The sequence below is a fragment of the Anser cygnoides genome, chromosome 1, assembly GCF_040182565.1.
Source record: "Anser cygnoides isolate HZ-2024a breed goose chromosome 1, Taihu_goose_T2T_genome, whole genome shotgun sequence".
NCBI classification, from domain to species: Eukaryota; Metazoa; Chordata; class Aves; order Anseriformes; family Anatidae; genus Anser; species Anser cygnoides.
In genome coordinates this window covers 149655640-149943997 of record NC_089873.1, presented here as the reverse complement: position 1 = coordinate 149943997, position 288358 = coordinate 149655640, and the positions used below count along the sequence as shown (strand labels likewise).

The following is a 288358-nucleotide window of genomic DNA, read 5'->3' as shown; positions in this document are numbered from 1 at the left end:
ACGAGTCACCTGTAAATACCACAACAGCATCCAACACGACCATACCCATTCTCTGTAAAGGGACAGGGAAAGAAAAAGAGGCAGAGAGGCTCTGACGCGTGCACAGAACCGCCTCCCCAAGCACACTTCACAGCTCGGCGCTCACCTTGCAGCAGGTGCGGCGCTGTCCCGCCGCCATCTCCCTGCCCTCGCCCGGCGGGTCAGCACGCTGCTGCGGCTCTCCTGCTGGGACTGAAGGAGCAGAGCAGCTCGCCCACGAGCTTTCTTCTCACCTGGAGCTCCCACCGCGCTGCTTGCTCGTCGCTCAGGGCCAAGCGGAAAAGAAGTTCAGGAAGCGAGCAGACCGGCCCTTCCCCGCTGAGCTTCCCACCAGAGAGCTAGAAGGCAGGGGAGGGCTAAGGAAACCAGAGAGCCCAAACCCCTCTGACAAGTCAGGAGAAGAGCACAAGCCAGCAAGCAACCTTCGCATTCTCTTTTTTTTCTCCTCAGGGTCTCTGAAGCTCTGCCCAAAAGCCTCCTCCCCTCCGGCTCTCTCGTTTCTCTGGATTTTCCTAGCTCCCACACTTCCCCCTCACATGATCAGCTCCTCTTCTAGCAAAAGAGCACAGCAACCCTTTAGTGAAAGCCATGGGCTATATTTGAGCACACGACTGCAATGCTGAGATCTGCTGTGCGCTCTACATTAACAGCACGATACACTTTTTTTCTTTTAATCGTGAAATGAGGGTTTATTCAGATCTCAGGAACAAAACGAACCCCACAAGTGAAGCGGTTACACTGAGGCCTCTCCCAAACCAGCAATTCATCCGGGCAGCGGCACAAAGTGCCCTCAGCAGATACAAACCAGACAATAGCTGGAGCAGAGAAGAGCAGCACATCTCCCATCTCCGCAACCCTCCTTGTGTGCACTGAAATGTCCTGGACCGGTCTGCCCTGCCAGACGCCCCTCACACGTGGCCCGTGCAGTGAAGACAAACGGCTCGATGTCTGTGGCAGACTCACCGAGCTACTCGGACTCTGTACGAGCACGCAGGCTTACGTTTGTGCTCCAGGCTTTATGTCAGCATGCAAGGCAGAATAATTTGCAGGTATACAAACATTTCAGGTCTAACTCAAGATCTCTGAACAGGTTTTTACTCAAGGAATATTCAATACAGCCCCTAAGTAGCCAAAAAAACGCTAGCACATTCCCCAACCATTTTTGTTACAGTACTCCTTAGGGAGGCACACCTGCAATTCACTTTTGTAATTTTTGTAAGAGTTTGGTTTTTTTCCCCCCTTTTTAAAATTTCACTGTTCAAATCAACATGAGGTGCTTTTGAACATGTACTTCAACAGAGAGAATCATTCCTCCTATCTCATGAAAACCTCTGAAATCACTGGTTTACAAGCAATAGTACAACATAACACTGTGAGTGCTGCAACAGTTTAGGCAGAGCCACGAAAAAAAACTCCCATGGGAAGAGAAGGAAGGTTAAAGTGAGCAGGGCGAGAATCTGAAATGCTGTCGGGCACGCTCATGTGTTAGGCTGTGTCTTACACACTAAAGCTGTGCCAACTTTCCTCTGTCCCACACCGTATGGTTCTGCCTCTGTGTCACCTCATCACGCACAGAGCCATGCTAACAGCATGCAGATGAGGAACTGGTTTGACCTTAAAAAAAAGAAGAACTCTTTAAAAAAAAAAAAGAATTCTCCCACCATGTTATTGTAAGACACCTTTAACAAAGTAATATTCAAAGCCTTCTCCTCAACAGGAATACAAAGAATTGGTAAACTTGTGAATCGCTGCTCTAGACTTCCTCTTTGAGCGCAAGAATCCTTCAAATCACATAAAGAAGCCATTCTGTAAAAATTGTATGTAAAAAGCCAAGTAATAGCATCTTCCCGTCTTAGAAATGTTAACAGAATTCCGGTAAGGCAAGTCAGGCTGTACTTGACTGTTATTTATGATGAGCAAAATAGACTAAGAAAATTGAGAAAGAACTGCATGAAACATTCATTTACAGAACTGTAAAACTAATACGTGAGAAAAAGGACAGAAATCAGAAGAAGAATCTTTAACTAAAGATGCATAAATTCCTTGTATAATTCCTCTCTTAACAAAAATCTACCCAAGATCCCAGTCTCCAAATAAAAACTTTCCAGTGTTTAACTGGAAATAAATAGTAGTAACTTTAAAACATCAAAATGCTGGAAAATATTTATGACAAAGCAGCAGAAAGGCGCTCAGCTAAGACATCTGGTAGCACACCTCCTGTGTTAGAAAGACATTCCTTCTATTGGAATAAAACCAAGGAGCAAATCTAAAGAAAATATTTTCCTGACAAGGCAAGACGAGAGTCTGAACAAGCACCAGAAGGGTAGGTGTGTGACTGAATTTCTATAATATCATTGTAATACTGGCCTAAAGCTCTTCTGTACGAGAACCCTCGCCACTCCTAATTCACTAGCAGACATCGGCTAAGCCCATTCGTGCTAGCAGCTTAGTTCTGCACCTTGTACAAACAGATCTTCCAACGCCAACTTGCAGAATACCTTCCCAAAGCCACAAAGGCAGCAGGACCGCAGCCGTAACAACCTAAGGAAATACACAAGGCTCATGGAGAAGAGCAACATCACCTAACAGATGAGCTGCCACGCCTGGGTGGGGAGGGAAGAGAAAGACACGCAAACCTGCTCCAGAACGATTACCTGGTCTAACAGAATACTGGCATCCCTCGCAAACTTCTCCCCAGGGCCACAGCTGCGTTACAGGCACATTTGTATTATCTTGATAGAATTCATAGCTCTTGAGACTTCATTCCCCAAATTTGCATGCAGTGTTCTGAACCTTAAAGGTAAATGCTTCTTGTACAAGAGACCAGGCTTGTTTTATTTCTCCTTTAATAAATTTGCTATAGAAATAAAATCCTGATTTTGGCATTGCTGCCTCTGTAATAAAGTGAGCATCCCGAATGACAGAAGTACGCAGGTCTCCCAACAGGTACAGAAAAGGCTCAACTCCATGGCTTGCCTATCTTTTTCCATGAGCCAGTTGCCATCTTTCCCATCAGTGTAACAGTCAGAAATATTTTTGAGCTCATGACACGCTTGCAGTTAAGCAGGCAATAATCATTTTCCTTTGATGAAAGCCAGCAGAGAAACGCTGCAAGATACGATTCAGGGAATTTGAGGAAGTAGGACTTGGTGGTGTCCACAGGATACGTCAACTGTTCTGTTCAGTCCTTTAAACAACAGACAGCATCGTGCAGTTCTGTTCTTCTATTAACCTATTACTTATTCTATGTTTAACTGTTCCCAAAACAAATTCCTCTGCTGTTGAACTAGACAAAGATTTCTCTATGTCCTGTTTTTGGCCCCACAAGCTGTTAAGCAGCTCTGATCTAAGAAAGAGGAAAGAGTGCATCTATCCAGGAAGCTGAGACTCCTTTGAAAAAGAAACAAACCCAGAGTAACACGACACAGGTACAAGACAATCATTACAGAGAAACATATTAGGGCTGCGACAGGAACAAACGCTCCGTGACCGTCACCTTTTCATTTCTGTCTCTTGCCAGACCTCTGTGGAAGATGCTGCGTGTCTGCAGTGAGTCCCATACCAATTACATGGATCTACCAATACTCTTCCAGAGCAGAGTCTACCATGCACAACGGTTATGCTGCAAGCCTTTCCTCCGAACCCATTTAGACAAGCAGGTCTTTCTTCCTTTAAAGGCAATACAGTTAAAGTGTCTTTTCACCCAAAGATAAAACTGTGTGGGAAAACGACCCTTAAAACAGGAATGGTAAGAGCAGCATATAGCTACTGTACCCTCCCGAAGGAAACCGCAGAGTAAGTTGTGAACTTACAACGCAGGCAGCTGTTCCACAGTCTGTTCTATCTACGCAGACATTTGTCGTATGCAATGAAGCCTCGAAGCTTTAAACTGCTCGACACTCCAATTATTCTAAGCAAACAGTAACAGTTTCCAGAAGGGGAAAAAAAAGCAATATGGAGTTGCATATTCAGTCCCTAGTTGAGATCTCAGGAACATTTTTTCATGAACAGGTCTCAATTTTTAATCCGTATATGAGAAATCTTTATTTTAAAAAAAAGTATTAAAAGACAATACTTTCAGAACAATCTTCTGATTATTTATTGAAACTATTTCTGCTTTACCAACACAGATTTCAGTTTACAAAGGATTACAGCAAACTCCAGATTAGGCATTCATTTTGCTCTGGAACACTTAAACATCAGATACTGCAGGGGAAAAAAGGAACCACTGGTTTCCTCTGAGGAACAGCAGTCCTCATTAGAACCTGAACTATCCTTTCTGAATATGTAACTTAACAGCTCAAATTTACTGAGGAGAGGAAGAAGATGATAACTTCTAGACACCAGAACATTCCCAAATCAAAAATGTTTCTCACCTCTGTCCCTTATCTTTATGGTAGGAAGGCAGCAGTCATCACGTCCTCCATAAATGGACACCCCAGAGAAAAACATCTAAAAGAAACAACTACTGCAGTGCAGCTCTCCATCAACCACGGCCGTTCATCAAGTTCTCAAACGTGCCATAACAGAGGCTCCAAAGGCAGAACCGCACAGACTAAGAAGCAAGGAGCTCTGACACAGCTTTGTCAAATTACAATTCCACTATACCCATGACTACCTCAGATCTAGGAACTAAAAGTGCTTGTGCAATGCTGAACCTTAGCTAAGCAAACCAGTGCTGTCTTTGTACCACACTCCAAAAATCAAACAGAAAATCACCCAACCTGGCCACATATAACTCAATGCCAGTCTCAGGTAGAGCCATGCAAAACTCCACAAAGAACACTTAGGAAAATCACATTCACGCATAGAACAAGGTCTCATTTCCCAGCACCATTCTAGAGCTCCCTCTGATACCTGCCACTGTTCAAATGTTTCTTCTATTTAAATTATCACAACCACATCCACTAGTTTATCAGCTATTTATACTCACCATTAGCTCTTCATTAGATCATCTGCCCTCTGAAACAATCTGCCCCTGAAAAAAATCCCTCTCACTGTTTCCAGAGATGCTCTTCACTCAATGCAAAAATCAAAGGCAGCCTTCAAAGCGAGCAACCACCCTCTTCCAAAGCCTGACTGCCAGGTAAGGAAGCGTTACACAGACACTGCACAGAGAAGCTATGGCATCTCCCCAGTTCCCACAGCGAGCGAGGCAGAGATCCACGAGGGCTGACTCACACCTTGTTAAAGGAGGCAGGAAAAAGAGCCCAGGATCAGCGGACAGCCGGGAGGCCCCTGCCAGATAATCACTTGTTGAATCCGGGCTGCCATTCCTCTCATCTCTGGCCACAGCTAGGGGGTTGGAGAAATTAATGAGAAAACAACAGGGAACAGCCAATGTAGGAGCATAACCAAAGCTCGTAAGGCACACACAGAAGGCTCCATACGCCCAAGCATTTGTGCCCCTTCCTGCCAGCTTCTCACCTCTCTTGGTAGCTTGGGAATAATTCCTGTTCCAACATGCTGAGCTGGAAGCTACGGCAGCCAGCTACCTCCACGTAAGAAAGGAGTTTCCGGCAATCTGGCTGAGAAGCCCCTGAGGCCACGTCAACAATTTGGTTATGCTCAAAAAATATTCAGGTTCCGAGAGTAAGACCAAAATTATCCTTTTTTTTTTTTAAACCGTTTTTCTTCACTTTCTTGTCCTTCTCAGCAAAAGAGCTGACAAAAGCTTACCACAACTACAAAAGAGACCAAGCTACAACACTGTCTGTTCCCAGCCTGTTACAATTGAAACAACTCCAAGCTTAGTGAGAGACCTGCCCTAGGGAATGAGTAAAGAGAGATGGATATTCATGGTGTTTTTTCCCACCTTTTGCTTTGACATTTGCAATACTCCGTTTATTTCTGAATGGAGACTTGAAGCGTCTCCCTCACCAACTCACTCTAGCTCATACGTGTCTACTACTTGAATTTTAGATCGGTTCTCACATGTGCAAGTTCAAAATATGACTTAGCACAGCCATTAAAAAGAAAAGTCAGCTGCTGTAAGGCAAAACAGAATGCTTAAGACAATGCAAAGCTCACCCCAAAACCTGGTTTCTGAATCCTGTAGATTTTTGTTTTCCACCCTTTCAATTTTAGATTTTTTTTTTAGGAGGCTGGGGGGGGGGGCAGCTAAGAGGATAAAGTCTTATTTCACAAGGAACAGTTAAAAAAAAAAAAAAAAAGATAGGTTTTAGATCTTCCCCCATGACAGAACCTAAGACGAAACGCAAGCCCTGTAAGTATCGTTAATTTCACTAATGGTACTTCACTCTGCAGAGGCCTCGTGAAAGCAATTGGAGTCTTTTTAACGTTATTCTGTTACTGCCTGGCCAAATTACAGGCAGGACCAGAGGTACTGTAAGAACCTGAGAACTGATTAAGGCAACGCTTGGCTAATTTGCATTCGGGAGCAGCAGAAGCCGCTTTTTTCCACCCAAAAAAAGCGCCTGCGAGTACCAAAATCACAATACCACCCGCTTGCCACCGGGGAGAAGCTGGAAACTATTTCGGATTACATCAGTCCCTTCTCCCACACAGGCATCAGGCGAGCTCGACAGCAGCGTGTACTTGTTACAGCTAAATATACCGGCGCCGGGGGGCTGGTTAGCTCGCAGCCCCGCGGCGGCAGGCACGGCAAAGATGGCAGTTGGCAGGGCTCTGGTGCGGCGTCAGGACACGGGGAAGGCGCAGCAGCCATCCTTCCCCCTCAGCGCCCCGGGGGGGCACACGGGCGGCTCCTCCATCTTGTGCTCAAAGCGGGGGCAGCCCCGGCGCCCCCCCGGCCCCCCCCCCCCTTTCTTTCCCCCCCGAGCCGGACTCACCTCCAGGCGGAGGGAGGCGCCGCAGCCCCGCAGGAACTCGCGGATGTTGCTCAGGCACTCGGCCTCCGTGCGCGGCTCCGGGAACACCTGCAAGGCAAGAGGCGGCCGGCTCAGCGCGGGGTCCCCCACCCCTTCCCCTCCCCTCCCCACGCCGCCCCGCTCCCCCCTCGCCCCTCACCTCCCCTCCGCGGGCGGCGGCGTCGGCGCCGACGGGTGCCTGGGCAGGGGCCGACCCGGGAAGTAAACAGGGAGCGCAGGAAATGGCGTGCGGGGCCCGAGGGACGCAGCGCAGGAGCGCGGCCCCGGCCCGCGGTGGGCGGGGAGGGGAGGGACGGCCCGGGACCGCCCCCACACGGGGCTGGGAAGGGAAGGGCGCGGAGGCTGGCTGCTCGGTAAAATCAGGGATTAAAGACCCACCCCCCGCCCGCAGCCGCCTCGGGGGAGAGGGCCCCGGCCCCACCCGCAGCCTCCCCCCAAAATGCGGGCGCCCCCCCCCCCCGCATCGGGTCTGGCACGGCTGGAGTCTGTCAGAAAGCCTGGAGGGCTCAGAGGGAGCAGCATCGCTGCCCGCAGTTCATAACCCGCCGGCTCCAGCGCCCGGCTTCAACCGGCTTTGCTCAATAGGCACAGAAAATGCCTCGTCCTAGCCCGGAGAAGGCGCTTCACGAAGAGGAGAGCCCTAAGGGAACTCAACAAGGAGTTGTCTTATGCAAGGTACCTGCTGGAGCCACTGCACACTGTCCAGCCTCTGTCCTGAAACTCAAACGGAGAGCTGCCCAAGGAAAAGCAGCCATCGTTTTAACTTACCATGTGCACATAAGCATCATTTCACCAAAAAAAAAAATCATTGATTTTTTACGAAGTACTTTACCAAAGAAAACATTGCTCAAACCATGAGGTAAACAGACCTACAGCCCTGGACACGTAGCTCTGTTTGAGCAGCAAAGCCAAGAGCAAAAGCATACTGGAAGTCATTGGAAGCAGAGGTGGCACCACAAGCCATCACGTCCCTTGCCTACAGAGTACACTGCAAAGGAATTTTTGTTGCATGAACACGTTGTCAAGGCTATGTAAACTCACACGTAATCCATCATCTCCAGAGCACCTGAAACTTAGCGCAAGGCTGTCTCCAAACATTGCATCAAGCCAGAACCAAGGTAGGGCCTTCCTGCAGAGCTAATAGAGCATCACAGATATTTCTGACCCCGTGGTACCACAAGCATTGACAAACACAACAGCATGACAGGCTGAACCTGGAACAAAGACACTTACAACACCAGTCGCTCTCACTTTCTAAACACAAAATTCAGATTAATTTTAAATGAATGCCACTCCTCCATAATACAAGGGATTGCTATCAATATCAACTGAGAAGTTTTCTTTTCTCAAGCAAGCACACGCACACACCGAGCTCCTCCAATTGTTTGGTACTATGATAAACTGCTGTGGGTTAAGAATAACCATAACCCTTTTAGTACATAAAAAGCGTTAAGGGAGTGCCAAAGAAGTCCCACGTGAGTATGACAGCCTAAATGGGAATCACAATAAGTTTGGAAAGGACACAAAGAAACAGGACCCCCTTGGAAATATCATGAGCTTCATCCCCCTTGCATTGTTTTTGCCAGTTTTGCGTTTATTGTTTGCTCCAATTAATTTACTTCTTAATTTTCTTAAGAAATCTCATGCTTAGCTAATGATCCCAACACCCACTGTTAGAAATGTTTCTGGAGAATTCTGTTAGTAACTCCTGGCTTACGCTTCTGGCATGCTCCTGCCTCATATTGCTGTCTAACATGGGATACGCGGTAATTATATAGTTGTAATCAGTAACTTTTTTCTTACACTAGTTGCAAAATATCTGGGTTTGATCTCCCTTTATAGGTCATATTGCCTCATCCCTTTTTTTAGCACCCGCTATTTCTTGGTTGCTTCTACTTCATCAAGGCCTCTTCATTCTTAAGCTTAAAATTACCCATAATCTCCAAGCAAGAATAATCTCTATCATGAAATCACTGTAAATCTAGATTTCTCTTAAAAGAAACAACTTCTTGCTTCATAATACAGTCAGGTGTGTCAACTTAACACTCCTTATTCCCAAAGTCCTTAATAAGTTAAGCACCAAATTCAGTAACTGCAAGAAACCCAGATATGTGAACTACTACCTCAGAAGAGACTGCACATACCGCATAGAAGATTTCACAGTACCAGGGAATAGGTCAAAAAAGGGATTAGGAAGGACACCTGATTTAGAGGGCAAAACCTTCCTATTAAAGAAACAATAAGAAAAAAAAAAAAAAAACAAAGGCCAAACATGCCAGATATGTCCATGAAATCTCAGTCCTACCAGAACTCAAATGCATGTTTCCAGTTAAAAATCATCTTCCCTCAAAAAGAATAGAATAAGATACGATAAATCTTTTAAAATTGTGGTTTTTTTTTTTCTCTGTCAAAACAAGGGAGGGTAATGGACTTGAGCAGTACAGGGGGATGACACAAGCAGGCTACATTTTCTTAGCTCTATGGGTACAGTGGCATTTTTATCCAATGGGAGACAGAAGCATATGGGTAAAGAATCTAAAAATATCACAGCACTTGTATCCTGCTGGAAATGTGAAGTGCTAATGATCCCATAAAAAGAAGCAAATCCATTAGATTATTTAACTGGGAAACCTCAATATGACTCCAGCAATCTTCTACTAAGAAGCACGATGACCTGAGCGGCACACTCAGAACCTCTGACCAAAACTCCCAGTACAATTGTGTGGGCCAAGTCAGTATTAAAATTACACCTGTGGTAGCAGACATTTGATCCCCTTATAGGCAGCTACACAGGTAGCATTTATAGCCCACAGACTATTCACATTGTAACGCAGCATAAACGCAAGCAGAGCACAGGCAGGCAAGGATTAGTCTGCCCAAAAGAAAGCAAACACGTTCAGAAAGCCAGGATAAATAAACAAACCAAAACCAAAGAGGGTCATACTCCAACACTACTTAGCTTAACAGAAAGAAGAGTGCATGTACATAAAGCCAATGACAAGAAGAGGTTACACGCTTTCCTCGCCCGGTATTTGCTTCCTCCTCTTGCTGTCACAGCCCAACGATGTCAGTTCATTAGCAGGGGCTGTCATCTTACTACAAGCCTATACCACCCGCAGTACAAAGAAGCCTCAGTGTCCAACTGGAACCTCTACGTGCTACAGTAATACAAATAAAAAAGAATAACTGTAATTAGGAAAGACAGGACTTCCAGAGGGACCTGACAGATTCTTAATTAGGGACCGGGGCTCCACAGAGGAATTCAGCGCGATGAGCGAAGGTAATGCACAGAGCGGCAGCAACAGCCTAAACCACTGCTTCGTGGTTCAGGGACAGGTTCTGATTAAGACCTAATCTCTCGGGGAATAGTTCTAGAAATTATGGATAGTTCAACGAGGACATGCATGCGAGGCACCGCAGCTGTCAAGAAGTGGACTACATTGTTCTCCATCTTCTCTGGATGGCAGAAAACGTGATACAAATAGATGGCGCCCAGCTAAAATTACCTCTGTTTTGATTCAGTTTAACTCTATGATTTTAATCAACAACAACAAATGCATAAAGAAGGGCAAAGCAGAGACAAGAATTATTGAGAAAAGGTATGACAGGGGCTGTCTTAGGAAGAAAGAAAAAGGCTACCTTTTGGACAATGGAAGTATGCCAAGAAAATAAGTGAGGAATATATAGCAATAAATGAGTTTAAAACACAAAAAGATATCCCTTCGATTGCAAAGACTGAACTCTATAAATTAATAGCTGCTGATGTCTTCTGCTTGTATGTATGGAAAATCAGCTGTTCATTTGCATTCATCTGATGAGCAAAATGGGCCAAAGTGAGAGAGGTCTTTCAAACAAACTGGAGTGAAGGCAGTAGGACGAGACTGATTTTTTTTAAACTTCTATGTAGGAAGCTTGCTGTCATTCAATCATTTATGTAGCATGACACACAATATGTACAACACGGTTCAGTACGAAGGAATACCGTCTCAGTTACAAGAAAGCAGAACTACCAGCGAACAGAAGAGGTACCTGCCAACTAGCAGGTGCGTCCAGCAGACACTTCAAAATGTTCTGTGCCAGGAGCGTGGCTTCCTGAGTCCAAAGTTCAAAGACTCGGCCTCCAAGCAGGCACGCTACGGAAAAGATCCTGTAAAGAGGCAGTCCTGCACTTTAAAAAGCATTACAGAAGAATGAAGTCATAAGGGAACGTGTTATGGACGAGGGTACTGTCCTCTGTCACAACGTGCCAATCATTTTTCCTGTTCATTCTGCCTGAGGTCTTGTTTGCACTGTATCTGCCTAAGACACTGACAAGTGGACACCGAGGACAGCCGAGCAGTCCCAGCAGAAGGTGCAGCTGCACTTTTAGGGTCGCATCGCTCATGCCTGTGACTGAGGAGCATCCCGCACTCGAGCCCAGCCACTTCACAGACTGCAGGTCCTGCTGGTGAAGTGAGGTGGCACTAGCAGGATTCTACAGTTAAACTGAAAACACGGAGCAAGATTCTTAGAAAGACACATTCTGGGCTTTAGGCATCTTGATGGAGCACCAGATCTCACAATGAGTTTGTTTCTGCTGTACTGTGGCTCTTTAGTACTGATTTTTCCAAACCTATAAAACCTGCTACCCACAAACTTTTCAATAATGAGCAGCATAGCAGCTACTGCGTGCTACAAACCTGCATTCTGGCACAAGGAAACCCATGCTCTGAAAACCCAGCAGCAGACACAGTGTAGACAGTAAGAGCCGGATCCAATAACAGACTCTCACAGGCCACAAACTCCAGTGACCAAATTTCTAAATTTGCAGCGCTCACTCAGAAAACTTACCAGGGCTCTGCACACACCCGAGAGGTAGGTGCCTTAAAATACAACCTAAATTTCTTGTATGCTGAGAAGGATACCCAGATGGAAGTAAACCAAGAATCAAGCCACCTTTCAAACCAGCAATTCCAATCCCGTGTTTAACCCTACTTTTCTGCCCTGCAACCTTATCCCACTCATCAGGAGCCTACCACCCTTCCTTTACTGCCCAATGGGCCGTACCAACTCACCAGCCACGGCTCCCTGATCTCTCGATTTCCACCCGGTTAGGGCAGCTGGAACAGGAGCGCTTTGGTCGACTGAAGACTTCTTTAGCTCCAAGTTCTTCTTCTGCACATGTTCAGAAATGCCCCTTTATTTGAAACAGCCCTCAAAACACCCAGTTCAGCTAACGCTGGCAAGTTTGGGAAGGAAATTTACAGTCCTCTTAAAATGCCAACCGCTTCTGTGGCAGCCTTGATAAACTGGTTCTCTGAGTCTTACACAACACCTAGAGCCACTTTTCTCTTTAAACTGCCTTGCGGAAATGATACTGTGAGACTGATACAGCTGTTTGAGATCATCCTTTCAGATTTCCACCTGCATTAAACAATGCTCAGGAAAACAGTATATTCTTTGCAGTGGAAGCACTGGATTTTTGTTACCTTCCTTGGAACCTGATCAAATTCCCATCAAAATCTATAAACAGACTCCCATGAGACAGGTATTTGATCACTCCCTAAGATACAAACAAAGTAAGTTAAGGGCGTCACGGTGTTCCAGATGCTACAGTTTCGTTTTCAGAAGTTTCCATTATATTTTTATATTTCACACACACAAAAAAGGCAAACAAACAAACAAAACCCAGTAAGACAGCGGTGAGAATGCCAAGCATGTAAAACTTAGCAAACACAAGACTGCAAGTTGCCTTTGCAACTGCAATTACAATCCACCTGTAGGCCCACCTTGTGAACTAGATCAGGCTGAGTCTGCTGACACACGTGCATGTGAGAATGCATAAATGCATAAAGCATCACACACAGGCACACATGAGGTCTAGCTACAACTGCACAAGTAATATTTCCACCATTTCCAAAAATTCCTAGCCTCCCCCCCACCCCCCCTTTTTTTTCTTATTTTCCTGTCTATTTAAAGAAAAAGGTGACGCCATCTAGCAGGCAGCTGTCGTAGCCCCCTGTGACTTTACCAGCCTGGGGCTGCTGGGTTCCAGGAACGACGCAGGACACAGAGCATTCCCTGAAGCTGGAGTGGGCAAAGCACGATGACGTGCTGCTCCAGCTGCCACCAGCGTTAGGGCAGCAGCTGACGAGAACCCAGCTGAAGGGGTAATTTGGGAGCTCTGTTTGCAGCATTCCCCCGTGCAGGGAGGCTGGCAAGCAGGGGTCTTGCACCCCCTCTCACGGCACCCGGCAGTGCCCCCGGTGCAGCAGGCAGTGCCGCTGTTCGGATGCAGCGTGAGCTCGGGCTGCAGGAGTCCAATCACTCAGGGTTTGTTTACACTGGAAGAGCTCTGCTGCTAGCGGTGCTGGCATCGCTCCTCCGTGTGGATGTAACATATGCCAGAGAGGGAATTCCTCTGCCAGTCTAACCGTACCACTTCCCCCAGTGACATCGACGGAGCCAACTAAAGCACTGCTCTGTCAGCACAGCTGCATCAGCTGGGGGCGTAGGACTTTACGGCTTTTTTCCCCTCCGCATGTGTGAAAATACTCCACGGGCCTACAAAAACCCTACAGTGGAGACCCTACCCCGGGCAAGCTGCCAGCATTTTCCTATGGTGCTTGCTGTAGAGCAGGAAAATGGAAACCCAAATGCTCCTAGAGCTGAATGCTCCTAGACCTAAACAGTGTTTTGTGGGCCAAGAGGGGACTCTGCCCACAAGGTCTGCAGGGAGGAACAGAGCCAGGGGAACTTCTCAGTTCATCACCTGCACCAGTAGTGGGTGATGGCTGCGGCTGCATTATAGGAAGTGATGTGGGGAGAGCATCACTTTGCTCCACATGGCATGATGAGGGAGAGCACAGACTGCCACAATGGCTAAATACCGGGCAGTAAGGCTCAGCCAGCCAAGGCAAAGTCCAGGCAGAGCGCAAGACTGATGTCCCTTCCATGCTGCCAGCTCACAGTATTTTTGCAAGCCCTGTCATGCCTGAAACTTGGTAAGGTTCCATCTGCTCACATCACAAACATTGGGCAGCAACAAATGAAAATTGCTATTTAAGAAAGATGTATATTCAATTCCCCTCAGTGGTTCAAAGGCAGATTTTAAATACATATATACATACATATATAATTTATAAACTTAAATTTAAGGCCAGACTTGCAGTTTTTCCAAAGCTTTACAATCGTAGGCATCATCACCTGAACGATGCTGTGCACTCTGCCCCCTAGCACGCTGTATTAACCAGAGGGAGAGCACTGATGGCACCCCAAAGCTCCTCCTTTTCCCCACAGAGATGTGGTGCTCGGAGGATGGTCTGGGTACCCGAGGGCTAAGGTATCGCCTCTTCTGTTGTCCATATTACACACAGACCTAGAAAGAACACATCTTCTAGGGACTGTGGAAAGGATGTTAGAGAGAGTGAGGCTGGCAAAACTACACTCTCTGTATTTTTCTCACAAAAATGAGTTCCTCACAAATAATTTCACAAATTTCCCCCTCTTCTCTGGGTCTGGCATTCCCTTATTTAACTCAGTCTAGACCCTTCGGCATTAACAGGGTCTGAGTTTTGAAGGAGAAGGGGACACCAAATACAGACACAGGTCCTCTGCTTCCTCAGAATACTGTGTTTCTCTGGACAACATCACAGCCACCACAATTACAAAGCCAGTGAATAAATGCAAAAAGCAGCAGCGCTCTCCATCAGTGACTCTCTTGTACTCCTGCGGTCGCAAGGCAACAGGAGTAACGTGGTGACTGACAGCGTGGTCAATGACAACTCCGTAACACGACCAAATGATCCCACGAGGAAGCTCACAGTAGCGCTTACGAGAATGAGCCCTATTTAGAAAAAAAGGCGTTTTAGTGCTCTCACCTGGGCTAACCTTCCCCAGGAGCTGGGCTCGCCCTCGCGGCTCCTCCACCCTGCAGCAGCACCCTCCGCACGCACACCGGCCACACTGCAGCCTGCCCGCAGGCACAGCTGCCCGGCGGGGATTATTCTTGCCAGAAGCACAAATAATCTCCTCGGGAGGCTCTACGTGAGGACTGTTGCCCGGGGGAGAGAGCATATGCACACTGAAATGCAGATTTAGCTTCATGTCTCCCTGGTCTAGTCCTAGGCTGGCCTGCTGCGGCAGCACCTTCCCTGCGGATTTCAGCGAGGACAGGCTTTTGGCCCGTGCTCTCCACAAAGGCACCTGGCTGCAAAAGCACTGCTCGTTATTAACGCTGGCTCCCAAGCACCTTCCCTTTCTTTGCAATGCCTGAAACACCATGGTCAGGTCAGTCCTCGTCACCACGACAGAAGTACTCGGCCCTGAGACATCCATGTGAAACCAGAGACGAGTGAGGCCTGCCTTCACTTGGTGCTTGCACCTGTCCTAAGGCTGACAAGATGGCCACCACACACGGCAGCCTGGGCCCTCCTTTTGGGGACTCACGTAGAGCGATCCTTTTGCCTTAGGAGCCTTTTCTTCCTCAATTAAAACCCAGAATGCCTTTTTTCGCCAAAGACCTCAACCGCTAAGTCAAACCTCCCACCAATCCTGTCACGGTGCCAACAAATAACCAAACACCAACACCGGAGCCCAGTCCTCCACGCGGAGGACCGACTCATGTTCCAACCGCACGCTGAGCCTCCTCCAGCGAGAAAGCATGTTCCTTGCTTTCCCCAGGCCAGGCTCCCCACGTGCCACAGATATCAGCCCCTGGACGCAGTGGTCGAGGCCGGGCTGACGCCGAGAGCCGGGACTCCTTCCCCTGAGGCGTCTTCCCTGTTTTCTTCTTCAGGCGAATGGAGCTGTCCTCAAAGAAACGCTTATCGGTCGAACAACCGGCCGAAAAAATGAAAGTACAAACGAAACTTAATGGAGCGCGAAGTCTAATATGACAAGGAAAATTCCTGCTCCAGTTTTAATCTCTATTTACAATGTCAAAAGTGGGTCAAACGGGTCTGCAATGGAGGGATTTATTTGGAGAATGATCTCTGCAATGAAAAGCATCTACGCAGCGAGCAGTATCGCGCTGCGATACCTCCACAGCGATCCTCTCCCCGACCCTCCAAGCCACTCAGTTTTACAGCACGGGGGCGAGAAGCTGTAACTCGAAACCTTGGCTTCATTCAAACGATGATTTTAGTGCGACTCCTCAAGAACTTACAAGAGCTGAGACACCGCTGGATTTGGGCAGAGGGTGCTGGGTTCGGTAACTGCTCTCCCTTTTGTTCCTTTCCCTTATCCTATTCCCCAGGTGAAGGTTGCTCGGCAGTACCATCACACCGCCCAGCCCAGCTGTTCTGTTTTACCTCGGCACGTCCTCCCTCGAAACGCAAAGGAAGCACAGGGATGTCCAACAGCAGCCCAAAAGTGAGAGACACAATTCATACTAACATCACTTTCCAACGTGTTTTCATTCACAGTTCCTGGAATCAGATCAATTTAATATCTGTCTTCTGCTGTTGATCAAGACAGATGACTGTCACGTAAGCAAACGTAGCCAAAACTTCCTGACAAGAAGTTATTCTGTGCAAAGACGGCACACAAATACAAAGCAATCTAAAGGAAGAACACACTATCCAGCCTTCAAACCCACCAATTTGTTTTTATCGACTGAAGAAAAATCTGTTCTTTGACCTTCAAGTGCTTTATTCCTTTTATGGTCAAACAACCTTTATTTATTAAAATTCTTCTACTAATTACTCGCAGGGTACCCAGAGGCTTTAAAAGCACAAAATGCCAAAAAATGTATTATTACATTCCTACACATATCGAGTCCTCTTTCTAAACAGTTTTGGAAGGAAAGAAATGTATTTAAAGCATTTTCTAGAAAACATCTTCAAGAAACTGATAAACATTCCTGCTTATTTTTAATTTGTATATTTTTTTAAGGTTCTTTTTGGTTTTAGTTGCTACTTTGTATTTACAGGAAAGCGAGCTCTGTCAGTCTTCAAAGTGTCTGCTGATGTCAGGTATTTATAGAAAGTTCCGATCTTAAATGAGTTTGAGAGCTGAATCAGCCTACATCTGTGGGCCAAACTGTGTATTGTTTAAACCTGAAAAAAAGCCCAATTTGAAGTGTCAGCTTTCGCGACAAACAGGGAATAAAAGGGCTCATATATAAAATGCTCGCAGGATAAAAATAATGCATAAATAACAGCAGTAGCAAAAAAGGCATGGAAAAAAAATAACCGAATTCAGGGAAGGATGCAAATTTTATGTTTTATTAGCAACGCAGAAGAAAAAAAAAAGAGAAAAAGTATTATGGAAATATCTCAGAGTTATACCTCCTTCAGACTTATACCACTTTCTTGCTGCCAGCCTGCGTGGTATACACTCTGAAGCTACAGAGAAAATATTCACAAAGTTGGATTGGAAAATGAGTTCATGAGTCCTTCAGATGCATCTGTGAGTTAGAAAGTGCAGTGTGAAAGACCCACAAAAAAAAAGTTGGGACCCCCTCACAAAACAAATAAGCAAAGAAATAGAGAACCCTTCAAAAAAGAAGAAAAAGGGGCAGAAAAAGTGATTTCCCCCCAGACTAAACTGAAGCCAGAGGAGAAAGGGACCTCAGACCAGCATGGGACCTCGGGCAGTTGCCCACCCCATGCCCTGCCTGGCAGAGAAGCAGCAGCCTTCCTCCCACAGCAGCTCTTCTTCCTCGCCTCTCCCAGCGGTCCCAGCCCACCCACCACCACCTGCTGCCAGACCTCCTGTCCCCACACCACCAGGTCCACACCCACGTGCACAGGACAGATCCCAACACCCCACGGACAGCTCCCGGTGCGCTGCGCTGGGCATGGGGTAGGCTGCAGGCAGCTCTGCCCCTCTGCAAAGCCTCCCCTGGACTTGGGGTCGGGAAGGGACCCCAACATCTGAGGTGTTGGCTGCTCTGAGGTGGAAACAAGAGAGAGCCTCTCATTCACATCAGCAGAGCCACTCCTAGCTACACCGTACAGAGAAAAGCACGTGAAGTTGAGAAACACTCTTCCAGCACTTATTTCTGTCACGCTCGTGTTTATTTTCAAGCCTGCTGTAGAGCCTGTTCCTCATGACAAGCTCAGGTCACTGTCCCACCATGCTGGCCGACACCTCCAGAAGAGGAAGGCCTTTCCCCAAAGCCTCTCCCTGCCCCGCAGCTCAGCACCTAAAGCCTTGGAGCGGGCGCGCAGCGTTTTCAGCTCCAACACGCACGTGGCAACTGGAGGGGAAAGGTGGTGGCGGCCATCCCGGGCAGCTCTGCCCGTCACCCGCGGTGGGCCTCATGCTGCTCGTGCAGGAGCTCTCACGGCTCCAGTCGTGTTGGTGGTGGTCCTGGGTGGTTTCTATGTCCCCAGTTTGCTCACGGGGACAGGAATGACCCCACTGAGCCCAAGGGACTCCAGTCCCGGACCTCTGTGTCATGGCGCAGCGCAAAGCAGCGACAACTCCCGTGCGTGGCAAGCCGAGCTCGGCGCCCTACCAAACTCGGAGTGGTGGCTCCCAAACTTCGTGGCTCGGCGGGCGACTTGAAGAAGCCACGAAAGCCAAAAAAGTTGACACCCCCCCTCCACCCCGCACTTGGCCACCAGCACGGCGCGTGACCTTCGCTCATCCCCGCGGGGAAACTTTCCCCACCGGGCCTCCCAGGTGCGCCAGCCCACCGAAAAGAAAAAAACAAAAAACAAAAAAAAAGAAAACGCCTTAAACCAGCCCGCGTCGCGCGGCGTTATTTTGGAGAGACGCCGTGGAATTTAATTGGGGGTTGCTATTATCATTGGGAAAGCGGGGGGTGGGCGGGGAGGGTTGGGGGGTTTTGGGGGGGGTTCTTCGGCGTCCCCACGGGGAAACTCAGCACCCAACCTTCGGGTCCCCCGTGGGCGGCGGCGAGGCGCGGGGGGCACGGCGGCGGCGGAGGCCGCCGCCGTGCCCCCCCGCGCCTCGCCGCCGCCCCCGGCCGCACAAAGCCGGTGCAGCCCCCCCCCTCTCCAGCCCGTTCCCCGTCCCCGCCATGCCGAGGAGCCGCTTACTTTCTCGATGGAGCCCGGCAGCAGGCGCTCGAGGAGGCGGCAGAGCACCACGCCGTCCTTCAGGGAGGACTGCAGGAAAGCCTCGGGGTCGGCCACCGTCTTCTTGGGCGACTCCAGCACGCCCAGGGCGATCAGCCACGTAACGGTCTGCTCGGCCGAAGTCATGGCCGCGGAGATGATGATGATGATGATGATGATGGGGGGGATGATTTTTAGGGGGGGGGCTTCAAGCGGAGGCCCCCGCCTCCCCCATGTGAATGCAGATGACGACGCCCCGCCGTCACACCGCCACCCCGTGTCACACACGCTCGCACACACACACACACACACACACACACACATGCAACCGCAGAGCCGCCTCCTGCCCGCCCCCTGACATCACGGGCTTGCGCGCCCGCGGAGGCTCCGCCAGGGCCGGGCGGAGGCTGCCCCCCAGCGGCCGCCCCTCACCGAGCCGCCTCCGCGGGCGCGCAAGGGCCGGGGGGAGAGCCCGGCCGCCTCCGGGGGAGGTTTTCGGGTGAAAGAGGGCGGGTTTGGGTCGGGCGCTGGGAGGGATTCCTCGCTCTCAGGGCGGTGAGGCGCTGGCGCAGGCTGCCCGGAGGGGCTGTGGGTGCCCCATCCCTGGAGGTGTTCGAGGCCAGGTTGGATGGGGCCTTGAGCAACCTGCTCTGGTGGGCGGCACCCCTGCCCAGAGGGGTTGGAACTGGGTCATCCTTAAGATCCCTTCCAGCCCAAATGGCTCCATGATCCCCCAACTGTAATCAAATCTGCCAAAGGGCAGTGGTGCCTTTGGACCCAGGATGAGATAAGCCAACCCTAATCCATAATACAGGCGGATTTTCTTAAACTCTGACACCTGAGGTGCAATATCTCTTCCAACATTTCTCAGCATCAACCATCTGAGACTTTTGTTTTCCCGCTTTGCCTTTTTGATGCATCGTTGGAGCAACAGCTGCCTACCAGATAGCTACGGAGAAGACAAGCCCACCTACTTCTTGTGCTCAGAAAGCAGCACTGATGGCTTTACCACGTCCAAGAGTTCCCCAAGGCAGGGGAGCAGCCTCCAAATCTTTCCAAATCTGGGTGGAGGTGCCCAAAAGATTGAGGAACATGCCAGTCTCTTCCCAGCTTCTTTTCCTTTCAGGCTTCCCCCTGGAAGGTGCTTACCGTGATCCGTCCTTCCACACTGCTTGCCTGTTCTGTGCTTTCCTCCTGCCAGTCTCGGTCCTGTTTGTACCAAAAGCTGCTAGGACTGACTGATATTCTGCATCCACCTCATCCCGTGAGCGCAAGCTATATGGGGGGGGAAGGTTTTGAAGTAACACGAAGGATGAGGCATGTTATTATGACCAGTTTTCTCTCCTTTCTCTTTTTTCTTTCACCATCAAAGCTGTTCAGATTATTTTACGTCCTGACTTCGGTCCCACTTTTGCTTCTAAACCATTCATAAGCTGATGATGCCCTGTATTTGGGAACCCCATATGGTAATATTTAAGCAACCTAAAACCTTTATGAAGACATCAAAAGGCATGATTTTAACTACCTTTTTCTATAAAACATTTTTAAATATACACAAAGATGAAACAGTCATTTTGGTATTGACTCATAAAGAATAGATACAGAGCACATATGTAGTAGGTTCAGGAAACTTTCAGGAAACTCTCTTTACACAAAGAGATTTTTATATTTTTAGTTTTAGTTCTAGTTTAGTTTAGTTTAATATGAAGATCTGGACCCCTCTTTGAAAGAGATGAAGACATACGTTAGCCAGATTTGGCAGAGATCTTGTAGATCTAGCAGCACGTCGTTTTCAGCAAATAAAGATTCAACAGTTGATAATTTCTTTGGACTTTCGCAAGCTTTTGTCTCACAGAAAGTTACTAAAGAAACCAGGCAGTCACAAGGTAGAAGGTAAATTTCTGCCATGGATTAGCTAGTGATTGAAAGACAAAACAGCGGGAATAAATTGCCAATTTTCAATTTGATGAAAAGTTGATGCTGGAGATACCTCCTGTATTCTGCAGTATAGGCTGAGTTGTCCTGAGTATTTACCCCAAGCTGAAAGTGATGAAAAGGCAATTGTACTCCTGCATGTTTTATTCCATCTTTCAGCCTGCGAGCAACAGTTTTCAGGGAAGGGAGAAAAGGAGAGGAAGGAAATAGCAGGTAGAGAAAGCTCCTGCTCCATTTTGGACTCCCATTTTCCATTTTTCATTTCCAGCTATTAATACCTCGTCTGTCAGCTCCTGGAGCAGCAATGAGGTGCTCTGGCCAGATACACAATTCTCTGCTTTCCCTGTGCCAAACCAAGGTCAACATTTCAATGGGGAGGAGACTAATTAAATATCAGTCCGGCTTGGATAGAAATCACCTTGGCAGACTGTAATTAGCTATGTAGGGGTCTTACTGGATCAATCACTGTCCTGGGATTCCTGTGCAGTAGGTAACTGTCTCTGTAGATTTGCCCTATGGAGTTTTCCAACCCTTAAAGTAAAAGCCTCACCCCAACAAAGTAACACTTGTTTTAAACTCAGAGGTATGTTTCCACGTCTGGTTGAACCTACCTTTCAAAAGTGCCCTGAAGTACCTCCAGCTGGCAGGGGAGCTAGGGCTCTCGCAGTTACCTGCTGTCACACATGCATCTGTATGCCAGAGATGGAGTTGGAGACCTCAGAAGGCAGACCCGCCAGCCTCACAGTACCAGCACAGGTGAAGACGGAGAAATACAGAGTAGAGGACCCCTCTACATGGATGAAGCCACGTGGTCACGTTTTCTGCGCTCCCATTGCGAATAGGAGGCTGCTGCTTCTGACAAAGCGAGGGCAGGCACTTGGAGAGCTGTCTGCCTGTCTCCTCTCGGAGAGATGACTTTAGTAGCTAAGGCAGGACAGGAACCTGCAGCAAGCATAGGCTCGGTCAGCCTCGGCTTCTCTTCTCCAAAAGCATTAATCTTAGTGAGGAGGGCAGCAAGAGAGTATGCTTTCCTCTGGACTAAGCTGTGCCTTGTTTTCTAGTGAGTACAAGGAAGACAGAGAGAGAGGAAGGAAATAAATACAAATGGATCAATAAAATAAAATAAACTTGAAGAGAAAAATGGATAGAAGATATGAGTGGGGGAAAAAAATAGACCAACAACAGAGACACGGTTATATTTGGATAACTTTATACCCAATATCTTTAATTATCTTCGAGGTGCCAAAGTATTTATATAGGCAGATGCAAAATTTCTGGTGCCGAGAGCTTGTCAACCAAGCATAAACGAATGAGTACCATAGGGAGTGCAGTTACAGTGCTGGTGCAGAAGCACAGACAGGGGACTCTTGGAGCGCGTGTTTGGCAACGCGACACAGGCACCCTGATGCTCGGGACCATGGTGCTCAGCTCCAGGACAGGTGGCCAGGCAGACTGGGCATCCCCAGTGGGTTTCATGGTACACACTGTGCTGAGCGCAGAGCCTGAGCGGTCTTGGTCTTAACAGTCAGAAGTTTTTTTTTTTAAGGTCTGTTTCATTTTACAGGGCAATTAAGACAACTCTCTGTGTTATAAGCTTTATCACGGTCATTGGTGCTTTTGTAGCTTTTATCCTGGCTGTGATCTTTAGATGGAAATACCCGCAGAGTCCTCTGGCAAGCCTGTGATAGCCCCAAATGTAGCTCTGCTTCCGTGCTCCTGAGACCATCAATTCAACAGCTACACTACCTTTGTCCTCTAAGTGCAATTCAGGATAATGGCATTGATCTGTTATATTCCTTATTCTTTCAGGAACCAATAATAAGTATCTCCACTTCAGGCAGAGATGAATATAAAATGACGGTCCTCGCAACTGAGGGCTTAGTCTAAATCACGCATGATAGAAGATGAAGGATAGACCTGAGAAAGGAAGAAATGAAGAAGGACAATAGTCAGCGGTGCAGTCACACAAGAGCTCTCTCTGTGGAAAGAAATCTATTTTAATTGCCATTTTGGAAGTATTTTATTCACACGTAATGAGGACTGAGGAAGAAATGAAGGACGGGGATTGAATGTCTAGAAATCAAAATGGCTAGAAATGATTGAAAAGGGCTTGAATTTAAACCAAAAAAGGAGTCAAGGTTTTGATTTTTTTTTTTTAATGTGTGCATTCTGAATGGACAGTATTTACCAAAATTTGCCCTGCGTTTTGTTAGCATGAGATGGAGTAAGTGCTTTTTTAACAACACAGGCTGGGCGGAAGCAAATCAGTGGTTCCCCTGGGGAAGGTGTTGGGGGAAGGGAATTTGGCAGTGCCTCTGCAGTTTCAGGCCAGTCACAGAGAAAGCTGTGTCCTGCAGGCTGAAATATCAGATGCAGATCCCCAGCTGGTAGCAGTTGTCACGGCTGCCTTGAAGTTGATGAATCTGTGACGTTTTTAAACAGTGAGCCCTAAAACTTTTGCTCTGAACTCTTACTACAGAGCACTGACATGACCGTCCAGAAAAAGAGGATTGTAGGATATACCTGACGGAGAGTTTTGGGCAGAGTAAGGGTAAGAGTTTTGCAGACTCATCGGTAAAACTTCATTTGGAGTACAGCACAGAGACTTGGACAACCACATTCAGGAAAAATTAAATCACACTGGAACAGAGTCATTAGAAGAGTGACAGTGATCTTCTGAGAGCCTGGCTTGTTTAGCCTGGCAAAACAAAGCCTGAGAAAGGGGATAGGATTGCTGTCTATAAATACATCAGTGAGTAAATATCACAGATAGACCAGGGCTATTTAAGCTTAAGGACAATGCTAGCACAAAAACAAATGAATATACAAAGAGGTCCTGAATAAATTTATGCTGGAAATCAGAAAAAGGCTCGATTCTTCTAGCCATAAAATACTTCAGTGCTAATAAGAAGTAGTGGGGCGAGTCACCCAGCCATTTTTAGAAAGAAGTGCAACGAGAGGACTAAAGTGATTATACGACTCGACTGCAGTAGCAGGGACTGGGCTTTGCCCAGGCTCTGCTCCTCAGCAGAAATCACCCAGCAGAATTTGTGCTTTGCCTACCAGAATCAAAGTGGGCCAAGCATTCATCATGATGGATACTGTTTAGTGTGAGGAGTCAAATAAGCAGAACCACAGTCAAAGCCATTCCTTCACTCCGAGTGAATGCTAATGACACTCGTTCAGCGCTGCATGGAAAATTCACTTGGTAAACTAGGTTAATGGAAGAAAATCCTCTTCTCTGAGGTACAGGGCCACTGGGTTGGAAGCCACGCATGGTGACCCTTGCACGTATTTTGTAGTGTCCTTTTCCGTAAATATTTTCCAGCCCCATGAAAGTTTGCCACAGATCTCTGCCAGTTTGCTTTTAAAAATGCAGTCCCTACCAGAGCGAAGTAGGGTCCTGCTAGTGGTGCCAATAGCCTGTCCCCTCCTTGACTCCAAAGGCCCGGGCAGTAGGCAGGCATTTTTCCAGAAGTTTCTGAAGTACAGGAGGGTGGAAAGGCAGCACATAGGACAGGAGAGGGGAGGAGAACAGCGAGATGCTAGAGGTTCTGGGTCACTGCGTTGGTCAGCAGCAACAAAATGAGCAACTCTCCAGTCAGCACGTGTGTGATAACATTTCCACACGTTGATCCCAGTACATCTGATACAACCAGAAAACTGGATTACTCCCTATTTACATGGGAAATCACCGTCTCCACATGGCACAGCAAGTGTCACCGCCTGCCTGCTCCCTCCTTCTGTTTTTTGGGTGCAGGGGTTGCACTGCTGGTACGGGCAGGGAGGGCTTTGGGAGCCTGCTCCCTTTGGCTCCTGGCCACAGCCCGCGTGTGGCACGCAGCAAGGCTCGGCGAGAGCGGCTATCAGCTCGATCAAGCTTTTAAGTGCTCCCTGGACTATTTTTGCAGCAGACCACGTGAGGTTATGGAGTTTTTATTTTTAGTCCTACAGTACGATTTGTTGACTACGTACATTTCGCATGCAGTTGGTATTGAAGTGTCAAGGTGAAAGAAGCCGTTTAATGATCTGCCAATATATGTTACAGTCAATAAATGTTGCAGATAACGAATGTCACCATTTGCCTTACAGTTAGCACCTGCACCCTTTCAGCCCTCATGATCTTATATTACATCCATTTAGGTTGCAGACCTTTGTATCACCGCTGGTTCACTTCAGACTTGGTTCTGCCCCTCTGAGCCAGCAGTAACACATTCTCCAAGTGCTCCTTTTCAAAGAAGCCAAGCACAAAATGAACTGTTCCAGCAAAAGTCTCGCTGAAGACCCACCTAGCTTACCAAACCTTTACCTACCCAGACTAAAGGGCTTGCAGTGGTGCTGCTACCAGGACCAGGAGGTGGGCGGAGGGCCGCCTGAGGGAGCTGCCCCCTGCCCTTCTGCTTCTCCTCACAAGCTCCACGCACCTCTGGCTGCTCTCTTTCATGCAGGTGAATACTGCAGTCACCTGATGGAGATGGATTATGGAGATGGTTATTCAGCTCAGCCCTTTGCCTTTTTCTCTTTGAGCTCCCAATGTTAAAGAAATTGTGTATTGTTCCTTGCCTTTTATAGCCCTGTTTGCAGCAATTAGCATTTTTAGTGCTTTTAACTTTAGCCAAATAAACCTACAAAGTGTGTCCTGATTAACCAGTAATCACATGACAAGCATCTTCGTAAATAAGATCTTCCAGAGGCCTTGAATCCTGAAGATCTATAAATTTATAAAAGCCAAGGTGTATACACAGAGTCACATCACAGCTGCTCGGAGAGGAGAAATAAGAGTCACCATCAAGCTGGATTTCCTAGAGTTCTCAAGCTTAGGTAATGTCATCTCTTAGCGATTAACCATCTGTTAGGTCTGCCTTCACTTAATTTCTCCTGGCGTATTTCAGGTGAAGCTATTGCCCCACATGAAAATGACCCTTGCAAGGAATGAGTCAGGCCTCCATCACTCAGTGGCCTCGTATAAAGCCTCCCGCTTCCGACAAAGTAATGGGATATTCTTGCTTTTAAGCACAGGAACTGGATAATAAAACCTTGTAAGAACCCTGGGCTGAAGATTGCCTGAAATTTTTGTCTCCTTTTCCGGTGCTGATGTTTCCTAAGCTCCCAATGGAGAGTTTCGACATTTATGTAAAGCGTATTTTGAAAGACAGCTCTGCAGTCATTGCTTCCGCATCACTCATCTAGTTTCCAGCAGGCATATTCCAGCTCCTTATCAGATATAGCTGCAAAAGGGAAACACATCGCAAAGGTAAGATAAAATCTGCTTTTAAATTAAGCAAAATAAGCTTTTCAGTGTTTACCTTGGATTTTCTAGGGCACTTCCAGAGCACTGGAGATCTCTGTTTATTTTCAGCATATTACCTGCGATGACTACATGCGATGGCTATATTACATTAATCGGTAATTGCTATAATGGATTGACTCTATAATTGCTTTCCGATCTGAAGAGTATTCAGTCTCATCTCTGCTCATAATCACTATCTGATCAGTGAAACGGGCCGTGATAAAAGCTGTGTAAGAAAGCTTCCTTCTTTACTAATTGGACGAGACTTGGAAACCAGAGGTTTTCTGGGAGCGCTGCCTATTTTCCTCATAATTATTTGCATATTCAGTTCAATAGCAAAACAAGTCCATAACTGTTCAGTTCAGAAATGAAAAGCTTCTCATTATGTATGTCGGTCAGAAAAAAAAACATGAGCAATCACTACATCAATACTAAATAGCGCTAAATCAGTACTACCTGCACTAATTTGGGACTAGGAAGTGTATAAAACAATAACTTAAGAAGCAAAGGACATTAAGGGAAGGAAACCTGCTAGAGACATTGTTTTATGTATGCTTGTTAGTACAAGGAAGAACTTCTCCACTCTTCAACATGTAAATTACATTCACCATCTAATCACACCGAGACAATCTGAGGTGTTTCCATATTCAGATATGTTTTGTAACCAGTTTATCGCTGATGTGTAACTCACAACAGCACTGCCATCGCCTTTAAACTTAATAACAAGGGTGGGGTCAGACCTAAATGTGAGCCTCCCACTTTGATGTCTGACATAAATAATGCACACAGAGGTTCTCAAATGTTATTTGGCTCTACTGCTGTGGATTGAATGTCATGGCTTAATGCCACTGTGCAGAAATAACACCACCAAAATAACTTGATCTAACTATTTAACCTTGCAAATATATAGTAGGAAATGAGGCAAAGCCTCCAAAAAAAAAAGGGGGGGGGGGGTTAAAAAAAAAAAAGGTTGAAATTGAGTATTGGAATCCTTGTGGAATCCTTGTGGTTCAAATCCATGTTGCTTTCACGTCATTTTCTTCTATCCAAACTCATAAGACTGTCTGGACCAGTAATGACTATTGTAACATCATTACACTCCAGCATATTTGTTTGTGCCTACCGATAAAATACTTCTCAAAAACAGGCCTGTTTAATTAGGTGATAGAGAAGGCAAACACTGAAGTCCATTCTCAAGCAAACTCTCAGAACGTAACTTGAGAGTTTTACATGAGAAAGGACTGACAAAATATTCAAAAAACACTCAGTGTCTGGCTCTTTTTGTTCTCCTAGATTTCAGTGTAAAAGAAAGGGAAAGTAATGCTTCAATCATAAAGTATGAAATTGCATATTATCTCTTTTTCAAAAGACATTGCAGCACATCAGATTAATCTGTGGGAACTTCTGTTTGCAACTTCTACTGACAAGAATAATCCCTTCCATCAAACTCATAGATGAGTAATATTTAAAAGCTAGCACTCTTAGTTTCTTTAGTGTAACTTCCCAAGCTGTGGAGTTGACCATCGAAATCTGTCTAGCATGACTACACACACAGGGGACAGGGTTTCACCAGGACTGCTCCACCTGAGATTTCAAGCTCAGACAACTCCACCAATACAAAACAAATGAGGCTTAGCCACCAGAAAGCAGATTGTTCACAAGTGGGCTCCTCTGCACCAATTCCAACTTTTTGCTCTTGACATTAGAGCTGTTCAGCAGTTCAGCTTTAAGCTTGGCTTATTTTCCAGACCAGCTAGGAGATAAATGCAATCAGCCACTGTCATGCCTGTATGACTGCACTCCCTTTGCTCAAACCAACTTAAAAATAAGTCTTTTGAACATCTTCCACACATACGTAAAATATTTCAAGAGAAAAAGGCAAACATCACTGTTTCCTGTCATAGAATCATAGAATGGTTTGGGTTGGAAGGGACCTTAAAGATCACCCAGTTCCAACCCTCCTGCCATAGGCAGGGATGCCACCCACCAGACCAGGTTGGCCAAGGCCCCATCCAGGCTGGCCTTGAACACCTCCAGGGATGGGGCATTGAACTGGGTCTGCCTGGGATGGAGTTAACTTTCCCTGCACCACAAGCATCCACAACTTCTCTTGGCAACCTGTTTCAGGGCCTCGCTACCCTTACAGTGAAGAATTTCCTCCTAATGTCTAGTCTAAATCTACCCTCTTTTAGCTCAAGGCCATTCCCTCTTGTCCTATCATTATTTACCCGAGTAGAGTCCTTCTCCATCTTTTTTATAAGACCCCTTTAAGTATTGAAAGGTCACAGTGGGGTCTCCCCAGAGTCTTCTCCTCTCCAGGCTGAACGTCCCCAGCTCTCTCAGCCTGTCTCCATAGGAAGAAAGGAAGGTCATTAATAACTCTCTGAAATGACAAATGAAAACTCAGAGACACTGCCCACTGTTGCTATCCCCTTAAAAGTGGAATTGGACCGTTCACCAGCTCCAGCAGGGGAGCTCCCCTCAGAGCCTGCACTTTGCACCCATCGGAAAAGGATGCTTCACTTTTGCTACAGAAGATGCATCATACCCCGCCAGACACCATTGCACTTTCCTGCCCTATGGAGAATGGATTCAGAGACTCAATTGGGTATGGAGGGAGTGCAAAACAACCAGAGAAGCACTGACACAAGAAGACCATATGTTTTCCAGACTCCTTCCCCCATCCTGTTGAATACAAGCTTCATTTTTCCCAAATTAAAAGACTGTGGAGAAAACTCCAGGGGGAACTTTATAGGGATTTTCCTTCGTCATTCTCTCCTCTTGATTTTAATTCATGAAGAAATAACTCATGTCCAGGGAAAATTGTTCTGAATCTCTCAGGATTTTTAATATTGATCTAAATAAAGGTTGTTTTTTATACAGAAGCTGCAATGAACTATTCATTCAACAGATGCAACACTGCGTTTGGACCAGAGCTAATTTTTCTGCATACATAAAATATAAATGAAAATAATAAAGCAATGAGTTCTGCAATTATTTGAGATCTTTATCTATGCTCTTTCTGCTAGTATCCCAGTTTCTTCAAAAGTTTAAGCCTTAGAAGCCTCCAGCCAGTGAGAATTATGGATCAAATAGTCCTACACCATATAAGTTTATTTAACCAATACACAGAACCAGTCCATAGCACGTTTGGCTTCATAGTAACTACATATTGACGCCACGATTTTTATTCAGTCCCTATTAAATACCATGGGATCTTTGCCTAAACAACTATAACAGCAGATCTTCTATAGCAGTAATTAAACATAATTATGTATTGTGTGACAAAGTTGGATAGTCTTATTTGCATGGAAAGGGCTTTTAATCCTCAAAAAGACACAGCAGGACTGTTTGAGGAAGAGCTACTATTCCATACAATAAGATAAAAGTTTGGACCCCAGGCCCTTTTATTTAATACTCTGTTTGTATGTTTTAATTTGCAAAGTACAAGGCAGATTATTTGCTTTATTTTAAAATATGCTTTAGAGCTGTATGTATTAAACTGTATAGTTCTATCTGAAATATACATATTCATATTTTACAACAAAATAAACTAATAAAAAGGGAAAAAAGTACTGATGACATGTCAAGCCTGCTGGACTACAAAGCTGGATATAATTTAGCTTCCTCTTCCAAATGGTGGAAATAATAACTCAGAAGAAAATACACAAAGAAACTTTGAAAGAATTTAACTTTTTATAGTCAAATAATATTCTTTTATTAGCTTTGTAAACACTAGAATCTGTCTCTCATAAGCTAATTTAGCTTCAACAAAGGTATTTAATTGTTTACTGTAAATTACAGCTTTAAGTTACCATTTAAAGCCAAGAAGAGTAGTGTTTCAAGTTAAAGGACCTAAAAAGAAAAAAAAAAAGGATGACTGTCAAGGACTCTTCACTTTTAGACCATGAACTTTGACACTGCCCTTTAGTCATAACTCTAAGAATAACAAAAAAAAAAAAAAAAAAAAAAAGCTATGTGCTACGACTGCATTTCCTGTAACATATGTTCATGATTGAGGTATTTAACCAGCACATGATGTGCTCAGACGGAGCGGAAACTGCCCCTCTGCAGCAGCCAGTTGAGCTCCCAAAATAAAGAGTAGAAGAGTTTGCCAACCACAGTACAATGAAGCCTCCGCTTTTCACTTCTGCAAGAGGTATTAATACAGTGATGGGAGGAATGCTGCAAACGATCTGAATATTCAGTTAATAATGTTGACACAATGTTGACACATAGAAGAAAATGAGATCTGCAGAGAGTTATTCCTTTAAACAGGCTTTATACAACACAAGCCTGTACACAGATCAATTTCCAGCACAGCCATTAGTTCCCATTTGTTTAAAGACAGGGGAAGCATATGGTGCTGGTAGCACAAAGGAGTGCAAAGGACTACAGAGAGGGATAAAGCTCTAGATAAAGCTGCCTGCGTGGTGACTAGGCAAAAATACTACTTCTGAAGAAAACTCGTTGGAACAGCCTGAAGCAAAAGGGGAAAAAAGTATAAAACTTTTAGGTCAGTACTGAAACTTCAGGTCAGTACAGAAACTTTAGCTCAGCACAGAAACTTTAGCTCAGCCACGTTGAAGCCCTGCTGCCTCGTGTGCTCAGTGCTAGAGTGCGGCCAGCAGGGCAAGGGAAGGGATGCTTCCCATTTGTGAGGCCGCTTCTAGAGCGCTGCATCCTGTCCTGGGCCCTGCAGAACGAGTGACTTCTCGGCCATCTAGAGCCAGTCCAGCACAGGATGAGGATGGCTGAGGGGCTGGAGCCCGTGAGATAAAAGGAGAGGCTGAGAAAGCTGGGTTAGTTCAGCCTGGAAAAGAGCAGGCTGAGGAAGCATGTTTGCTGCCTAACTTACCTAATGGGGAGCTGCAGAGGAGATGGGACCAGATACTCCTCGGAGACATGCAGTGAAGACTCAAGTCGCTGCAAGGAACTTCTGAGTGGATGTGGGAAATGAAAAGCCACAGGGAGAGCAATGGGGACAGGTTGCCCAGAAGAAGCAGCTTCCAGGGTGTGGAAACTCCATCCCTGTAGTTATTCAAAACTTGACTAGAGAAAGCCCGGCATGAGCTGATCTAACTGCAGGTAGCCTTGCTTTGAGCAGGAGGCTGGACTAGAGACATCCAGGGGTCCCTTCTGACCTCAGTTACCAGGATTCTGCTCTGCAATGAGGTGAGAGGAAATGGTTGAGGTCTGCATGGCAGAAAGCACTGAAGTTTCGCTGTTGAAAACAGGGCATGGAAGTGAGTACCAGCACACAACAAGAGCTACCTGCTAGAGGCAAGCCAGGCAAACCCTCCGGCAGCCTGTAGCGCCAGTCTTCTAGCTAATTCAAAGCTAAATCTTTCCGGAAGACAAGATACAGAGATGAGATATCTATATCTATTATGTATATATAAATAGGTAGATATAGATGTAGATTAGATATAGATATAGATATAGATGATATAGATATAGATATAGATATAGATATAGATACAGATACAGATACAGATACAGATACAGATACAGATATAGATAGATGATATAGATTCCTTCACTGGAAGGAATGACACCTGCACAAAAATCATCCACTGTGACATCCAGAAACCAGAGGCAAACAAAACTGATACCTACCCGCTTTCCAGGTGGAGAGCACTTTTACACTGGGGAGCTGAAAACTGAAATCAGTATTTATATAAATACTGAAATCAGCATTTAAATAAATTATTTAAATTCCAATGACTTGGCAAAAATTCTTGATGTATTGGCTTTAGAAATCCTGTGTCTTTACCAGTATGAATAGAATAATCCAGCTAAATTATAAAAACAAGTTTTGATGATTCACTATCCAGGAGTTGTTCCCTGTGAAGATTCTAACTCCAAGTACTTGAGGCAAAAATAAAATAACATTAAGAATAACAACAGGCACATGTGCTAATGAAGCTACTGATAACAGCAAGGGGAAAGTGAGAATGCGAGGAAGGAACAAGACACAAAACGTATGACCTATGAGAAAAGATGGAGCAAATCTTCAAGCACATAGAAAGGCTGTTGCAGAACAGATGGAAATAATGTGTTTTCCGTGTCTGTGGTGCATGAAATGAGAAGGAACAGGTTTAAACTGTGGCAAGGCAAATTCAGATCCAACACTGGGAAACGTCTTTACAGTTTTTCTGGGGAGGTGTTGTAATCTTAGCATTGTCTGCAACCTTTAAGAAAACATGAGACAAGTATCTGTCAGAAGTGATGTATCTCTGCATGTTCCTGCCTGGGAACAGGAAGATGCACTACGTGAACCTTGATGCCCCTTCAAGTGTGACGATTTCATACAGAAGCTTTTATATATCGAACACAGGAATAGAAAGATACCACCGATTCTAAATTACAGTCTAAAATACAATCTGAACTAGAGTTACAGCTCTAAGAGAAAGATCAATAATCAAGCAGTTTTAGACGGTATTTGCTAAAGAAAATTCATATTAATTACCTTGACATTAGAAAAAATGCATAGGAATAAGCTCGAGGCATTTTATTACTCAGTACTGAGCAAGCAGATGAGACAGCAGCCAGTTATCAAACGGAGCCTCCATGAATATGACTTCAGACGAGACCTGTGAATGGAGAATGTCAAACTAAATAATTGCTCATGCTTCTGGCCTTAAAATGCAGGCATAAAACAGAATTTCTCTTTGGTCACCCAAGACCAAAAAGACCAAAAAAACTGCAGTGATTCCTTATGAATTTCCAGGACTAGAGGCTGCATTTACAAAAATGATTCTGATTTACTCCTCAAGAATTTTCAGGTAAACAAAATGGAAGAGAGGAATCTCAATTTCTCAGCATATCTTTAAGAATAACGAAAATAGCAGCCCAAAATGAACCACCATGTATTAGCAAGAGGCTCCATGATTTCTTTAGCAGCACAACTTTAGGCAACCCACATCTTTTCTCCTTTCTCTTCCTCTCAGCTATTTTTAAAGGTGACCTCATCCACGTATCTAATAAAATCACAAAAGCTCAAAAGCTTAGTATGCTGAGCTCAGTGATGTTCTCAGCTCTGTCTCCTAATAATTGCTTTCACAGTGCCTCCCCCTACCAGTAAGACGAGCTAGATGAATTGGAGCTAACTTCATTACAGATCCAAGCCAGAGCAGCTTCTGCTTCCTGTCACGTCCCCAGCGGTGAAAGGCTCCCTCCAACTTTCACTGCAGAGTTCAGACCACAGCGTACATACGGATTTTACTCAGGCACCACGATTTTATCGGTCCACACGGACTGATATCACACACCCTTGTGCATAATAGTAGCTAAAAACTATAGAGCCACTGCATGATTTTCTTAATTTTGCCCTAGTGTGAACATCCCTCTTTATTTTAGCAAAGGACAAAGGCAGCTATACAAGCTATTCAAAATAAGCAGAGCTGAACACTAACCTGGAGAACATAAAGAGTAATAAATCAAAAAATGTTTATAGAAAGGTGTTACAAAGTATCCTCACATAACTAGCCATTAAACTGTGTTTGTTGTGGTGTGTTTTTTTTTGTAATTCTGAAAAAAAGAAAAAGTCAACAAAATGAGTATTTTTTTTTTCTCAAGACTTAAAATCAGTGGTATTTAAAAAAACAATATTTTTTTAAAAATCTGGTAACGAGCAAGCCCTTTTGGCAACACTCCACACCGGCTTTCCCCTAGCCTCTAGCTATATATAAGGAGGTACTGCTTGCACACACAAAGACTACAAAGCAAGCAGAAATTACTCCATGTCTTTATTTGCATTTGCACAATCAGGAACAATTTTTGAAAAAAAAAAAAATCAGACATTGACTTGTAGCAAACTCACTGAAAGAAGCAAAAATGAATGCAGTCTTCTCTAAGAAGATCTCATCTTAATTATTATTACTTTGTTGAAAGATGAAGTGATATATATATAAACTCTCTTAGGTGTCTTACATGCTATCTCCCTCTCTGACCAGTTACATGACCCATGCCTTTATTTCCTTTTGTTTTTCTTGATGCGCTCTTCCTCGTTCATATTTACCCTACTTATGCCTTGTCTCTTTTTCCCCTTTTATTCCCCTTTTTTGTTTCTCTTTTATCATTGTAGGTAGTTACTGTGAAAACATAAGATTTTCTTTCCAGACGAATTTAACTACGTGTGCATAGAAATCAAGAGTTAGTACTGCCAAAACCGTTTCTGTAACCAGAGTTTGGCCTAGCCCAAGATTGTAAGGGATGTAGAATGCTGGCAAAGATTGAATTAAACACTGATGAATAGCACAGATGGTATTAGAAAAGCGGTGAAATAGAGGTGAAAAGAAAGTGAGGAGTTAGAAAGGTGGGAAGTTTTGGTTGGCAGAAAAATTGGAGGTATTTGATCTAGTCTTGAAAACTAACCAGTAAGACGAGTAAAAATATCTTCTGATGGGAATGTGTAGCATCGACCAAGTAAAAAAATCCCTAGAAATGTGTTTTACAAAAAAAAAAAAAAAAGCAAAAAGTTGTGTTTATTTTTTTAAAGAAAATGCTTTGGTTTTCCCAACTTGTAAACCATTTTTCAATCAAAAGTGAGGTTTTTTATTTTGTTTTGTTTTGGAGTGGTACATACATTTTAGGGAAAACAAATCTGCCCAGATGCATTGTCCAGCTAACCATAGGGATATGCAGAACATTTCTTTCTTCAGAAAAGCAACTCAGGCTTTTTGTTCCTACCGTTTTTTGTAGCCATGGCCTTCCCTTCCCTTAATAATCATCAGAGGTCTTACTTTGATGTAGCGGCTCAGGTGTGTTCTTGCATGTCAGGGGAATAAATGCTTTTGGTTTTGCTCCTGGTTGGTATTTTTTTATCATTGAGGGTTTTTCACCCTTTTATCCCTGACCTCCAGCTGTGTGGTTTCTGCCAGGCCTTGGTAACTACAACCGCAGCAGTTCACTGGCCTATAACAGTAGTTCAAACAATTTCCAAAATCTAAAGGCTCTCTACTGCCTAAGAAGAAGAAGTAAAAAAAACTCAATGTAAATGTAGTTCTGAAGGTAAGTGTTAGTTCCTGCATTAGAGCTTGGAAATCCCTGCTCCAGTGTGTACGTACTGAATTAGCACACCTCTCAGCTGCCTTGCCCACGTCTCCATCTCCAAATTTAGTGATTGTCCCGCTCTGCTCTGCTGGTGTGGCCTCACCTCGAGCACTGTGTGCAGTTCTGGGCACCACAGTACAAAAAGGACGTGAAACTACTGGAGGGTGTCCAGAGAAGGGCTACAAAGATGGTGAAGAGTCTAGAGGGGATGACGTACAAGGAGCGGCTGAGGGCACTGGGCCTGTTCAGCCTGGAGAAGAGGAGGCTGAGGGGAGACCTCATGGCGGCCTGCAGCTTCCTCACGAGGGGGAGTGGAGGGGCAGGCGCCGATCTGTTCTCTTTAGTGACCAGTGACAGGACCTGAGGGAATGGTGTCAAGCTGAGGCAGGGAAGGTTTAGGCTGGACATCAGGAAGAGGCTCTTCACCAAGTGGGTGGTCACACACTGGAACAGGCTCCCCAGGGACAGTCACTGCCCCAGGCCTGTTGGAGTGCAAGAAGCATTTGGACTCTGCACTTAGTCACATGGTCTGAATTTTTGGGTAGACCTGTGTGGTGCCTGGAGTTGGGACTTGAGGATCCTTGTGGGTCCCTTCCAGCTCAGGATACTCTGTGATTCTATGATTTGTCCTGCCCTGTGGTGCTCCAGTAGGCAGCGTAATTAACACAGGAATTAAGACCGGAGGATGGATCTTCTGTTTCCTGAAGCAATGACCAGCCAAAGAAGTGAGAACAGAGACAGCAACTGCAGTTTAAAAAAGGAAAGGTCTTGTGACCACTGGATGTGTGCTCCACACCCAGACTTGGATGCCTTGGTTTGATTCATCTCTGAGGCTCTGGAGTGCCAGCATAAAATAATATATGATCAACATGGTCCAAGCAGGCAACATGTATGCCTAATAAATAGCTGAAAATAACAACAAAAATGTGACAGTGATGATAGCTGCCTATTTGACAGCCCAGAAAAAAAAAGCATGAATGATTTTATGAACTGCTGCTCAGATACAGTGACAACGCTCAGCTGTCTAGGTCACTCAGTTAGACATCTAGCCATAGCTGCACGATGCTTCAAGAGAGTAACTCGAACCCATTGCTAAACATTATCCTAAAGTGTCAGCAGTCCAAGAATTCACTAATCCTTTCGCTACACTTGAAGAGCTTCATGTTTTATTGGAAATATTATGCAGATAAAAATTACTTGCAGAGTGGAGATGGATAGACTCATGGTTTAACTCAGACAATTTGAAGCAACATATAAATCAAGACTTTTATCAAGCTTGCACTTCCATTTCTCCATGCAAGTTCCCAAGTCAAGTGACAAGATGTAAAATGGCACAGAACATATAGCTTCAACATAGGGTAATGACCCTTTTTAAGTGGCATACTAAGTTTGGTAAAATCTAATGACATCCATAGACCTGTTTAAAATCTTCTTCATTTACATATAGACGCCTTAGTCCTCCAAATAATGTTATGAAGTGTAGCATTCATACTTTCCAGGACACAATCCTTTCATAAAATCTACCAAGGATACATTTTGCAAGCTTCCAAAACACTCCAGAAATAACACCACCACCTTTATGAACTGGCAGTTTCATGCATCTCTGACCTAGATTGTAGGACTTAGCAATCAGGAACATACAACATTCAGTTCCACATCAGCAGATAAAAAGTAGTAAAAGATAGTTCTCCTAATGAACAGCAGATATGTAAATCCATATTATCCATAAATCATGCTTCAAATCTTCCTCAGAAACTAATCAAGCTTAAAAAAAAATCATGAGATTGGCTTAAAAATCATGAAATTTGAAATATGAATAAATTTGGAGTTATTTATCTGCCGTTGAGTTTTTAAGCCTCTAGAGTGTGCTCCAGTCATATTTTCAAGCATTTCTTTACAAAGTTAAATGTGTAGATGCTTCATTTATAATGAAAGCTGAGATTGGTTTATAAAGCTAGTAATTCAGAAGTTGAGTTCATCAGAGAAACATGAAGTTCTACAAAAAAAAATCCTAAAATTTCTTTTTAAAGCAATACAACACTGTACCATACTAGAAATGTAATTGTGGAGAAAATAACCAATCTGACACCAGAAAGCCTGCAAATACATCAGCATTTCTGAAAAGTTTAAGGAAAGTTTCTTGTGGTGCCAAGGAACATAAACTTCAAAAATTTAGGGGTTAATGTAGCAAGCCACTTGGTGTACCAACTCATTCACCCTCTCAATAAGCATTAAAAACAACGAACTGCAGAAAAAAGAGGCTTTTTGTTACATATAGTTTTACAATTTTGAACATGCTACACCTTTACAAATTCCAGACTGATTCCTCAGATACAAAGAGGACGGGCCTGCAAAAATTTTCAGATTTGCTTCCCAGTAATTCATTCTCAGCTCCATTTATTTGTCCTCCAGGATCCTTCCCACATTCTTTTAACCTTTCCAGGCAGCTCCCTCCAATATCTAGGGTTAGAGGCTTTACTATTATTTGAAAGAAATGAGGTTTTTAAAGAAAAGCTGAAGTTTCAAGGAAAATACCAAATGTTGCAGTAGAACCATGAAGGTTAGCAACCTGCATCTGTCTAACCTGAGGAATAACTTGAGACCAAACGACATGAGGCAGCAGTGCCCACTGGCTTGGCTGTCGCAAGGCCACCCTGTGTCCCGATGGCTCTGTCTACAAATCAAAAGCAAACTTCTGTTTTATGCATCAGATGTGGCACACAAATTAACCACACCAATAATCTTCTAATTTACGCAGCCGTTCTGCAGTAAGTGTGTAGAATTAACCATGGTAACATGCATAAGCATATTCAGTTAATAATTGTTCATTGACATGACACATTTACTAAATAAATGACTGTAATTTGATAAGCTAGAAGCTTCTAAGTGAGGAAAACCGGCAGCACCCTGTGCACACTCCTATTGCATATTCAAACTCAAAGATGACCTATTTATTTTATATGCAGAATGGAGGGAAACCTGAACCCACACAGTTTAAAAACTCATCTTTCCCACTGCCCACAACTTGAAGGTTTACCACTTTAGAGTCTCCTCAAGCTCCCCATGCCACATCGTGGCCCAGCTTGCACAAGAGTGATGAAAAGTTTTGCCCTCACCTTGGCCTATAGCCCAGCAGCTAAACCGCCCCTGTGGCCTATGTCTGCATTCAGTGTGCACCTGGGTCTGTGGCTTGTGATGTGTGTGCCATCACCACCAAAAGTCATCGCAGTGAGATTCCTTCTGATGACCTTGCAGTAGTATGAATTGCTATCAGATTATTCTTTTTTTTTTCTTTTTCTGTAAACATAGGAATTTATCTATTAATTAGGGTAGTATTTTAGCTCATGCCTGTAAATGAGGATGAAAATACTTTCTTCCTAGCAAAATATGAAAAAAAAAATCCAACAACACCTTAAAAATTAGGTAGATTCAGATTTGGAAGCACTGGGGCCAAATTATGCAAGTCTTGGACTGGAAAATATGATTCCCTGATGATAAGAGGTAAGCCACACTGTCCTCACCCAGGTAACACTCCCGTAAGACTTGTCTGGAGATTTACTCAAGCGCTCGGTATAGTACTCGTGTGTACACACTTGGCTGCGCAAAGGCATGCTTGGAGCAGGTGGGACTGCAGTCAGATTTCTCCAGACAGTGTACGGAAGCATGGATTTAGGTCCTCGATGAGCATTTTCACAGCACTCACACGCAGACTTACTTTTCTACCCCACGGGTCAGGCTGTGTTCCCCTTCCTTACAAGCTCTGTGCATGCTTTAATGCTAGAGAGACAAGGAGCCTGGAAACACTGCAGAAGCGGGCACCACAATTCAACACAGTTGTGGATTTCATTATTGAAATAAAATACTATTAATAAGCAAACCTCATGTTGCTCATGAGACTTTGTGTCAGCTAGGATTTAGTCAAAGTAATTTTTAGCTGGGCTAAAAGAGAATGGAAAACAGGCTGGTAAATACCAGGAAGCTGGTACTGAACTCACAGGGCACTTCATGCTGAAGAAATTAAAAAAAAAAGGCTTTTATGAACTAACTAATGAGGAGTGCTCCTGAATGCACACTGCTAGATCACTTAGCAATTGCCTTCATAATCTCCTTCAACTACAGAACAACATGTATGCAGTCAAATAGTACATCCATACAGGATGCAGTTATTAAAAAATAAACAAAACACACAAGGCAAATGATCTTGGCTATGTCAGAAAACACCAGAATTCAAAATACTCTGAAATTACAGTGAAAAGTATAGCTGTGAAATCAGCGTGAAGCAGAACAGAGTTGGATCCAGCATGTGGAAAGGGTAGGTGAGTGACAATGTGATGCGTGACTTTTCAGCCCTGGGTCATCAAAACAGGCTGGGCAGTGAATGAAAATAATTCTTACGCAATAGTTTTCTATTTCCACTTTTAAGTGAAACGTCCTAACAGTCTCTAGCCAGGCCTCCCCAGTGAAGTGCATACACTACCAAATCATTGTTGCATTTGGTAGCGTTTCTGCCAGAACACACACTAGCTAGAGGTTAACCTCTCTTTTGCCATAAGAAAGGCAATTATTGGGAGCTGCCTGATTGCGCTGATGATGCAGAGTGACTTGGCTCTCTTTGTACTGGTACACGCTCCACCTGCACCATCGCTCTCAGGACACAGCAATGAACCAGCCGGTTCCTTCGGTTTCTCATCTCACAGAGAAATACTCCGTCCCTCTCTCAGTTCATCAATCTTTGACTCTTTTTTCCTTCAAAGCTGAAGTCAGCTGCTCCATTACACACATGCAAAAACAAATTCTGCAGCTGAGCTGCCTTGATGCATATAAATCTCCACCAATTTCTTAATGCTAGCCAGTAAACTTCTTACCAGTGTTTATCACAGCTTGCTATGGCTTTATCTAGCACACCAGGCAACCGACTTAAACCTACTTGATTTTCAAGTTCAGAGGGGTAAGAGTTCAACAGGTAAGAGCAAAGTCAGATCATGAGTAAAGTATAGACTGTATGCTAGTGAGCATTTTCAGCTGTAGGAAAGTTTAGGGCACAAGTCTTGATGTAGTTATGTATCCTTATTGCAATATACATTTCCTTGCCCAGCTACAGTAGCACACGTAGACTTTCTCCTAAAAACTTGCTAAGAACTATTATAAGCATAACAAAAAGCCACACACCTGAACTGTTCTCACTCATCCATGTGATAACGTCTTTATTTTGTGAGACAGATTTGTGACAATAAAAACTGCTCTGATTCTTAATGTTGTTGGCAAATACGACAAAACCATAAGAAAACAAGTTCAACTTTCTACCAAAACAGAGGTGATATTCTGTTCTAAGGCTGCACGTTTAGGTCAGCAACTGTACTGAAGATTCCTCTGATTTCCTGAACTTATTTTGTGAAACTCACTCAGCTGAACCAGAACTTTAGTTTGGTCTCTTCCTAGATATTCCCAACAGAAAGAAACCCAAAATGGAGACCTCTTATATTATGGTGATTACTTTATGATCTCCTGCTCCTCAACCCTCCCAATAACCATCAGCAGCTCTAAACACCAAAGCAGCCATATGTTGACACAGAATGTTCCTTTTTTAAAACACGTCCTTTCATCCAGATTGACTGCGGGCACAGAAGTTCAGCTTAAAAAGCTAGTTCAACATTTGTGTCTAGACATGCCCTCTTAAACATATTTCATGTCCATAGATGGGTTTTTGGCTCCCCGTACTTCTGACCATCTGTTGGGAGGGCATGATGCCCACTTACAAGTTAGCCAGATCTTCTGTCTGTTGCCAAGGGAAGGGGATATATGGTCCTGCAAGTGACATCTGTTCTACCAGAAGCCCTTTTCTCTCTGAACAATGTTCCTGTTTAATCCCAGCCACACTTGTAAAGAATAGTGTTTAAACGACAAACTAATGAAAAACCCTGGAAAGCACTGGAAGGAAAGGGAAACATAATGATGGTCAGCATAAGGGTACGTTTCACAGACCTATGGGGAATTCTTCTAGTACTATAATGCTGGGAATACGGGAAGAAAAATGTAGGTGCTCTGTCTATACAGGCAATCTTACAGGCGGATGAAGTCACCAAGGGATAACGTGAACCACAAAGGACTCCCTATGACTGAGCCCAAGATAACAGCTGCACTCTTAAAGAGACTATTGGAGGAAAAGGCACAACCGAATGATTAATAAGGTAACATACAATGCCATTTCATGTGGATGAAAGACAAAAAAGAGCAAGCCTTTCTGTACTATTTAAAAATCTTATTGATCCAGTGAGTCATTTGACAGTCTGTGTGTTGGAGGAGGGACACCAAATGATGTGGGTTGCCCCCTCTTCTGCACACAGCCTCAGAGTGCTGAGCCAGACTGGCACATCTTTAAATTGAGTCCCTAATATAAAGCAAAAACTATTTAATCCACTAATGTGCATAAGATTTCTACGAAAGTGCCTGAAGTCTCTGACAGTTATGTCCCAAACAGACTCGAGAAGTATTACCAACAAATGGGAAAGAGAAACAATGACAAAGGAAGAATAGAGGCAGAGGGCCGTTAGTACTTGCAGAAATAAAGAGATGAATATGATTCATTGAACATTACTCATGGCATGGTCAATGAAAGGAGAGGGTATAACCCACAAAGATACAAAATTGGTCTCAAGGCCCCATTGACTGTAGTTGCTGAATCTTTTGCACATTAAATACGCACCTCATATGTAGAAGCCCACACTACAGACGTCTAAATAGGTTTGTGAACCTGGAGCCAACTCCCACTCTAGGAGTTCTGACTGATGATCAGAGATGAGTTATCTTGGATATGCTTCATCTGAACTTGAAACTGGGTTAAGGCTATGGCACCTACTCCTCCCAAAGAGCCTGAAAATGTTCCTGAGTTTCTTCACACGGTATATAGCATAACTTTTCTCTCATCCAGCATCTTGACTCTTTGGAGCCACTGATAGAAGTCCTGTCTCCCTTTCCCCAGAGATCTTTGGTTCTGGTGCAACTCTGTCTCAGTTGGAGAACAGCTGCTGAAGACCTACAGTTGGCAGGCCAATATTTTAAGGTAAGCCAAAAATTATTTGGGGTTACCTCAATATGCTGAGCTGCAAATTGCCAAAATTCAGCTGCTGCTACATGAGCAGCTGAGCCATGTCTGCAGTGGGGCCTGGAAACGGCATGTCACAGGGTGGAAGGGGCAGCTGGGAGCAGGACGTGTCACAGCCATCACAAGGTGAGCATCACCAACGGTGAGTCAGAGCCCTGCTCCTGCTCTTAACGTGGTGCTGCTATAAATACACAGTCCTGAGTGATAGTTTCCCATTCATGTTCTCTGAAGTATGTCATCTGTATAATAGTAACCGTAAAGCCTAGGTAATACTATAACACATACATCGTGCAGGAATTACATCACTATCACAAGAAAAAAAAAAAAAAAGAGTGAAGCATCATACAAACTCCCAGCAGTTATGGGTTCTTTCCCATAATAAAAGATGCAGGGGAAAATTGAATTACTCTCAGTTAAACTGCCTAGCAATAAAACCATGGAAATCCTGAATAAAACTGAGCTAACACTTCTAGGAAATAGCTAAGTATGTCCCAGATCTAGACTGCTGGATTAAACTTGAATAATGGAACTTCTTACGCAAGACCTGTGCTGGCAGAGCTCCCTAGTGGTTGGGCAGAACGGCCCAGGCAGGTGGCTAGAGGTGAGAAGCAGAAAGTTAGGCTCAAACAACCAGTAGGATTTTCCTTCCTGACGCTCATTCCCAGGAGACATCCCATTAATTTGAAACTCTGGCAGTGTGCACATTCCCAGTTTTTCGGCTAGCTACATCTGCCTGCAGCAGCTCTGCTGCTAAATTTGCTGTAGACCTGACCCCCAATTATCCTTACAATTCATCAGTGGACTTCTGAATTCATATTCCCATTTAGTAGAGCTTTTTCCCCAAACTGAAATGTTTAAATATACTTCAGTTTCATGTCCAGCCCTATACATTTTGGAAAACAATTAAACTCCAAAATAAGGTTAAAATACATATGGTACATACATAAATTCAACTTCCGAGGTCACAAACCTCAACAGTTTTAGTCTAGAATCTTTAAAAGCATCAACAGTGGTGCACATCCACTTCTTCTCTAGCATTTTTAATGAAAATGGAAGGTTGAACAGATATCAAAAATGAGCCATAAAGATTTTAATCTCTGGCCAAGGCTGAGGCAGACCAGCAGGGCAGTGACTCTGAACACCGTTTTCCTCCTGCTGTCTTTGCCATGTCTGCTGTTACACAAAAAGCTTCATTCTGGCACTATCAAAAACTTTATACACTAGTTCTACAAACTGATTTAGACATTGTGATGGGGAGCACTGCAACATCCAACCCTGGATGTTTTTAAACCCAGAAAGGTGCCTTGCCTCTGTTACAGTGCAGCTGGGGCCAGGGGGAATCCCAGGTCAGCGTGAGCATTTTAAAATAGCAGATTTTCTCCTTGCCTGCCCCCGAGGGTGGATATGGATCCACTTGATCCATGGTAGTGGCAGCCAGACAAGAGCAAGCTGAATGCAGAACAGAGGTGTGCCCACTGAGCAAATCTGATCAGATGGGAATTCAAAACAGCCAGTATGCTCAGTCTGGGCTCCCTGGACTATCCAATAGGGGTGCTGGGGGAAAGAGCATCATTTACGTCTTACACCATATGCACCTGCAAAATTGATGGGCTTTAACCTGAGGTTCAGTGAGGTGAATGCTTGTAATTACTTACCTACATTATTCCCTTCAAAATGCAGCGGAAATACCTTTTAGAAGAGGAAGAAAGTGACAGTGCTGCTATTTGTTTTGGAGAATAGTTACAGCAGTCACCTGGTGAGACAGCAGAAATCCACAAGCTCCAGGTCACACATACTAAAAAGTCAGGAACATTGATTTTTAAAAGTGAAAAATGTTCCAGCTTGATTCTGACATACAGGTGAACATGTAAGCATTTAGGTTTCAATCTACGAAACTTGAATACAACTCATAAATTGCATTAAGCTAAGAAAACAGATTAATAAATGTTATCCTATTTTGCCAAAACTTCACATAATGTTACACTCCTGGAAAGCAAGGAACTATTGTTTCATGTAACTATTGGTATCACAATTGCCTGGAATTCTTTCAATATCAGTTTTCCCTTAGTACCAATATTTGGAATTATTTGAGCCACATGTCTCTCCTGCATAAACCAGGGCGTTATTTCCATAGCATTTCATTGTGAAGAAAAAAAAAAAAAATCCAAACATACAACAGACTTCTTGCTTATACTTGTTTTGTATTACTTGCTTTGTATATATGCTTTATTATATGAATGTAATCCACCCTTAATATTAAAGATTTTTCATGGTTCATCTGTTAGAGAATGTGTAAGCTTTTCATAGAATCACAGAATCATAGAACCATAGAATGGCTTGGGTTGGAAGGGACCTCAAAGACCACCCGGTTCCAAAGCCCGTGCCATAGGCAGGGATGCCACCCACTAGATCAGGTTGCTCAGGGCCCCATCCAGCCTGGCCTTGAACACCTCCAGGGATGGGGCATCCACAGCCTCTCTGGGCAACTTGTTTCAGTGCCTCACCACCCTCTGAGTGAAGAATTTCCTCCTAACCTCTACTCTAAATCTCTCATCTTTCAGTTTAAAACCATTCCCCCTTGTCCTGTCATTATCTGATTGAGCAGAGTTGCTCTCCATCTTTTTTATTTTGTTTACATATTTGTATGCCCTCAGCTTTTGTAGTAGCTGAGCACTTCACATTAATTACATTTAGACTGGCAAACACTGGAAACGATGGAGTTCTAGCAGTTCTCCTCTACTTTATTTTCCCAGTGGATACAGACCTAGTCCCAGGCACACAAAAGATTTTAAGAAACTTAACTACTATTTGAAGTGGATTTAGGCTGCTCTCAATAGAAGCATCAAGCCTTTGTGGATCTGGGCCTTATCTTATTCAGGATATCATACAAAACCTGTAACAGTTTGTTATAATGCTATGCTATGCAGGCTATGCTATGTGCTATAATGCAGGCTGGTATCTTAATTATTTGGATATTCTTCAGCTTCTCCAGGACCTGAAAGTTAAGGTTGTTTTGCAAGTTTGGTCATCCATCTGCATACTGTGATAGGCAGACAATTATTCCCTATGCAGGGAAAAAATTGTGTGTGTTGCAGAAAAAGATAACACATTTTAGACACTGAGCGGTACCATTCATCATTTTTAAACCTGGCATGGCTTAAGATTTCAGCATTAATCTTCTTGCCAACATGTGATATCAGACAGTCTCTTATGTCCTGTCTGATTGCTTAAAATAACACATTGCCGTTCCTTTGGGGTTACACAATTACTTAATGTTGATATAAATAATGGCTGTGGTTTAAGCTTCCATGCAAGACGCTCCATAAAGCTGCCTAGGTCTAATTTCATAAACATCTTCAGAACAGCAGCACCAAAACTAAATAAGACACATCTTCTTTTCCCCCTAAAATGTCAGTGTATTTGTCAGAGAAAGTCTGGTCAATGGAAAGCATATCTGCATGTTAGGATACCGAATTTCAATGTAAGAATGTCACTACTACAGCTGAAGAGAGAGCATCTGCTAGACTAAATAGTATTACATGGAGATACTTACAGATTAACCTCCTGTATTACACTACCTAAAGCTTTTGTTTTCAGGCCAGCTTTTACTCCTGGTAGTTTCTGCTCAGAACTGTATTATTTCCGAGTGTATTCTAATACACCTAGCAGATACAGGAAAAAATGTACTGAGGTTGCACATTAGGCAAGGTTTTCACGGTAACAGACCACATAGCTGAATATGGGCAGTAACTATTTCTTCGGTGCAGAAAAGCAGTTTTCACTGGTACAGATTTGTCTAGTAAAATTCCCAGTCTAATTAACAAACTTGGTATTTTAGTTTGCAAGTGTTCTGTTTTGTTTTGGTGAGGTCAAAGAAAATCCACCCCACTCCAATTAGATCAGAGCCAGGACTCAGCTACTGCAGAAGAGATGACACTGGTGAAGGACAAGCTGGTGTCTGCAAGAGCTGAGGTTGCTCAATAGGCTTCCAGCAGCTATTTTCAGCTGTTTCCAACGATGTCTAACATCTACAGGACATGGTAAAGAATATGCTATGCTACTCAATGTTAAAGTTTTGTAAAAAGAAGAAGGAACAACTGAATACCAAAGTAAATGACAAAAAGAGACAACAGGCATCTGGAGGTGAATTCACAGGAAATATATCTGATTAACATCCAGCAGACTCTTACACTGTATATTCAGTTCTACACATATGATGTCTGACAGCTTTTCAGGGTACAAATAGAGCTCGTATTTCTGCACAGATGTATGAAATGTCCCTCTGTACTGAAAGGATTTGATTTTTAGCAAACCAGTAGTTTACTATTGAAGCAAAAGGTTTCAATCAAGCAAATTAGACATTCATTCTATATGCCAAATTGGAAAAAGAAGCAGAGAGACAAAAAGTTTCTTGTTTGGATGAATTTCCAGATGATGCTATTACAATATTCTCCTCCAGATTTTGCTACTTAGCTACTTCACTCTTCAGTTCAAAAATTATTTCCTCACAATTTTGAATAAACAATTTCTGGTCCTAGAGTCAATGTAATCCCAACTAACAACAACAAAAAAACCCTGTAAGTGCAAAGGTACCTTTAAAGCTGCTATAAGCTTCCTTAAACAGTGGACAGCAATGGAGAATCTTACCCTACTTCTTGTTTATTGATATGGAAGCACTGACCCCTGTAAAAAAATGTATCTATGACTATAAATTTCCCTAGCAACAAGAAATTTCTGGAAGTTGAATCCAGGTAATTCTAATAGACTAAATACAGTTCTGTTGTTAACTGGGGATACACTAATAATTTTTGAACAGTTCTCTATTCATAAAGTAGAAAGTAAAGATGTATGATTATGCCTCAAACAAATGAGAGTTATTATTGCTTATAGAGGTTCAAACATAATTGTACAGAAATTTATGTCAAAGTCTTACATGGTCTGTTACCTTTGATTTCAGTGCTTACGTTCTCTACAAGCATGTTGTTTCATTCATCCAAGCAATTTTCTCAAATAGTGAGAAGCCACCTGACTTTTTAATTTTATTTTAGCAACACTGGAAATCATTTTTCCATGTCAAGAAAACTATCATTTTTAAAGTTTTCTATTAGTTGGGGACAAAAAGTAAATACCTCTGTAAAACAACAAATACTTTTAAAAACCTTAAAAAATGAAAAACAACTTAAGCATCCTGTTTAATAATTTAAAACATTTCATATTAAGCTTGACTTTTTATTTTACTGCTTTGAAACACAACGGTTTCAAAGAAATCAGATTTTCATCTAAGAAAGTTCTACTTCCAGTTTTAAAGCAAAGAAAGCATATTTTGAATGAAAAAAAAAAAAGTTCAAATATTTTCAGTTGTGAAGCTGCATTTTTCTCCTAGTTAATGTTTATTTTCTGACTGAAAGACCTATAACATTTCATTCTAATCCTATGGCTCAAATAACTTTCCAAAATAAATGTTTATATTGTCTTCCTAAATCAGCTGTAGGAAAAATTATTACCAATCCCGTCTCTCATCTTCTCAAACTGTACCTGCCATTCCAGTGGAAATAAGTAGTCTTAAAATCCCTTTTCCAGATTTTCATTTTCCTAGAAAATTCTTTTTTTTTTCTAGACCAAAGAAGAGAATAAACCTCAAATGATTCCACATTTTGAAGTAAGACTTTGCTTACGTGTTAGTTGAAATAAATGAATAAATTTACCTGAAAATATAGATTTCATACATCTTTGCCTTCAGTCCATAGAGAGAGGGCAGTCAAATGACATTTGTAACATTTTTCTGTGCTTTCAGCAGATGGTGACCCTTAGGTGTGAAGTTACAATTAGTTGTTAACAACTGCACTAGACAAATTGCTATCCAAGTTGTATCATACATGACCTTACTCAGTATTATTAAGGATATAGAACTTCAGGAATTATGGCAGAGGCTTGTGTTTATACATAACTTTTGGGTTAACTAAGTGATTTTTTTAAATTATATTTAATTAAACTAATACAAACATCAGTGAGCTAATCTATGTAAAATAAACTTGCTTGTACATGCTCAGGACTGTGAGGATTAATCAGACTCTAAAACTGATACGTGCCGTTGTACAGTGGCAAAGAGGCCAAGAAATCACACTGATTTACTGTCTAAATGTTGTCTCTCCAAGTCAAGGCTGAAGTCCAGGAGCAAAGGATACTTTGCCTATTTGCGCCTGGAATGCATATAGTTCCCAAGGATTACATTTTAACAGAGTTTATTAAATAAATAAATAAATAAATAAATAAATCACTTAGCATTGATTTAGAAAGTAGTTTTACCAAGATATTTCAGAGGATATGATGTTGACTACAGTTTAAAACAGAATTTAGAGTGCAGATTAAAGGATGCAAGAGCTCTGAGGACTAGCAAATATTGGGGTGGATTGACTAGTAAGGTACATAGAATGAATGTATCAAGTTTAATTCTGTATGAATAGTTATATGTGTTATTTTAATTCAGAATATTTGGTAGAACGAAAAATCTGATAGAATGAAAAAGATTCTGCTTGAAAAGGGTTTTACTCAAAATGTAACATTTGTGAACAAGTAGAAGAAAAAATATCACAAAAGTATGGATGCAACTTTAACTTCAGCTTTTCAGGGCAATATTGTTACAACATTTTATTTGCAGAAGAGACAACCACAAGATGGCTCCTTTCATATTACGCTAGCTAGAACGGAAACCTATTCTGATAACATAGGCTGCTTCATCTTTTCACTCTTTTTCATGAAGAATTTAAACACCAGGCACCATCCTCTCTTACAAAAAGATGGTGCTACAATTGCGTGACTAAATCACAGTTTAGAGAGGAGCATGCTCTCTCTTGAATGAGTAAGGACTAAAACCCTCAAACGCAGCATCTAATCTCACTGAACAGGTTGAGGGTTTCAAGAACACTTGCCAGGCTCAGAAACAGACGTTTCACACACTTCACCTTTCTCAAGATTTTTGTTTGTTCTCTTTGTAAGAGGATATGACATTTTTTCCCTTTATTATTTTTTTCCCCATGGAAAGATTTCCAGATTATTGAATTTTAAAATTAGAAGATGGTTTGTTACCTCCACATCTGGGTAAAAGCAGTCAATTCACTGATTTGTTTGTTTCATTTAACATTTAAATAAAAATTACGTAAATGCTTCAAGCTTCCATCCAAGTACAAATCAAAACAGTACGTAATTACAGAAATGTTGTTCTTAACGTAGGAAAGTTTGTTTGGTGTGAAAGGTTTATTATGCCTAATGGCACAGACTCCATACCATGAAGTATGGTATGAATGTGGTCTGAATTCCAGGAATCACAATGTGCAATGCCCCACGGTATCTTTCCTCTGGATGCAAGAGATGAAATTTTTGTGCAGTTCTTAGCTTTCCTTAAATCTCAAAATGCTGCAGAGCACAACTCAAGTAACACATACAGGTTGCTTCCCCCGTCTCTGAACCGCAGGAAGCTACTCACCATTGCAAGGGAGGAAGACAGCATCTCTAATGAAATATCAGGACGAATTCAGGGAGTCATCATGTGAATTACTTAAAGAGCAACTTGAGCAACACTCCTCCACACATACATGCATTTTTTCAGATGAAAGATCATTCCTGAATGTAACTTCTCAGGAATTCAGTTTTATATCCATCCTAAATGTAAAGATAAATGGAGATATAATGAACTTACCTTTTTTTTTTTTTTTTTTTTTTAAGACAAGGACATTGAAGGAGCTTTCTATTTCTGTCGTTTAGGCTCATTATAAATGGAAATGGTTTGATGCCGATTTCTTACAGAATTATGTTTTGTTTTGTTTTTTACTACAGTGCTGGTATTTTGTCTCTCAAGAAACCTTAACTTTCAGTTAAACCTGGTAAGGAATGTGGAAAAACGAAGGACAGTTTGTCAATAAACCAAAAAGTATAATTAAATCCTTTACTTGTTAGGCACTAGACCTCTGTTAAGCATGGCCCAGATGAGTCACACGTATCAGGAAGAGAATAGTTGCGTGGAGGCAGAATTGACAAAGCCTTATGATGAGTAAGGTCACTCTTCCCAGGCTCATAAAAGATGGCAGCTTTACAACTGTAGCATAACAAATCTGTTTTTATTTATTACCCACAAAATCACATCGTTTCCTAAGTAGTGAACTTTTTTAAAAAAGGCTTCTTTATGCATGAGTAAATATTTTTCTAATGAAATCTTGATATGTCTTGCAACCCAACCCTAGTTTGTTTAATAGTGAGATAGCTTTCTCCAGGGAAAGCAGTAAGAAATGGGGGATGGGAAAGGGAGAAATTGGCTCTGGCTACAACGAGCAGCTGCTCTTTGCTACTTGCCTGCAATGGAGTAATACATCAGTAATTATTTGAAAGTCAGACAGATTCCCTGCTTTCCTTGCCAGACAAAACTCTGAGAACTGAAGACTGGAAAGGAGGATAAAGGACTTTCAGTTTACTGTTTTTCCACTCACGGCTTTTTTTTCCATGTTAGCAGCTACTGCTGCTATTAATTTTCTGGTCTTTGTGCCCTGAGAGGCCTCACATACTATGCAAACTTAGTTTTAGCACTTGAGCACTAATGCTTTTATGTTTATTAAATTAACTTTTACAAAATGTTCCAGCTGTTTCTACCATTAACTTCCATCCGAAAGAATAATGTTTATTTCCTATTCTGTTCTAGGAATGATCGCAACAAAACAGTTGGTCTTCATGGAAGAAAGGTGAAAATAGCAAAAAAATCTACATAAGAAAACATATTTCAAGTGGTACACCACTCAGCTGTGGTTTTCCGTGCAACCAGAAACAGGAAGTAAACCTAATCTTTGAACTGTTCCCTGAAGATGATGAATCAGACTCTATTTACACTGGGAAAATGATGGAAAGTTTCTCACCGTTGCTAAAACAAATTCATGGCATCTAAAGAAATGTTACATTTTCATCACGGTTCACATAGTTCCAAAATAGAATGAATAATGAGTAATGTCTGAATTAGTTTGTCCTTTTGCAAAATCCCCCTCTTAGATTCCCGTTAGGTAAACAGAAGGAAACACAATTAGCTAGTGTAACGCCCCACTGACCCAAAAATGGACTTGGGCAGCAAGGAATTCATTATCCAACAACCTCCTGCAAAGACAGGCTGTTTTAAGGGGTTTGGGACCAGATAAAATGTGAGGAACTCCTGGTGCAACTAGGACCATCAATGCAAATTATATTTATGGAGGATCTGTTTGTCAGAACATAGGTGCCTAATGTAGCCTAAGAAGCCTGTGGACTTCCAGGATAGGTTAAGTCTGCACAGGCACGGCAGGGGACCTGCATAAACTGATCACTTTTTGCTGCAGCAGCAGCTGAATACACGGAAGAATACTCTTGGGCATCTCAAATGGCACTAGACTCATATGTATGAGTATCTAAATAAAGCCCTAAACGTTAACCAATGCAAGCTTGCCATAGCAAGGAAGAAGGGATTTGAATGCTACTATGTATTCAATGAAATTCTAAAGCAGGAAGGCAGGAGGAGAGGGTTGTGTGTTTTTTTTTGTGGTGGTGGTTTTTTGTTTGTTTGTTTTTTAAGAAAAATACCTGACATCATTCTGCATGAGTTGTCATAAAATGCTCCATCTTCAACCCGTCTGCAAAGAAAAATGGGCAAATATAATTTATTTGTATCAGAATGGCAAAGAGAGGACACTGAGTACATTACACAGTTGTGTAAAAGAGCAAATAATTTTTCACAAAACACTTTAAAATAATTTATTTAGTATCTGAATGTATACTTACTAGACTGTATTGAATATTCAAGAAGTCGTCATTTACAGACTATTTTCTTTCTTAACCTTTAGCCAAAAGAGAACAGAAAACCAAACTTAGCTAAAATAAAACCAATCTCTTCCTCCACCCTGCCTTGCCTAAAAGCTCTTCCGTGTCTTTTTCTGTTTCTTTCTTAAGGGAAATTTAGTTCTGTTGCACTCCTCAACAAAACATAAGACCCACTTCCTTGGACTGACAGAAACTGAAATAAAGCTTCTCACTTCCCTTTTAAGACCAGGAATAGAACTGAGGACAAAATTAATGCAAATAGGCCTGCAAATAAGTTGGTTTTTTTTTTTTTTTTTTTTCTGAAATACGCAAAAATATGGGTGACTAAACATAGTGGATGAACACTTCCAAGTCATAAAAATTAGGAACATATTTTGTTGTGTATATAATACAGTAAGCATACTAGTTATTGTATTCCGTTAAAGAATTCTAGTTTATAAAGCACACTAAATGCTAAAATCTGTCTTCAGACAAACCAGAAAATGCAATGAACCTGACACGTTTTTATATATTAAACTTCCTTTTTTTTTTCATAAAGGAGTGTAAATTACAGTTTAACCCATGACCGTCAATTTCCTGACTTACTCTACATGCACACAGACCGTAACAGCAGCTATATATGTCAGGGAAACCACACCCATCATCTAGAAAGAAGTTGGAACCACATACAGATTTATATTCTCTTTACCTGAACTTTTGCACAGAAAGATTGTCAAAAATATGTTTAAGACTTGTACTGTTCAGTACAGAGGCTAACGAGGATAATGATAGAGAAAAGAATGAATTACAATGTAATTGGAATGAAGTGTAAAAAAAAAAAGTTAAAACCAGAATTCCCATGTCCCGGTTTCACAACATATGACAGCAGTTAAAGAAAACATTTTTAATTACAATTTAATGAAATTTCAATTAAAATTAATTATCCTATGAAGCCCATTGCCAAAATACATCACAGAAGTCAATAGGAAAGCAGAATATTAAAAATGACCTATTTTTATATTTTAATGGATAATTAATCACAGTAAACAAGCAAACAGAGAGACAGCTATGACTCTCCAAATTATATGCAGACTACAAACTGATTAAGGAACCAATATCATACGGTGATTACTGTGGTTGTCTATTTTGGAATACCTGGTGTAGATGACTAGCAAGGAAATAAAAAAGGTCGACCTCATAACAAGGAATCTACTCATGAAACTTGAGATCAGAGAATCCCAGAATGGCTGAGGCTGTCAGGGCCCTCTGGAGGCCACCAGGCCCAAGCCCTGCCCCAGCAGGGCCACCCAGCGCAGGCTGCCCAGGCCCATCTCCAGGCGGCTTTGGAAGGCCTCCAAGGAGGAGACCCCACAGCCTCTCTGGGCAGCCTGTGCCAGGGCTCCTCACCCGCACAGCACAGAAGTGCTCCTGGGGCTCAGAGGGAGCCTCCTGGGGGCCTGTTTGTGCCCAGCGCCTCTGGTCCTGGCCCTGGGCACCTCTGACAAGAGCCTGGCTCCGTCCTCTCTGCAGCCTCCCCTCAGGCATCGATGAGATCCCCCTGAGCCTCCCCTTCTCCAGGCTGGGCAGTCCCAGCTCTCAGCCTCTCCTCACAGGAGAGCTGCTCCAGGCCCTCCATCATCTTGGTGGCCTCCCTTGGACTCTGTTCAGTATGTCCAGGGCTCTCTTGTACTGGAGGGCCCAGAAGTGGACACAGTGCTCCAGAAGTGGCCTCACCAATGCTAAGTGGAGGGGAAGGATCACCTCTCTTGACCTGATGGCAACATTTTGCCTAATGTGACCAAGAATACAGTTAGCCTTCTTAGCAGCAAGGGCACATAGCTGGCTCATGTTCAACTTCTTGTCCACCAGGACCTCTAGCTTCTTTTCTGCAGAGCTGCTTTCCAGCTGGGTGGCCCTTTTCCTTGTTAACTTCATGAGATTCCTGTCAGCCTGTTGGGGTCCCTCTGGATGGCCACGCGGCCCTCTGGTGAGTGAAGATGCCTGAGCTCAGTTCCACAAGCAGGATTTCTGCATGTCGCTGTTAAAGCCACTTCCCCTTGCAGTATTACACTTCCCACTTTTAAGAGGTATAACAGCACACGACTATCTTGCAGGCAGTGCTGGAAAGTAAATACGTTAATGTCAGTGTCTATAAGGAAATTAGACAGACCACTGTCTTTATTTGGTGTGGCAGTTTCCACATGCCAGTAAGAGACAAAAACCACATGCAAATCTTCAATACGAATCTTCAGTAACGCAATATTTAATTTTCGCTCATCTTCCCTATAACCCAAGTTTTAAATATTCATCACTTCTTATGACAGTTATAAACAATACACGAGTGACTATAAATGTCAGTGCTTATACACAGAGCAGTGAAAAACAGCTTGCCTGTTTTCAAACTAAGAAACTGTTTTCTTTAATACCAGCCATTCTGGTAATGACCATTTTTATAACGTAAGCTGTTGGTTTTTTCCTTCCTTCTTTCAACTGCTCTATCCTATGGTACCTTTATTATTTAATCTCAAAACAAGTCAAATGGTTAGCATCTGCCTAGAGAAGTTTGATATGGGGAAAAAAAATCCACATAACACAGAAAGAGAAGTGTATATCAAATGGTAAACTCTCAGAACTTGCGAAAGCTGGGGCCAGATGCAGCATCAGCTGAATGTTTTTGAAAGGCAAAGGATCAGGTACTGAACTGCAAATTGCTGTAGCTGGAAGCACTCCCTCCCCTGGACAAAGCACTGAGCTTTTTTGTGCTTCGGTGTAACCAGCTATAAAAGGGCTCATTTGTAATTCACCCTCCTCTACACATTATTCTGAGATTTATAACTTGACAGCCCTGTAGAAATGTAGTATTTTATTTTGGTGAAGTACACATATAATAGCTAAAAGGTGTTTAATGATCAATTTCACTTGATATTAAAGAAAAGCCTTTAAAATTGTTTAGGCCTCTTGGTACTTTTACCAAAAGTTGATTTGTATCTTATTTGCCCCCAGACATAATTCCTGGCTTACACCATTTAATAGTGTTTACTGAAAAAGAAATATCTCTCGATTTTGGGGGGTAAACGAATGTACTTGGATTTACGCAAACAAATTACCATCAATTTAAGTTTACTACTGCCTGAAAAGTATCTCGCAAGTACTTTTGACAGAAAATAATTAGGAGCAACAAACAAAAGTTTCCTAAGGTTTCTGTGGAGTCAGTTACTCAAGGACTGGTTTCAAGTTGCAAGTAAAAATTTGGCACCATCCCCGGAATCGGCCACTAATGAAATTATCCTTTGTTTTGCAACCCGTTATGTAGCACAGAACCATAGCAATCTCCAAGCGCTGGAGAGCACTGAAATTAGCCAGAACGCGCTTTCTGATGGGGATGTGGTGTGAAAACAACGCCATACCTACATATCCTATACCCCCCATGGCAGGGGAGTGGGACTAGGTGGTCTTTAAGGTCCCTTCCAACTCGAGGTGTTTCGTGATCCTATGTATTTGGGACTAGGTGATCTTTAAGGTGCATTCCCACCCAAACCATTCCGTGATCCTACATATTGGGCTGGCAGCTCAGCACCCACACGAGCAGCCCCCGTGAGATGGCGGGGGCCGCTAGGGGTCGACGAGGCACGGTTTTACCGCAACCTGCTTCTGTGAGTGCTCGGGGGGGGGGGGGGGGGGGGGCGGATTTTGGGGGGGAATTTTGAAAGGGAAGGGAAGGGGTGCCGAGAAGGGGAGGTGAAGGGATGGGGGTAGAACGACGGCCGTGCCGCCGAGCGCCCTTCCCGCCTCGCCCCCGCCCGGCGCCTTCCCGTCCCCGCCCTTGAGGGGCGGCACCGGCCGCGGGTGCCCGCCCCGCCGCCTTTGTGCTCGGTGCCTGACGGCCGCCGCCGCCGCTCCCCGCCCGCTCCTTCCTTCTCTCCCCCTCCTTCCCGCTCCCCCTCCCCTCGCCCCCAGCGCCGCTTCCCCCTGCCCTGCCTCGCTTCTCCTCGCCTCGCCCTGCCCGCCATGTCGCTGGGCGCCGGCCCCGAGGCGGGTTTCTCCAGCGAGGAGCTGCTGACCCTGCGCTTCCCCCTGCACCGCGCCTGCCGCGATGGGGACCTGCCCGCCTTGTGCGCGCTGCTCCAGAGCTCGCCCCGCTCCGACCTGGCCGCCGAGGACTCCTTCTACGGCTGGACGCCCATCCACTGGGCCGCGCACTTCGGCAAGGTGGGGCCCGGCCGGGGGAAGGGAAGGAAGGGAAGGGAAGAAGGGACGGGAGGGATGGAGGAGGAGGAGGAGAGGGATGGCGCCAGCCCCTCTCGCGCGCAGCGCATCGCGGCGCCATCTTAGCCCCTTGCGCGCCCGGCCGGGAGGCGCCGCCGCCCCGCTCCCCTCAGGGCACGGCCGGGGCGAGGGGCAGCGGGCGGCGGCCACCCGCGCTGACCCCTTCCCCTTCTCCCCGTGCCTCGTCGCTTCGCCTGCGGAGTCTTGTCGTGGCGGCCCTTGCCGTCGTCAGGCGCCGCACCCGGAGGCCGCTTTTGTTGTGTGCGGCGCCACCGCCTCGCTGGGGGCTGGGGCAGGAGATGCGTGTGCCCCTGGGGCAGCCCTCGGCGCGGGGAGCGAACGGCGGTGTGCACGCGTGCGAGAGCGGAGCTAAGCGCCCTGTTGCTAGGCGGATAAAAGTCAAAACGTAAAAAAGCAGCCACGCGGAGCCGTAGGTGTTGGTTCTGGATGCCGCAGGCAGCGCCGTGTTTAGGTGAAGGGTAGAGTTTACGCGGCCCGGAGTTTGCTTGGCCTGAAACCTCTCCCTTCGAGAACCTTGCGTGATCTTTCTAAGCCCGGGGGCAGCAGCTGAAGCCTGCTAGATGAGGTTTCTGCTGCCATTACAAAAATAAATGGGTTTATAAATAGCCTTTATTGGATTGACACACTTAAATAGCTGTTAATTCCCGTTTTCAGGAAGGGGCAAATGGGAAAAGCCTGCTATCCGCGTTTTTCCTAACCACCTTTCTTCTTCGAATTATCTTTACCTTCAAATCTGAAGATGAATGCTATCTTAATCTCTTCACTTTACATATGCTTTTTCTATGTATAATGGTATGAGTGTTCCAGCCTGTGCAGAATTCAGGCCTGGAGGGTGTGTTTTTTTTCCCTCAGCGATGTCTGTTTTCTGATTTTTGAGGGCCTTTTGTTCTTGTTCTCCCTCCCATTCACAATATATTTCTATTTATGTATTGATTGTCTGCCAGGGAAGGAAAATGAACGTACTTAGGCGGACATAATGCAAGTACATTAAGAGATGGATTTTGTACAGCAAGCGATTTGATCTGCGGTACCCAGCAAACATTTTAGAAACACAGCCGAGTAATCCTGCAGTCTTAAAAACAAACAAACAAAAAAACACCACCACAACAACAAACAAAAAACACCCTTCTCTCTATTCAGAAGCTAATCTTCTATGTTCAGAAATGGAGTACCATAAATTTTGTCCTGAAGTAAGCTCATACAAAACGTGCAGATACTGATTTGGCATCAAGGCTTTCTGTCTGTCTTGCATTTATGATTCCCGTTTCCTTTAACCGTTATCATAGGAATTTTTGTGCGTGCACGTGGGAGTCTTGCTTTTGTCCTTCAAGCGTGTGTTTTGTTTTGTTTTCCTTAAGTATTTTTAGCTTCTTACCAGCCGTGCTAGGATATGAGAGTTCTTGTGTACGTTCTCTTCCCGCTGTTCGCTTCTTGCAAGAGACTCTTGCAGAAAAAGTTGCTGAAGGGAACAAGTCGGTTTGCAAGCTACTGTATTTGCTGTGTTTATTCTTAGGTATCCTCACCAAATTTGATTTGTGGTGTGTTTTCTCTTTGTTGTTGCTGTTGCATGTGAAATAGGCGGGAGCGTTTTTCAACTGAAATGAAACTTGCAAAGATGACACAGGCTACAAACCTTTCGATATCACTTTGCATATATATTTTTTAAAAAAGCTTTGTGGCAGAGGCTAGGCAGCTTCAACGTATCAAAGTCATCTGCGCGTTTTACAGTCTTGTTAGGTAATGTTTTTCTTTGAGGCAGAGACTGCAACAGAATCCCAGAGTGGCCGAGGTGGGCAGGCACCTCTGGAGGCCGTCTGCTCCAGCAGGGCCACCCAGCGCGGGCTGCCCAGGACCACGTCCAGGTGGCTTTTGAAGGTCTCCAAGGAGGAGACCCCCCACCATCATTCCAGTTCTCAGTCACCCTCGCAGTGAAAAATGTGTTTCCTGACGTTTGGGCGGAACCTCCTGTGTTTCAACACACTTGAAAAGTTCCAGTATTGTAATTGGATCTCAGACTTGACTTACTTTGTGTTCATTTGGCGTAGTCATAAATCAACCTTTCACAAGCTAACCGGCGATTGCCAAAAGTGAAACAATAGCTGCTTTTAGCAGACATCCATATGCATGTCTTTATGTTCTTATTCATGTTTATTTATTTATTTTTTCAAATTAAGATTGATCATAATTGCAAGTGGAAAGTTTTTCTGCCTCTTAAAGTATCAGGGTCTTAAACTTTAACTCCAAATGAACATTTCAAAAATTACTGAACAAGATTTTTTTGCTGTGGTTCTTTGTCGTGCTAGATTTTGTGGGGTTTGCACTTGGTTTTCTTTGCCTGCAAGAAATTAAATGGCAACAGAACTTCATTGCTGTCCTGGTATAGGACACTTCAGCAGCATGGTCCATCAGACACAAATGATTTTAACTGCATCTCTGTAGGAGACTGAAATGACAAAACTGATTCATCTATTTTTGGGAAGAAGTACTTCTGGAACAACTTGCCGTGAGCAAGTCCAAAACAATTCCTACACATACATGTGCATGCGCACAGAACATCAGTCTAGGGTTGGTGACCTTTAGCAATCTATGGATATTTCTTCACTTCTTTCGCAAGCTGAATGTAGAAGGAAAGCCCTCCTTACATAAAAGGGCAACGCAAAATCACTTATAAATAAAGCTGTAGAACTGCCTTCCTGCACAGTTGCAGATGCCCTGCAATAGGGAAGTAGCAACAAAAGTAAAGTTCCCTTGCAGATCAATATGCAAAAGATAATAGAGCTTTTTATTGGGGAAATACTGATCTAATGCTAGTCAACAAAAACATAGTATCTTAAGACTAAAAAAGGGAAAGACAGTATTTGTGAATAATTATATAGCTTACTATGAAACATACCTGTAGACCTTACAATTAATAATTAAAATACCAACAGTGACCATTAAAAACAGTAGGTAAGAGTTCCTGCTTGCAATATCTGACGTTATGGCGACAGTATGGACCTCTGTCCATCCCCATCTGTCCCCCACTTCCTTCTGGAAGATAGTACTGATCATAGATGGTAGCATGTCCAAATGTACTTGCCGTGTTGGATGTCTGTGGTGGAGTTTCCATTTTCAGGGTATTCCCTCACTGCAGAGAAGTGCTTATATCCTGAGAAGTAAATTAATTCCCATTAGAGCTGCTGTGTTCAAATTAGAGTTAATTATATAGCGCCCTAAATTACACTGATGTTATGCAGATTTTTGAGAAGATGGGTCAGAATGTAAAATTGTTAAAAAAGCTACCAGAGAGGTAGAAAATAAAAGGCTTGCGTTTAAAGGAAAAGTCACTGTTGATTCACTTTGTTTTATGCTTACCTTAATTTCATTTTTAACTGCTCGCATGTGTATTTTTTGCTTCCTTTGATTATATCTGCTGGCTTGTGCTCTTCTCCTACTCTTATTTTTGCCGTTTGACTGTTTACATTAAAGGAAGCAAAACAGTAGTAAGTACATTCTGTTTCTTCTGGAACAAAAGTAGTACAGATAAAGCACACGTTTCTTCCTTGGTATCGTGCCAGAATTGTGGCCTATATGGAGGCTTGTCCGTTGTCTCCGTTAAATCAGTTTAACCTCCAATTTAGGTATAACGATACAGTGGAAAATACCTTCTGAAATGTTATTCAGTGAAAACGGACTTCCGTGTCCTAATCTAAAGCCTAAGTATTCTGGTGGGGTATTGTCCTTAGGCATGTTGTCTTTTTCTATTCACAGAATAATTTGTCTCATTTTTCAGTAGCGTAGAAAGAAGCAGGCTTTTCTGACCGCCATGATGCAGAAGAACCCTGCTTCGGCTTTTAATGGGATGAAACATTATCTTCATTGTTAAAACCCCGTAGGAGATGGAGAGATACAAGGGAAAAGAAATCAAACACGAAGTTAAAAATTTAAACACGAAGTCCACGGTGACGCATAGCCATTTTATAAAGCAGATTCAAACAGTGCAAGACGACACGGGTGCACCAGTTCCAATATTTTTCCCCTTGCGATTGGCAAGCCGTGATGCCTGTATAATTAGGGAAGTTGATGCAGCCCGGTTTCTGTAGAGGAAATATTCTTTCCTGAAGCTGCAGTGCTTTTCTGGAAGCATTTTCAAGTTAATTTTATTGAAAGATGATTGTTTTAAAAACTGTCTGAATTTTACTTTTGCTTGCAGTTATAGTAGAGAAACATCTTGGTATAGCTGGTGCTTTTTCTGTCACATCATTTGTTAATGATTACAGTAATGATTACAATTATTAGTAATCATTAAGGGTTAGCAGCAATATTGGGGTGCGAACTTGTAGACAGGAAGGAAAGCCTTAAGGGTAGCAAATACAGAATTTATTTGGGTAATTTAGCATTGGAATTACAAGCTATCTTACACCATTTTTACTGTATTTTTTTGTGTGTATATATATATATATGTATTTTTTTCTTCTTTTTTTTTTTTCGAGCAAACTTACTTGTTTGCTTTTGAAAAGATACTTTTTTTCTTTGGTAATGTTGAGATTTATGGAGCTAGAGCTGTTAGCATTGTGAAATTTCAGTTCCCCTCCCTCTTGGACACTTAATTTATGGTATGTTAATGGTACTCTTATGTCAGGTCCATTACTGTCCAAAAAAAAAAGTGGTTTTGTATATGCTACAGGATAGAGTTCGCATGTGTTTCTTTGAACTATACAGGGAAAAAATACAGCTGAAGTGAACAATGTATCTGAAAAACTAACAGTGGTTGATCCTATTCATGTAACTCATGGAAGTTACATCAGGAAGTTACAGATTCAAAAAAAAAAAAGACATTGTACAGAGGCAGAGAAGGACGCTGAAATTGTGATGTTCGTGCCTCTATCCATAATCAAGCTGCCAGCTTGCTTTTTGACGCTTTTTCATCACTTCTTTATGAACAGATTATTCCCTAGCAGTCCTATAGCTAATAAACGTTTCCTTTAATTAACTAAGCGAGACAGACCAGGAGATGGGGCATTGCTTCACGTAAAATGACAGAGTCAGTGTGGAGTTTCTTTGTTGTACTGTCGCATGTGTGTGCAGGAGGGGGGGTGTTCGTTTTTTGACCACAATAAATGGAAGCCTAGACTAAACTGTTTTTTAGCATAGTGCGTTCCTTTTCCTGTCAACAAAAGGGCAATGTTACTGGGTGACAGGAAAGGAGCTTTGTTTTTTTGACTATTTTTGAAAGTTGAGGTCATCATGGTTTGCTCAGCTTCCACAAATGTTATGTTGCAAACACTTAAATATAGTAGCTGGATATCGGATACTTCTGGTTAGCAGGATAGGAAAATAAGTCAGAATATAGTGTGACAAAATACTCTTTTTCCTTTTTTTTAAAGGAAAGAGCTTTGCTGGTTTTGGTATTGCCACAGACATGCATGCTGTTTTTAACAATTCTTCACCTATAATAGCAGGAAAACAGTAAACACAACATATTTCATGTATAGATTTAGCATAGTATTAATGATATTGGTTATTAATAATCAGGTTCTGTCACTTTCAGAAAATATTAAAGAAATTTAAAATCTTTCTTGTGTTTTCTGGTTTACTTCCCTCTGAACTCTCCTGAAAATAGGTCCGCGTATCTCCTAACAACACTTTTGTTTTGGCAAACATTAGCTAATAATGTCTGTTTAGTATCATGTTTGCAGCTTTGCCAGATCAGAAACTTTCTGCATAACAAAAGTGAGCCAAGTAGCTCTAGTGGTTAACTCTGAGGTATTATTTGTTCTCTTCCCCCATCCCAAAAATAAATGTCAGAATTCAGTTTAGGGGATGAGAATTTAGGATTTTTCAGGTGCAGTCTGTGGCTGGTGGCAGGAATAAGGAGGAAGGGGAAAATCCAGTGTTCATGTTCTCTTCTTGTTTTGTGTCCGCTTAGTTTCGACAGTAAGTTTAGCTTTTTGGGGTTTTATTTATTTAGCACGTGCTAATTGTGTCATAGCATATCTGTGTAATGTTTTTTGGGTTTTATTCCCTCATGTCCTTAAAGCTGGAGTGCCTAATACAGTTAGTAAGAGCCGGAGCTTCTGTAAATGCCAGTACAACACGTTTTGCTCAAACACCAGCCCACATTGCTGCTTTTGGAGGACATCCACAGTGCCTGAATTGGTTGATTCAAGTGGGGGCCAACATAAACAAACAGGTATGGTTTAATGTGTATTTCATGTCTGCATATAATTTTGGAAGAAGTGTCTCGGTCCCTTTTTACAGTGTGTATGATCCTTATGTTCACATACAGGTAAAATAATTTTAACATCCCCTGAAGCGAAATAACTTAATTGTTGGGTACAGGGCTTTGTGATTATTGTAGAGGTAGGACTAATAATTGTCTTAGGCCACTAAAGGTTTGAAGAACATTTGGTTTAGGAGCTGACATCTTTCTCCGTGAACAAAATGGTACCACGCTGCTCTGATGCTGGCAGCATTACCAAATGCTCTGATATTTTAATGCATCTTTAGGGGAAGGAAAAAGAGACTAGTGAGAAACATCTTACTTAATATGTAAGAATTGAAAAATGAGCCAGTGGATTTGCCACTACGTACAGAACCACGAGACCTTTGTGGTCCTTGATGATTTAGTCATACGTCTAACTAGTAAAATCTAGTAAGACATGATTTATTTTAAGATGCATTTGGTTGCATACTTTTTTCTTTCTTAGATTATTTCCAAAGCTTTTCTAGTAATTTCCTTCAAGTAGATCAGAAACATGTACTTGACTATCAAAGAGAGAATGGGGGGTGTTTTGTTTTTTTTTAATTGATAGTTTCCCATTACTGTTACCATGGGTATATATATCAATTTATTTTGTAGTATAGAGTACATTAATATAGTAAAAAAGCACGTAAAGGACTGTTACACTCTGGTATGGTAACAGAATCAAGTGCTTAAAAAAATGCATTTGGAGAAAATGTTTCCAGTACTGAATGGATCTATTATGTGTGTTGTGCATACATAATGTGTTCCCTTAAAAACAGTACTTAAAAATATGATTCTTTATGTCCTATAAGAGTAATTATTACTAGAGCATATGCATTTACTAAAACTGTAGTACAGCACAGCATCTGTAAAATCTCTGTTCTGTTAAATTTACATCATACTTTTCCTAAAATATTTAATGGCCAGACTGTTTTAAATGCAGTAGAGTTAAGCTAAGACTGCTGAAGAACTTGAACTTTTGCCTTTCTAGACTTGTTTTTATATATTTTTTTTTAAGTTATGCAAAAAATAAGAAATGGGGAAGTTTGTGTTGAGTTTTCAGAAAAGAAGGCTGGTGCATTGAGAACAGCTGTGAGACACCAGGAGAATTATAGAAACAATGAAGGTGACTGGATGCAGAGGCTATAGATCGCATCTTCTCCTTGATACCTGACAAAAGTAACTTACACAATAAGTTATTGCTGCATAGTGGTAGAATCATCAGAAGAGAAAATACAAGAACTAGAAATGCATCTGGAGCCCAGGTAAGAATGTAAAGAAACTGTGATTAGAGAGGAAACATGGCATGCACAGAATAAAGATGTACAGATATCTGCTAAATGAGAAGAGAAGAATGAATGAAAATGAATGAATGAGAAGAATGAAAGTTTCCTGCTAAGAGGATAAAGAGAAGAACTGACCAGTGAGGTTGAAATGGAGTTGAAGAACAAGCTTACTCTCCTGGAACATCTAGTGGGTGAGGTTATAACGCAGAAGAAAGTGGTAGCTAGCCCCCAGCAGAAGAGGAGAGGAGTGCAGAGAGAACTCTCCATGGGCTGAGGGCAACATGCAGATGACTGTAAGGGAAAGCAGAAGGCAGTATGACACGCAGTTAAAAGTAGACTGGTAACTCACTCCGTCTTAGAAAGGGCTAGTCTTAGTGACTAGCCAGTGACTCAGGAGTCTTTATAAATCTATGGCCTGTCATGAGAGCAAACCTAAATAATAGGAAGACCTAGGAAGACTTCAAAAGGCAGATTTAGATACTGACAGGCAAAGGGTGCCAACATAGACAGTACTGAGAGCTGATGCTGTGGAACCCTTGTATGTTGTTGATAGTGGTAGTATCAAATTACACTTGTATAAAAAACTTTTTTGACCCACAAAATATTAATTGAGCATACAAGAAGAGGTATTTTAGATCTGGTTTGATAAAAGAAGAAATCTCTGGTTAATTAAAAATGACAGTTGAAACAAGAATAGCTCTTTGTTAAGATGCAGCTGGTCAGTCACACTGGTTTCACGTGCACGAGCACTCAAAGCTAGACAGCGTACCTTTGTGACACCTACAGCAAAACAACCCACAGATAACTTGGAATGTTTCACACACAAGTATGTAAAGCACAGTGCATGCTTTGCTCTCCCCAGTTCCTTCCAGATGTTTATTGAATTGCAGTCAAAATCTACTATTCTTGTTTGATTTGCACTGCTTTATAAGTGATTCTAGTTTCTTATTTAATTTCCAAGCTCTTTCAGGTGATTATCTAGGGCTTCCACCCACACTTTTGAGCTTTTGGAGCACTATTTCCTGATGTGTATTTTGTTTATTCCTTCCAGCTCGCTGACTGATGCTGTACTTCAGACAGACATAGTCACTGGCTAATGCTTGTGTGAGGACAAGTGTTCCATGGACACTGGATACAAAACACATGCTGAGAAAGATCTGGGAATACTTGATATTTAAACTAGTAAAAGTTTCCTTCCAAACTGACTCCTGGTCACTGGCTACAGACTAACCAATCACCTCTGGAAAAAGAAAAGGATAGCTTCTGAAAAGGAATCTCCTCAAGTCTCTCAATCCTAATGTAAACCACTGGTACTCGGTAGAACTTGCATACATGCTTTCTCATATCTGCCCTGAGGTACTGTAGCCCATGCTGCCTGCCCTGAAGTTTAGGAAAACATTAAAACGATTATCTCAGTGCTGGTGGCAGTTGCCCGGGACCTTTCTCGGGCAGCAGCAATGAACGACAAATGCTGAAAGCTGCTTGTCCCAACTGCACCTTGCTCTCCAAAATAAATTCTGTGAGTATATCCCATGATGTCCAGCCTTCTTGTATAACTGTATGTGCTGGCTAGAATCATGTCTTTTTTTTTTTTCTTCTCCTGATTGGTGGGCAGTTCTTACCCCAAGTCCCTCACCTCCCTGAGGGTCACCATAAACATTCAGAGAAAGCCAAATTGCCAAGCAATATTCCTGTCTGTTTCTACCTGCCGCTGGGTGCAGGAGAAAGTCTTATTTATTTTTATATTCAGTGAGCAGTGCCTGCTAATAGTTCTCAATATTGTGAGACAAGACCTGCATTTAGCTTCCTGCCTGCTTTAGTTCACTCTAACAGTGCAAAGCAATTACACTGCTACTTCCATGAAGTTTTTGATGTTTTATCCTTGTCACAATGCAGACTGATTCTGTGCTGCTGTGCATATTAGCATCAGATAATCATGAATTCTTTCTGATAAAAAGCCTGTTGCTTCATTTAAATATATTTTCCATCTGACCTCAGCATATCAAATGTTTCTACTGTATGTTGCCTTCGTTGATTGGCCAAAAAACAAACAAAAATAATCATGTGGCCTGCCTTGAAGGGGAATGATAAGAAATATTGCATCCTTACAGGTGACGTTAACTTACTTTTCATCCCGCCAGTTACCGTAATTTGGTAGTGATGGCAGACAGATTTAGGAGGGGTTAGACTACCCAAACTCACAAGAACTGTAAACCCACTAATATCCTTGGTGGGGAGGAGAAAAGACTCATTCATTTTGTGTGATAGGTTGTCTAAAATATAAAACTAGATGCATTTTGGACTAAAGCCAGATAAATAGAAACATTCCATCATTCCTCATCTATACTGAAAATCCAGAAGGAGAAACCACCGTGAATTCAAAGCAGATTTTTAGTGAAGAATGAGGAAAAATGTTCCATCTTCTCCAGCCTCTACTTTCTAGATTCAGGAAGGACAGGGCGCTAGGTCTAAGAAGTCTGAACGCTTTCTGGAAGTGTGATCAGTTGATAGGCTTTGATATTCAATCAGCTGAGTAAGAAATGGCACTGGCTTTTATTTCTCGTCAGGTAAAATAATGCTGTATCTTGGACATTGATACTAGAAGTATTGTACAAGTGCATACATAGTTAAAAGCCTTCAGTGTAAATGTTCATGGGGACATTTTAAGAAGAAAAACTTACAGGTAAGTAACTTTTAGATGAAAGAGGAATAAAAGTACCAGTGAGTGAGATTAATTGAATTATATTCAGGCACTTGGAGAAGAAAATAGGAAGTTTGCGCAAAGTTGAACTGGAAGATCTTAAGGCCAACAGAAATGTATATCCCAAAATTGAGGAAAAATGCTTTAGACTGGACTGGATAAATACAAATATCTAAAAAGGGACTTGGAATAAGCAAAGAGTTTGAGAGAGATTTAATTTGTACAGGAAATGTCTGAGGCTAAGTAGCATAGTGATGAAATGCAAGCTGAGATTTACTGAAGAGAATTTAAGCCAAAGATAAGAAAGACTCAGACATGTAAACAAAAAGAGGAAGGAAGGAAGAGCAAGATACCTATTCAGTAAAATTAAATAGTCAAATGTAATCCAGCCATGACCCCAAGCTAAAAAAAAAATAACAACAACAAAAAACCTGCCTTCGTCTTTGCAAAAGGAAAGTAGTGTTCCTCCAAGGGAAAGGAGGAAGACATGGCTTGACAGTGGCAGTGAGTTGCAAAAAGTGACTGTGCCTGTGATGCCATGTGACACTTTGTCACCTACTTCGGAGCAGTGTACTTGGTCTTCATGAGAGCAAACAAACTTCTATTACCTTGAATGCTAAATTAATAAAATTGGGAAAACTATCTTATTATTTTTTCTGGTCATTTATTTGCTGTGGGACTTCTGGATCGTGAGTCAAGTTTGGCCTGTTGGAGCAGTGTTACATAAGAAGGATAAATGGGACCCTGAAGTGTTTTGCTCTATTTATGAAAGACCAGTAAAGACCAGTGCTCTATTTATGAAAGACAAGTTACTGATATTTCCTTTCCTGCAATATTGTTGCAGAAGGGGTTATATCAAACTGAAGCTCATATGTGGGAACTGCGATCAATTAGCAGGTAGTATCAGGGAATTTTTAGAGTCCTTCAAAATAAAATAACTGGGGTTGCTCTTCCCAGCCAAAAAAAAGGCATATGAAAGAGGTGAAATGAAAACATACAGGACAATGTGGTAATGTGCAAATTGAGCATAAAGCCAAGCAACCTAGGCACTGTTCTTAGAAAAAACTTACATTGTTTTTTCTGTTTAGTGCCATCCATTCCAATTGTTAAATCTAAACAGAATTGTGCTCGGTCTCATAGAGTACTTTATTTGCCTCTATGGGTGATTTTTGGATGTGTTGAGAAATGCATACATTTCCAAGCCATTTTCAGTGGGAAATATATATATTTCCTTTCACTCTAGATCATAACCCAAAGAGAATTTCTTTGTTTGCGGAGCTGGAAACTTATTTCAGATAAATGGAAGAGCAAATAGTTTTGGTCCTGTAGTAGAACTTCAAAAGATGACAATGAATGTTAGTGAAGATGGAAAATGAGGTGCCATAATTAAGAGGAACGCTATAAGAATCTAAATTCATATATTCTGATCTCAAAGTATTTTCTAAATTCTTTAGCTTTAGAGAAAAGGTGCATGCTTTTCTGGGCCAGTGACTGAAAGAAGCCCTTCTCAAGACATGTATTCTCTTTCTGAGATGCTAACCCTTTTCTGGTCATTGGTGACATGTTTATTAACTGCTCTAAGCTCAGCTTATTTTTATAATGCAGTGGTGAGGAGCTCTTTTGCAAAGGTCCTTTCTTATCTTTCTAACATTTCCCTCAGCAGTACTTCGTAATTCAGCTATCTAGATCTTAACTGGGCAACATGCTGGATTTGTGGGTCTAGTGAAGATTTCTGTCATCTGTGTCATATGCATTGGCAAGATGAGCTAACTTGTCCTAAACTGAACTCTATATTGATGATTATCTTTTCAGTTAGGGGTAGGGTTGTAAATACTAATGCTGAACAAAATTAAGAGGCCAATCATTTCTTTTCTACACTTTCATCTCTTTAACGGAAGAGGGGGAATGGAAATAATAACAAAATGATGAATCGAAGACAGCTGCTATGATGGGAAATGTATTACACTATTAAGAAAATCCTGGATAAATTAGTACCAGATGAGTTTCCATGTAGGCAGTTAATAAAATTGTGTCCTCCATTCAATATGTCTGTCTTCCTGTAATTTCTAGAGAAGTTATAAATAGGAAGAATTATATAAAGTTCATTGAAAAGCAGTCTTCTATCCATCAGCTACAGACAGCCATTTTGGAAGGAGTGCATGGCTCTTTCATAATCACTAAGGACTCCAAGGAGTTTTCTGCCTTTTTCTGTCTCCAAACTCTGTCAGCCTCAGCAATTTGCCTTAGTTTTATAAGGCAAAATTTGTCTGGTACCATTGCTGTTCCCTGCTGGGGATGCTGGGCGTTTCACTCTGGCTAAATACATGTCTTAAGCAATGGTAAACTTGCTTACCCTTAGTGAATTTATAGCATGTTATAAAAATACTTCACTATAAAATAAAATTGGCAAATAGCAAATTGAGAGTATATGAAACATAATCCAAAATTAATCTTTGAGTTACATTTACATGGTCTAGAAAATGTGATTGAATTTCTGAGAAGCTTGGCAGACAATTTAAAGCACATTACCTTCAGTCAGGATGGTGGTAAGATCATACTGTGAATGTATTCGTGTTTCAGATAGAGCTGAAGCGTAGCCAGAACTGCAGAGCTAAGCGTTGAACACCGTTGTGTGTAAAGACTGTCAAGCCGGTAAAGGTGTTATGTTACTTTAATAGCTAGTGGTGATGTTTTAATAAAAGAAACAACAGAGAAGCAAGAATGAGGTACTCACGCTTAGACTATGTTTAATGTCAGTGGAGCAGACAGAGAAGTCTGTACAAAATTTGGGGAGGAAGGAAAAGCTTGCTGTGCAGTGAAAGTGTTGAGGACTGAAAAAAACATAACAAAACTAACTGAACGTTTACTTGCTACCTCAAGGCCATGTTTCATTATGAATTCTTCTCTGTGATTCCTAATACCTTATTATTAATAATATCAATTAATAGTGATTAAAAATAAGTAATCATTAATATCATTAATAATAGTTGTTCAATTGCAAGTCCTGAATTTCATCTGCATCCTGAGGTCATGATGCATGGAATTCACCTGCTGCTTACCAATTGCACTCGTAAAATCGTGTAGATTTTTCCCTGTTACCTGTGAAACTAGCTTGTAGAGAGGAGTTGACTGAAAAACAAAATGCTTTTAATGGTTAATGCTAATGGAATTTAAACGAATAAAGGTAGATAAAAAAGAATAGTATATAGGACACGTAAGTCAACGTGCATGTCTCAGGAGAGATCTGGCCTGGCCTGTGAGCACTGGGCATGCTTATGTTACAGTAGAGTTATTCACAGATACATCTCACCTGGAGGGTGTTTATTGTGCAATGCAGTACTGGGTAAGTGTGTCAGCGGGATTTGAAAGCAATATAGTCCCACCAACTTGGCCATAGTGCTTCTGAATTTAAGATGGCTTGCTCAGGGCAAGGTGCTGGGGAATGAAAATGCTAGGAAATAAATATTTGAGTAACTTGTTCCAGTAGTATGTATAGATCTCTTCTTTAACAGGTCTTGCTCTGTATGATTTTGCTGATTACTTAGTCATTGGCTAAAGGCATGTGCAAGTCAGATGCCCTTATTGTTGTTCCTAAAAGTACATGAAAGCCTACTGCAAAATTTAAAATACTGATTAAGTACCTGATGTATTTGCTAGCTCATAAATGCTGCTTTATTTTTTATATATGTATATCTGCTTTCTTAATTAAAATGAGTAGTGTAAAAATAAGATTGTCTTTTTTTGAAAGATTATGCTTGACAAAATGTAGTTTGTCTTTACAGGATTATGTTGGTGAAACTCCTATTCATAAAGCAGCACGGTCTGGTAGTGTGGATTCCATAAGTGCCCTTGTGGCTCACGGTGCGCAAATAGAGTAAGTGAGGTGTTTTTTTTTGTGTCGTTGTTGATTGTTGTGTGTTTAGCTGACTAACTTAGACCAGTAAACATAGATACTAATATCAAAAAGAAAAATCAAAACAGCAGACACATGATTAAAAGACAGCTAGACATGTTCAACTGTAATAAAGCCCAAGATGTTTTGCATGTCTAGTAAAGTTTATTTAACTGAAGTTGTACCAGTGTGCTACATTAGTATTACATTTATATGTGGTATATTAAAAAATGGATCTCGCTTCTGTGAGATGGCCCCAAATTATACACTTTATCTAGCATGTAGTTACTTTTACAGTTAATTTACACCTTACACTGGTGAATAAATACAGAAAACAATGCAAAAGCAACATTATGTGCAAAATAGCAACTCACACACTCTTTGCAGTTAGTTTAATGCTGTTTGTTAGTGTATTGTGTATATTTGCCCTCTTAACTTTTTTCTTTAAAGGTTTATGTACTGCAAAAACATTCAGAAAATCTCACAAACTTTTGCAACTTACAGCATGGACAAAATGGATGCAGTTTTCACCTAGAAATGTTGAGTATAAGCTCTATGGCTTATAATAATGTAAATACTTTAGAACTTTGTTTTAATTAGAACTAGCCTTTTTTATCTTAAATGGTAACTAGTTACTGTATTTTAACCTGCAATGTGATGAAACTATTGAGTTGTAAGTCAAATAAGAATCGTGTAGTTAATTTCTTGTTTTACCCTTTGGTTTCCATCTTACTTTTTTTGTAATGCTGCCCTGATTAATCTACCATAAAATTTAACTTTTTCAATGGTCTCATAGAGTAGTCAGGAAATACAGAACCTTTAAAGTTAATAGTAATGAACAAATTGCTTTACATGAGAGATTACTTCACAGAAAAATTACAGTGAGGTAACTCATGCAGCTGTCAAGGTCAGTTATTGACAAGTTCATGAAATCAGTTGTAAATTCATAAATTCCCATTTTGCACTCACTTCCAGATGTTTTAAGATAAACTTGGATTTAAATTTACTGTGGAATTGAGCAAACCTTAATTATCATCATCAATTAGTATGTAATCTTGTGATTTTTCAGAAAGTTTCCAATCAAAAGAGAAGTTGCAGAAGTGCATAAACAGCATGAAATGAATGACTTGGGTCTGATGTAAATGAAGAGAGTGTTACATCCATAGAGATTCAAAAGTAGGAGCTGAATGGCGGAGGTTGGAGATAGGGCTGCAACTTTAATTTACATACTTGAAATTTTGCTTTTTAAATGTTGTCTTTGCAAGCTATAGTCAAAAAACTTCGTATGTGTTTCTGGCCTTTTTACTTTTTTTTATCAGTTTTAGGAACAGGAAATCACTTGAATTTGCAATTTTCTAACTTTGAATTCCATCTGTGTTAGAGTAGGATAGACTGGTCACAGTTTCCATAGGTCCTATCCCATAAATGGTAACGTAAGTGATGCCAATGCAATAGACTCGTGGAGCAGCCCACGTTCCTCATTTGGAGGAACTGGGTAAAAGCCTGCCCCTGCCATCTGAGAGAAGATAGTTAATGGACTGATTAGGGTGGAGGATTTATTCCGTAGAACGTAGTGTTCAGGCTCAGGATGTTAAATTAGGCCAAATCCATAGGTACAGTTCTGACGTTGATTAACTTTGGATCATCTGGGCTTGAAAACTGGACCCATATCTCTAATGGTTATGTTGATTTCCTGATTTTTGTAGCATCTTGAAAATGTAGGTGCTCTGAAAGCTTTGTCTCCTTTATTTTGTGGCTTCAATTAGAAGAAAAGGAGAGGGGCATTTCCATATATTTTAGTTCTAATTAATATATTTTAACTGAAATGTTCACTGACTGTATAGGACAAAGGCAAGAGTTTTACTAAATAGAGAACTAAGCACTAGCTTAAGACTAAAGTGCTGATCTCTGTTGATGGTGAACATGGCCTTTTTGTGGAGGTTAGATTTTCTAATACAATTTTGACTTTATTTCTTCATACAGTTATGGTATCAAAATCTAGTTAACGTGAAGACGCAATGTCTCTTTTGACTGCAAATAGTCGAATATGCCACTTATCCCTGATACTTATAGTTTACATAAGTATTGCACCATCCCTTATATAGTTCTATACAGAAAGTAGAATAGGGATGCGAAGATTTCATTATTACACTAACGTTAGTAATCAATAGTGTAATATTGCAAGAGAACTATTTTCTATTTATGAGTGATTATTCAAATACTGCTGTTTAAATAAAGTAAATTGGACTAGTGTAATCTTCGATATCAGTGTCTGCCCTGTTCCTACATATTTCACTTGTTTGGTTATGTTGGAAGCCAAAGAATATTAACAGTGGTCCAGTAAGGATAAAAGCAATTGCCTCACTTGAATTGTTCTAGTTTACTTTATTTCAGGTTTGTTAGTGTATTGCTTTTGCAGAGAAATACAATATGTTGCAGTCTCTAAATTTCATGAAGTTGTTGCATTGTTTTTCTAATTGATGAGAGAGAATTTGGGACTCTATTCCTGTGTAAATTTTTAGTAATATTAAAAAATAATAATTGTACCCTAGTGAAAATATTTTGATTTTTTTTGTGGTATTTACCTTCTCATTTTAGCTGAAGCATATTCTGTGCACAGTATGTCCTACAGCCATAAAAATGGTTGCTCCACTAACTATGGTATTCATGGACCCTTGAAGAGGGGGAAGCAGGTGGTCACAATGTCCTCATATGAGTGAAAAGGTTTGCTGTGTAACTGACTTTTTAATGTGGATAGTACCTTTTAAAGTATCCATAATAACTGCTGGATTTTCACTGAAACGGCATAATTAATGCAATTTATGTATGGTTAATTGTGTATAATTTACAATGGTGACGAACAAGTGTCCACAGCTCTTTACAGGGAAAAGCCTTCTTGGTGCCATGTTTTGTTTTGCTCTTTTATACTATTTTTGAAATGCTGGATATCATACAGTTTTAAAGATTGTATCACAGCATGTATATAAATATAAAATTCACATATAAACACAGAATACTATTGAATCAAAAAAAACAGTAAGCAGATGCAGCTGTTAATTATACTAATTTGAACTTAATTCTCTCATTCCTTGGCTGTTTCGATGCAGTTCACTTGTGCATCATCATGTTCACCTGTTTCTGAATAACAAATCTGCAACTGTCGTTTGAACAGTTGCTCATTTCTTAGTGACTTGATTTAGAGCCAGGAGAGAAGTTTCAAATGCAATGTTCTCTTGGGGTAGAGATGCACCCTAAGGGTCAGGATGTGGCTTTATATTCATCCACCCAATTGAGCACGAGTACTGGCTCACTTCAGAGGTTTTTTGGTCAAAATGCGTGAATATTGGGATAGGAAATCTTCTTATCTCCTTACCAGAAATCGTATGGTTTTTGGAGAAATCATTTTATATACCGTGATGGGATGCTGCAAGACCCTGAAGAGTTCCTTTTCCATTCTGGTTTCTCATGCTCTGGTTGTCAGGTCTGGGGAAAGTAACTGACGTGCTGGAATAAATAATACCCATACATCTGTTTCTACCAGATGACAGACTTATCATGATGTTATAATTCTAGCTGAGGCAGATATTTCAGCCACTTTCTTATTAAAGCTGTCTTGGGTTTGTTTGAATATGTAAATTCACTCCTATAATGCCAGAAGCATCCTATCTCCAGTATGTAGTTTCGCAGCAAGAACTTTACTACCATTCTTCGACAGTGGCTTAATGTTAATTCTTCTTTGCAAATTCATGTGTCATGAGCTACATTGTGGTGTTTGTAAAAAAGCATCCTTAACTTCATTTTACTTCTTCACAACAGATCTTCATGCTTCACAACAGAAGTCTAACAGATTTTTTTTAGCTCCTTTCGATTAGCCAATTGTGAAATTCTTGTCATACTTTTCTCTTTGAAGTGACATCTTTCACATTTTAATTATGACCACTTCTGTGATATCTCAGCTTTTGTTCTTCTCATTTGTACTTTTGCAACTCTACTTTCTGAAACTCAGTCCTCTTTAGTGAACAAAAGTGAGTTCCTACTTCTATCAGTTCCCCTTTTAAGGAAACTTATATGGCTTGTTCCCTGAAAGGGTCTCAGGGTTTAGACATCTCCTCTGTTAGCTGAGTTGCACTTATTACTTGGAAGTAGGTAATGCTTCATCTTTCTGGTTTTCTTCCTGCTTTCTTCAAAACTTAGCAGAGACTTGCAATTTTTTTAGCACATGCTTGTTTTTGTTAGCTAGCTAACTTATCTACCAAACTTTGAATATAGAACTGCAGCCTGTTTGTGTGGTGTTACAATACTTCTGATGTGAAATGCCATTACAGTCACATCTCTTAATTTCCAAAGCTGTCCTGCTATACTGATTCACCATAGAAAAAGCAACATCCTACTGTCTTATGGTCCATAACCCCGTCTTGAGAATAATGCTTCTGATTCTCACTATTTTTTTGTTTAGGGGAATAGCAGTTATGTACTGTTTCAACAGAATAGTTCTTATCCGTTAATTAGTATATTAATACTTACATGATCTGTTTGGTACTTTTCAAACTCAAACTGCTTCATACGTGATTCTTTTTGCAAACCTGATTGCCAGCTCCCCATTCAGCAGTTAAACTTTTGGATTAACTACTGTTGCATTACTAGACAGTACGGTATAGCTAAGAAAAATGTGGCTGTTCTGTTTTCGTTATATATCAGAAACATTTTTAGGGCCTTCACCACAGTATTCATGTAGTTACCATTCTGCAATATGGAGGCTACAGGCTTGGGGTCTCTTTCTTCCTTTCCCGTCCTATATAAATTCATACAGAGAGGCAGAGTCAAAGTGTTTTGTGCATTTCAGTGGTGAAATTCTAATTCTTCTGCACAATAATTACAAATAAAGCTTGCTAATTTCTTGCATGTTTGGTTTCATATTCGATTGTTGTTGTAGAAGAACTTAATGTGATCTGTGACCATGAAATAAGGTGGTAGTTTGGGTTAGTTTCAAGGAAGGATTTGGGAATATTGAAGCAAATCATACATCTATGGATAGCTGATAAACCAGAAAGTGGGAGAGGCCCTGTCTTAGAGTAAATCAGGATGGAAAAGGGTAGTTTTCACAGTTAAAGCTGTTCTGAGTAATTACAGGAAGCTGTGGCAAACTCAGTAGTTGCTGTTCAGTTTGAGAGTGGATTATTCTTAGTGGAGGTGGAATAACAATAGTAGTTGTTGACATAAGTTCAGAAATAGAGAAAAATGTGAGAGGTGGTACTTTTTATAAGTAAAGTTAAATTCTTCATTAAAGCCGTGATATTTTGTGACCTTTCTGGAACATAAAGAGGACACAGGATATGGTCCAGCTTGATAGAGGAGCTTAGTCATTAGTGACAAGCCTCTGTGATTTATAACAGTGGTTTCTTGGCTTTTCTTCAGTCCAAAAAGACATGGATAAGGAAAAATGAGGCATTACCAAGACTTTAAAGTCTTGATAACTCAGATTTCTGACAGGAATGTAAGGATTTTTTCAGGGGCAAGTGATTTTCCTTTACATATGACACTGTGCTTATGTTCACTGTGTAGCTTCCCTTCAGATAAGTTGTTTTTTTTCTGTAAAATAAACTATTACTAGGTGCAGTTAAGTCAGGTGGAGAAGCCAGTGTTACTGAGCGAAACTTGGATGGAGCACATCATGTTAGGTACAGTAGAAGAAACGAGGATGCAGTATATTCCCAAATACAGTAGTCTGCTTAGTTCTGATGGTTAGTCCTGACATAGTGGTGGCGATCTGCATGGACGCCGTGCTTGATCTGCTGATACATTTTGACTGCAGAATTGTTAGAGCAAACAAGTTGCAATTAACTTCTGGTAGTAGATGCGGTGATTTGGGTTTCATTTGCTATTCTAGTCTGGGTCATTTCAGTTGAGTTGATCATAGTTTAACTGATGTCTTTGAATCTGGACCAAAAAAAAGACAGGCAACTGTAGCATGGCCCACAACATGTTCAGGTTGATCAGAAACAGTTTTCGTAACTTGTGTGACTTGTGCTACAGGTTATGCGTTGGATTTCGCTGCATAGAGCTTAGCAAGTCGTGGAAGAGCGTTGGAAGCTATCAGTTAGGGAGAATGTTACTATTCTGTTTCAGATCAATTCCTTCTTTCTATTTTGCGAGATGTTTTCAATACCTGGTAGACGGACTTCCTTCAATAAAAAAAACCTCAGTTGAAAATACTCTGTGAAGCTCCTTTAAAGTGGTTTCATGCATGTCAGTAGTTTCTTAATCCAAAAGATCTTCTGTCTACTTGAGTAAGAGCATAACAAAAAATAAATTTTTATGTAGTTTGAAAGACATTCTCCCTTGCCACACTTATTAGTGGAAAATAACAAGTCCATCTGATACCTTTAGTCCTGCAGTTCTTGATTTTTTTTTCCCTTTTTGGCACAAAAATACCTGTTTAAAATCAATTTACCTTCTTTCTTTAGTTTTCCCAAGCTCTTACTTTCCATAATTTTTATACTAAATCTCTTGAACTTTTTTCTGCATTTGGCACATTTGGAAAAAGCTTGCTTTCTTAATTTTTCAAGTTCCAGGTCAAGTTCTCATGTCACTGCTTCTCAATTTATACATTCAAGAGAAATAAGGTGATTGTATTTGCTACTAGAGGCATCTTTGAGGAATCTTCATTACAACACTGTTCATCTTTTCAATTCAGAGTTTACTCTGAAGTTTTCCTTAGTAGTCTTCCATAATGTTTTTCTCATTGTAAGCAACTTTATCTGGAGTTCCTTGTCTGTGTCTAGAAACATACTAGTAACAGCAGTGATGGTTCTGATTTTCATAGTTTTTTGGCTAAATAACTCTGCTATTGTCTTTGGACTTAAAGTGGCTGCAATACTAAAAAGAAGCTGGTTTGGAATTCATTGTTGCTACTGATCTAGGAAATTTCTACTTTCATTTTCATAGTGAAGGTCTTTTCTGTTATGCAGTGTTGCAAGCATGCTGTCATTTTAAGAGATAACAGTCGTTAATACCTTTGTGAGTTGTATGTAGGAATAATTTATGTAATCGAGCGTAAATTAAAAAATATTCTTGATTGCTACTAGCTGGCAAAGTCACATATTTCTTCAGATAAAAGTTTACTTGGAAATGTGAATCAATCATACTGAAAATCAAAGTCAACTCCTTGAGGTCTGTCTTAAAGCATTTAAATTGGAAACCAAATCAATAAACCAACATCTGATGGTGGTGATTGTAGTATTTCTACCTTGCATGCCATGGTTAACGAATTCTTCCTTGTGCCAGCATTTGCTCAATCGTGAGCAAATGTGTCTAATACACATGAGAGCTTGTTACAGCTGCGTAGTTCTTCGCGGACCTTGATACTGAGGTGAAACGTGTCTTCACAAAGAAGAGCTTCCTTCTTTCCAGTATGCTCACCTGGTTACGGTTTTGGAGGATGTTCTGAAAATCTCTACCCTCGTTTTAAAAGGTCTAAAATAATTTCAGCTGCCACATGTTTTGTTGTGAAATAAAAACTTGGCACCAACTTGTGCGTTTGTAGATGCCCAGTTTGTAATTCTAGCGTGATTTTTTTTGTAGCTGTCCCCAGCAGTGGCATACATCTGTTTAGTTAAGAAAATTTTTCTCTTGGTATCTAAAAAAAATCAAAACAATTTTGTGACTTTTGTATTTGGACACCAAAGGGTTAAAACACTTAAAGTTTAGTATTTTAAAATCACTTTGCTGTAGAAATTTTAGATTAGTATACTGATGTTTATAGGAATTCTTTTCTCACTGTGGGCGTTTTCGTGTTCTGATCTCTTTTTTTTCTTTCTCCTTTTGTTTTAATCCTTCTATCTGCTAATTTTTGTATAGGAATAGTTACTAATTCTTTTGAGATACAGCCTACTAAATTTAAAGTAATTGAAGCCGTGAGTTGACTGGTAATTTTAATCCATTCTATATAAATTTCGGTGAAGAACTGACAAATTGGTTTCAGGATGAACGTAATAATGCTTTAAAGGCATAAAAGGCTTAGTATCTTGTTGTTAAGGTGGTCACATGATAATGGCTTACATAATGAATAATGTGCTACAGCACTTTATGTATGTTTATGTAACTTTTAATCTTAATGTTGCCTGCAAATATGTGATCCCTTATGATTATAAGTTTCCTGTTTATGCACCATTGCCCGTTTAAATCAAACAGAAGATTCTGAAACTGTGAAAACTACACATGTCAATGTTTTACAGCTACGTAATTCGAATTGACTTGATTTTTTCAAGTAATCCTAGAAAGGGGGAGCATTCCATATAGAAACTGCTGAAACTGCCACAGGTGCTTCTCCGAAAACCTTACAGTTGTGGCATTGAATGTTCAGTATCGCTTCCTTTCTGCACACAAGGCATACTGTTGAGGTATTTGTTGCGGTGATTGGTTTTAATGCTAATCTAGGAATTCAGATATAGAATCTATAGATTTGCATGCTTTGCTTACCCTAATTTACAATTATCTACTTTTTTTTTATTTGTAAACTAACAATAGATAAGTTGAGATCAGTATTTTTTAACAGATATTACATTGATATACAGAAACTGTGGTTTATTTTCTTAGATTGTCGCATGGCATTAACAAAAACACAGTGAGCTGTAGGTGATGTAATCACTATTTAAAATTAGAGGATTTTTTTTACATATGAATGTTTTTTCAAAAAGATTGAATGTTGAATTTTTGTAGCAAACATTTGTTTTGTTTTTCAAGGTATGTGACATTATAAGTGGAAGATAGAGTATTTCAAGTAGTACATATCAAAGACACATAGAAATGTACTTGATTTTTTCCTTCAATGAATATAAAAAATACGAACAACTGAAACGTCTTAGAATCAAGTTCGTCTAAGTAAATTCAGTATAATTTATAAGTCAATGCAAGAAACACAAGTCTTTCTTTCCACAGATCCTTCGAAGAGTATTTTTTTTAGAGTTAACTTGAAATAAATCTTCCTTACAAGAAAGTACACTTAAACAGTTTTGAGTTAATTTTTTTGTACTTTCTGTACCTTAATCACAGTGGAATTATCTTCCATATTTTCTGAGAGCTAACCTCAGATTTTTTCCTTCCTTTAGTGAACTTCTCAAAACAACAAATTGTGATTAGATTGAGATAATAAAAATCTCCCTAAACTAAGGCTAAATTGAAAGTTGACTTTGTGTTTCTATGTGCAAATCCTGTTTGGTCAGGATATTTATTTATGAACAACAGTTGAGTTACACACACAGCCCTTTTAAAAGCATTTCAGAAGTAGGGAATAACTAAGCATAAGCTTCAACAGTGTCCTCTTTATAGTTGCTTTAATTTGATACCAAGACTCTCAGATGAACTGGGCCTTTAAAATGGGAGTTGTGATGTCAACTGGAAGGAGAAAAACAAAATTAAAAAAAGTGCTCTTCATGCCAAGATTAGTCAGTTTTGAAGACTACCTGTGGACATCTCATGATGGATGAAGAAACACTGGGTTGTAAGAGTGTTGTTTAAGCACTACAGAAGGTATGTGAATAAATGTATATACAAAAGTCAGAGTTTTAACTCAAACAGTGCGTGCTTTCAGTTCATTTATAAAACACTTGTCACTACAGAATTCAAGTGTTAAATGTAATCTGTCAAGAAACCTCAAGATCACCTATTTCTCCATATCCAGATTTCCTTCAACTTTTCTCATGGACCTTTTCTATTTATAACAACTTTATAGTATGAAAATGTATCTTTCCAATTGTATTTTTTTTCTTTTGCTCTGGTATTAGCATCCCAAACTTCCATTCTTCAAGGAAAATAATACATCTTTATCATTCCCAGCTCCTGGATTTTTGTCTACAAAGAAGGCTGAGGGTAAATAACATCATGCTTTGTGATTCTAATTTAACTGCAGTAATAAGAGTAATAAATACAATGAATAAACTATAAAGCAAAATGAAATACTGCCAAGTTATCTTAAGAGGACTCATTTGTTTTTCAAATATGAATGGAAAATCAAATGGAAATGATGCAAGGCTTGTGCTTTCTAAGCGTAGAGTGAATCAATTTTCTGACAACGAAAACTGCACTTAGTTCTGGGTAAGATTAAGTCAGAGATTTTTCTCACTTTTTTTCAATTCAAATTCCTGTCTGGAGTCGGTGCCAAAAAAAAAAAAAAAATTGTCTTTTCAGAGGTATAGTTTTCAGTGTGCTTTCCTGAGCTTCTCCACCTGTTTCTATAGCTGAACTGACCACCTTCAGAGACATCTACTTTTTTGGACTTGATTTACTGGAGAAGAGATGGGGTTTGAGGGTAAATAGGACAACCTTTAGAAAATACTGTATCAAGTCAATGAATACTATGTAATAAAAGACTGTCTAACTGTAAAATGCATGTAATGTTGCAAGGCTTAGCCTGACTTTCTTTTCTTTAATATGACTTCCTTAAATCCTTTCACATCTTCCTTACTGATAGTTACTTCGTAAAAGCATCTTTGGAAAATACCAGTCTAGCTTGTTACGTGCTTGGTCTTCTTTCAGCTAGGTAGCCTAGTTTTGAGAAAACACCTGAACGGAAATACAAGCTTGTTTTCAAGTGCAATATCTTAAAAAGAGAGAGAGAGAGAGAAGGAAGGAGAGAGAAAACCTGCAGAAAAGTTCCTTGCTAAGTTATAAATTCTGAGTAATAGTTGGAGAAATAGCGCTGTCATATTTGCAGTATGATGAGAAGGAATAAAAGGTCCGCTTACCTGAAGATTTAATATCAAATAGTATGTTCTCAGTTTCTTTGGCTATCTCAAGGTTAGGGTTAAAGTCAGCTCAAAACTAGTACTGAAAGGATTTTTAACTTTAAAAAAAAAATCAAGGATGGGTGGAAAAGAATTTTTTTCAAGAAACATGAAATTTTGAGGTATTTCCATCTGTCTTGTCCAAAGGTTTGCATTTTTTTCACTGCTTTTCTTTTGCAACTCAAGTCTTGAATTTGGTTTTAGTTAAAGTATCCTTTATGTAGTCAAATTGTTCTTGTAAGCAGCTGTGAGAAATGAAGGGATGTGCCTTTCATGGGACATCTCTAATAACTGAGGTAGTTGACAATTTACTTAATTATAGTGATTACCTCTCTGAGTTTCCTTTTTTTAAACAATGCAGTCAGTGTCATATATAGTCTGCTTAATATCCAAAAGAATCTTCGATTATTTCTCCTCCTTTTTCACCTGATAGTTTGCATAATTGCAGTTCATAATCAAGGACTGACATAGAGATAGATTGCATGTAAGAGATTAAACTCCTTCTGTGTCTTACACGTGGTCAGTGCAGTGAACCATTTCTGTTTTCCTTTCCATAATAAAGTCTGTTTACATTAACAGCTTTTATATTGGCTTATGGACCTAGCAGAGCTAGCTGCTTCATTTCCAAACATTGGCATCATTTGAGGTAATTTGAGATTCAGTAGAAGTGTTCCCAGTTCCTTGTAACTGCTGCTGCAACAGGGGAGTACTACTCAAAGTCCAGATTAGTGCTTTTAAAGAGCGGTGGAATAGATGTCTGAGCTTTTTTAATTCTTTCTAGTATTCCACTTCAGCGTTTCTAGAAAGGCTGTATTAGACTGGATTTTTCTGTTACGCACTCAGAATCCTCACAGTGATGGCATTACTTCTTATTTAATTACATATTTTGGAAACACTTCTTGATGAATTCATGTCATAAAGCTATTCCAATCTGGTAAAACTGTGATACCTGTTAAGGGCTTTATCTTTCCGATTTATGCGTGGGCTAATTGAGTTTGCCATTTTTTCTTACACTTCTGATGAGCTAGTGTAGCATGGCTAGTTCTTTTAGCCATTTTTGTTCCCACTGACAGGTGGTATTTTTCCTAGAGAAGGCTTAAAAAAAGCTGCTAAAGTAGTAAAACATTATTTTTCTAGATTGTTTTTTGAGAAAATGAAACCTAAAGTTTGTGCCATTTCTGTTGACTTCTGCTTTACTCCTTCCTGAAAATATTGGAATACAAGCACGTTTAACTGAAATGTGAAAGGATTTGAAAGTCCTAGAATAATCAAGTTTCTATTAAATTCACAGAACTTGACAACTGAATGTAGAAGAATTCCTCATATTATTATGCCCACTGAGAGAGAGCAGAAAGAACTTTACAGTTGTTTTCTCTTGAGTAGCAGTTGGCGAGCGAGTTTCTAGAGTCATCTACATCCCCTTTTATTTGATTTTACTTTATATTTTTTCTTCTTTTTTTTGCTAACTTCCTGACAAAGTGAGTCCTTGTGAAATTGTTAGGTTAAATTCTGACTCAGATTTTTAAGAGAGAAATTTCTAAACTCTTGGAATCAAGAATGTTACATCCAATCTGCTCGAGTCCTTACAAAATCTATGCAGTATTTCTAAAGTACTTCCTTAGGACAAGTACTTTTTTGTTTGCCTGTTAGGAATAAGGTGTTTAAGAAGAAGTGGGGAGGGGAGAGATCTAAAAAAAATCTTACTAAGTTGATTACATGTTGAAATCTGCCAGACATTAATTTAGATCTCATTTCTTTTGTTTCTGGGAAACAAACTTTCTCAAAATTTTTTACATTTAGCCTTACTCTTGGGTCTTAGTTCATACATCTCCAAATGCCTCTCACAGCTTATATCACGATTACTTTGGGAAATGATGACTTAAAGTCTGTCTTACAGTTAAATCTTACAGTCTGTTTTTATGTCTTACAGTCCATTTTTCAAAGCAGAGATATACTGTTCAGTAACATTTGCTAAAATGTAGAATTATTATCTGTTGATGTTTCATTAAATTAGGTGTTCAGTCAACACCGTATTGTTTTGGTCATGTTTTTATCTTTGCATATCTTTAATTTGCTCATTTAGATTTCTTGTATTTTCCTTTTTGGGCCAGCAAATTTAAAACAGATTAGACAGAATGGAGTTATTCACTTTGTTCAAAATCAATATTGAAATACTGTATCTGTATTGCAACACAAGTAAATTAGAACTACCAGAAGAGCATTGAATGCAGGTTAGCAGGAACCTCAACAGGCCATCTAGTGTAGCATTGGAAAGGATCGACTATATTTCACAGAATTTCTGGCCTCATAGTCTGTCCTTAAAAAGGAGGAGGTGAGAAAACACTTTGCAGATTCAACAACCCTAACTAACTTCATACTCTGAAACTTTCTCCTAGTGCATTATTTGAAATATACTTTGCTCTTGTTAATCCCATTCATATACTGCCAGCACTGGATGCACAGAACATATTAGTCTCTTTGCAGCTGTCTGTTAGGTGTTTGAAGCTAATATTGCTACCCTGAGATTTCATTTCTTTTGACCAAATAGTTTTTTCAGTCTTCTAAAGTCTTGCTTTCTTGGATGCTCTTGGCTGCTGTTCTCTGGATTTTCACTAGTAGTCCAAGTAAGTGATCACTTAGAATAATTCTAGAATGGAATGAAATTACCCTGATCTTCCTAGTTAATAAGCTTTCTGATTCTGTAGTATTTCAATTTACCCTTCCAAATCTTACATAATGTAGCTGTATCCATTTACGGAGTTAGTCTTGCTGTAATAGTTTCTAAAGATTTTTCTGGTCTTTCATTGTTATAGCAAATAAATTGCAGTGTTCTAGGAAGTAAAGCTGAGCTTTGTTCCTTGTGTTCTTTGCATGAGCTGGATTGAGTTTTCTACTGCATATGAGTTACAACAGAGGAATCAGGTCTATTCATCTTCTAAATTCTCATTCTGTGGCTAGTCTCTTTCTGGATTTTGAAGTTTTAGACTTCAACTACTACAGGATATACAGTAGTATAAACTAATGAAGCCAAGAAACAAAAATCCATTTTTCTAACTAGTTAGCTATGTTTGGAAAGGAGGGAAAAAATAGGAAAGATACATTGGCTTCTTTTGCTTCACAGTCTAGTTGTGTCATTTCTAGCCTTCTTGTTGCCAGTTCTCTGCGCTTCCTTATGACAGGATTCTGTATTTCTAAGCACAGACATACTGTATGTTTGTGTAAATACATGTCCTACAGCATTCTTGCAAATTAAACCTCCACAAGTCTACATGTCTTATCTGGTTTCATTTATAAGCTCCCTGATATATTAGGATATTCAAAATCCAGTGCCATTTCTCTTGTACATGGAAAAAGTCTTGGTTCAAATAACAAAGCAAGTCCCAACACTTATGATGTCACACACTTTGAAATAAGAAACAAACCAGAAAAAAAAAAAAAAAACTATAAGCAAAGCATAACTAAGTATAGCACCTTATCTTTTTTTTCTATGTATGTGTATATTTTATTGTTAGGAGGAACAGTGATGTTGTTGTTACCTTAGAAACCAGAATGCCATGGACAATTGCCAAGTCATGTTAAGCTTGTTTTGAGTATTTGATCTTTTACTCAAGATATAGATTGCAAAATAAACTGCAGAAGATGGTAACGTTCAAGGCTTAAATTAGTCTGAAGTTTATGTAAAGATCAGGTCTTCAGACTATTTTAGAATAAAGCGTTTTGAGAAGTTTAAATAGGAAGATGCTTTTTTAAGGCATATAGTATATTGATTTTATTTTAAAGTGTTTTGTCTCCCAAATTTTGCTTAGAAGCCAGATGTATGTGAGAAAAGTTAAGTTAGTTATAATACTAAGATTGATAACTAATTTCTTAATGGAAATTTGCTAAGTGTATGCTTTCTCTCATCGCCAACAGATAGATAGTCAGTAAGGGCAGCAGCAGCAGCCAGCTAGGTTGATGAATGAGTGTAATTCAGTTTCTTTGTATTGTACAGCTTGAGAAATGCCAGTGGCCTGACAGCAGCAGACCTTGCACATACCCAGGGCTTCCAAGAATGTGCCCAGTTTCTCTTGAACCTCCAGAACTGTCACCTGAATCGTTACTATAACAATGGCACCTTAAATGGGGTTCATCAGAATGCAGGTCCCAATCCATTCAGTGGTGGGACAAGTCGAAAGAGATCCTTTGAAGATATGGAGTCTGCTGGAGTAAAGAAAGCTAGAACGGAAGGTGAGACACTAGAGGTAAAAGGGATCGGGTGATATTGTTGCCAAGAAAGGAAAATAAACATTTTAAAGCCTTTCAGACTGGATGTTGAGTATTATTCACAAACTCACCAACATATTTAAAATACATATGAATACAAGAGGTAGGTAAATAAAGCTTTCCATCCTTTGAAGAATATGCATATGCCATAAGATCCCTGTTAGCATCTTGGCATGTTCAGAAATTTCTATTTCCGGAGAGTTCTGCAGTTACATGATGCCAAGAAAAACATGCAGAAGAGCAGCAGCTGAAATTAGCTTCTGTTCCTTCCTCAATTTCTTCTTGTTTTGGAGAGCAACATAATATTGCCTTAATTCACAAAGAAGCCCGGGTGTTCTGATGGTAATTTTCCATTTCAGGATTCATTCACACTTCAGAAACTGTTTACTAGGCAAGATGGATGAAATAAACGTGATGCAAAAACATTTCTCAATTGATAAAGATTGTATCTGTGACATTAAGTGAGCTTACATTAAATCTCCAGGATTTTGTTCCAAGGGGAATGGATAAGTTACAGGAAGATGTCAGACTAGAATGAATCTGGAGGATTCATATTCAGCCTTGTACGATGAGGATAACACTGCTTCCCCTGCCAGCCGTGATGGAATAGTACCTTGATAGTTTTGGTGGCTATATGAAGAAGTCTTTTTTTTAATTTTATAAGTATCTTGAATAACATGAGAGAGAATATCCTCTATTCCATACTATGGTCATCCCATTAAACTCTTAATAAAAGGAGTCCAGCATTTGGTATTCGAACGTTTGTTGTTCCCACATCCAGCATTGGGAGAAGGACTTGGCAGGTCATCACTGAAGACACTTTTCGTCAGTTAAAGTTTATGTTGGTCTAACAGGTGTGGCTTCCAGTAAGCCAAATAAAATGGGCTCAACTGGTGCTTAATTCCATTTAACAAGAGTGGAAATGAGGCCAAAACAACGTTTTAAAATTGATACAGACAATATTGATGTCATTTACGTTGTCCCTCTGTAGTATTTGCTTTAGTACTTGCCATCCAGCCACCATTTCAGCTATCCCAGAATTGGGCATTAACATGGGACTCCATGGCCAACCATAATTAGGGTATGCTGCTTTATGTGGTTGGTCTAAACTAAATACGTTCCTGGTGGAGAAGAGAGCCTGTGCAGTTAAACGGAAAGGGTTTTTTTGTGTTTTTTTTTTTGAAGAGTTGTTCCTTCTGAATGTTCATAACCAGCAATCTCTTAGTTTCAGAAAATTCCTCCAATCTAGTCACAAGGTTGTGTTTCCCCAAAATGTGCAGGAGTGGCACAAGGCAAGCTATTTTTATGATATATGTTGCCAAGAAATAGCAGTATCTGCATTTCCTTTCAGCATGAACAGTTGCAGCTGTGGATGGGGCAAACAAATAAAATATGTTTAAGTGAATGAGGTCTCCTAACCAAAAATGGAGATATTAGAGTAGAGAAGCAGTGGGGGTAATTTTTGAATTTTTTTTACAAGTATGATTTTTTAAGACCTTTGCAAGCAAAGGTAAATGCTTTGCTGCATTTGCTTGAAGGTTTATAGAGTAATTAAGAGGTGCATCCAAACTGTTGAAACTGAAGTTTCTGATCTGATATGTCTGCCTTCAAAGGCATCAGCGTCAGAAATATCTGTCATAATAATGCAGAAAGTCTGTTGGAGTGGGAATGAGTCACTGGTCTTGAGGCACTTTGTAAACAGTAAAGGTGAGTAATGAGAAGTCATCAGTATATCTTTGTGCTTAGCTAGCCTTTTTACAAAACAATACCAATTTTTTGGCAATTTTGCCCTTATCAAAGGCACACTCTCCTATTGTCCTTTACTTTAAAATTGTTTGCATGGGAGATTCTGGATTTCAAAGAGTGCAGGTGCCCTGTGTTTGCTGGAAAGGGTAGGGTTTTGATGGCCATACCCTGAATTAGAATAATCACTCCTTTGGAAAAATCTATACGTCATGCCTAGGCACAGCATGTGCCCCTTACAATGAGACTGTAGGCAGTAGAGTTGGGAGAAATACTTGAGCTGTGCTTCACCCTTTGTCCTGAAATAGCTAAACTGGGCAGGGGGCAAGAGTTACGTACACATAATTTTGTTTATATGCACGCACATACCTGCTATCAGGCACGCAACATTAAAGCCCTTTGGCTTCAAAATTATGCAACGCTGATACCTGATACACTGCGATGGAAACAAATTATTCTCTGCTATTGGAATATAAAAATGAGCACCATAAGCTGAACTTAATGAATGCACATCTGTAGCCACTCCTGGTGCAGGACAGCATTCAGAATGTACACCAGATAGTTTTGGCTTAGAAACATTAGCAGGATTTTACGTCCATTTTTCTGAAATCGGATCCAGCAACTTCTCCCTGCTTCCCAGGCTGCTTGGTACACAGGGTCAAATGCAAAGGCGATGCACACCAGGCCAAGCGATCGCATGGGTGCGTTTGTCACAGTCCTATCCCCGTCCATCTAGCTCCTGGCCCTTGGCAGACTGCCCTGCGTGCTCCACACAACGCTGGCTTGCTGTGCGCAAGAGGTGACCCGACTGTCAGCATCGTGGCTCTCAACGTGGCTGCTGCTGCGTGCCCTTTGTGGGATGGGGACAGGGAACAGTGCTGGGTGTACCCTTGGATGTGCCAGCGTGGAACTGCACGTCATATTCCTCTGGGTAGCTGCAGAAAACACCTTTCCCTTCCTGGTTCAGGGTGATGTGAGGTTCACTGATCCAAGGCCCTGGTCTCCTTTAAGCCCTGTGTGAGCTCTTTGGCCCTGAAACACATTTGTGATTGCTGAAGGTTCCTTACAAACAAGTAGTCTACTAAATTTCTGTTGTGCCCAAGGTAATGCAAGTTGACTCGCAGTCTACTATTGTAGCCCTTTAAAACATAAGGGTGAGTGTATGCAGGGTACAAAAAGGTGAAAAGGTGTGTTAGTGTCAGTGTGAGAGCAGTGCAGGATCTGCTGGGCTAATACCGGAGGAGTACTGTGGCTGGTAGCTATAAGAGACAGTGCAGTCAAGCCCGTCTGGCTTCTTAAAGCATTTCCCACAGCAGTCTAGCCACTTTTTGGCTTTATCAGAAAAGAGATCGGTTTGTTCAGCTCTTGAAGGGATCCCTGGAGCAGTCTTGTGTGGCTGGGACGTGGGTTTCTGGGAACTGGGAGCCAAGGAGGGAGCAGTCCCAGCTGGCCAGGCAGACATCCTCTGGGATAGAGACTGCTGTTTATCCATCGGGCATGCTGTAAAGCCTAAAGATGGGTAACCTAAATTACTCTTTAGTCAACCTATTAGTACGTCAGGCTAATAACTGCTTGATACACAAGTGCAAAGTCTGATAGGTGCTCTGGTAATTCTCCATTTTGAGGGATAAAAATGAAAATGCAACTACTGAGCATTTGCTTATTGCACATTTGGAATCTCAAAACACATCAGAAGCTTTCAGTGGGCAGCCTGGTCTGTTGGGAGGTGTCCCTGCCCTTGGCAGGGGGGTTGGAACTTTGGCTTTAAGGTCCCTTCCAACCCAAACCATTCTGCGATTCCAAGATTTCTATGTAGAAAGTTTTTGTTTTAATAACCAAAATACTCATCTGTTGGCTGAATGTTCAAGTGTGCACCAGTGACTAAGCTTACCTCTTTTTCTTAACCAGCTTACAGCTTTGATGGCTTAATACCAATGATGAATGGAGGAGTTGAGGACGATGCTGACAATATGCACGTTGACAGAGAGTTTGCTGTTGTATCAGGTGGGAGTGGACAGTTTCCTGTTAACTACAACAACATTCAAATGGTTGAAGACTCCAAACAACAGGAGAGTAGTTCTGTTGGACCAAAAGAAATTGAAATATACACTGTTTCTGCAATGCAAACGCCTTGTCGTTGCAAGAACCAATATGCATTTTATTTTTAAGTATAAGACTTAATTCTTTAATTTTGCACCTTGTCATCTAGAGTCTCGAAAACTGTTGTATTGCTGTAACGCCCACTATTCTGGGGTTTTAGTGGGTATCTAAAATTAGCTGTTTCATGACAAATATTGTAATGGTGAAAGAGAAGGTTTGTTGGTAGTTCTCAGATAAACAGAAATTGACAATGGCTGTTTCACTTTTAACTTAAGGCTTGTATTATGTTGTGCCTTGCTTTTAGTTGCTATGATTTCAGGTTAAAGAAAATTCAGAAACAATTTAAATGAATCATTTCATTTCCATTAAATAGATTTAATTGCTAATAAGATTTGATAGGGAAACATTGTAGCACTTACATAGCTTTGAAAATAATATAACAACTAAACTATATTCAAAATAGTTCAAAAAATGCTATATAGGGTAGTCTAGACACACATAGTGTGTTTAAAATTTTTTCAGACAGCAATATAAGTGCAGGATCCTGCTATGAGCAAATCTGTGGTTTTTAATGCAAATAAAAAGCTGCATATTGCTGGTCTTAAACTGGTATTTGGAACTAAAGTACCTTGGAAAATTGTTTGGACTTTGTACGTTGATCTTCATGAAACAGTCATAATGTTAGTAGTGTTAGTGAATATTAATGGTCTAAGATTTTTTCAGGGCTGCTGAATCAAGACGCTTTTGGTAACCCCGGGGTGTTTATAGAGTTACTATTATAGTGCGTTATTATTATATTGAGAAATGAATTTCTTAGTGTGTTCTGTGATAAAAATGTTTATGCTTTGTACCACAGATCAGATTCGCCAAAGGGAATGATAACGGATAGATATTTTAATATATTAGAAGTAATATATATACATATATATACAGTCAGTACTTAAAAAGTAGATTATGATATTTTCCAGTGATAATTACCAAGTGTTCTTATTTATGGAAAAATGATTGTCTTTCATGAATATTCTCTATTACTATAGGTGCTAATTTTTAAAAAGTAGTAACATTCTATAATTATCACTAGAATTATTCATTACCTACTTTTGCGTATTAACTAACAATAGTGCCATTTTTATTAAATTTGATTTGGCAAAGCCAGCCTATGAGGGTTTATTTTTAAACAGTTAACATTTTGCACTTTTCAGTTAATAAACACTATCTGAAATTCCTTCTGTGCGTTTTCATCACTGAAGTATTAGCTCTGATGTCTTGATGGGTTTGGGTGCTTTTTTTCCACTTTTAGTAAGAATTTGTGGTTAGCAAGTTCAGCTGATGTGGTTATTTTAATTCATGTAGGGATGAAACAGGAAATTCCGGTTAGTATATCCACCAAGTTACAAAATTAATACATTTCTTGGCATTGTGTATTGCTGTATGTGAAGTATCAGTATCGTAATATTTCAAATCATATCCATGTGGAGGACTAATAGAGAACCAAAGCTTCTGGTTCTTCCTTGTCAAACAGTGGTACTCATAATACATCACTTAAGCAAAAACCCAGAGTTTTATAATTGTGGAAAGTTACCCACAGACTAACTTATGGGCTTGATTTGGAAATACAGAGTAAATACAACCCTGTTTTGCACATAGGTTTATGCATTCGTGTATACTCAAACATATGTGCATGTATCCAAGCTCAAGAACAATGTAAAATCTTCAAATGTTACCTTATAGGTCTGTATTTCTACGTTTGCCTTGCTAATCTTTACTAGTAGGCATTTTTAAGGCAGAATATATCATGCAGCTTTTGAGCTAGTACTTTTGAGTACCACTGCAAAAAAATACATTTCAGACACACTGCTGAAATCTGTTAATGGAAATAATAATTATTGTACTAATTACTAAATTCAAAAGAGAAATTGCTTTAAAACAGTTGTCTCTTTTTTTGCATGCACACTTTTAGAATTTTGTTTCCTGCCATTAACCTTTTTTAGTCTTCTGTGCACTCTGCTGTTGCTATTGTATGGCCTTTTGCATGTGGATTGTACAGATGTTACTATAAACTCATTAAATATAAACCTGCTCACGATCTTATCTAGCAGGCTGCTAGATAAACTGAAGTACTTTCTGAATAAAGGAACTTTGAAACATTTTATGTTAGCCTCCCAACATAATATTTCTTTTTTTTTGGCCTACTTCAGAGTATACCATGCTGTGAGAGTGACCGCTGAAAAGAAAAAAATAGAAAATAAAAAAAAAATAAACACAGATTAATTATTACTGAAAATAAAAGAAAAGAAAAAAACAACTCATCACCCTCTCACAGATACTCAGTTCTTGTACATATATATTCTTTTATCCCATGAGGGCACTACATTTAGGATGGAAAGAAGCCTTTTATTCCACCTTTCAAAATGCTGTCCGGAATGCTGCCTGCTACACTTGTTTCATAGAGTTAAATGAAATCATTTCTGAGCAGTTCACCTTGTCTTTGAAAGGTTAATACGAGTATATTTGCACATTGAACGTAGGTAGATTTCGACATCACAATCCTTGACTCAAGCTTAGTGATCAGCTCTCCTTACTTTGAACTACCTATGTTGTTGCAAATAAAGAAAGGGTAGATTTATTTACAAAGCTGTGTATGGAAACGTTTTTAAAATCAGTGGAGTATAGTGGAGATATTTTGATGTATTTCGATTTATTCTTAATTTTTGGTGACAGGTGTATTTCTTAATGCAGATATGAATAGCAGTAGCTCCATATTGAATGCACTGACAAATGGATGTGCCATCAATGGACATTTGGATTTCACCGCCGCACAACAGCTCAGTGGGATGGATGCCAGGCGTGAGGAGTGTTTAACAATAACACCTAACGGAATCATTCCTGGAATAACTTCTCCCGGTAGGCATCGAATTCATACCAGTAATGGCACCGAGGAGGCGGAAAAGGCCATGAATAATCCCACTGATATGTGTGGGTCTCTTCATCTGAATGGAAGCCCGAGTAGCTGCGTTTCTAACCGGCCCTCGTGGGTGGAAGACCCTGGAGATACTTTGCACTATGGACACTACCATGGTTTTGGGGATACTGCTGAAAGCATCCCCGAGCTTAGTAGTGTTGTTGAGCATTCCAATTCTGTTAAAGTTGAACAGAGGTATGACAATACTGTCTTAGGCACAATGTATTTGTACCATGGTTCCTAGATCAATGACCTTTATATCAAATGCATATTGAAATTGCTACCAAATGAATCTGGGGGGACAAAATCCTCACATAGCATTAAATTTGAAGATTGCAACTTATTGCTATTTTTACACTTTGTTTATATGAAAAGTAAACCTTTAATTTGACAGCCTTATACAATAGTTGTAGTTTGTTGCATGTATGGGGCTTATTTAGTGATAAAATAGGTGCTGTTATGATGGAATGGTTATTTTCATTTTTTATGGAATGTTCTGGTTTTGTATTTTTTTATTTCTCAGCTTGTGAACACTATCTTTCCCTTTTTAGAGCTGTTTCCCCTTTTATTAAAACAACGTTTAAATGAATTTTGTGAAGAAAATGTTACATATGTGCATACTTAGAAGTAAAGATTTTCCTTTTCCCTATCTTCTGCTGAAGCTATGGTAGCAATATCAATGCCAGCTATCACTATGCAAGGTTGAAAAGTGGCAATCTTACGGAGCTTCTCTGACTTTACGGTTTTGTACATTTGTTCAGTATAATTAGATGTTCATCTTTACATTTTTTGAGCAAGTTGTTTAAAAATGCGGAGACAAAATTTGGAAAAAGTTAAACATTAACTTTTCCGTAGCATAGGAGTGCTTTTTATTGTTGTTGGGCTCTTTGCATTATAGAGTGGGAAGGTGGGTTGCCTTTGTTCAGTCGCAGTTGGGTGTGCCTCAGGTTAGTTCTGAATTTGTGGCATCTTCCTTTTGCTTCTCTTCTTTATGTGTATGCTTGATATTTTACCATAGCTCACAGACTGGAGGCATGTTGGCACTGTTCTGCTTTGTATGCAGTTTAAAATTACTGTTACTTGTTAGAGAATTTGCCAGGTCAAAATATTTGAGTTTGACTGTCTTGGATATACATTTATTGTCCTTTTTTTAACATGCTTTGAAAATGTAATGTTGTGTACTCTGGGCTATGCTCATGGATATACATTGTATTTAAAGCTTAATACACAAATCAAAATTCATATAAGTGCACTATATGAGCACTAATAATATAAGTTGCTGCTTTGTGATATGATAAATGAAGAGTGGGTGGGAAGAATATGGTAAATGAGATAAGCCCTCTGAATTGTGTTGATTTTTTTGTTTTGTTTAAAAAGGGACCTTTAAAAATTGGATTTAAAAAATAAACATATTACATTGTATCTGAATACCGTGTTTAGACATTATATTTTTGTTGGCAATTTGAGCAAGTCCTTAATAGCTTTAAATCATGTTTCTCTGTGATCTTTCTCAGTGCAACTGTAGAACTGCTTAATTTCGTCAGTGTGTGGAAGCAAATGTGAACAACTGAGTAAGTTGTCCTTGACTGAATCACAGAAACACACACAAGATATTCTGACTGTAAAGGTTGTATCAGCCCTGAACTGCAAAAACACGTTAAAAACACTGGCTGTCTGATCTTCCTGGAAACTGTACTCTCCCTTGAACATTTTCACATAAAATGGTACAGACTGCAGAGAAGTCAATATTTTAAACACACTTTACACTCCGTGTGGTTCACCATACAATACCTGCGGTGTATTCAGATGGAGAGCTGCATTCTCGCTGAGCTGCCCTGGTAGGAAAATTGAGCGGGCATTTTGCAGATTGTTGGCCAGACCAGCAAAATTCCTCGGTGCCTTCTGCAGACAAACAAGATGATTAAGGAAAGGTGAATCCCACCTGAGACAAGCTATTTCTGGCATGCATGTAACTATTTGCATGTGCTTGAAGAACTGCATCCGGGCTGTGTTCTTAGATTTAATTTGCTGATGTGGTGCCTAGAGGCACGTGCTGTTGCCATCATGCTAACAAAAGACATTAGCTTAAATTTGTTGTTGTGCTTGGTTTGGGGATTTTTTTTTAGTATTTCCAGAGTTTGCTGCATGTGCTTGTTTTTTTGTTTTTCTAATACATCAAAGCATCTTATAATAAGCATTGTCATCTTAAGTACTTAGCTATAAACTGAATCCTCAAGGATTTTCTTTGGGTATCAACTAAGTTTGCATGTGTCTGTTCACATATTAAAATTTTAGGTACATGACTCTAACATGACAAGATTTGTAGTCTGTAAGACACGATCTTTAGAACTGTGTACGCTCAGGTTTCATTTACTTTTCACATCTCTTCACCTTAAAATACTTTGGAAGACGCTGTGTTTCAAATTCAAAGAGAGGGCTTGCAGCTTTACTTTAAAAAGCACTTCTTGTGAATTCATCTGTGTGTGTGTGTTCAGCCATATGCTAGTAGACACACGGATTTCAAGGTGTGTATCTGCTGACAGGCACAATGGAAGCTAAATACTAAATTCTAATTAAATGCAGAAGACCAGCGAAGACCATACGACGTAGACGTGCTGTGTGGGTTTGCTAGGTAGCTTCCATTACTGGTAATGTTGCAAAAGGCAGAAGTCTGTGACAGTATGATCTCTGACACGAGCTGAGATGTAGAGTTCTTTAAACACAAAAAATTATAAGAATTCTGAGACTGCCTTTTTTACAGGTGCTTTTTGAGACAATATCAGAGGCCAGCCAAAATCTTGTTTTTAAATTGTTCCATAAATTTTCAGTACAACATGAAATAGTCATCAAATCACAGCATGGTTGAGGTTGGCAGATACGTGCGCATGAGTAGGGTACTGTTACAAACCCATAGCACCCTCTGGAATTTACTGTTTTCCAATTTAACTTGTAGTTTCAAGTGTATGCAGGCAATAAACCTGTAAAAGTAACGAAGCTAATGGACCCAATTGCATCACTGGCTGGAGAGGAATTACTAGATTAAGGATTTATACCGTCAAGTGTGGACTTAGTTGTAGCAGGTATAATCAGGTCTTTCTACATTTAATCACCGATGACACAGAGGCATTATTTTAAAATATTTTGCTGTTAAAATACTGAGGACTTTTCTGGGTTTGCTTCATTAAACCAGCTGAGAAATTCTAAAAGCCTGGTAGGGCTCACAAGCCCTCTTCAGGCCTGCACAATGAAGTTTCAGATGCTGTTAACAGAGTCACGGAATCATGCAATGTCCCGAGTTAGAAGGGACCCACGAGGATCACTGAGTCCAACTCCTGGCACCACACAGGACCACCCAAAAACAAAGCCCAATGTCTGAGAGCATTGTCCAAATGCTCCTTGAACTCCGGCAGGCTCAGTGCTGTGACCACTGCCCTGGGCAGCCTGTCCCAGTGCCCGACCACCCTCTGGGTGCAGAACCTTTCCCTAACCCCCAGCCTGACCCTCCCCTGTCCCAGCTCCATGCCGTTCCCTCGGGTCCTGTCGCTGTCCCCAGAGAGCAGAGCTCAGCGCCTGCCCCTCCGCTCCCCTCGTGAGGGAGCTGCAGGCCGCCATGAGGCCTCCCCTCGGCCTGCTCTGCTCGGGGCTGAACAAACCAAGGGACCTCAGCTGCTCCTCATACCTCTCCCCCTCCAGACCCTTTCAAGGCTTTTGTCAGCTGACCATTGTTCTATGTGATGCTTTGTCTTAGCATTGTTTTGGTTCTGGGAACGGTTCTCTGACACTAAAGTTCACTTTCTAGATTTCTGCTTTCACCTAGATTTAACACCATCGCCCTTCCACGTACTTCATATGGAATGCACTGCCCACTTACTGTCAGCATCCTCTTGGTTGCCCCCGTGACTGAGGTTCGATTTTGTGTGAAATTTCAGTTGATTTTTTTCCAGTTTATGTAGATGTTTTTGCCCTAATTCTCCCCAAATGTAACTGCTCTCCTATTTTGTTTTTCAAAACCATCCGCAAAGTTTGGGCAGAAATATAAATAATTATAGATTCAGGCTGTAGTCTGATATGGAAAATTTCTGACCAAGTAGTTTAAGCTTGGTGAAGCTGGAAGAGAAGAACAGTTCTTTTAGGGGAGTTTTAGACACCTTTAAATATTGTTTCAGTCTTTAATATTTTTAAAGCTCTAGCTCATGCTTACAGATAAAATATTAGTCTGGCGTTCTAGAAGTTGTGAAGGAAGGCTCTAACTTGAAATACATCTATCAGATCAGATGACACTCAGCTTTGAGACCCATTGCAAAGGATTTCAGACCCTGTAAAGTTTTCTAAATGTTGTTCTTGCACCTGACTGCAGTCGGACCTTGATCCCTGTTCAGATTCACATTCCTTAAGCTAGCAAAAGATTCTGAGTCTACTTTATTAAACTTATTTAACAAACTATCCTTCTGCAATCTGAAGTTGTACCCCACTTTAATATTTACAGTCAAAGGATAAATCAGTAAGGAGTTTTTACCATTCGGGTTATAAAGGTAACACATCTGAAAGAGCTACCTCATAAACATCAAAGTAAGCCCTGAGCACAAAACAAATCTAGAATTAATTGCTGTCCTGTATGCAGTACAAGTTTTTATTAGCAACGCACACTTTTTGAAGTACAGCCTCACACACCTCTACACTTACTTTTTGTCCAGCCATTTTTTCTAGCCTGTGAAAAACTGTGTTCTTAGGGGAAAAAAAAAAAGAAGAAGAAGAAGAAAAAGGAAACCAAACACCCCCCAAACTTTTTCTAGCATTTTTTCCCCAGCAAAAGTGCTGTTCATGCCAGCACATCCAGGGCATTGAGTCCTCTAAGTCCCTCATCCCCTTGGCACTGGGCAATCGGCAGCAGTGAGTGAAGCAGCTGGGCAGATCCTCCCACACTGCAGGTTGTGGCACATGCTCCAGACTCCCACTGGCCCCTTCAAATATTGAGAGATTTTGTTCAGGGTGCTTATGACCATAGTGGAAGAAAAATAATTTAAAAGTACTGTAGTAGTAGTAGTAGTAGTAGTAGTAGTAGTAGTAGTAGTAGTAATAGTAGTAAACCTTCCCTAGCATTCTTTTATGTGAATTTTCTTGTTATTTGGCTCTAGCTCTCAGGTAAAGTTACAGCTAAAACAAAATCTCTTGATGCTCCAAGGAGCAAGTCCTGGGTGCCTTGGTTTGGAGGCAGGTGAGCTGGGGATGGAGCAGTGGTGCAGATTTCCTACCAGATTGCTAAGAGAGGAAGAGAGTGGGGACTTCCCATGCTGGGCAGCACCAAGAGCTGCAGCAGTGATACTGCTGTGACAAAAGAGATGGTGGTGGAAGAAGGCACCCCAGGAGCACCCTACCTGCTTGCTGCCACTGGCCTGGGGAGCGCAGATCCACAGGGCAGGAAAGCTTTGAGTCGCAGCCCAACCAAGAAAAGACAAGGAGGCTTGTGTGAGTAGGGTTTGCTTTTTCTGGCAATTGGGAACTCTATTTCTGCCACGCTGCTTAATGACTCCCAGATATTTCACACCTTCCATTCCCTGAGCTTTCTGTCTCAAAACAGTGACCAGACACACACTGCTGGCTTCACAATGGAAAAGAAAAGGAAAAAAGAAAAAGAAAAGGAAAAAAGGGAAAGGGGAAGGGGAAAGGGAAGGGGAAGGGGAAGGGGAAGGGGAAGGGGAAGGGGAAGGGAAGGGAAGGGGAAGGGGAAGGGGAAGGGGAAGGGGAAGGGGAAGGGGAAGGGAAGGGAAGGGAAGGGAAGGGAAGGGAAGGGAAGGGAAGGGAAGGGAAGGGAAGGGAAGGGAAGGGAAGGGAAGGGAAGGGAAGGGAAGGGAAGGGAAGGGAAGGGAAGGGAAGGGAAGGGAAGGGAAGGGAAGGGAAGGGAAGGGAAGGGAAGGGAAGGGAAGGGAAGGAAAATTACAATAGTTCATAGCAGTACCTGACACTTGGAGTATTGGAGTATGTATCCAAAAGTTTTGCCACAATGAAAATCATGTTTTCTATACATAGCACCCACCCCTAAAAGCATAATGAATGCTACCTGTAGGGTGACAGTAAAAAGTAGCCATCCTCTCTCTCCAGGAAGCCCCAGTTGTAATGAGTAGCTTTATTTTGGTGCCGTGGGACTCAGCTGCACGCACTGGGCTTCGCGGCCGTGCCCAGGTCAGCAGGAGCCAGCCCTGCTGCCTGTAGTGCCAGCAGCAGGGCCACGCAATCGTCACGATGGTCCGTCCCTGGAGCCATCGCTACCCTGACCAGCGCTACACAAGAAAAATGACCAGATTCCAAATGCTGAGCAAAATATTAAGTTGCATAGCATCGGTCATATTTCTTCTTGCCAGGCTACAGCTGTAAGTTAAAGAAGGAAAACGCATTATTCTGAATGTTTCGTCCTGCAAAGGCAGGATGTAATCGTACTGCAGGGGAAGGAACACGTTAACACCGCTCTTCCCTCGATGCTACTGAAAGGTCAAGCATTGTTTGCAGGTGCTAGCTGGCAGCTCGGTCACACCAAACACACATGTGCCTTCCCGTGGCTACTGCAAAATCTGCAAAATTAATGGCGCCTGCAGTTTTTGCCGAGTTTCATTCTGGGGGAGGAGGTTGGGGTTTGTTTTTATTTTATTCTCATTATTTCTAGAAGGTGTTGGGAGCTGGATTGGGTCCTCAGCAACATTTGACACATAGCTTGGCATCCCAGTCTTCTCTTTTTCATATTTGACACATTGTACAGCACAGCACATTTTATAAAAATCAGTACCAAAAAGACAAAATATAAAGATCAGGTAGGTACTTGATGTAAGAAGAAACAAAAGTATAAGCATGATGCAGAGAAACATTTCTTTCAATGGTAGCTCCTGGGTACGTCAAGCAACACTCCAAACAACAAGATAGCAACACAACAGCAACACAAACAATAAGATAGCCAACTAGAAAGTTCTGTAAATTTAAGTAAATGTAAAACCTTCAGGATTTTGTTATATATAATGCAGCTGATAAAATGCCTAGGGATGTATTTATTGGACTGCATTCATAATTAATGTTTCAAATCTGCATTTTCAGCTGAAATTCTAGTAGGGATAAATCATGGAAGTGTCTTCCATTCCCTGACAGATTGAGCACTGTCATGCTAGAGACTGTCACCATTTGCCAGATGGATTTTCACTCTCCGTCTTGGAGCATCATCCTGCAAAGGTACAGATTGGCTTTGCTGACAGTAGCCAAGTGCAACATTTGTGTAAAGAATTTATTGTCACATAGGTGGAGGGGATGATGGCTTTTTTGAATGCATAGCAGTTCTTTTGTTGTGTGCACGAGCAGTGCTGCCTCCGTCAATAAACATCACTGTCCTCTGCCTTCTGGAACATGGCAATTTTGCAGGAGGCAGAAATACTCCCACCAGTGCATTGGAGCTCGGTGCCCGGTCATGTTGTGGCTCTGGACCAGACGGCTTCCCAAAAACAGCGAGGGCCAGGAGAGCTGATGGGCACCTGGGCACTGCTTGTGGTGGCCTGAAGCCGGGACACCACCGTGACACATGCCTGGACCAAGGAGCTGCAGAAATGCTCCTGGAAGCTGCTGGGCAGAACAGGTTTTTATCTGAAAAACTGATTTCCAACTTTGGTGCGTTTCTCAGGGTGTCAGGATGCTGCTCAGACCAGCACTGCACAGCCCCAGACGGACAAGTGCCAGCTGGGAGCTTTGTAACCAGGTCAGTGTGGCACCGAGCCCAAAATAATACGCCCTGTTTGTTAGGTCTTTGGTACGCTGTCAGGTTAAGCCTGCCGTGGCCTCAATAGTAAAAGCAGAGCAGCTGAGGGAATAATCCTGCTGAACCCAAAGCCAGGAGAATAAGATCATCCCTTAGACTAAACTTGCTCAGTGAAAGAACTGATATTCACACGTGTGACCTCTTGCACAGGACAACTGAGTAGTACAGGACTAAGGAGAGCAAATATGAACATGAGCTCCTCATCCTGAAAGACTTTGAGGAAATGGCCACTGAACTCACCATGCAGTAAAACAAAAGAAGCACGAAGGTGGCCTCCTGAATAAGGGCTTCTCCTTGAGAAAGAGATCTTCAAGGATTCACTAGAGCTTTTCCAGTGTAGAAGGACATATCTGAGGCAGCAGAGATTTGGGGAACCAATAAAGGAACACAGGCCAAGCAAAGTAAGGTGATGAAAATACTCAGCTTGTTCTACTGGTCTGAGAGCAAAGTAGTCACCTCTTTGCCACAAGTGGTACCAACAACATTATTATCACTAGCGAGTTTTCAAATTATGGATAAAATGAGTTGTCCTGTATCTGTCCTATTTATATATAGCTGTCCTATAGAGACTATACTATGTAAAGCATTGAAGGATTTCAGTATAGATGTGCTCCCACATCGTGTAGATTCAGATGCTAGACTCAAAATTCATTTGTACCAAATTTAAGCAATTTATGCAGGCACAGGCATTCGGACGTTTTAGATCATTGCCTGGCTCTGACAGGAAAACCACTTAAAATTACAAAGGCTGAAATCTATATAAAGCAAAACTACTTTTGAACAAAGATAAACGCTACCAGAAATGGTATTCAATTAATGGCACTCCAGGACAATGCTTGACATCGATTTATGCATATACTCTCCAACCTGTAGCTTCAGGTGTATTACTTCTGGGAGCAGCAGAAAGAGCAGCATGGGAAAGAAAGAAAAAAAAAAGAAAAAAGAAAAAAAGAAATGCAAAGACCAAAGTCTGCTATGACCAGCAAGATAAAACCTGTCCAGACTTAGAGCAGAGTTACACATTTCACAGCTGTATGTTTTCAAAAGGACAAAGCCCACACCTGGCACAAAGGACACACAATGCTCCTATTACCTGATAGAGGTGTTGAGTTTCCCTTTGGTGAAACAGCAAATGAATTTGCCCAATCTAAGCCCAGCACAGGCTTGAGGAACTGTAAAATGCTTCTTACTGATGGTCAGTAGCAGAAGTCTGAGCGGGCTGGTGGGCATCAGGACGTCTCCAAACCTCCAAGCTATTAGCACAGTCTCCTGCCACCATGCCTGGGGCACCATTAAAGTGGCTGAAATACTGCATGCACAGCAAGGCTGACGGCTGTAAGGCCCTCCATGTCTTCAGGGCCTGGGCGAGTGTCACCTGGAAGACGTGAGGGGCAGCCAGGGCCTGCTCGGGGTGGCCTGGGCTGGCTCGGGGTGTCAGGGCAGGCTGGGCTTCGCTCGGGCCCTCTCCTGCACCCCCACACGTGCCCCACCATGCCTGCCCTCAGGAGGAGGACAGTCAGCGTGAACTTCCTTCAGGTGTGGCCTTGTGGCCCACAGCTCAGCCCCAGTGCAAGTTGCGCGTTGAAAGTTGACTTGTGCTGCCCTCCTCTTGGCCATCCCCAGCCAGCCTGACCAGCTTCTTCAGCTCTCCTCCTCTCTCTGTGGGCTCTCCATCCGTGCTGTGTGTCGGCCTTGCCTGTGGAAACACCACTGCTCTTTCTTTCCAGCCCACACAGCTGAAATCATCTGCTCGTGATTCAGTCATTTTTCACTAACTTTGGTGTCTCTGGCTATCATGTTGGCCTTCACTACCTCTCTGACTTCTTGTACTGCCTGCCTGTGTGCACCAGTCATCTCTTGTCCTGGATGTTGTTTTAATTCTGTGTTTCGGTGGCGTCTACCACAGTGAAACTCTAGTCTAACAGTAAGTCTTCCAGGAGTGATAGCAATAATGACAACAGCAGCAACAGCACTAATAAATTAAGAAAATAACCAGGGACTCATCTACTCCACGGTACGATGGGACAGGATGCCACAGCACACAGCAGCAATTCCAATATCTGGTGACAGTAATACTGTGATGTATTATTTTCCTCCTCCTTGTTTACATGCTCTCCATAGAAATGTTTCTGAAAATATCAATTAATACATATGTTATTAATTCTGTCCCACTGTGGTTATTTGTAAGAAGAGGCTGATTTATTATGTATTTAAAAAAAGCCTTCCTCCAAATCCTTCTCCTATAGCATGTCAGGCTCAAAATCTCCTTTTTTTTTAACCTCACCTGAGGTGTTATTTTCAGATCCCCTTCTGGGTTCCAGTCAACATGAACAGGTAGGGTTCCCCAGAGCCCATCTGTAGGTACCCTATTTCTTGTCTGCGGCCAGGACTCCAGCTCTGCTCTCAGCCTCCTCCTGATTCTCCATTGCATCACTCCGTGAGGGTGTGTAGGGCACGGGCAATACCCTAAAACTAAAGGGAGGAGACGTGAACGGAGAGAGACATAAAAAAACAAAACTGATTTTTCCACATATTCTGGGGCAATGTGGGGAAAAAGAAGAAGAAATAAAAAGGAATAATGGCACATAGGAAATAAAACTAGAAGCCACATCAGAAGTAATCTCCAGTCACTCCCATGATGTCCACTCCTGAGGCTTACAAGGAGCTGTGCTGGTATAGTAAAATCAAACTGCTCGGTAACTTCAGCCCCCTCAAATGGTGAAGGGATTAAACTGGGAAAAGGTTGTGAGGAGGAAGGTTTGACGCAGAAGAAAACTGAGAAGAGACAAAAGCAAAGTGGGGAAGGCATTTAATGAGGCCCCAGCAAACGCTTTGCTAGAGGAGAAAGGTCTGTGCACTCCTACGCACTGCCTCGCCTGCTCTGCATGCTAAAGGTGGGTTTTGGTGCGTTCGGGAATCTTTGAAGGACTGAAATCGTTGCTCATAGCGGGAAGGGGAACGCTGCTCAGCATGTGCTCAGTGCAGCATTTAAATAGCGGGAGGTTTTTGTCTTGCCGAATGCTGCAGGTTGATCGTGTTGGTTGAGCTGGTCTCTGCTTGCACCTGCGCTGCCGCTACGCACACCAGCTCTGGAGCCCTCTTGAGAACCTCCTCCACGAGACTACTTTTTATTGTCAGTGGGAATGGCATCGTGCCAAGGAGTTCGCTTTGGCTTGCGCAGGGGACTGCAGAGTGCTTTTTCTAAACAGTAATTTGCTATGCTTTAGAGCACATGGACTATGGGAACATATGGGCCTCTCTGCACAGTTTGGATGCTAGGAAAACAACTCTTTGTAAGGAAGGAAATAGTACGGTATCAGCAAAGAGACGGGCTGAATGAATACTGTGGCCAGATCCCAGAACAGAGCTATCAAATTAGGGAGCTACTGATTGAACTACAACTACAGTGAAATGGGGAGTAAAGAAAGAGGAAGGCAGAATCTCATCAAATTCCGACTCACTAAATAAAAACAGCGGGTGTTAGTTGGGGTGCACATAAAAGCCAAATCCATGGAGAAATTAACTGCAGTTAGCTGAGGAGGCTGAAGCTAGAAATGCGCTTCCTATTTTAATGACCAAATGAGCACGACTGTGAACATCCATTTCCTACAGCCATCAGGGGCAGGCAATGGCTCTCCATCAGAGGTGCTGAAGTCAACCTGCCCAGCGCTGTGGGAAAGCAGAGGGGCTGCAGGCTCAGCGATCTGCCACAGGAACAGCCAACACACCCCAGCACCTCAGTCCCCCAGATACAAGCAGTAGCGATCACATACCAACACCTCCAGAGCGCTGTCAGAGGAGGTCTGTCCCTCACTTTGATAACCCTTCTATGGACCTCATGAAAGGCTGAATTATCTTTTCCTGCTGCCATGATTAAATGAACAAAATCAAAAGAAAGAATCATGGGGATCTTCACGGATTACCAGCTGCTGTACTCATCTGCTGACAGGTGGCTGTAGCAAAGTATCAGAAAATATTTGTACCTGTTCATCAAGCTGCTAACACAACTGGTTTAATTCACACATACACCAGAGCCCAACCACATACTTACTTGCTATGCGAAGTGTGAACCACACATCATTTCGCTGTCTGAACCCCTATTGCTATGTGGGCAGTTTAGGGGAGGCACCTATTATGATGAAGTTTGCGCATTTTTTCCTACATTTCAGTTTTTGAATATTCAGTATTGCACATTTGAAGGGTACCCAAATGGCCACTTCAGTCTGAAGCCCTGTGTTTATTTGCAGGACAAATAGAGCACGTTTACTGGCAGATTGCTCTGCCCTCTAGTCTTTCATGATAAGGCAACATTATGGGCATGATAAGGCAACATAATGGAGCAACATTTCCTGTGGCTGTACGGATTGTCCCAGACTCAGCTCTGAAGCTGTCCTCAATCTCCAGCTCCTCCTGTCCTCCGTCCATCCCTCACATCCATTTAAAGCCCTATCCTCTGCACATCTTCTAAAGCTCTGCGAAGATAAAAGGGAGATAAATATCAGCCTGCAACAGACAATGTTGAAGCCTTCCTAAGATTTCACTATCATGTCAGCTATAGCTGCAAAATAAAATTAATGTATTTATATCAAATTAAGGCTGAATTTCTGACACTCAGCACTCCCATCACTCCTGCAGCTAGAGTAGGGCAGCTACTGGGACGAAAGGAGATGCCCAAACAAAAGCCTGCTTGTGCAGCTCTCATGCATGTTACTTGGTCTGTGTACCTCTTACTGAACCTGTGAAGAGTTTTTAGTCAATTTGGAGGTAATGGAGACAAAAAACACCTTCAAAAACCTCAATATAAAGCCAGAACCTGGGATGTATTTCTGCTACCTGATGTATATATTTGTTGGAGGGAAAGTTGGATGTGAACTGAAGACTTGAAAGAAATTAGATTACTTGAGAGGGTACTGTAATTGAAAAGAAGAGAAACGTGTGTGCTTGAAACAAATTTATTTACTACCATGGGAGAACTGTAATTGAAAAGAAGAGAAACTTGTAGAGCGGAGCATTTGAAATTGACTGGAGAGGGAGAGATAGTATGGGGCTCCTGCTCTCTGAAATGAATTTCTTGCTTGATTCGGAGTACCAAACTTTGGAAACATCTATACCAATTAACTCGAAAGTGTAAGGCTTTCCCTAGGGAGTCAGGCTTTACCGTGTAGGGATAAAGAAATAAGATGCTTTAAGCTTGTTCCTTGGTTCTTACACAAAGTGGAACAAAGCATTGACTGGAAAACAACTGATGGCAGCCCTAGGTCCAGATTTCAGGTGCAATGTTACCAGTGCTTTTCCTCTGCCTAAAGGCCCAGTTATTCCTAAAAGCTACGTGGGGGTAAAACTGAATTTGCATCATCCTGAAATGAGTCATGAAAACAGACTTATCTCTGAAAGCCCCATTACGTGAGCAAACAACAGTTTGCTAGTACTTGGCAGAAAAGATGGCTTGTCCTTCTTATACCAGAAGACGACAAAAAGAGGGGTGTCTCACAGCACCACAGGGACTTCTCTGTAATCAAAAGAGTTGGGAATGCCTCTCACACCCTGCCCAACATGTAGCCCAAGTAGCGACTGGTTTTAGATCTCCTCTCGGTGCCATGGTCATACTGGGAGCTCACTGGTGCTCCTGCAGCCCTCACATGTGGCAAGTGCACTAAAGACCATGCAGGGTGCTGGAAGCTTTTGCTGACACCTCTGCAGCCCCGGGCCACAGCTACGGGCAGGCGGGATTGATTGGCCCCATAATAGGAACTTGCCAAAGAAACCTGCTGAGGATGCTCGTCGTGGAGGGGGCTCTTTCCATCTTTGTCTACATTTGTTTATGGTTTTTTTTGTAAGAACAAAATAAAAAAGAAACAGACGCACTGAGTCTGGCTCAGGGACGGTCTTATCCAATATCATATCTTCCCTGATACAGCTTTCTGACCTTTGACAACTTCTAGCTGGAGGAATTAGGATTCTTACTTCTACAACATCTTTTCTCAACAATGAGCAATTCCACAACTGCAGCACACACTGTGTGAAAAAGTGCTTGGTTTTGTTTATTTTAATCTCGTTCTCTGACTGTTTCATTTGGTGACCCTTAGTACTGTGAAAAACAGTGAATAAATTTTCTTATGCAGCACACAATTTTGTAGAGCTATATCTTATTTCTCCTCAGTCATCTATTTTCCAAGCAGAGGAATCACATTCCATTTAGTACTTTTTATGAAACAGATCTGTAGAGAAAATTCTAGTTATTCTTTGTATCTTTTTCTACCATAACCTTTTGAGATGAGAAGATGGTGTATGAAAAGAGGAAGCATCATAAATTCACGGTATAACGATGTAGCCTTGATGTAGCCTATATTGTTGTCTGTTCCCTTCCTAGTAATTACCAACAGTCTCTTTACTACTTAACATTGAACCAATGTTTTCAAAGAACTATTCGCAAGCACTGCAAGATCTTCCTTATGTGTGAGAGGAAATGGAGATCCCGTTGTTACGTGTATGTGTGTAGTTAAGGTTGTTTTCCCCATGTGAATTACCCTGCATGTAATAAGACCAACTTTCATCTCTGATTTTATTTTCCAGTTACTCAGTACCACGAGATCCTTCTGCAACTCTCTGCAGTTGGTTTTAGTTCAAATAACTCTGATAGTTTTGTAGGGCCAGAAAATCCTCTCACTTCACCACGTATGCTTTTTTTTCCTACATCACTTACAAGTATTTTGAATGATGTACGTCACAACATGCATAGAGGTGATTCTCGCACTACACAGAGGTGATTCTATGATTCTATGATTCTCCCACTATATCTAGCATTGGTGCAGCCTTACCTTGAATATTGTGTGCAGTTCTGGGCTCCACAATATAAAAATGATATTAAGATTCTTGAAAACATCCAGAGGAGGACAACAAAGCTGGTGGAAGGGCTGGAGAGCATAGAATCGTAGAATCAATGAGGTTGGAAAAGGCCTTCAAGATCATCTGGTCCAACCATCCTCCTGCCACCAATGTCCCTAAGCACCACGTCCAACCTCTCCTTGAACACCCCCAGGGACGGTGACTCCACCACCTCCCTGGGCAACCCGTCCCAGTGCCTGACTGCTCTTTCTGAGAAGAAATGTCTCCCCATTTCCAAACTGAACCTCCCCTGGCACAACTTGAGGCCATTCCCTCTAGTCCTATCCCTAGTTACCTGTGAGAAGAGGCCGACCTGTGGAGAGCAATAAGGTCTCCCCTGAGCCTCCTCTTCTCCAGACTAAACAACCCCAATTTCCTCAGCACAATTAAATATGCCTGAGGAGACAGGATTGTTCCCCCTACAAAAAACACATTGATTCTTTCCTATATGTCCTGTTCATCCTGTGTCCACTACTTTGTCCTTTATTAGCCCACCAACCAGAGTGTCTTCCAGAAACTAAAGCTTGTTATTCTGTGATAACTGGACTGGACGTATTAAGAACAGGCACCACATAAGTGGCTGGAAAGCTGCCTGGCCGAGAAGGACCTGGGAGTATTGGTTGATAGTCGGCTGAATATGAGCCAGCAGTGTGCCCAGGTGGCCAAGAAGGCCAACAGCATCCTGGCCTGTATAAGAAGCAGTGTGGCCAGCAGGTCTAGGGAAGTGATTGTGCCCCTGTACTCGGCTCTGGTGAGGCCGCACCTCGAGTACTGTGTTCAGTTTTGGGCCCCTCGCTACAGGAAGGACATGGACGTGCTCGAGCGAGTCCAGAGAAGGGCGACCAAGCTGGTGAGGGGTCTGGAGAACAAGTCTTACGAGGAGCGGCTGAGGGAGCTGGGCTTGTTCAGCCTGGAGAAGAGGAGGCTCAGGGGTGACCTTATCGCTCTCTACAGGTACCTTAAAGGAGGCTGTAAAGAGGTGGGGGTTGGTCTGTTCTCCCACGTGCCTAGTGACAGGACGAGGGGGAATGGGCTAAAGTTGCGACAGGGGAGTTTTAGGTTGGATGTTAGGAAGTACTTCTTTACCGAAAGGGTTATTAAGCATTGGAATGGACTGCCCAGGGAGGTGGTGGAGTCACCATCCCTGGAGGTCTTTAAAAGACGTTTATATGTAGAGCTTAGCGATATGGTTTAGTGGAGTACTTAGTGTTAGGTCGGAGGTTGGACTCGATGATCTTGAGGTCTCTTCCAACCTAGAAATCTGTGATACTGTGATCACCCAGATCCACCCCAGTGTACGGAGGCCCCACCTCAGCAGCAGGTTACCTGCCCATGGATTTGGCAGATCAACATCTGAAATCCCTCGTTTTCCCAGCCAGAGCCCCAGCTATTCTCACTGTTTGTTCCTATCAGTTAGGTCCAGATTTCCTTCTACTGGCACCTTCATTTGAGACAGATCCATGGGCTTGTCTTCTGCAAAGAAAAGGGTATTTTTTGTGTACACGCAAACTCCAGCAAAAGCGTCTGTAGCTTTTATGCCCTCCAGTTCTGAGGGATTTTTTTTAGGTCTGCCATGCTGTGGTTTTCCCTTTCAGTCTGCCAGAGCTCATCTTTTTTTGAATCACTCTCACTGGGAGATGTCCTCCATTTTCTGAAGGAATTTATTTACTTACCTTATAGCAGTTCTCTTTACTGTTTAAAAATATGTGAGTGTACCTTTCTGGGGTTCCTTTTTGAATATTTTAATGCATACTTTTTCTTTTCATCCTCTGACGCAGTGTCAGTGTCCATAAAGCATCTCCGAACCCCCTAGCAATCACTCGATCCTTTTGGCTGTACCTTTTAATATGTGTACTTATTTACACATGGTCTGCCTCTTTGAAGTTAAACATTATTGTAATGACTTTTTTTTTTTTTCTTAGTCTTTCCACTCCTGTAAGGGTGTTTATATTGAATATGACCCAGGCCTAGTGCACTGTTCAGGATTACACTGGGAATTGTATCTTCTGAGGTTTCTGGTGACTTGCTGTGACTAACTCTGCATGTGTTTTTAATTGTTTGGTTGGTTGGTTGGTTGGTTGGTTTTTGTCTAGCAGTTTAGTCTCTGTACCATGCTCTGTCGTGACGGTTTCTTGCCTGCATGGGAATCACAGAAATATATTGTGTTCTCTCTCCTCTCAGCCTCTCTGATCTACCTTAGCTTTTCAGAGTCCCTGTCGCCGTCTTGGCCAGGCGGCTGCTAGCAAAGCCCTAATACTGTAGAGTTAGGCAAATATGAAACTCATATTCACAGAAGTCCTGGCAGCCAGCTGAGACACTGCCACCTGGTTGCACTCTAGGATATTTCCTGATATTTCCAGCACCATTCCCCAGTTGGAGCAAGATAGTGCCGAGTCGTTCCTGAACGCTCTGTACCCCAAATGACCACTGACTGAGCCCAAACCTGTTGCTCATGCACCTTCTGCAGCAGTGTCTGGTGCACAGCAGGGCCCGTTGACAGTTCTATGGGACGGTTTTCTGAGATGGAAGGTGCTCCTGACTATTTAAAGCTCATTAGACCAAAGCACAGACACTCTCTGGAAGCAATTTAAAGGGCAACCTACAGCACTTGTTAGGGCTGATAGGCTTGAGTCCCCCCCCGTGCATCCCCTACAAACTGTACTTGTGGTCATTACCTGGCTCAGGACACAGGAGCATCTGTTTCATGTGTATCCTTCAGGCAGAAAATCTGCACCATTAAGCTAACAGCTGGGAATGGTACAGGGAATGGGCATTGGGATGGGGGTTACTTTATTCTTCCTTCCTTCCTTCCTTCCTTCCTTCCTTCCTTCCTTCCTTCCTTCCTTCCTTCCTTCCTTCCTTCCTTCCTTCCTTCCTTCCTTCCTTCCTTCCTTCCTTCCTTCCTTCCTTCCTTTCTTTAATGCTGCTGAAATTGTTAATAATACAGCAAGTGGTCTATCACAACCTATTCTGCAGTGTCAGTGGAGAGTAAGGGTTTCTACACACCAGGAAAAAAGAGGTGCTGCCTCCCATAGAGCAAAGCTGCTGGTTTCCTACAGGAGTGCTCCCTCTCAGCTGCTTCATTACCGATGTGATAGTCCGACTGCACTACTACTTGGGCAAAACCTCCTTCACTGACACACCAATAGTCTTTAAAATCTCTCCCATAGGTAAAGTGTGCTACCTAGGGCAAAATCTTAATGGACGCAGACTGACCATCAGAAGATGGCCAATCCACACCAGAAGGTACCCACGGTATAAAACTTCATCTGTTATTAGGAAACTACATGGGATCAACATTTTAAAAATAAATGAATAAATAAATAAAGGCTCTTAAGAAATGCTTAGTACCAGGCTGTTTTTCTGGGGGCTGGATGAGAAGTGGCCTCAACACTGTGAAGTCCCTTGTGGGAAAGAGAGGGTGCTTACTCACCAGGCCCATAAGGAAAATGATCTGATCCTGCGAGAGGGAGGAGGACTCATGCTGCTCTGTGGAGACACCAGTCTGTGCAGTTCTGTACTGAAAAGCACCACAGGGAGTCTTATTGCATTCCTTTCAGCAAGCGATTGAAACGTATGGCTTCATCAGGGAAGAGAGAGGGCAACCTCTGGCTGCAACAAACCCAGTGTTTTCCTGTAACCTACCTGAAATGAAGACAGACCTGTTGTAAATCTGTCACTTGTTTGCCTTTCACTGTAACATTTGAGAAATCGTTCTATATACAAGGCGACATATCATTTTAACAGGTAGAGGTTGCAGTTTTTAATTGAAAGTCATGCGGGTAATTCACTGAGGAAAGCTCTGAAGCCACCCGGAGCAGAGGTGGGTGGTGAGCTGTTCACTGACACGTCCTGCATCTGAAATGTGCTGTTACTGCTCCGTGAGTTGCCACCCTGCCAGGCAGTGCCTATTCACGTGCACAGCAGGGCCAGAGCGCTGGGGGAGACACGGCAGAGGGAAAGGCGGGCATGTGGGGCCGAGGCCAGGCCTCTGGGGTGGGAGGCAGAGCTGTGAGAGCCAGGGGGCTCGCCCGTTGGAGACCTGGTCTACATCAGCCTTCTAATCATCAGCCTTCCCAACGCCTTCTCCAGCCAAAGCAAAGGCCAAGCTGGTGGGGACCCTGCCAAGTGGCAGCTCCAAAGTGGCACCAGCACACTGAGCACCGATGTGCCATGGGAGCTCCTACTGCTGCGTGCAGGACATCACCCCAGGAACGGCTGGTGTGAGCTCCCCGCTCCTCCTCGCTCCAGTGGGCCAGGAAAAGCGAGCAAGAGTCACCCAGCCTAAGATGGGGAAAGGACCGGGGAGAGGACACCTGAGAAACGGCTGCCACAAGAGTGTCACCAGTCCAAGGACAGCTTCTTCCAAGGTGGGATTAAATATGAAGAAGCGCATCACTGCTGGACACCCATCACCATGTAACTGGGCTCTCACGCAAGTCCACCTCCCTCTGTGTCCCCTGGGAAGGAAGGACCACGTGCTTCTTCATTCAGGACAAGTTCTGGACACAGAGACAAAAAGTGATATGTGAGGATCAGAAAAATGGTCCTGTTCCTCCAGCCTTTCACTCAGCACAGGGCACAAAGACCAGCTCTTCATTAAGCAGCAGCTCCAGATGTTTCCGTCCCAGAGCAAACACAGCATCCTTGTCCCACACACCTCATGTGCCGTTTGCTCCTGGACCTGCTGGTGTGCAGCAGCGATCCAGCAAACGCAGCCGAGGTCCACCCCTGGTCTCACCTGCCCAGAATCAGGGGGAGCACGTAGAGCATCAGAGATTTCTTGGGCTGCTTTCCACTTGGATGAAGCTACCAAGAGAATTTGGAAACCGCTGTTAGTCCCATCCTTTCCCTGCACAGACAGACCAGCTCATCCTCTCCTTTCTTTTCTCATCCACTGCTTTTCCCACAGCCTGATCTAAGGGCTGCAGAACTTGACTCCAAATTGCAGTCTTGGTACTCAACGTAACACAGAGACCTCCTCTTTTTTCAATTTTGATCCCTTTAGCAGGAATGATTAGTGTGCAAAAGGGACAAAAAATAAATAAAGGAAAAATAGCTTTACTTCTTTTGTTTACTTGCCTCAAATTACGTTAGCATTGAATTTTAGAGGTCAAGACTGGAGTAATACAACTCACCACTTATGCCTTTGCTACCCATCATTGCACCAATTTCAGAAGGGGAAATCTGGAAAAATTGCCAAGGGAGATCAAGAACGGTCTGATTTGAAAAAAAAATTGAAGTGAAAAAATGAGGCTGATTGCCATGATGACTTTATTACTTTTTCCACTTCCTCCCGAGGCGTGCTTCTTCCACGAAACTTGAACACCGGTGCTTTGTGAGCAAACCTCCTGGCACTCGGTGTGTCCGGTCAGGCACCCATGCTACCAACAGTCATGTGCGGCCCCTGCAGATACTGAGGGCATCACGTGAACTTCGGAAATAGAATCATATCAAAGGTCAGGCATTTTAGAGTGGATAAGTTGCAAATTTTTATGCAGCTCAGAAAAAGGTTTCTGCTGCAAGCTATTGTCTCTAGGAAGAGAAAACAAAAAGTGCCGTCCCCGAGGGCTCCCTTTGCGTGTGTGATTTGTAAAATGTTTGGAAGTCAGCTGACGGCTGCGAATTGCTTGGCTCTTGAGAGAAGGGATGAATAGATGAGAGAAAACGAGCACATTAAGGTCTTTTTGCTCAAACAGCTCACATTTAAAAATACTTCATTAGCATTCTCGCATAGTCAAAAAAGTGAGGTAGGGAATGGCTAAGCACCAGCCCAATACAGAGAGGTGCTTACATTTGTAGGGCTACATGCTTTGGCACTTTGAGAGCAACTGTAACATTCCCAGGTGCAAACAGGAACAAAAAAGATGAGAACAGGATCCCTTACTAAAAAGATGTTGTTTGAAGTAAAACCCCACCAAGCAGGGAGAACAGCTAAAGAGAATAAAACGGCTAAAACAATCTGCTTGCTGCATTCCCTTTGTAAGCAAGCTGACATTTTATACTTGCTTAACATTTTGCTTTCATCATGTAAACCTGTTTTTCTTCCATTTTGAGTCTGGTCTGGTGAAGAAGCCATCCTGTAAGGAGCCAGGAGATGTTCCTTTCAGAGAGAGCAAACTGCTGGATGGGTGGCTTGGTGCTCAGCATGGGTGTTGGAGGCCATCAGGAGCAGGGACACATGCTTTCATGAAGTCATCTTCTAAGTGTAAGAGGTAGCAATACCGGGTGATAACCAGAGGAGGAATATTTCATTTAACAGCCTCTTTGCCACTTTTTCTTTTCCTGCTTTTCCACAGCTGAGAAGAATATATTCAATGCTCAGTGATATAACAAATAGGTGAAGGCCACAAGAAGTGGGAGTCCTGGTACAGGTGTTAAGACTTCGTTGTGTGGGCACGTGTGTGTTGCCTTCACCCACAGGCTCTTCACAGCCACTGCTAGCAAAGGAGTGATGGAGGCTAGCCCGTGGCCCCTGCAGAAGTCTCTGATGAAGAGTGATGTGCCAGGGAGGGTTTTGTGATTTACAGGGATCTTTTATCATCTCCTTGAATCTAAACAGGTTGGTTTGTACCACTGAGGGGTTTGAACCATGTACATGTCTGAGAAATGTTTGTAAAATGCTGATTTGGTGATGGTTAATGGCCTGACCTTGCTGACCCGGATATCCCCACTATTGACTGTGATGCTTTCAAAGTATTTTCCTCGAGCATTTTCCTTTGTTTTTGTTGTTCGTAGCTGGTTTTGAAGCCCTGGGGATGGCTGAAATACCACAGCTTTGGATTTTCCTGCCTTATGTTAGATAGCTTTTGCACTGTAGTGCTAACAAATTACTTCACCGTGACTTCTCAACCTCAGCTTTACAAATGTGACAAATTAGACAAAACCAGAGCTGTGTAACCACTCCTGAAGATGGACTCGTGTTACGATATTAGTGTCATGTAATTCTTTCTAGGTCAGCTTTGAATGGCATTTGTGCACTTGTAATGTAGGAATGGCTGACTAAAAATGAAGTCCTGGACTTTTACATGACTTGGCACAGCCTTGTGGGCCTGAATGTCAAGTCTAGCTAAATACGTCTCCAGGGATCAGAGTTGAGCTTTCAGTCTTCAAAAACTTATTCTAGTATCAACATCCCTTATGATTTCATTTTCTGGGTATTTTTGAATGATCATGCTTTGCTAATGTGATAATTTTCCTCCTGAAAGTTTCTAAAGAGGCAGTTCCAAACCAAACCAGTTGTTTTTTTTGGGGTTTTGATGACCTTTGAATCTCATGCTGTGCTAGTTCACCAGGTATGGATCACACCACAAAGTACTGAAGAATCCATTTAGTATCCAGTTCAAATGCTAGATTTGAAAATCTGTCCAGTCTATTCAGACTAGCATGTCTTATTAATTCATTCTCATTTGCAAATCCTGAATACATTTGGATATATTACGGCATATTTGACCACTTTTTAGGTGACATTGGGATGGATGGCATTATCTGATTTACTCACTGGGAATTGTGAACATATTCTATCACATTTCTCCATATTACTGCTCATTTCAAAATGCTCTGAACTAGTGGCACCGGGAAGACTAATTACTGTGCTGTGATTCCAAGTGTGTTACATCAGTCTTAATAATTAGATGCTTGATTTAAGATTAACATATTGTGAAACATGCTTGTTTTAAGATACCATTTGTGGCAAAGTATAACAACACTTCTCTCCAAAAAATTAGAAAGCTAATCTTTTTTCTTTGCCTATATGGCCTACTAAATCACTGTCTTCACTGCTTCAGCACCAAAGTTTCTTGACATTGTTGGAAAGTCAGAGTTCAACAGGGCTGCATAAGGAAACGTGTAGGTTGAATGGCACAGATGGTAGCGGAATGAGTTAATTCGGCTAGAATGACTCTTCATATAAGAAAGGATATGCCAGTGCCTGCATAGGTTTAACTTGGATTAAAAAATAAAATAGCTGGGGTTGGTCTTTCTTTTCAACGGGATCCCTGAGCAGAAAGTTGTTTTACTCACACGAATTAAAATGAGCCATCCTTCAGAGCGTGGGCACAGGGACAAGAGCTTTTCAAAGCTGCACAACTGTTTGCTTGCCCTGTTTGTTTGGAGAACAGCTTTTCTTTCTGCATGACTGAGCTTGTAATACGAAGAAGGGCCCACTGCTCCGACGACGTTCCAGTTCTGCACGGGGAGAAGTGGGCACCTGAGAAGCACTTGCAAAAGCCAGAGAGATGACCTGGGGGCTGTGGCTGGAGTTTTACACACAGCTGAGCCAGCAGAGTTGTCCGTGGCTGGCTAAAAGGAGCTGATCCCCCATGTCTTGCTGCTGGCCACTCTGTCCTACTGCCTGGCTTGCATGGATAGCATCTTTCAGACCCTCTCCCAGGCCTATTTACCTACTGAAATGGCAAAACCTCCCCAGTGGTTTTGCTTGCAAAGGAGCCTGGCATGTGGCATACCAAGCAGAGGTGGTGGGAGGAACCTTGGCCAGGAGACGCGATGGGAACCATCCCTGTTTGGCAGCGGTGGGCTGTTACGTTGGATCATGCCATCGTGTGAAACATTACCCTAAGACAGCTGCAAAAGGAGGAACAGCACAGACGGGAACCTGGAAAGGACAAGGCAAAGCAGCTTCTACCTCACTGTGACTTTTCTGATGTGACAGCGGCTTTAGGAAGCTACCACTGGTGAGAGAAGAGTGGGAAGAGCAGCAGCAGTACATGCAGGTGTAGGTTCAAGGCACAGCACAAAGACGAAGAGGCAGAGTGAAGACCCACATGATATCTCTAGTGGGGTGTCTTTTCAAGAAAAAAACGGGATCCAGAAACAAAATACAGCTTCCTATACAGAGAGTGAAGCACAAAACAAGTCCTCTGGGCCACCAGGAACTCATGGGACTGCCTGGACAATATCTCTGCTGGCTCCGGGAGCTGCTGCAAGGTCCCTGTGTCATTGCTTGGCTGTCTCCTTCCCGGTTCATAAGCTGTGGTCTTTTGTTCCTCACGAAAACGGCCCACAGGATATCCACGACAGCTGCAAGGACAAAGGGCTGTGCAGTTCCGGGGCAGGTTCCCAAACTGCTCCACGGGAAGTAACTTTGCTTGCATGCAGTGCATGGGAACTGCTTTCGGTAGCAAGGGATGCTGTAAAGATGGAGCCTCCTGCCCAAGGGAGAGCATCAGAACCTGCTGCTACTTTGCCATGGAAATTTTAGTCCATGAAGTCCTGTTTTTCAAGTGACAAGAGAAAAGAGGCTCTCAAAGTAGCCTTTGATGAAGTGCTTCACCTCAGAAAGAGAACCACCTTACAGAATCTTTTCCGAAACACGTTAAGCAGCTGGAAAAGGCTAGATTAAAAGCGACAGCTTGGCTTTTGCTTAAAGCATATGTGCTGAGTGCAGCTGCATGAATTTCACCCGTGATTCAAGGGCTGGCCAGTGACAAGGTTAGAGTTAGGTTAGGGGAGAAAACCTTGGTAAGATCTAGAAATCCCTGATGACCTGAGGCACAGTGGTCATAGATTTTCTCCTTACACCTTTACTCTCGCTCTCTATCCCCCTGGTATTTCTTCAGCTGATATCGATCTATATAAGACGTATAAAGCAAATAACTGTATTTAACAGCCCTAGTTGTGAGCAAAGAGCTCTTTAAAATCTCAGAATGTGAGTCTACAATGTTCACCCTCAGGCAGGAATCCCATTAATAATTTAAGGTGTCTGTATGCGATTGAACAGTAATGGTAATTTTCAGCTACAAGGGATCAATCTGGCAGTGTACTCTAAATCTCTGCATACTGTAGAGACAGTGCTTCTCTGGGAAAATCCCATCTTCATGTACAGGGAGCTCTATAAAATTGCAGCAGTTTTTCTCTATGTCTTGTTTTATAAAGTCTTTTTGCCAGCAGAACTGCTGTTGTCTTGTCCTGCAGGTCTCATGCTCCTCAAATGTCAAAAGCCCCAGAAATACAGGGCACTGGCCTCAACATGGCTTCGCGGCCAGCAGTGCCAGATCCGCACAGAGCTGGGTCACCTGCTGGGTCCAGTCCAGGACACAGTTATTTATCAGTCATGGAAGGCTCAGGGGTGCGGTTACCTATCAGACAACTCACTGCTTCTGCAAGACTTGCAGGATCACACGGCCAGGACTTTGTGTGAAGCCTTGGGCCCAGGCACCCCAGGCTGCCAGTCCTGGCCTACCTACTCCCCGGCCTACCTTTCAGAAGGCCGCCAGGCCACTGGCTTGGTTGCACAGCAGGATCCGAGGGGACAAATCCTTGGTGGGTCCACCTCCAAGATCAGCACGGATCCGTAGGACACATCCCCACTGTAGGCCTTGGGCTGCCTCCCTGCTGCCGCCCACGTGCTCTTGGGCTCAGCCACCACGTAACCAGACGTGGCTGGCACTGGGACAACAAAAAGCTGCCTGGCAGACAAGGCTGATGGGGAAAAAATAAATAAATAAATCACTTTTTACTGGATGCCTCTGAATTCAGCATGCCTCAACAAAGATTATTATCACTAATTAGGCAGAGCGTGCTAACAATGCTCACATTTGGAAGCACGGTTTCTCAATGAAAGGGAAAATTAAATAGGATGCCATCAGAGAGCTTCAGACAAAGAGAAAATGAGGCCAGTCCAAACCAGAAAGTTTTCATCAGAGAATAGATGAATAGATTAGGTAATTTATTTTGTTGTACCTAGAACATTAATACGCATTAAGTAGTATCGTGGTTTGCATTTCCAGTGGAAAATGGTTTCCCTCCTGCCCTCAGCTCTTTCTTTGCTTGGGAGGTGAGTCCAACTTACGTCCAACCCTTCCAGCAACCAGAGCTCCCCAGGCGATGCTAAAACACCTGAATAAGAAATATGGCCTGAGGAACAGGAAACCCTCACAGGTTCCTCACCCACTGTGGTGGCTTTACCCTGCTGGGCAGCTGAGCTCCACCACAACCGTGCTCTTGCTCCCCCTTCTCAAAGGAAAACGGGGAGAAAATACGATGGAAAGGGCTCAAATTTTGAGATAAGGACAGGGAGATCATTCAACAATTATCGTCATGGGCAAAACAGACTCAGCATGTCTCAGGTCACAGCCATGAAGACAGTCGTGGTGGAGGTGAGAATCAGGCTCACTGTTTTGCCTCTTCAACAGCAGCAAACTGCAGAAGTCTGTCTGGAATTCAGTTTGCAGTCACAGGCATTTAGGGTGTTCGGTGTCAAACACCAAGCACCTGCCCATTTGCTGTTACGGCAGAAAGCAGGGGACTGAAAAAAATGCTGCTGATTGCAGGTGGTGCTGGGATAAATCCCGCAGGCCATGACTTCTGCACAGCACAAATTGGGGAATTTTATCCAGCAGATTCTGCTTCAAGCTATTCCCACGCCAAAATTATTGCATGCTTTCAAGGCAGTCACCCGTCTTTGAACAACCTTTTCAGGCAGTCACTTTCATTCTCCTACTGGCTGAAGGAACAAAATCATAAACAGGTGTATGAGAAAATCATTGCTTCGGCAATAGCCTCTCATATAACCAAGCTGGTGGGAAGAAGTCACGCAAAAAAAATATGTATGTCTGTAGTTAGAGATAACAGTTGCCAATAAAAGCTTCAGGCAGTGTCACTGAAGCTATATATTATCCATGGAATTTACAGAATTTATTTTAATTTAGCAACTTACCCAAGAATATGAACGAGGTAAATAAAAGGCTACAGAGGAGCAGTAATAACAGTTTCTGTGTAAGGGCTGATGGAGGCTTGAGGCAAGGCACTAAATACCTGAAGATAGTGGGGAGCAGCTCGTGGGTTTCCCAAAGTGTTGTGCGCTGCACGGGGAAGGCAGGAGCTGGCTTCCACAGCCTTCCGTCGACGTGCTGCATCGCCCTGAACACATGGGCGCTATCCATGTACTTCTCTTCAAAATAGAGACGGGATGATGCATTTTTTCCAGACTTCTCAGAAATTCTCAGGTAACAAGTTGATGGTTTTTAAAAACAAGTATAGATATTTATCAGCTGTTCCAAAAATGGTGGATTTTGTTTGTCCTCTCACCACTGTTATTTTTTAAATTTTATTTTCCAAGCGCATTGCAGAGGATGAAAGAGGTAGAGGCATGACAGGCTGGATTCTCACAGCCCTGCTGCAGGGCTACAACTTTCCACTAATAGAGACCTTTATTTTTCAATCTCCCTTTCTTTCCCTCTCTTTCTCTTCAGTTAGCTGATAGTTGTCTCTTTCATTTCGTAGCTTTCCTCAGCCTGACTGAGATGTAACCCTTGCAGATCTTGTTCCTTATAACAGGGAGCGAGACAGCCCTACCTACTGAGAGTGTTACCCTATCTCTCACACAATTCCTTCACTCTCCTGCTAAAGAGATCAGCTCATTGTATGCAAAATACAAGCAAGGACTGCTGGGGCAGTGACAAGGATATGTGTAAAAGAGCTCTACTCTGTGTCAGGGTGCCTCACCTACGCTACCTCATTCAGCTCCTGCAAAGGAGAGTGTGGGTGGCCCCATGGGAAGGTGCTGCGGGAGGCCAAAAGCTGTTCCTTTCAGGTGTCTCCAGACCCTGTCCTTACTTTGTGTGTGAATGGGGACTCCTGTGCACCCAGCAGGGATTGCCGAAAAATCAGGTTTGAGTGAAGGTCCATCCTGGAGCTGCAAAGTGCAGGGCTGAACAGCAGCTGTGGTTCCTTGGACACAAAAAGGGATGGGGACCCCTGAGCACAGAGGTTCAGGGAGAAGATACCTGGTGATCCTGGCCAGACACCTTGGTCTTGGCCACAAACAAGCAACAACTGGAGATATTTTGAAGCTGATACTGGGAGTCAGCCTGGTGTAAAGCAGGTGAACGTAGAACGATCTTTGTTCCAATGTGTAACAGGACTTAGAGACAGAGGAAGGTTGTTTTTTTTTTCCTTTTTCTTTTTTTTGTATGAGTGTATCAAGATATCTAACTGCCTAGACTTCAGTCTTTGATTCTGCATTTTTTTCTGAATACTTGAAGTTTTTAATTGCTACCATCCTATTATATTCATATGTTTAACATTTTAACTAGCAATTCCATCTTACAGACACAAATTTATTTTCCTTCTTGGTAAATTTAGCAACTGTCTTATTCTTTATGCTACTTTTTCCCTATGTTGTGATTAGCAAATCTGCACTTACCAACTAACTGTGGGTAAGGCATTCAATTGTAACAGAGGGAACCATACAGAGTAATTTAATGCATCCAATACCATAAAAACCTGCTAACATTCGCATCATGGGAAGCTTAGGAAAAATCAAGACCCACTATCGCAAAAAAAATGAATCTGCAGTTGCACTGGATCTTCTGAAAATGAGACTTCTGGCCTAAAATATCTTGTAAAACATATTTGAAATTCCAGCTGGCTTTGACAAAAGCTATAGGAGTTCCTCTGACAGAAATGGGCTAAAAGGGATGGGAAGGATGGTATGGACTGGGTGATAAGATGCATGCTGATAATCAGAGATGAGAAATCAGTAGAAATTGTGCTTATGGACATAAACAGCTGTTTCGTCCCAGTTCCCAGTTTCCTACAGCAGCACCTGTTCCTTGAGCTCATTTGTGTTCATCTTCCTTCTTGCTTCTAGTATACGCAAAGTTGGTCTTGCTTTGGGCTAAATACATTCAAAAGTTGCAGAAACAGCTCTCTATTAACAACAACACCAACAAAACCAATAAATTGCAGGAAATCAACAAACTGCGGTTTCACAGGCACGCTACCACAATCAAGACAAATGCCAGCTGCCAGTCTGTGCTCCCCTGGGGAGGAACAAGGCCTCTCGGGGCACGCAGAGAAAGAGGGACTTGCTCACTCGATCCTTGGCTCACGCCACCCTGCCACCAGGCTCACAGCTCCTATTTCTGCAGTGTTTCTGGTCAAAACGCCCCTCTCCTGCTCCACTGCTTTGCCAGCTACTTGTACCTCCCCTCCGGGGTCCTGGAGCAAGAAAGACCCATCATGTCCAGAAGCAGCTTGATACAGAGGACCTTCTCCCAAAACAGTCCCAAACCTTCCTGTTGTGGGTCAGCACACTTGTTGTGTGGGACAACCCCTCTTCTTGTATATGTTTGGACACGCTGTGTGGTCAGTGATTCAGTCTTCAGTGACAAAGCCCAGGATACGAAGTCTGTGCACTGAGGCTAATGACATAGAGACATAGAATCATAGAAAGATTTGGGTTGGAAGGGACCTTAAAGCCCACCAAGTTCCACCCCCCTGCCATGGGCAGGGACACCCCCCACCAGACCAGGCTGCCCAAAGCCCCATCCAGCCTGGCCTTGAGCACCTCCAGGGATGGGGCAGCCACAGCTTCTCTGGGCAGCCTGTGCCAGGGCCTCACCACCCTCCTAGTAAAAGAATGTCTTCCATAGATCTAATCTAAACCTACCCTCTTTCAGTTCAAAGCCATTCCCCCTTGTCCTATCACTCCACTCCCTGACAAGGAGTCCCTCCCCAGCTTTCCTGTAGGCCTCCTTTAGGTACTGGAAGGCCGCTGTAAGGTCTCCCCAGAGCCTTCTCTTCTCCAGGCTGAACAACCCCAACTCCCTCAGCCTGTCTTCACGGGAGAGGTGCTCCAGCCCTTTGATCATCTTCATGGCCCTCCTCTGGACTCGCTGTAATACACCCATGTACTTCTTGTGCTGGGGGCCCCAGAGCTGAACGCAGGGCTCCAGGTGGGGTCTCACAAGAGCAGAGCAGAGGGCGACAATCACCTCCCTCCACCTGCTGGCCACACTTTCGATGCAGCCCAGGATGCGGTTGGCTTTCTGGGCTACAAGCGCACATTGCCGGCTCATGTCAAGCTTCTCATCAACCAACACCCCCAGGTCCTTCTCCTCAGGCCTGCTCTCAATCCATTCTCCATCCAACCTGTATTTGTGCTTGGGATTGCCCTGGCCCAGATGCAGGACCTTGCACTAGGCCATGTTGAACTCCATGAGGTTCGCACAGGCCCACCTCTCAAGCCTGCCCAGGGCCCTCTGGATGGCATCCCTTCCCTCCAGTGTGCCGACCACACCACCCAGCTTGGTGTCATCAGCAAACTTGCTGAGGGTGCACTCAATCCCACTGTCCATGACACCAACAAAGATGTTAAACAGCACCAGTCCCAATAGAGACCACTGAGGAAGACCTCATGTATGTCTCTTGGACGAGGTTCAACCCCATAGGAAAAGCTTCATTGCTCCTCAGAGCCTGCAACACCAGCAGCTGAGCACAGGCAACTCACCCCCTGGCACATCAGGAGACTTCACCCACCTCCAAGCTCCTACAGGCTTGGGAGATCACGCCTTGCACAGAGGGTAAGGCGCCAGAGGCACCAGTTCCTGACCTTCAGGTCCACGCCTATGGACAGTTTCATGCCATTTTCTCTCACCCTTTTCATCAAAAAGTTCATCTTCTTTTCCACTAAATATGGTACCTTCATTGCAAATCTCCCTCTCCCCGAGGTTCAGGATTTACAAAAAGAAAACTGAGGTTGTGAGAACATATCACAAAGAAGACAAGCTCCATGTTTTTCTGGTCACAAGCACCACTAAGATCAAAAAATTCCTCTGCTATCAAAGCTTATTTAGGAAACTCAGTGTTGTAGAGTGTTTCGGCATCAAACTTTTCCTACCACTGCAAGCATTTCGAACAGCTCTGATCATATACAAGTAGTAATATAAGACAGCAGCCAAAAGTAGATGTCAGGTTTTGGATTTGTCTAAACTTAACCAGAAATGAGATGTGGGGAGCTGGGAATTTTGCTGAGGCACAGCAAACATAAAACATAAATCCTCAGATAAATTATACAACCCAGGGACTCCCTTCTCCTGCACTCCGATTAAGAAAAGAGTTAGGAAAACCAGTGATATATTCTCATCCGTTTGTATCTGACAGAAAAGAAATAACCATGGAAAATCTTTTTTTTTTTTCTGATGGAAAAAAAAAATCATCCTGCTAGACCCTAGGGCTGTAAGCTGGTGTCAGGATCAGTTAAGGGTGGGTTAAGTGGGCTCCTCTGCTTATTTGCCTCTATAGCACTGATTGCAAGGAGTGAAGCACCAGGCTCCTCTCCGATGCCTCAAGGGGTCCTTACATCCGAACCAGGAATTAGGGGGTGTTTCCCTGGGAAATTCTGGAGAGCTGTGTCAGGGCAGAGGACAGGGAGGAGTTTCTGAGGTTACTTGTGGAGCTTTTCTTGCATACCCTGTCCTGTAAAGGCACACCAGCTCTATGTAATATTTTGACAAATTCAGTCTTGGCCCTGGTCTTGTTCTATGGCAGCAGAGCATTCTCCAAGCAATAGTAAAATGCAGATTTTGCATGCTGAATTCTCACTCTGATCTTAGCACTTTGTTTGCCATCACTATCGAGAACATTCCCTGATAACAAGATCACAGAATAACTTGGTATGGAAGGGACCATTGGATGGGATCTGGCCCAACCCCAAGTGCAAGCAGGTCCACTAATTCACAGCAATATATATTTGATATTATAATTAATTGATATATAATTTAAAAGTTTGCTATTTTGAAACGAGCCCCACCAGCCCAGCCTCTGCTCTTGCACGAGGCTCATCCATCCATGCTGCAGCACTCACAAGGACACTTGTCCTTGCTGAACTGCACATGGTCGTGTTGGTGCCCCACTTTGGCCTGTCCCTCTGGATGGTGGCCCACCATTTTCTGAGAAACTTGGTTAGCTATGGCTTGACGGTGAGTTGAAGGCAAACATAATTTTGTCTGTTTCTGCTCTGACACACTAAGTGGATCCTCAGTCTCTGACTTGCACAAAGAAGGCTCTACGGCTTCCCTTGACACCTCTGCAGACACGGGTGATATCTCCTGGTCATCAGAGCCTCCTGTAAAATAAAATCTGTAGATGATATGACACCTTGGTAATCCACTTGTAACAGCTCTTCAATATTCTCCTGCATGGCATGACACAGTTGTGGCTTTGCAAGATTTTACTACCACCTCTGCATATAATAGCCTCCAGCCCTTTTATCAAAACTAGCAGAAATGCACAAGTGCCACATACTTTGTATTTATCTTTTCAGGAAATTTGATGTTCTATTTCCCTTGAACCCGATTAGATATAACTCCTTTAAATCTTTTATGGACCAGGAAGGATTACTTCTGATATAGAAGTCCAGCTGTTCACCTCGCTATTGTACTCTCACTTCCACTCTTCACAAGTCCCTCTCTTCCTTTTGTGAAGGTTTCTTTGTGATGATTCTAAGAGCTCAGGCACAACAGAGCTCTCCTGACATCTTCTATATTCCAAGAAATATATATGTGTGTGTGTATGTGTGTGTGTGGACAACAAAGATTGAGAGTAATATCGGCAACTTTAATTTTAATACTGCTTTTGTCTTCTTGAAGCTGTCTCCAACCCAAGCAAGAAGAGGCTCAGTGGATAAAGAACTGAGACAAATTACGAAATGGATCAAACCCCGATAAAGCACGGAAATCAGTGCATCCAAACAATCCTGCTTCTGTCCTGCAGTAACAATATACCAAAATGATATGATCGTGATCAAAGTTTTTAAGTAATCACGACCATAGATTAGAATTGATTAAAGTTCAAGGCACATTACATTCATTTCCTTCTACTTTTAACATCCTCAGGGGGCACCTACAAACTAAAGCATTAAAGCTCGGGGGACTTTCCTGAAAGAGTTGCCCTTAATCTTTTAGTTGTTGAATAAAATCACTGTGTGGAACACGCATCTAACAATTCATCTTTTACTGACACGGTTCTCAATAAATTGTCTGCTCCCAAAGTTATAAGACTGAAGAAGTTATTATGAGAAAGGAGCATTTTATTTCAGATGAGACCATGCGAATCTCAAGGAGAGAGGAGGCTGGCAAAATGAAAAGTCCCCTGATATATATCTTATAATTAACATGGCAGAACATCCCTTCCGGTATGCAGGTAAATCATTTATGCACAATTCACTTGAGTTTCTCATCCTTATCTCTAAAAACCATTTTTTTGCAAGTCTGATTTATTTTGAAAAAAAAATCAAACTAGTGAAGTGAATTGTATGACGACGGAGATGAGGGAGTTCAGGATGGGTAGCGCTGAGGGGACAGCAGTCATTTAAATTGCATTAATTCTTCCACAAAGTGAGAGTACAAAAGGTGACTCCATCTGTCTTCACCAAGTTTTTACGAGATACCCTTGAAAGATCCGAGTTTATTTTAAGTATATAATTTTTTCATATGCTGAGTTAGCAGCCCTAGGTGTGTTGAACTCTGAGGGACTTACCGAGCAGCCAAATGCAAAATCATCCGGCTGTCTTTGTATCATGGTGCTTTCCCCACGGCGTGAACGAGGAGCAGAAGTTCAGGCCCAGCTCGGCCAGAGCCCACGTGGCAAACTGACATCTCACCAGCATGAAGTCGGCTGCTGACTGCATCTCCTGCAGCTCCCGCAGGTTGCCTCAGAGCCTTCAGTCCTGGCTGGTTACTTCCATGCAGTACTGCACGAGGCGTCATCACCTTATGCCAGATGGGTGTTACGCGGCCTTTAAAAATGGTTAGCTGAGGTACCAACCTCTTTCGGAGACGACAGAGCATTAGGACACATCATTTACTAACAATTTTAACGTAAGAGTCAGAAATTTAGGTGTAGTTTCTGAAAATTTGGTATCAACCACCTTTCACCTTCTTGCAGCTCCGCTGCAAGAGCGGGAAGGTCCTGCAGAGGGGCCGGTGGCACCCACCAGGGGTGGTGACCACGGCCAGGGGCTGCAGGAACAAGCTACCCCGATAGTCAGGCTTCACCATGACAAGTAGAAGTCCAAGACTGCAAGAGCCTCCACCTTGGCCACTAACCCAGCTCCTGGTTCTGAGGGGGAAACAGAGGTACAGTAGCTTGTTTTTGGCTACTACCAACAATAAACGTTTGCCAGGAAAAGTAATCTAGCCACCCCAAACTCATGAGAAAATCTCAATACTGCCTCTCAGCCCTTCACAGAGATACTTCCTTTACTCCTGTGTTCTTCCTCACTGTGTCCTTCCTTTAACTTGTCAGGCCTGGGACTTTGGTGGTACCTGGGAAAACAAGAAGCTGTGTGTAGCAGTCCTAGCTCACCTAGTTTTGACACAACGTTGAACGCTCACACTACTTTTGATATTTGGAAGCAGGAAACCCGTACCTCTTCTGGAGCTAGCACAAGGAGGTTTATGTCTAAGGATCGAATTGGCTTCGAAGATGATGATAAGTTTAACTAAAGCAAGGGAATGAATCCCAGCAATACTCGAATTTGCTTTGAAGCACTCCTGCTGAGAACTTTTTTTATTATATTCTATTAAAATACTATTTACAATAATTCACCTAGCTCTTGCATCTTATTACAATTTTAAAAGATTAACCAAAAACACCCTATGAAAAATACGACCAGTGGAGCAGTCCAATTCAATTGTATTTATTCTGCATGTTCCACAAAATTAGGACACAGTTAATCAGCGGCTGTGCTTAATTAGTATGAAACCTATTTAAACCCAATGATACGCACGGCCAGGGTTGCTGCTGCTTAATGGAGACAGTAGTTCTGCTTAATTGGGATGCTTTCAGGTGACATAATGGTTGGAAGCGACGCTTTGCTCTGCTGTTTCAGTCTCGTGGTGGCTCTCTCTAGCTGTCCCACTAGGAACATTTTGCAGTGGCAGCTGACATTGCGCTTCAGGGGTTCCCTCCCTGCCTGCTCTTACCTTCTGACTTGTATCCTCAGCACCAACTCGTAGCTGCCCTGCTGCAGAACAAATCTGCCGCCTGAGGATGGGGACGACTCAAGTGTAAGGACTGCTACCAGCTCCCTCGACTTTGGCGCTGAAACTCTGTTTTTCATTAGTTGGAAGGATTTCATTGCCAGTTCAAGTGCTCAGTAACACAATAAGGACTTCCTGTGACATCTGTCACAGACCAGTGGCGGTTACAGTCGCCTGAATGCTTTCAGTGAAAAGTTTGTGATTCCTACTGCTATGACTTCCTCAACAAACATCTGCTGAATTTTGCATATTATATTAATCCTATAATATGGAATAGATGATTAGCCTGTGGGAAATGAGTCAGAAGCCTCAGCTCAGCTCCTAGAAGAGAGCCTCCCTCCTTCTCAATCCTGTTGCTGGCAGTCGCAGTGGGAAATGGTCATCGAGAGGTTCGGGTCTGATCTCAAACCTTCAGGTTATGTCCCCAGATCACAGCATTGTGTCAGCCAGCTGGGCAGCATAAGGAAGCTTGCAAATTAGCTGCACCCATCACATAGCGGCAAAGAAGATTGGCTCGAAGGATGGCATTTTCTCATGACCATTAAATAAACTCCAAACAACTACAAAGAATAGAATTACTACATTTGTAAAGACAGCATTTTAGACAAGGTACCAAAGCCAGGACAAAGTTTGCATGGTATGAAGCATTTGGCAGTGTGTCGGTATAACACAAGATGGTTTTACTTCCATCAACAGAGAGTTTAACACCATGGCAGAGTACCTTGAGTTTAACTGAAATAGGCAACTGTGCTCACAGACTGAAACCAGACCTGTCAAAGGGTACAGCGCAGGTACAGTCAGCTGCCAGGGACAAGCAGCAAAACAAAGTTGCAGCCTAGGATACGGTGAGCCATGAAAATAATGCAAGTCTTGTAAAACTGTGGAAAAGGATGTAGCTCCACGTTGCTTTGCAGATCAGCAGCTGCCGTTTGCAACAGACTGAAATACACAACAGCACAGCAAGCCTTCAGCAGCTGGAAATATACTCATTCAAGGGCAGCATAAGCACTGCTTTACTGGTCCACCTTAAGCTGAACTTTCTTACCATGTTCCTTCGCACTTTTATTGTTTTCTTCTAGCTATTCACGCTCAAAATGCCCCACAGAGCCAACGCAGACATTTCACGAAAAAGGCTAAGGTCTGAATCTGTCTGCAGCAGCTCCCAGATAACGTCTCACTGGGGTTCCACCAGTATAAGGTCTCCATGTCCTCAGCCACCCAGCAGCTGCTGGGAGGGCAACAGAACGGTAGGGGCAGCATAGACCACAAACATCAGGACTAGAGGTAACAGCAGCGCGTGGAGGGAGGAGCAGGTAAGACTGGTGTGTATGGAGAACGGAAGAAGGTTATCAGCAGATAAGACCAACACTGAACTGTGCCAGGAGCAGGAGACATGATCGAGTGGTTGTTTGGTCAAGGCAAAGGTGACCTGGTGTAACCTGACAGCCTGCAGTGACACACACACACACAGTGTACCTGTTCAGAAGTAAAACACAACTTCTACTTGTCACTGTGGGTGTACCTGCCTAGCAGGGAGCGTCCGTGCATGGTGGTGTTACCTTGTGGCTTTTCAGTATACCTTTAGAGAACACTTAGTCCCTTCAACTGGATCCGGAGTTTTGTTTCTCCTGCTTCCAACAGGGAGACCTGCTGGAATACATCGGAATAAAACAGCATTACTTCAGTGGCATAGTGTGAGCGCCCAGGAAGCAAAACAAGACAGTTACGGATTTTAGGAAAGCTTTGTGTTCCAACAATTCCCAGCCCCAGCCTCCCGTACTCTTACGAGACCCTGCCCGACCCGGTGGATTTTGTGACCTCTCCCTCTGTGTTCGCTGCCTTCCCACCACCGGTCCCAGCCCCTTCTGCACTTACAGCTGAGGCCCGCAGGGGGACGACGGGAGGAGATCAGCTCAGCCAGCGGCACGACACCCCTCCAGCCACGAGACCGCCTGAACAAGCTTCGCCACGAAGCTGTGGTGGAGGATCAGGACACCTAACCTACAGCACCGCACCTTCATTACAGCCATAGGATTTTGGTGTGAGGTGACCAAAAAGCGTGAAAACGCCCGCCCCGGAGCGGCTGCAGTAGTAGTCTGAAAACGCTGTCACGCAAAAGAACTTTCTGCTGATAACAAGCATGGAATAATTTTTATCCGCCGTGTAAAGGCATGAAAACAACTGAACGAGACCAGCTCTACGCTATTGATTTTTAGACAAACGGCCGAGTCTGGAAGCGACTGCAAACACAAGAAGTGTAGCTGGACAGAAAGTTAAATCCTACTTTGGCTCTTCTACACGCTTGTTTGTCACACGGTCTGTGGAGATTCATTATCAGAACTGCAATTTGGTTACCACTACAACAGTTTCAGGCTTCCTAGCAGCAGCTTGCTGGAGCTGCTAAGGTTAAAGGCAAATTTCCTTTTTACACTCTTTGAGTGATCATTAAACATGATTGCTAAAGAAGCAAACTGTCAAAGTTGTTTCATTTATTTCTTAATATCACAGCTGTACAATTTTCATACATACAGCAGGAAATGCGCATTGGTTACACAATGGCATTTGGCTGCATTTCCAAGTATAATACAGTAAGTGCAACTCCACTTAAGAATGTACATTTATACAACTTAAACAAATTAAGGTTTGCTACACTACTATCTGTGACAGTATAAAGCTTCATTTATGTTAAGTCTCGTTACTAAACCACTTCCTGGTTAAATATAAAACATATTCAATTATTTTAAAACGGCCCTTGTGGTACTTGGCCAGCATATAAAATATTTGTTGTGTAAAATTTAACCATTAACTTTTTCTTTTCTTTTAAAAATAATCCTCTAAGCCTATTTAAACATTTGCTATTGAACTGTTACACTGACACTTTGTAGCAGGAACCAAATTTTTACCCTCCTTTTGTTTGATCTCACACTGCTTATCACCGAAAGAAGTTACATTTGTAATGTACTGCAGCTTTATTCAGATACAACCAGATGGCTAAGCTATTTAACAATTCCGTTCAAATGTAAATAACATTCTTCATTAAAGAAAAAGAAATTACATTTCGGAAATATTTGTCATCAAAATTTTAATGGGTAGAGTGCTACCAGCACTGGGAGGAAAAAAAAAAAAAGTATTAATTTCTGTTTTAAGACCCACCTGAATATTCGGTTTATACTCTTATAACTTTACTTTTGGAATACATTGGTCCACAGACCATATTCTTGTTACAACTTACCAAATGAAAAACAAAAATTGCTCTTATTGCCGTCCCTATAACAGGAATGGTTCAGTTTTAAACCTCCTTTAAAAATATACATTTTACAATCCTTTCACCTCAACAAAGGTGACACTGACAATAAATACACTGGTTTGGTGGTTTTGTTTTTCTTTGCCGTGAAAAGTCTACAAACTACCTGTTGTAGGCCCTTTCTTTTTTAGACTTCTCCAATGCCTTGTCCATAGTTTTCTCATTTTCTCCTCGACATTTGGGGCAGTACCATTTGCCCTTTGGTTTATGATTGAGTCCCACACAGGAAAAGTGAAACCACTCGATGGGGCACTCGTCATTATCGCATCCTATCATTTCTCCATAGGAGACTTGGTTGCATAAGCAGTATGTTGGCTCATTGGGATCAATGGGAAGGTCTGGAGGAGAAGCTTCCCTCTCTGCCTTAGCCTTGGATCGTTTCTTCTTCTTGGATGTTTTTGCTTTCTTCTCCTTTGGAGTTCCTGAGGTGATGTCATCATGATCATGATTATTTGAAGCATTTTCTCGATTCTCGTTATTCCTTTGCCGCCTTGACCTCTTGTTGTTGGGCTTCTCAGCCTGGGCGATTGTCTCGTTCTTTGACTTATCTTGGCTGGCTTTCCCGCTGTTCCCAGTGGTGTCGTTAGTCTCTTGGCACGTCTCAAACAGTTCCACGTGGCTGTCCACTTGCCGGGTTCTGTTCTCAACAAGCTCTACCATCTGACTGACGATTTGGATCTTCTCGTCACCCAGCTCCTGACTCCGAATCAGCGCTCTCTGTATGCAGTGCAACATTCTTCTCTTCTGCACGGCATCTGTCTCTCGTTTAAATTTTTCATAGTAATCATCCAGGTCCTTCAGAATCTCTGCAAGGAAGAAGTAAAAACTGTAAGTATTTCAGACAGAGGGAACGGTGAAGAAAAGCCCTCCTGCATTTTTCCTTCCACGCAGCAACACCTCTTTGTAATGCACGAAGTTGATCAAAGGCAGACTCCCTGAAGCTGAAATCTGACAAGTGGCTCATGACTCCAGTGGAATATTTTTGTCCCAGTAGGTCCCTGAGGAACAGAATGCAAGTGCTGATTTAGAAAAAAAAGAGAGACTAAATATAATCACACGCACGGTGACAGCTCTTCCCTTTATCGGTAATTAAAAGGAACAGAAAATACACAGACCACCACAAGTTCCAGCATCAACTTTGGAATTAGAGGCGGAATTAATGGATTGTTTACTAGGACATTTTCTGTACAATAAGGTTAATGCTTGTGGTGAATGACAGAGAGTGGGAGAAAGAGAGTGGGAGAAGAGAAAAAAGCACAAATCAGTGCAGGAAATCAGACAACAAATTACTTAATAATCACTACCATGCCTGACAGCTGATGCAGAAGAACTCCGAACACATAGGGCTAGACCCTAAGTCACGGCGAGCTTCACCCGATACTGCTGCGTGGCTGCTGGAAACGAGGCCAACTAATTCCTGTGAGTACAGAATTACCATTACAGTACTGGAGCCGTGGGGATTATTTTCTCCCTCTAGGTTCTGTAAAATACCTGTTACTCACTTTTTATGTAATTTTTCACTAAATATTTACTGCAAGGAAGGAGAAAAAAAAATAAGGAGCAACATTAAAGATGATCTACGACCACAGGAACGGCTAAAGCTCCTTGTCGATTTAAAATGCTAACACTGAAAGTCTGTTAGACCTTGCGTTACACCTGAAGGATCATGTCGGGAGTTTAAAAGGAAGAACGTTCCGCAAGTGCTTGAAGTTTCAAGAAGACTTTTACGAACCTATTTTGAGCGGAAGTTTTCGAGTTTTGCTGCGGTACTTGACGATACTTGACTGAGCACGCAGCACACTCCGCACGTCCACGTTAACCCCTCAAGAACACGCGAAATTAAGGTTTTTCCCCATAAATATCTTCCTCGTCCCTCACCCCCTCGCACACGCAGCCACCGCTACCTCGGGGCTTAGTTCGGGACGCGGCATCGGACAGGGGGAGGCCACCTGCAGCCCCGCAGCCCGCCCCGCCCGCCCCCAATAACGACAGGAGCTTTATTAATTGGTTTATTAATTATTTATTAACCGGGAGAGAGCTTTATTAACCGGGGTCCCAACGGCCCGCCCTGCGCCCCGGAAGCGCCGCGCCGCCAGGCCCGGCCCCTGCCTAGCAACCGGCCGCGCCCCGGAAGTGACGCAGCGGCTATTGTTCTCCGGCCGGAAGCCGGCGGCGGGCCCCCGGTTGGCAGCGCAACGGCCGAGGCGGGGGAGGAGGGGCGCGGGGAGGGGGCGGGGCCCCGCGCGGCGTCGCGCCTATCAGAGGCGGCGGCGGGCAGAGCCCGCCCCCTCGGGCCGTCCAATGGGAGCCGGGAGAGTGAAAAAGGGGAGGCCAAGGTTGGCCCGCCCGCTGCCGGCGCCGCAGCCAATCAGCGCCCGGCGGCCGGGGCAGGCCGAGATATTCAAATCAACGCCACCGAAAAGTTGCTTCTCGAAACGTCACGGGGGGGCGGGGCGCCGGGCGGAACGTCCCGCCCTCCGGGCCAATCGGCGAGAGGAGTCGGGCCGCCCCCGCCCCCCGGGGAGCGCGCCGCCCTATCGGAGCCGCCGGGGGGCGGGGCGAGCGGCGCTATGCTAACGAGGGGCGGTTAGAAAAGCCGCGCCGACGCCGAGCGCCCCGCACAGCGCCGAGGCGCCCGCTGGCCGCGCGGTGCCGGGGCGCGGGAGGCGCGGCGTGCCTCAGCCCGCCCTGCCCCGCCATCGCCGCTCCCCGCCCGCGGAAGTTTTCCCCCGGCCCCTTTTTTTTTTCCCACCCCCCGGAGGGAGCCGCGGACGCCGAGGGAGGGAAGGGGGCTCCGGTCGTCCCCTCCCCGCCCGGCTGTCAGCGGCGCTGGGGAGAGCCCTCCCCTCCCCCTTCCCCCTCGCCTTCCCCGGCGGACAGCGGCGAGCGAGTGACAAAGCTGCCACAAAGCTGCCCCGGGCCCCGCGCCGGCCGGCCGGCCCTGCCCCTGCCCCTTCCCTCGGCCCGGCAGGGAGGCAGCTGGGCACATCCGCACGGCCGGTCGTATCGCCCCCCCCGCGTACACACACACCACGCACACACACACACGGCAGCCCCGGCTCCCCCCCCCCCCCCCCCCCCCCCCCCCGCCCTCTGCTTCAGGGGGTGAAGCGAAACCCACCGGGGAGGGAGCGCGGAAAGCGCTCCCTGCCCCCCTCCCCTCCTCTCCCCTCCCCTCCCCTCCCTCCCTCACTAGCTGCCTCTCTCCCCTACTACAGCCATAATGAATACTGTACATTCCTAAATGTTGTGCTGTAATCTCTCCGTCCGCACGGCACTTTCTGCCGTACCCCCAAAGCCCTTCCATCGCGGCCCCCCGGCCGGGGGGGGCCCCCCTTTGTGCACCGCACACCCCGCTTCCCTGCCCCCGCCTTCTCGGCCGGCAATTTACACAGAAAAGCAGAGTCCTTGCTTAATAAGAGAAGCCGGAGACCTTTTGTTCCGCCCCATGACAAGAGCTAACGCTGCGGATCAGCCCCTCTCCCTCCTCGGCTCTCCTCGCCCGGCTCTCCCCCTGCTCTCGGCTCCCCGAAATAAAGCTACCATCCCCGCGGGGTGCAGGGGGGCGAAGGGAGCCGAGGCTCGGCTCCGGAGAGAAGAAAGACACCCTCCCCCCGGCCCCACACGGCACACACGCACCGAGCGAGCACTTACCTTGATATTTGGCGTCAATTTCCCTCATCAAGGAGACATTTCTCTGCAGATCGAAGGGCATCGACTCGATGGAGTCCAGGTAATCCTCCACATAGTTCACGAGGTGAAGCTGCTCGCCGTTCGCAGGACTCAACATTTTCATCCGGCGAAAAGGAAAAGGGGGAGGGATAAAAAAAAAAATAATAAAAAAAAATAGATCCTTCTCCACACGCTTCTCTCCCTCTCTCTCTCTCTCTCCGTCCCCCTGGCCCGGCGGCTGCTGCTCCCCCCGAAGGAGGCAGGCGGGGGAAGATGGGCTCGCCCCCCAAAAACCGAGAGCAGCTACATCGGAGTGCTCTCGTGTGAGGCAGAGGGAGCCGCACGCACACACACACACACACACACACACACACACACCACACGCGCGCACACACACACACCCTCCGCCAGCCCCCTCCAGCCAGCAGCAGCTGATTGAATGGCTGTCGTCGTGGGTAATTCACGGAGGAGGCGGCACGGGAACAATCGGAGGGATCCGTGTGCGTGTGCGTGTGTGTGTGTGTGTGCGTGGAGGGGGGGGAGGAGGAGGAGGAGGAGGAGGGAGGCGGGGGGCTCGAGCCAGCCCCTCCGAAACACTCCGCAAACAAAACGCGCCCTGCGAAGTGCCTGTCAGGGGCAGCCCCTCCGCTCCTCCTCCTCCTCCTCCCGCTCCTCCTCGGGGCCGCCCGGTGCCGCCCGCCGGGCCGGAGGCGCGCAGCCCGCAGCCCAGTTTCAAACACTTGGGAAACATTCGGCCCCGCCGCGCACGGCGCATGCGCACCGCTCCCGCCGCTGTGTACACACACACACACACGGACGGACGGACGGACGGACTGGCGGAGGGGCGGGCGGGCAGGCGGACACACGGACACGGGCGCGCACACACGCGCTCCCCTCCCCCTCCCGGAACCGCGGCGGGGCGAGCGCCGCCCCCACCCTTCCTCCTCCTCCTCCTCCTCCTCCGCTCGCCACGAGTTGGGCGGGAGCCCGGGGCGCTGAGGGGGGAGCGGGGCAGCTGGGTGCTTGCTTTCACGGGACCCACGCGGCTCTGAGGGGGCACCGGGAGCCGTGCGGCCCCCCCGTGGGGCCGGGCGCTGAGGAGAAGCGCAGCCCCGCTCCCTCCTCCTCCCCGCCCTCCCTCCTTCTGTCCTCAGCGGGCAGCCGCAGCCATCAGCCCCGCGGCGGCTGGCAGCCCCGCCAGCCAATCGCCGCCCAGCTCGCCGCCCGCCCCGCGGTTCCTTCAGCCAATCACAGCCGGCCGGGAGGGGGGGGAGGGAGGGAGGGAGGGAGCCGCGGCGACAGCGCTGCCCGGGATACCGGCCTGGGCAGAAGGGGCGGTGACACCTGGGGGGTGCGCATGCGCGCTGCTAGCGGCGCGGGGAGAAAATGGAGCCGTGCGCGGGGAGCGGCCTTAAACTACGTTTCCCGGCAGCCCCCGGTGCGGCGCAGCCGTTAGTAACGGGAGGCCTGCTCGGGGCTGAGCGGCCGGCTCGGGGCGACCGCCCCCACCACGGTTCCCCGGTGGCTGCCGGCCCGAAGGGGGCGGCCCCGGCCCGAGGGGGGCGGTGCTCCTCGGCTCCCGCCCTTGGAAATGCAGCGGCGTGGTGGGGGTGGGGGGGGGGGGAAGGGGGCGTGGTTTTGTTAAAAAAAAAATAAATAAAAAATTAAAAAAACTCTCCTGCCTCCGCCTTGAGAAAGGCCGCTCTCTGTCTCGTGTTTTCTCAAAACGTCACCGGCGATCCCCTGGCTGAGGGGACGCTGGCCCGTGGCCAGTCGCGGGCACCGCCTCGGTGGTGGCAGCCTGTTTCCCTCATGCCTCGAAGACGCTGAGGCGCTGTCAGCGATTAAAGGTGGTTAACAGTCCCCTGGCTGCCGCGAGGAGCAAAGCCAGTAATTATGACTCAGTAGAGGCAAGACATCCAGAAGGAATTCAAGCGAGTCCCAGGAAGTGTCGTTCTTGCAAAAAAGTTAACCACCGTTCCACACACACGGCAGTAATTACACGTACAAATCAGGTATCAGTTCATAAACGTCCCCGCTAATTTGCTGAACAAGAGCTTTTGTCAATCATCACAGGAAAAAAAAAATAGGTGCAACTTTTAAGTGTAGTCATGGCCTGCTAGTCTTCACTAATTTGCTCAAAAGTAGATCTAAAAGTAGATACTAAAGATCTAAACTCACAGCAGTGAGAATCAGGGGAACCTGCAACCAGATCGACAAATCATGCAACTGCTTTGTAACATATTTTGTATATCTATCATATATTTATGTAACATAAATATTCCAGTAATTATGTTTCTTCCAGCTCATCAGCATAACGTTCACAATTCTTAATATGAGCAGCATACATTTCACAACCTTCGAATACATTCCATAAATGCAGATACTGAGGATATAAGAAGTTACATGTATATACATATAAGAAATACTGCCCCCCTTCTCTTTCTCTACCTTAGCTGAATGTTGCTGTATGAAATACTCTGTAATTACTACAGCGGTGTCCCTCTTTATTAGAAAAGATAGTGTCTTCTGATCATTAGTCATTATACTTTATAGATACAGACAACTCATATGAGTTATTCCTTCTAATAAACTGCCGTTTCTTCACCATTTAATAGCTTAATCCCTTTCTTCTACAGTCACATTTGTTTTTCTTGTGTTTGTTCTTTACGAGGCTACATTCATACTTACATGGGAGATGATAATAGAATTTTACAAGTCTATTAATCTTGCTTATGGTTGAAAGTTTTGAAACAAAACCACAGAATTTTGGCAGGAAAGATGAGCAGAGTTGAATTTTGCAGGTATTAAGGCCAGGAGACAAGTCATAGTTTGTACTTTCGTGCAACAGGCATCAGTGGACAGCGTATACCGTTTACAAGTATTTGGGCCAGAAATACCTGCTTGTATCATAAATTATACAGGATTAATCGTTCTAAAATCTGGAAAAAAAAATCTAGCTGAGTTTGTCCTTCTGCTGCTTCCCAGGAAAGGCTCAAGAACTTCTCAAACACTTACCTAACCTAAGCCTTCCACTCTAAAAAATAATAAATAGCTTTAAGTCCTACTTAAGAAAGCAGGCATTTCACTGGATACAGCTCCCCATCTCTTTGCTTGCCTTGAGACTGTTAACCTCACTACTTCTTTCACACGTGTTTTCTGGCTGCTGCCATTTGCACCTGTCGCACTTCATGAGCCTAATAAGCACTGGCACTAAAAGTGCCCTAAAAATGCTGATTGGAACCAGTAATTGTGCATTGCAGTACAAGGCCAAGGCAGAAGTACGACTGGAGATGACACAGATCGAGGGGAGCTTATTCCATGGGCTCCACAATCCCAGGATGAGTTCAGAGGAGATGCACCTCAACAGCTGGAAACAACCGACAAAGACACCCATCCGACCTCCGACCAAATTCATGCAAAATACCCAGCTTGTTTCTGTAAACTGCAGCATAGGAACCAAATACTTCTGATGAAAAACTTGTAGCATCTGTTAGAGCAGTTGATGGATAGGTCGACTGAACGGCAATGGTGCTGAGAACTCAGGGTCCAGGCCTAATGGCTCTTGGTAAGAGCAAGAAAGTTTATTTCATTAACTGTTCTTTATGTCCACCAATCCTGAGATTTCTTTTGCAGTTTTATTTCATTTCCCCAAAATTACTCTTTTAGCACAGGTATCTCAAGATGATTTATCATCTTTATAAAACATACTCTTCTTGAACTCTGGGGGAATGGCCACTCAACATTTACAGCATATCTGAGTCACGCATTTGTAATAAGCATGAAACAACTTTTATTCTCCTTTTAAAAACTAAATTGGATTCTTAGACAAAAAGAATTTGTAAATTTTGTAAAAATAAAAAAATGCTATAAAATGTAAATCGGAATGTGTCTGTAATTACAGACTACTCCAGAGTTCTAAGAATAAATTCAGTCCCCTGCAGTGGATTTAGCTCATCTTTCCTTTTGGTTTGTAGTGTTTCTTCACAGCCTTTTCCCCCCTTTTACCTTCTCAGGGCCAGATTCCTTTGCAGGTTCCTGAACTAGAATCAGACTAGATACTAGAAACATGCTCCTGTTAACCCAACAAATGCTGCTTTTCTCCTCTGTCAGCAATTCTAAGACAGTGTGGTTTAATTCTTAAGAAGATAAATGTAGCACCCCAAGCAATACGTTGGGAAACTGTAAACTTTACAAAGAATGTATCTCCCAGTAATAAACACAAAAGAATGATTTTGTAGCATAAGCTTTATTTGCTCTTTACTTGAGATACAAAGCATGCTCTGGGATTTGCCTGTGGATACTACACACCTTTTGGGGACCAGTCTCGCATGTGGTCCTGGTCTGCGTACCCAAGACTGGAAACTGGAAATCACATGAGGAGCCAGGTGAGCCAGAACACTCAGAGATCCTCCCTGCCCACCACAGAAACATTGCAGACGTGCAACACGTGCGTGCTTCCACCAGTTTTTCCCTTTCAGTCAAGCCCAGAAGGGAAACATTGCCTTCCTGCATACAAAGGTACAGAAAATATATCAACTCATTCTAAGGGATTCTGGAGTCACAGCCTTACCTTAGAGTTTCAGCTTGCATTTAAGAGAAGTAAGTTTTAGCCTTGATGGCTCCTATGAGAAAGGTGAAAACATGAGCTGACAATATTAAATATGTGTGTGCCCCCTTGAAACGACAGTTCACCTGAAGTTCTGATAGACACACCTCATTGGGATTTTGACTAAGGGATTCACCCCCCTGCATACTGCACCTCCTACTAACTATTCAGCAGAAAATACAGAAGTAACAGGTATCGATCTGGTCCCCTGGCTCCAGCTGCTGGCAACGTCTGAAGGCATCTTCTTCCACTCCAGGTGGCAAAGAAGACAAGTCTCCTGATGGAGGCAGAAAATCCTTTCCTGCTACTATTCTGCCCCTCTGGTAGACGAGGATCCCATTCCACATGCTCAAAGATAGGAATAAGGGTATCAGGAAGGGAGGTGGTTATAGGTGTCGTAAGTTGAGGTGTGCTTACAGCCACAGGCTGTTTCTGAGAATGTCTATTAGTTTTTCCTAATGTACATAATTTATGGTTATAATATATCAGCTATGGTTATAATATATTGCTTGCAGGACACTTTCCACAGTTCCAATGAATTTATTCTGCTGCATTAAACCAAATCTAAAGTGTTAACAATGTTAACTGCTTATTTCAGGCATTAAATTATTATTATTAATAATAACTGTATAGCCTTTACTACCCTCAGAAAATAATGTGTTTTTTTTTTTATTATTTTTTTATTTTCAGGACATAGACATTTCTAGACTAAATGCTAAATTAAAGCTAGTCGGAATACCAGCGGCACTAAGCCTTCTGAAACCATCAGGGAAAGAAAAAGTTTCTCCGTTCTTCTAATCTGTTGGCAGTTTCATCCATGACAGCTAAACCTGGAATTACAGCTAAAAAAACATCCATTGTTACTTAGTATTGATTTGGCCTCTCTTAAAGTGCTTGGCACTGTACAGAACAAAGAAGACAACAGAGTTAAAGACAACTCTTAACAGGATGTGTGTTGAATAGTGAAGACATCAAAACCATCCGACTATGGAAACTGAAATAATTAGCTTCCTGAGAAACATCTAAAGCAAACACTTACAAGGTTACTGGATGGTATCTTTAGTTTTATCCTAGCAAGTCTCAAAATAGCAAGCCCATAAAATAGGTTTCTTATCTAATCAAAAGTTCATTGATAAATGAAAAACATTGTGGAACATAACTGTATATTAAAAAGAACACAAAACATCTGTCAGTAGTAGGGCCGTATATCTGATACTCTCTACAACTACGCCAGATACAGACAGACTGTTTGGATGAAGATAGATTTCCGTCATTATGTGAAAGCAGTGATTTAAATGCTCATATTCAAGATGAGAAAAAAATCTAAGAAACCTGTCCCTGGCAGATTCAAGAGAACACAATATCAGGATTTCTGCAAGGCGGTTTACCACAGCCAACCCTATTCTCTGCAGTGTGCGGTCAAGAAAGGCTGCAATCATGCACTATTACCTTCCACGCAGAGGCCAACAAGATGCTTTAGCCGGTGGGCACTGCAGTGCTCTGGGAAAGGAGAAAAGGCTCGGTCCTGAACCAGAGGTTTGTGGGGAGAGAGGCAGTAGGGAGCGGCACAGCCAGAGCGTGCTGGAACTGGTGGTTCACTCTTACCATACAGGGCTAAGGGTTGCAGCAGGTGGAGGTCAACTTCAAAATACACCACGAGGACTCTTTCTAAAACTGACAGCAGACCCGTGGTGCTCCTTGCCAGAGGCTGGAGCTGATGTGGGTTTTCCCCAGTGGCTGGGGAAATTAACAGAAGAGTGACTCACTGAGAATAGGTTAAAAAAAAAAATATGTATATATGGGGAAAAAAGTATGTGTCCATCTCAGTAAGTCACTCAGTCAGAAGCTGCGAGAGTAGGGGGAGGAAATATTATATATGCTTGTGCAGTTCTCGCTTGTTTCCTTGGTAGCTGCTCATAGAATCATTAAGGCTGGAAGAGCCCTCCAAGATCATCCGGTCCAGCCATCCCCCTACCACCAATGTCACCCACTAAACCATGTCCCTGAGCACCAGGCCCAACCTCTCCTTGAACACCCCCAGGGACGGTGACTCCACCACCTCCCTGGGCAACCCGTCCCAGTGCCTGACTGCTCTTTCTGAGAAGAAATGTCTCCTCATTTCCTACCTGAACCTCCCCAGTGCAACTTGAGGCCGTTCCCTCTAGTCCTATCACTGGTTACCTGTGAGAAGAGGCCGACCCCCAGCTCCCCACACCTTCCTTTCAGGTAGCTGTAGGGAGCAATAGTTACTTCTGGAAGCAAATAGCAGCTTAAAAATACCTTTGGCAACCCGTGTGTCTGCTCCGTTGTACCTTTAGTCACCCCAGGTGAGTAGCTCAGAGTTTCCAGGGCAGATCCGGGCACTCCAGCCGGTTCGGCCCCGCTTCCTCTCCGTGATCTGAGTCAAGAAAAACAAAACCCCCGAGCGAGAGAAGCCTGAGCAGAGAACACACCCTCCCGGCTTGTGCCGACCCGGGGAGGGAAGCGGCTCCCGGGCACCGGCGCCGCTCGGGTCCCCTTGGGATGACGGCGAGGCACGGCGGGGGCGGTGACAGCCTCCCCGACCCCTCCTCTTCCCTCCTGCGGCCCCGGCTCGGGCCTTAGCGGCGGCGGCGGCGGCTCCCGCTCGGCGGAGAGGGGCGGAGAAGGGAGAAGCGGGGGGCCCGGGGCCGCGGCCATGCTGCGCGGAATGGCGGCGGCCGCCCGGCGGGGCCGGCGCGGGGCCGTGCCGGCGACATGGCGGCGGGGCCGCTGCTGCTGCGGGCCGGCGGGGCGGCGGCGCTGGGTGCCTCCGGCGGGCAGCCCCAGCGGGGTGGTGGCGTACAACAGCCGCAGCCGGAGCAAGGAGCCGCTGGTGCTGGCCCGGGACGGAGTGGCCACCTGGTAGCGGCGGGTGCGGGGTGCCCCGGGGCCCGGCCGCCGTCCCCCCGGGGGCTGACGGGCGCCGTTTGCCTCCTGTGTCTCCGCAGGTACAGCTGCGGGCCCACCGTGTACGACCGGGCGCACCTCGGGCACGCCTGGTGAGTGAGCGAGCGGGGCGAGGAGGGACGGAGGGGCGAGGAGGGACGGAGGGTCTCCTGCGGCTCCTTGTGCTGCCCGTGGAGATCCGGGCTGCTCCCGAGCCCCCGTCTCCTAATCCCGCAGGCAGAGGATGCGTTGGGATCGTGGGGAGAAAGAGGAGCGAGCTCTCTGCTAGCTGCTGTCATACCAGCAGAGAATATATAAGCTGTATATGTGGGTAGCTTCTGTTCCCGTTACCCCTTTGGGTTCACTAATACCGTCAGCGGGGGGAACAGCACGCGTGCTGCGTTTCCAGAAGGCTGGGTGCAGCCCTCCTGTGCACGGTGCTGCAGGGTGCCCTGCTCGGGACGACTGCCCTCGCCTTGCAGCAGAGCGGGCTCTTCAAAAACTTTCCTCTCTGTTGGTATTCCGCATAGCTTTGGCACAGCGAATTATGCTAAGATATAATAATACTATGTTATCACATATAATAATACTCCTGTTATTACAGCTATTCTTTTCTTGATCTTATTCGCGTTTTTCTTTCAGCGTCTTTCCTCCGTGTACGTGTGCGTGATGCTTTTTTAACGTAAAGTTTCACTAATCAGACTGTACTGAGGAAGGAGAGGTATGGGCATTGCCTTGCGTAGCCGGGCTGTGGAGTGGAACAGCTTATACCACTTCTATGCACACTGCCCATGTTCCTCTGCTAGAACAGATACGAGGTGGTGTAGTGGGTCTGGAGTACAGCATTTATAAAGCCAGAGGACTTCAACTTGGATCGTTATGTGTCTTTTGGGTGTCTCTTTCAGTCGGTGGTTCTCCACGTTCTCCTGATTAAAAGAGTAGGAAGACCTGCTATTTTTTCCATCCATTTTTATCCTATGTCCAAACTAACAATTTCAAACTTCCCCGGTCTGAAAGTTTGCCATATGTCTGTCCCGCCTATTCCTGACCTTTCCACGTATAGGATAAGAAAAAACAGTTAGGGCTGAATATCACATTCACGGTGGTGTGTCATGCAGATAAGGAGCTATGTTATCATCCTTCTGGTGCCTCTTTAGTGCCTTCACGTGTTTCCTGTAGTACAGCAGGATGCCTGTGCTAAAGATCTTCCTCTCTCTCTTCTGAGCAGGTGAACCCTCCGGGAGGTGAGGAATTAACTGTTCCCTCCCAGGGTCTGTGGTGTTGACATCTCAGCTGCTCTGTTCAGTATGGCAGAGCATGTTTTATTTTTAATTTTAATTTTTTCCTTGTAACTAGGCCTACCTGTAGAGCTACAAGAACATTGCTTTTGTTGGCACAGCTGAAATGAATGTTAGTCTACAGATCAGGAAATACCCTGGAAAATAGCACAGTCACATGGATTGATGCATGTTGCTACAGTGTCACTCCTATAAAATACCCTCATGGTGTTGCACCGTTGCAGCATCTGATCTTATCACTGGAATTCCTTTCTTCCATCCTTTTTTTCAATTTAATTTGTGGTGAGCATAACAAACACAGCAGATCATGAATAATGGAAATGAGCTTGAGCTCCGCAAGAATTTGGAAAGCATTGCATTGCTATTTTTCTTTTCCCCACTAAGATTTCTTACTTCTCTAAATAATCCAACTTTCTCTAGCATGTTGTGCTTCCAGACTTCAAAACAGGTGCCCTATGTGTTTTCAGACAGCATCCATAATTCATCCTATATATTAAAAAAAAAAAAAAAGCTGCAGAAAACACCACCTTTTCCCTCAGTACTGAGACTGGCTTGGATTTTGCTGATGTGGGCTGCAGCCTGGTTAGGACCCCAGTTCCTGGCCATGGTAAGAATAAGCCCAAATAGGAGGGAGTTCCTTCATGCCATTGTGCCTGGTGTGGCACCCCCTTCATTAGATCCGATTCTTTCGTTGCAGTTTTTTGGTACTGAAGTTGTAAGGAGCCAGCTTTCCGAGATGTTGGGAGATCTGCTCTGGCTATTGCAGTGCTTCTTCCATCAATTGTGCCAGAAGATCAGAGTAAAGGGAACAGCACAAAATTTGTATATGATCTGGGAACTAAAGCTGCAGAACCATTAAATACAGTTTTAAGCTTTTGATACTGGCATTGTCCCTTTGAAAGAGGTCTAAAGAAGAATTTAATCTACTGGAACTGTGTCACAACATGAGATGCGCATGGTTCCCAGTGAGCTGCTGTTCAGTAGTATCTCTTTTCTTGGCAGCATGTGCCACCTTCCAAAAGGCCTTTTTTAATATAGTCACAGTGCAAACAACAACAGAAAAGTATTTTTCTTCATCAAGATACTGAAATCTTCACAGAATCACAGAATAGTTTGGGCTGGAAGGGTCCTTAAAGCCCACCCAGTTCCACCCCCCTGCCATGGGCAGGGACACCTCCCACCACACCAGGCTGCCCAAAGCCCCATCCAGCCTGGCCTTGAGCACCTCCAGGGATGGGGCAGCCACAGCTTCTCTGGGCAGCCTGTGCCAGTGCCTCACCACGCTCTAAAATTTCTTCTTTATATCTAATCTAAACCTACCCCATTTTAGTTTAAAACCATTCCCCCTTGTCCTATCACTCCATTCCCTGACAGAGAGTCCCTCCCCAGCTTTCCTGTAGGCCCCTTTAGGCACTGGAAGGCCGCTGTAAGGTCTCCCCAGAGCCTTCTCTTCTCCAGGCTGAACAACCCCAGCTCCCTCAGCCTGTCTTCATGGGAGGGGTGCTCCAGCCCTCTGATCACCTTTGTGGCCCTCCTCTGGACTCGCTCTAACACTTGCATGTCCTTCTTGTGCTGGGGTCCCCAGAGCTGAATGCAGCACTCCAGGTCCGTGTCCTTGTTACGTAGAATCTGAATCTTAGCGCCGCCTTGGTCCCCGCAGCTGAGGGGAAGGATGCAAATCCATTGTCAGTATTTGCTTATGCTCATTTGCTTTGACAGACACAGTGGGTGCAGCCTGTCCAGTGGTGTGGGTGCCATGGAAAGCTGCAGGTCCTCGGGGTTTTCGTCACTCCATTGTGCAGGTGCAGTGCGCTCAGGTTTCTTCAAAGCCAGTGGAGGCTGAGGTTTCTCCTTGTCTTGCAGGATGGAGTGCAAGCCTGTAGTCACCTTTTGTTATTTCGCACAGTAATTGGGTTTTATGGAGTCAAAGCATGTTCTGAGAATGAAGAGCGGAGAGCCTGTGAGGGGCAGAAGGCTGCCGCAGGCCTGCGCTGCGTGCAGGTGGATCCGTCTGGCTGCGCTGAATGTTCAGCTTCGTCACGTACAGCCTGGATGATACTGAAAATTTATTCTCGGCTGTAAATAAAATAAAATAACCCCCCCGGAGCAGCTCTTCTTTGCTGTCAGAAAAGATCTGTGGTGTTACTGTAATAGCTTACTTGTAGCTCTACCTGTTACTCGACCCCAAGCAAAGTTAACACGAGCTGGTTTGTTTCTATGTCACTCTGTGTGGTGGACTTTGGAAGCCTGCTGGCATGTACAGACTGAGGGCTTTTTATTTTAAAGATAACTGATCTGTGTCTCTCTTTTGTACTGCTTGCTTTGGAAAAGTCCTCTGGTTGAGAGGCAGCTTCAAACAGAGCTCAGTGTTATCATAAAGAGATGCAAGAAAAGAAAGCAGAGAAAATTTGCTGTAATGTGTCACTAATGCCAGAAGAGGGTAGAGCAGTTCAACTGAAATTTGCTTGACTTTTGTGCAGATTGGAACTAATTTTGGAAAAGCATTTTATGTACTCAAGACCCTTTTTTTTTTTTTCCCAAGTATTAGGGTATTGAGCATATCTCTGTGGCTGTCAGTGCTCTTTGACGTTTTTATCAAAGTTTATTCCTATTACTGCATGTTTAAAAGCTCTTGTTTCTCTCTTCCAGCTCCTATGTTAGGTTTGATATAATCCGAAGGATAATGACTCATTTTTTTGAAACTGAAGTTATCATGGTGATGGGGATTACAGACATAGATGACAAGATAATAAAAAGAGCCAATGAGGTAGGTATTTGCTACAGTCTTTGATCCAAACTTTTGGTATTTCCTAGATACAGTTACGTAGGGAAATGAGCTAAGTTTGTTGTTGTTATTTAAAAAAAAAAAATTTTTTTTTTTAAGTAGGTAATACATTTTGAGATTTTTAGCCCTCTAGCTGCTCCTGGGGCAGGTGTTCTTATAGCCTTATGCCTTGTCTGGAAGGCCAATGGAAAAGAAAAACCCATGGCAACCCATCAGCAGAGTTGAAGCATATCTTTTCCCAAAAGCAAACCCAAGCCGGTAGCTTCTGGCTGTTTTCTGAAAAAATGTTTTGTGTCGTTGATCTTTAAAGACAATAAATGATGATATACAGGGTTGAGGGCAGTTCCTGAAAGGTGCCAAGCACTGTCTATCTGCAAAGTCAGCACCTTGAGACGTGTCCTCAGTCTTGTCTGAGTTCACGGCCTGCTTGAAAGTTGACACTTTGGGTAAGGCTTGATAAGACAGGGGCCTTCTGGCTGGATCAGTATAAAAATACAGAATGAAAAAAAATAAGTCAATGCAACCAAACTTTTCACTGAATTCTCAGGGTGATTAAAGGTTTTATGGCTGTAAGTAGTTCTCAGATGGGTTTTTATCAGGCCTTTTTTAACAACTGAGCTTGGTGAATGTTTAATGTCATTTTTTAAAAATGTTTTTGGACCCTAAAATGCCAAGAATTTATTCTGCATTTTAAACATCTTTCAGATGAACATTTTATTGGTTTTTGAAATCTGTAACATGTCTTCTGGATCATAAATAAAAATGAACTGTAATTACAGTTTCAAGCTTTAAGCTAGTTTCTTGGAGCCAGAGAATTTGGCAGGTGTCACTTTTCTTTGAATCTTTAAGTAAACAGTTACTATTGCAGTTAAATGCACTGCATTCAAAAAAATGCTACCACCGTTTTCTTGTGGAAATAAGTTTGTTCCCTTAGTCCTTTTATTTGCAGTTTAAGGCCAGTACTCTTTCACCAAAAAAAAAAAAAAGACTGCATTTTACATTTTTTCTTTATCATCAGAACATCATTTTATTTTGTGTGGGGATGGTGTTTTAAAATAATGCATGTTTATTTACTCCATTCTTTGGTTCTATGAAGAGCTATTTTATGTAGCATTTTTGTGTATTTGTGAATGTCCTGCTCTGCACACTTCGGTTGTACAACCTGTTGTTGCTGACCTTTGTAGCTGAAGTATTACAGTGTTAGGATCAACGTGCCTGACGTTGTTCTTTCACCTCTGGTGGGACTCATCTAGGGGGATTCTGAAAGTTGGGCATCCGGTCTTTGAGGAGCATGCTACATTCCCTGAGTGGTCCTTTGAAAAAGAGATGAGCATCTCTGTGTTCGGAAATTTTCCCATCTTCCTGTAGATGCCTTTGTCTTTCTGTTGATAAAGAAGCAGCTGAGTTGTGTGTCGAGGTGAATCCCATTGCTGAAAGAGCGCTCCCTCCGGTCTGCAGGCAGAAGCATGCCTTTGAGCTGAGCATCTTCCTCCTTCCATTGCCAGATGAGCATCTGGTCTTCACCAGAACTCCTGCCTAGTCCAATAACTTGTGCGAATAGCAGTATCCACCCCTTGAAGATGTTCCAGTAATGAACTTGAAGCAATGAAACTGGATTGATTTTGTTAACGATTCAGTTATCTGCAAGCTGGAGAGGGTGGCAGTCTGTTGGCTCTTCCCTGGTAGGTTTTCCTCAGAGAAGACATAAAACTTGAATTTGAGAAACACTGATATCATGCTCTTGCCTGCTAGGGCAGGTTTTGCCATCTTAATGTGATTAAATTGCCTCTTTCCTTTTGGAGTGCACTTCTGCGAGGATCCCGGTTCCTGTCAGTCAGCTTGTGAATGAGAAATGCGGAGAAGATGTTTGAGAACTACTGCACTTGGCAAAATATGGAACTGACTTTCAGTTAATTTTCCCTGATTGTTACTCATATATTTCAATACAATCAGCTAAAATATCTTATTTTTCTTAATCACTGCAAATTAATATCCTGTCTTATCCTGCAAGTCTCTGATCTGTCTTTCTGACAAGTAGGTGGTATCGGCGTCCCCTGCCAATAAGTTGAATGAATTTTACATCTGTGCACTGTAGTATATCTTGTAGATACAAATGGAAGACGACCCTCTCAAGAGGAAAATAACGGGGGAGGGAAGGAGTTCATTATTTTAATCTTCTGTTGCTTTCTCTTAAAAGTTATCTATTAATATTTTGCTAGTTCAGGAGCCTAAATGAAATATTACTTTTAAGTTATAAATAACTTGCATCCCCTTCCTGTGAATGTTAGATTAATAAGCCTTTCTGACTCTTTACCTTGGGGGCTCTGTAAGTCATCCAATTAGCTATTAACTGCCTGATAAAAGATTGCAGTATTTTATGTTACCACTTTGATTTACTGATCTTTTTTTTCAGATGAATATATCGCCAGTAGCTCTTGCTCGCATTTATGAAGAAGACTTTAAGCAAGATATGGCTGCCTTAAAGGTATAGATACTCGAGCTTCTAAATTTTAGAGTATTTTAATGCAATTACTCTGGTAAGGAATCTGATTTTAACAGTTTGATTTGGGGGAGGGGAGACAACACAACACAGTTGATTGCTTGTCTGATGAAGTGTTGTTCATAAATTGAGTAGTGATTTACTTTTTCATTCTTCTGAGGAGAAAAAGGCTTTATATTGCACACCTTTTGAATAAAGAGGGGGAGAAAAAGCATCGCTATTCTGAAAGAGGAATGAAGAAGTTAAATTTATTTAAGAACACAGACTTGGTTCACAGATAATACTTAGTTACTGTCACGCAGAAATATCCTGATCTAAAGCATGTAAAACATCAAATATTCTTTCTCTGAGTTCGGGTGACTTTGCTTCTTGTCCAGAGTACTGTCAGAAGCAGGCAGTAAAACACTGGGGAAAGTGTATAAAAAAAACTAGTATATTTCTTCTTCTGTCCCTCATTTTTATTTTTTAATATTATCTGCATCTTAAATAGTGCTTGCAACCTTTTTATGATATTTGAAACATTTTTTGGTAAGATAAAATTGAGAAGAATGGTCTTTAAAATTTGTTTCTTAAATTGGAGTGGCTTGTCAGTAGTCTATTTCACACAGTCTGATGAACTGTTACTATTTCTTTGTTTAAGGTCCTTCCCCCTACAGTATATATGAGAGTGACTGAAAACATTCCTCAGATAATTTCCTTTATAAAAACAATAATTGCTAACGGACAGGCTTATGCAACCTCGCAAGGTAAGATTTGTAGTAAGGCACTTCCTCGTTAGCACATGCATGGGAAGTCAGTGCTCTAAGTGATCCTGTTTAGGGATCAGGTGAGATATGCTATACCAGGTTGTATTGGTTACTACAGTGTGAGCAACTCGTTTGTGACGATACAAGTGTGCCAAACAACTCTTACGCCATTTCTAAGTTAAAAGTAGTTCATAATTTAACATAATTGTTTACTGTAATGATCTGCTGTCTCAGCTCCTGTGGGGAAGTCCTGGCCTGGGTTCTGCAAGGGAGCTGGGGGAAGCTTAGCTGTAAACAGGAGCTGGATATCTCCTATGTACTGTAGAAGACATGCCTGCAAAACACAATGTGTGGAAAATTTTTAGTAGCACTAGTGGCTGTAGAAGGATGCAAATGTGTTTTAACTGGAACACTAGTAGGTAATAATTCAGTCATGGGAGGGGATTGCTAGTTAGCAGGGAAAAACCCGGGCAGATGTCCAGAAAACAGCGTTGTCTTAGGTGCAAAATGAGCAAATGCAATAAGGTTACTGAAAAGGTAGTAACAGGGAAACATGGGCTGCTACTTCTGCAGCATTTCTGGTTTTCTAAATCAGAATTTCAAGTGGAAGTTCAAAGGTACTTTGTTTTGTTTTGCTTTCAGGGAAATATTATCTCTCCATTATATAAGCAGAGTGAATGTGCCCCATCTTTGCTCTAAAACTAAATATTTTTTTTCTATTAGGCAATGTTTATTTTGACGTTAAGTCTTGGGGAGAAAGATACGGAGTATTAACTGCTGTTAGTCCTGATACACAAGATGAAGCAGGTGAGTTCATGGCAGCAACTTGTTTGTGTTAATTCTTTGTCTGAACTTCTGATGTATCTATGCATAAACCTTCACTCAACAGTTTTCTAACTTGTTGTGTATAGCCAGCATTTTTAGTTAATCAGGACGTCATGTTTTAGTGATTACTTATGGAGGCACTCACTGTTGGCAGTGCAAGCGGAAACTCAGTCTTTATTCATGCTTGGTTTTCTCTATACCTTTGTTCTGTTACTTTAGAATAATCACGTTTCTTACTCAATTTTATTTAAATCTTTGGGAGCATTGTATACAAGCTTAGTAATGAGGTGATGCTCTCAGCCCTTGTGCTAGCCAGCAGTGAGGTGGGCGAGGGGAAATGCTGGGAAACGTCATCTCCCACGTTATTGTTGGGCAGTTGCACCCTTCTGGTGTGTGCTAACCAGATGCATTTACTTCTTTCATTATTTACCACCAGACTACTGCTAAGCAGAGTGGTTGTGTGAGCCCTTTTGACGGGCTGTGGTAATGTACACTTGGCTGTGTTCTTCTTTTTTTGCTGCTGTTTTGCTGAGCAGGATTGCTGATCCTCTCTGTAGTTTCCGTAAGCTGGCTCTGATCAGGTCTTTGCATAGTTCGATGCAGGTCTCCTGTGTGCTTTGCACGCTGAAGTTCACTACCTCTTCAGTGAAAAAAAAATTGCGTTTGCAATTACTGGAAATGTCTAGGAGGTGATACTCAGGTGAATTGCAGCCAGAAGCTTCTCACAGCTCCGCTCTGGAGTTGTTTCTTTACAGCTCACAAGGGGAACGTTCTGTAGGGGCAGTTACTGACAGGCTGAAACCATCCTCCTGATTAATTCTAGGCACATAGTAGCATAGGGGTCCCCACCTGAATATAGGTAGGGATGTCCTGCATTTTATTGTGCTGTATTACCTTTCTCGTGTGTGTACAGAAGGCGTTTTGAGGAGCTGTGCCCTCCTGTTTGCTGCTGGAGAACTGGATTCAGAACTGGGGTCCTGTGGTGTGTGCTCTGCTTTACCAGGTCGCCAGCTTCTTGGGGCCTTGGGGTGTTTTTAGTGACAATTGGAAGCAGAGAGGTGCCAAAACAGGGCTTTGCCTGCTGTCTCCTCTATTCTGAAATTTAAAGACCAGTGAATTGTAGGTCACTTTCTTTCTCTGCGAATCTAGAACATTTCCTTTCCTAAATGTCCCAGACAGCATGCTCATAGCCAAAGCAAACTGTGGTGGCTGCAGGGCACAGTGTCATAACCAGCATCTCCTGAAGAGATCCCTCTTGCTGCTCTCCGACGTGAGTGAGCACTTTCTTGTAGAGCTCTGTTAACTCTGTGGGCTGCCCTAGGGTTAACAGAGGCCCTGGGGAGCCTGCCGTAGGTGAGCCTGCTCTGGGCAGGGTTTGGATAAGATGTTTCCAGAGGTATCCCCTGGCTGCAACCATTTGTATTTTACCCTGCTTCCTCTCCATTCACGTACTACTGAACTTACTCTAATCTCTAAAGATTCAGTGACCGTTCCTTAGTTTGTAACTGAGAAGATGAAGAGTTCTTTTTCGCAGTAATATACTCCAGAAAGGCAAGAGAGGGATGGAATCAACAGATACAGGTCAAACGGAGCTTGGCAAAATAGTGAAAGCTGAGATGAAGATTCGGTTGGTAGAGCTCAGGTTATATTTCTGTCCTTTTATTTCTTATCAATTTTGAATGATGAAGCAGGTGTAATGGATTTTTGTAATGTGCTTCGCTTAATATTGCATGACATTCTGAATAAAAACAGCCTCTATATAATATCAATAAAGTACAAGTGGAATGGATCAAGAAAAATGACCATCTGATAGAGCTCTGAAAATAGCTGTGAATCATCATTAAAATGTGTTGGTAGTGGAATGCTGCGGGGATAGGTTTAGACCCAGTCATACATGGTGTTTTTGTTAATGATCTGGAATAAGTAGAGGAAAGAAGTAAATCTGATGTCACTGCTGATAAAAACTGATGAGCAATGTTAAATAATTAAGGATTTTTTCTTCTGCTGCTGCATTGCAACCTGTATATCCTAGGAAACTAGCTGATAGGTAACTAAGCAAATGAGGTAAAACCAGAGAAGGCCAAAAGAACTGAAAGGATGAGATGTATTAAAGAATCTTGAATCCATCTTTTTAGCCTGCAGAAGTCAAATTCAACATACTGTTGTTTTTTTTTTTTCAAAAGCTTGATTAAGAAACTGGAAGCCCAAGGTAAGCAGGAAAGGAGGAAGGATGCAGGAAAAGAAGTTGGGCAGAAAATAAAATCTGAATGGTTCACTAAGCACACACTTCTGCTTTCTTTCATATATTCATTTTTTTTTCTGAGACGTGTCCCATTAACAAATCCCTTTTCCATGGTAGTTGATACTGATAAACGCTATGGTAAAGACTTTGCGCTGTGGAAAGCTGCCAAACCTCAAGAGCTATCCTGGACTTCTCCCTGGGGAAAAGGAAGACCTGGATGGCACATCGAGTGCTCCACGATATCAAGGTCAGATTTCTTGTATTTTAAATCCATCGCTGTTTTTTTTTGTCTGCAGTCACAGTACAATAGTAGAAGCAGTACTGCTTTTTTGATGATCGGTAGAAAGCACCAGTTTTAAACTGAATACTTTCTGAAGCTGTCTTGTTATATTTTGGCATTTTCTCTCCTTTGAGAGAAAAGCGTGCATTTAAAATAAGCCATGCAAGATCACCCAGATGATTAGGGAGTCTTTTAACTTGAATGGAGTAACCAAAGTTTTTGTGAAAGTTAAGGAAGACCTCTTTCATCTTCCTCCCTTCCACGTCATGCAATCTCCAGCAGACCTAGTCAAGCCCGTAGTGCAGTATCAGGAGGACAGGGTATGGGATTCTAGCAGACACAGGAGGCTTTGCTGGCATTATCTTAACGGCAGTTGTGGATGTGTCTGCTAATCATCTATCATTATTCAGATTTCTTTAAAAGTCAGCCACAGTATTAAATATTCAGATTTCTATGTGGCAGTATATTCTGTGGGCATGGTGTGAATTGTGTGTAGTAGCAGTTTGCTTAGAGATGTATTAAATTAATTTGCTCTGAATTTAGAGTTTTGTTTTATTTTTTCCATGGTACAGTAGTACTTTGTCCTGTGCAGTATTAATTTGTGATCTATTAATTTGTGTTTGGAAAAAAAGAGGCTTTAACTCTTCCCTCGTGAAACATTGGTAGTGGTACTTAGTTTTGCATTAGTTTCATATCTTTTTTTCAAAGCCAATAAGAAATTACTGAGATCTGACCTTGTGTAACTTGAGAGTTTTGAACCCAAGCTGAAAGTAGATGGAACAACTGCTTCAGGTTTCTCTTTTGTAGGCCGTGCTGGTGCATGTAGGGACATTAGTCATTACTACCTGCTAGCAAAAAGCATTTATAAAGGTGATTGTATGTCACTAAATAGTTTCAGCGCTGTGGAACAGTTCTTAAAGCATTTGAAGTACACAGAAGCTTGTTGCATTTGAAGTGCAACCTGTGACAGAAGAGCACACTAGGTGAGAAACGACAACCTGTTACAAAGTGGCCTATCTGCTAATGTGATACTATTTAGAGTATGTGTGTATTTTCTGTACCCTTTACTGTGGTGAGACTCCTGCCATGTAAATAGGAGCTTACCCATGGAGAGCAGAAGTGTGGTAATCTGGGACTAGAAGAAATGGGGAGCTTATTTTTGTAAGTTACCTGAAGTGTTGTGCTGTCACAGTCAGCTCTCAAGTACCCATTTTAAGTAATAACTACTTGTCTGCTTTGCCAAAGATCTCAAAGCTCTTTAAGTTAGGTGAATTAATTTTGAAGTATCTTTGAAGTGTGTGTGTGAGAGAGAGAGAGAGAGAAGGTGAAGGGCATTGGTCTCTAGTACGGTCCTGGAGAAGGAAACCATCTGACATGACTCAGGTCTGATCTGGAGCTTCACTTACAGTGAGGTGGGCTGCAGCTCTTGTCCCGGAGCATTTTGCAGATCTGTCTTTTTCCCTCTCCTCAGCTCTTATTTGTGTTGTTGGAGGAAACTGCCGATGGACAGTGTTCCTCTTTAGGTGGCAACCCCTCTTTAGGGGTAAGCTGGGGTATCTCTCTGAAGGTCCATCCTAAATCTAGTTTTGGAGCAGGCAGGAAGAAGCAGAGGGGCATGAGCTTTGGAAATAGCCACAGACAGTCTGTCTTCCGTTCTTTCTCCTAGTTTTCTTCTGTTTCTCTGCCCTGAACTGGGAGGGTCTATAAATGTAAAAATCTATAAAGATTTATGCCTACAAATACCTGAAGGGAAGGTGCAAAAAAGATGGAGCCAGGCTCTTTTCAGAGGTGCCCAGTGCCAGGACAAGAGGCAGTGGGCACAAACTAGAACACAGGAGGCTCCCTGTGAACGTCAGGAAACACATTCTCACTGTGCAAGTGATGGAGCACTGGCGCAGGTAGCACAGAGAGGTTGTGGGGTCTCCTCCTTGGAGATCCTCAAAAGCTGCCTGGACATGGTCTTGGGCAGCCTGCGCTGGGTGCTGTTCCTTTTGCTGGAGCAGACGGCCTCCAGAGGTCCCTTCCAGCCTCAGCCGGTCTGTGGTTCTGTGAGCTAGTACTGCAGTGCCATCATGAGCCAGGGTGTTGTGTCCCAAGAAGGGACAAAAATCTTAGCATCCAACCAGGACCAACTTGTTAATGGGACGTAAGGAGAGACTGCGTGTGTTCAAAAGTGCACGCATACGTAGCTTGTCTTTCATTTTCTACTTGCATAGACATTGTGTCTTCCCCAACTTGAGCGTCTGCAGTTTCTGTGCAGTTAGCATTGATTTACTTCCCTGTGAGCTGGTAAGTATTGTCCATGTAAGAGGCGGGCAAAATAAAGTTATCAGCTTGCCCAACATGACCTAGCAGGGACTTAATGAAGCAGTGGATACATTTTAGGAGCCTTGACTCCTGAGGCTTTTTAGCCTCAAAAGAAAATTAGGCATTTTCTTTTGACATTATAACAGGATAGGACTAAGCATTTTCTATCATAACTGTGTACGGTATTGCCTGAATTCTTACAGAAAAGGTACAAGATAAAGCATAGGAACACCAAATTTGAAGAAATGTTCATCACTGAACTTTTGTCTGTAGATGAAGGAAGCTGTCTGATGCTGATACCATAGCAGAACAAGGAAAGATGTCCTGCTTGCCGTTCTTTAATCTAAACTAGAAAAATAATTGCTTATACTAAGGAAGATTAATAGCAGGCAGGTATGGTCCTGTCCACGCAGGTCCTGCTGCAATTTGGTATTAAGATCTGTGTAAAATCCTCCTCTGAAACTGTAATCATTCAATAATGTATTTATATTGATGATGTTTCATCTTATTATTTTCTGCATTTCTTTTACAAAAACCTTTTGTGGTGTTCTACTTACTGATCAGGGAATTATTGTTACAGCGCAGTGTTTGGAAAGCAACTGGACATCCATTCTGGGGGAATAGATCTCGCGTTTCCTCATCATGAAAATGAAATTGCGCAGTGCGAGGTGTATCATCAGTGCGAGCAGTGGGGGAATTATTTTTTGCATTCTGGTAAGTAAAATGTCAATCACCTGAGAGGCCTGTACAAGTATCAGGGGTTTTGTTTTCTTTAATTTTTTTAAGGTTTGTCATTGTATGACATGAAGTGAAGGAAACCTTACAAACGGATGCTGTACTGCAGTGACCAAGTTCTGTCCTCACTAAAAGAAGAAACATAAATGAGTGAATTTTGAAGCGGTAGAACGAATGCCTTTATAAAGTGGTTACAGTGAAATACTAAATATCATCTGGGGAAACTTCCAAATAATATCAGTGTGTACGTTTATCTATGTACAGTGTTTATTCCTAATTAAAAATGTGGAAAGAAGAGTTCTTCCTGTAGAATCTCATCTCCTTTCACTTGATTTCTGCAAAATGTGAGGGTATTGGTTATGATGATGGTTTCTTTTCAAATTTTACTTTGGCTGTGACAGTCCTGCTGGAAGAGGGTGAAAATAATTGATCTTTTCTGTATGTCCTCCTAAAAATAGAAATTCCTGCTGTCTTTGAGATAGAACCCTCAGTATCTGAAGGTAGGTGAGTGAAGGTGACAGGTAGCTGATCATACTGTTTTTAAAGCTTTGAAACTGGAATAAACCAGTTCAGTTCTCCATCATCTCTCAGCACCAGTTGCCTGTGGGCTTAAAAGAAAGTTTTCAGTAGAATGCTGAGTAAAATAGCCTGTAATTATAAATACAGGGTAAAGCTCTTCTCTTACAAAAAGACTCCATACTACTGGAAGATAAGAATGGAGAGAAGGCTAAGATGCCCGAACCGATGAGCCAACAAAGCTCACAGTTGTGACCCTGTAGAGAAACGTCTGAGCTGGGATGTTTTGAAATGTGGGAGAAACCTAACAAGCAGATGCTCTGCTGCAATGAACTGGAAGCTTTGAATGCATGATTCACATACCTGTAACTATTTAAATTCTTCCGAGAAGCTTGTGGGTTTTTGTTGTTTGTTTTGTTTTTTTAAATCCTCCAGCAGCAGTATGTTGAGTGGTGAGTAAGAGACGCAAGGTTAATGCTGAAGACTGAGTCAGACACTTTGGTCTAGTCTGCTGAGGCGTGACCAAAGAGGTTGCTGCTGGGTGAGTGACTTGGTCTTGGTGTAGCCCATAGATGCCACAGACCTCTGCATCTCTTTCCCCTAGAAGTGACCTTGCTGCCTGCGCTTGACTTTTGACTTTTGAGATAGCAAAGTGTCTTTTACTCGCTTGGTCTTCAGCTTTATGATATTGCCGTTATGTAGAACTGCTGCCTTACACAATAATGCTTCAGTGAAGACTGTGCTGTACGATGCTGTGAACAATGCCATTATGTGATGGGACTGGCAGCGTCCTTCTGGTAGAAACTGAAGTTTGTTCTTCCTATTGTAGTTGTAGTGGTGCTGGATGGTCTCCAGAGAACTGAAGGCAACAGACTGCAGATTGAACCTGACTTTCTTCTTGCTGAACAATACTTTGTGCAAGATCTCTTGTTGAACGCTATCAGCTGCTTGTTTGAGCTAGAGCTGTGGTACACTCTGGGAATTACTGAGGCCTTTATGTATTTGTACTGTTCGGGGTTAATACCGAATTCTAGTTTCAGTTCTCAATGTAGAGGCTGTTACAAGTCAACAGAAACTGTCCAGAGGCTGGTGCATCCTCCAGGGTACGCTTTACTCCTGAAGTGCTGGGAAATTCTCTGCGTTTCCAATGAGATAGACAGTACACTGGTTACTGCCAGCTGGAGTCTTCTGGAAAAAAAAAAAAACAGTAATCTGAGTTCTCTAGCTTGGAGTCAAAACTATAGGGGAAATATTCTTTGAAACTGAGCAAATAAAGAGGATTCAAGATTTCTTTTCTCAAGAAAAGGAAAAAAAAAATACCTTGATTCCAAGGGCAGTTTGAGTGCTGAGGTTCTCTAGGAGCTGACAGATTACATTCATTAATTCAAAAAATTTTGCTGGAGGACGATAACGTGAATTATTTAGGGCAAATGAATCAGCTTCAGAAACAATTTATTCTGGTAACAGACTTCAGAATTTCAGCAGGCTCAGAATTGGAGAAGCAATCCCCATTAGAGGAAGAAAATCCCTGCACTGGGGATAAATCTTCTTATAAGGACTTTATTTTTAGACTACTTGTGCTCTGGGAAGAGCGCCAAGCCAAAGTTATGAAAATCCTTATATTTTGTGATTTCTTTAATGAAATCATTCTAAGTGCTGAAGCTCTTGAAGAGGAGTATTATTTCAAATTCAGGTGTTACCTGTACCTTATTAAGGCAACACGGCCAAATTGCTTGAAATTAGGCTGCCTACAGTTAAGTCAGTCAATATTTAGGCAGCTTTACAAAAGCAAAATAAATAAATAAGTGTACCCAGCCTATTCCTTTTCCCCTGACAAAGGTTTGTGTATGGGAGGTTTACTGTGGTTGTTAGAGCTACAAGTGTCCAGTGTTTCTGGCAGTCTGCATGTTTTTATTTAGGGCCCTGAATTTAACTACACAGCAGTGAAAACGGCCTCACCTGATAGCAGTCAGGACTAAACATCATGAAAATGAGATTTTTATTTAATTGTAGATTTTTGTTGTAGCTGGTTCTGGATCCATACATCTCTCGATTCTTTGCTACCCTTGAAAGGGTGCTGTGCAAACTTAAACGTGCGGGTGGTGGAGGTAGGACTGGAGGCGGCTCCTGGAGAATCCCCATCGACTTGAACCACTGTCAGAAAGAGCTAGGAGGTGAAACCAGACGCTTCTCATTCACCAGGCCCAAGAGGACTGCTTTTCTCTCCAGAAGAGTTGGTGGGAATTTTGTCCCCTTGCAGAAGGGAACGGGCTCCCGGCAGGGCGGCAGAGCAGCGCTGTGCAGAGTGATGCAAAATTCCAGCATCAGACCGGGCTGCTCTGCAGGAATTGAAACCTCTTCCACCATCTGTGAAAACGGAGCCATAATTGCATGTGGTGCGTCCAGCCGGAGGAGCACCCCGAGGCATCGGGTAGCGCTGGCCTGCTGAATCTGGAAGAGTGCAAGGTTGCTGGTGGGTTATTAAAGAATAAGGAAAGTTCACGCTTAAAAATCTGCATCTGAGTAGGGTTAAGTGCTGGGCTCTGCAGTTAACAGAGTGTCTGAAAACTGTGTTAGTTGTGGGTGCTTGGTAACTTATAGGATTACTCTATTAATAGGAGAAGCCAATTAAAGCTTTTAACTACATTTCTGAAATGATGCTGAGTAGCGTTTTATTGCCTCTGTGTTCAGCATCCCTCTGGCTCTGAATAATTGATGTCTTCTATCAGTGGTGGTGGTGTGGCTAGTGCAGACAAGGTCCAGGAGCATACAGCTTTATCTTCTGCATTGCCTTGGCAGAACTTTATCCTGAAGCCAAGCTCTGCTTACTCTCCTAAGTGTGATGGAGATCTTTACTTCCTTTTTCTTGTGCCACGACCCTGTAAGTGGAAGGTCCATGCAGCTATTGAAAGCTGTATTTTTGCTTAGAGATTACATATTAAAATAAACTAATTCAAATTAGGCATCATAGCTGTAACTTCCCCCCCCCCCTTTCTTTTTCTTGCTCTCCCAAAGTCTGGTGAAATGCGGGACCTTTGATAGGTAGTAAATTCACCTTGCAACAGACCGCAGTGAGGAGTAGGCTTCTGTAAACATCACATCACCGAGCAGACAAATGAATCCCTTTCTTCAAGCAGAAATTGGGCAATTTTGAGCATGATCTGGCTTCGAAGTTAGCCCTGCTAGGAGCAGGGTTCAGCTGAGCAGCCTGACGAGTTTCCTTACCACCTAAATCCCCCTGTTATTTTTCTTCTACCTCATCAGCTCCCCAAGGCAGCAGGAAAGGAACGAGTCCTGGTGGAGGACCTGCACGGACGCTGCTGGGAGGCATGCCCCGTGTGAAGAAGCTGCACTGAGAGCAGCATTAGCATGCAACTCCTGGTGCCACGCAGACACACTCCTTGCTGCCTGGAGTGCTCTAGAGATGCCACGCCACAGAGGCTGTGGTTAACAGCCGCGTGTGCTTGGTGTGGCACAGCTGAGAGCTGCGAAGGGGGCCTCAGCATGTGGGGAGAAGGTCTGGATGGCCGCCTTGGACTCTCCCCACTGCCTTCACTAGCCCCACTTCGAGCGAGCATACTCCCAGATAGTGCCAGTGACTTTATTTCCCATATACAGTACTCCTCACTAACTCTTCTCTGTGACTTTAAGCTCCTGTCAGATTTTTTGGCATAAGTATTCAGAAGAAACACAGACGGCTTTTTCAGAAAGTTACTTCTGAGCAGCAAAATCTACCAGTTGCCTTTCAAAAGCTTTGACTTGCTTTATGGTATCTCTTAAAATCCAACTTCAGAAAACAGATCCTCAGATCTGAGAGTCTTCCTTATCCTGTTTAATCCATTCTGGCAACCAACTCTTTCCAAACTTTTGGTAGATCGAGTTTCAGAATAGGGGATGCACAGAAAACTTTACACTTGAGGTATTTTGGATTAACACCATAAACTTTTGGATTAAAAAAAAATTAGTAGCACATAGTACATACAGAAAATTGTTTGGGTTTCATTAACATTGTATTGCAGGATATTTGGATGATCTTTAAAAGTCTTAACATATTTCTGGAAAGTCTAGTTTAACAGGTAAAATACTTTTCTGTGAAGACTGAAAAATGCTTGCTTACTTGTTGTTTTTTTTTTTTAATCAATTCATTATCAACTTGGTTAAGGAAGACTTTTTGTTTTTTCCTTATTTTTTTTTCCTTATGTCTCTGCTCCTAGAGTGGTTCTTTTTTGAATAACGTTTTCTTCTGTTTTAAAATTCACCCAGCCCATGTCGAGGATGGTGTGACCAAGCTTTTGAACAATAATTTACACGTTGCATTGAGATGGTTGGCGCACGTCCATCTCAGCGTATGCTGCCTCCTGAGACTCCAGCGTCAGAGCTTTTTCTCATTCACTGCCCATTGAGAAGCATACTAACTTATCCCAATTCTTTCTTTTTTTTTTTTTCTAGGGCATTTGCACGTTAAAGGAAGTCAAGAAAAAATGTCCAAGTCATTAAAAAACTACATAACAATTAAGGTAATCTATTTTTGTGAACTGAAGAGATGTATGTATGTAACACGTAAATATTACTCACAGCCTTCTTTTGAGAAAACACATGAGCATTTGCTTGTACTGCAGTGAAAGAAGTGAAGCAGAGTGTTTTTCTAATGCAGATGTACCTGTTATTCTCTGTTTGGACGCAGGAAACCAGCTGTGACTCAGGGATTGTTCATAACTTGGGTCTCACTGAGCTGAGAGTGTTTGTAGGAGCAGCGTTTGTGCCTAGTACCAGAAATCTGCGTCGCAGTAACGGGTTCTCTTCTGTACACTCATCTTATCGTGTATGAATTTGGGACTTAGGCAAGGGTGGATATTTTTCCTTGGCCTGATTTAGGCGAAAAGGAAAATAGTCTCAGCATTTTCTCAGTAATTTATCAGGTATTCTGCAACTACACTATCATAATGGTCTCTTTTCTTCTCCTTTATTTTATTTCATTTTTTCTTACTGTCACCTTCTTGCTGATGTGCACAGACCATTGTCTTTTAATACCTCCAAGCTGCACGAATACGTCCTGTTTTACCATGTCAGAGAGAAGGAACCATTCGCCAGAAGCAGTTCAGTGAGTCAGTAACTTGTGGATCCTCTTCATTCCTCCCTGAAGGTCCACAAAGGGGTTGAGCCAAAGTTTGCGGCGTAGCGCAGAGCAGGGTTTGTGTCATCGTGTTGGTGATACGCTGTACTTAACACCATCTCAGCTCCAGCGATGGCTGACACCTATTGTTCGAAGCGGGTAATTTTCTTCCTTGAGACAAAGCTTGAGAGGCTGCTTCAGCACTTATGTTCCCCTCTGCCCTCTTGGAAGACTAATTACAGTCCTTTTAAAAGGAGTTCTGCTTTATTCTGAATTCTCCCGGTCTTGTCTCGTGTGTGTACAGTTAAGCCTCACCTCCCTTAGGAAAATTATCCATCGCTCACGGTTTTCACAGCAGTTTTCTGAGTCCAAGCAGATGTTGTAGGCAGGGTGGAGGAATGGCTATTAATGCAGTGCACACAACAGAAAAATGTATAGAAATGCTCCCCTGCATTTTTCCAGTGACACTTCTTTGTACGGAGGAAAGTGTTGTGCAGGAGGCAAACAGAAATTTCTCTGTAGCCAGCAGCGATATGCTCAGCAGCAAAACATTCAGGGCCTTCTCTCTTTCCTCGTGGGTTTCTTCTTCTAATTTCTGCGATTAGACATGGCTAGCAAATGTTAATCCTCTCCGGCAAGTAACTTTCAGTCCAGCGAGCCAGATTTCTTCCCATACAGTCTTTCTGCATCCTGGACGCTAAGCCCTGTGCGGAGCTCTGTGCCTGTGCTCTGAAAAATTCACGGCCTCGGATGGTGCCGGCGGCTTTTCCTTTGTCTAGGGTGGCAGAGGAGCGGGGGAGCACATTCCTGGCAGCCACTGAGGCATGGCTCTCCTTTCCTGCAGCCGTGCTGGATGCTCTCAGTCCAGCTGCGCTATTTTTCTTCCCCCTTGTTCCCTTTTCTGTGCGTGTTTTTTTTCTTTTTTCATATATAATGGCTATTAATTCTGACCTCCAAAATCAAGTGCGTGGCGATAATGCACTGCCAAGCAACCCGCTTTGAAAGATTTACGGGTACTTTCTTTCTCCGTGCTCTGTTTTTAATGCAATACAGAACTGATTTCTGCAATTTGGATGACCCCTTCCCAAATTCAGAGTTTTCCTCAGTAGAATTTATTTCCTTGCTTTACTGACATTGTTTTCCTTCTGTATATTAGCATAAAGCTTCTGGGAACACTGAGTACATAAAGTTATGAGTTAAGTTTATTTCCAAAAAAAAAAAAAAATTTAGTTTCACAATCTGTTTCTTGATTTAGCTTGCACTGATTGCCTCAATTATTTCTATTTTCACTTGAGAGACTGCACATTGCTGACATTTCGCTACCTTCAGTGTTCAGGCTGGTTTAGTCTGGCAGCAGAAGCTAAATTCTGAAATGTGCATCTTTAAGCAAATGACACTTCCCCTGTTTTCTTCTCGTACTGACTTCACCTTACGATTTTCTATTTCAGTGGTACTTCAGTGTTACAAACTTACTATCACCAATTTGCAAATTGGAGAAAAAGAAAAAAAAAAAAAGCCAGGAATGTGATGTTCAGTTAATCTGCCACCTTGTTCAACCTTCTCGCTGAGAGCAGAGCTGTCAAGTGATTGAATGTTTTATCCGTGTCCCTTCCAGGCACTTAAATAGTTCTTTGTCGGGGTAGTAAATTATTTTTAAAGCTAGATTAGTAGGGTGAAATTAATGAGGTCTCACAACTAGCATAGATAAATTCCAGTGATTTTTTTTAAAAGCTTTTTGTTCACTCCCATGTTTTCCTTCATAAGCTAGTCCTCCAGAAAAGGTACACTCATTTTCTTCTTTGAGAAGTTTTTGTTTGTCATAAACTTTACAAAACTTAGGAGTTGTCCTTTCCTATAGGATTGTATCCCTCTCTTAGTCTAGTAATTTTTTTTTCCCCCCACAGGTCTTTATTCAATGTATGTTTGATCATCATAACAAAGTATTTTTCAGTGTTTTATATTTGTGATTGACATTATATGCATATTTGTATATTCTATGTATATATACACATTATATGTATATGGAATTAGATTTTATTTAGTTTAGACTTTAAAGCACTTTTCTAATTTAAAGTTTTAATCCTAATTTAAAGATCAAAGGTTATTTGTAATGTCAGTTTGTCTGAAATATGCTGTAAAACTAGCGTAAGAGAATTGAACAACAGATGAAGAAATTATCTGGTGTAATACTAAAGCTGTCTTTTTGTGGGTGGAGTTTAGGATTTTCTGAAGAAGTTTTCATCGGATCAATTCAGGATGTTTTGTCTGCGCAGCAGGTACAGCTCAGGTAAGGAAGAGGTACGCCTGGCTCTTCGCACACACCTCCCAGAGCGGGGATCTGGTGGCGCAGAGGAGCGGGTTCCTCCTGCCGTGCCTCGCAGCTCCCACCCTATGCGGGAAGGTTCGCTGTGCTCCGTGGGGTTGCTCTTGGGCTGACATTTAGAAAGGCATCTTTACCGAGGGCAGCACTTAACTGTTTGTCTAAATACCTTCCTGAACTGAGGTTAATTACAACTCTGAATTAATTATGCTTTCAATTAATGAATTACCTCCACCTCTTGATTTGCATCTGTGGCAGCCAGTTACATTTCAGTCACAACCAACTGTTTTTAGAGACACATGCAGGTAGGGTTTTGCCTTCTATTCCTCTAGGGTACGACAAGGGCTTATCCCTAATAATTTTTTATTTTTATTTTACTTTTGTCCCATGGAGTTGCTCGGCATTCAGTGCAGTGCAGCTCACTTGGACGAACGCTTGATGAGCTGATGATCGCGGTAAGCTGGCGGGAGCTGCTGGCAGGGAAAGCTGCGGGGGAATTTCGCTGGCTTCCCTCTCTCTACACCAGAGTGTTTCCATCAGGCAGGCGCTGCTGTTAACCAGAAGAGGTTTTCGTATGGATAGCGTTGTTACCAGTTTATTGGTATCTGCCAAAAGTGGATGGTAGCTCCATGGCTGCTGTTGGGTAATGTGATTTGTCAGCACTCCTGGTACTGCGCTGAGATGCTGGAGCACACCGAAACACCTGCTGTGCTATTTAAGCCGGCCTCCAGATGCCTCAAATAAAGCACACCTAGCAGTAGGACTGGGAGAACTGACGTGGTGAAGGCTCTGTGGCTTTGCTAATGTGTAACACGCTGTGCATCCTCACAGGCAGGCAGTTACTGGACTGGGAAATCTTTTTGCTCATTAATACCTCTGGCTGCTTGCAGGAGCTGCCTGCTTGGTGGAGCCTTGCTTTTCCATGGCAGTCAAAGACATCAGGAAGGCTGCATATTCCTGAAATACTTGGAAGTGTGGGATAATAAGAGCGTGCTGGTTTGTAGCTGCCAGCCTCCACCACTGTAGGAGTGGAGGAGCGAATGCTGGTGGGGGGGTTGCAAGAGGACCAGCCCCTGCCTGCGGGGTGCTACTGCTGTGGGGACAGCAGCCTGCCTGGCTGTTTCCTCTGGGCCTCTGTGGGCAGAGGAAATAAATTGTGCACGCTTGAGTGGCACTCTGGCTGCAGCTGGGGGCACGTGGGAGCCTGGAGTGAATAAAACAAAGGACGAAGTAAAGAGGCTGGCACCTACAGCATTGTCATACCTCTGTTTGTTCCAGAAACAAAAGCTGAGAGGCTGGGTTGCCTTAGTTGCCTCAGGGGTGAGGGATGGCATGGACAGTCCTGCAGGATGCCTGCACACCCCTCTGTGCTGCTCCTGAGCTGGCTGCCTTCGAACTGACCTGAGAAGGACATGGTGATTCTTTGCCTTATTTTTAGGTTAAATATATTCCCATGGTAAAAAACAGGGCTGCCTGTGCAAATCTAGGTGTCTTGGCTGAAAGGAAGCGGTGGTGTTGTATGGATACAATGCCAGTGAGCCACTCTGCAGATAGGAGTTGCCGGAGGGCGTGCAGCACTGCCACATGATGAGGCAGGATGCGGTGCTGACTGCAGGACCTGTGTCGGATAGACGGGCAGAGTCAGGCACTCACTGTGCAGTGAGTCAGGGCGTGCCCGTGCCGTCAGCTCAGTTCAGAGATGACTACTGCATTTCTCCTCGCCGCCTGCTTCCAGGAGGAGAGATCCCAAGCGCCTTCTGTTTGTTCCTAAAAAGCTTTCTGCAGCCTGAGCCTGTTGGTGACGATTCCTGCCATCCCAGCCTTGGGAGGAGAACGCGTTATCCTTGCTGGGATATCAGCTTGGAGAGTTGGGCAGCGTTAATGTGCTCGTCGGATTGAGCCCATAAAAGGCCTTCAGGAACGCTTAGGTGAGGCCAGTGTCTGATGGCTCTTCTCGTCTGGAAGCGTGGAGGTGCTGTCCGCTAGGATAAAGCTCCTCTGCAAAGAAGGGGCTGCGTTGCCTGGGGCTGGGGGCAGGTCACCACAGGCTCTAGACATCGGTGCTACTTAACATTAGGAGCACACAGCCAGGAAGACATGACCAGAGAAACAGGTTTGAAAATAAAGCCTGAGAAATGAGGCATGACAGATGCTAGTCATCTCCCTCTGTGCTTGGGTACTGCAGCAGTGGCAGGCTGGAGTTTGCTCCTCTGCTGGAAGAGATCAGACTGCAAATGCTGGGTGGCATTGCCACCTGTGCTTTCTGACTCCCGCTTACCCCTGTGTGTCTGCTTCTGTGCACACGAAGTGCTGAGCGGTGTGCTAGGGAAAAATAAGACGTGCAACAGAAGAACAGCATGGTCTGCTGCTGCCACTGCCGGTGCTGTAATCGCTGATCCCTAGCCTCTCTGCCCTACTTACTGATTTTTTCATTCTGAGGCTATCAAGCACACGTTCGGTACTCTGCAGTTTCCCTGGATATTCCAGAGATAGTCCTTTGGTGCTGTAGTTTAGGTAGATCTTGTGCTCAGAGCGGGCCTTTTTGTGGTCTGTGATACATTTACCCTAAAAACCCTCTGCTTGTCTCCGGAACAGGCTCAGAGATTTTCTGTACTTGAATGAACTGAAACATTTTCCTCGTTCGGGTCTCGAATCGTCGGTGCTAACAGCAAACACTCTGTTATTCTGCACTTATAAGTGATGGTTTCCGTGGCAAGGAGGGAAGGGGTAGATGGAGAGCTGCTCGAGCAGTGTGTGAGCCCTGTGGTGCATTTGCAGCACGTGGCGGGTTAGAAGAATGCCCTGAATCAGTGGAGAAGAATGGCTTTAATCAAAGCTTCATCAGAATAAACTTTCATCAAGTATTCCTCTCGGAGGCCCTGTAACCAGGGTAATCAGTTGAGTAATCTTAGTGGATATAAATGATCTTCGATATCTCACGGTTTTCTAAAAGTCACTACATCAGTCTTTTTAAAAGCTTAGTAAAGCTTAATTTTAAAACCAATGTTACCGAGTCAGGAATGCAGATTTTTAATTACACACAAGTGGAAAACCTGACAAATACAGTCCAGACTAACGCCTCAGTTACACTGGGACAAATCCTGCAGAAAGTCTGTTTAAACAGCTAGGCTTCTTTGGGATTTATGCTAATGGCCCTGAGATCAGGGCTCACATCTGGCTTCTGCCCTCGGTGAAGTTACCTAGTGCAGACCTAGACTGCAAAACGCTGGGTGCCTCTAGATGTGTAGGTGCTGGTGATACGGTCCCTTAGCAGTAAGTGCCTGTATTCCTCAGTCATTGGTGAGGGTTAGGCGTCTTTGGAGGTCTGCAAAGACAGAATGTGTCTACCTAAATTAAAAATATAAATTAAAATAGGAAAAAAATTCAGGGGGAGATAAGGTATGTTCTCCCAGCTTTAATCTGGGGGGACTATTAGAAGTACGTGCCATCCAAACGCGTTAGATTAATAACCAGGCAGAAAGATTGAATACTGACAAAAGAACTTTAAATCAAGTAGGTGTTGCTTCAGTGAGCTTCCAAACAATTTTCAGAACAGTCTAAAGCCTTTCCAGTAGGTTACATGTTGTCATATATAATGATCGTCTTTTAGGTTGATCTAATTCACCTAGTGCGCTTGAAAACCAGAGTTGCTAATTAAATGTGCAATTACGAAAAGTTTGCTCTGACAAGTAACAACAAACTTTTGTTCCCGGAACGGCTGTGGCTCAGAGTATCGTGCCTGTGTATGACAGCAACATCCTCCATATCACAACGCTTGTTGGTTTGTTTTTTTTTTTCTTAGCAGTACAATTCAGTGATGAGACCATGAATGATGCAAAGCACCTTCTCCAGGCAATCTCCTCGTTTATTAGAGATGCAAATGCTTATATGAAAGGACAGCTGGTATGTGACCCCGTTAGAGAAGACATACTGTGGGAAAGGTAAGTATGCTTCCTGTGTCTAGAGATTGTCATTATGTGAGCAATAATTTGCAAATTGCTGACAGGCTCGGAGGGCTGAACTTTGTAACATACTGAGTTCTGTTAAAGAAGAAGAACTGGGAAGCTGTCTTCCCTGCTACCCTCACCGAAGCTAGCTTTTTTTTCTTATTTTTTTAGCCAGCTGTTTTTCCTCACAGTCTGCTATACTTAGTTCATTGTATTTGTACAATCATGTTATTTATCTAGTGTGCCTGACCTAATATAAGCAGCTTTTCCTTCTACATCAGTCAGGAGGTGCAAATATATGTCTGAGGTTGCAAAGCTACCCAGGACATAAGAACTGTGTGTTAGTGACTGAAGAAGAAAGAAGACAACTGGAAAGTAATACACCTTGGGTACATGAGGTTGTAGTGAAACTGGCTTACAGGCTGGTGTGAAGGAGAGAAGGGTTACTCAGAAACTGGTCAGGAGAGATTTCACAGGGAAAGAAGAAGTTCTGTTTGCTGGGACCCTGACAGTGATGAGGAGAATCTCTTCTGGAGCCCCTCACAAAAATTAGATCATCTTTCAGAATCACAGAGTGATTTGGGCTCAAAGGGACCCTTAAGGATCACCTAGTTCCAGCCCCCTGCCATGGGCACAGACACCTTCCACTAGAGCAGCTTGCTCGAATCCGGAGATGTGGATGGTGTTGGGTGTAAACCTGAGGAGCGTGGTGCTCTGGATTTAGGGTAGGAGAAGCAGCGAATGCTCGGAAACACCACGTGTACAAGCCGCTTTGAGGCGTGCGATCAGAGGGGAAGATGAAGTGAGAGACAGTTTCTTGGTGGTGCGTGCACGGTCGTATTGAAGAGCTCGTGGCTGTACCAGCTGTGTCTCACTGTGTCTCACAGGGAGCACCGGAGCATGTCACAAGGAGGGGAGGGTTTGAATTAGCTACTCGTGATATTGGGCAGCTGAAGCTGTCCTTCAGCTGGAGGCAGCAGGGGACTTGCTGGTGAGAGATAAGGCTTAGAGGTGTGAGGCACGTAAGGAAGTCAAAATAGAGTGTCAGTGGAGGACGTAAGAGAGGGCAAATCGTGTGTATCACTAAATATAAATTTCTTATTTTTGGAAAGTGATAGGTGTTGAATGGAGAAGGGAAAAATCACAGGCAATAGCTTTGGGTGAATGGATTTAGTGTAGCAGCCATTCGATATCTGAGAGAGGCAGGTATTCCAGGCAAAACCACTCAGAAACAGGCAAAACAGGGTTGAGGCGATCCCCAGAGGTACTACGACAGCTTGAGGCTCCCCAGGTAACTCTGCTCCTGCGGCTTTATTGTGGAGCAGCATCCCCATGTCAGTGGCTATCAATACTCAGTTCATCTAGCTTTGTACAACAGAAAGCTGCCAGCAGTTGTTCGCAGCTTGCTGTTTATTGCCCCTGCTCTGCTCACCCTCCCCTGCCAAGCGGCCCCGCTGGGCAGCGCTCCTGCGACGACGAGCGCAGGCTGCGTGAGGCGGGCTTGGCTTTTCCACCAGACCTTTATCTCAGCCTGTAGCGGGGTCACGGAGCTGGAATTCAGCTATCCGAGGAAACGGGGAAGCAGAGCCTGCATTGGGGCCGGATCCTGCCAACGGGACTCCTACCTGACCCGACCCGACCCAGCTCTCCTGCTAAGCGCTGGAGCAACGCGTGTGACATGGCTTTGGAAGAGAAACGTGCCCTCAGCATGAAGAGCAGGCTGCTAGAATAAAGGACTTAGCAAAACCGCTAACGCGCTTAATATCAAGCCAGCTTTCCATCTGTTTTTAAATGACGAAGGCGAGCATTGCTCCGCCGTTGGTTCCTGTGATTAATGATGTATTTATTGAACGGATGTAGCGCTTTGGGTTCTGACGGGCGTCAAGTTTTTTCCCTTTGCAACCAAAAAATGTGTTCCCTCCTGATCAGCGTAGCATCTCCCCTCCCGGAGCAGCTCAGGAGGAAATGGGTGTCCTTCCGATGACTCCTCCTGACTAGCTTCAGCGTACTGCTGGCATCTTGTTTGTCTTATCTTAAACGTTACCTTTTTTCTTCTTGAAGGCTAGCCAACACAAAAGTAAACGTGAAGGCTGCATTTGCAGATGACTTTGACACCTCCAGGGCTGTTGCAGCAATTATGGACCTCGTTCACCATGGCAACAGACAGCTTAAGGCTGTTACTAAGGTAACCCATTAGGATACAGAGATCAGAAAATGACAGCTGTCCACTGTCCTACTGTTTAATGCAGACAGATTAGTTTATTGTTCACACGAGAAACCAGCAGAAACAAAGCTCCATAAATTGTTGACCTTAATGGTCCCCATTTGTCCCGGCTGTAGCGCAGGAATTATATACGACTATTGTATTATGCCTTGCTGTGACCAAAGTGTCTCTCTTTGCTGCTGCCCGATATTATTTATACCTCGGGTTTTCGAAAGGCCTGAAGCCTCTGTGACATGCAGCTAATTTTTAATGCTGGTTTTACGGCCTTACCGCGCTTCTTTGCTTAGTGTCTGTGCCTAGGAGTGGGCTTTAGTAGGGAAAGGGGTGGTGGTCGCTTCTGGGGGGGCTTTGGCAGGCAGGCACAGTTAGCTCTAGGTGCGTGAATGCTCATGGGGGTGAGCTCGGCTTCAAGGAGCAGGGATCTGTTGCTGTTGGCAGATCATAACTGTGGCCTCAGCATGCCTGCATGAGTCCCCATCTTCAAGTGGCTTTTGGCAAGTCAAGACCCTGTTAAGGTCTCTCGATGCTGACACAAAGGAAGCATCTGGAAAGGACAAGACCTAAGCAATAAACATGGTCTGAGGAATTGTTCTCTTTTACCAACAACCCCCTTTCTCGCTCGAGGCGAACAGCTCAGCCTTGCTGCTGTGCTCCTTAATTGCCGTTTTCGTGATGTCCACCTTGTGCTGTGAAAGAGATGTTGAGTATATAGTAATAGCTGATTTTAAGGGAGAATTTGCTCATTGCTTTAAAAATCCTGCCTCCTCCTGGTCTTGTTTTGGTGCTGATTTTAAACTCCCTCTTCAGCCCCATCTGCCCCTTTTCGTTACAAAATGACTCACTGAACCCCGGCTCAAGCCAGTTTGCAGCAGGGATCTGTAATAGCATTACTGCTCCTTAAATACACGTATTGCTAGTCACTGCTCATTTTCTCTGAATTCATTTTGCCAACTTTGTCAGCTGAGTCCGGTGGCTTGGTGTCTTGAGGGAGCTTGTCTGGGTGCAGTCCAGCTTTTCACGTTTTACCTCCTGGTTAACATGTGGGTGCTTTTTCTCCTTAAGAACTGAGTGAACTCACATTAAAAAGAGGAATGAGTTATATTTATCTTCTCGTAATTTTTATCTTAGTTGGCACATTCCTGTTTCTTTCCTCAACAGTTCACTTCAGCTCCTTCCAGTTTGGAAATTTTAGGTTTTGGCTTATCTCAGACCCTGGTGGAGATACCGGATAAAATCCAACACCAGCTGCTAATTCGGTTGTTTATATCATTATTCTTTTTTTTAGGCAAGTGTTAGTCCCTTAAATCTCTTCTCAATCCGTCATTTAATTTTGAATTAATTTTATTTTTTTTTTTAGTGAAATAAATGTGGAGGAAAGAAATAAAATACCTGTGTTCTTAAACACTAGTCCATCACTGCTGTGCTGCTTGCTGGTGCTACTAGGGCGTGACAAAACGCCATAAGCAATCTCAAAGCAGACTTCATGTTGTTTAAATCAATAAGACACTCAAAAAGGTGGTGGGTTGTTTTTTTTTGACATTTATTTTAAGGATGCCCTTGAAGCTGTGATTTTGCTCTGTTATTTGGTTTCCATGCACAGAGCCCTTCCATGCACAGCGGTGCTATTTTTAGGTCCGATTTACCGTGCGCGCGTAGTGCGCCGTGGTTGCACGCATCTCCCCTCCTCGCCGCGCGTGCTGGTAATAAGCTCGTCCCCTCCCCCATTTGCTTGCATCTTTCCCCCCTCACAGCACAAAGGGAATCGCTGAAGGTGCTTTTATAGCCGTGTACAAGTTCCCGTCGGGGCGGGTTTTACTGGTAGAGGTGGGTCTGTCTAGTTAGTGGTAGCTCTCCCTCGCCGACGCGGCTATCGAGAGATGCCGAGCTCTGTAATATATATTGACTGGACAATCTCTTTTGAGTGTTTTTTAAACAGGATGGCGGATCTCCCAGAAGCTCTGTTGTGTATGGAAGCATTATTTCCTATATAGAAGGCTTTTTTAATGCCCTCGGGATGTCCTTTGAAGAAAGACAGGTATGAAACACCTCTTCTGTGAGCGCTGGTACATAGTAACGGCGCTAGCGTTCTGTTCTGTACAATGCTTCCTGAAAGCATGAAATGTAACAAAGCTATTTATGGTTTTAGTAAACCCTCCTGCATTACTTGCGGTTTCTGCTGTGATGTTTCAGGAGAGCGTCTGAGCAGGCAGAAAAGGGTAAAGCACAATGGGGGCTTTTTTCCTTCCCTTGGGTGTTCCTGTTTGACTTCTGCAGCAATTGCATTGTAGAAACGAAAGTTGGAGGAACAAAACGAGATAAAGTTAGTGCTGGAGGGCCTTTAAGTTGGTACTGTTCTCTATCTGTCTTTTCCCTGGCTCTTCCTCATTTTCTGATGGTTGCATCCAGGCTGACTTTGATAGCCATACAAATATTCCTGTGCACAGCAGGAGCCAGGGCTCAGCTCCTCTGCAGAAAGCCAAGGTGAGGAGAAAGGGGCTGCTCTGCCTTCAGGTGGGGTGAGGGGAGGAGGGCCTTCACTGGAAATACCTTATGTATCTTCTAGTGCTTGAAAAAGGGCAGGAACAGGGAGGGAAAAAAGAGAGGAAAAGCCCAGTGGAAAGTGCTGCACAGAGAAGAGGACAATAAGTACGAAGGCGATATCCTAGTATCAGGAAGGGGAGCAGTTTAAAGTGATACAGGGTTTTGGAGGCTAGCAAGCTCTGCTGTGCTCGCCTCCTGCAGCTTCATGAGTGTAGAGCTGAAGACCAAGAAGTTAAAAACTTTCTTCAGAGAAACCCTTCTACAGGAATTTATTTTGGGGGGGGGGGGGGGAAGAAGAGAATGAGAAAATACAAATAACCTTGTTCATCCAGTACAGTAATCAGTGCATTTAATTACTTTGCTTCTTTGCGGATTTTCCCACAAAATTTCTTCTGAAACAGCTGCTGGATGCAGTTCAGCTGTTCGTTATTCCTCATAATGCACGCATTTGCCATGTTTAGTATCCCACTAAAAAAGACTAAACACTTATATTTGTGCGTATATTGAATGTTGAAGCCATTCCTCTGTATTCTGAGCTGTCTGTATGCAAGTGAATATTTATTTTTACTGAAATAAGTGCCTTAATGCTTTTCTTTTTTTGTGTGCTGTGCTAGTTTCTCTGGGGTATCGAGGTCAGCAGAAGATGTTGGTGAGAGGTAGGCAGGAAGGAAGGAACAGCGCTGCAGGTCCTTCTCTGTCTCTCTGCTTTTTCCTTTTGCCCTCAAATAACCGAATCAATAAAAAACTTAATTTCTTGCTCAAGACACCACAAAAGTCTGTGGGCTACTACAGTAAATAAAATGAGCCAGGAATTGTTCTCCATCCTCAAGGCCAAGCCCGAACAGGTCAGTGCACAGCCTGGCAGGTCACCCCTCTCGCCGCTTAGCAAGGTGGCCACGGGTAGGCACCTCGCTGGGAGCAGTCCCTGGCCACCAAGGATCCCAGTGCCTGGGCTGTCTGGGACAGGGCTCCACGGCCAGGCTGCTGACAAACTAACGTAGGGGCTACTGGGAGCAGTGCTTGGGCCTTCCTCAGTTGGGTACTTGCACATAGCCTGTGGATCTGTCTTGCTTTTGGGATGCAATTCATCTCGGCTAACGAGCTGTGTAGTCTAATGTAGCTGCCTGTGCTCCTGCAACAGTCTTATTTTATGAGACCGTCTGGGTAAGAACCGTCTCTCTCTCTCCACTGGCTGGAGAAGGAGCCTAGGCAACCACAGGCAGGAGGGGTGAATCCATCTGAGGTTTCTGAAAGACATCCCTAACCAGGTAGAAGTCTTGTAAACGTTGCTCTCTTAGGCAGCCTTACCAGTTACTGCTGGGGGCTTCTAGCTGGCGAGTGGAAACCATCGTGCCTCTTTAGGGCTGGTGGGCACAGGTAAGGGCTTTAGCTCTCCTGAGAAGTGCTCATCTTCTGCGGGATAGGCAAGGACACATTTCCACATAAAACTTGTTACAAGCCCTTTGGCTACTACAGAAGAAGAAAGTGGAGATCAGGAGAGTCTATGCAGTGTTTTACTTAGGAGGTGAACTGAGCCCATTTCCCAAGCTGTCCCTCCTTTTGGAGGACCGTGCCTTTGTGTCATGAAAAAAGTGCCTCATTTGAGCTTTGCTGGTGGTGTCTGTGCGGGCATGTTCCTATCCCCTCTCATCATTCATCGTTGCTCTCCCTTCTGCATTTAAGCGTTTACCCTGCTCTTTTTCCTGTCCCAGGTTACAAGGGGACATTCCTGGCATTTAGATTTATTACCTTCTTCATGCTCATAAGCTGCTTCTTTAGCATGTTTACGTCTTTTGAAAGTTTGGGGAATTTGCTGCCTCTTACAATCCTTGAGAGCACTGAGCGTCTCAAGCTCTGGCCCCTAAACAGCTTCCCCCTCACCTCCTTCTCCTCTTCAGTCGTTTGCTTCAGGCAGTGACCCCTGGAAAGACTCCCTTTCATTCCCATCCCGCTGTTCTGTGACTAAATGCAGTCGGTCCCCTCCGGCTTTAATTACTCAGCCTCTCTTCTGCTCCCAGTCAAGTGTCACCGGCAGCTACCTCACCCCGCGGCACTGGTGTGCTTTGCATTGCGCTGCTGCGCGTCTGCTCCCCCTCTTGTGTCGCGGTGATAAAATGCCATGACCACGTCTTCTCGTCTGTGGCAGATTTGTCCTGTTGTAGATATTTGTTGTAGAAAGGGTAGTCTGGAGATGGAAGGCAAAAATACTGCATTTTCCTTGTTTGTGCTTCTCGAAGAGGGGCTGGTGTGCACTCTTGCTCTTCAGGAGTTTCCAGCCGAGGGACTGCCTGGGCTCCCATCGTTGGGCTGATAGCTGCTGTCAGGGCTTTCTTCTGTTAATTTGTCTAATCCCTTTTTAATTCATGCACGCTTCTGGCGTCGAGGAGGTTTCCTGATGAGTTCCACAGCTGGATTGTGCAGCACGTTACGTTCACATGAGTACCTTCTGCTCCACGGCAGACACCGTCCTGCGTAGGAATACCCTGAGCTACTTCAAAGCACGACTGTGCTGAAACTTCTGCCCAGCACGAGTAGGGGGCGTGATGTTTTAATCATACCGCTGTAATGGGGGATGCTCAGCCATGGGAGGTGACAAGGAAGGCCTTAGTGCACGCAACTGGATTGTGATTGATTTTGAGATCGCTCTCAGATGTTTTTAAAACAATGCGTTTGATTTATAGGTTGCTGTGGGAGGAGGAAACTCAGCTCTGCTCTCCAACGTGATGGATGAGCTCGTAAGCTTCCGCACAAAGGTCCGTAATTACGCTCTTGCTGTGCCAGAAGCAACAGACACCGTGCAAATAGAGGAAGGTGCCACGGGATCAAAAGGACCAAAACAAGAACAGAAGGAAAAGAGACAGAAGTTAATGCAGGAGAGAAAACCGCTCCTGGAGGCTTGTGACAGTCTGCGTGGAGACCTTGCTGCCTTTGGAATCCACATCAAGGTAGAAGGCAGCTACTCGCTTTGTGAGCCCGTTGGTGACTTTTTAAGGCGGTGTTTATTTCTGCCCTTCATGCCCCAGCAGCAGCTCTCATTGTTACACCCTGCATCCTGCACAACTGCAGTGGCAGGAGGCAGAAGCTGAGCTGAAGCTGAGCTCTTACCTCATAGTACTTCTGGCCTTCTCTTCTGCTCCCCTCAGCCTCACATCTCCGTGCAAGCTGTAGCTACTGCAGTTACTAAGGAAGTATTATTTCGCCACTGATAATCCCCTCATGTTCGGAAATCCCTAAACTGTCCAAGTCTAACGCACAAGAAAGGCTAGGAGTAATGTGTGCTATTTTAAGAAGATTGCAGAGGAACTGGAAAGTAAACTGAGATGACTTAGGAAAATAATACCTTCCCTCCACCTCCTCACATTTCCCCTCCAAAAAGATAAGTCCACACAAGAAAGCCTCTGTTGTCTTTGGCGGGTGCATTCCTAAATGTTCCTGAGCCGTAAGTACTTTGCCTGGTTCCTGTAGCACTCCTCCCTCCACGGTGCTTTCTGCTTAGTCTGTTCCTAATGCCACCGTTCCTCTTTTTCATTTCCCTGAGCGTGTCTCCTGCTGAAGAGAGATCCCCTCGTTGGCTTAGTGTTTCCTCCTGGTCTCAAGACGCTGCGTTACTTCTTCAGTGTGCGCTGCTTCTTCCAGTTCCTCCTGCTCCGCTGCCCTTTTCATCTCAGCTTCACGGCGTTAGCTCGATCTTGTTCCTTACGTGCAGAATAATGCTCCGCTTTCTGCTCGGCATCCTTCTCCCTCCCTGCAGTTCATGCTGCTCCTCGCTTGTGTTTTGAGCCTCGCGCAGCCTCCTTGCATCGTTTTACCAACGGGAGGACGTGAAGCACAGTTACATTAGGGAGTGACAGCACACATCCCCCTTAATCGCTGAGTGTGAGAGCTGTCACTCGTCGATGCACCGAATAAAAGGAAGCGAGAGCTGTGGGCAGCGCTCTCGGGATTTCACGTGAAAGGGATACAAGCTGGGTTGGGGGCCAGAGCCCGGCGGTGGCGAGCTACAGCTGTGAAAGCAAAGGAAGCCTGTGGGAAGCTGGAACATCTGCTTCCTTGTTTGTACGCGGCTAAATCCTCAGCCTCGCTGATCTGTCAGGAAGGCTCGCAAATCCAAACAGCCGCGCTGAAACAAAGTCTTGGAGAAGAACGGCCCCGTTTGATCTTTCTGGCCAAACAGCTGCGGCCCCCCCCAGCCCCTTTGAAGATTTGTTTTGTCTTATTCTTAAAGGGATTTACGGGTATTTAATAACCTCCTAGAGATTGGCCTTAGCCGGGATGCAGCCCGATTTATTTTAGTTTTCATTTAATAACCTGAAGGTCGGCATAATCAGTCTCCTGCTTGTCCCGGAGCAGTTTGCTGCTGACGACCCAGCGCACGTGCGCGTACGAGCGCACGCGGCAGGCAGCCGAAGCCCAGCTCCTGCTTTTGCTGCCGCTGCCACCCGGTGAGCGCGAGTACCTGAAGGTCTGCCGCCACCTTGCCCTGCTCTCGTCCTCACAGGTCCCAGGATCATTCTCCAGTCACCTCCAACGAGGCGGTGCAGACGTGGCCCTGCGCCACGCAGGGCTCTCAGCACCCTCTGGCTCAGCTCAGCCCCTCGGGGAGGAGTCGTCCCCACTTCTAGGCAAAGCCACGTAGTCCCTGCTGCTGCGATCGCTTCGGACGTCCCCTTTTGGAGGAACTCCCCAGATGCAGGCTGGCTCTAGCCAGTTCCCTAGCACGGGCTGCGTTTTGACCCCTAATTCTTCCTGCGTACTGCAGGGGGGAGCCAGCACCCCCTGTTTCAGTACTTAGAGTTTCCACCTGCAGGCTAAGTGTGGCAGCACCCAGCTCGCAGTCTTTTAACTCCTCTGGCTGGCTCACAAACTCAAGCAGAACAGCAGAGTTGCGTTGCTGTAGCGTGCTCATGTGAGTTACAACAGCGTGCGTATTTTATAAAGGGAACTATTATACACGACTTCTGTTTGTTACCGCCGGAGCAGTTCTGCTGCCAGCCTTACCCTGTGCTTTCGTGGCATGGCCTCGGTTCTGCTCTTTGTTCCCAAAAGAACTTTGTCACCGTAACTGCGCGCTAAATGCGAGATATCTTGTATTACGAAGTGAAATGACATAATTATTTAAGCATCAAAGAGTTTTCGCCTTAATACAAAGAAAATTCTACACTGTATTCCAGTCTCTCTCATGTTAGCTCATTTAACGTTTTAGCCTGTTAAACATTTAATATTCTGATAAAAAATTTGTCATTTTCAACAGTTGCGGCCAAGTGACTACATCAAAACAGAAATTATCAGTTTGGTTATGATATTCTTTTGAAAATATAACATTGCACTACAGCTACTTACAGCAGCAGGCTACTATCCTTCTAAAATTCACAGAGAGAAATGTGTTAGGCAAGATTTTCTTGTGTACTGACCATAGAAGAGGTGTTTTCCATGTAGACCAGCCATTTAAATATGAAAACATGATTGTGACTGCCTAACACTAAAAAATATGTTTTTTTTCTTGTAGTGTAGTGATTTAATTATTTTTTTCTTAACTGCAAAGAATTGTCCGGGCTTGTTTTACAACTGCTAAGCATTGGTAACAAGGGCATTCCTGTGAGATGGTATCACCACCTCTTTTCCTAACTTGATTAATAGTTTTGCTGCGTGACGTTTGTGTTGGAGTAGACAGGAAAAAAAAAAATCTGCACGCTCATTGAGATCCATCTGGTACATTACAGGGCCTCCTGAACAGGCTGTAGCCAGCTACAGGGATCCCTGCGTGATCCATACTGATGAGAGTAACACATTTCCTTGTTCTTGCAGGACAGAAGTGCTGTTTCAACCTGGGAAATTGCGGAAGGTGGACAAGCGGAGCAGCAGACCGAGAAAAAAAGCTGAACCTTCATCACTGGACTTGGTTTTGATTGCAGCTGCTCGGTGTTGTAAATACCAGTAGTATCCAAATAAAATCTTTGGAACAAAACGTCTAACAGTGATGTAATCTCAGCAAAAACATTGAAACTACGACTCGCTAAATAAGTAGTGGCTTTGCAGAAGGTGCGTATGAGGTGCAGGGTGTGCAAGCATCCAAAATCCTCCTCAGCACGGAGGTAGCGCTGCTGTCCGACACAAGCCTGGCTGTGTTCTACTGCAGGCTCTGCCCCAGCCCCGCCTGCTGTGATCTGCACTTGCATGCTGTTCTGCTGAGCTGGCGCCAAGAGCCAAAACACAGCACAGCCAGAGGCAAGAACCTGCGTCTGTCTGGGAGGGTAAAAGCACTTAGCTTTATGCCCACCAGTTTAAACAATGGTATTTTTCTTAGGCACAGAAGGAGGTGATAATGTTAAGCCTTGAAGTAATTCCTACTGCAGTGGTGCTGGCTTGGCCCCGTGAAACCTTTTACCCTCATCACCACGCAGGCACCCACCTGTAAGGCTTGGTATCTTTCCAGTTTGTTTTTTGCACAGATTGCCCTGAGCTTTCCCTAGTGCTGGGATTACAGCAGGCTCAGGATGCAGCTCCCAGAAGTGGAAGGATGCAATCGGTACGTGCGGTGTGTTACCCAGACGTTCATTAAAGCCCATCTGAACTAAGTAACACACGTGTATTTTGGAGGCGAACGAAATGGGCTGTACCGTACTTGCCCAAGACTGCACAAAGGGTCAGGCCCGAGGGCAAGCCAGCCGTTTGCATCCCTGGTAAGCATTGGAAGCAAAATGGTCCTTATGTGATAGCAGCCATGCAGGCAAGAATACCTCGGGTAACACAGAAGGTTAAATCAGAATACTGCTTCTCTTTTGCCTGCTTGCTTTATAAAATGGCCTGGATGGTGTGGACAGAGGGATGCAGGGAAGCCTGCCTCATACATCAGGCAATGTCTATTTTATTGGTTGTATTTTTACTTCCCTACCAGTGTGTTTTTGTATGTCTAAATCACTTTGTGAGACGGTAAATAAGAACATGGGCTCATATACGAGGAGTTTCACCTGAAATTCACACAAGTAATCTATTCACAAGGATAAAGGCTTTCTTTTATACTAAGTGGAGTTTATTAAGCACAGCCTGTTTTCAGTCACCAGCACTCCCATGGAAGGCAGGGGGAGTCTTCGTTAGCACTTCGGCAGCCGCTCATGTGACACTGTTGGTATTTTACATTTGGTAGTGGCTGCCTTGCTTACACCAGAGGCAAACGAGAAGGAACGGCAGACGCTTCCCCCAGCTCGGCTTCTGGGGGAAGTGCAATCAGAAGACACCAAACTCCAGCCGGTTGATTTGCTATGTTTTTATTTCCTACTGAAAGAAACTGCTACATTTCCAGAATGCTTAAAAATTGTAACAATTTGCATACATTAGTGAATAACAAAGTTACAACTTTTGTGTAGGTTTAAAACCGACATGGCAGGTTGAAATCTCTACTGATACCTGTTACTTGATTGCCTTTGCCTACAAATGCCGTTTGGATAGAATACCATCATGTTCTACATACAGAAACGCTCGGTATTTTGAAGGAAATCCAGCAGCTGTTTTAAAATCAGTTTAACTTTCTGACTTTATTTAAAAGGAGTTGGGCTTCTCCAATAGGTTCAAGGGGAAAAATAATAGTAGCTTGGTTTCCCCCGGGATGTAGACAGTTTACAAAATTGCTTAAAATAAACACCAAAAATCCATCTCTTATGAGCAGACAGACAGTTGCTCTAATCTAAAAAGTCCGTGAACCCTCATAGACCAAAATGAGCAAACATTTAAAAACCTATTTTAAAAATAGGTAACTGGTTTACAAAGAAAACCAAAAATGCATCGGGGTGAGGTAGTAGTCACAGTGCATACAGAAGTATTAACGATAAGGGCGGGAGGGGAAGTACTGAGAGCAGCCTGATTTCAGGTGCCTTTTGTGGGGAGCTATTGCAAGGTACGAGAACAAGAACCTGCTATGAGTGATGCTGTGTTCCAGCCTACAGTTAGACCGCTGGAAAAAAAGAGTGGTTGCAATGAATATATAACACCTGCTGTGGTAACTAGACACATCTTCATATGCTTGTTCCTGCGCTTTAACGAGTATATACACTTGGAGTTAGGCTGTAGGTCCAACGGTAGCACCTGCTTCCAGACCTCACTGAAAGTTTTGTGGAAGTACTTCGAATGAACTCGCCCCTTTCTCCACACTGGTTCAATCCTTACAAGCTTTAACTGAATTTCCAAAAATTTAGGAAATGATATTGTGCAAAACCCAACTTCCCCTTTGTATCCGACACTCATCTGTTCTGCCAGCAAGCCAGACAGATACGTTCGTAACAGCAGAAGAGCTGTCTTGGTAATAATGGCAGAGCAAAACGCCTCTAAACCCAGAGCTCGAGCACCTGCCACCCTTTTTCTATCCCTACCTTTGACTTGTGACTGCCTGTGTATCACTAAGAGTGGACAGATAGGAGCTGTCGTCTGCCTTTTCCTTCAGTTCTTGCTGGTTAATAAATAGCCACTTATGCACATGTACAGCCGCATTCTCAGAGCTCCGGCTCAGCAGGCAATTTGAGTTTTAAAAGCGCCTCGCTCTGCCGTTATCGCCGGCACCTGACCAGCTCAGTTAGGTGGCACTACGCTCCTTACCCGCCTAGAACCGCCCCAAAGGATGATTTCACAAAGTTCATCACGCTGAGTCCTAGGTGAGCTGAGGCTAGCTAAAGGGATTTTAAATAGTTCTTCTTCAGGTAAGCGTAATTACTGCTCACTGCTAACATACCTACAGGATGCCCTTACTCTGCGATGGGGGAGTCTTCTCCCAGAAACCAAGACGTGGCAGGAAGGGGTGCGCTGTTGAGAGGAATGCTGCCTCTGGGACTGGGAATGGAAAAAGGCAACTAGTTACATTCAAAATCTAAAGCAACTCTCATGCATTCCCTTTCCAACGAGGCTTAATTTTGCTTCTTAAAGTAAATATACTAGCATGGCACAAAATGAAGTGCAGCAGTTAATTCTAGACAGACGGCCTAAGAATGAAATCATGACAAGCTTGGTGCAATCCAAGAAATTCAGTTGAGCTGGTGGAAGAATTTTATTCTTATCTAAGTATCAAGTGCATTTTTTTTTTTGCTGTTCAAACTTTAGTTATTGCTCAATAACTATCAAAAAGAACAGAGGAATACTTTCAGTTTAGTTTTATTATATTATAACAGATCTGCAACTACAGCTTATTTCAGCCAAAACATTTTCGTATTCCAAACTCTTAGAAAATATCTACATTAATCATATTTTTCTATTCTTAAAAATAAAAAAAAAAATCTACCTAGCATACCAATGCTGCTACAGCACTTGAAAGGGTGCATTACTTATTTAAATTCTACTGTAAATGCAATTACTCTTGCAGTCATTGTTCTTCCTTTTCTTCTGCGCTGCTTTGGCTTCAGGTTTCAAAAAGTTTGTTAAAAGCTGTTCCAACTTCTGAAACCATGTCAGAGGCAGTCATTGAACGTCCGAATTTTTGAAAGGCTTGGTTGTTACACTGCCTCGTAAGAGAGCAAGCTCCAAACGCAGCCACCAGGAAGGGATTTTGACTAAAAGGAAAAAAATAAAATTACAAACAATACCTGGACAGTGCTTTTCTAAAGCAGTTTTGTGTAATTCATAAGGTGGCAGACGTAATCTTTGTACCCATAAATGTTTGTCAGCACTGCTGGGAGGGACATACACTTGCATTTCTTAAACTCTTGCATTGCAGGGCATTGTTGGCCGAGTATTTTTTAACTCACACTGCTCTTCCCATGGCTCAGCACGACTGAGTAAGAAACAACACCAACGCCGAAGGATGCAGAAGGAAAGCACGCTTGCTCAGGAAGCGGGTTAGAAGGTATTCCATGGACAACCAGGTGGTCCCGCACAGACTCAGCTATGTATAAACACCTCACCGACTGCACCAGGAGCCATCACATTTCATTAAATCGGCTTACAAAGAGCACAGGGACAGCTGCGGGCCACGCCAGAAATCAAGGCACACTCTCTTAATGCTTTCTGCGTTTATGAGCTGCCTGACAGCACGTCCCTGTCCACATTACTCAGGCGCTGAACCTCCCCCAGCACGGACCTGGCACCTCCAAAGCACCTTCTCCCAGGCTGGGCCACAGGAGCCATTTCTGCTGCCTTTGCGGTCCCGGAGCAGATGAAAACAGCAGAATAATTTCGCAGCCAGCCCTAGGCACCAGTTGTTGACTGATTAAAACCCTCAAAAAGCTCAGCCCAGAGCTTGGAAAAAGCTGTCCATAAGTCACTGAGAGCCTGCTGACTTCTGGGCTACACGTTTTGTGAAGAATCACTCCCGAGATTCCTTCACCTATAAAACGGCGGAGTTTCTGAGTGAGCTGCCTGGAAGACCCTCAGGGGCCCACATCAGGAGAGCCTGGAGAACACAGGCTGTGTTTGCTGATTTCTCCAACATCTAATACTGATCTGTTGTGCACCATGCAAAAATAAACTCACGCTTTTAATTAAGTAAAATGAAGTTACTCTTCTAGCAACAGCTGCAACTTCAGATACACAAAGAACCCTGGTTTCAGTTTTCATTCTGGATATGTCAGAGTTTTAAAGGCTGGTTCAGCTGGTCCCTCGTTCTCACTGGGAGACCTAGCACAGTGCTCTACCAGTACCGCAGGGACAGGCTAGTTAATCCCATGGGCACCGGACCGTAGGTGACTGCATGTAGTGTCTAAAACATTACAACAGACCTCTTCGCTCCTGAAATGGCAGCAAAAACAAAAACACCAACAGGAAAAGAATACAAATTACGGTGATCAAAATGCAGACTTAGAAAAGAAAGAGAATCTCTGAAAGGAAGTAGCGTAATATACAGGAATATAGAAACAAAGAACTGAGAAACCTATGGGAGAGCTAGGTGACAAGGAGAAAGGGAGCATCTATGGGATACACAGGCTTTAGGTAAGTTTTACTTTATATTATGGGGACAGGGATTGCTACATCTGGAATTTAACATGCTGACTAGAGAAAGATGGGACCTGGAGCAAGGCTCTGGTGATGACTGCAGCCAGCCACGCTCAGCGGGGCAGCCCAAGAAGGCAAAACTCATCCACAAGGAGTGGGTCAGAAGTGGCGAAAACCAAGAGCCCAAACAAAAACCAGGGAAGTCAGCTACATGCCTTAGCTCAGAACTGCGTTCAGCCCTGGATATCTTCTCTCAAAACAAATACCCCTGAGACTGAAAAAGTTCAAACAGGATTGAAAAGATACCTAGAAAACGACAGACTGCCATATGAGGAAACACTGAAAAGAAAATCTTTGGACAAGACAAACAATGAGATGGTAAAATCAATTTTTTTTCAGCAGAAGAAATGGAACGCTCCAAATTGACTTCTCATACAATCTGTGATCTCATATACTACCAAAGGGCATACTGCTACTGCTGCTACTGTACTAGAGGGACATGCAGTCACACGAAGAGACAAGATATTTCAAAGGTATATGGGGAAACCTTGTTACTTAGTGAACAATTTCCACATTAACAGGCATAATAAATTATTGAAAATAAGAGCGAACTAAGGGTATTTTTTAAATGACTATTTAGACTAAGAATAAGTCTGAAGCATGACTTCAGACTACAGTCCACAGTTTATAGCTCATTACTTATTGGGAAGAGACTGTTCTTCTCTCACTACTTGTCTTAAGGTTCCTTTCAGTTCTGTTTAAAGAAGCTACTTTCACAGAAAGACTACACAGCTATATGGACCAACTAGTCAGAGAGGAATTGACACCATTTAACAAGAGAGCCAGCAGTCAGCTGCAGGTGCAGGTTCGCTTGATGTATGAGCAAACCAGTCTGCCACTTGGCCTTACGACGGTCACCCTCTTTGAAATTGTATTTTGTTTCCCAGTTTCAACTTACCTGTCCCACTGTATTACTTAGGTACAATGCAAGGTAATTCACCAAATTACAAAAACAAAACTAAATAAGCTATTTTTGAACTACAGAAATATTACTGTGAGTGACCACTGCTTACTTATTCTTCATATTTTTTGCCCGCATTCAACTCTTTTGAAAACATACATTCCACATGTAAGTGTCTTTGGGAATTGAGCCAGGATCACACTCTTGTGATTCAAATGTGGCAGATGTGAGTTTTTCTTACTGTAACAGTAACTAGGGGACTGCATCACAACACACTTATGTTTTTAAAAGTACACGGATATTTTAGTCCCAATTTTATCTGAAAAGTTCTAAGGCAGGTCTACAGCAGCTGCCACAGGGGAACACAGACTAACAAGAATTAATAAATTATTAATTAATATTCATACCCATTTGTTTTTTCAGCTCCAGCCATAAACGCCCAGTGCGCTAAGACTCCCAGAGAACCAGAAAGGAGGTCTCCCTGTCCTCCACACCTCCGGCTGCTTCCTTCATGGCTGCACACCAGTACTGTGAACAAACAAACCAAAAACAGTCGTGCATTTTTTCGTCTATTCACAACAACAACGCTGGAGCTGCGAGGGTTAAACTCAGAAGAAATTCACAGGCAGCAGTACATGCTGAAATACACTACTCATAAAAAAAAAAAAGCGTTAACATTTTAAAAATAGTTTTCCAATTACTGTTCAGTCTTTTCTAAGTAACAACACAACGTATGCACCTTACGTTTTCCATCTCAGCCTGCACAGAACATTCAGTCACTGATCAGCGATTCGTGTTTGCACACACTGCTGACGCTGCCACAACACGCACACAACCCGAGCTGGACCACATCCCTCCACTGAGCCACTGCACAGACGCAGCTCTCCAGAGCCTCCGACCTTCAGCGTTTACAAATGTAAGGCAAGGGGTTTCACAAAGAGCAAATGCTCTTTGAACTCAGCAGAGCTACATTCTGAAGCCTTCTTCCACGTGCATCAGAAAGAAACTACCGAAAGCAGTCTTTTCCTTAGGCTCTGTAAAAATACAGCCAAAAAGAGATCTCTTTTTCTGCCAATCAACAGCCCATGCGTTTCCATCAGCAGTGTCACTGCGGATAGGCTCTGTCAGAGTATCAGATGTTCCATTTCTGTTTTAAATATACAAAGGTCCTTTGTCAAACTGATCTCTGCGGAGCTTTAACTACAAAGAACATGCAAATGGTTTCACTGAACGTAACTCCCTTGCTCTCCACTCTCAGCAAGCCCAAGGAAGAAGCCTGAAGGACACGTAAGGCACACAAAAAGAGAACACCAACAACTCTGCTACTCTTCTCCAAACCCTCTCGTGGGTACGTATCTGCCCTTAGCTCTCCTTGCTAGGCTGAGAAAAAAGAAAAAAAGAAAAAGAAAAAAATAGAACTTTCTTTTCCTCTCCTAGGAGAACAGAAGAGCTGATAGTATCGGTGGTGGCCACGTAGCAACCTTTAGGATCTCCAGTCAGGTACTCAGGAGCTATGGGCTCAGGAGTATGCACATAATGGACTGTGCATTCCTGGGCCAGCTATGTACACAAGCAAGCATTTAAAGCAAGACACTGCTGGGACAACAGCCTTTACCTCAGTTTCCTGCAGTCACCTGGGCTAAGTTTCTCCAAGATGTATGAAGAGAGCAGCCCAGGCATTTTAGAGGGAGTACTATTCATATTTTTAGAGGGAACATATCTCTTAGATAACGGGAAAAATCTGTCTGTACAAAAATTGAAGGCCTTGCAGGTAAGCCTTCTTAAATAGCAAGACGTAAAAAACTGCTTAACACGAGCAAACTGTTTCCAGTTCATCTGCATAGCTCATTGCTGCTTTCTGTTACGCAGTGCAGCGGAGAATTGCACTTCACTCCCATTTCCTACCAATTCTTCCAGCGGTAATTGCTGGGCTCAGGAGGCCAGGCAGTTGTGCATTTCTGCTGCCACTGGGAGGGCAAAGATTCATTAGTCACCGTGCACACAGCAGACACCACTGCAGCGTTCCCAGCAGTTAATTTTCCCAATCACTCGTCTCCCCTCCCCTCCCCCGGTCCCAAATTAAGATTCCGCCTGTGTTCCTCAGTGAGCAGCAGTTAATGTCAAATTTCACAAGTGTAATACACTTCTGAGTTAGGTATCTGAAAAAAGGTATGCCCTTTTAGGTGGATTTTTTTTTTTTTTAATACAGCGCTTCAGAGAAATTACCTCTAATTCTGCTACTTTGAAGACGGTATCTCACAGGATTTTCACTTTGAGGTCTTGAACTCCTGGCAGGAGGCAGGATGGAAATCCTCTGTTCAAAAGCTTTGAGGCCTTCTGACTGACAGCCGAGCACAAGCCCCTGCTTATTAGCTGTATGTCACCATCTGCCACTATTCTGTAGCCCCACAACCTTCCAGCCAGTTTTGAGCTGTGTAGGAAAGTAAGATCTCCTCAAACTAGGCCAATTATAATACCCTGCTACAAAAAGTGGTCTTTTGTTTGTGTTCTTTTTTTTTTATGTAAGTAAGTCTCAAATATGTGCAGACTACCTCACAGGCAGCAACAAAGGCAGACCTTTGTACTCCGCACAGAGATGCTGGAAAACAAATCCATGCAATAGCTTCAAAGAAGCAGAATTACAGGAAATTCACTTGAATGAGGGGGAAAGGTATAATGCTTGGCAAGTTCTTGCACAGAAGCTCAGTTCCTCAAAAAATATCTCAAAATAAAAGCATGATGAACGACAGGCAGTGTGGAAAGGAATGAAAAAGTCCTCTGAACAATCGCCACTGCTGAGAGCTTTTAAAATAAAAGAAGGAATCCCGCACTACCCTCACGACAGACTGGCATGCTGCCAAATCCACAAAGTACAAAGTCTTCGAGATGCTTCTCCCAACCTCCTCCTAGAGCAATAAAAATGAACTGCTATCTTCCTCACTCTCACCACCGATCCAACATCCCCGACCAAATGTCCATGGCCCACTGGATTGAGCATTTCTTCAGCAACCATGTGGGCGACCTCCCGGTACGTCGCACCGAGCAGCAACAAGTGGCAGCCTTACAAGGCCTTTATTAGATGGACATGACGGGGTATTCTGTGGTGATGTAGGAAAGGCAGAAAGCTCTTCCCTGGAGAGATGAAGAGCGATGCATTCACATGAGGATGAAGGATTTTTCTGCCCACTGCTCAGTGAGGATAGCGATGAACACTGTAAATGAGAAGGCCTAGAAAGCAAGGTTCATCTAATTCTGGAAGAGCTGAGGAGATCAAAGAGAACCGAATGTTGAACAGCAGGGACACTGGAAAGAGTGAAACCACCACTATTTGTCAGTGTTGAAAGACAGCAATCAGGGCTACTTAAGGTCAAGCAGTCTGACATCAGTCCCAATCAAAGTAATGGAGAGGTTCACGTAAAGTCCTACCGACAGGCCTTTAGACGTAGGAACAAGCAGCTAACGCCAGTCAAACTGGCTGCTGGGGCAGGGAGTCTGCTTTTGTTTCTTAATAGGTCCTGGCAATCAAACCTGAAGGCATTATTTCAAAGGGTGAAAAATTGAAAAACTAACTCAGTATAATTAATAGGCGGACTTTTAATGAAAAACAATTTATGCCAAGCGACTTCCCGAAAAAAAAACACAACCAAGCAACAAAGCAACAACTCCCTACCACCTATCCATGGAGCATCCAGAGACTGTAGTATCAAAAGGCTAGCTGAAATAAAATTGTTATCACTGATGAAATCACTGAATGAAATACGGCAAGAGAGGTCTGCTGAAGTCAGAACAACCACAGCCCTGTTTCAACGGTTTCAGCGTAGTCTCAGCGATTAAACGGCACATAAATATTGCCAGAGCTGTGTGCAGCAAACACAACGTGTTGGTCATATAGTCACCCAGATTTCTTGCTTTATCTAAGTCCATTAAAACAATTTGTACTGAAATACGAGTGCCACAGAAACAAAAAAATGAAGGCTGTCATACTGACAGAATACTGGAAAGTAGAAATTTATGAGTTTTAGGTACTAAAAAAATCAAAATTCAGCCCCAAACTTTGTGGGTAACTGTGGGCAAGCTATTAAGTAGCTTCTGTACCTAACGTACTTCAGGCCATAAAATAAGTTATCATCGCTCCCTTTTCAACATGCCTTGAAGATAAGATAAAAACTAGCATTTGGGCAAGCATTCAGATCATTGCCTCTTGCTTACCTATACTGCTGCCAGCAAGTTTTAAGCCGAAAGAGCTAACAGCCCAAACTGTGCTGGCAGATCAAGCCCCAGAAGCATGACAAATTTATGGCTATTATATATTTAATTAAAAAACCAGCCTGCGATGTAACTGAAAATAGCTGTCATCTGAGTTAAAAAATAAATAAATGAATTCAGTAGTTTTGCTGAGATCAAGCACTGTGAGTTAAATGGAAAGCATGAACTTTGATACAGCTCTGTACGGGCAGCCCTACTTAGAATACTAGCTACTAAACGTGTCGCAATTAGAAAACTGAAGGCTCACATACAGTGTAAAAAGTAACTTATGTCTGCAATATGCTGCTGATGAAAAGAAGGCTAAAGAGTCTATGTGAAGCACCACATTTACTGAGGCTGCAGACCAAAAGACAGCCTGGAGATTAAAATTTTATTCATGATTTTCAGACATCCTGAACAAGTTTTCTGCACTTGCTTTCCTCTTACAAAGCAAGAGAATTGTACTTATTCTAAAGTAACTAAGGATGTGCAGATGAAAGGTACAACCATTCTGACTTCCCTGTGACTCCTCAGCTAACACCAGCTACCTCACAGAACAACAAATAATCTCATTTAATTGGAATGTTTCATGTTTCTACTTTCTATGCTGTATTGGGTTTGTGTGGCAAGGTTTTGGTAGTGGGGGGCTGAAGGGGTGGCCTCTGTGAGAAGAATCCAGAAGCTGCCCCCTGTTAGTTAAGGGCCAATTTCAGCTGGCTCCAATGGGACCTGCCGCTAGCCAGAGCCAAACTAATAAGTGATGTTGTTTGTGCCTCTGTGAGAGCAGATTTAAGAAAGGGGAAAAAAATACTACACAACAGCAGCTGGGAGAGAGAGGAGAGACCCAGCCCTGCAGACCCCAAGGTCAGTGCAGCAGGAGGGCAGGAGGTGCCCCATGCACGCAGCAGCAGTTCCCCTGCGGCCTGTGGAGAGGAGCCCACGCAGGAGCAGGGGTCTGGGGGGAGCTGCCGCCCGTGGGGGACCCGTGCTGGAGCAGTTTGCTCCTGGGGGATGGACCCCGTGGTACGGAGCCCTGTGGGAGCAGTTCTGGAAGAGCTGCTGCCTGTGGGCAGCCCCCGCAGGCTCAGTTCGGGAAGGACGGCATCCCGTGGGAGGGACCCCACGGGGAGCAGGGGCAGAGAGTGACCGTGAAGGAGCAGCGGAGACGAAGTGTTAGGGACTGACCGCAGCCCCCATTCCCCATTCCCCTGTGCTGCTCAGGGGCAGGAAATACAAGAGGGTGGATGGGGGGAAGGTGGTTGTAGTTTGTTGTTGTTCCTCAGTGCTCTAGCTAGTTAGTCACAGGTAATACATTTCTCTAATCTCCCTATGCTGAGTCTGTTTTGCCCGTGATGATAACTGTTGAGCGATCTCCCCGTCCTTATCTCACCCCTTGAGCCTTTTACATCATATTTTCTCCCCCTGTCCCTTTGAGGAGGGGGAGTGAGAGTGGCTGTGGTGGAGCTCGACTGCCTGCCTGAGTAAAGCCACCACATATTCTGTGATAAGCAACATAATGTAGCTAGCTGTCAAGAACCACTCTGTTCCATCAAATGCAAGATTCACGTTTAGACCATTACCAGATCTTTAGTAAAACCTTTTACCAACATACCATACTAATAAGAAATTTATCTTTTTCCTTTTGCAAGTTAGTTCACAAAGCTACATAGCTGGAGACTGGAGACTCCCAGAAACATGTTCCAGACTGCATACAGACAGGGAAACCAATATTAATGACCTGGGCTGGAGAAACCTCACTCAACTGATGTGGAAAATGTAAGTTGGCTTTTATATAAAGGGTGCTTATACTTTTGTATTCCCTAATCACGCTTTTAAAACTTAGCTAGGTCCTTGAGTGCGAAACACCAGGCAAATTATGTTGAAAGAAAACAATCTGAATTTCGTATTACTTTCCTTGGATAGGTGCAGGAGCCAGGGGATGGATGTGATAACGGACGAGTACTGCCAGGGAGGCAACAGGCTGGGCTGCACATGCAGTGGCAAACAGGGTGGGACAGTGGACAGGCACCAAGACCTCCTTGTTTTGTTCGGTCTGCAGAAGCAGGAGTGGAGCTCAAGGTACTGCCTCCCGGTTAAAATCTAGGCAGAATCTGCTGGGCAGCTGGACACTGTAAGAGCTTTTAGCTAAGGGAGCCAGGGGCTGACGCACTGAATGGCTTTCTTTCCAGCTGTATGGCAGATTAACAGCAGAAATTTTAAGTACTGCTTGGGGATTTAGTGCAACAGATGGCTTTTTACCCCATACTCAGTACTCGATACTCCCTCTCACATGCTTCTTTGCTTCTCCTGACCATAGCTGCAGCTGGGCAACAGGAGGGAAACACTGTTTGGCTACTGGCTCCAGGTAAAAGTAGTCAGAGGCAGCAACTGGCTGGTTACCCATGAGGTCTGCCTTTTGGAAGGGCGGAGAGGACAAACACGGGTGCTGGGGAAAGTACAGGGAAAACTCATTGTAACATTAAAAAATAAATAAAAAAGAAAATAAAAGAACCAATAAAACAAATGATCTAATTCAAGGACCTAACCAAATTTTAAACATGCTAGGAACTATGACTGGTATAACCACACTTTATTATTGACCAGTTCTCCGATGAATAATAAAAAGAAAACCTTAGAGAGCTGTGCCGTAGTGAATAAAAGCTGACTTACCTTTTACCCATAGGCTGAGTACTCATTCCTACCCTGGTCAGTGATGGCACTGATATCACCTACCAAGAGCATGGTGAAGCTCATCTTTGTAGAGCAGGGAATCAACAAGTGTAGACCAAGCTATAATGTGAAATTGCAAAAGGAAAGAGAAAAAGAGTATATAAAACTTAATTTAAAATCTTGCTGATTACGTTTACAGGGCAGTTGGCAGCTCGATACTGAAACTGAGACATTTTAGAAAGGCCTCATTTGTAGTGGAGGGTTGTTACTGATTTCACACAGGCTATGTATGTGATTCAGTTCTGATTTTAAGGCCACAAAGAACCACTTGGATGTGGTCTGTAAAAAAAAAAAACACCTCAAAAGTGTCCAGTTTTTTTTTACAGTCTGGGAATCTACCAAGGTTCTAGTTATGCTATTCTCAGGCTAATTTCTTTGACTCTTTGTAAAACACGCCTTACTTGTGATCTGAATTGTTAATACCTCAGCTTGCAATCAGAGTTTATTGTGCCAGTTTGCTCAGATTAGAGTTGTTTGCTAACCGTAATCCTTCACCAACACGTTTACTTCCACCTCACTGTCAAATCACTTGATAACCTTTCTGGTCTTAAACGAACAAAAGTAAACCTACTCACTCAATTTCCTACAGACACATGAACAAAAGTATTGTGACAATAGCCACTACAATCACTCGAAGCTAAAAACTGTTCACCAAGACACGGTTTTCCCTGCCACAAAACCCTACATCCTCAGAAAGTTTTCTCTCCACAACAGCCAAGCACTGCACACCAAAGCCACATAGCTGGGTTTGCAATTTTTGATTTTTCTGGAAAGCATTGAGACTTAATTTTTCAGAAAGTATGCATGCATTATATGCCCGAAGGAGACAGTTTAGAAGTGACATCTGGAAACTGGAGTATCAGCGTGCTAAGCACATGAGCTCAAACAAGAAATGCCTGAAAATAGGTAAGGCTTAAGCACGATAGACAGGTGACGATATGAAAAATAAAAGGCAAGAGGAGTATGCAGATCTTTTCGTAATATTTCATTGTGCTCAGAGGACATTGGCCTGATCCAATGATCTGGATTTCCCTCACACTGGAATCATCATGTGTGTTGTCTCAGCTGAAAAAAAATGACATCAGATCAAAAGAACAGACAGATGAAAAAAAGCAGAAGTTAAGAGCGGAAAACCTGGGAGAGAATTCAAGGTCAGTGGCACGACAACGTGTTCTGCGTTGCAGCCCAGAGCAGATGGTAGGATCTCCTTTCTCAATGTAATTTTGCATTTGAGGAGGCTTTCAAAAATTGACCAACAGTAACTCCCAGACCCAAAGAACATTCTTCTTAAAAGGAAGCTGACGTCTTTAATTTCTGCAAAATTCTCAGGAACTTTCTTACAAGCAACACAAACCCTAAAAACAGTGTTTGTAGTCGACACTGTAACATGCATTAAACCTGACAACTGCTTTCTTATTGCTCAGTAATGCTACCTGTAATGTCTGTAATCCAGGAGAGAGAAAGCATCAATCACAGGGCCAATGTAAGAACACAAAAACAGCCTATAGCTATATCAAACAATTGCTATAAAGCCACAAAATTGTTTTTTATTTCAAATAAAAAGCCACTTAACTAAGAGAGAAAAAATCAGTACACAAGACAAAGGGGAGGAGGGAAGGGAGAACAATGAAAAGCCCCAAAAGCACACCATACACCAGATTTGTGCCACGCCTGACCGTTCAAAATTGAAATTGCAAAGACTTTCAGATGCTTCCCCTTTTTGAATCCTGCGTGACAAGAGACAATGGATACTGTCTCCTTTCTCCTGCAAGCAGTGGGGGTACACTTATCTCAAGAATAGCAACTCAAAAGAACAGAGATGTACTAGGAAATGTGCTCAATCTAAGGTGTCACCAATTTTCCTGACATTCATTACAAAAGCAACAAACCTGCATAAAAATAACACGGTTGACACAAAAACACAGCAAGAAGAGATGCTACAGTGCTCTAAAGCTCTCTAGCTGACAGAAACTGGAGCTAGGGTATTTTCTCCTCTGGCAGAGTTCATTCTCCCTTGGACTGATGTCCAAGGTTACAAATCAAGCCTGCCATTGGTGCAAACACGACAGCAGACTTGACGCAGGGCTACTTGGGTACTGCGTGACCCAACAAAGCCCTTCACCACATAGGCATAACTACACCATTTCCAGTCCCAGCTTGCTTCACAGTCTGCTACAGTGTCTGTACTAACGGGGGGGGGGGGGGGGGGGGGGGTACCTGGAAGCGTCTCTGCACAAACCAACTGTCATATTACATGTATTTTTCCCTTATAAATGACTCCCATGGCTCCAAGTAATGAAAAATTGACTGTAAATACAAAAAGGTTCTGAAAACGCATAAACATTTATCAGAGATTAGCATTTCAAGTAATTAGAGGCAGAGCTGCTGCTTGTTATGTATGTGAAGTAATGCCATGTAGTCGAAATGGGATGAAGGCACTCGTGAATTAATTTTATACTTATCACAGCAAACGATCTTAGCATCAGATAGGCAGCGAATTTCATTAAGTATACTTTAACCATATTAGTAAGTGACTGTTTAAAAAAGTTGTAATGGCAATCTAGAGCTAAATTAAAAAAAATTGTCAGGGCTAACATGAGAGTCATATATACACACACTAATCTACAACCCCATGGTGGACAATAAGCAGTCCACGAATCTCAAGAAATCTGCATTTTTCAGACACACCAACACATGGTGAAACACCACTATTATTCTTCATTAGTTTAGCAGTGACATCTGCACTTAGACCATCTCAGCTAAGGATTTTCAAACAGTTTATAAAAAATGAGTTTCTCAATACGTGTTTAGAGTAAAACATTATTACAGCCATTTAAATGAGAAATAAAATCATTGACTTTTTCAGCAAGTAAGTTGCACTCTTTTAAAATATCAACTTACATAAAGCATCGAAAGGTTGATATTTTATGGTTTTTAGACAGCCTTCCCTCCCCTTCGATCATCAGGGGAACAGTCAAGCAGCTACTATACAATCCAACCACTGGACTATGTCTGAAAACGAACAGAAAAATCACATTGCTAAAAGCAAAAGGTTTCACTTACCTTTATCTCCATCTGAAATAAGATCTCGTTCTCCCTTTTGAACAACTGTCAAATTCCCCATGGCTTGGCTGAGTCTTAATACACATCCATGATGATCACTACTGTCTACGGGGTCTCTAAGCTACAACACAAGAATTCCATACACAGTACGTATTTTATTACTAGAACAAAAAATTCTAACACACGTCACTTCAGCATGTGTAGGGAAAAGAAAAAGCATCACCAGCAGTCTTCCCAGGTATTTTTATTCTATACCCATTGCAGTGCCAAAAATACCTTTAAAAGGGTCTTCTGTAAAAAAGAGCTGTTTAAGAAAATGCATTGTTGTGGCAATTATCCCCTGGAATAAAAACCCAGACAATGCTCATCTTGCATATATGAAACAGCACGTAATGTTTAGTCCAGTAATAACGTGTTCATCTATATAAAGACTACAAGACTAAACTTGCACATACTTTAATTGAAAAAAGGAAAATAGCTCACCATAGCTTCATACAGTCTACTAAACTCCATATAGTTTGGAGTAAGAATAGCTCGCTGGTAGCCTTGAATAATAGAAGGCTGCTGGGAAATAAGCCACAGTCCATCCTGCAAAAAACAGTAAGAAGAACACTTTCTCAATAGATTCTTAAACGTCAAGCCACTGAATGAATCAAAAATATACTTACAGCATCAATAATGATAGGAATTCCTTTGAGTTTCGATTTTTCTATAATACCCTGCAAGAAAAAATGTAGATAACTTTAAGAAGCTTGCTAATTTAAAGCTTGTAACATCCAAAATAAGTTCTGCATTTTCTTCCTGTCTAAAAGGTAGCTGCTGTACAGTAAATCTGGTCATATAAGTTGCTTTTTCAGAGTGAAATAAAAAATTCTGTTATGATCTTCAAAGTAAGAGAAGACATTTTTGTATCAACTGGTAATTTTACAGCTGCTTTGCTCTCTCCCAGTTTGAAGCAGTGACAACAGGGTTTCTACAACTGACACCCTGGTGTTGACATGCAAACAAAAAAAAAACAATCCAACTCACTCTCCCTGATCTAGAAGGCTATATGCTAACTGAAGTCATACACAGCAAACATATATTTCCAAATTAAAAGAAAAAGTCCAAATAAATAATGTCATGATAAAATTCTACCCATAACTATAGCACTAATCTTAGCTGTCTTTCTGATGATGCCCTCATTGCAGTACTCAAGTTCCTATACAACAAACACCCTGAGACAAACAGTACATAATACATGTCATTCCACTCATGACCCCAGAGGTTTTACGCCTTCAAAACAAAAGCAAAAAGGTCAAGAGAAAAGACTGTTTGCAAAACTGTTTCTCAGCAAGCAATATGTACCAGCAGACTGCCTGCCCTTGTTTTCTCTCCTAACAGCGCAGTGGCAACCAACAACTGATGCTCAAGCTTTTTTAATGAGCAATGAGCGATAATCAAGCTTTTATAATGTTGGTCATTACTAACTTCTGTTGTTGAAGCTGGAGAGTTTATCTCTTTCTTGTATAAGATAAGAGAGAGTGGTATCCATCCAGAAGTCTGATAGTTTTTGTACATTATTAGGCTTTTCAGATCAGCTATCATATGGCACCGAGCTCCACAGGTTATCAAGAAATTAGGTAAGGAGTAAGGAAGAAGCATTTAATTAACTTACAAGGTATTGAGTGTACCTCTGTTCTTGTATTGTGGTCAAAAACACAGCCCACGTTGCTTCCCATAAATTATTAACTATGGAACCTACATCCTCACTCCTACATGACTTTTTTTTTTCCAGTTTCAGCAGAAATGTTTCCCTTCTGTTTTCAAATGGATGACCAGAATCTAGCAGCATGCTTTAACCCAACATTACTTTTGTTTGCTTAGGCACTGTTTTCGTGTCGTAAGTGTGAGACTGAAACACTACCCACTGCAACAAGCCTGAGGACATCTCTCAAAACACAGCTGCAGCTAAATTGGAAGCCACTACAGAATATAAACCTTTCCATTACATGCACGCCCTTGCACAGGTCTCAGCTTGGGCTATGTTTCACAGCCCACCAGGTGTCCATCCTTCTTGGGGTTCCAGGGAAACACCACAAGTCTTCATTTATACTCAGCTACTTTAATTTTGAAGCAATAACAAGTTTTACACAACTCATACCATCCAACTAGTACTAAATTATTCAAATTTACAAATAAGTATATTTAACAGCTGTGCAAGGTTGGAATCTCAGAACATACCAGAATTAGTTGTGGCATATTGAAAACTAGGTAGCCTTTCTTTCAAAGATTTTAAGAAATTTATGAGATGGAGTCATTTCTTTATTCGTTAATATTAATCAGCACAGATGTGCACAGCTCAGTTTTCCTTCACAGAAACTGTACCGCTTTGCCCCTACTGTGTTCATTAACAATTACATTTAATTTGACTCGCTTGGTTATAATAAAATACTGCTGTGGATATGGCACCCTGTTTTTTTTCCTGCATAAATGAATGTTATACATCTAAAAGTCCAATTACTTCTGAACTGTACTAGGCTCTTCTGATTAGATATCACACCGCACTGAACCCCAGAGGTTAGCAAGACACTATGTAAGAAAGCTTTCAGATCAGCCCCCAGAATTTTTGACGACACAAATACCATTCACTGCAACCTTATTTTATAACCAGTTTTAATTAGACAGAATATTTTTGCTCATTGGCAGCTTCCCCAAACCCTTTCAGTACACTTAAATGATTGCTGTCCCACTTCCAATTAATATGAATCCTCAGTTTATTCCACTATGTCGGTTTTAGTACGCCAACCTTCCATGACGGTTTGTTTTTTAAAACCAAAAAAGATTTCCCCTAATGAAGCCTGATGCAAGACACAGATCTCAGAAGTCAATATCCATCCAAACGATTCTCCTAACTTCATTATGATCAATCCAGTGAATTAATTTGGCCAGATGTTTTCTGTTTCTGAAACAGTTAAGGTCTGGCTGTTGCTGTTATCGTCTGGCCCCTTTTCATGTTTTCTCACTGCTGTCATTTTGCCTAGTGGTTAGAATTTCTCTACATATCTAACAATAGGCTAAATCAATGCATTCTGAAGATCCACTAAAGATTGTATGCTTAATAATAATAATAAAAAAAAAGTGGAAGCCACAAAGCACAGAAGTATATGTACAGGTAAATTGCTTCTGGAAGGTGAGGTCACTGGTACATTCTGGAGAAATAAGGCATTTCTTCCTAATAATGTTTTGAGCTCCCACTTCTCTAACATGCCCTCCACAATCTATGAGAGACATCTGACCTCTACTCAGATGTAGTTAAGAAAAATCTACTGGCCAAGCAACTTTTGTTGTGTACTGAGTCTCTGAGGTACCAATTTCTAATCTAACTTACTGAAGCGATTATTGCTTTCTCTTTCTCTCCTTATAAAACAAATAATCAGGGGATACAAAGTTCTTTGCCTTGTTTAGAAAGCTCATTTTTTATTCCAAAAACACAAATCCAAAAGTAATTATTCTCCTTTCCTCCTGTTCCTTAAACCCAGACAGAAGCTGCTTGGAGACAGAGAAGGAACCTCAGAGACAAAGCTCTGGGGAGAGGAGTAACGTGGTAACCATAAAAACAGAGATATAAGCCCCCATAAGACAACCACCTTTTGAAGGACACAGCATTCATCGGAGAACCTCTGCTTCCCGTTGACTGGGGACAGGACTCACCTCACCTGCTGCTATTTAGGGGTGAAATGGCTCACCGCGAGAGTGCCATTGGCTTAGACACTGCATTTAGGGTGGGATGCATCGCCAGCAAACATACCTGTCCCTCCTCAGTTACCACAGAGAGAGGAGAGAAAACTTAATGCTCTGTTTCTAGACATCAAGAATTAGGTGAGACAAACCCTGCTTTTAAACACTCTATTACTGCAAATACCGCATACAATAATTACTTGAGTAAGAGGGGTATAGAGCAGTAACGGTTACATCCTCCTCTATGCGGGGTATTTTATTTATGGAAGCACAACGAATTTTCAGCCAAATCTGCCTTTTCATATTTGGCACGGACTTTCCCGTGTTAATACTTGCGGCATACAGAAAAATCTTCTCTGCTAATTGTATAATTAATACAGCTCAGACTAACTACTTTCGCACCAAAATGTATTTAATGGTTTCTAATGGGACTCTTTGTATGAGCGGGAGCCATCTGTTCACTTTTATCCCGTGTAACAATTACTTATATGCAAAAGGACATAGAAGAGAACGTTGCTAATTAAAACTACTAAGAAATGTTACCAAGAATGCACCTGATATCAAGTTAAGGCAGGTTTCCAAACGCCAGTCACATAATTAAACAGCATCGCATACAGGTATCAATGACAAAACCAAGACGTTGCCCCTTCCCCTCAAATGGCGTTTTGAGCATTAAGATTTTGGAGATTCTAGCTCCAAGGTATTCCAATGGACTACATTTCCTTACACAGAACCTACTACGCTGCAAAACCAGTGGTTCAGCTTGGTGCAGGAGAGGGCAGGAGCACGTCCTTCACTTGGGGTCTCACAAGCGCTCAGGGACACCCAAAATGAAGGACTGGCCTGACAGGGCAACCTTGGCACTGGTCACGAAGCAGAGAGGACAACAAGGAGAAGCAAAAGCGATGTGCTGCTGTCGTCCAGCTTCACAGCCTACGGCCAACTGGGTTAGCCAAGATATCGGAGACTGAAACCCAGACCCTTCCTCTGTGATATTCAGTGAGGCGCGAATTTCCATCTTCACCTTTCATACAGAGAGCCCTAACATTTTGGGGATTTTGGACAGCCCCTTGTCAGAGATACTGAGCTTTGTAGTCCTGCTGCACACGGAGAAGGCACCAGGCAGCACAGTCCAGGTGAGCCTCCACAGCTTCTTGCAGAACTCTGCAGTCAGTCTGGACACCTCCCCGCAAGCCCACAAACCAGCAAGAGCATACATACATGTCCTATTTACTCTGCCTGATTTAAACAGTGTACAGCCTGGCCCTCCACGGCTCCTCGGAAAAGACAATTATGCATTGTTTTGCCTACACCTGACTTAAATGTGTTTTCCAGCTTTTTTAATTAGATGTGGATTGGCAGCAGAATGCCTGCAATGATTTTCAATGTACTATCAGCCATATCGCTTCTTGTGGTTTTCCTGATGAACTGGTTTAGCTGCACAATAACCTTGGCCTTCGGTATTTGCAAAGGGAAGAATCAGGAAATTGGAGCCAATGGTTTTAACAGAAGATTGAATTTTAATGAAATAAACAGAAAACCACAAAAGCAGCATATGACTCAACATCTACCCCACAACAACAGTTAATTTTCACTAAGGATACAGCACAGTCATCTTTCTACCTTGCACAGGAGAGATATTGTGGGCAAGGTTTCCTTTACTGACACCAGCAGTGAACGCTGCATTTCCTAGGTCCCTGCAAAAGAGTCACGTCTTGGCTCACTCTTGGCTAAATTCCTTACCCACGTGTTCAAAAAGAAGTTCAAGACTCAGCATGCTGGATAGCACTGACCACGACGACATCCAAACACTTCGGTAAGCAGCATAATCTTGCCCTCAGCCCACCGAAACGTATTCTAGTGCAGTCTGCAAATGCCAAGTATGTTGTGAAATTTTTTGCTAGATGCTCCAAAGTAAAGACGAAATGTCTTAGGAGGGCTGTTAAGCAGGTGAGATCCTTTAAACAACAGCTTGCATGCCTACAACTTGCCAATAATCAGATTTCTAAGAGAGATGAGATGGGAGGCCCATTCTTTGAAAGCTCAAATACCACTTCTGAAATACTGGTTAAAAACCAGGCAGCTGGTTTTGCAGTCCAGCAGCACGTGCTGCTGACCTGACTACACTGGACTGTCCAACTAAGCGGGAGTAGCCAGACTCGAGGCAGCAACAATTCCTAGCTTCCGAGTGGCAGAGACATGCAAAAGGGAAGAACCTGGCACTGCTTATGTCTTGTACAACCATAAATGATCAAAAAGGAATAGCAGCTCCCTTTACAAATAAAACACTACTGGAAGTTGCTACTGCCTTCCAAGGGTTGGAAACTGCTGTTGAAATGCTTCTCTATTGCCTTGTATTTTCCACGTGGACCCTACCTACTCTCATCCAGCAAGCCCAGATCCATAGTTTTGCCTGGGAGAAAGAGATACAAAGGAAGAAATAGACAGAAATTTCCCTGTAAATACTGCAGCTGGAAATGTTTCTGCAGCCCCCACCTCTCACCAAGGTGCCCGGGAGTTAAAAACAAGTCCCACCCCAGCACACTGCATGCCAGCTCCTACAGAGAGGCACTAAAAACCTGAGGAAACATTTCTGTGCTTCAAACCTGGAATAATGCAGAGTTAGCATGGCCTCGGCTGCACAGAGGTCAGGATGCAGCTCTGTGGCAGAGAGGCTTGGAAAATGGGCTTGGCAAGCACGAGTGTGTAATCTTGCACAGCTAGAGGTAGACACGTATTCCAAGTCCAAGCTGTGCTCAAGGCTACAGCCACGGTTGCTGGGGGAGGGAGGTGGGAAAGAAGCTTCCCTAAAGAGAGGGGATTTGATACAGAAGGTTTTGAAAATTGTTAAAACTGGAGTTCCTCTGCTTGAGGCTCTTTGCATTGTCACCTTTGTGTCATCCACAAAGTGATACAAGAATTCACCCTCCTTTCAAAATCCAGCATCGTCAATCAGAATCTCACTTTGTAGCCAACATCTATATAAATTACCTTCAGCTAGCTTAATTGCTTCAGTTTTACTTTATAGATTTCTGTATGCGTAACTATCACTAGCTCATTAATCATTTTAAGCTCTCAAACCTTACGTACAAAATGATTAACTACTAACCACAACTCAGACCACCTGAATGAATCATTTAACAGAGACAAATATCCCTTCTTTGATACAAATAGCATCTTTATCTCATGGTTTCTGCTAAATTCAATTTAACTGGGTCTTTTGTCTTTTACCTCTATTATCATATGCTAGGCCCTCTTTTCCAAAATCAATTTTCATGTGCATAGAAAGTATTTCTTTGAAGCCAGGCAGACAGTGAAAACAACTCTAAAGAGTACCTCAGTACCTCATCAGGTGCTTTAGGAAATGTTAAAAGCTGCTGTTGCAACTAACAAAGCTGAAAATGCTGTAAGATGTTGGTTAATCAAAACTGTTCTGTTCCACATAAAAAAAAAAGATAAGAGTGATCCACTTCTGGATTCTCTTTTTGAATTCAAAGCAGATCAGTTGCTGACTTGGAAGAAAACTGCAGCTTAATGTCTGCCTCAATCATATGTTAAATTTTAAAAGAAGTGACATAATCGAACATCATGTCTGAACACACGAAGAAACACAAGAAAACAAAGCAAAAGCCTCTGAAGTGCTATCCCAGCTATGCAGAAGACAGAGCGCTCCTTTTTAGTTATCCCTTGCGAATTCATGCACAAGTAGATACCACTTGGGAAGCTGCATTTATGTATTCCCGTCCCTAAACCCATCCAAATCCAGTTTAAGCAATAATCCTGCTTACTTCAATCCAAAGTAAGAATGGTAAGTCAGAATAAATAAATGCACTGAGTTTTCACATGCTGTCTCATCCACTGAACATTTACACTCCCACAGCAAACTCTTTAAGGTTTCCAATTTATGGTTGGTTATGTTAATGTTAAATTTGGCTTGGGATATGCACGGTGAGCTGTTGGCATTTTGTCTTAAAAAGAAACAAATAAACTTAAGTTGAACTGCAGAATTTATCACTGCCAATTTCTTTTTAGTCTTCTTAGCTGAATACCGTTCAGAAAGTTGAAAAGGTATTCGGTGCCAGCATTTTGCTTACAAATGCTTTTAAGAATCAAAATCAAGTTAAACAACAATATAAGCCTGCACACAGAAAGCAAATAAACATCCCACTTCACCGTGAATGACTTTCATCAAGACCCATTACATATATTAGAAAATAAATTCTGCTTGCAAGCTGCATAAACCTGTATTTAAGGTCCTGTTAGCATATTTTCAAACACTGTTCTTCTAATCAAGACATTCGTGAGGAAGCCACAGAATACTAATAGTTCTGAGCATAAGCAGCAGTACTGCTCAGTGTAACCAACAGCATTTTTCTGCTTAGAGCTGGCCTTCCCAAGCTTTATCTGCACCAAAACCAACCGCATCATACCCCAGGAGCTGCCTCACCTTAGGTGAAGGTCTCCATGAATTCTGACTCTCGCCAGGCTGTCTGAAAGCAATGACTCTTGGCTAGTTAGAGAGTATTTTCTCACTGGATACTACGTGGAGGATATGCATCCGTCTTAGGGGTTGGGTGGGGGCTGAGAAAAATACACGATTTACAGATACATTTTCACAATGGGTGCACATACACGCCCTCTGTTTTTTGTCTCTGCAGTATCACAGGCGTTAAGACTCCATCCACCTCACCTCCTCCCAGCTGAGGGCAGAGGAAAAAAGCTGCACGTCCTCGGTGCTACTCAAGTTCCCTACGAACTGCTGAATCCCCGCAGCAGGAATCTCCAGAGGATTTTGCAGATGACATAAACAGGGCGGGAAGCACGTGCTCATGTTACACGTAGCGAAAAACTAAGTTCCTGGTAAATAATTTTTCTGCTAATTTGAGCCCGCACGAGCGGTGTTCCCAAAGAGTAACGCATCCTGTTGTTCACACTCACACACAGAGGTAGCTATCACAGACAACACTGATCTGACAACCACAGCATTAGCCTGGGGTGCTTCTCAGATGCCTTTTAATAAATACAAACAGAACCCAGTGTGTTTAGGTATCTGCTCAGATATCAAGAGGAAATCGCTTCCCAAAGCCCATGTGACAGATTTAGCTTTACCAGACTGCTCTGACGACAGAAGGTGGCTCCATACTCTGTAGTCCTTTCGAGCTTGTAAAAACCAGTGCAGATATAGCATACTGAAGCATCTGGTCCCTTTCTTACCACCTATTAAGGCTGTGAAGTGTTGAGTAAATCCTGAAGGCATGAGGCCCGAAGGGAGGAAATTAATCCACATCAACAAAAAACAAAGGCAGAAAAGCCAATACCTCATTTGAGGTGGGACTGAGAATCCACCTAAAAGGGAAAGCTTCCAATGGACTCTCTGGGCACGCTCCATGGAGGGAACCCATGACAATGACCCAAACCTCTCTCAATCCTTGCTAGAAGTAATTAAAGGCAAGAAATTTCCATGCAATCTTAACTAGCTAGTGATTCAAGTGGGGTGGAAGATGAGCTTTCTGAAATGTATATCCTAGCAGATAGCAGAGATCTTCAAGGAGAAAATAATATTTGAATGACTGTCTCACGAGCCTCAGGAGCTCAAGCCCTCATCTTGGGTTAAGGAGGCCTGGGGGGAGAGGAACAGAAGTATTATCTACCAACAGCAATGGGCAGAAACGGCAGCTAGGCAGGGCCTCAGTCAAAAGTAGAACCCAGGCTGGTATTCAGAACATTTTCTTGGAGCTAAAACGAAGACTGAGAATTGAGTAAGAGGAACAAGCGTGCATTTTGAGAACCCAGTTGATCTTGCTATTAATCATTACCTCTCCTGCAGGAGGAAAGCAAGCACGCTCTGCTGAAAACAGCCATCCACCTTTGCTGCTGCAAGACAAAACACAGGAAGACCGGAGTGGCCGAATGCAGGATTCACTGCTACCAGTTCAGGGGAAGAGGCAATGAACCCAGTGACAACGAAAGATGATTTCAATGTCAAAGTCACGCTTCGATTAAGGATAAGGCTCTTCACAAGGCTGAATGCTTTTCTTTGCTCTGCATTCATGCCAGGAGGAGAAGGGGAAAGGAGATGACAAGAGGCTGGAAACTGATATAGGAACAGCTAAGCCCATAACTTCCTGATTGCCAGGCAGCAGGCAGAATACAGGAACAACCTGAAGCATTAGGGAGTATCATCTACGCTCCCAAAGGGCTCTGCAAGGAATATAGTACTCCTTTCCCAATTCTTCTGAGAAACTGCACTCATCATCCTGGAAGACAGGAACTTGGTTGATGGTACAGGTGAGAACTCCCTTCGTTCCAAACTTGAGGCTACAAAAAAATCCACATCAGAGTAAGACCAGAAGTGCAATTATCATCCCTGAGATGGCTGAAGAAAGTGCTCTGTGGTGGGGACATACAATACGGGCACACCACCTCTTCTGTGTGAAATAAAAGGCGAACAGACAATAGCTTTGGAAATATGCTGCCTCTAAGCAGTGGCTGAGGACAATCCCAGGAACCTTGGCCTTGTCTGCACGTGACAGCTGAACTCTGTCTCAACAGAGTCTAAACCACCACCAGCCTGCATACCAGCTGAGGTGAACACAAAGAAGCAGTGGTAGTGTCACCATTGGCCAGGATCAACCACGGACAATGAAAAACACGTGGCCTTGTATTGCCTACAAGGAAGCTGGCTGTGGTAGCCGAGCTCCACACAAGATGTGGAAACAGCACTACTGAAGACTGAAGTAGAATGGGGAGCAGAGAAGATTCAACCTGGATGCTCCAAAGCTAAGGTGTGGAGCAGAAATGATTTTTTGTTTCTTTCTCTTTCTGGAGAATAGCCTGGAATGCTTATTTGCTCCAGAGATGGAAGGTCTAATCATGCCAAGTCTAGAGCTGCCACACCTGCATGGGATCCAAACAACAAAAAAGGACCCAACAAAAGCTTTTTTTAGCAGATTTTTCTGAACCTGCAGCTCCTGGTCCTGCAAACCTGTAACTAGGAAACTCCGACAGGGCATCAGACCTCACCCAGGCAACTGAGGAACAGTATGCAAGGGTTTTAGCACAGGCTCACACAAGAGGGGGGGGATAAAATTTGTTGAGTTAGCTTCTTTTAACAGGACTTGTGGACGGAATTACAGCCAAAACCAGACAATCACAGGAAGCCTACAAGTACGTATTCAGAGTGCCACTACGCTCAAGAGAAAAGTAGGAGGAAACCAATCACAAAGCGCTTCTTTCCATCAGACTGTTGAAAAGACCTGAAATGCCACACTGCAGGCACACGCTGCAGGCATGAAGCATGAAGGAGGCAGACGATATCATAGGGTCACCAAGAGAACAAAGGGTCCTGAGTGAGAAGATGCACCACCTGGTCAGCAAGCACTAGGGCTATTCCATGACAAAAATCACTGTCCTCCAGCCATATACCAGAAACTGCAGGTCGCTGCCTTAGTGCCTTGATTTCTCAATGCTCGGAAGAGAAAAGCAGCCCAAACACATGACTGTTTGGACAAGCACATTCGTTGGCAACGTGCTGGCACAGTTCCGACACGACCCAAACAAGAACAGCATCAGAGAGGTGACAGACGACTAGGCCTCATCACTTTAATGGGGCAGAATGAGGAAGAGGAGAAACCTCCTCCCGTTGTCACCGCCACTCTGATACAAACCCCTGAAACAAAAGCAGACACTAATCTGCATCTCAGCCCTGTATTCAAGTGACAGCATGCTGAGGTTAGCTTAAAGGGAAGAGCGAAAATTATATACCCAGTCAGCCCCTTAGAAGAGTTTAAAATAGCAATGCAATCATCACTTGCTTGTTTTTTGGAAGGTGAGGAGTGATACAAAGCTTAAAATTCACTGTTGAAGCAAGAGGGAGGCTCAGCCTTTCCTCAGCACAGAGAAACACCAGCCCTCCTCAAGCAGGTAACCAGAGTTCACTTGTCCCCAATTACATGCACTTAAAGCTTTTGGATGAATGAAGAATTTAGAAGATTATGGTTGCTGGATTAAAAAAAAGAAACACACCACAACTGAATAACTAATGAACACTTACATAATTATAGCGCAAAGAACTTGAGCTTTAATGTGGCTTGAAATTAACAAGGTCAGATCTACAGCTCGCATAAACATGGCCCTAGCATGAAAGAACTTCCAAACAGCTTGTCTTCATTGGCTGAGTTTATTTCTTTAACTTCAAGAAAGCTCAAACAGGACACCCAGGCTGAAGTAAAAGTATGATTGTAATTCACTAAGAAAGCAAAAATTATTTTTAGCAATGAAGAAAAAAATAATAAAGGAATCTTCCACATAATATCTTACAGATAAGAACATGACAGATATTTAGAAAGCCCAGATGGACTGAAGAAGCTTATGTTAGATCTTTTAGATATTCTAAAAAAAGCCTTATTTTCTTTTGTTTAAAGTTAATTTCCTCTAGGAAAAAAAAAAGAAGTAAAAATAAAACAAAAAGGAAAAATCATTGCTCAAATCTTTTTTTTTTCTGCAAAAAGAATTCTAAAGAAAGATTTCAAAAAACATCTTTGTTGAAATTTTACATTCAGCATCAAATTTGATTTCTTCATCACCTATAATAATTTTCTTTATTGCCACTCTCCAAAGTCATGTTTTGGTGTTTTTTTTTTGGGTTTTTTTTTTTTTTTTAGTTTTGCACCTCTATTTAGTTTTGCACCTCTATATCATAAAACAAACATTTTTTGAAAACAGAAGGAGAATTAAAGTAGTGAAGAACTACAACAGCAACTTTCTCTAACAAAAGCCTAGCAAAAATGCCCTCCATCAATCCCAAGGTATTCTGAATGTCTTGGATCGTGTGGTCTCCAGTCTCTTGCCTCCTCTGATTTGTAATTTCACTGTGCAACTGTCAACATTTCTGTAATTTCTATTAATTGCACTTGTTAGTACCACTGATTAATTCAGTAATAGTCCTCAGAATTCTTTTTTACATTAATGTCGCTCTAATTTTGTACAAAGTGAAATACGTACTTTGAACATGCAGAGATCTATTGGCAGTAATACAAGACATCGCCTGGAAGACTGTGTAAGTGCCTATTAGTTAGAGCACAGAGCTATCTAAGCTCCTGTTTTCAGCTTTCCACTAAGACTTGACAGAAAATAGGATTACTTCTTTATCCAGAGTAGAAATCTGCAACATTTTATAATTAAGACTATTATTTCTTATTGCAAGGGGACACAGTCCCTGTTCTTTGGCCCCTCTCCTTTCACAAGCTGCCAAACACAGCTCCTAAAATTAGAAACTGAAATTCATATTTAGGTTCTTATAGTACAGGTGCTCGGCACCTAAGAAAATACAGAGCCCTTCAGAGGTGCCAACATCTATTTCTTAATTAGCAACTTTCACAATCAAAACAGAAGCAAATCAAAACAACTGTGTGGGTGCCTGAACATAAAGTATCACTCTTCATTTTAATAATGAAGACCATAATTAACATCTGTAATTTTCTGTCAACAATATCCAATTAAACTCTTCCCTTTAAATTATAATTGCTACAATAAATACTAACCACTCATAAAAAATAAATATATAGCCTTCTTAGAGAAGTAAGTAAGAATGAACTACAGAAAGTATTTTATCACAGAGCCCCCCCCTTTCAATCATGGAAATATATTGCAACAATTTTACTTACTTTGTTAGTTGTTAACCAGAAACATCAGTGTAATCACATAGATATGGAATTGGTTAATAAAGTTCAACATGAAGACATAGAATAAAATAGCAGGAAACATATTACCTTTGCGTTCTCAAGTAGAACTTCATCTCTACCTAAGCCAGGTCCTATGACAACTGAGTGCAGTCGTGGCAACCACTTCTCCACCTCATAGACAGCATTCGGACTATCACTAAACAAAATTAGGGAAAAAAAAAAGGCATGTTCAAAAAGGCTTCATTTTAGTATTCTCAAAATCTGAGTTCCAGATGCAAGACAGAAAGAGCTCTCTCATATCCTGAGTGTCAGGCAATTTTATCCTTCAAATTACCAAACATTTGTAGCCCAGGAAATATGGCATGGTTGTCCAAATAGCTAAAATGAAACATTTCTCTCAATTCATTCCTTAAGGGATACCACATAAAAATGAGGAAATAATTACAAGTATCCCCTACAGCTATTACAAAATATTAAAAGAAAAAAAAAATAGAAGAAAAGGGCAGGGAATCAACAGTTGTTACAGTCTGTCACAGTTCCCTATTTAATGTTTCCCTGTAGAGATTACACCTTGGAGAGAGAGCCACCATCTCACAAGTGTATACTGCAGCTTGCTGGAAATTATGCAATTTATTATTCTGTATGGCAAAATGATAAATCTACTCGTGTGCTTTTTTTGTCTGTTGTTTCATAAGCATCTGTTCCAACTGAATTGCAGCCAGACTGTCCCCTTTCCCCAAAAGGCAAGAGAAGCAGCAAGCTGTTCACTACGGGTATCATGGGGTTGTAATGTTTAAGATCTCTGTAGTGTTTAGGTTTTGCCTGTGTTGGAAAAACGACACGAATACCCACTGCCAAATGCAAGCGCTGCAATCCAGCATTCAGCAGCTCACCAGAAACGTTTATTTTGTTTGGATCGGTTTTGTTGTGTAAATAGGTCAGAACATTTTGAAAGCACAGCTGGACAATGTCAGTAAATCCTTACTTTCAATACGGAGGGGAAGTTTAGCCTCCCTCCCCACCTCCGGCACAAGTGGCTGATAACAGACGAACATTTTAACCCAAGCACGGGGGGCAAAAGCTCCCTGCACGCCAAGCAAGGAGGTGCTACACGACAGCACTACTCAGGATATTTTCAGCCTGCGATACTTCGACAGAGCTCTGTTATTGCGGATAAAAGCCCCTGCATGTTTTTCATAACCGACAGCTGCACCGCTGGGACACACCACTCGGGAACAAGTGTTTAGCCCGGGTCTGGCAGAATCAGCAAATTCCACAGCGATTTCTGCAAGTGCCAGGCAGGAGCCAGAAGCTCGTGCAGCTGCACAAGCGAGGCGGCCTGCTCACGCCTGGCCGCGGCCCAAAGGCCTCGCCACCACCAAGGGCCGCTTCACAAAGCCCCAGCAGCGCCCGGGGCTGACGCCACGGGACACGGCTCTGTCAAAACAGCTCTGCGGGGTGGAAGTGACGGCCCACGGCAAGGGCAAGGGGGACGGCGAGCCACGTGATGACACGTGTCCCTTCAGGTGTCCCTGAAGCACCTTCCCCGCTAAGCGAGCTGAAGTCGAATTTCTGCTGGAGCCGCACGGCTCCCCCTCATCCTCTAGGCCACAGGGACACAGCAGCAGCTTGAGGATGTCCGAATCAGCGGCCCCTACTCCTTTCTACAACCACCTTATGTAAATACAGGCTGAAAACACAAGTATTTCAATACATATTTAACACATGTATCAAAAAAGTCCCTTTTTCTTTTCTTAATATGTGGTAGGTAGAACATCTGAAAATCTGTCTTTGAACCAAATTCTAGTAAGTGTCAGCATTTCTGAACGCATTTTTATTTATATATTACATATTGAAACTGGTTTTAGCTTTAGACCAGGAGAGGTGATCTATAGCAAATCCCTGCTTTCCTGATAAGGATGTTTGAAAGGACTGGATTCAAACCAGCTCTGGATAGTGGAAGACAAGTACACGAAATAAACGTTACTTTAAATAGAGCGAAGATTGTACCAAAACTTCCTCTGCAAATAATAAACTTTCTCATGCAAATAATCTCAAGGTATAAAGTTTACTAGTTTCTTTATATTCAGACTTCAAATAAGATAGTTTGGTCTCCAACCCAACTGATAATGTACGCTCTTCAAAACAAAGCCATCTCTTGGGAAATGAACAGTCCAACACCAAGCCACTCCTGCTCACTTTGCCCCTGGTAATAATAAAAACCTACTGTAGAGCTTTTCATCTTCAAAGCATTTTACAAACATTACGTTTCACATAACTCCTTCGCAATTCCGCATCGAGAAGCAACCCAAGGCACATGACGGGCCAAGAGATTCAGAATGGTGATAATGACTATTACATTGCAAAATCAGCTATTAAAAACATGCCGAAAAATATCTGATGGATTTTTATTCTTTATAAAAGGAAGCAGAACGAATACTGCCTCCGAGTAGCATCACACCAACCTCACTTCAAGGTACCGGATGCTCACAACAGCTGCAATTACGCACCTAAGGACACCTTATAAACTCTCCTGGCTCTGCTTGTCTGAAAGTGGAAGGGCTTATCACATCAGGTTACGGCTTAGTCCCACACACAGACATCAAAGTGGTAATATTTTAAAGCTGATGGAGTAAAAATGACCACCGTGTAACTTTCTTCAGGAAGATGATGAATGGGAATCATCTCCAACTTTCCTGACCACAGGACGTAGCACAAACAGAAACTCTTTCAGCTCTTAACAGCTACAGTCTACGCACAATACTTAAACATTCCCAAGATTGGTTTTCTGACGCAGAAGTCAAATGGCCCCTACGCTGTAAGGCTTCAGAGCAGGGTTAACAACCAAGCTGCCTACCAGGCACAGCCCCTGGACTGTAGTAATTCCTCAGCAAAGGAAGAAGTTGCTTAGGAAATGTTACATGGCATGGGCCAAAACCTTGCCCAGGATCATTTGGATAATTTGGCAGTATGGATAATAATGCTCAGATAACTGGGAATAAATACACCTTGGCTCTGTTTAGTTTACTACTGCAGACAAAACCAACATGTATTCTTGTTTCTCTGGGGATTAAAAAACAAACAAACACAAAATATTTCAGAAGTACCAGCACAAAACACAAATCATATCCTCAGCTGTTCGCTGCGTACTGTGCTCACAAAAATAACTGTTACTTCCTTTGTCCCTTCATGCCAATTGCTCTGCCTGATTCCTAACCTGATTTCAAACCACTCCATTTAATTATCGCCTCCACTGCCAAAGACATGCACACACAACTTAAATTAGCACCATTTTTTTAAAATATCTGTAAAGGTACGAGGTATAAAGATGATGTCCCCTTGATCAAAAGAGATGTAATCTTCAGGCTTGGATAGAGAGGGACTGAGTAAACAAGAATCAGTATTGTCTTTAGGGGTGCAGAGCCATAAGATAAAGAAACATGGATTTTTTCCAAAATAAAAATCACGAATGCAATACTCCTATTCCGAAGAGCAAAGCTAATACTAATATAAAAGTAGTCAGAAGACCTCTTGCAAGGCCCCAAGAAAACAGCATTTGAACTTCTGAAAAGAGTGAGAGAAAGAGCTGTTATCTTCCCTCATCACGACTTTGATTAACCAAAAGTTAGGGTTTTCACAGAACTACAGACTGGCTGAGGCTGGATGGGACCTGTGGAGGACATCTGGTCCAACCCCTGCTCAAGCGAAAGGAACCCAGGCCCATCTCCAGGCGGCTTCTGAAGGCCTCCAAGGAGGAGACCCCACAGCCTCCCTGGGCAGCCTGTGCCAGCGCTCACACAGCACAGAGGTGCTGCCTGGTGTCTTGATGGAACCTCTTGGGTTTCAGTTTGCGCCCACTGCCTCTTGTCCTGTTTATTTTCCAATTTTCTCGTCTTTTATTTCCCAAAATAAAAGTAATCTTACACAATGGGAATAATTTAGGAAGCTGAACTGAAGCAGTTACACCAGTAAACACGGATGGAGAACTACAATAGCACTGTGCAGATGCGTGCAATAAAATATTCTGGTGACAGACCACAGTTGTAGATTTGCAGGCAATGAACAGATCTTTAAAGAGCTACCTAATTTCCAGCTAACCACTATTACGTGAAATGTTGTCAGACACCATTTCGCAGGGAATCTAGATTATGACATCTCACTGTTGTTCAAGCAAGCAACTAACCAACAGCCTTCCAAAACCCAAAAGCTTTGTCAAAGTCTTAGCTTGTCTGGAGAACAACTGATAAAGCTCTGACTGCATACAGAAAAGGACTACCGCAGCATAAACACGAAAATAACATCTGCAAGACAACAGAATTATTGTTTTTCAGGCAAACAGACGAAGCTTGCATAAGCCATCTAATTCCTGTGAAGGCCAGTAGGCGAGGAAGAGTCTAAAGCTAGTGTCAAGTGTCAGAAAGATAACCTACTGTCAATCAATCAACTTTACACATCGTCCATTAGTCGAAGCAGAGGTAAATAAATAAATAAATAAGCAATCCTACAGTCTCACAGTGGGGCACACTGCGAAAAAGGGCCCCACACATGTTTCTCTGATCAAACTTCCCTTGGCTGTTAGTGAGAGGCTGAGGAGAGACACAAAGCCTCACTCAGCTCATGCGGAGAAGACTGCAGTCTCTTGGGAAGGGAGACACAACAGCTTTATCGCTTGCTTTCCTTGAACCTCCTCCGTAGACAGGACCAAGGCATGGTGTTCAGAATCTTGCATGTTTATCTTTTTGCTCTTTTCTCTGCCTTCAGAATGTAACTTTCATGGAAAATCCTAAAAAGGTATTAGTTTCCCTTCAAATTAAAACACCACCTAGTCTCTGAAATGGTGAGGACTAATTTTTTTTTGTGTGTGTGTGAATTACTGGTAGCTTTAGATAACTTCTACCAAACTAAAATCAGTACATGCTGAAAAAACATCCTCTTGGATTCCCACTCAAATTATTTTTACATACGAGAACTACACCGGTTTCGTTACAGTGCATATGACAGTAATTGCTGGATTCAGTACTGCAAAGTCTCCTTGTTGCCTCTTATCTAAACGCACAGCCTCACAGCCTTTTATATCTTTTAGTTTTGAACTGCTAATAAGAAAAATAAAAACTTTAAGCTTTTTGCTCTTCAGGACTCTTCTGTATTTCACTATCACACAATAAAAATTGAAATAAGACAGTTCTGTAGATCTTTATCTTGGTGAAAGCTCGCTGTAATAACCTTTCCAAAAAAAACAAAGAGCCTGAAAATAGATGGTGACTATTGCCCTAAGATCACCCACAGTTTCTAAACATCTTCCAGAGCAGTTTGTAACAGATATTTGATAGTCACCATCTGCTTGAAAGTCTACTCTAGCTGGTCACTGTCCAGAGTTGGAGAACACTTGACAGCTAGGGTCTGAAACATAACTCCAGTCTCCTGCCCCCCAAAACAAAAAGAATTTTGCTGTGTGCTGTATTTTATTCAAAGAGTGGCTTTCACCGAGTGATCAAAAGCCGTCAAGGCAATAGCTTTAAATTATCAGAGAAAGGTCTAAACACAGCAGCTTTCCCCATGAATGACAGTTACTGTCATTGCTTTCTAGAAGAGGGAAAAGGAACAACGATGAAAAGGTGCAGCCTTGTCAAATTTTACACAGAAACAAGAAACTGAAGCACAGTCAGCATGGGTATAACTGGGAGCTACGGAAATAGGAGATAACCACAAATGACAGCACGTACAGGAGGCAGCAAGACAGCAGCTTTTCACATTTGTTTTAGGCAGGTGGAACCACCTAGGTAATCTGAGAAATCTTAGGTTTGGACTTGGTAAAATGCCAACCAGTGGGACCTCCTGCTAGAGAAGGTCAAGGGACACGACTGCTGTCACCCGATCAACTATATGGCTCCTCACAGGAGAAGATATTTTTTTAAATTCTGCTCATTATCAGTGCACACGTGGAATGATTGAGCCCAACTCCAAATGCATTAAAATGTATCATTGCAAAAGTCTGTTATGTAAACTCAGACAAAGACATTTTAAGTGGGCAGTTTCAAAAGCCAACCTGGAGTCTTATCTTCAAAGATGAGAAAAAGTCTCTGATCTGAGGATGAAAGAGTTTTGGTTTTGTTTGTCCAAGCACTGCAGGTAATTATATTAACGTGAATCAAATGCTAGACCTGCTGACATTTAGATCCTGTCATGTTATACAGTACATCAAAAGAGCAAAAGACGGGACATAATGTGTAGCTCTAGAATTTAGGTAGTTATCTCAGAAAGATAATTATTAACTATTGTGGTAAACCTCGGGTGAAGTCATTATTGGAAAATGGGCAAATAAGATAGAGAGAGAGATTATTCTCCAAAGGTTATGTCAAAGGAATTACAAGCAAAACCAAACAGTGCAAAAAAATGAGCATAAAATTAAAATAATCATATATTCCCAGAGTAGCTGTATTTCTCAATGTTTAAATCATCGTTCTTGTAAATTAACTCCAAGTTTCCAGAAGCCCAAACTTTTCAGGCAGCATCTCTCAGCCCCTTGAATAGAACTGGAAATAACTGCTTGTTCTAGGAAACCTCACTGATCCCATGATCAACTCACGGGATCCAAGCACCTCCATCAGGCAGAGTCAATCTCAGTGATGACAGTGTGAAGTTGGTTGGATGCAATTAGAGACCAAAAAGAGGTATTTAGAGAATTAAGATTAGTATATTAAAACACCAAAAACAAAGTTCAGAAGACAAAATGGTTAATTTCACCTACCAGGCTGTTGAAAGATGCCTATATAGTGTTTAATCTGCAAAGACTGCACAGACGTTAGTTATTTACTTGCTACAACCTGACTAAATGACAGGGAGGAAAATGAAAAGAAAAAAAAAAAAAAGCAAAGGCCCTAATGAGGGAGGGATTGAATAATATTAAAACCAATTATTCCTTTTCTGCTATTGAATAAGCAGGCGTATGTGACAGGCTTCATTCAAATATTAACAGCAGGCAAGAACAGCAAGCCAGCAGCCAGGAGAAGCACTGGTGTCCCAGGTTCACAGCCAGAGACTGCTCTTTATATGCAGACACCACAGTCTTTACTTGCTCTGTATTCCACCTTCAAGACAGTGCGAGTGTGAATTACCTACCAAGGTATGTATTTGGAAAAAATGCCTTGGTTATCCTATCATACCTTTCGCATTGTAATAATGATGACAAAACCCCAAACATATTCCACAGCTGCTACACAGACACAAAAGGCTCTCATTTCAGGCACAATATCTGTTTCACCAGGCACTGGGCAGGTATGTTGTCAACACGCTACAGGCACCAGAGCCAACCACAGCCTCCTTAATAACAAACCTAAATACATTACATAAATGGGGTCACCTCTCTTACGCAGAGCAGAGCCTCATATCCTGTGAGAAAGAGCCCCAAAGGAGAAGAAGCTATCGCTTCAATCTATTTTCTGAGATTTCTCACACAGACATGACGACAGCACTCAAGGGCAACCTCATCCAGCCTCGTAAAGACACCACAAGTACCAACACAATTATTTTACGGCCTTCATCTAGAAATATCCAGACCTTCAAAGCAGTTCTAGTGTGTTTCGATCTCAATCATTACGAATGTAATACTACATCACATCACCAACGTGTGTTACAGCGATCCACCCCAAAAGTATCGTGATAACCAAATGTCTTGACTCAGCTGTTTTCATATTTTAGAGTTAATGGAAGCAGTCCTGCCCTATTAATACTCCCTGTAACTGACTTGGTAAGCAGAAACTGTCAAAAATCCTTCCAAACAGACTGCAATCAACCCAAACCTGTGATTTTAAGTGACAGAATGAAGCTGGGATGACAATGTAACTTTCCTCAGAATGAAGCAGAATTAAGATGTCCCTAGAAAAACTCATGCATGTTACTTTTACTATGTTGATTGATAAACAAAGTGACAAATTTTTATTACATTGATATCACTTTCTAGTTTACATTCTGCTCTTAAGGTACAGCTGATAGTCGAACCAATACCAGGAAGGCTTGAGTACTTCAAGTCAGCTCTCTACACCTGAGAAGACAAAACAACTCTCAGCCTAAACATGTTTTGGTGATTGTCAGCTGGAAAAAGGAATGAGATCCTAAGAGCTTCAAATAATAAAGAAAAGCAAATACCAATCATGCCTTTCTTCACTCAAACTCAAGAAAAATTATGTACCAAAGAAATCAAATCCCGGTGTCAAATAATAGCAGCACAGCAAGTATTCCGAAGGATGAATTTGACCAGGACTTAACCTGAGCACAACGCACCTGCATGTGTATGCTTCTCTTTCTGACATACAAAGATGCAGCAACAGCAGAGTCACTCCCCACAGTGATGTCAAAGATGTTTTACTACATCTCCCATTCTGAAGTGATAAAACATCTATAAGTTTTCACCTGGGATAAGGAGCCTTGCAACAACAGGGAGGAAAGGGACTAGAGCATGAGGTGAACACATCTCCTCTCTTTTATTCACTTGGCAGCATGAAGCGAAGAAACAGCAGCTTTTCTGAGTGAACTCAAATAATGTATCAGGAGCTCACTACCCATGATTCGCCTTCACTATTTTTTTCAATTTATCAGATCATGGACAAAATCAAGTAAATCAAGTAAAAACAAGTTAATACATACCAGCAACCAGGGCCAAAGATAAGCTTCTTCATTAATAGTAGCTGGCCTCAACAGACTGGCCAGCCTCAAGAAAGTTTCCTCCTCAATTTCAAAGTGAGAAAAAAAAATATTTTTCAAAATCCAAAGCAAAAGTTGAACTCTGCAATTAACTGTAAGACTTTCAGTAGTTCTGTCAATCCTTCCCAGTCCATATAAACCCAGAGATTTGGCCAGCTGGGAGAAAGGTATTAGTTCTAAATCTGTATTTTGTTTAAGGAAGATTTTTTTTTTTTTGAGAATGGAAAAATTACATGAGTTCTTCTGGACCACAAGAAATTTATGACCTGACACCTCAGACAGCTTCTCTGATAAAACTCTGTGGAAAAAGGAATATAAAACTATTGACTTTACAAATAAACTGTCTGACAAGAAGGTTGTAAGTGGGTTACTCAGTAGTATCTTGATCTTTCCAGGCCTATGAAGAAGGAAAAACTCTGTAAGATTACAAAAAAGTCCTCGTAAGAGGACTAAGAGGTGAACTAGCAGAATAAATTTACTCCTACCTTCTTTTAAAATATAGCCAGCTCTGTTCGTATAGCTCATTTAACTCTGTGATCACTGACCTATCAAGACAGTATAAGTTAACCCAAGACACGTATCCATGCAGGCTACTCAACCTGACCTAAGCCAAGGAATTAACAAAGGCAATATAAAAACACTCCTGAAAACAGTTTTCTAGAAAGTTCCAAACATTAAAGCAAGAAAGTCTGTACATATCTACAGCAAAGATCCATACAGAAAATGACTGCAAAAAAACTTGGCTTCTGCATTTCAGTAAGTTTTATCTTGTCTGGTTTTGTGTAGAAGTTATGGAAGGAGCATGCTAACACAGAAAACAGAAAAACAGCACAAAACGTAGATGGTGGTAGCAAGAGCGAGGCAGCTACGACCAAGACACAGTATACTCCACTATTCAAATACCCTGACTTCTGCAATACACACTTCTAGGTTCTCCACAGGAAAGCAAAAAGTCAGCAAAATTACTGAACTGGCTAGCTGGTTAATTTTTAATTAATGCTTTTATTAATACCGTCATTGCTGAAGGAACAATAATGCCTTTGAGAGAACCCCTGACTAAGAAGGAAAAGCTACTGTTGATAATATTGACAACTCATTGTCCCAAGAAATACAGCTCTCATTTTTAAGCTCAGGCAGTGAGGACACACAGAGCCAGGTGTTAAAGCTTCATCTTCCCAGATCCCAGGCTGCAACGTGCAGTTCTGGCTCTCCTACCTTCCTTCACACACAGGAACAGAGAATGAAGTCACGAGATAAAAATCACAGAGAAACTTGCATTATGGGTGTCTTTAGCATGGGACGTTGCACTAAAAATGAATCCCAGAAAGATCTGCAGCTGTGGCCACACGGAATTGCCCTGATAACACTGCAATGTTGGATGCCCGTTTTCATAACCCTCCTTCTGCAATCCTACTCAATCCTCACGTAACATTCTTCACATCCTTGAAGTGACAGACATATGCCAAGGACCTGAAACACAACTGCACGACTTCTAGCTCTCACACACCTCTGCTAGTCATCTTGTCACAGGTCAGCTACAGCAGCTCGAAGGAGCCAGAGGAGCCCCTACTTTCAGAGGTGTTTTTTCCTTAAGGTGATCCCCTTTGAGGCGAAGGCAGATACCCCTGAGAGGTAGCATCAGCCAAGTCACAGAGGAGATGATAAAATGTCAGACTTCTGGCTGTACAAAATGGCAGTTGAACCCTGGCAAGGCACCAAGTTGCTCAAACAGTGAATTGAGAAGTCCACAGGGCCATAATTATGATTAGCATAATAAGAGGGTGCTACAACAGCTACCTTGTTACTCTGAAGGGTCACAGAAAAATTATAACAAAGCAAAGTTTTAGGGAGGGACACAAAAGAAAACAATGACGTAGCTCGGAGGTTTTTACCCGGAGTTTCTCCCATGCGTGAAGCGTGGCCCGGGAGAAAGTACAAAGACTGTTTAAGAGATCAGGCTCTGAATCAGGAGCAGCCAGCCATGCTAACAGAACTCCAACTTCTCTTCAACTTATAAAAGATCATACGAACAACGTGACACTGAAGACAAAAGGATTTCACTGGAAAAATAGGCTGCTTGTGTAAATTTGAATTAAATACGGGCACAATACAGTCAGTCAGGATTTTTTCCTTTCTAACTAAAAAAGGCTATTTTCTCTTTTCTTCAAATGAAACAGAAGAGATAAAAATAACAGAAATTTCACTGACAAAATTTGAACATTCTGGTATTCGCATTTTTTCATTTTGAATGTCATATAAGCAATATTTACAGAGCCATTGATTCATGCAATTAGCCAGCTGTCTGGGTGAAATTAATCAGTTATAACAAAAGTATTACACATCATCATTGATTTTCAGACTTAATGCTATATGGATATGAAAATCCATCTAGATTCATCACACTTTGTTCAGGAATTTATAGAAGAGATAAAGTTTAAACTCAAAAGTTCTTTTTGCAAACAGAAGAATAAGAATTTCCGTTGAAATCTGAATAGCACAGAAGACACCGATTGAGAAATCTGCATATAAAAACCCACATATTTAGTAGGCACAATTTGGTCCCGACAAGCAGAAATGTTACTGTTTATACAGTCACTTCCATTTTTGATTATGCTGCTTCTGTTTTTCCTGTAAGACTTTTCCATTACCACAGATAGCACGAACTAAAAACGCTTCTTGCGAGGCAAGGTCAACTATTCCCATAGAAGGCAACCATACGCTGTATCCCAAGTGGCACTCACCAAGACAACCTAAGTTACAAGCTAATACTCCCATTAATATTTTCCATCTCATTTGTTATGATATGGTATCAGACAAAACATCAACTCAAGATCTGCCTTCTGGATTTTAGAGGCTAAAACAGCTGGACTTGTAAAAACCCTGCCCTGCTATCTTCCCCTTGATTTCAGATTCCCTATGTAAAATCCACAAAGTCAAGGGTTTTCTGTCTCTAATAAAAATAAAATTCAACTCTTGATGCCTGTCTGTTGACTGACCTCTTTCTAAGCACCTTGTTCTACAGACAGGAAAAAAAGCCACCATTAGACTGTAATATACTTCTTTGAACTGCTACGACTTCCAACTGTAGGCATCCCCATAAGGGAAATATTCTACTTCTCACACACCAAAATATCTCTACTGTCATAAACCTTTCCTGACAGAAATATCTGGCAAATATGGTTTTAAATATGTTTTTTCTAGCTTTGCTATGTACACCAATGGACTTTAACACACATGGGTGCAAGCTAAGCTCAGGGCCATAAAGGTAAGGCACACATCCTAAATCTCATTTACGGTGTTCATTGTACACCATCACAACACCTAACTGAAACAATCTATCCTGTTAAAGTTTACCAACTGGTAGCACATTTCAGAATACAAATTCAGGGAAGTGCACACTGATTTTCCAATTAGGACAGCCACTTATCAAACCTGTCATCTTCATGTTAATAAACCTTTTATTTTAGATAACAACATCCATTTATTCCCCAGCAGCAGCTGTGTATCTGATGCAAGATGCTTATGAAGAAACACGAAAATAAGTGCCCCCCTTGCCCAGTAACTTCAGGTAAAAGACTATGGACAAAATAGTGAGAGGAAACAGATACGCTACTGTTTAATATTTTTTGGACAGAAGAAGCAAGAGAACATACTCTATTTGTCTTTCAAATGCAGATTCTAAAATGCTGACTTGTAGAGAATCTTAGCTCTGGATTTTGCTACTGCTCACATTTAAATGCATTACAATCACAAAACACATGTCAGCAAGTAGTGGAAAGCAACATCTGATACTATTTTATAGTACTGGTAGTACTCTGATAGTAATGAAAAACTTCACAACTGATTGTTCTGCAACAAATATCTAACTGTTTTTAATGAAAGGACAAAACCAGGCTTTTTTTTTGTAATCTCCATCTCACCCATCCTGTAACTCAGAAAAAAATGACACATGACACAAACTAATCAACTGTCAGACTGAAATGTTCAAACTAGTAATCTCGACTTGTTCATTAAAATATATATATATATGCTCATTAAAAAGAAAGGTAAGTCACTTACAGGACTGGATGAACAATCAGCTCTGGACTATATGATTTGATTACTGTTGCTGCATCTTTGGTACAAAACACATGGGATAAATCTGCACCCTAAGAAAGAAAAAAATACAAATAGAATCATCAATTCTGTACTTAATAACAACTTAGTCATTCCAAAGATTATTCAGTAAATACTTCATCTAAATTCCTACTTCTTGGTGGTTGAAGCAAACTTTTTGTATTTTGTCTATTTTGGCTTATCATACCATGCAATGTTTTGGAGAAAATTTATACCATTTTTTGCATCTACCTTCCAAAATATTTTTTTTCTGTTTCTCAACAAAAGGATGACCAGAAATACAGATCTTGAACTTTTACTCACTTGAGCATTGTTTCTCATTTCAGATTAGCAAAGACTAAAACAGCACGTGTACAATAGGAAAAAAAGGCAGGAGAACATAGTTGAACAAGAGATAAGCTGCACTAGAGAGGAAAAGTAATACTGTAATATACTTGCAAAATAGAGCTATAACAATCTACTATTCCAGTCCTACCATTTTTACTCAACAGGCCAAATCCATAGCAGATAAAGGCTGGCACAATTTCAACAGGTTCCCTTCAGTTAAATAAAGCTGAGGAGTTTAGCCTCAAGCTCCCATTATGAACTTAAAAAATCCCAAGTACACTTAGTAAGCAGTGACCAGAAAGCCTCGTCTGCTGTTTGTCTTCCATGCTGCAATTTCACAAGGTTAAGGAAGTGTCTCCTCTGCTTTACTTCTACACATTTAATACTTCAAGCTTCTATGCAATTCTTAAATTTGACCCTATGGTTCATCCTATGCAGATGTAATGAGCTGTGACCAAGCAACTTCAACAGAGGACCTCCTAGTGTACTACTGTATTTGAACATAGTGAACAGAAAGCTGAGTGCTTTAGTATTTTATATAAGATTATTAAATGATATCATTTCAGTTTAAAATCCTTGAGGGACTGCATCTTTTGTGAGGAGAAGGGGAGAAATGCTTGCAGTGGGGGAGGAAATACCAGAATTGGTACATACTGAAACATGCCTTCAGAAATAAAAAACATACATGATGAAAAGGCAGTACTGAAAGTGCTGGTATACATATAGAATATGTGTATCTGAAAAGCATGTATATATTATGTAAGCATGATTTGTTTATATTTGTATAATCACAAATGTATTTCTGTAGTGTGCTGTAAATATATTTTTAGCCAGTTAATGTGTCACTAAAATCACTTCTAGGAAAAAAAAAAAAACATTGGGAAACACTTCTGCTAGACCTTATAATGTAAATAAAACATGCTACTAAAAAAAATGCATTAAATTTAACCAACTACGGTCAGACTTATAGCACCCAAGAATTTTATTAGCCTAAAGCTCTAAGTTTTGAAAGAAAGTTACTTCATTCAACACACTTAGCAAGTACGGAAAAAAATTCTGAAGAATTCTGACTGCCACACTGAAAATGTAACTTTAAACACTATTCTAAAGATATTTGAGAATCTATTTCAGCAAGTTTTCAGATTTCCTTTCTGAGCCTCTGATGAAACAGTTCTCCCCTAAAATATTCCGGTTTTTGACTTATCTCTAACTTTACCTTGTACAGAGGAAATACTTCCAAAAAACAGCAAGTGACACACAAAATATTTCTACAAATCCAGAACTAAGAATTTTCTTTGTTAAATAGAAGACCTTTTAGAACTCCAATTTCAAATACAGCACAGAGCAAATGCCTTTTAAAAATGGCGCTAAGCCAACATAACTGATGAAAAGTTCTTTTTGGATTGGTAGAGAACACGTACCGCTTTGAGAGCTGTAATTGCAGCAAAATATGGTGCTCCCGTGTATCTAGAATGAAATACAATTTAGGTTAGGAAGCACATTCATGAGGTTAGATAATCTGGAAATCACTCTGCCATAATGAAGTCTCAAATTCAAGGGCAAATCAAAAAAAAAAAAAAAAGCTCTCTCTTTTGTTTGCTGTCACAGACAGACAAAATCCTGCAATACTGAAGCCAATCTCAAACCTTGCTTTGATTTGAGAGGAGCCAGGATTTCACCTTAGACACCTGATCTTTTCACAGATATATTTATAAAGATCATGCCATAAAAAGCAAACTCTTCTCAGACAATCATCTTAAGAGTTTGGAGACAAACAAAACAATAGTTGAGCACTGTTTGCAAGCCAAGTCTGGGATCCATGACCTAGATCAATCCCATCTGGTTTTAGATGCTTAACTGAAGTACCTAAACTGGGACCACAGTTGTCCAGAATTCTCTTTATGAAGACTGAAAAGAAGAATATGGGCAGAATCATCCTCCAGAGGTGCCTACTTCTGCAAAGAGATAAGAATCTAAGCCCATTAGACCAACAGGGAAACTAACTCCTGGCTAATCAACCTAGCTACAACATAGCACATTTTTGCTCTTTATAATATGTTTATTAATGGCAGATCTCCAGCAGCAGATCTCTTTTACAGAAGATGCCACCTCTACTTCAAAAGGGGAAAACGAAAAACAGGAAGGTGTAGTCGGTGCAGTCGTTCATGCAAAGTATTGTGCAGATTACTGAAAGTGGCCAAGAAACAGAATAGAGGTTCTATTTCTTGGTCAGTACAACATTTAACTGATGTACACTGTATTTCTTTTTTTTTTTTTCAAAACATACTATTTCTATCACTCCAAAACATCATAAATCAGGATATTGATAGAATCTAGTAAACACCACAATTCATCAAAACAAAAAGCTCACAGTAACACAACATTCTATTCCTCATTTAAGAGATCCAGTTCCCAAGATACCAAAATACAACAAAAATCAGCTGTGCCACTGTCTTAGTCTATTCTATAACCTCATCATGCAATGGGAAAAGACATTAATACTGAAAGTAAAGTGCTAGGGTGGTCAAAAAAGACTGAAAGGGTAGACACAGACACAAACTGCACTCTAAGTTTCAATCACATTCATCACCAAAGTTTTGCATCACAACCTTGCGGCAACATGCTCTTTCATAAGCATGCATGGTCATGATGATGGACTAGTAAAGCCCTCTAGAAAATTCTCCTGTTTTAAATGCAAGGCGAGCTTGAACATCTTCCAGAAGCAGTAATAATATCCACAGCCTCTTGTAAACAACACCCAGATTTCTGTTTAACTTACTCTTGACATCCTCCAACAATGCCTATACGTCCATCTTGACCTTTATGCCTCTTTCCTGTTAGAGGAGGGATAACGTTGCGCACCAGTTGAAAAATATTCTCCATATCCTTCAGAGTGTGTGTTCGGTGCAGTGAAAAAGTTCTCTCTATAACTGAAAAAGAAGGAAAGTCTTACTGTAAAATATGTTCTTTTTTTAAACTAACATGAGCATTTAAGTACTCACACACAAATAAAATCACTCAAAGATATACAAACTGATGTACTTGTAAAAACCGAAAGCATTACCACCTAAAAGCCTTTAAAACACCGAGTAACTAAGGAAGGTGATCATTTTTAAAATGAATTTAGGGTCTGAGGCGGAGAACATTCTCACTGCTCACAGTACTAACTTAGAGCTCAAGTACAGAGAGAAACAACAGCCCAGAATAGTTATATGTACGCTTTGCAACTTAGAACTATCGTCAATCTGAAATCGCTTCCATAATTACGCTCAACTGAAATAGGTACGCTCAGTAAGGACTAAGCACATCCAGACACAGAGCAAGCACAGAACAGCTAAAACCACACTTTATATTTATACCCTACCTTATTTTCACTTCCCCTTAAAGACTTCCACATCTCAGCAGAATCAGGGCCTAACTCACTGCTCTTATTTTGGCAGGTGGCTACGAAGCATAATGAAAAGTCTTTCTGCAAAACTGTAATCCATTGCACTAGATGCAGCAAGCATTACAAAAATAACACAAGCAAGTTTTAGCTGTAACGCAGCTACTGATCTCTGCTGCAAGGTTACATTTGACACTACATATTAAAACAGCTATACGCTCTGAACGCTGTATGCTCAAATTACTGTTCAAAAGACTATGACAACTTAGAAGAAAAGTATTTCAATAATTACAACTAATGCAAATTAAAGTTTACCTATCATGGGACAAAACAGAAGACCAGTACTTACATCAATGATGTTTTAACTATAAATCGCAGTAAATACACTAAAAGAATAAACTCTTGTATTTCAACAAAACTCATTTACTGTACAAGTCTGTTGAGAAGAGTGGTTTATTTAAACGTTAAAATTTTACTCCTTCACTTTATCCATGTTTCTTTTATTCTTTTTTTTTTTTTTTTTTTAAAGATCTCCAAAATATATTCCAAGGAACTGCTGAATATTAATAGATAATTACATAAAAAATAGGTCCCACAATAGTCCTAATTTCCACTTGTATAAATTTAGTAATCCCACCCATGGAGAAGAAAGAAGAAAAAAAAGATGTGCCAGAAAATTTGGACATGAAAATGCAAAAAAAAGTAATAAGCAAGAAAACTCTGTATCTGCGCGCTATCAGCAGAAAGCATCTTTTCCTCCATCCTTCACAAAATCTAAACCTAAACCAGACACACTAATCATCAGCAATAAAATGCTTTAGTGTTCAATAATAATAAATACTCCTTGCTGATCTTTTGCTTCTAAAATTCTCGTATAATACAGGCATTCTGTTTCCACTGAGGTAAAAAATATATATATATATATACATATATATATATATATATATACATTCACTTCGTTTTGGATTACGGCCAATATAGCATTGCAGCAACCCCTAGTAAAACAAAACACTCATCTCCTCTGGAAACAGGGCAGATTAATTTCTTTAAATCACACCTCATACATTAACTGGTTTTCAACCACACATTAAACATACATATCGTACACCTTAGGAGGACTTGAGAAACTCCTCTGTTCCTTTGTTGCTGATTTTTGTTCATTTGTAAATATAAAGCGATTATGTAATAAACAAAAGAAAACTGAATTACGCTGAAAGAAATTCTTTGTGGAGCCCTACATTTACCTACATAAACACTAAGGCATATTTAGCTATCAACAACTGCAATCCTAACTCCTTAGAAGATGTGTTGCCCGAAGCTTCATTTTTAACATTTTATTACAAACGCTTTGTTACACCTTCACCATTTGAAAGATTAGAAACCTGAGTTTCTCATTACTACGGTTAAATATACATAAAGCATTTTTGCACAGTGTATTACAGCTGTACAACCTGTATGGTGAAATCCAGCAGGAGAAACTAGACTGCAGTTTCGATCCCATACAAATAATAAAACTCCTTCAACTTTTCGCAAAAAACATTTTAGAAGTAATGGTAAAGCCTTGTAGGTACCATCACCCCAGTTGAGAACCTCAAATGACTTCCTTGGAGATTTTCTAAAGCACTTTAGGTTTTCTTTCCTTTAAAAGTAAAAGCAGCATTTAAAACACAAAAATCCATAACCATGCTGTAATTTATCAACTGAAGTCTTTTGACATAGAGGATTGCTACTGACCAACTATCTGATCAAGAAGAAACACAACAGAGTCACCTAGCCTAAACCCCTACAGGCCTGAACACCCAGTTCCCGATCCATTTTACAGGGAAATGCCCGAATATTTAATGTAGAACTGAAAAGGTTTCAAGATCCTCTCAAGAATCAGAGTGTGCCTTTTAGGTTCTGATGTGCGGGATTATTATTCAATGCTGTGGGTTTGGGTGTTTTTTTTTTTCTTTTCAAACCACAATTTCTCTTTCCAGCAGTGTGAAACTCAGAATTAAAACAGAACGAGACTTGTTTCAAGACAGCAGGCTACAACCACTGGGTCCCAAGCTGACTCTGGTTTCAGCGCTGACAGAATACCCGTTTTCCTCCTGCCCATCAAGTCTACCTCCACATACAAAGAGACTATGATAAAGATAAACGACACAGAACCACAGAGCTTAGAAGTCTGTTAATGAATGCTAACATCTGATTATCAGCTTCTGGTCCACACGTAAGTTACAGAAGAAAAGGTCTGTGCATAAACACCAAGTCTAGAGTTCTCGCTTTGCCTTTTTCTCTAACATAAATTCAGGTCCCCAAAGAATTTATAGATGAACTGGTATAGAATAATAATATATGCCAGTATTTCCACCTTGTACTGTGTCTACTACAGTAACATGGTGTTTAATTAAAAGATAGGATTCAGAATACATATTTAAAGAAATTTATTTTAAGGCTGGACTTTAACATTTGACTTACTTGAGAGTAAGCAAAATTCAAGTCTTTTCCCAACCCTGGAAAAATGTATGCGTATCCTTAATTTCACACACTGAGTTAGTCCTGTTAATTTCAATAGCAGCAGAATTTCTGCTACAACATACCTGTTTCCACATAGTTTTCAGCAAACATACTACTTGTCTTTTATACATAAAACTTCTCCTAACTTCGTTTTACGGACATGTAAACGTGGAAAGAACTCCCTGATGTTTACAGGGTTTTAAAAGTGTTATTTCACTCAGAGTTTGTTATAACTAACAAATCTGTGTTATATAATCAGTACAATGGTGCAAGTGACAATTTCGTTTTACATCAGACAGACACCTTCACCACGGTATTAAATAGTTCCAACTACCTTTTATTTTGAAAAGCTGCTTACTAACAGGGCTTTCACATAGAACCTTTAAAAAAACATAGCTTTTATTTATGCTATAGAAGGAAGTACCTATCGGTGGAGAAAGTGCTGCTGTCACAGCATTATAATTAAAGTTATCCCCATATGAGCGATGGTTTGCCCTCTGAGGTGGACTCGCTGGTATAGACTGTGACCTTTGTGATACCGTAGAAGAAATTCCTGCCAACATCTGTCCCAACATCTGTAACATCTGGAGCTCTCGAGCATGCTCAGCTTCACGACGCTTGTCCTCAATTTTGAGCCTCTGCTCTTCGTATCTGTAAAATTTCTCTTCTGTATCCACGCTCTGTTGCAGGAATTTTTCCATCATTTTATCCAACGTTAAATTTGCATGGCGTTTTTTTGATCTTTTGGGCTGATTGAGAGGTGGAGTAACAGTAGGAGCGCTTATTTCTTTAAAGCCTAAAATAAGAAGAGAGAGGATTATTTTTCTGAAGGACTAAGAAGAAAGCACCAAAAAAATCTCCCTACGAGATGCGGACCTAACGTGTCACTAAGTTATTATTCTTCCTCAGTGAGAACTGTAATTATTTCAGATATTTGTATTTCAGAGTACCAAAGCAAAAAACCTCAAGCTTCTACAAAGTCGTAAAGGTAGCACGAAAATCACGCAGACGTCTTTTAATTGTTGTAGTACTAATCTTCAACAATGGGAGTCTTTTTGATCTTGTAAAAAGGTTTAAGTGAAGGCTATTAAACAGTATAGGCTCATTTGTGCATTGCAGGTAATTACATTAATCTAAATTGAGTTTCAGTCTGTTGGCATTCTGGATTTGCATTTCAAAAGAACATTAGTGTAAACAACCCTTTGATGGGGTTTATGTGTAAAAAGAAGGTTGGTTAAACGTCAACCAATTGGCTGATTCCTCAGTGATGTCAACTGCTGAAGACAGGTTCACGTTTGTATTAAAAACATGGCATTAATCTAGATTCAAAACAAACAAATAACGCTGCCCCCCCACCTCCACGACACACATACAGAGCTGGGGGAAAAGAACGAGAGAGGAAGGGGCAGGCTTTATCTACAGACTTCTCCTGTCTGCCAGCCTGCTGAAGTTGGAAGCAGGGTTTCCGAAACAACCCAAGCAGTTAATTACGTAAACGCTACCCCTAGCTTTCTGGCCCGTTTCTGCAACAATAAGCAGATTTTTCAGGTATTATCTTCATCGTCATCGTAATACTGCTTAACAGGACCGCACGTAAGCCGAAGGGAACGGGAAAATCCTCCGGCGAGAGGCGCTACCTGACGCCTCGCCTCATCCCCGCTTCCAGTTGGCTTCCCCCTGCTCAACCCCAACAAAACCTCCTCTCCTCAGGGCCTCCATCCCAGCGGCATTTCCCACCTGCTCCCCTCCCGGGCACCCTTGGAGGAGGGGAGGCGGCGGATTTGGGAGCGATGCAGAAGCGGCCGGAGGGGAGGCCGCCCGCTACTCACCGTCGCCCGGCGGCACCGGGATGGCGAAGGGCGGACACTCCACCTTGATGGGGTGGTCGGCGTACGAGGAGCACTCCCCGGAGTCCTCGGTGAAGTTGTCGCGGGGGGACTCCAGCTCGGCGTCCTCGTCCAGCTCCGTGTCGACCTCGCGGCTGTTGTGCGGCGTGCCCGGCGTGGGCGGCCCGCCGTGGGGACCCACGGGCTGGGGGCCGTCGGGCAGCGGGGCGGCGGGGGGCTCGGGGGCTCCGTCGGGGCCCCCCCTGCAGCTGAGGATGCGGTCCATCTCGTCGTAGTACTTGCAGATCTTGCGGGCGTGCCCGTTCTTCTTCAGCCCGTCCCGGGCCTGGTAGTACTGCCGCTTGAGGCCCTTGATGCGGATGCGGCACTGCTCCGGGGTGCGCTCGAAGCCCAGCTCGGCCAGGCGGCACGCCACGTCCCGGTACACATGGCTGTTCCGAAAGTTGCCGTCCAGCGCCGACTGCACGTCCGCCTCGCCCCAGATCTCCAGCAGCGCCCGCGTCTCCAGGTCCGACCAGAGGAAGCCCCGCGTGTTCGTGATCATCCTCGGCCGGCCGGGGTCACTGCAATGGCCGCGCACCGGGGAGAGGGAGGGACGGGAGGGGAAGGCAGGGAGAGGGAGGGACGGAGGGGAGGAGGGAGGGGGCTCAGTGCCCGCTCGCCGCTCTCCCAGGGGGCGCCTGCACCAGCCCCGGCCCGGGAAGCGCCGGGGAGCCGAGCCCCGGGACCCGCATCCCAGCCCGGGCCGCCGCCCGCACGCAAAACTTTTCCCGGCGCCGCCGCTGCGGTCACCTGCAAATAGGGGGGGTGGGGGGGGGAGAAGGGGGTCGGAACGGGAGGGGGGGATAAAAAATAAAAATAAAATAAAAACCCCTCCCCCGCCGCTCGCTCGCTCGCCCTCCGCCGAGAACAACGAGGAGAGAAAGGACGCGCCGCCGCCCCGCTCAGCCGTGCGCCGCCGCTCCCCCGCCCCGGGCTCCTCCGGGAGCAGCAGCAGGACGGCGGCGCTGCCTGCACTTGGAGGCCCTGCTCGTGGCAGCGCCTCCCTCCTCCTCCTCCTTCCTCCCTCCTCCTCCTCCTCCCCCCGTTCCTCCCCCCCTCCCGCCGCAGTGGAGCGCGGTCCCTGCACGCCCCCGCAGGCAGCGCGGCGACCCGCTGCCCGCACGGGCACAGACGCCCCGACACACCCCCAGCCCCTTGCACACCCCCCGCCCCTTGCACACCCCCAGCCCCTTGCACACGCACACACCGGGCTGCCCGCGGGCACACGCGCGCCCCCCGCTTTGTGCCGCCCCCCCCCCCCCCCCCCCCCCAGCCCAGCAGGTGAGCGGGCGCAGCGCTGCCCTCCCGCTCCGACCCGCGGGGCGCAGCCGCTGCGGGGACGCTCACACCGCCCCGTCCCCGCGTCCTCCCCCGGGGGGAGGCCGCGCCGCGCCGTGCCCCGCTCCCCCCTTACCTCGCCGCAGCGCGGGGCTGCCGCCAGCCGCCGCCGCCGCCGCCGAGCGCGCAGGCAAGCGGCGCACCCAACTCATGGGCTCGGCTTCCGCCTCCGCGCCGCGCCGGGGCCGAGCCGTGCCGGGCAGGGCAGGGCAGGGCCGGCCTACGCGGGCGCCCCAGCCCGGCTCCGCTCCGCGCCTCCCCGCGGCGCCCCGCGGCCATCCTGCCCCCCGCCGGCGGCAGCCAATGGCGGCGCGGGGCCGCGCTGAGGTGGCGGCGGCGCCGGTAATGGCCGCCCGCGGCCCGCTCGCAGGCCGTCGCCTCGGGGTGGGCTCCGGTGATCGCGGCTGAGGCGACCTCGGGTTTGCCTCCTCCGCCCGTCGGCAATTAAAAACGCTGCGGAATTACCGTTTTTATTTATGGCTGCCAGCCTTTGGAAGCTCCTCGCCACCCTCATCTCACCGGGCTTTTCGGGCAAACCTCCGATTTGGGAGCGTGATATATGGCGAAGTTTCTATCTATATCCCAGACACGTCATCTTAGAGCAGTATTCTTGTAATATTTTCTTTAAAACGCACCAAAGCCGGTGGAAATACCCACTAGTGTTCATCTCTGGTCCTACAGCACCTACATAGTGCAATACATCAAAATACAAGAAAAACTGAAATTTTTAGGCACGAGATACCTGAAACATTGAAGCTCAAAATAGTCATAATTTCTGCCCTACGCTTCTGGGTATTTCCAGCAAGACTGTTGTTTAATTTCTCAGAAAAGCTTCTGGCCTAATTAGAAGTAAGATACCAACGTCTCAATCAATATTTTGCTAGGATGAAGACAGACAACATTGTCTTTTACGTGTTTTTTTTTTTCTTTATATAAGGATGTGGACAAAAAATCTGCCAGATTTGCCTGGACCAAACCCAAACAAATGATTTGTGCCCTTCAGCTTTGGAGGCATCATTTTAAAAAGCCGTGCTGTCTGCAAACTGCAAGACAGACGACCTGGGCTTTTAATAATCCCGATTGAACAGTAACACAGGTACCGAAGCAGAAACTTGGATGCCTGACAAGCGCACTGTCAAGTTTTAATTTGTTTGCTGAAAAGTTACTCTTCTATAGGTTCTGGTATCTGATACGATTTTAAAACTAATACCGGGCCAGTGAAACTTGCCTTGTATTCAGTCAGCACAAGTAATGCTTTTTATCCTTTGGTTGTTTGACTGTACTGCAACCTAAAAGATAGATTTGATGGCTAATCATGTTTAGCTTTCACATGAATTCTAGCCCCAAAAAGAATTACCAGGCTGTTGAACACCACATTTCTTACACTCATGTTTTGATACCAACTGGAAGGATGAAGACCAAGTAGATTTCCTGTAACTCCGGCACCGATTTAATGTCCGGGAAAGAGGGGGAAATGAACAGTGAAGATGTCTGTTTTGATCCCATCAAGTATTTCTAGCTCCACCAAAAATATGTTTTGTGCCCCGCAAAAGAGAGAGGAAGAAAGATATAATTGTAATGTTGTTTTTCGTTGTCTTCTCTGGTTTCCTTTGTAGCAGTTTTGTGGAATCGGTGATGTTTCTGGGACCCAATTCTCAATTAAAGTGTAGAAGAAAACCTAAAGGTATCTATGTGCTTCCTGTATGTCAACTTTGTTTAGGCTGTTATATACCACCCTTAACATCAACTAATCTAGTCTCACCATACTTTAACTGTACATTAGCAAACGCAAGTGTAAAACCTTAGGGCAAAACTTTGCCACTCTTCCAATGTTCTACTACTCTGCATCTAACTCTAGTTAGATTATTTTCATATTGTACTGGCTGCCGTTTCTATACCTTGTACAGTGTAAATCCATAACTACTAGTGCCATCTCTGAGCGCAGCATCAGGACTGTTACTTAACTGGGGAATGAGGCAGGGAAAAAGAGCCATTTATAGAACTACAGAAGATAAAAGGTAGGTGAGGCAAGAGTTCACATGTCCAACAGAGAGAAAATGCAACTAAAAGAGGCACTGATTTCTTTAGGTAAATACTGTGCTTTTTTTTACTGAGTTCCTTTTCTGACAGGGCTGTCCATTTGTCTGCATGTTCATCTCTCACATGAAGGGAGGCAATGACTGTGCAAACTTCCCTTTCATACTTTGGACTAAAATCCTTCTTGCTTCATTGCTTGTTTCTCTGTTGCTGGCCCCTAGCTCTTGATGTCAGCTTTCAGTTCCAGCATTTTACCCCTTTTGTAGCTGCACTGTCACCGCAACATAGCTTCCTCACTAGTGGAATAATTACTGCAAAGGAAAGCTGTACATCATTGGCCTACCTGAGAATTTCCTACTCCTGCCAAAGCAGACAAGCAATTTGAAGTTTTACTTAGTAGTAGGTGGCCACGGTCGCTGACAGCAGTTGCTTGCTGGGAACAGAATGTATATACGTAGATGGGGTGAAATATGGGCTGTAAGCTAGATGTACAGACCCCCAGATAGCGATCACTCTGGACCATTTTTCTCATCTGCAGGCTCCTGCTGAATCTCCATTCACAACTGCTTTCTGTTTCAGATCACTTTGTGCCTGCTCAGTCCTTGCCACTCATTTGGATTGTGCAATCCTGCCTGCCCAAGCCATTCCAAGGTGAACGTGGACAGCAGATGGCAACAACAGAGCTTGCGACATCCTTTGATTGCATTCTCCATTCAAATAAATGTCAACCTGTATTGCAATCACCGTTTTAGGTCAGAAAGCATATCCATATTAATAACTGCAACAGAAGTTTTAATTGTTTGTGTGGAGTGAGGGAATGGAGGAACTCAGAAGTAGTAATTAGCTTGGAGCTACCCATAAAGTGTGACCTAAGATTTTTGTTGTTGGAATGGGAATGTGGAGGCACTTTTCACCGTGAAAAAGGTGAAAAAGTCAAAAGTCTTTATTTCATCTGAATGTTTACCTAGTTAAATATTAGGGTTGGAATTGATAGTAGTAATGGAGAAGGCAGTAACGGTGTAGGTGTTAAGATAAAGAAATAAGGGGGCAATTCTGCAGGTGTTATGATCAGTTAAATTTACTGCCATGAAAGTGAGTGGAATGAGCATGTTTTACAATAAATGTTGTGGTTTTCTTAGTACAGGACAAAATAGATTTTTATACAATTTAATTTTAGTCTCTTAGTTTTGATGTCTCTCTAGGCTGCAAAGAAACTAAATGTTTTTAGTTGAATAAGACAACCTGAAGCTACAATTATTCCTGGCACTATGCTTCTGTGCATTCTTATATACAGGAGAGAGGACAGCAGCAAAGTATTACTGACAAGCACTTACTAAAACAGAACATACTTTGGTTTGCCTGTAACATTCACTAAACAGGAATGTCACATGGCCTGAAGAATGGAAAGGAAACTGTAAATGGGAACAAATATACCCACACTCGATTAAACAGTTTGTAATAATTTAGTCTCTACAGTTTCAGTAATTCTTCATATTTTTTACAAGACTGGTACAGATATTTAGACATATTGAGTATGATAACATTTTGAATCCCATGCATCACTAGATAATTTTTGTTTTATACAAAGTGGACAGTAAGAACTTTTCATTTTGCTAAGTGTTAATGGTGAAAAAAGCAGGTAACAAGGAAACTGTAAAGAGAGTATTTCTGTTTTGTCCTCTCTTAGAGCAGTAAATAAGAATGACCTATGCACTGCAGTAAAAGTGAAGATGTTTTTTTGTGGGCTCACCCAACTGATTCAAAAAAGTTCCTGATACCTGGTGCAAACAAGCATACATACAGTTGCATGACTCTTAAGCAACATCCAAAAAGTTAAAACAGTTTCTTTTGGTAGCCTTCTATCATGGGGTTACAACATTGGTGGATAAGGGACAGGCAACTGTCATAATCTACCTGGACTTGCGCAAAGCATTTCACACTGTCCTGCACCACATCCTTGTCTCTAAATTGGACAGACATGGATTTGATGGATGGACCACTCAGTGGGTAAGGAATTGGCTGGATGGTCGCACTCAAAGAGCTGTGGTTAATAATTGCCTGGATGGTCGCACTCAAAGAGCTGTGGTTAATGGCTTGATGTCCGGGTGGAGACCAGCGATGTGGTGCTCTTCAGTGTGGGAGTGTGGCCATGGGGGTCGACAAGCACCATGGTTGGTGATAACATCAGACTCTTAACGATGAGGCCATCAGGAATGTAAAGAGTTTAGAAGGAACAAAGAAGGGTGATTCAGGAGATGCCTTGCTGTCTTGGACTGCTGATTCTCCAGCAGTTAAGACATCGAAGTTGCTGGGTGTTTGCTGTTGCCGTCAAAGTTGTTGACCAATGAATAGTGGAAAAGTACTGCTGTGGGGCGAATGGTATAAGCAGGGAATGTGTCCTCAATAAGGGAGTTGAAGATATGTCCTCAGTAAAGAGAGCTGACGTTATGTCATCAATAAAGTGGTAGCAGTTACTGATCCTTAAAGAACCGTGGTGTCTGTGCCACACTTCAGGGGTCAGTACTGGGACCCGTGCTATTTAACATCTTTGCTGGTGACATGGACAGTGGGACTTAGTGCACCCTGGGCAAGTTTGCTGATGACACCAAGCTGTGGGGTGCAGTCAGCACGCAGGAGGGAAGGGATGCTGTCGTGAGGGACCTGGGCAGGCTTGAGAGGTGGGCCTGTGCAAACCTCATGAAGTTCAACAAGGCCAAGTGCAAAGTCCTGCACTGGGGCCGGGACAATCCCAAGCTCAAATACAGGCTGGGCAGGGAATGGATTGAGAGCAGCCCTGAGGAGAAGGACCTGGGGGTACTGGGAGAGTCAACATGAGCCGGCAATGCGCACCTGCAGCCCAGAAGGCCAGCCACATCCTGGGCTGCATCAAAAGCAGCATGGCCAGCAGGGCGAGGGAGATGATTCTCCCCCTCTGCTCTGCTCCTGTGAGACCCCACCTGGAGCCCTGCATTCAGCTCTGGGGCCCCCAGCACAAGAAGAGCACGGGAGTATAAGAACGAGTCCAGAGGAGGTCCATGAAGATGATCAGGGCCTGGAGCACCTCTCCTATGAAGATGGGCTGAGGGAGTTGGGGTTGTTCAGCCTGGAGAAGAGAAGGCTCCAGGGAGACCTGACAGCGGCCTTCCAGTACCTAAAGGGGGCTACAGAAAAGCTGGGGAGGGACTTTGTCAGGGAGCGGAGTGATAGGACAAGGGGGAATGGCTTTAAACTAAAAGAGGGTAGGTTTTGTTTGGAAGGGACCTTAAAAATCACCCAGTTCCAACGCCCCTGCCATGGGCAGGGACACCTCCCACTAAGATCAGGTTGCTCAGGGCCTTGTCCAACCTGGTTTTGAACATCTTCAAGGATGGGTCATCCACAGCTTCTCTGGGAAATCTGTGCCAGTGCCCCTCCACCCTCTCAGTGAAGAATTTCCTCCTAACATCTCTTCTTCAGGCTGAGCTTGATAGCTTTGCTTGGGTATTGTCTTATCAATTGTACATACATGAAAGTAAACCCCTTGCACAAAACACAGCTTTCAGCTTTCTGCTTCTTTGAGAGAGACACAGATACTCAAAATGATGGACAGATTTGTAAAGTATAAATTGGTTTTACTTTAACTGACACATTTCACTTCAGCCTGGGAAACACATAGTATATATTGAACATAACTGCTAGAAGAAGACTACATGCTATATCCACAAAGGGATTTGAAAAGGGATTTGAACACTGAAGGTTTCCTCTTTCAGGTACCTTGCTTTCCTTCCCCCCCCCCCCCCCGTAATATATTGCTAGTCATCTCACAAATCCAGCATATCAAATTTAGTGGTGTCCCCAGGTGTTCCTGGAGACTTTGTAGTAGCTTTCCCCATAATGCCCTAAACCTTGCATTTGTTGTCAGTCGCAGATTGCTGCATGCCATGGGTGTCTTTGCCTCCAGCTGCTTCTAGAGCTCTGCATAATCTTGTTGCTCAAAGGGAAAAGCTGTAGTTCTCTTTTCCATCTATGAGAGCTCTTCAGGTTACATATTCCTGAGATCTCATATATGGAAAATATACTCCAGTCCTCAATATGTCTTCTCTTCAGTATACAAGCATATTATAATTTAGAACGTGTACCTGAATTTGATTACAGCATCCTTTACAGGAAAGTTAGCATATACGTGTATGTATTATTTCATTCTCTTGTTGCCACAGCTGTATAAGTGCAGGGCTAGCAAAAATTCATTTTCTTAATGCTGAGGCCAGCTCTAAAAGTTTTATTGGTATAATTAATCCTACTGGGGGAAGGGAAGGTCATTTAAAAATAAAAGCCAAAATAGGGTAAAAGTTTTAGGGTGCATGTAACTGTCGTTATAAAGACAACACATCAGAATGATGATTTTCCTTGCTATATGGGAATAACTATCCCAGCATAAAGCACTTTTATACAAATATAACCATAGATGTATTAAGAATTTGAGATAGGAGGGGAATTTTATTACTTTAATCTATCGTGATAATTTAAACGGTACCTGTTTCTGACAGACAAGCCTCAATTAACCTATGGAAATTTTAAATTACTTCATTTGGCCAATGATTTTCCACAGAGAAGCGCTTCCCTTCCTGTGAAGTAAAACAAACTTTTCAAAAACACATTTCCATTTTCTGCCCTTCACGATCATTAACACCTGTCCCAGAAAGGTGTACTGTGTCGGTGAATAGCGTTCTGCTGCTAGTACATTTGCACAAAGAGTAGTTAATGAGGGTGCAGCAAAGACCGGGAGGGGCAGGGATTTAGTGTGTAAATGTGGGAAGGAGAGTGTTGAAAGATGGTTCCCCAGAACTAGGGCTGACAAATGTCAGGTGTCCAGAAAGCTGATGTGTGGCTGGAGAGGAAGGGAGGTGGGTAGCTGCTCAGCCCGTGAGCTGCTGCTGCTGCCTCAAGGTTCACAATAGAAGTGATCAGGCAGCCCATAAAGCCCCTGCCCATTTCCAGGGTCATCACTCCTTACTCCAACTTACTCCAACTACCCTCCCTGCACTGTGCTCTCCCACTGTCTTCCAATGCTTTCCACCAAAATTGGCCTTGATCACAGGTTAAAATGAGATTAATCTCTTGGTGAGCAAAGGGGAGAGGTCTCTGCATGCCCACACAGAAATCTTGTTGTCCGTGGCCACCCCGTGGTGCTCCCCAGCTCCAGAGCCTTTCCTCTCCCTCTGTGCCTGGCCACTCAGCCCCTTCCCTCGCTGGCCATGCTGCCAGCTGGCTCCAGCTTCTCCTGCCACACACTGAGGCTGGCCACTTTGGCCTTCTGGTCAGACTCTCCCCATGCAAGAAATGGCTCCTGCTGCAAGCAGTACAGCAGAAACAGCCCACACTTAACCAAAATCCACCCAGACAGGACCCTGATGGCAGGAAAAGATGGGGTGCATGCAGCAAAAAACAGGTGGTAATGATTGAAGTGTCTTGGGATGCTGAGGCTAGACCTCAGCTAGGGATGCAGAGCTCAAACAATTGGCAATACCATCGTTTATCATCTTCAGTCTGAAGCGTCAGGTGAACTCCTATCACACTTAATACACCTCTTCAAACCCACACTCACTTCCTTAAAAAGGAAGAGGGCTAAAAGCCCTTTTCAGGTACGCCTACTCTGCAAATAAGGCCCCCAAGACCTCTTACCTTCTCCCTTCTTTACTTACACATCCCACTTCCTCTGTCTAGAGCCCCTAACTTTTGCATCCCCACCCTCTCCTTCTTTTCTGCTGAGTACTGCTGCCTCACTGCAGTGCACGGTTTGTTCCCTGCTCTGCATTTGTATTTCTTTTGGATATATACATCTTTTTATTTATATATACTTTGGAAAGCGGATCCCAGCCCTATGTTGAATGTGAGGGAACACCTTGGAGCGCAGCAGGCGCGGCGGCTGGGCGCCAAGGCTCACACACTTTTACAGGACTGCTGTGCATTTCCATACAATACACTGCATGTGCCACAGGTGGGCCGTTTCCGCAGGCCACAGCAGAGGACCAAAGAAATAGTCTGTAAGCTGCCTTCGTCCCAGTTGTCAGGTGGTGAGTTACCTGCTGTAAAAAAAGTCTTTTAAGGCACTGCCTTCCAAGTGGCCGTGAAGGCTTCCTCCCATTATACGGAAAGCAGATTATTGCTGAACTTATTTGATCCACTCCCAGGGAGCAATAAAAAACACATTTTTCTCAGTAAAAATTCCATCTGGTCTCTGAGATATATTGGTATGGCGAGCTTATGCCTTCCACCTTTGTTGCTCGCATTCCCCATCCAGTCACTTATCAGTTCATCTGTCACAAGAAGCAGAAAGATTCCCCTTGCACAGACAAAAAGTCACCTCCCGGCAGCCTCTGGTAACTGGTCCTGCATCTATTCTGGCAACTGAAACAGCATGATTTTTTAAGGTTGCAACAACCTGAAAAGACTTTAACAGGTTGTCCATTCTGTTCAGGCGTTCAGAACTGTTTCTACGAAGAAACTATGGGGTGGGGAGGGAAAGCACAGGAAAGAAAAATTAATCACCTTTGTGTTTTTTTTTTGTTGTTTGTTTGTTTGTTTCATGCGAGAGCTCTTTTGTAATGCTTCACAGCAGAGTGAGTTTGCTGGTTAGGAAAATCAGCAAACTGAATGCTGTTCTTTTGAGATAAAATCTGATGCCTTTCATTTGCAGCTGTGCACACAGAGTCTTAATCCACCCGGTGTTTATCAGGTTCAGAAGCAGTTTTATCAAATTCACTGAGGAAAAAGGGAGAGCCACAGGTTTGGGCCTAACTCCACTCCTGATACCTGTGGGTCAAGCTTGAGACCTCGGGTCTTTCCTCCCCTCCCTGATTTTATTAAAGCTGCTGACCGGTTGCAATTCATTGCGATGACACAAGCGACACAGTCACCTTTCAAAAGCATCACGTTATTTCCAGATAAAAACCATTGAAGAGTATTATCATTCTGGTAAATATTTGATGGAAAAAAAAATAATACTGTTTATCAGGTTTAACAGATGCTTGAGGTTATTAGTTCTTCTGCCAAGCGTATGCTTCTGCATGTGCTTCCTCTAACCCTCTTCAGCGGTGCCCTGTTTCTGTGCCCTTCTCCCTCCCTGGTTTTTGTCCCGTTGAGCCAGAACTCACTACTAATTTTCTTGAGGGCAGAAGGTTTCTCAGGCTCTTTTACCCACCATAAGAATAATGTTAACTACTCTCCAGTGATCCTGCGATCTCAAAGATACAAAGGATGCCTATTGATGCATTAGCCTATGAACATCTCATGTGTGCACAGTCTGGAGATATAGACTTTTTTTTTTTTTTTTCCTGGGCTTCCAAAGTCTCACGTCTGTTACAAAAAGGCTCTTAGCCTATTCAGTGTGAGTAAAAAGACTCAGAATTGGAGGTCAAAGTGACAAAGATGACCTAATTGTGGAGGTGTGGGAGGACTGTTTCAGAGTAGTGGAAAAAGTGGAAATAAAGGAGGTCAAATAGTTTCAGAAGATGCTTCTGGCTGAGTATTTTTGCCAGGTCATGAGCTGTGACGGGAAATATGGAGTGTAATTCAGCTCCAGATTGTAGACCTCTAAATTTAGCTATTAAATGTAGGTAACTGCCTGTGAGCCACATACCTAAACTTCCATTTCAAGGAATGGAGATCAAGTCCTTAGAGTTATTGGGGCCTGGAGAGCTACTGAGCTCATCCTAAATTAGGCATCTACCAGGCCAGTCAGTCAAAGACCCACTCCTGCTGCTGCTAAGGTACTTCTTAAACTTCGTCAAGTCTCTTTGGCACTTACCCAGATACCTAGGGTACCTGAGGATATGCTGGGCTCCCTGAAGCCAGAGGAGCCACATGCAGCCCTCTGGTAACTGTGTTGGCAAGGGGAAATTATGTACCCTTTTGCCCACACAGGAGCACGCCAGATGGTTGGGACAGCTGAGCGTAATGCATCTTTCAGCGCAGGCCTCCTTGAATGTCCCAAAAGGGCATGTCCCAAAAGCTGCTCATTGATTTGCTTGGTTTACATGGCAAACACAAGAAGGAGTAAACATGGCATCAGCTGCCCCTGGAAAGCTCAAGGGCTTCTTCTGTTCAGAGTCTCTCAGCCAGGCTGACTGATGTGGCTACGGGCTGGAGCCGTAGGAGTCAGGGCTCTTTGATAAGGGTATCCAGATATGCAGCCACTCTTATCTGCAGTAAACAATATTAACTGAAAAGATGTGGCACGACAACCCTGGCACCGTATAGGTATGGAGTATGTATGGAACACGTAGGGGAGAGTAGAAACAAATTTCACAGCTCCAGCACTAACATGTATAAGCTCACTCTTCTTACAAGAGAAAGGGCACTCTCCTCATGTATTTCTCTTTTATCTTACCCTCTGCTCAGCCTAAAAGGTTAAAAAACAAGCAAGCAAACAAACAAACAAAAAAACCCACAACCAACCAACCAAAAAAATCCCGGAGAAACCTACGGTGACGTTATCACAGCTTATTCTTATCTATTCGCTTGCTGCCTTTGCTAACAGATTACAAATCTTCTTGATATATTGCACAAGGAGTACAAGAATTTAACCACTAATGGATTTTCACAGTAGAACAGGAGTACAGAGCATTTCTGGAAATACTGTGTGTTCATGCAGTTCAGCAGATATTAAGAACAGACACCATCAGCTAACGGAAGAGGATATACGCACAGACAGCTGACTTGCACTTCATGGAGAAGTTTTTGGTCCCTCGCTGGTCATTGCACGTTCCCTTCACAAGCTGTTCCTGGTGCGCATTGGCTTTAAAAGCATTGTCAGCTTTGTCTGTGCCACCGTTTTTACACAGTCATGTCCTTCCTTGCTGTTGTTAGGCTTCTGTTTGCAACTAAAGGCTGTTACTTCCATCTGCTCTGGGCAAAAATCTGCTTCTGAAAGACTCTCGTTGTCCTTTGGCAGAGTGCCACAGAAACGTTTCTCCACAAAAGCAGTAGCTGTCGGTTCTGGATTTTAGGGACTGCAGGATCACCTTCAACACACAGCAGCACGCCGTTCAATTAGTTATCATCAGGTCCCTCCCAGGAGATGAATTTTCTGGGCCTGGACACACAGAGGCAGCCCACTGTTAATGCAAACTTTGATCAGCCCAGTAAGTGGCAGCGCTATGAATCTTCTCCTTCCTTTGCTCTCTCTTTTAAGCAAGAACTCCTGAAAGAGAAGTGATTCCTCTCCTGTAACCCATATATATCACGGTGCTCTGCTGTTCACCTGACAACAGATCCCCTCGCTCCTATGCCCTTTGTAATCATTATTGACAGTGCAATTCTTCTGATTGTCAGTCAGATTTATAACTTGGGCATTGCCTTCAGGTTGAACTTTGTCTTGAGTTCCTTCCATCCAGAAGAAGTCTTTAGTTGTCACAATGGGGGTGACAGTACTTCCAACATACCTGCAGCATAAGAATTTCAAGTTCTTTGCTGGAAAGCTTTGAAAAGCACGATGCGTTCACTGTTTACGTGTTTATGGCATTCTTCTCCCATATGTGATGGCTGAATGGGAGGAAGCACCAAGCATGCTTGAAAATGAAGACAAGGATATATTTCATGAGAGAAAAGAGCAAAGAATAAATTAGGGTTCAAAGATAAGCTGATGGAGAGGAAACGAGAAACTAATAGAGGACAAAAGCTGTAAGGATGCAAACTTTAGCTCAGCAAGTCTCTAAGCTGCAGACTGGGGGAAGAAAGAGAGGAATCCTCTAAATTTCTAGCTTTCTAGCTTGGGTACTGAGCATCTCTGGGACTACACAGGTGATTTTGAAGAGTGTGAGATAAGGTAAATATGACAGAAGTCTTGCAAGTAGCGTTAGGCATTTGCACTGGCAAATGTTTTGGAAACTGCACTGGAAAGTAATGGTCTCTATATTATTTTCCCTAAATACACCTACTGACCAAAATTAGGTCATCAGTATAGATGCTGTGCTTCTGCTATCAGGACAGAAGAGTGAAGGAAACTCAGCACCTCTTGCACTACAGCCCTTTATCCCTGGAAGTTCTCTGCCTTTGCAGCTGCTCACCTCACCTCAGCCTTTCTCAATACTTTTTTTCTGCTCATCTGAGAACCATTTGGGTTATCCTTAGCACAGGTTAGAAGTGGAGTTGCTGAGATCTTGTGTTTTTTTTTGTTTTGTTTTGTTTTGTTTGTTTTCAAGTTTGGAACTTTTCCTGTTTTGTAATAGAATAAAACCTAAGGGTTGGAATCTTTCTAATAAAAGGAAATACTGGAAACAGTTGTAATGGATCATTTTGGAGATACCACTTTCCAACTGCAAAATTCCCCCTACCCCCAATATAGAATAAAATAAGTTTTGAAACAAACATCACTTACAGTGAAATTCCTTTCAGCTAACTCTTGTAATTTAAAAGGTGGCCTATTCATCTAAAAGTCAATCTACTCATTCAGCTCTGGATGGTTGAATCCAGAGAGTGGTTCATTTCATCCCTTAAAAATAGATAGGCATTTACATTTTCTAAGATCAGATTGTAAGTCCTTTAGGATAAGGCTTCAATTTTTTCTTGACCTTGATATCAAAGTGGTGGGTCATGTGTACTCCAAGGTATATCCTGGATTTCTAGACACTGATTGCACACATCAGGGGATTTGTTGGACTACATCATTGCCCCCTCTGTTCTCATGTATCTAGATTTTCCTTGGATTGAAAAGAGACTCTGGGGAGGAAAAGGAGCACAACAACCTGGCTTTCCCCCTAGTATGCAATCAGTGTAGAGACAGTGTGTATCTGGACCCAGATGCTCTTTAATCTATGACAAATTATACCAAATACTTAATCTATGACATATCCTACCAAATACCCTCTTTTTATATTTGTTATGTAAGGATGGTTGTATTTTTTGAGCTGTCAGACGTGGTATGCAAATCTGCAACTATTTTACAAAGCAAGTCAGAAAATCCAAGATGGGGAAGAAGGTAATAGAATTGTGTTCAAAGGCCTTTGACAGCCACTTCTGTCTTGTTACTGTGTCTTATATTAATCTCTTAAAATTTTAGGATGTTGTTTTCATATGTCTTTTCCCCATTTATTTCTGGAGAATACTTATATGTCTCTATTGAGTTGTTCATGGGTCTGTGTCTGGTCTTCTCATGATTCTTCTCATTTTTAAAATGTTCACCAATAGCTTTTTTTTTTTTTTTTTTTCTCCAGAAAAATAGCAGTGTGTGCAATAATTCACAGGCACAGTGAACTTCAGAAAAGCTACTCAGGTTTCTGAGCTCTCAGTTTTAATGCTGTCTGTCCCTTTAATGTCAGCTGAACACTTATTACTGATGAGAAGACAGCTGGTTGCTCAGACATGGATGTACAACATCTGCTGGCTGCCGTATAAGCACGAGACTTGGAACAGCTTCCACTTACTGTGCACCTGACTTTTTTGAAAATGGTCCAGTTTTTGTGTTTGTGAACTGATTTTGTGTCTTTATTCATGGGAGGGCTTCTCCTCATCCTTTCTTTATCCATTCTTGAACCTGTGCCACATCATCTGAAAATAAAGATTGGAGGACAGCACTTGGTGTTTAGCTTTTACACGGTTCTTCAAATATTTCTTCAGTTAAAACAAAAAATAAATGATTTTTGGAGTGCCTGCAAGCCTCTGTGTCTCTTTGTCTCACAGGTGGCAGAAGTGAGAAAATAAAACACCTAAATGTTCACAAGCTTGGAGCTGTGGGCAAGGGGCAGCTAAAGAATCTCTGTAGGGGTGAGGAGCCTCTGGTTCCGCAGCAGCTGATCTATGAGGTCTCTGAGAGGAAACAGGTAGAGCCTGTGACTAGTAAGTGTAACAGACAGTTGAATTAAAACAGCAGCACTGGAATCCACTCACTCTAAAGAAATGTAAAGAGCACCTGGGTCTGTGATTGTAGTTAAGTGATCATCCAGCTAGGAGAAACCTCTCCAGGGCTGTAACCGGTTTTAAGAACGGTACCTGTCTTGCTGGAGGCTTTAAGCAGAAAGCCATAAGACAGTTTGCAAGTATTGAAAATGCAAATGTACAGATGGTGGCTTTCTAATTCTGTGAATTGCTTTCTTTCCAACACACAACACATGCATGTCATCCTGTGTTGGTGTGAAATATGCTCGTGCAGTTTGCTAAAATCATCCTTTACATCAAAGGGACAAACGGGGAGATGGGAACTCTATTTACCATCAACACAAAAGTAAGAGGGGATGTATTTACTTGCTTATTTCCATTCCATCTCAGTCATTTGGTCATGACAGAACCTGCATGGACATATGCGTTCACTGAGCGGGTGGTCAGGCACTGGGACAGGCTCCCCAGGGCAGTGGTCACGGCACTGAGCCTGCCAGAGTTCAAGAAGTGTTTGGACAGTGCTCTCAGACACAGAGCTGGGTTTTTGTGTGGTCCTTTGTGGAGCCAGGATTTGGACTTGATGATCCTTGTGGGTCTCTTTCCAACCTCGGATATTCTGTGATTTTGCAACTTTGTCAAGATGTAAGAGGATTTGGTGATTTTTAAGGAAAGAGGAAAAATGTTATTTCGGGTTTCAAAGATCTGTACAAGAGAGATTTTTGTACTTCTTTGTTGAGGCTTTGCATTTTGGCCCCTTGTTGAACTATGTTCATTGGATCATTGCCTAAGCTCTTTCCAAGCAAAGTTCGTGAACAGTGCCACGAAGTGTTGGCCTTTTTAGGTCTCTGACTCACCTACACCAGATCAAATAGCTGTGGTTATTTGCACTATAACCATTCAGCAGCTGTCTGCTCCTTCTCTATGCTAAGGAGAACAGAATTGCTTCTTCTGTCCAGGCTACTATAGTCAATAGGCCATGTTGGCAAACCCAGTTCATCCACATTTTAGCTACGATAAAGTCTGAACTGAAACACTTCAAGTATGTGCTTGATTATGCTGTTTTTTTTCTGCGGGGGTGTGGATGGACAGGACATTTTTTTGCTGACTGTAGTGTCCTCACCAAGTCCCTTCTACACAAATGCCTTGTGAGGAAATACGGACACACCAATCTACATTTTTGATTGTAGACACAAGAACAGAACTCAGTTGCTTTAATTTAGGTGTCAGAAGGTAAAGTTTTTTGCCTCAGATTCTCATTGTAGGCTCCTTTTATAATCAACGACCAAGCAAATGTGCCATCAAAGATGATATGCGTCATCCTAAAATGAAGGAATGAAGGCCCATGAAAAGTTAGGCAATTGAGAGAAAGGTCCTCTGTTTCCTTCCATCATGCTTAAAGAGAACATAGGGTACTAGCTCAGTCTTTTGCTATCAAAGTTGGTGGCAATAATTTAATGTTTGCTGTACTGGACATACCTCTTTGGAGGCAAGAGAAGCAGAACGCGAGTCTGAAGGCATACAAATAAGTGTCAGAAGGGCTTGGGATAGACATTTGCAGTAACCATCAGGACTGGATGGCTCTCATCAAGGAGTGATAACAACTGACTTGTTATTAAATACCCACAAGTGATCATCTCACATACATTCACCCGTGCTGCGATGAAACCCTAGCCCTGCCTAACTCTAGCCCTAGAAATACCAGTTAAGTTATAGATATTTTATTTTTGCATTATCCTGAACAGAAATACTAACAGTCTATTTGCTCTAAAGAATTTCCAGAGAAATACCAGCCAATCTATTCTTATTACTGAGAATAATAATTAGCAAATATCGAGAATGACAAAATCTTTAGATGCTTATGATTTGAAGGCAAGTTAACGTCTTTCATGAGGATGAGTTCTGACTAATTTTGTGTCTTTTCTTTTGGAAATAAATGAATAAAAGAAGGGATGAAGAAAACCAGGCAAATAAATAACTGGCTGAACTTTCACACAACAGGCTGTAAATGAAACTTGAAAACCACGGGGTGGGAGGAACTGTTCTGTCATTAATCAAAACCTGCAGGAGAAAGGAAGCAATGGATAATAGTATCAGTCTGGAATGAGGTTAAATCTGAATTGTTCCAGCAACCAGTACACGGAAAAGTTTCAAGTGTACTGTCATCAAACAGATTTAAAAAGAACTAGCCAAGTACCTTAAAAAAGCACGTATATTTAATTAGAAAAATGTTATAGTTCTGAAACATTATTTCAAGTTGGAGATTAGCAATTTTTTTTCTCAGACTTCACTTTACCCAACTATGCTGCAAAATCTCCTGACAGTGTTGTGCTGTTCAAGTCTCATAGAGTGAAGAAGGATCCAGTTTCTTCATTCAAATCCCTGGAATACATCCATTTGCTAAGTTGCAGGTTCTGCATTTTTTGGTGTCCACGGAGTAGGATGGGAGTGCAGCTGGTCACAGTTGCTCATGCTTTATACCTCTTGACATATAAGAGCCTGAAAAAAGGCTGTGAGCGTGCCATCATGGGTATGCTGGCTTGAACATTTGGCCAATGGCATACAAAATGTAACCCCTAATGTGCAACCCCAGCAAGTAAAACACACGGTACTGCAATACTGCCACAGAGAAAAAAGAAAATAACCCTTAAGGTAACACTATGTTGTGGTAAAAATCTTATTCCAGCTTTAAAACTTTCTCTGGACTTTTGCATAGGTTCACCACCCACTTTTTTTTTTTTTTTTTAATGGGCTGGTGGTAACAGAAGCTCAGCAGAACTGCACAGGGGATCTTATTCACTGAACAGTTGCACTGGCCAGGTGGTCCTGTGAGGTTGGCTGGGGACACAGAAGCTTCTTTTTACACTTTCTAGGAAGTGTCCGGATGCAATTAAGTGAGCCAGGAAAAATATCTGTTCTTCATTCCTTGGAAAGCTGAGGTACTACGGAATAAATGCTTCGGGTTTTCCAGAACACACGCCTAAAGCGGTTTGGTGGAGAAGCATGACCAAACACAGACAATGCAGTACTATGTGTTTGGAGGGGTCAATGTAGGGGGGAACGATTCCTGTAGTGTGGACACAGCCTGAGGGTGCTTATGGTTGCCTTCTACGCCACAAAGATGTGGGAGACTCTTTGTCCAAACTCCCAGAGAGTCTCCCACAAAGAGTCTGTCACTCGTAATTTTTCCACACCCTGCAGAAGCAGCTTCATTCATCTCTCCTCCAAACTGTCCACTGGAATCGAGTGGAGAAGGTCTTGGTGTGGGCTAACTTGTGGTAGAACTGCTACATTGCTCCCAAGGATGAGAGCAATTGGTCTAACTTGGTTGGACACGCTCTTAGCCTCATTTCAATCCCGTTAAAGATGGAGTCTTTATCTCATCCATTCTTTTTGCACGCTTCAGGTCTTCAACACTTGGAAACAAAGTGGAAGTAAAATTTAAGGAATATGATCATCATTTTTTTGTTTCAGCAAATTGTGAGTTTGTGTGTTTCAGCAAATTTCACTAGAGATTGTGAAACAAAATTTTGAAGACCAGGGCTTATTATTCTCCTTATTGGAGATGTGAACTGAGAGATGAAACAGTGAAGGAATATGAATAATAACAAAGAAGAAAGCCGCCAATCCTAAGGTTTTGATCAGGCAGGCATATTCCCAATGAGTTAATGAAGACTTTGCAATAACCCTTTCTTTCTTTCTTTTTTTTTTTTTTTTTTTTTTTTTTTGCCTTCGGCTCAAAATGCCAGCTGAATGAATCAAAATTAGGAGTGTTCAGCAGAGCAAAAAAATACTGCAGAGAACTGCTCCTGCTAAAATGAATAGAGATATTCTGGAACCCACCCCACTCAGATGCATAAGCGGATCTGTAACTTCAGCTATCAAAAATTCGTTATATATGTAGCTTGGGGAGATTTAACAAGATGTTTGGAAGACGGACAAGTATAAGATAAATGAAAAACAAATTAAATATGTTAGTTACAATATCATTACTTCATTTTGCCTTCAGAAAGTGACATGTATGATTTGGCTGAGCAGACATACAACAGTTTCTTTTGATCAGTCTGAATTACAACACGTTTTGCCTGCTGCAGCTCTCTGCTACTCCTTTAGCAGCTCAGGTTGCACACAGTTTGATTAATGTACATGGTTTACATTGGGGTCATTTTTTTCTGTTACAGCCCCACTCATGATTATGTAAAAAGAGATTATCTATTCTGGATCAGAATTCACTTATTAGAGAAACACACACACAGCTTTTTTATTTTTATTTTTTATTATTTTTTAAGGGGGAAAAAAGAAAAAAAGAAAATAGAAATAGAAAAAAATAGAAAAAAGAAATAGAAAAAAATAGAAAAAAAGCTCTACAGTTTTAAAAGAAAATAATTTTGAAGCTCATCACTTTTATTATTTCATAAATATGTGAATCTCTATTGGTCTGGGGAGCAGAGAGACCAAAACTAGAAATAAAAAGAAATAATTATCCAGAGTCTCTTGCAGAATACTGACTTGATAGCTATAAATTTTGCCTGATGGACCAAAATATTTTTAATAGAGCCTGTCTCATTAGCCCTACAAATCTGGGGATCTAATTTTAGGTATCCAAGTAAAAACAGTTATCCTGAACTATTTATTATTTTTTATTTATCCTGAAGTTGCCATCAACCTATTAGAATGAGTCCAGAGGACGGCCAGGAGGATGATCAAGGGGCTGGAGCAGCTTCCTATGAAGACAGGCTGAGGGAGTTGGGGTTGTTCAGCCTGGAGAATCGAAGGCTCAGGGAGACCTGACAGCGGCCTTCCAGTGCCTAAAGGGGCCTACAGGAAAGCTGGGGAGGGACTCTGTCAGAGAGTGTAGTGACAAGACAAGGGGAATGGATTTAAACTAAAAAAAGGGCAGGATTACATCAGATATTCAGAAGTTCTTTAATTTGAGGGTGGTGAGGCCCTGGCACAGGCTGCCCAGAGAAGCTGTGGCTGCCCCATCCCTGGAGGTGTTCAAGGCCAGGCTGGATGGGGCTTTGGGCAACCTGGGCTGGTGGGGGGTGTCCCTGCCCATGGCAGGGGGCTGGAATTAGATGATCTTTAAGGTCCCTTCCAACCCAAACCATTCTGTGGTTCTGTGATTTATTTTTTATATATTTATACATTATATTGTATTGTATTGTATTGTATTATATTATATTATATTATTTATTGCAATTGGAGTGTGTGCAGTTAATTGACAGAATATAAACAAATGAAATATTATCGTGCTAATATATATACACCACTGCTAAAAGACATAGTCTGATTCCAGGCTTAAAAAGTTCAATTATCCCATTTCAATATGGAAAAACCAAATCTTGTTTTGTAATTTCCCAAAAGCTCATAAAAAATTTAATTTCATCCAGACTAAGAGATGTTTTGATTGTCATATAGACGTATCTCTACTGGCTTCAAAATGCCCCACATAAAAGTCACTTAACTTTCAGAATTTCTGTAGTTGCTGCATTGAAATTATTCAGGTTGTATAAGCATTTACAATACTGAAAATCATGTCAGACTCCATCTCCTTGAAAGTAAGTCAACTTTTCAGCTAGTCACTTTATTTCTTTATTTCTAATGTCTTATAAGAGTGCACTGTATTACTATTACAAAGAAGTCTTAAGCCTGTATTCAGTTAAATCCAGCCTTTTGGCTACATCTGAACCTTAAGTAAAGCAAAGTATCTGATTAAGAATCTCCTTTCTCTAACATTTTCAGTCATTTCCTTGAATGTCTTAAGACTGTTTCGAAAGCAATGATTTTTCCTGTCCTGCACTTTAACGCAGCAGAAGTAAATGTGGCTCTTCTTTTAATAAACCCTTTACATGCAGTGTCACTGATAAATCGAAAAGAAGATGCCTCACTGCTGGGAAAAGCATTTCTAACCAGCCGCAGATAACAGGGTAACACTCACCGTGCAAGTGCTGCTCCCATGCCCAGAGCTGGCAGAGCCCTGTAGCAGCTGTAGAGAACTTTTTTACTCAGCCAGAGCAACATACACCATTAAAATACGTTTGAGAAACCACACATTATCATTAAGCTTAATTAAAGATGGGGAAAAAAAAAACAGCTAAAACTCTCAGCACCACAGTTTGCGTCAAAGGAGATCTGGAGATTATTTTTGCTTCCAGTTGCTCTTTCTTTATTTTGACTTCTCTATGCAAGTTGCGTATCCAGGTCTGGGTTAAGACACGAGAATATTTCCACCACGGCTAACTCAGAGTTATTTGTATGCTTCCTTAACATGCAGATGGCAGTATTTTTTCATGTTGTCAGAGTACTTGGTCCGGTCAGAAGGTAATTTCTGAGGTAGGTGAGGAAATAAAACATATGGGCATTTTGTTACTACAGACGCACTGATAGCGTGCGTGACTGTAAGTCGCAATTTGGGAAGTGGGGGATGTAGAGGTGAAAAACATCGCTCGACTGCTGACAAAGTATTTGAGAGCTCACGGTGCCTTTTGGTCCCAGCAGCCTATTTCAGTATGCCTGCCCGTTCCCGCAGGCTGCGTAGGGTAACAAAGCGGGGGAACAGGGCTGAGTTCCTCTTCCCAAAGCCACAAAACAGTGCCAGAAGTGAGGAACAGAGTGTGCTTTAAAGGAAATTATTCGTTTTCACCTCTTTAAGGGATGCTGTCAGTCTCTATGCTTGTCAGAAACAAATAGCAAACAAGTTTCCCGGAAAAGTGAGTGTGATCTTAACAGCGTCTGACTGCACACGCAAACATTTTCTGAGTGCAATGACATTTCCATTGCTTTTTTATGTAAAGCATCCTCAGGAAGAGTACTCTGTAACAGAGAACTTGCTGTAAAAGTGAGGCCAAAAGAAGACTGAAGGGTGGAAATCCTCTCATTCCAGTGCCATAAACATGGAGGTGGCTGTTCGCATCCTGCATGAAACCCAAGGGATCTTGCACTCGGCGCTGTTCAGCGTGGCATCCATTTAGAAGGGGTGTGAAGAGGAGCCTCACGCTGGTCCCCAAATCCCCAAACAGTGGCAGTCCCTGTGCTGCCATGACAACCACGAGCCCGTGGTGGCTGCCTCTGGATGCTCATGCACACACCTGAGCTGCTGGCGGTGGGGTCTGGGACTGACCCCTTAGCATCAGCTGACCGGAGCTTCTTCCAGTTCAGAGACCACGAGAAGCCATCTCCACTGGGCTGGTTATTCCTGTCGCTGCCTTAATGGTACTTTTCTGACTAGTGGTACCAGGCTATTCTGGGAAACAATGAATCAAATGACATTTTTATCCACGGTCTAAAAAACCCTACACCCTCCTTTGTCTCCCAGTTCAGCAGTGGCCCCTAAACCTTTTCCTTCCTAAGTTCATGACCATTCTTGATTATTACAGTGGTCGACTCTGGCCTGTGACAGGGAACAAGAGCAGCAATATCCAGAGCATGTCAGCATCTCAGCGTAGTGTGACAGCAATACAAATGGTTTGTGGGCTCCTGCTGTGACTATCCAGGGGAAAAAGCTCTCAGTCTCCACCATGGTACCCTCAAAGATCTTATCAACGGAGCTTTTACAGAGGGTGGACAACCTGGGCAATCTCAATCATAAGTCTTCGTCAAGTATTTCTTGCTGTGATAAGCTTTCTCTTTCATTCATGGATAGGGTCATTCATATTCAGAGCAGCAGTAGCAGAGCTGTACCCAAATAGGATAAAAGCTGGTCCCTACTGGCCATGGTGTTCCTGCAGCTCCATGATGCTGTTGTTGGGCTGGGTGAGGGGGGTTAAAATACCCAATACTTAGAGGCAGCCAGTCTCCTGGGCCCTCGGAGCCAAGGGGCTCCCCAAGCTTCGAGCCCTGTGCCTGTGGGGCTGGCCGCCTCTCCTCTTGGGTCATGGCACATGCTTTGCCCTTAACTGAATGGCTAGCTAGCAGTCGTGGGGTTTTCAGAGGTCAGATCTGACTCTGTAGGTTTGCATCCAGGGGTGGGTCTGTCCCACCTCTCCTCACTCGCTTTCCTGCCAGCCCAGCGCTCCAAGCACACGGGCTCGCAGGCGCGGTGGAAAGCTCTTCAGCTTCCAGGCTGGATTCCATCAAAGTCAGACAAACGGCCTTATTGTGAGGGCCCTGCACGAGGTCACAGGTGTAGCATGAATTACCCCAAAGCCAATTTATATTTGGGACCTGGTGTCATGCTTAAAAGTGATTCTACAAGAAGAACGTCAGAAAAGTGTGTGCAGCTTGGCTGTCCCCCATTGTACCACTGAGAACCATTGGGACTTAGAAGGCAGTTTATTGGCACACTCACGTTAGAGAGCAATAAATAAAACACTTTTTCCAGGCAACCCAGGCAACCAAGCATCAAACAGAGCATCCCGCACTGGGACCCCCGCGGGACCCTGGCGGAGGAGCAAGCCCTCGATTATTAATTAATGATTACCGATAACGAACGAAAAAAAAAAAAAAAAAAAACCAAAAAACCCCAAAGCCACCCTGAATAGCGCCCGGGCAGGTGCGCAGGAGCCCATAGGAGAATGCCTGCTGCCACCTCGCGGTGCCTGGCCTGGAACAGCAGCCCAGCCCCGCTCCTCCTGCTTCTGCGGAAAGCCCCACAGAGAAATCCCAACACCCCCGGAGGGCAGGGACCCAGGGCTTCGGTTTATTACAGGTGGCGTTTTTTTTAATTATTATTAATTATTATTTTTTTCCCCTGCGCAAAGGCTGTTTTCGCACCCTCCTCTTTTGCTGCTGCCCCATACCCCGGGGTTTCACCCTTTAGAAGGGGTGAAGTCAACGCGACCTTACGCTGCTTCCCCTGACATCAACTGCCCAGGTGCCCTCATGGCCAGCAGTAGTCACCTCCAGAAATTGTCTTCTGTCTCCTAAACTCATCTGTGACCACACATGCCCCAAGCATTCACGCAGCATGTTTTATCCTATAACACAGATATACATGCAAAGCAGATAGCACATACTACTTGTTTGACAGAGGTGATTTTTGAAAAATGATGTCTAAGAGAAGTGATAATTACTTTTTTCTTTGTAGGAGCTTGTTTCAGAAGTAATTCCCCCAGCGTAGGCTGTGGCAGTACTGCTGGTGTTTCTATACTACTTGGTGTTACCTGCAGTCTTGATTTCCCTACTTGTCCGGATAAAGGCACCTGTCCAGGTTTGCTGTGGCTCCCTCCTGTCTGAACATCAAGTTTTCTTATACGTGGTAAAAAGGACAGCAAAAGGACATGTATGGTGTTTCAAGCTTGAAATCAGGACAAGAAATTTTAAGCATCCAAATTCGGCATTAGCGAGATGCTCCCATGCCCCATAACACAGCCGTATTCTGAATGTCCACTTGTGCTCGGACCAGTTTGTGTTTCAAGACACGACAAGACAAATTCACAAAACCCCCATGTGAAGTCCCCCATGTGTGGGACTACGCACCGACTTACGTTGCAGATTAGCACAAAGGGCAGTGGCTGCAAATCTCTTATAAGTGCAGAAAGAGCATTTCACATCACCACCGAGGAAGTAAGGGTCACAGTCACCGGACTCCCATGACTTTGGACAAAACCCTCTGTGTGAATTGTAAGCCATCTACCACGGGTGGCATGTGTGAGTGGAGAGCTCCCGCTTTCAGCTTCTGATAAAAAAATATTCTTAGTCAGAGGGAGGAAGTTGATGCAACACATTGAAATCCTCACTTTCTTAGCCAAAATAGAAACGCCTCTGTGGGTATGCCTACATTGCAGCCAAATTCACGACTGCAGCTCCAAGTAGTTCAGACTATCATAATTGCCACCCACAGACTTCTGCTAGCAGTAGTAAGGGGTAAAGATATATTGACTCAGTTTTCCTCTCTCTGACATAATTTGGGTCACATGGAAAGCATTTTTTCCTTCTTCTTACTTATTGGAAAAGGTGTCAAGGAAATGACCTGGAACATTCAACCATGAAACTACAGTATCATGTGCAAATTTTTGGCTCATTCCAAATGAATATCTTACTGTGCATTTTTAAACAAAAACATCTGGGAGTTCAGAAGTGAAACACACAGTCTCAAAGGAAAAAAAATTCACAACAGAAATTAATAAAACCCCTACTATATTCACCTGGCTTGGCCGCTGACTTATTCTGTATTTTTGGTAACCTCATATAGCCAATCTTGTTAAAGTCATTCAAAAACAGTGCAAACGGTGCTAGCTTTCCCCCCCACTTAGTAACTCATTTAGAGAACAGTATTTGAAGAGGGAGATTTGATTTTCTGGGGTAGCGCTGCTCAATTAGGCATCAGACTGTGACAGCTAAAGTATTTTTATGGATCAAAAATACAGCTAACACATGAAAAACATGCTCGAAATGCATACCGTCAATCAATGTAAAATAATTCACCCTGGGGACACCTACAAGACAGGGTCTTCTAAAAGAGGCCTTCAAAACCATCTGTCTTCATCAGTTGTGTAGGTTATGCCTAAACGGTTTGGTCTGGGAGCGATGAGGAAGGAATGTGGCTGACAGGCTGAAAGGAAGCACCTGGCTGAGTGCTGCAGCTGAGAGCGCTCCTGAGCAGAGGACCTGGACTTCAGGGCAAGGTTTCCCATGCACCCACGGCCCAGGTCAGATGCAGACATAGAGAAGGAGGTGATGAATTTAGGCAGCCTGGTTCATGAAGCTCCTGGCATGGTACCTACAGTACAGGAACCCTTTGTGGGACGGTTTCCATTGTGAGGAAGGCTAGAAAGCTGTTCTAATGTGGATAGACATTGTCAAAATGGAAGGCTAGACTGTTACTCCCTCAGTACACACTGTTGAACAGTTACTTCTACCACTACATTTGCTACTATATTATATTAATGCAGTTAACATGCACAAACAGTCTATGGATAACGAAGAGGCTATTTTTTTTTTTTTTTCTGCAATCACAAACTTAGTTTGTCAAGGTCACAAGTCACTTTGCTCCCAGGCAATAGCTGGTCTCAGACTGTGACCATACCAGCCTCCATTTACTGGTTAATAGTTAATAGTTTATTTCAAGCGCCAGATGAATTCTGGGTCAGGACGCCTGAAAACATCTGAAGGCTCAGAGTTAATGTTTATTTTAGCAGAGTGAAAATATGAGCCACTTATTTCTGTAGCCTCTTGTGATTAGATTTTATTTCCAGCGTGAAACAAGTGGGGCGCAAGCAGCCACCTGCCTTGCCAGGGAGACCTAATAAAAGAGCTGAACAGAAAAATCCCTCAGAAATAGAAGACCAGGTGGGAGGAAGCTACAAAGACCAAAACAATAAGTTACCACTGCTATCAGATAGTGTAGGATATAAAAGACCAAGAGCATTAATTCACACTCTGACATTCTAGCATTGATCCCTACAGCTTATTTTATTTTATTATTATTATTTTTTTCATTTCTAGTTTTAAAGGAGATTTAGAAGATTTTAAAGTCTCTCCAAACTGGAATGATACTCCACTGATTCAGTTGTCGGCCCTCCTGCTGAAAATCTTAGAGGGTATTGCTTCTTCAACTATCTCCCACAGAGAAAGCGGGTAAACATCTACCCTCATGCAAGTTTTTGCAGGACCTGTTCAATTCTATGATCCTTAAATATTATCTCTACATTTCTTTGCTTAATTCCGCTGTATATTATCCTACTTTCAAAAATCCACACTGCTTAATTTCTTCTTTCCTTTTAGCTATCCGCATCACGCATTCACAAGTTTTATGACCCTTCCAGCTGATAACTGAGAAGCTAAAGGGCACTTACAGATTGCTATTCAAAAACTCAAAAAATAAAGCTTTGGACAGTTGGTAGCAATCAAGTGGCTCTAGTTTGTACTAGAGATGAGCTAGTTCTGAATCCAGGAGCCCTTTGTAGCCCCTTTCTACAGTCAGCTCCTACCCTGACCACGCTACTAAATCTCAGCTTCCCACAGAAGGGGCCAATCAGTGCTTGTTTCCACCTAAATGCCACAGCTTTCAGATGGATGCTTTAAGACAAGCCAACCCAAACTTCAGGTTGTGTTCCTTAGATAACTGCACAGGTTTAGGGGCTGCTTCATAAAACCATTCCTTTCACAGAGGTGAGGATGATTCAAGTTCAAATATGTGTGAAAATACAGCATGCGTATGGATTCTCTTGCCTGGTATGTCTGAGAATTAGGGGTTTGGGGACTTTCTGATTTCCATTACTTACTTTGTCTAACCTTTTTTTAAACTTTTGGCTTCCACAAGGCAAGCAGTTCTGCAATGTAATTATGCACTGAGAAAAAACAACTACTTCCTTCTGTTTTAAACCTTCTACCACATGCCCTCAGTAGTGCTAGCTCCCCAGTAGTTTTTTTTTTTTTTTCACCCTTTATATTGGCAATTTGAGAGCGGAGGCAGTGAGATAAATGTTTTACCTGGAGAACAAATTCACTTCCATTCCCTGGATTGCCTATTTTTTTCCAGTTTAAATAGACCTTGAGTTTCAAGTTGTCACGGTTCTTGTGACAAGAAAGGTTTATTACAAATCTTTCATGATCACAAAATGTACTTAGAATGAATATAAGTACATCGTGAAATTGCACGCCATATCCATCCAAACACAGACTTTGACCTAAAGCTTGCTGAAACTGATGGAGTTTTTTCTTACCAGCTCTGAAGAACACAGCCAACAAGTGTTCTTTGTGATTTCTCCATTTGTGCAAGTTTTTTTTCCTTTTGTTACTATCCACTCTCTGCTTGTCTAGGAGTTAGCTAATGCATAACCCTAATAAAAACCTCAGGGTTTGAAATCAAGGACATCCCTTCCTCAGTGAGTAATTTTAGCATATGCTTTTAATGTTTGTATGCATATGCTTAGATACGCTTTTAACTGTTAACAGTATTCTTAAGAGCAGAGAAAATACTTCTGACCAGCTGACCGGTAACAGGCTATGAAATGAGGCCCCAGCCTGAGAATGGAATATAATATTCTGTATTTCCTGATGTCTTTCAGCCATTGTGGATATTCCTAGTTATTTTTCTTTTACCCATTTCCATTCTTATTTTCCATGCACATATTCTATCATGAAGCTTTCATTTTACACTGTGTATCCTCTCTCTTCACTTTTGGACAAAACCTCTTTTGTTTCACGTTTTAATTTCAATTATTTCTTCCATTCAGTTTCATTTGTCTATGTTAAATTAATTTTTTCATTTCTCCTTTTTCTGATTTAAGAATAGCAATCTTGCTATGTTATTTTATAGTAATCTCCTCTGAGCTTTACAGAATTACTAGCGTCTTTATTGGAATTAAATAGGAATGGGCTCGCTCCAATAATAATATCTTCCATTAACATCTCCAGTGTATGCTAGAAGTGTTCTTTACTTTTTGTTATTTTTACTCTTTAAACAGACCAGCTTTGACACAAGCAGGTGTTTGAAGTCAATTAGATTATATCGCATTAAATCTGGAATGAGTTCCACCCAGAACTTCTGCTTAAATTAGGGGTTTAGTTTAACTATCAACACGCATAGCAATTTCTGCAACTTCCTTTCACTTGCAGAAGTACAGAAAAAGACGTTTTCTTAAAAAAATGTTAAAAGGATCCACTTAATTCGCCTTCTATGAAAAATTATCTCCTAATGGAGTGTAACTTTTTCCTCAAGCATTTTGCTTCTTAATCCCCCTCTCCCTTCCTTCTTCCACTCAACTTTTGGACCCAAAATTTTGTGTCCCAATGGACCCAACTTTTCTCTCTGATTTGAGTTACTTTCCCTGGGTGTGAAGGGAGGCTGGGATACCTTATACTCAAAAGCTTCTGGAACCGATCAGTGACGTCAGGTCAAATATGGAACTGATTTGCTCCCATAAGTGATTCAAGCAACGTTGCGGTGAAGTTGGCCTAGGTGTAAATCAGCACAGAACATATGGCCACAATTCTGCAGTGCTCTAAAAATGAAAATGTCATGAAAATACTGTGTATTACTAATAATTAAACAGCCAAAGAAAGCAAAGTGCAATTATGTTTACTTCCCAATTGGCATTTCTCTCATATGGAAAAAAAAAGCAAGCAAACGATTTTTCAAATCATACTTTCAGCGCTGAAGCCAGAAGAGGAAGTACCAAAGCAATTACTTCAGCAACTTGCTTGTATAAATGAAATCGCCAGCAACAAGTTTCATTTCTAGGTAATTTCCCAGGCTCCCAGGAAACACAGCAGAATCTACAGTCTGGAAAGATGTCAAAACAGTAGCATGCAATTCATCGCAGCTCAGAAACAAAGTGCCAAAAAATACACTGCATGAGCAATCATCATTTGTATCAAATTTTCCCATAGCAGAACTACATAGAGGATAATTGTATTATAACAGCAGAAAGAAGAAAAAAAAAAGTTTCTGTGTCAGCTGCAAACAGTAGGCACTGTTTGTCAGAGGAGATTTAAAGTTTTTTTGCTCTTGAATTTAGAGCAGGAATATGTCTAGGTAATTAGATGGGAGAATATTTCTTCTGAGGTGGCCGAAGGTCTAATTCCATCACACTTATTTATATCTTTGCTATGAATAGTTCCATTGATCTCAATAAGATTTCCAGTGGGGTCCTCAAGGTGAGTGATGATGGAAAATTTGGTTATTGAAAAGAAAGGGCAAAAGCAAAATATTACAGTTTTATAAGATTCATTAACAGCAAATTCATACACGCTGAAGTGGAAAATGCTCCAAAGACTGACACAGAAAGGAATTCCAAAAAACAGTGTGATGTAAAGGGATGCACTCAGGAGTGGCGCATTTTATTGTAATTATAAATACACAGTTAAAGACACAGAAGACCAGGAAAAACTGAATGAGGAATCTTTATAAAAGTTCTCTACAGGGTTTTACAGGGTTACAAAGGTAATGGTGTTATGCTTATGCTGTGTTTGAAACTATTTTGATAAACCTTAAAGTTTTTTTAGTAGGCTTTAGTGCAAATATATATTGTCTGTAGTGAAATTCCAACAAACTAGGTATCAATCCAATTATATTTACATATTCAAAACCCCACTTTGATCATTCCTCTTTCTCCTAATCTCCTGTCTCTTCACACATATAGCTAAATCATTAATCTCTTTATACTTCTCACTACATTAATATTTCCTTTCTAAAAAATCCTATTATTCACCAAGATCTGGTGCATTCCTAACCCAAAGGCCAGACCCATGTGGATGAAGCACAAACCCATGAATGGCTTCCACGATTTTAGGAGAAATCATTGTCATAAATTTAATTTCACAGCGATCGCTTCACACTTTGAAGGTTACCATGTTATCTTTCTATGTAAAAAGAGGGCGGCTGTTCTTTCCTGCCAGATTCAATCACATCCTTTTGACCTTTAGCAAGTGCCCAGAGGAGAAGTCACACTTACCGCCGCATGCTGCCCGTCTGGGTTGGGAGGGGTTCAAAGAGGAAGGAAAAAAGGGATCAGAGTGACTCCTCCAGCCCAGAGGTGAAAAAAACAGTGTAGCAACACGGCTAGAGGCAGGACAATGCCTAACTGCTGACTGGAGTTGGGTTTGCCCTGAGGCTTAGACTGTGACTGCCTTCAGTAGTCTTTTCAGCCCAATCAGAGCAATACAGACAAGCCTGGCACCACATGAATTCTTCATAGGGAAGTGTGGTGACTATGGCTCAGAACCTAAAGAAATGACTTAAAATCGGGGTAAAGCAATAATATGTGTAATACGCATGATATGACGGTATTGCAAATAAAACCAAAGCTTTTCTGAGCCCTGCAAAGCTGTATTGTGAAAATAACGTCACATTGAAAGGTCACAAGCTGTATTCATTTGGGCTCATGTGTCACTATTAGTCACTGGGCTTGTGCCATCTGATTCTGCCAGACCTGCGCTCAGCTTCACGTCAGCGTGCTGCTGCTGTCTACGGGACGTCACATACCTACACCTTAGACCTTTTTATCATGAACAATACACAATAATCTTCAAGGCTTTATAGCCACTAGAGCAAATTCTGTTTTATTGTCAGCAAACTCACTTGATTGCTTGTATGATGCCGGAAAGAGTAAAAACCTAATAAATCTTTTTATAGGCCACAATTCTGTAGCTTCTCGTCGGCGTATGGACATCCACAAGCAGTGCCTTGTTAAATTCTAGGAGAATAATATAATAATAAGGTAGGCTTGGATTGTCATGTGATGATGGAATCTGATTAGACTTTAAAATGTTGCAGTCAGAAAACAGGAATCTAAGGAAAGGTTGGACATGGTGCTTAGGGACATGGTTTAGTGGGTGACATTGGTGGTAGGGGGATGGTTGGACCAGATGATCTTGGAGGGCTTTTCCAACCTTAATGATTCTATGATTCTGTCCCAAACTTACATGTTGTACACTTACCTGAACTGCTCGCTTTGTGATTACTTTGAATCATGGTTTCTTGCTTTCTGACTGAGGCACTGATTCTCTATTGCCATGTGGTTAGGTCAGTACACCCCTGATTTGGTGAGCCCACTGAAATTCAGGAAAAAGGTTCTTCCATTCTTGCATTTACAGACTGGCTATTAACATCTTTTTATAGTATGCATTGCAGAAAGTGTAGAAAAACTAGTAGTTCATTCCGAAGGTAACACATGTCAACCTATCGATGTGATTTTGGTGAAACGGAAGGATTAGTAAGGAGACAATTAGGCAGGGTGGTGAAGTGGGTGCAGCAGCCCAGCTTCCTTCACCCTGTGCCAGCTGCTGACTGTTCACAAACTCATACTCCTTGCTGAAGGAACCTGATCTGAGTCCTCAGCTCACAGGCTAGAGACTAAGGTGAAACTAATTTTCACAGAAGGCCTGGGTGGGGAGTTCCTCCTGGGCCCCTATTTCTGTCTGCATCTCTAGCATCTGAGCCTCAGGGAAGTTTACTACATCTCAGTGACTCTATCTACGGCTGAAGCTGCCTCATGCTTTTTATTCAAGACTTTCTTTTCAGATGCCTGTAGCACAGACAAATTGTAATCATTCAAGTCAGGCTCTTCCATGACGAGGATGTCTCAGGCTGGTTGACTCACCTGCCTCGTTTTCAGGTCACTGTGATTCAGACACCCACCAGGCAGAAGTAATACAGCAATACGCTCGTTCCACTGCTGTGACAGAAAACTGTCCTGCAGCTGAGGTGCTCTAAGGGCTGCGTGGTTTGGAGCGGGGCCCAGAGCAGGCACGTCTTATGAGCTGCCAGGCTGAAGGGACCTGAAGCTTGTTGGCCCCGACTGGGGGCTGCCTCATCAGCCTCCTCCATGCTGCCTCGGTGCCAATCTCCTGCAGATCACAAAAACAGCAGAAAAATGCTCATTTTCATTTTTGAGTTGTTTTTTCATCAGCTCCTCAAGCCTAGTTGCTCTGGCGAAGGGTAAAATGGAAGCCAGAACCAGCACAAGGAAAGGAAAAGGAAAAGGTGAGGGAGGCAGAAAGGGGACTAACTCTTGATTTGAAGTGTGGAGCAATTTTCCTCAGTTAGGGAACCTAAGCCGTGGGCTGATCTGTGAGGTGAAGAGCAAGAATCTAGTCTATTTAAGGATAAACACACATGCAGAGTAATGCAATGCAATGAATAGTTCTCTTAGGCTTTGCAGAGAGTGCCTTGAGAGAGAGCTGTAGTTAGGGCTGCCCAGGAGATGAGGAGCATGAATGTCTCTGTTTAATGAGCATGCACACTCATTTGCTCCTTTTGATAAAAAGAAGTCATAAAGGAAGGCATTAAGCACAAACAAAGCCAGATATTGCCATGCTTCAAAACCTGCTAGCTGCTCGTAGTTCTTGCAGTGACCTCATGCCTCTCAAAGAGGTACAACTCATAAACCACTGGAGAGCCAGCACGTTTTGAAGATGAGGAGTAAGCCTTCCTTATTGCCCTTCTCTTGTGTTCATAAGACACTGGATAACTGAGGTACACACCCCTATTGTATGGATTTGTCTGTGTTTAAAGAGCAGTGTGTTTCTGTCAGCAGTTTGTACCTCTTTTGTCATCACAAACAGCCCCATTCAGCTCCCCCGTGATGTTTCCACGAGGCACTCTCTCTGGTGGCGGGGATTCAACATCCCAGAAGACAGAGACGCTGTGAGAGGAGGAAAAAGAGACACAGGTGCTGACATCACTTGCTCAGTTTGTCCCCAAAAGAAGGTCAGCTCAGCAAAAATCAACCCTGTTCTGCGACAAACATTTCACCCCATGTGAACTTACAAAATACTGGCGGCCCTGAGACCAAACGGGGCCCATGGGCAGGACAACGTATATAAATACCTACGGAAGGCTGGCAAGGGAACAAATAAACAGGCTCTAATTTTCTCCTACAAAATTAGGCATCTTTAATACCGCGGGAGACTAGAAAGGTTGAGTTACCCTGATGCCAGTACCATCATTATTGGCTCAGATTTTTTGGCTGGCGTACAAGGCTGACGTTCCTGCTCTTGAGGGGATTTTACTGTAGCGCAGAAATTGGTGGGAAACTTCAATGTGTCGGCCACCTCTGTAAGCCGGTCCAAGCATCCGAATTCCAGGACATCTGGAGACCAACCACGGTGGCCATGTCGACACTCTGTCAGGAAGGCTAATGAGCAACCTCACTGTAATTAAATGGTGTCCTCAGGTGCTCTAAAATTAAAAACAAAACAAACCCCAGACAACATGTACAGCCTGCATACATGTGCTATTATCCAAACCGTAACGTATTCCATATGCCTTCCTATCAAGTAACTTCCTACATTCTTCAAGTCCATACTTACCACCTTGGGGACCTCCCAATAAAATGCAGCGATTTGGGGAAATTATCTTGCAATAGGCCTATACATCTGAGGGCCAGAGAGCAAATTACAGGCTCCTAATGTTTTCCCAAATATCTTCACATATGCTCTGTTATTATCTATATTGCATTACAGTGTATCATGACCTATTTGACATTAACGACATATGACTTACATCGCCCGCGGAGGACTGGAGAGCATTTGTACAAAGCGATGTTGGCAGTCACAGCCACATGCACTGCACTGTGCCTGGTGGACCTGTTCTCCTGAGGTCGATGGAAACTCAGGCTGCTAAGGTCTTCACAACCTTCAGTCCTCGGCTTACCTCAGGAGCCCTTCTGCATACCAGGAGCCCGGCCACATTACCAACTATTTTTCTGAAATCCTCCCAAGGGTCTGAAACAACATGCAGTACTCTCTGATCCTATTTGCATGCCATTGTTAGCCTGAAATGCTCGTGCTGAAAAGTGGAGGGTCACAGGTATCTCTTTCAGGCAACTGTGGTAAACATCTATTAAGGACATCACGTTCTCTTTTTATAGTACATGTTATTTATTGACAAAACCTAAAATCCCGGTTGCTTTTTCACCCTGTTATTGCATCTGTTTTCTGTCCTAACTTTTCTGCACCACTGTTAGAAGCTGTTGGTACCTGTTTTGGACAACCAGAAAGAGCTACATTTCAGCAGTACATCGGTAGTAACTCAAGTACAGCAGAACCTTGGTAAAGTACAGAAATAATTATTTTAAGTGCTGTGATTTAGTAGCGGAGGCAGTGCTGTAAATCAATAATCATACTTAAGAGTTTAGGACTTCTTTTATTACGCAGACAGCAAATCAATGCATGAGGTAGGAGTAAATATACTGAGGATCCCTTCACTGGTTCAGTCCTCAGGGGGCTAAACTCTTTGATATTGGATTCTCGTTCTCTGACCTGGTGTCTGCCATTTCAAGAGCATAACTTCCCTGCACCCTGCAGTTTGGAACAGTATCCACGCAAAGAGAGCCTCTGTTCTCTCTGTGTGTCCACATAAGGGACCCAGGAAAGGAAAACAAAACAAAACAAAACAAAAAGCCCACTCAAAAACTAGTTGCTTTGCTCCACCTAGAAGAAGCATTTTGAGTTGGTGGGTTTCTTTTCCCCAGCTTTTGGATTACGATGGGAATCTAGGAAGGAAAACAGGAATCAGAGGTGAAGGTGCCACAGCAAACTACCGCCATGCAACGATCAGAGTGAAATAAAGCCCACCACATAGTGTTTCACACGGCTCTGAATCACATTCTGCATTATTATTTTGGAGTCTCTTGCATTTTTTAAAAGGATTTAGGAACCTTTCTGTTCGGGTATCTCCAGAAGTTTGCTATCTGGAGGGTATGTAAACCTGAACTGAAATTAGGTATCTCCGGAGGCAGCTTAAAACGCCTATCTGGGCAGTAAAAGCAGAATAAGCAGAATTAGTGGCACGGCTTGAATTTAAAAAAAAAAAAACACTGCTTTTTTAGCAGGTTTACTGTTTCAACAAAATCTCGATGTTCTGCCATGAGCCAGGCGGCTGTGAGGACGCGTGCCCCTTTACTCCCCTTCCCAGTGTGTGGGGGCAGCCGAGCCCCGGGTAACTTCTCTCAGGGACACCCCGGAGCCGCCTCCCCTCTCCCGGCCCCGCTCTGCCCCGTTTCCGTCCCGCAGAAAACTTTCCCCGGCGGCGGGGAGCCCGCGGCCGCTCCAGGCCCAGGCCCGGGGCCGCGCAGCTCCCGCCCGGGTCCCTCCCCCTGGCGCCGGCGGGGGCGGAGCGGGGCCGGGCCGGGCCGGGCCGGGGCAGGAGGAGGAGGAGGAGGAGGAGGAAGAGCAGGGGCCTGGGGCCGGCGGAGCCCCGTGTCGGTGCTGCCCGCGGCGGGCGGCCGCTGTCCCGCGGCGCCCCGGCGGCGCCGTGGCCGTGTCTGTGTGCGATGAAGAAGCCGGACGGGAAGGTGGTGCTGCTGGGGGACATGAACGTGGGCAAGACCTCGCTGCTGCACCGCTACATGGAGCGGCGCTTCCAGGACACCGTCAGCACCGTCGGCGGCGCCTTCTACCTGAAGCAGTGGGGGCCCTACAACATCTCCATCTGGGACACGGCAGGTCGGGGGGGGCTCCGGGCCGGGGGGGGGGGGGGGGGCGAGCCTGCTGCGGGGCCGGGCGTCCCGGGCTGCGGGGACGTGGCTTTTCCTCCGCCGGGGGAGAGGAACCGCCGGCGAGTTGGGCAGCAAAACTTCTTGGTAGCTTCCGAAAAAACCGACTTGTGCTTCAGAAGGGACGTGTTTTATTGCGGGCTTGTTTCTAGAAACCGGACCCCTGTGGGTGGCTAGCGGTGGGCTGTGCTTCAGCAGAAATATCACCAAAGGCTGGCTTCACCAAGATGACTTCTCTTATGCTACTCTGCTTTTGGTTTTATTTTTAACTATATACCATGAAATAATCCCTCCCAGGCTTTATTTTCAGGTTCGAGAGCCCCGTTTCCAGCTGCTTGTTCTTGCTGCAGCTTTCTGTTCGTTGTTAGCTGAGGATTCGGGTCTGAGCTGAGAAGCTGGAAAACCTCCAGAGACTCTTCTCAGTGAGCCAGGCAAAGCACCCAGGCGATAGACGCTTTCCTTGGGGCTCAGAGCTTGTCTCCTTCCTCGCAGCTGGGGTTCCCTCTGCGCCCCGCAGCAGGACCGCTTCGGGTGCTGCTGCCCACGCAGCGCCACGGCCGGAGCTCCTGCGGTTTCCTGAGCCTTGGCAGGGCGTCTGCAGCCCGGCTGCCGAGGCCACGCTGGTGAAATGTGCCGTGCCGGGAGCCGTGTCTTCCCCGTTCTTCCCCCCTGTTGGGAATTAGCCTTTCAGAGGCAGGCACAGCTCCTGTAGGGTCTCCCTGTTGACTTGGTGCTCCTGCAGAGCGGTGCGAGCTGGCAGGTCTGGGCTAGGCAGCGCTGGGACCCGTGGGCTGTGGTCGATGTTCTCGTTAGTCTCCTGAGAAACTGCAGCTCCCAGGGCGCGTGCGTGCTTCGTTTCTGGTGGAGAAGTAGTGGACCTTGTGGGTGCTACAACTCTGTTGATGGTGGTAAGATTAAAAAGCCTGTGTGGGTTTTGTCGTTGTTTTCTGTTTGTTTTTATGGTCCTTGTGCTTTTGTTGGCCACGACATGTCTGCAGTCCTTGGTATGTGGCTATTATTTCTCTGTGGTGTCACTGTCATACCTCTACCAGATGAGTGCCAAGTAAGCTTTGAATTTTTATAGCAAGGAGGAGCTTAAAATTCAGCTCTGTGTCTGTTTATTAACCTGGCATTGCTTACTACTGAATTCTTACGAGGCAGTTACAGCGTAATCAAATACAGATAAATTGTTCAGTATAACTGTGTATGCACAGATCTATAGGAGAATCCAAAAGAAAAGATCATCCCAGAGATTAAAAATGCTTTAGCACAACGACAGGACAAAAGTGTAGTTTGTCATTTGCACCCATTTTACCCAGCTAAATACCGAGGGCCAACGCAAGGCATGTCTTAGCAGCACAGTGCCCCAGCAGCCCTTCACACCAGTGCAAGGGAGCAGTTTGGAAGGTTAGGGCTAGAAAACGAGGGGTGGCTCGGCTGTAAATGCTGCACAAGCTCAGTACTCCAGCAAAACACGCAGTCGCACAAGGCGAACTGGAATGTGAGTTCTGTTTAAATTTTTGTAGTTCATGTTATATTTAGTATGTGAATGTATGTTTATTTTTGTTTTGGCTTATCGACATTTTTCTGGGCGCTGCTATCTCCACAGAAGTCCTCTGTATTTTATGTTCAGTCCAGTCTGGATGTTTGTTATTCTGAAAGGGGTTAGGCAGCTGCCTGTAATAAGGTTGACGTTAATAATATACTGAAACTTTTTTGCTTTGTTTTTACAAGATTAGACTTCAGTGATTGATGAGCATCAGTAGTGGCGATGGATCAAAAGTTACGTATGTGTGGATATCAGTACTACCTCAGTTCAATTGCTGACCCTCTGAATTATTTAAAACATACCATTTTTACTCATCTCTCTGTTGATCTTTCATTACTTCTTGCTCTAGAAATATCTTACCGTTTTTCAGATATAAGCGAATCTGTGTGCCGGTGTGCTTGGAGTGTATGTTGTTGTGTTATCACTCAGTAAATCACAGAAGTGCACACCTCACGTCTTCTGCTAAGGGAAGTCTGAAGAGCAAATCAGCTATTCTAGGTAGGACTCCTCTCTTGGCTGTGCATTCCCACCCATCCTTATCCTGGAAAGATCAGCCGCTTAGTCTAATCTAAGTCTTTGATATTCTTATCCACAAGTCTCGTAAAATGGGTGTAAAGAAGTTGTCAGACTTGATTTTTTTTTTTTTTAATGTAAATGCTCACAGCGAAGAACTTGACGTTTCCAGTTTTCCAATCTGATGATTATGAAAGAAGTTGTTTGGAAATTGCGTTCAACTCAAGGAGGCAAATAAGCTACACAAGGAAGAATACTTGGGAGAAGCACTGTGTGCTTGCCTTGTTTTTTATCCTCTTTCTTTTCTTAGCCACCTACTTTTGACTGTTTTCTCCATTGTCAGAGGCTTGGCTAGATGGCCCTCATGTCTGACCCAGTGTGGCAGAGCAGAGAATTGTTTATTAACTCAGATTCTCTAGATACAAACTATATTTACGTGTTTTCTGTTTGAGTCAGTTAATTCAAAGGAATTAAACAAACAAAACCCTATGTGCTTAAAGTATACAAAAGAAGAGGAAAACCGTCAACTTCTAGTGTTTTTTTGGAGGACTAGTCTGCTAGAGGGCCTTAGTCTCTAAACATCTGAGCGTATGCCTTGAGACCTTCCTAGCAGTGTGTCTGGAGCAGTACTTTTCAGACCCAAGGAACGTAAGCAGTAGCATCAGCCAGAGGAACGTTCTCCTTGAAAAGAATCGGAGGTTGGAGGCTCAAGGGTGTCAAAGTGTGCGTGTGTCTGTCTTCTAGGCAGCGCTGACAGCAGCTTTGGAGTAAACCAAAGCTCCCTACTGGGTGTTGGTGGTGTGCAACACCATGCTAGTAGGTTTTCTCTTCTCTCTGGCAGCACAAATGCATGTTGAAGCTCCGGGTCTCGGTTCTGCTCTACCTTTAAAGGCGCGTGGTGTTCTCGCTTAACAATTCTGTGGAAGTGTTTTGGGATTTCAGGCGTGTTTTCTGATGCCTTAATATTTCAACAGGGAAAAACTTGTTTGTATGTTAGTTTTCGGTCTTTTGAATCAGACGTTTGTCTGGTGATGCCCCCAGAAGCAAGGTTTCTTAACTATTAGTGATCAGGATCCATTGTGTTGCTGGCTTGGTATCAAAGCAGCAGGCCAGTAAGTTAATCACAAGTATTTAATAAAATTCACTTGATGATGCTGTGACTGCCCTTTAAGAAAGAAGCCGGCTTTTGAATTTACCATGCGGAGAGTCATGCAGCATGATAATGAACATAAAGGTTAACTGGGAAAGTGAGCTTCCTTTCTTTTCCTTCCTCTCCTCTTTAGCTAGCTATCTGAATGGGAGAACTGATTTGACTATCTTCTGTGAGTATTCAGCTCTCAAAGAAGTAGAGCATAACGGTAGCAGTCTACAATGGTGTTAGGTCCTTCACTCACTTCGTCTTTGAGCCTCTTGACTTTGCTTTTGGAAGCGGAGGTCTACAGTGGGAGAAGAGAAACTGCAGATGAGATGGTTACTTGGGTCATTCAAAGCCCAAGAGGACCCTGAGGCAGGTGGGAAAGCCTTTCTAAGCCTGGTGAAAGAGTGGCAGAGTAGCAGCTGAGGTGGGATCTTGATCAGTGTTTGAGGTATGTCTGAGGAGGTTGTTGGAGGGGTTTAGAGGATGTCACCTCAACAAGAGTCTTGGGCAGCAAGGCTCATTCAGTGAGTCTGTGTGCCTGGCTGCGCTCAGGAGGCTGAAACTTAACAAGGTAGGAGACAAAAATCACGGAGGATAACATATCTTAAGTTTGTTGCCTGTGAGTCATGCTCTTGGTGGTAACTGGACCCTGAGCTGTCTGAATTTTTGCTTTTTGCCTCTGGGAAAATTATCCTGCAGAATATGATGTTGGCCTCTGCATATGATAGCTGAGGACCAGCGCCTTCATGCATAGAGCGTGGCTTCCCTGTGCGTGGTTATAGTCCCCACATCTTGAAAAGGAAGCTGTCAGAATGGAGATTCAAAGAGACGGGGTGGTTAGCTGCTGAGAAAAATCTCTTGTGTATTTGGGGAAACCAGTGAAGAGAGTGCACTGTCACCGAGCTCTGTATCTAAGCTCTGTGAAGCAGGTTCAGAAGCAGGAATAAAGGTTTAGCTTTCAAACGCCCGCAGAAGCATAGTTTTGTTGTTGTGAAACGTTGCACTAAGGGATTTTTCTGAAACGAATCTTTTCTGAGAAGAGCAGAATAACTTGGGAGGTGATTAAAAGTATGAGGAAACAATGAATTGTACAGAGAAAGTCCCAAAGGAACTTCTGTTTTTTGTGTCCCACAACTTGAGAATATAGTGATGCAAAAGTAAAGTCAAAGGTGACAAATTCACTGCTGCTGACAGAAAGTGCTTTTTTACACAAAGGCAGTAAAAAAAATTGGAAATGGCTTGTCACAAGGAACTGTGGGGAAGGAAACAAAAACGTGAACAACACATGGGGGACAAAATCTACACATTTTCTTTATACAGCTATGGCTAACTCACTTTATTGAGGGAGGATTTTGTTTCTAGTGAGTATTTTTTTAGTACTGACTCTTGAGGAGGCAACCTGTTGGGGAGGGTAGGCCACTTGTTTGCTGTATTTGGTACAGGCCAAGATGAGTGTCACGTATGGACCTCTCTGGTAATTTCTCCGTTCATACTCCCAGGTTAAATCCATGCTGTGTGTGCGCTATTTAATAATAGCATGCAAAGTGACTCCACTGGTCCAGCCCAAGTGGGAAACTGCCTGATGGTTCAATACGACTCTCTCCAAATTGTATCGGTAACCTGGGATTTGTGCCTGGCTAAAGCTGACAATGTGTCACGCCACTACATTGCTAACGTTCATCAAGCCGTAGCTAAGGTTTGTGGCTTTGGAGTCCTCAGGAGCACCTCGACTTATGTGACAAAAGTTGTTCTTTGCTTTCTACTTTCAACATGGAGTGGGGCCTGAGTTTTAGAGTCGTACTGTAAAAGAGTGGAGGGGGATTAATATAACTGTTTTCAAGCCCATCTAGTGGAAGGGAAAACAAGAATGTATTTGTCTAGTCTTTGGTGCATGATGCGTGTTCTTGTCATGCTGTAAAATTCTGCTTCTTGGCTGTGGCTGTTACGAATGAGTTTGTACCAGTCCTTGAATTGACTGAATACGTCTATCTTCAAGCCATGTTTTAAAGCCCCAGATCCTAGGTTGAAGCGGCGCTGATAATCTTTGTAATGAGGAGCTTGTGCCTTTGGCATTGCATCCTGTCTTCCCTGCTTACTGAAGGAAGAGGTGTATTTTCCAGATACCTCTGTCAAAATTGACTTGGCAGCTGACAAGTTAGTTTAAGTGATGACTGCCTGCTTAATGACAATACTGACAAAATGTATGTGAGAGGGAGGCATAAAAGAGAGAAATGGCTAGTCAGACAGTGGAAATGAAGTGGCAAATTTGCTTCAGAGTTGCTGACAAAAAGTGCAAATGTATGGATATTTATCTTCCTGGTGGATCAGAAGCAAGGTGGGAAAAACTGTAGAAAATTTCAGAAGGATGGCCGTGGACTGAATTATTTGCTTCAGTAAATTATTCTGCTAGTAGGGTGTGTGTAAAGGCTTAAATAGGTATTCTGTGCAAGAAAGCAAGTCATTAATGCCTTGTTGTGCTCTTCATTTTGAGCGTAATATCTGTCAGATGCATACCTGAGCTGTCTATGAACACTCTTTCAACTATTTGGGGCTGGAGGGGAGGACATAGGGATGGACCGGGACGTGACACTCTTTTTTCCTTGCATCATCCTCTGTCTAGCTGGGTAAACAGTGGTGTGCTCCTGATGCTTAGGCTAATTTGAGTATCAGTACTTCACACTGCGATCATGTATCGTAGCCTAGTTGTTTGGTGCACAACGATTATTTGGCACAATCATGCATTGAAGCCAATTGCCATGTGAGCTTCCGAGTGTTTTTTTTTTTTTTTCTGTGGCAGTGTTTCTCTGGGTGAACTGAAGGTGAACTTGGTAATTCCTTGTCCGAGTCACGTTGTAGCATTGCAAAATATCTAAACAAGTAACCTTTGTTTGGGTCTCCGCAAAGAAAGACACTGAGACTGCGGCGGGTACGTTTGGGGATGTTAGAAATTATGGAAATAAAAAGAATCATTTTCTCTCCCGAGTCTGGCTGATTAGCTTTCTTCTGGGTGAACGTTGGGTAGGACATTCTGGGATTTGATCAAAAGGTGTCAAAGTTGCGATATATTACTTTTCCTGCTCTGCTTCTGTTATATTAACTATAGCTTCATATGCAGTGCCCGAAGATGTGCAGGCCTAGGAAATGAAGTGATTAAAACTTAGCTTACGTGAGTGCTACTGCTGAGAGCAGAGGTGGTCAGAGGAAATGAGTTTTGGCTTTTTATTTTTTCTTGTCTGAATTTGAACATTGGCTCATTAGAGCAAAAATACATCTTAGTCTAGTTTGTAACATGGTGGACACTTCATGTACAAGACTCCAGGAGGAGACATTCAGAACTTCCAATATTCAAACAGGTTAAAGTCAGAAATTGCCTCGCTGTGAATTAAAGCTTCCCTGCTTTCAGGTTATTTCTGTTTGTTATTATTGAGCCCCCCCTCTTCAGTTCTTTCATTTTTTTTTTTTGCCTTTTTCTGTCATGAAAATAACTCGTCACATCCTCAGTTACAAAGAATATCCTTTTTTTGTGGTCTCCAGGTTAATGAATTGAAGATCGGAATAATAGTGTTCAGTAACCATTAAGTGTCTGATGTAGATACCTCTCCCTGTTCCCACAGCATGTCCTCTCCCCAGTTGATCCAATGGCATTTCTCCTTTAATTCATTATATATTTAATATTCCTAACCACTGTTCTTGTACGTAGGACATTCTTACTGAATAAAGAGAAAAGGTGTTTTCCAGCCATCCAACTGCTCTTGTATACTATGCTTAAAAATAATGGTTTTCAGTACTGCTGAAATAGCAGGGTGTATTTGTTCTACCATTTGTAGCTGATGACTACTTAACCTTAAATGTGTATGGTTGAATATTCAACATGACTTAAGTATTTGAGTTTTTATTCTTCTCTTAATTATATCATATTCCGTAAAGTGAAGGGTGGCTTAGCTGGGCTTTCAAGTAAATGTTGCTCCTGTAAGAATATATAAACCAGACATCTCAAAGAAACAGTTTGTGAGGTGGGGCAAGGTAAATGAGTGTAATACGCTTTATGAAGAATGTTAAGTAGAAGGTGAGTACATTGGAATAGCCTTTAAAAGAAAAGGAATGTCTAAATTTTGAACATTGGCTGCGTAATAACTTCTTTAAATGGAGACAGCCAGCTTTGAGATACCTGCTTACACTCATGTTCCCAATGCACTAAACTGCGATGGTATAAAAACATACACGTGTGGTGGTGTGCCCTGGCTGAAGTGACCTTCAGTCGAGCTCTTGCTCCCGTGTCCCGAGGGGTTTGGGCTGGCCGACTTCCCCGTCTGGCTGCGCAGGTTACGACACTGCCGGGGCTGCGGATGAGTGCGGTTCAGTGCTTTATGCCATGAAACTTCTCAAAGTTCACTTTCTGTTCTTCATAGTGAGGTCTGTCATCTGGATGTACAAACCTGGTGCTACTCTCTTATTAGCTCTCGTATTTGGAAAGAAATAAGGCTCTGGGTTATTTAGATTTTTTTTTGTTTATTATTTATTTGTTTCTATTCTCCTGCTGCCATTTGCTGTCAGAAACAGCAGAGATTTTGGTTTATTCAGAAAATTGGGAAATTACACTATCTGTAGTGATTTATGGTTTAAAAAAACTACACAAAACAAACAAACAAAGAGTCCTATGTAATTTAGTCATCATCCTCCAAGCTTTGTAAAAGGGATCATCACATCTCTTGGGTCACTGCAAGTGGGACACATTTTGGAAAATAGCTGGTATAATGAGACTGATTTTTATTTATTTATTTTTTCCTGAAAAGCTGTTATAGACTGCTTATTTAAAAATAAATCTTTAGTTTCATGAAACCGAAAACACCTCAAACTACTCACCCCTCCCTGGTCCCTGCCTGTGTGCCTGCTGCTTATTTTTATGAGGAGGAACAAACGCTGTCTTGGACTCTCCTTAGGATGTGAGCTTTCCCTCCCACAACAGATAGCTGTATGTATCATGTTCCTATTGTTTCCCTTATCTCCTATCCCCTTTTAGCATTGTATGCACTTCCCACGTTTTTCTCCTCAGCTCTTGTTTTCTGTTAAACCTTGGAAGCCCAGTGGCGGTGGACTAGTCGCTGCCTTCTCCTCTTTCTTGCGGCAGAGCGCTTTGTGACCTAGAGCAGCTGCCCCCTCTCTTTCTTAACAGTAGAGGGGGAAAAAAAAAAAAGATGTAGCACATGCAAATCTGCAGTCAGTTCCCTTTCAGTAAGTGGCTTCCCCTCATGGCATGAAGGTTCAATGGATGGACACCGCACAGTGCAAGCAGATTGCTCCGCGTGGCGTATGCTCTGTACAAGTTCAGAACTGAGCTGTTTACAGGTCTTAGTGGTACTCCCTTTGTGCCAGGCTGGGGAGCATTAATAAGACAAGATCAGTTTTTTTTACCATGCCTGTTTTGCGGTTTTTGTTTCTTTAATCCTTGAATTAATGCCTCTACACAGTGAATATTAAATATGCTCTTAAGAGTGCAGGCAGAGAAGCAAGAAGTGGAACTGGAAGGGAGAAGAAGTGCTGGAAACTGAAAGCCACGTCTTCATCTTAGTCAGCAGATCTTCTGAAAACCCAAGCGCCGTGTTCCGTGATACGATTACCCAAATTCAATAAACCTCTCCTGTTAAATCCCAGAGGCAGCTGTATGTCTGGCATAATCTCCTGTTCGTGGTACTTGCTGAGGACAGCCTGCCGGGTCACCAGAACTTCCTCCTGCTTCTGACAGACAGCGGCTATCCAAGGGCATCCAGTGAGGGAGACTTTAGCTGAGTCAAAGCTGGTGGCAGCTGGTAATGAGCAGAAGCAGTTGTGATTTTCTTGTGGATACGTTAGGCCCGAATGAATTGCCTGTGTTCCTAGTTGAAAATCTGCCTGAACTGATATTGAAACAAATCATTTAAAAATAGTCTGTTGAGTGGGCCTAGGTTTATGTCCCTTGTTGCTGATGCAAGTTGGTCTTCAACAAATGAAATAGTAGATCGTTATTCACTTTGCAAGATCCGTATCTTTCATTCTGCTTCTGCCCATTTAGCAAGGTTTTACTGTTTTTCAAATTGCTAGTGAAGGCTAGTCAATTGAAGTGTTAGAAACCAGGAGTTACTTATAGTTATCTACTACAGCATGGCTTCATATCGCCATAAGATAGATCAACCTTAAATACGAAGCACTTATCAAGTACCTGCTGGGGCAGACCATCTTTGGGTGCTTGCTGTTGGTCTGAGAAGGTAACTTCCTAATGTAGTTCAGACAACTCTGTTATTCATTATGTGTGCAGGAAGCATTTCTCAGTTTTAAAACATGTGACACAAAAGGTCACTTCTGACCACAAGAACTGCCAGCTCTCAAATGTCTTTGTGAAACCTGGTTTCTATATTTTTTTCAGAATCTGAATGTCTCATTTTGTAGACTTTTTTTTTTTTTTTTCCCCCAGTGGTGACTGCCAGCATTCAGCTGCTGTTTTACACTAGCTTTTAAAAGTTAGGTCACTTGGAAATACTTTAGCCCTCTTCTTCCTGTCACCTAGTCCCAGTCAATTTGGAAAGCTACTGGTAAGATAAAAGACTTATGGAAGTAATACTTGAAGTGCAGCCTAGGTATGACTTAGCAATTAATTTTATCTCCAAAAGGAACCATGGCCAATATATTCAGGGCACATCTGGCCCTTTCTGTATGCCCTAGAGTGCCAGTGTCTGTACTGAACAAAGCCATGTTGTTGTTGTGGGAGAACAGGATGATCTCTGGCTGTGGGGAAGGGTAGGAAAGTGTAACCGGGTTGCCCTAAACGTCCTCCAGGCTGATTACTGAAGGCTAAAAAACTGCTGCTTTTGGTATTCTGGTGCTGTGTTGGAAGCACACCGGAGATCCTTGAAAATGTCTGAAGCCTGAACTTTTTTCAGTGTCTTTGTGGTTGGATACCTAAACTTAATCCACAGGGGACCTGTTTTCATTAGAGAGGTAAAATAGTACATAGTTAAAGTGTTGCTGTCCTTAATTAAGATGTGTTTATTAAGTTTATGGTATTTCCTCACTCAAAGAATGGTGTGATGTAAAATATTGTAGTGCCTTGGTGTGTACGTAGTCACTCGTCTTCAGAAAAACTTCATTGGAAATTTTGATTATTAAAAGAAAAAAGGCCGTATAAAGATGACTAGGGTGAAAGCAAAGCATCTAATGAGGAAGCTGAAAAAAACTAAGTAAACTTAAAACAGTAATAAAAATGAAGAAAAACAGGAAGCATTTCTCATTTGTGAGGGAACAGGCAGATGCTGATTGCTAACTGTCTTTGCGGAGAGCAGGAATGACTAATAGTGTCAGAGTTTCAGAGGGTTTACTGATGTACTTTTAGGAGAGCAATCTCAACCCCACCCATCTCTGATTTTTTTTTTTAATTTTTATTTTTTAATACCACACCTGTATCAATGTTTGCTTGGGTGAACTGGAAGCCAAGTTAACTCGCCGGTTCCGTATTGAGCAATATAAAATATCCAGCTCGCCTTGAGTGACCTCCAGGGCCCTGCAATGCTGGCTGAACTGTACTAAAAGAAACCTGGCCCTGCATTCCTGTGTGAGCTAAGGACCAGCTTCTCTCTTTGAAGAGCGGACTTTGGGCGGGATTGCAGGCTTTGAAGTTCTCCTTTCTGGAGGTAAGGACCTGGTAACAAGCTCTGCTTAGCAATTGCACGCAGAGGCGGGATCGTCTGCAGCGCCCGTTCCTCTGTGGAAAGAAATTGCAAATTTAAGGAAAAAGGATCAGATTTCAGGTACTGGAAAGGAAAACAAGCTGCTTTTAGACTTTGTCCTGTGGAAAATTAATTGCTTTTCTGTGGGAGTGACTTCTGTGAGGTGATGAACTGTGGTTCCAGAGGGTGTTATGGCGAAAAGGCTTCTTGCACAACCCAGAGCTGAGAGTCTGACGTGGCCATGGTGGTTTCAAAGCCCACTTCACTTCTGTAAGTGGTCTCTTTGTTACCTTCACTGAGCAATAGCTGGCTTTAAGCCCTGCTGCTGCAGTTAAGGAGTTGGTGTTATTGCTTCCTGCAGAACTCTTCCAAAGTAAATCCAGAGGTTATTTTTTTCCTCCTCATAGTTTGCTTCTAATCATATCTCTCCTTAAGCTTGTCATCTGCCGAATGACCAGTTCTTCTTTTAAGTAGCAGTTTTAAATTGCCTTTTAAACATAAAACTTCAGAAGAATTTTACATCGATTCTTACATTTTACTTTCTCAAATTCAAATTTCTCAATTCAACCTTGCACTCCTGCTCACACCTGTACAGAAGCTTGGTGATTTTAATTCTCTAGTGCTCTGCCACATATTCAGTAGGGGTGGTGTTGATACTGGAGTTCTGACACGGTGTTTCCTCTTAGAATGATAATGTCACACAAGTCTGGCATCACCTCATTTATTTTGCCAGACTTCAGCAGATAAAATGTCTTCTTCTAAAACATCATAGTTATGTAGGGAAATAGATAAATACCGGTGTCATTTTGTCAGGTTTGTATTGCAGATACTCTTGAGATGTGCTTGCTGGATTGGCAGGGCTAAGGTCATTTTTACATTTCATTTACAAGGCACTGTACTTCAAGACAGATGAAAATATGTGAACTGCTTGAAGCTTCTGGGGTTATTTTCTTCTCCTAAAAAATAAGCGTGGATCAAGAGAGCTAAATAAAATAGGTGGTTTGAAAAAGAAAAAAGCAAGTCTCATTTAGCTAAACGAAAAAGTTACTTGGGGTGGTAGAGGTGTCAATGGGATCTTTAGCTGCAATATATATTTATTTATTGGGGTACCTATTTATATATATGTTCGCTTACTGGGATACCCAAAGTTTTTGTTGGCAAAAAGCATGCTAGATACTGTGGTTAGGAGCATTCTTCCAAAACGTTTTGTGTTACAATAATACATGGTTTAAATTTGAAACTTTGGATAGAAAGCATACTGGTAGAATAAAACTGGCCTGTCAATGGGACTTTGATTTTGAAATTAAAATTCTTGTGAGTTCAGAAGTTTGGGCTTAGTTTTAGTAATAGCAGGGTAAGTTTTGATTTACTCTTGTCAGCAAGAAAAAAGCCCACTTGTACTTAAACAACAGAATAGATTCCAGGTCATCTTTTGTCCCAGAGAAGTTGAAAATAGTTAATGGGCTAAGTCTTGTAGATAATGGGGATCTTCTCTGATAGTATTTATTGTCCCTTATATAGGAGTTATGCAGCTCCTTTGTCTGGTGAAGGCATTCCTGGTCAGATACCATGAACATGCATTTAGTCCAAAGACAGTCAGTTGACAAGTCCATCTACAAAAAGACTATTGCAGTTAAAAACACGCAGACTAAACAAATACGTGAGGTTACAAATGAATGTAGACTAATGGCCAAGCTGGATTTTGTTTGCGCAACAATACGTGTTTTGTTGCAAGGTCCCTTGAGCTGGTAGCAGATGACAAACCGAGCTCTTGATATTTTGTGGTGTCCCACAGCCCAAGAGCTGTTCTGAAGAATATATGAAGTGTAGACATGAAAGTAGTGAAGAATTTAAGTAACCAGGGAGTGGCAGTGACTCTGTGCTACAGTATTGGTTGTATAGTAAGGCAGAAAGGTTGGAGAAGAGAGCTACAAGCATGGTAGCATGGCTTAGAGGCAATGGTTAAGTCATACAGGAGTAAGTTTTAGTGAAGAGTAGTTTTTTTGTTGTTGTTGTTTTATTTATTTATTCATGTGCTTTACTTTATTTTATTTTTTTTTGGAAGAGGGCACTTTGTGAAGGGCACTTTGTCTTATCAAAATTCAGTCTGAAAGCTGAAATACAGCATATTAATCTGTGGAATATTAACTCCTCTTTCTTTGGTTATTTTATGAAATACAGATTCTTCAGTCACAAGATGAGGGCTGAGTGAAATTGTCATCGTTGTTATGCAGGAGATGAGACTCAAATTAGGATTACAGTCGCTGATCTCTGGCTTTACTCTGTGAATCTCTTTTTATTTTTTTTCTTTTTTTTTTTTTCCCTCTCCTCTCTCCTTCATTGTCTTGATCTCCTCCAACCTGTAAATGGGTCTGTCTTTGGGAACTGGTAAATGGAAGTCTTCATTGCTGGTTATGGAATGAAAGTTTTCAGTGCTGGATTAAAAAAGTTTCTGGCTGAAACTTATTATTCTGACTGAATAATACGGGATTTCAAAAGATGACTGAGCGATGTTTACTTTATTGAGGAGTGAGAGAGAGGATTTCATCTGCAGTAACAATTTTTTTGGATACTTCTGTGGCTTGGTATATTCTGAAGGAGGTAATGGTGGATCGACCAATTTAAGTTGCTAGTTACCTGGTTTTAGTTTAGCTGCCTTTAGAATGAGAAGCTAACCAACCAACCAACCAAAAAAATAAATAAACCCACCAAAAAATACCAAACCAACCCCAAAGCAAACTTTAACTCATTTTCAGTTGTGGACTCTTTAGGTGTGTGTTGGGAGTTAAGCCTATGTCTTTTGAGTCATTTCTTTAGCACCTTGGAAAAATGTTGTAACAAGACGTTTATTTTGGAGTTTTTACTAGTGTGTGCCTAGAAAGATAACCTTCTCAGAGGGTACAAAATAAAACTAAGCCTGTAGCAGAAGTTCCCATTACTTTTTGTTGTTGGAGAAAAGCATATCGCAACAAGCCATCATCTTCAGATAAAACTCAGATCATCTTGTAGATCATTAACCAAGTCTTAGGGTGGTTGGCATGTGACTCATAGTACGCTATGCTGGCATGATTCTTGCGTAAATTCTCAGTGTGCTATTTGTCCTACCAATAAAAGGCCCATTTAAGTGTACTTCTTTGGAAAAAATCTTCTATGTGAATTGTGCCGAAATATCACTTTTGAAATGCAAATGGGATTGATGTTTTAATAGCTATTAGGCAATCAGTTGAAACTGCTTGACCAATGGGCGTAGTTCAAGCTTGATAGTGGATGCTCATCTCGGAAAGGATGGAGGCATGAAGGTGTTTATTCCCCTGGTCGGTCAGGGCTGTGCTGTAATCACTCTGGGAGCATAGAGCAAAAAAAGAAAAAAGGAAACAAAGCCAAAATACAATGATGAGCGTTTTTTCCTAATGAAAATCATAACAGCGGAAGGAAAATAAGGACAATTGCAGCTGTTCATTTCAGCTTGCTGTTAAGGTGACTTTCCTTTTGGAAAGGCTGTAAACCAGGAATAAACTTGAATCTCTAAAGAAATATAAGGAGCGTTAGCAAAATTATTCATCCTCTTAAGGAAAAGCTCCTATTTTAGAAGGTAGGTGATGTGGCTAGAATTTTAGGACAAAATCTTTTCCCTATTTCGTATTTGACAATCCCTTCTGAAACACGCCCTGCAAAATTTATTTATGGTATATCTGTTATTTTTAGTTTAGTTATATTTAAAGGGGAGGAGAAAGAAGTAGGCAAAAGAAGTCAGGATAAAATCATTTTTCATTAAACGTATTAATATTCCTGGGTATATAGTGTAATGAAATTTCCATTTTCAGAAAGTAAAAGCCCCATTTTTCAGATGCTTTCCAGTATCGCTGTCTTCCAGTGATTCTTCTTGTGTGTAAAGACTCTGAATTGGTGCCTTTCCCAGCCATACTGGTGGTGATTACAACTGGAAAAAAAATGAATTCATATGCTGGGTTTGTACTGGAACAAGCAAAAAGAGTGGAACTTCCTAAAGGTTGCAGGGTGTTTTTTTTCTATATTTTTATAATGCTGTTTAAAAAGTTGTTCTAATATTTGGCCTGCTTTCTATATCTGTTTCCATAGTAGAGAGTAGAAAAAATGTGATTTGTGTTTTTAGCGCCCTTACCTAAAGCGGGGGAAGTACGTGGCTTGCTTTTCTTAATGCAAACTGGTAGTTCCTGGTGTGGACCAAATAGCTACTTTAGGTGTCTGCGAGGATGCTGGTTTTGTTACTTAAAGGAATGGAAATAAAGGACAATTTTTATTTTATTTTTTCTTTGTATATTACATAGGAGATGGAATCCCCAGTAAATTTGCTAGTAGAGTAACGTTTGGTAACTGTAATCAATATTGGATTAGTGGGAATGGGAATTAGTGGATGGAAATCATTTTTTTTTTTCCAAATACTACCGTGTTTTCCCCTCTTATTCCATGGAGACTATATTAATATCTGTTAAATATTTCGGCATAAATTTGCAAAGTTACCCGCCAAAGATAAAAGATGTATGCTTCTTTAATTGCATTTAAGAATTAAGTAGTCCTTCAATTGTTCATCACTGAATTTTTCCTCTTTTTGATTCTTAAAAAAATAGGCTTCCTAAAAACAGAGTTTATGTGTATGTTTGGATATGTTTTTTGGATCACTGATGGTAGTTCAGCGGGCTTCTCAAAAGTATCTCTTTGATATTTTTATTTACATAGATGGGTGCAGCTTAATCTCTCAAGATAAAAGCCATCATGTGGTATCATAGCTCATAAATCTGTGATTATAGTGTCAAGGTATTCCTGTTTTATGAAAACTATTCTCTACCTCCAACTCTATAACTGGTTGGATTCTCTTGAGTAAATTATCAGGCTGTTCAGGCAAAACTAGATCAATAAATGGAATATTTTAATATTTCAAAGAATTCTATTCTGTAATCTGCCAGTAGATTGTGTAAGAACTCTGTATGTGAATTCAATGGAGACTGGCTTAAAGTGGGATAATGTAATGCCACATCCAGATCAGGAAAATAACCTTTTCCTTCTGTATAGTAGTGCACTGAGTTCTCGAGGGCTGCTTTTTATTTAGATGTCACTAAATTAAATGTATTTGAAAACATCTTCTGCTTCACTGTTTATAGTTAGTGAGGCTTTTCTGTCTGTGATGAATAGTTCAAACATATTTTGTTTTTTTGAATTTGGGACTTGCCTCCATTTGAGTATTGTTCTCTATTTTCATGTGAAGATACTTGTACTGCTTGAAACAAACATCCTGCATATACTTCCTGCCTGGACGCCAGCCTTCAGGGCAGTACTGGAGCCCATTCAGTGTATTTCCTTTATTTATAAGGCAGTATAAATTCCTAAATGCTATCAGGCTTGAGGGGTTTTAAGTAATTCATAGCTAAAGATGACGCAGTGGATAAGTTGTAGTCCTTCTAGTCTTGACTTTTTGTGTCCGAGTGAAACATTTGTTAACGGGGGTGTGATATTTGTAGTAAGATAATTAAAGCTGCCTGAAGGACAGTGCTCAGGTTGATGGCGATTTCTTGTCTTGCCTAAGCGAGGAGTGAGTGATGGCTCTTGCTTGTGTGCCTTTCTTGCTCACACTGAAGGGCTGTGTTGCAGAGAGCTTTACAAGCCTCAGATGCTTCGTGTTTGTAGAGTGGGGACATTTGCAGGGCGTTTGGAATTTCAGACTCCTTCAGAATTTGGCATGTTTGTTCTTAGGGCAAAAATATAGAGATTTAGGTGAGAAGACTGACTCTTTTGCCACTTAAAATCTTCTTTTAATATGAGACGGATACTTGACTTAGCAACTGAGAGTAAGTTACATCTGGAAATGCAGTAGGCTTGTCCCAGCCCTATACTACTACATTGAGGTTGCTTTCCTGACTGTTTGGTTCTGGCAATTTTTCTTAAGAGAGATGTACTGAAGAATTTTTCTTTGTTCATTCAACCAATGCAGCTGTTATTTTCTTTTTCCACGTCTAGCTCTTTCTACTTTACAAGATGAAAGTGAAGCCCTTTGGGTATAAGATCAGGACTTTCCTATGTTTATATTATGTTCTGCTTTGGCCAAGGCATCCGTACACTACATCTTAATAACTTAAGTAGGTTCTCATGAAGTAGGGCACAGTTCACACCTTGAATGTTGATTACTTTCTGAGTAATGACCATAAACAAAATAAATGTTGTCTTGATTTTTAGTAGAGCTAGAGGTCAGTTGCACTCTGAAACTTCCATGCACCCAAGTATATTCTCTTATATAGCATTGTAAATGTATAATACCAGGTAAAGACGGAGCGAAAGTGAATTTTCTAGTTACTCAACATTAAATGGTTTGGTGTTTTTTATTTTTTTTCCCCTCCCACAAACTTTTATGCTATGGGGAATTTTGTCTTGGAGCAAAACCAAATGTTGGCATTTCAAGTGGATCGGGAAATCATGTATTCAAGCAGCTTCTGGGTATGTAAAAAATTGAGCTCTTCACTGTTCTCAGGCTCATTTGTTTCCACTAATTCCTACTTATGTCCTCCATGCTAATCCTTTGTGATGGAGAGCTTTATTTTTATCCCCAGGTAACCACAGGCATAGTCCAGTTCTTCTTAATAGAATTCCTGGCTTCAAGGGAAATGCGTTAAAGCTGCCTAGAATGAATAAATATCAATATTGAACAGGAAGTGAAGAAGTCAAAACTTTACAGCCCAAGTCACGTGTGGGCAGGGGAATTTTCCTGAAGCCTTCAAGGACCTTTATTGCTTGCTTTTTGATAGTCAGCCTGTGTTTTGGTATACGTGTGCAAACAGAAATCTCAGTTTCCAGCCAAATTATTTCCCCTAATGTCAATTAAAGGGTCATAACGTTACTGGTCTGTCTGCAAACAGAAGGAAATGCTGTTTATTAAGAAGGAGCTTCTGTGTATGGTCTTGTGATGACATGGATGGTCCTACTGAAGCAAATCAAGAGCATCAGGGTCACCCTGTGAACCTCTGTCTCGCTGCAGCTGAATCCGCGTTTCTTTCTAGTACTGTTGTCTGTGCTGTCTCATGGGTGTCATACTTTGTTGTTTTCTTTCCTGTTTTGGCTATCTTCTTAGGGCACAATTCCTGTCTAACTTTGCATGTGCTTGGATTCAGACTCTCTTTTAAAAGAGAACTAGAATTCAGAGGGGAAAATCTTGGTGGTGCCTCGTGTCTGTGCTCATTCCTCCTGCTTAAATTACAGCGAAAAGCCTGGGAAGAGATCTGGTTTTATGGGCTGTCTCAAAAACTTTCTGGACAATTTTGCACTTGCGTTTATTTTAAATACAGTACTAATGTACTTCTACCACTCACCTTTGTGTAGTTTTCCACACTACGTGTTTACTTTAAAAACTCAGAATTTGGGACTGTTTTCAGACTTAGGTATCAGAATAACATCACTTTTTTCAGTATTTTCGGGAAGACCTTTTTAGCTCTTCAGTGTTCAAGGTGTTATGTTCCTTCAGGACTTAAGGTAACAGTCTGTTTTGCATTCTTCTGTGTGCTCAGCATTAAGAGATTTAAAACTCGTTCTTCCAGTGGAAGATTTCTTGGAAGTGTGTGTGGGAAGTCATGTTTAGAAGCTGCGGTGAAATCCTTTGCAGAGGTGTTTGGTAAGGAACAGATTTAAATCTGGCTGGAGGAAATTTTTGCTCTCCTAAACATCAACAGCAACTTCATAAGCTACTTGGGGTCTCATCCTCCAGGGTTGGTGGCTAGGGACAGAGCTCCAGGAAGCAGCTGGGGGCAGCTGATCCCATGGCTGGGAAGGGAAGGGGAAGCTTGGTCAGGCTGTGGTCCTGTCTGGAACAAGCCTTCAGGTGGGCTGCAGCCACCCAGCTGCAGGTCAGGGTGCTGTAAGAGGCTGGCTAGGTCAGAGCCAGGCCTTCAGTTCTTGTCTTAGCAGGCTTTGGAATCACAGAATCATTAAAGTTGGAAAAGACCTCCAAGATCACCTGGTCCAACCATCCCCCTACCACCAGTGTTGCCCACTAAACCATGTCCCTAAGCACCACATCCAACCTTTCCTTGAACACCCCCAGGGATGGCGACCCCGCCACTTCCCTGCGCAACCCGTCCCAGTGCCTGACTGCTCTTTCTGAGAAGAAATGTCTCCTCATTTCCACCCTGAACCTCCCCTGGTGCAACTTGAGGCCATTCCCTCTAGTCCTATCACTGGTTACCTGTGAGAAGAGGCCGACCCCCAGCTCCCCACACCTTCCTTTCAGGTAGCTGTAGAGAGCAATAAGGTCTCCCCTGGTCCTCCGCTTCTCCAGACCAAACAACCCCAGCTCCCTCAGCCGCTCCTCACAGGACTTGTGCTCCAGGCCCTTCACCAGCTTTGCAGCCCTGCTCTGGACACGCTCCAGGGCCTCGATGTCCTTCTTGTAGCGAGGGGCCCAAAACTGAACACAGCGCTCGAGGGGCGGCCTCACCAGAGCTGAGTAAATCTAGCCTTGCTCATTTATCAGACTGGCCTCTTGCAAGATCTGCTTTTCTCTTCTTTTCCCTGTGGATTTCTTACAAGCTTTAGGGTACTGAGGTCCATTTGGCTCCAAATTCTTTGCTTATGGGAACCACCACAGAATTCTGAAAATGCTTCTTGGCTGTGCTGCTCCTGAGTGGGTGAAGACTCCAACAAGATTTCATGTGCTTGCTGGAAGAGCCTCTGAAATAATAATGGTGCTGCAGATGATATGGCCATAGGGATTTTGAACTGCTATAAATAAGGCAAAACATAAAGATAAAAAGAAAAACTGAAATTAGTTACGGTCGCTTGGCTTTAAAAATTTCCCTAATATTATTCTTTTGTGGTTGATGTTGTTGTTCTTGCAATTCCTTTGATTGCAAATTATTTGATACAGTTCTGTCACTCTTCCCTGTTGCCTTTCTTTTTTGCAAGGGTGAAATTGTTTAATCCTTGGATTCGGGGTTTGCAGTTTAATTTAGCTGACTGTGTAAAAAGGCATGTTGTTGGAGCGGGACCAGGTCCTTCCAGACAAAGAAGTAACTGGTCCTAGGAAAAGGATGGCTATCTCTGTAGTAAGTTTTTTCACAGTAATGTCTGGTATTATTTGACCTTTATTATGTTGACTGAGACCTTGAGGATAGTTGAGATTCTAATTTAAATTCATTGCATGGTTTTGGGGGGGGGGGGGTCTGCATATTCCAGCCCCTGAGTGCTACCAGTGGTCTGCACAAGGAGACTGTGCAGAAAAGTAAATTATGCATTTTTCTGCATGTTTATGTAGATTAAGATGTGTGGGTGAGCAAAAGACTGTCCATAATTCCTCCAATATAATTAATCCCTTATGCAAGGAAAATTCTTTCTGCTTTTTACTCTTTTCAACAATATGTTAGTTGTAGAAATAGTCAGTTTGTAGTTAGAATGTAATTGTGTCATGGTTTATATTATGCTGTGCAAGATTAGATTAGCATACAAATTCCATAAAACAAGCAAGCGTATTGTTCTAGCACTTGGTTCTGTACCAAATGGTTTTGGGGGCTGGATTTTATGGCTTCAGCATCTCAAGTGGGAGAACGAGGAGAATATATGTTCCATCGTGGCTTCCAGACCGCAGTATAATCGGGATTCTGATGAAAACAAAGTAGGTCATGGCACAAACTTCTACAAAAAAATGGAGATTTCTAACAACTCACTTGCAGTGCAACTGAAAGAACAAATATGAACGTGAGATTTGAGGAAAAAGTGTGAAAGTACTCACCTCCTCCTTCCCCTACACCCCAATCCCCCTTGCCCTTACCTAGCATAACCAAGCAAAGGAATCTCTCTTCTTTTCTTTATTCCCCCTTATTTCTGCTTTCCATATCACTGGTTAAAGAGCATCTTGCTGGAGGAAAACAAAAGTTACACAAAACTGCACAGATGAAGTTCTCCATAAAGTTTGCGTAATGCTTTCTCAAAAGCAGTTCATTGAATTTTTGACCTCTAAAATGTGATATAACAGCAATTTCCAATTATTCACTGTAGGTAAGCATTTAAACTACTTGCATGCTTTTTTGATGAGGTATCCTCATTTTCTCTATTAAGAGGAAGTAACCCAGAGACTAACCAGAGAATTTACAGACATCCATTTATACCCTTTTTCAGTCATTCACCATTATTTTTGTTTTGACTATTTGATTATTATTTATTATGAGTATTTTTACTCATACAAAATTTTTCACATTTCTGGGCATCCACACCATCTTCCTTTATACCTCTTTATATTTTACTCTGCATGTTTTTAGATTAATTTCTTTGGCAGTTACCAGAATTTTAGTCAGTGTTGAAAGATTCGTATGGATTTCATATTTTAGTTCTTTTTTCCAGTATTGTTTTACCGATGCATTGATACCTTTGATACTGATATACTGATACCTTGTCTCTCTTCTGACCACCATGGAGTAGTGTCCTGAGGTTTCTCGAAGGACTGCCTACAGTAACTCAAAGGTCTATTTTAAATTTAGTTCCTGATGGGAGGTAGGCTCTAAGTTACCTTCATCATGTGCATGTTCATGTGGCAGATATGTTTTCCTAATACACACTGACCTGTATCTTTTGGCATGGATTTCTGCCTTTCCTGTTCTACAGTCATTTGCAATGATTTCGTGATACTGTAACTCTTGGTGGTCAGTAGCTTCCTGAAAAAAACAACACACAAATGTAACCAGATCATTTCCAGATTTTCTATAAATGAAGGCCCTGTGCGAAGAGAGTGTATGAAAAGAGTTGATAAATTATGTTAAATGTTCAAAAGAGTGTAGTTGGAGTTGCATTCTTGGCTCTTTTTTATTTCCTTTGTTCATTCACAGTTCTGTTCTGTAGTGACTAAAGGCTGGCTCCGATGGCTATTCAAAGTCTCGTGCATTTAATCTTTTTCTCAATCAAGTTTGGGGAAGAAAAGTGAAGGTGCTAGAGCAAAATTCCCTGTGTTGTAGATGTTTGGGCAAGTTGCATTTCCCTGTCAGAAAAGAAAACTCTGTCTGTCTTCAGTCTCATTTCCCTTAGTCCCTTTGCAGCCACTGAAGAGCAGTGTTTCCTTCCCAGAGTTTAAGGTAGAATCAGTTTTGTCTACCAAGAAACAAGTCAGAAGGAGACCATTGAGGCTTAGCTGGAAGTGATGTGAGGTATTTGCTGAATGATGAGGAGGAAGAAATGTTTTGCTATTAACTTGTGGTTATTGAGTGAATCAGGACAACTAAATTGAAAGGTAAATTACAGTTAAAGTGAAGTTAGGGTTCATTTGTATCTGTTTAATGCCCTAAAAAGCATAAGTACTTATGACGTGACAGATGCATAATAATATAGACCATATACAGAAGTATTAAATGACAAAGAGTCTCTTCCTGTAAAGCTAATGTACCTGAGAACAGTGGACATGTAGCATAGAACTAACTTGCTTGTGAAAACCTTCAAAACCTAGGAAGAAATGGTCTTTGATCCAGATTTCTGTACTGGGTGTACTTTGGAAAGTATGTACGTACTCGGTTTGTACTGAGTAATAAATTCTAGCAGAACTTGACACAATAGAACTTACTTTGTGTTTATAAATGGTTGAACATGTGGAACGAGACATCTGTGGATGCAATCAGGGTAGTCAATCATGTGACATAAGCCAATATGTAATTTTTTTTTTCTTTCTGCAACTCTGAATGCTTTGTCACACTTGCACGGTCACTCATCTTTACAGATTATCTGCTGTGAATCAGAGTGTGCAGTGAGCTGAGCTGTTCCGTGGCACGGTTGCACTCTTAAGGAGAAGAAGGAGGAAAAAAACTGAAAATGCTAAAAGTAGCACATTTTACCTTCAGCGCTCCATCCCATCTTGTGAAATTGGCTTAAAATTTCTTAGACTCTTTCACTTGGTTAATGACCTAGCTTCCGCTACACTAACTTCTCTTGTGTTTAAACCTTTGCCAGGACGGGAGCAGTTTCATGGCCTTGGGTCTATGTACTGCAGAGGAGCAGCTGCCGTGATCCTCACATACGATGTGAACAGCCTCCAAAGCCTGATGGAGCTAGAAGACAGATTCTTGGCGCTGACGGACAGTGCAAGTGCTGACTGCATTTTTGCTATTGTTGGAAATAAAGTTGACCTCACTGATGACTGTGCTTTGCCACCGGATGAAAATAGACCTGAAAAGTCTGTTGCCAGCTGTGGCGCAAAGGTGCGAAAACAAGTCCGTGCAGAGGATGCGATTGCGCTCTATAAGAAGATATTGAAATACAAAATGCTAGATGAGAAGGATGTTCCAGCCGCTGAGAAAATGTGCTTTGAGACCAGTGCAAAAACAGGATATAAGGTGGACTACTTGTTCGAAACTGTGTTTGAGATGGTAGTGCCAATAATTGTAAGGCAGAAAGCTGAGGGGCCACCCCAAACTGTAGACATTACTGACTACAAGCCAGCAAAAAGGACAAAATCTGGTTGTTGTGCCTGAAACATTTACGTGATGTAAGAAATGGGAGGGACTGTTCACTCTAGCAGACTGAAGACTAAGAAGTTCTTACAGTTCACCAGAAAAGAAAAGTGAAAGAATAAATAGACTGTAATGGTTTATGTGGGAGAAGGAAAAAAAAAGCCCCACCCACTGCCAAGTCTCCTGAATATTAAATGTTTCTGGGAAACTCTTGTGTATGAGAATATGAGTGAAATTATGGAGGAGGACTTGCCAGTTTCCAAGGGCTCAGAAGACAAATTGTGTTAGTATGTTTGGTAAGGACAATCATTTGAGCAGTTTTGAAGGAGTCTTATTTTTAATGACTCACCATTTCATGTTGCATATAAATGATCTATTTGTATACTCTATGCAGCTTTCAAATGATTATCATCTTTACCCTTGTGATTCTAACTTTGGAAGATTGAACACACGGTACTTTTTTTATTCTTAAAGAGAAAAAGAAAATCCAGATATAATTTATATTTGTAGCTAATAAAGTGATTACAGTCTTCTTATGTCAGTTATGACACTGTAAGATTCAGAAGCTGTACTATTAAAATCACTGTGGATATGTACTCTTCGTATGGAGACTTTATTAATGTGAATTCTAATGCTGGCATTCATGTATTAACAGGCAGCATCACAGATCTTGCTGCTTTAAATGGAAGTTGCAGGAGGAAGTCTTTTCCTTCATTTGTCTCGTGTTGTTTTTTTATGTGGATAAGCAAAGTGGTTTTTTTTTGAGAAGGAAGGAAAGAAACAAGCATGATACCTCTTTATGGTGACTGATACCACAGTGTTGAAAATCTGGGTTCTTTATCCCTTCCAACTCCTCCTTGGCTATGCCCAGGCAAAGCCGCATTTTTGATTTTTATCAGCTGTGTTATTCTACCTGGAGGGAAGTGAGAACTGGTGTTTTCTGATTTATAACAGGAGGAAGGGAAGAGAAACTGCCTGTTGTACAGTAGAAAGGTGCACAAAGGAACACTAAAGAGG

The 288358-nt window shown here is 42.9% G+C and overlaps 6 protein-coding genes and 3 long non-coding RNA genes across 26 annotated transcripts in view; 4 read left to right on the top strand and 5 right to left on the bottom strand.

Moving 5' to 3' along the window:
• ARHGEF7 (Rho guanine nucleotide exchange factor 7) overlaps window positions 1-19207 on the bottom strand; it is a 120629-nt gene extending 101422 nt beyond the window's left edge. The window contains exons 1-2 of one of the 5 annotated variants that reach the window (XM_066985651.1): window positions 18881-19207; window positions 6852-6938 (exon numbers count right to left, since the gene is read on the bottom strand). In XM_066985651.1, coding sequence (XP_066841752.1) covers window positions 6852-6938; window positions 18881-19045 — 252 coding nt within the window. In that variant the 5' untranslated portion in view covers window positions 19046-19207. Of the gene's footprint in view, window positions 1-6851; window positions 6939-7029; window positions 7188-18880 lie in introns of those variants that run through there. The other 4 variants (XM_066985667.1, XM_066985660.1, XM_066985683.1 and 1 more) reach the window with 4 other exon arrangements.
• Window positions 19208-24753: 5546 nt separating this feature from the next.
• On the bottom strand, window positions 24754-34375 carry LOC136788047 (uncharacterized). Its single transcript, XR_010827056.1, has 2 exons — window positions 32596-34375; window positions 24754-26061 (listed from the first exon to the last, which is right to left on the bottom strand). It is a non-coding gene; the product is annotated as an uncharacterized lncRNA (long non-coding RNA).
• A 21590-nt stretch (window positions 34376-55965) lies between these two features.
• ANKRD10 (ankyrin repeat domain 10) lies at window positions 55966-93758 on the top strand. Of its 2 annotated transcripts, none has more exons than XM_048080775.2 (6): window positions 55966-56298; window positions 62396-62548; window positions 70372-70463; window positions 85254-85489; window positions 89177-89272; window positions 92090-93758. In XM_048080775.2, the coding sequence occupies exons 1-6, from the start codon at window positions 56098-56100 to the stop codon at window positions 92572-92574; spliced, it is 1263 nt and encodes a 420-aa protein (XP_047936732.1). In that variant the 5' UTR covers window positions 55966-56097; the 3' UTR covers window positions 92575-93758. The 2 variants fall into 2 exon arrangements, with proteins under 2 accessions (XP_047936732.1, XP_047936733.1); XM_048080776.2 differs by having other exon boundaries at window positions 55969-56298; window positions 92108-93758.
• A 35488-nt stretch (window positions 93759-129246) lies between these two features.
• On the bottom strand, window positions 129247-134693 carry ING1 (inhibitor of growth family member 1). Of its 2 annotated transcripts, none has more exons than XM_013194494.3 (2): window positions 133750-134693; window positions 129247-130901 (listed from the first exon to the last, which is right to left on the bottom strand). In XM_013194494.3, the coding sequence occupies exons 1-2, from the start codon at window positions 133889-133891 to the stop codon at window positions 130198-130200; spliced, it is 846 nt and encodes a 281-aa protein (XP_013049948.1). In that variant the 5' UTR covers window positions 133892-134693; the 3' UTR covers window positions 129247-130197. The 2 variants fall into 2 exon arrangements, with proteins under 2 accessions (XP_013049948.1, XP_047936759.1); XM_048080802.2 differs by lacking the exon at window positions 133750-134693 and adding an exon at window positions 131828-132006.
• Window positions 134694-136009: 1316 nt separating this feature from the next.
• Window positions 136010-140866, bottom strand: LOC125184989 (uncharacterized). Of its 2 annotated transcripts, XR_010827044.1 has the most exons (3): window positions 140657-140866; window positions 138079-140113; window positions 136010-137329 (listed from the first exon to the last, which is right to left on the bottom strand). It is a non-coding gene; the product is annotated as an uncharacterized lncRNA (long non-coding RNA). The 2 variants fall into 2 exon arrangements; XR_007169727.2 differs by having other exon boundaries at window positions 138079-140866.
• Window positions 140867-141053: 187 nt separating this feature from the next.
• CARS2 (cysteinyl-tRNA synthetase 2, mitochondrial) lies at window positions 141054-177627 on the top strand. 5 transcript variants are annotated; one of them, XM_066985602.1, is made up of 15 exons: window positions 141054-141259; window positions 141346-141396; window positions 145231-145348; window positions 147780-147851; window positions 148507-148612; window positions 149336-149419; window positions 151797-151926; window positions 154847-154980; window positions 159967-160034; window positions 162851-162917; window positions 166753-166891; window positions 168959-169082; window positions 171058-171156; window positions 174344-174607; window positions 177468-177627. In XM_066985602.1, exons 1-15 carry the CDS (start codon window positions 141054-141056, stop codon window positions 177540-177542), a joined length of 1737 nt encoding a protein of 578 aa, XP_066841703.1. In that variant the 3' UTR covers window positions 177543-177627. The 5 variants fall into 5 exon arrangements, with proteins under 5 accessions (XP_066841703.1, XP_066841693.1, XP_066841685.1 ...); XM_066985592.1 differs by having other exon boundaries at window positions 141113-141396; window positions 166756-166891; XM_066985584.1 differs by having other exon boundaries at window positions 141113-141396.
• Window positions 177628-178911: 1284 nt separating this feature from the next.
• Window positions 178912-229834, bottom strand: NAXD (NAD(P)HX dehydratase). Of its 7 annotated transcripts, none has more exons than XM_066985550.1 (12): window positions 229695-229758; window positions 227832-228641; window positions 226427-226798; window positions 222895-223045; window positions 221537-221582; window positions 219732-219820; window positions 207060-207168; window positions 194238-194288; window positions 194053-194157; window positions 193570-193690; window positions 183939-184059; window positions 178912-181192 (listed from the first exon to the last, which is right to left on the bottom strand). In XM_066985550.1, exons 1-12 carry the CDS (start codon window positions 229741-229743, stop codon window positions 181042-181044), a joined length of 2175 nt encoding a protein of 724 aa, XP_066841651.1. In that variant the 5' UTR covers window positions 229744-229758; the 3' UTR covers window positions 178912-181041. The 7 variants fall into 7 exon arrangements, with proteins under 7 accessions (XP_066841651.1, XP_066841658.1, XP_066841661.1 ...); XM_066985557.1 differs by having other exon boundaries at window positions 227832-228412; window positions 229695-229712; XM_066985560.1 differs by lacking the exon at window positions 229695-229758 and adding an exon at window positions 229306-229663 and having other exon boundaries at window positions 227832-228412.
• A 150-nt stretch (window positions 229835-229984) lies between these two features.
• LOC106044454 (uncharacterized) lies at window positions 229985-234808 on the top strand. The gene is made up of 3 exons (XR_001212282.3): window positions 229985-230325; window positions 230846-230913; window positions 231846-234808. It is a non-coding gene; the product is annotated as an uncharacterized lncRNA (long non-coding RNA).
• Window positions 234809-263663: 28855 nt separating this feature from the next.
• RAB20 (RAB20, member RAS oncogene family) lies at window positions 263664-287937 on the top strand. The gene is made up of 2 exons (XM_048080799.2): window positions 263664-263951; window positions 286842-287937. The coding sequence occupies exons 1-2, from the start codon at window positions 263780-263782 to the stop codon at window positions 287360-287362; spliced, it is 693 nt and encodes a 230-aa protein (XP_047936756.1). The 5' UTR covers window positions 263664-263779; the 3' UTR covers window positions 287363-287937.
• The last annotated feature ends 421 nt before the right edge of the window (window positions 287938-288358 follow it).

Excerpts from the sequence above, each read along its gene's own strand:
- ANKRD10 (XM_048080775.2), top strand. The coding sequence starts at position 56,098 with ATGTCGCTGGGCGCCGGCCCCGAGGCGGGTTTCTCCAGCGAGGAGCTG. Across the intron at positions 70,464-85,253 it reads GCTCACGGTGCGCAAATAGA|CTTGAGAAATGCCAGTGGCC; the intron begins GTAAGTGAGGTG and ends TGTATTGTACAG. Across the intron at positions 85,490-89,176 it reads AAAGAAAGCTAGAACGGAAG|CTTACAGCTTTGATGGCTTA; the intron begins GTGAGACACTAG and ends TTTCTTAACCAG.
- ING1 (XM_013194494.3), bottom strand. The coding sequence starts at position 133,891 with ATGAAAATGTTGAGTCCTGCGAACGGCGAGCAGCTTCACCTCGTGAAC. Across the intron at positions 130,902-133,749 it reads AATTGACGCCAAATATCAAG|AGATTCTGAAGGACCTGGAT; the intron begins GTAAGTGCTCGC and ends TCTTCCTTGCAG.
- CARS2 (XM_066985584.1), top strand. The coding sequence starts at position 141,113 with ATGGCGGCGGGGCCGCTGCTGCTGCGGGCCGGCGGGGCGGCGGCGCTG. Across the intron at positions 141,397-145,230 it reads GCGCACCTCGGGCACGCCTG|CTCCTATGTTAGGTTTGATA; the intron begins GTGAGTGAGCGA and ends TCTCTCTTCCAG. Across the intron at positions 171,157-174,343 it reads TGTCCTTTGAAGAAAGACAG|GTTGCTGTGGGAGGAGGAAA; the intron begins GTATGAAACACC and ends TTTGATTTATAG.
- NAXD (XM_066985542.1), bottom strand. The coding sequence starts at position 229,381 with ATGAGTTGGGTGCGCCGCTTGCCTGCGCGCTCGGCGGCGGCGGCGGCG. Across the intron at positions 221,583-222,894 it reads ATTGTTGGAGGATGTCAAGA|ATACACGGGAGCACCATATT; the intron begins GTAAGTTAAACA and ends ATTTCATTCTAG. Across the intron at positions 194,158-194,237 it reads TTCCTATCATTATTGATGCT|GATGGACTGTGGCTTATTTC; the intron begins GTAAGTATATTT and ends TGTTTTTTGCAG.
- RAB20 (XM_048080799.2), top strand. The coding sequence starts at position 263,780 with ATGAAGAAGCCGGACGGGAAGGTGGTGCTGCTGGGGGACATGAACGTG. Across the intron at positions 263,952-286,841 it reads CTCCATCTGGGACACGGCAG|GACGGGAGCAGTTTCATGGC; the intron begins GTCGGGGGGGGC and ends AACCTTTGCCAG.